Source organism: Podarcis raffonei, chromosome 3 (assembly GCF_027172205.1).
Source record: "Podarcis raffonei isolate rPodRaf1 chromosome 3, rPodRaf1.pri, whole genome shotgun sequence".
Taxonomy (NCBI): domain Eukaryota; kingdom Metazoa; phylum Chordata; class Lepidosauria; order Squamata; family Lacertidae; genus Podarcis; species Podarcis raffonei.
The window spans coordinates 17,715,379-18,003,736 of NC_070604.1; the positions used below are offsets into that span (position 1 = coordinate 17,715,379).

General features: G+C 45.3%; 3 protein-coding genes, 1 long non-coding RNA gene and 1 pseudogene across 7 annotated transcripts in view; 1 reads left to right on the forward strand and 4 right to left on the reverse strand.

The window, feature by feature from the left end:
• Positions 1-12,127: 12,127 nt before the first annotated feature.
• FGF18 (fibroblast growth factor 18) lies at positions 12,128-163,769 on the reverse strand. Of its 4 annotated transcripts, XM_053380682.1 has the most exons (6): positions 163,259-163,767; positions 162,920-162,956; positions 105,048-105,161; positions 90,397-90,577; positions 40,409-40,515; positions 12,128-13,198 (listed from the first exon to the last, which is right to left on the reverse strand). In XM_053380682.1, exons 4-6 carry the CDS (start codon positions 90,575-90,577, stop codon positions 12,932-12,934), a joined length of 555 nt encoding a protein of 184 aa, XP_053236657.1. In that variant the 5' UTR covers positions 105,048-105,161; positions 162,920-162,956; positions 163,259-163,767; the 3' UTR covers positions 12,128-12,931. The 4 variants fall into 4 exon arrangements, with proteins under 4 accessions (XP_053236657.1, XP_053236654.1, XP_053236655.1 ...); XM_053380679.1 differs by lacking the exon at positions 105,048-105,161 and having other exon boundaries at positions 163,259-163,769; XM_053380680.1 differs by lacking the exons at positions 105,048-105,161; positions 162,920-162,956; positions 163,259-163,767 and adding an exon at positions 91,765-92,239.
• On the forward strand, positions 151,003-155,165 carry LOC128410029 (uncharacterized). The gene is made up of 3 exons (XR_008329371.1): positions 151,003-151,087; positions 153,823-153,978; positions 154,496-155,165. It is a non-coding gene; the product is annotated as an uncharacterized LOC128410029 (long non-coding RNA).
• A 3,162-nt stretch (positions 163,770-166,931) lies between the features above and the next one.
• LOC128410030 (uncharacterized) lies at positions 166,932-168,772 on the reverse strand (annotated as a pseudogene).
• Positions 168,773-194,137: 25,365 nt separating this feature from the next.
• NPM1 (nucleophosmin 1) lies at positions 194,138-207,979 on the reverse strand. Its single transcript, XM_053380696.1, has 11 exons — positions 207,720-207,979; positions 206,257-206,336; positions 205,615-205,734; positions 201,820-201,913; positions 201,575-201,678; positions 200,949-201,013; positions 200,426-200,480; positions 198,059-198,142; positions 197,462-197,563; positions 195,441-195,515; positions 194,138-194,473 (listed from the first exon to the last, which is right to left on the reverse strand). Exons 1-11 carry the CDS (start codon positions 207,781-207,783, stop codon positions 194,435-194,437), a joined length of 882 nt encoding a protein of 293 aa, XP_053236671.1. The 5' UTR covers positions 207,784-207,979; the 3' UTR covers positions 194,138-194,434.
• Positions 207,980-283,225: 75,246 nt separating this feature from the next.
• The window catches only part of TLX3 (T cell leukemia homeobox 3), an 8,052-nt gene continuing 2,919 nt past the window's right edge, over positions 283,226-288,358 (reverse strand). Inside the window, exon 3 of the mRNA XM_053380695.1 lies at positions 283,226-283,534. Coding sequence (XP_053236670.1) covers positions 283,324-283,534 — 211 coding nt within the window. The 3' untranslated portion in view covers positions 283,226-283,323. The remainder of the gene's footprint in view (positions 283,535-288,358) is intronic.

Below are 288,358 nucleotides of genomic sequence, written 5' to 3' on the forward strand. Positions count from 1 at the left end.
TTTCTTAAAGGTAAAGGTAAAGGGACCCCTGACCATTAGGTCCAGTCGTGACCAACTCTGGGGTTGCTGCGCTCATCTCGCTTTACTAGCCGAGGGAGCCAGCATACAGCTTCCGGGTCACGTGGCCAGCATGACTAAGCCGTGTCTGGCGAACCAGAGCAGCGCACAGAAACGCCGTTTACCTTCCCGCCAGAGCGGTACCTATTTATCTACTTGCACTTTGACATGCTTTCGAACTGCTAAGTTGGCAGGAGCAGGGACCGAGCAACGGGAGCTCACCCTGTCGCGGGGATTCGAACCGCCGACCTTCTGATCGGCAAGCCCTAGGCTCTGTGGTTTAACCCACAGCGCCACCCGCGTCCCTCCATCACTTTCTTACCTTGAAATAATTAAAAGGTGGTCAAGTGGTGGTGTATTCCTGCTTGCACATTTACAACTTGATAGACTTACTGTTTCTTTCTGGTGGTTGTTTGTGGCGGCTGATATACTTCGCAGCCTTCCTGATCGGCCTTTGCGGGTCTCTGATAGGCCTTACAATTTGAGGCTGTCAAGAAGCCTGCCTGCAGAGTTATGAAGAACTGGGGAGGCGTTTTGTCTTGACTTTTGCTAAAGCAGAGGAATGTAGGATTTAAAAAAACCTGAAAGTATTATTTTAACTTATAACAAACAAACGACCCATCCACTGCTGTGTCTTAACCTGTGCTTTTTTTTCCTTAAAAAAAATTGTTTAGGGGTACTCTCATTTTGACTCAAGAAAATCACAACTTTATCGTTCAAATCGGGGAAAATAAATACAGTAAATGGACAAAAGTACAAAGGTTCACAAAATGTTTAGGGGTATGCGTACCCCTGCTTACCCCCCAGGAGGGAAAAAGCACTGGTTTTAACAATCAGCTATCCCACGTTGTTCTGTACTATCTGCTGGAAACATTTTTGAGTGTTCACTTTTTGCAAAGAAACGTAGACATATTATATAGGGAAAATAGAGCTGGGTCAGCCCTGAAAAGCACAGCAACGTGTGCTCTGTAGCTTTATGAGAACCCCGTTCTACCTGGCGGGTGGGAATATTGGCATTGCGGAAGCCTTTGCATTTCTCAAACTTTATCGCCTACATTGCCTCTTGTTCTTTCCCCTCCTCCAAATAATATTTATTATTTTCAGTAGATAAACATAGTAAAAAAAGAAAATATTAACAATAATAAAAACAAACAAAAAATAGGAGAAAAAGAGAAAGAAAGAAAAAGATACATACAACATATTACCACTTAATTAATTAAAATTAAGTACCATCCGTCTTCATAAACATAGTATTTGACTTCCTCGAATCTCTTCCATACGAATTTCTTAGTAATTATATGTAGCAGTTTCCAATATCAGAGTTTCAAAAAACAATATCACAGTCCTAATCATATTACATAGCTTTCCTTATCGTACATTTTCTTATTTCTAAATTTAATTCCATTTTAATCCTAGGCCTAATTGTTTCTTTCAAGTGGTTACATATCTTTAATATTACAATACTTATTCAAATAGTCTTTAAATTTCTTCCAGTCTTCTTGGTGTTCCTCTTCTTTCTGTTCGTGGATTCTCTCTTGTTCTTCATGGAAGGATCGACTACTTACCCACGGTCTTCATCTGTTGTGAGAAGAGAAAAGGCTTTGGGGGCTTCTTGTGAACTAGAAGGAGGTGAATATAAATCAAGCTGTCACATCTGAAGAGGTTCTCCTGAATGCCATTCCAACCGGTAATCTGAGCTGTGGATTCTTCCTATCTCATGAGAAATCTCCCTTTTCAAAGAGTGTACCACTCAGCTCTAGTCAAGACAATTATATAACCAAGGGAATAATCCTTGGTGGTTTCCTTCCAGCATTTTTGTGTCCATTTGCCAGAGCATAATGCCTAATTCAGAATCATTTAAAGGTGATTAGCAACATCACCCTGCCAACAAAGGTCTGTATAGTAAAAGCTATGGTTTTCCCAGTAGTGGTGTATGGAAGTGAGAGGTGGACCAAAAAGAAGGCTGATTGCTGAAGAATTGATGATTTTGAATTATGGTGCTGGAGGAGACTCTTGAGAGTCCCATGGACTGCAAGAAGATCAAACCTATCCATTCTGAAGGAAATCAGCCCTGAGTGCTCACTGGAAGGACAGATCCTGAAGCTGAGGCTCCAATACTTTGGCCACCTCATGAGAAAAGAAGACTCCCTGGAAAAGACCCTGATGTTGGGAAAGATGGAGGGCACAAGGAGAAGGGGGCGACAGACGACGAGATGGCTGGACAGTGTTCTCGAAGCTACCAGCATGAGTTTGACCAAACTGTGGGAGGCAGTGGAAGACAGAAGTGCCTGGCGTGCTCTGGTCCATGGGGTCACAAGGAGTCAGATACGACTAAACGGCTAAACAACAACAACAGCAACATCCTTATACCCATTCTGTTGTACACACAATCAAGGTAGTTAATGAATTGTGAGGAGCTGGGCTTATTTTATGCTGTAAATGCTTGCTCAGTAGTTTTCAACTACGGATTAATTGACAATGGTGTGAAAACTTGTGTATGTAGGCAGTCTCGGTCATATGTAGATGCTAAGTAGGTGATTTGATAGCAGACACTGCATACCAAATAAGCATCTAATCACAAACTGAAGCTGCGGAAGAGGCATGAGTTAACTTTGGAAGCTGAACAGCGAACCATTACCCAAGCAATGCTGTCATGACACACATGAATCAATGGAAAAATAATAACCAGGACATTCTTTGTTTGTATATGCCAAGCATAGCAGCAGCTCAGATATTTATATATGCCTGTAAAGGTTTCAAGTGTGTAGTTAATTTGATTAGATTATTTCCCGCCCTTATAATGGGACACTGCATTTATACTTTTAAGCCTTTGAGCTTATTAATTTGAGCCCTAAAGCTCTGTCTGGCCTGTGAAAGTACACTGGAGCTCAGCAGGGCAGCCTTCCATCAGGAAAGAGAACCGCAAGAGAGAATGAAGACTGACAACATGACTGCAACAACAAAAAAGGAGTGAAAGGGATCAAAACCTGTGACAGGACCCTCCTTGGAAAGTACATCTTCTGAATACAACATGGGTGCCAAAGCACTGTAGAACATTTTAAATTTGGGAGGATGGGAGCTCATTGCCAAGAGATGCCTTAGGAAGCCAGTTCTCCTCCATGCATTCATGGGAATCATACTAACTTACCTTAGGGACGCGGGTGGCGCTGTGGGTTAAACCACAGAGCCTAGGGCTTGCCAATCAGAAGGTCAGCGGTTCGAATCTCCGCGACGGGGTGAGCTCCCGTTGCTCGGTCCCTGCTCCTGCCAACCTAGCAGTTCGAAAGCATGTCAAAGTGCAAGTAGATAAATAGGTACCACTCCGGTGGGAAGGTAAACGGCGTTTCCGTGGGCTGCTCTGGTTCGCCAGAAGCGGCTTAGTCATGCTGGCCACATGACCCGGAAGCTGTACGCCGGCTCCCTCGGCCAATAAAGTGAGATGAGCGCCACAACCCCAGAGTTGGCCACGACTGGACCTAATGGTCAGGGGTCCCTTTACCTTAGGGGGTTAGCCTAGTGCCCTCCAGATGTTTCTGGACTTCAACTCCCATCATCACTCACCATTGCTCGTGACAGTTGGGGCTGATGGGAGTGGGAGTCCTACAACATCTGGAGGGCACCTGGCTACAGCAGCTGTATCATGACCTACTTTGGAACAGTGCTTTTTTGTGATGGTACTCACCAGTACAGCATAACATCACCTCTTCATTTTGCTGTCCCTGCCAACCATGTTGTGCTGGCATCTCCAGCACAGTTATGCATTTCTGCATCTGTGCTCTTCTGAGAAGATTTGCTGGTTTCATTCCTGCCATGTTCTATTCTTAGGAATGCTTGAAGCATAGGTGTCAGGGGCTGGGGAGCCGCCTCCCCATCCTGACCCTTCCAGGGCGGAGGAAGAGGAAGAGTGCCTGAAGGCGGTTGGAAGATGGATGGTGGCTAACAGATTGAGGTTGAATCCTGACAAGACAGAAGTACTGTTTTTGGGGGACAGGGGGCGGGCGGATGTGGGGGACTCCCTGGTCCTGAATGGCGTAACTGTGCCCCTGAAGGAGGAGGTGCGCAGCCTGGGAGTCATTTTGGACTCACAGCTGTCCATGGAGGCACAGGTTAATTCTGTGTCCCGGGCAGCTGTCTGCAAGCTCCATCTGGAACACAGGCTGAGACCCTACCTACCTGCGGACTGTCTTGCCAGAGTGGTGCATGCTCTAGTTATCTCCCGCTTGGACTACTGCAATGTGCTCTCCGTGGGGCTACCTTTGAAGGTGACCCAGAAACTGCGATTAATCCAGAATGCGGCAGCTAGACTGGTGACTGGGACTGGCCACCGGGACCACACAGCACCGGTCCTGAGAGATCTGAATTGGCTCCCAGTACATTTCCGAGCACAATTCAAAGTGTTGGTGCTGACCTTTAAAGCCCTAAACGGCATCGGTCCTGTATATCTGAAGGAGCGTCTCCACCTCCATCATTCAGCCTGGACACTGAGATCCAGCGCCGAGGGCCTTCTGGCAGTTCCCTCATTGCGAGAAGTGAGGTTACAGGGAACCAGACAGAGGGCCTTCTCGGTAGTGGCACCCACTCTGTGGAACGCCCTCGCTTCAGATGTGAAGGAAATAAGCAGCTATCTTATCTTTAAAAGACATTTGAAGGCAGCCCTGTTTAGGGAAGTTTTTAATATTTAATGCTGTATTGTTTTTAACACTCGATTGGAAGCTGCCCAGAGTGGCTGGGGAAACTCAGCCAGATGGGTGGGGTATAAATAAATCATTATTATTATTTTTATTCAGTATACATTTACAACAGGGGTTTGAGGGAGGTCACAGCTCAGAGGCAGATGAGAGGAGAAGTTGGGAAATCATGGGAGAGGAGGAGCAGGACTGCTCGGAGCAGTAGCTGGCATTCATGTTGTCGCTAGAAAGCAATCCAGACCCACCATCTCTTAGAACCTAGTAGGAGAGCAAAGAGCTCATAGACAGAGGGCACCTAGCAGCACCCGTAGATAATAATATAATAAATAATAAATGTTATTTATACCCCGCACTCCCCAGCGAAGACCGGGCTCAGGGCGGCTAACAATCAATAATAAAAATAAGTTGAATGAATACAACTTAAAAACAACATTAAAATACAACATTAAAATATTGAAACATTAAAATATTAAAATGTAGCCCCATCGCAGGAGGAGAAAGGAAAAGAAAAAAGAAAGAGGGGGAGGGAATCAAACTGGCTCCAAGCCAAAGGCCAGGCGGAACAACTCTGTCTTACAGGCCCTGCGGAAAGAAATCAGATCCTGCAGGGCCCTGGTCTCATGAGGCAGAGCGTTCCACCAGGCCGGAGCCAGTGTTGAGAAGGCCCTGGCTCTGGTTGAGGCTAATCTGACTTCCTTAGGGCCTGGGACATCTAGGGTGTTGCTATTTATGGACCTTAAGGTCCTCCGTGGGGCATACTGGGAGAGGTGGTCCAGTGGGTGATGCTGTGGGAGAGAACGGGGATGGAGGTTCACTCAGAACAACGCCATTATCCAAGAGGCTGGGTTCTATAGCCTCTCTCTGTAAAGTCTGAAATAAAAAAAAGACTATAAGAAACTTTCCCTTGTCTTTATACTTTCCTGGGCAACCAGCCGGGAACTGCTGACGGCATCCTGACAATAGGTGTCCAGCTGCAAGATGAGATAAGGGTATCATATGGTTGGAAATGACCTCGACGGTCAGCCCTCTGCTAATCCAGGACACCTACTGGTCTCAGCAGCCCAGCTAGGTGGGCATCGTAGGTGGGCAACTTCTAGCCAAGGAGTGTTTGCCGCCTTCCCAGGCAGTCTGCTCCACCGTCAAACAGCCTGTATCATCTGGAAATTCTTTCTCATGTTTAGCTGAAATCCCCTTCCTTGCAATTTGAACCTCTCTGGAGCATCAGAGAACAAATTCACTTCATCTTTTATGTGACAGCCCATCAAACATTCTCGCCCACTCCTGTTATTTCGTTTCTTTAGAATGGGTTGCATCCAATGTTGTACAAGCAGAGTTGTTCTGGAATAACTGTATGGTCTTGCTTTTCCCAACCCAGTGCAGCATCTTGTGTCTTCCTTCTCCCCCCCCCCAAAAAAAAACCCCCTCCCTTGGAGGTCAGGGGACCCAGAGGAAAATCCTGGGGTGGGGTGCTGGATCAGGATGGAGGGACTGCAGGAATTGGGGGGGGGGCTGTCTCACATAGTCAAAATGTCTGTCCATTCACACCGGGCTCCTTTAGATACAACCAAATGCTTTCTTCCTAAAATACTTTAAATTCACCCAGGCCAAGGAATCGGAACAGAGAAGAAAGCTCTGCCCATTCTGCTGCACTCACAGAACCTAAGGACAGAGGGGTACCTACACACCTCACATTCTCCTCTGCCCTGTCAGCATCAATCGATTCATATTTGTTTTCAGCACAATAACTGCTTCAGTTCCAAGCCACTCTGCTAATGCCACCTTTATTTTACTGAATCTAGTTGGGGAAATCAGCACTGGAGAGTCTAGTCTCTTTTGGCGCTGTGGGTTAAAGCCTCAGCGCCTAGGACTTGCCGATCGAAAGGTCGGCGGTTCGAATCCCCGCGGCGGGGTGCGCTCCCATCGTTCGGTCCCAGCGCCTGCCAACCTAGCAGTTCGAAAGCACCCCCGGGTGCAAGTAGATAAATAGGGACCGCTTACCAGCGGGAAGGTAAACGGCGTTCCGTGTGCTGCGCTGGCTCGTCAGATGCAGCTTGTCACGCTGGCCACGTGACCCGGAAGTGTCTCTGGACAGCGCTGGCCCCCGGCCTCTTGAGTGAGATGGGCGCACAACCCTAGAGTCTGGCAAGACTGGCCTGCACGGGCAGGGGTACCTTTTACCCCCACCCCTTCAGATTATTGCAGTGGCAGATGGTCCATTAGGATGGTCCAGTAGGAAGGTCAGGTGGTACCCGGTGCAGAAAATTTCTTGTCACCCCGACCCCCATTGATATTTATTTATTTATTTATTTGGCCTGCAAAAATGGTTTTACGTTATTTCATATTTTCTTACAAAGGAATGTGGATTCTGAGCCTCTGATAACACGTAGGCGACTATGGACCGATACTTAAATCATCTACAGGATGGATTGTGTTTTGGCTTGTGTTATTTTATTTATATTTATTGTCTATTTATTTAATAAAATTTATTTTTTTAAAAACCTGCAAAGTGCTTTACCAAAACAAAAAAAACACACCACAGCAGTAAAATCAAGAAAAATCAACGATCCTACTTTAAAACATACAAAAGCTAAAATATCAAGATTAAAATTACTCCAAATTCTTAAGCATCTAGGTATGCTTGCCTAAAGAAGAATGCTTTTAGCAGGTGCCTGAAAAGAGTCTAGGAAAGGCACATGCTTTGTTGAAATTTCAGCCTTCACGACGTAGGAAAACGGCCAAGCAAACAGCTATTTTCATGGAGGAGGGTCAAGATATTAACTAATATGCATGAAATTTCATATGTGGCTATATAATCCCTAGAGTAGTAAGATAAGACCTTTGGAGCAGGCTTTTTTTTTAAAAAAAAAAGTTTTTTATGAACCGCCCTAGTAGGGCAGTAATTGTTCCTTGATCATTTGTCAACCCCCCTCCGTGATGGCACCTGGGGCGACCCACCCCCCTGCCGCCCCTTTCCTACACCCCTGCCTCCCTCTGGCATATACCCTAGCTGTGGTTGTTAGGACTTGGATGGACCTAATAAGTAAATGAGGGACGCGGGTGGCGCTGTGGGTTAAAGCCTCAGCGCCTAGGGCTTGCCGATCGAAAGGTCGGCGGTTCGAATCCCTGCGGCGGGGTGCGCTCTCGCTGCTCGGTCCCAGCGCCTGCCAACCTAGCAGTTCGAAAGCACCCCCGGGTGCAAGTAGATAAATAGGGACCGCTTACCAGCGGGAAGGTAAACGGCGTTCCGTGTGCTGCGCTGGCTCTCCAGATGCAGCTTGTCACGCTGGCCACGTGACCCGGAAGTGTCTGCGGACAGCGCTGGCCCCCGGCCTCTTGAGTGAGATGGGCGCACAACCCCAGAGTCTGTCAAGACTGGCCCGTACGGGCAGGGATACCTTTACCTTTAATAAGTAAATGGAAGAACCACATGAGACAGGGAGGGAGGTGATGGCTATTGCCCACCTAGCTCAAGAGGAAGGTGAAATAGCAGCTACATATAAAGATAGACCATTGGTCTGTTTTCCCCAGTGTTGTCTAGTCCAAACTGACAGCAACATTCCATGGTCTAGGGCAGAGGTCTTTTCCATTCAATCAGAGATGCCTAGTCAACCTCAAACATTGACTTTGCCTTCAAAGCATGAGCTCTGCGACCGAGCTATGGCCCATGTCACTGCAACAGTATCATCACAAAGGCAACGTATGAGTCCCAGTTTCCCTTTCTTCCTCACCCCCTTCTCCTTTGACCCCTGATTAGTCATCCTGAAGTTTCCAACGTAATTATTCTTCTGCCACGTAGGTGGCCAAGCAACTCTACCTCTTCCACTATTGCAGCAGTACCACCATGCATGGACCACCTTCTGGATGTGAACTTCCCACCAAACCCGCAGCCCTTACATTGGTGGTTTTGGGGCTTGCATTATAGCCAAATCATGTACAGAAACCTTTTTTTACATATCGATTGCCGCTGTTGCATCGGTGTGAAGAGAGGGAGACCATAATTTGGGGTGGGAAATCACCTGAAGACCTTGGAAAAGAGAGGTGGGAATATGAGACAGGAAGGAAGTCACTATGGTCTAACCCACTGAGCCTCTTGGGCTCACCAATCAGAAGGTCGACAGTTCAGGACTTCCGGGTTAGCGCCATCGGCTAATGGCGGATTCCCTCCGAGCTCCGGAGGGAATCGGCTCCGCAGGATTGGGTCTTGCCGCTGCGGCGACGCGGGGACCCTCAAAAATCACAGGCGGTGAAGCCTGTGAACCTGGTGACTCAGCGGGCACCATTTGCACCCACCCGACCTGCGAAGGAGCCTTTTTAAAGGCTTCGGAATGGGGGGTGGGGTGAGCGGCGCGGTGCTGAGAGTCGACTGCTTCTCCTGCGGAGTGAAGCCGCATTGCCATGGTCGGAGAGCGCTGACTTCTTCTTGTGAGCAATTGGACTTTAAAGCAACAACCCGTGAGTAGTACGGAAATTGGAATTGTAAAGAATTTATTTTTTTTAATTAGGCACGATCGGGGAAGGCGCAAACAGGAAGTCCGTCTCCCCGTCTTGTAAATAACCTAAAGCAAGGACCTGCTAACTAAGGTCGAGAGAACCCCTTCTTTTTTACTTGGTAAAAGACATTAATTTCACGATTTGGCAGTATAAGAAATCTTACTGGAGGATAAAGAGCTAATCTTAGGAGCTGAAGTGCCACCCCCCCCCCGGACCCGGGAGTGCTCCGCGAGAGAGCCTGTTGATGAGGTATTGAAGAGTTTGACAGCTGTCAAATTAGCTGTCAAGACGGGAAAAGAGAACTTTGTTTTTGTTGCTTCTGCTGGTTAAATTTGTTACAATTTGGTTACAATTTGTTGAAAACAAGGAAGAACTGATACAAACTAACTTGATTTTTGGATTTGAACTGGAAGGAATATTAAGTTACCAAAATCCCTCGAGAGGGGGATTTGGGACATTACAAGAATGGCTGGAGGAGGGAAAATTCAAGATGAATTGGACAGAGTTTTTGTTCTCTTGGGAAAGTTACAAGGCCAAATTGATGTTTTGGCTACAAATGTTGCAACTCTGGGCTTAACAGTAAACAACATCACTGAATTTGATAAGGATTTGATTCAGGAAGTCCATGCAGCTGGACAAAAAGAGAAACTTGAGAGCTTTGAGAGTGTGGAGAAGGAGATATAAGTTGTTCCTGAGGAAAAGGAAGGAGCAGCTGTAATTTTGCAGATGACAAAGGAGAGCCAGAGGCCTGACATGATGGCTACAATGGAAAATAAGAACTTGATGTCGAAAATCTGGTCTGAATTGGAGATTGAAGAATGGAGAGATCTCCTTATGTGGAGATCTGAAGACCCAAGGATTACAAATTTGCTTAAGGTGGAAGTTGGAGCTTTGGGGACATTTGGACTTGAAAGGAGTAAGAAACAAGATTCGGGCTCCACTTTTAAGTATGGAGGTCTGGCTGGAAGAAACATGGATCCCGTTGGGCCAGAGCTTCTCCGAGATCTGGTGTTTAATATTGACTATCAAAAAAACGGGCAGAGAGGAATTGAGAGAGAATTAAGAGCCTCGGACGTGAGATCTCCAGGCTGATAGTAGACTAAGACTGGTGGACATTTGTTGGGGATTGAAACCGGGAAAGGGGGGGTGGAGTTTGGGAATCCAAAGGGTGCATAATTACAATCTGTTTTGTTTTTACTTTGCTTTGTTATTTGTATGAAAATTGGGGAATTCGTGGAAGGGAATTTGGGTCGACTTTAGAAAAATGTTTTAAGAATGAGTACTGATGTATAAGTATTGATGTTTAAGTTTGGATAAGGCAAAATTGGTTTTTTAAAATGAACTAAATAGAAAAAGGTCAAAAATTAGGGATAAGAACTTGCTGAACTAACAATTTGAATTGGAATATAAGAAGGGGAGGTGTGGGGAAGTCAGGGAAATATGTTATAGAAAAATAAGGATTGTGAACTTTATGTGTTTTTAAACTTTTTTGTTTTTTCTTTTTTGATTCTTTTTTAATGTATTAAAGTTGAAAATTTCAATAAATATCTTTTAAAAAAAGAAGAAGAAGGTTGACAGTTCAAATCCCTGTGATGGGGTGAGCTCCCGTTGCTCTGTTCCAGCTTCTGCCAACCTAGCGGTTCAGAATCATACCAATGCAAGTAGATAAATAGGTACTGCTGTGGCGGGAAGATAAATGGAGTTTCCGTGTGCTCTGGTTTCCATCCTGGTGTTCTGTTGCACCAGATGCAGTTTAGTCATGCTGGCCACATGACCCAGAAAGCTGTCTGTGGACAAACACCGGCTCCCTCGGCCTGAAAGCGAGATGAGCGCCACAACCCCATAGTCACCTTTGATTGGACTTAACCATCCAGGGGTCCTTTACCTTTACACAAGTGAATAGTTTCCCTGATACAACAACTTTTCTCTCTTTGCTAGGAGAATTGCTAACGCCATATATGTATTCTGAACAATCACAAATATTTTTTTATTCTTATTTAAGGAAAATAAAGTTTATTTTAAAAGGCTTTTGACTAAGAGTGCATTTCAAACAAAGTACATAAACTTCCAAAGGTAAGCACAATAGCTTTCCCGACCCCTTTGTCACCTAGTCTGGCTGTCCCTTTGCCCCCGTCTTAGGGACATGGCTGGTCCTAGTGCACTCCCCATTATAGCTTACATATGGACTATACAGCTTACGCTGGACTTTCGCGTCAATCCTAAATACATTTACACTCAGAGGCAAGTGATTTGCCCCACCCACCCCCAATGGCGCTTATATCCCCGTAAATGTCTTCCCAGAATGGGGTGGAGAACTGGCAGCCATTTGCAGAAGGTGGCAACGACTGACACGCGGAGTCGATTTAACACAACCCTCCAACAGCGTCTCCTGTTCTTAATGACAGTTCTTCCCAACACTGGTTGGCTCCAACTCAGACAGAGGAATCAAGCCACCTCTGGCTACCCAAGAACCCACCTAGGGCAACTGAAGGAATGCCATATGAGTGAATCCCACAACCCTGCTAAGCATTTAATACCATGTTGCGCCCAGGGCAGCTTGGCACAGGCAAAACAAGGTGTCTGCGAGAGCAAATTCACAAAACAAGAATCCTTCGCATGCCGCATTTTTAAACTCCGCCCATACTTCGACAAGGCAGGACATTTTGCAGGAAGTCAAAATTACAGAATTTGAAAATGAAAAATAAAAAACCCATTCTACAATCCAGGAAAAGAGCAACTGAGCTCCTGGCACGTCTGATAATAAATTCTGAACTCTAGTCTGGATAACCTAATCCCCGTGAACTCAACCCCAGGCAGCAAGTGTCGTTCAGTGAAAAGCTGAGGTTGCGGGAGGGAGGGGGGGAAATCTGTGAACAGCAGTAATACATGTATGTGTTTTAAATAATTCTTTTTTTAATTGTTGAGGCAGTAATACTTGGTTCATGGAACTGCAATATACAGAGAGGTGAAATAAATAGCTTATATATATAATATATATTTATATATATAATAGAGCTGGTTTTAAAATATTCCCTTATCATTGGTGTATTAGGTTATTTTACTTAGTCATTTGAAGGTCGATAGCAGCATTCTCCAGAAGTGAGCGAAACAATTGCAGGATCACAGAGCTGTGACACCTTATGTCGTCAGAAAGGGTTACAAAGAACTGAGGTACTGAGCCCTCTACGGAAGCTCAATGACTGATTTGCAGACCATCTTGTCTCGTTCAAGATTGCAGCAGACAATAAAAAGAGATCACCGCAACACCAGAGAATTATCCAAGTTGTTTCGGGGACTTTGGGAAAGGTGAGCGTTGGTTTTCTTTGGTTTGTGGTTTTGGTTTCTACTCTTATTTTAAGGTGAACTCGTTCCCCTCTAGGGATTGGCTTGGAAAAGTCACCCATTCCAAAAAGAGAATTAAGCACCTATATGTCAATCCACAGAAGGGGGAGGGGAAGGGGGAAGTCAATTTAAATAGAACCATTCATTTTTGTTTGTCTTCAAGTCACAATAAATCTTTTACAGCTTCCCCAGTGGGTTTTTCTTTTCTTTTCTTTTTCAATCCAGTCTTTTAAAAAAAAAATCAACACAATGTACAAAAATAGAGCTTCTCCCTTATTTTTAGTGTAAAAATATTTCTCTGGAACAGTCTATCTTTTGTAGTTCATTTGCATGACACTGTCTTTGTCTATCTTTTAACTGGGGTTGGTGGGTCGTATTCTCCTAGTCCTCTTGGTCACTGTCGTATACTTGAAAGGTTTCTGTAATTCCACTTGACCCTTTGGGTATCTTTTCATAAAATGAACGTCTTGCTGGTTCTCCCGTGTCTTGGGTCCTTTCCGGGGCCTCCCCTTTTTGGTGAAGCCGACGTACCAGCCCGTGTACTTTGCTGACATCAGCGCCGTATAGTTGTTCTCTAGGACCTTCTCGATGAAGACACACTCTTTGCTGGTGCCGTCCGGCTGAAAATGAAATAGGAAGAGAAAGTCAACAAAAATGGCAAATGGTTCACACAGCCAGTTGACCAAAGTACACTTCATTCTGGGAACATCAATGGCAGTGCCCATTCCTATAGCTGGTTCTATAGAAGGAGAGGAAGATTAGGACGATTTGGTCTTGTTTATTACGTTATTATCTTTTCCATATTAAAATTTGTATACTGCCCTATACCCGCAGGTCTCAGGACAGTTCAGCATGAAATCAAAATGCAAAATACATGATAAAAACAAAAACAAGAGCAACCCAATAACTCCCCACCTCCCCAACTCATTTTAAAAGGGCATGGGATGTCAATTAGCCAAAGGCCTAGTTGAAGAAGAACAGTTTTGCCTGGTGCCTAAAGGTATATAATGCAGGCGCCAGGTGAACTTCCCTGGGGAGAGCGTTCCACAAATGGGGACCCACTGCAGAGAAGACCCTATTCTTGTGTTGCCACCCTCCGGACCGCTCATGGAGGAGGCACACGAAGAAGGGCCTCAGAAGATGATCTCAGGGTCTGAGTAGGTTCATATGGAGAGAGGAGGTCATTGAGGTATTGCCATCCTGAGCCATTTATTCTAATAAGAAGGGCTGCTTGTATGCCATGATTGCGTGTTAAGATCCCAAGACCTCCCCCAATAAATAAAGACACAATTGACACAGAATTTAGTTTAAGGTTGTTGACATAATTTTGGCCACAACTTTATTGATTACAGATTGTGAGTGGTTTGTTTAGGCATTGGTTCCTGACTAGCTGCCCCTGACCTCAGCAGGGCAGCACTGACAACTGGACACCAGCAGAGGTCAGTACAGTGGTACCTCGGGTTAAGTACTTAATTCGTTCCGGAGGTCCGTTCTTAACCTGAAACTGTTCTTAACCTGAAGCACCACTTTAGCTAATGGGGCTTCCCGCTGCTGCCGCACCGCCGGAGCACGATTTCTGTTCTCATCCTGAAGCAAAGTTCTTAACCTGAAGTACTATTTCTGGGTTAGCAGAGTCTGTAACCTGAAGCGTATGTAACCTGAAGCGTCTGTAACCCGAGGTACCACTGTACAGGTAAACATTGTGGGGGAGCATTGAACCAGACGTAGTCTCAAGCTTACCCTCAAGTGCTCCCAGGGGCTCTGGTGTGGCCCTAACCCCTTGAAGGGGATCGGACAAAAACATTGTGCATTGGAGGGGCAGGTGTGACAACCTCCCCTCCCCTCCACATTGAACCAATGTCTAACCGCCAAACCTTACGAAGTTGTGACGATTTGCTACGCGGCAGGCGAAACCCAAGTGGCACCAACCAATCTGCCAAATGGGAAAATTCCTACCGAGCCCCTGTCCCAAAAACAGCCGACCCACAACAGCCTAACAAGGTCAAAATGGACCCTAAATATTGGGAGGGTGGGCGGGTGATCCAATGCACGAGGTGAAAAGAGGAAGCTCAGCGCAATGTGCAACGGTACATATAGTCCCTCGGTTAATGCATGAACAATCCCAGTGGCCAGAATTACCCCAGCAACCGAGGGACCACCAATCAGGTTGTTGTGGCTGTCCAATCGCTCCCACCCACGCAAGTGGTGAGATCCTGATGATCTCACTGCAACACGTGCTCTCTGTGAGGAGGACACGATTTCTGTGGGAGTGCAGAATAAATTAAGCCTCTTCCTAATTTTTTTCCTGTTAAAAAGTAAGTTTGTGGCCTTTACAGCTATGAAAGAATGCTTAAAAGTGTTAGGGTGAAATGCCAACTGAAATATTAGAGGTCAAAGAAGGAGCCAGGTGTGTTTTTTGGGGGGTGGGGTCTCAGTAGTTGGGGGGGGGTTCATTGGCCTGGCTCATCTATGACTAGCAAAACTATATTTATGCAAAAAAAATTGCATCACTATATGGGAGCACAGAGCAGCTAGCGATACACTTTTGCATACTCAGCAGTAAAGGTAAAGGGATCCCTGACCATTAGGTCCAGTCGTGGCCGACTCTGGGGTTGTGGCGCTCATCTCGCTTTATTGGCCGAGGGAGCCGGCGTACAGCTTCTGGGTCATGTGGCCATAAGCCGCTTCTGGCAAACCAGAGCAGCGCACGGAAACGCCGTTTACCTTCCCGCCGGAGCGGTACCTATTTATCTACTTGCACTTTGATGTGCTTTCGAACTGCTAGATTGGCAGGAGCAGGGACTGAGCAACAGGAGCTCACCCCGTCGCGGGGATTTGAACCGCCGACCTTCCGATCGGCAAGTCCTAGGCTCTGTGGTTTAACCCACAGCGCTATCCGCGTCCCTATACTCAGCAGTAGAACTCTGTAAAAATAAAAAGAAGATCACAAAATCAGATGTAAAAGCAATAAAAGAGACAGCAAAAGCTGTAAAACCATTTTTAAAAATGCCAGTTATACTCAAAAGGCCCAATCAAATAGAAAATAGCAACAAGAACAAAATGCAGAATATATTTTGTGAACAATGGAAAATTCATGCAACTGTCCATGACATACACAGGTTGCAGAATCTAGCAAGGTCAAAATTCAAGCAGAATTTTGATTGCCTGGCCACATAATGTACCTGGCTTGTCTCTTTGTTTAGCACAGAGTATACACAACCCTGTATATAAGACTGTTACAATAAGTATAATATAGTCAAACGCGAAGGCTCCTTTTGACTGTTATTTGAAAATCAGTTCAGCACATCATGCATGAAATTGTAACTGCATCAGGGCTGCCAACCATGGCTGGAGAGACAGCCAAACATGTTAGGCCTGTAAGGATCTGCTTCCACGGCTGGCTGTTTCCTCCTCTGCTTAAATTTCATCAAATCCTAAGTGGTTGTAATCATATGTGAAGTTAAGCTTGAAATAAAAAGTCTCCTGATGTGCCTTGCTTTTTAAAAAATAACAAAACTGTGTATTTTCTGCTAAATATCTGGGTTTGGAGGCAATGAGCGAAGAGTTCTGCAACCCCAATGATCAGAAGTTGAAGTACTGGAATCAGGCAAGGTTAGGGTCTGAGCCTGGAAAATGGTATTAGCCACCAAACATATGCATTGAAGGATTTGTGTACACTGAGTGAAGAGATCAAAGTCAATCATGAATTTGAGGAGCAAATGTTGGACTTGCTTCAGATAAACGTAATAATTGTCTTGCTTTGTGCTGAATAGCACAAATGGATTTCAGGATTTGTTTCTGCCAAATTGGAGCCAAGAAAAGAAAATATTCAGCATGCCTCTGGAATGGATCGATTGCTTCTCTGCTGGAAATATACAGGGGAACCATAGTGTTATGATTCCAGAGATCTGGAGCAATCTGTCACCTCTCCTTTGGTCTGACAACTTAGCTCAGTCAAGCTTTTCCTAATACTGCCAAATCAGCAAACTTCAAAACTATGAAAACACTACCATTGCTGACATGATTGCTATCTTTTGAGTCCTGGATTAAATGAGGTTTTTTAAAAAAGAAAAAAGAAAGAAAACAGAATAGAAGAATTGAGTCAGATCTCCATACAAATATAACCAAAATGCAAATTCAGTCAAATACTGGTCTAGGACAAATGCTTAGTACCTTTACTGGAAATGAAGGATGTCTCAAATCAGGCTTGTTCAAGGATTACGCCCTTAGCACTTCCGCTTTTAGAAGGAAGTTCAGTAGAAAAAGTGTTCTTGATTTCTCCTAGAACCAGTCTCTGGTTTATCACTCAACTCTCCTACCCATTAAGAAATTTTAGACTGCAATGTTGCCTGGGAAGCAATCCTGTTGAACTCAATGGGGCGAACTTCTCAGTAGACAGGTATAGGATCGCCCCGTGCAATCCTTAATTAGTATATAATAAGATTGTAAGGATGTGGTCATGCTGCAGTCCCCATGGCCACCAGCAGGCGGTCCCATGGACTGCTGCAGGATGGCAGAGCAGCAGGCAGGTTTCGTAGACATGCAGGTGAGCAAGGAAGCAGGTGGTTTAGGCAAGTCACAGAAGAGCAGCAAGGACCGGCTAGGGCAGGAAGGTTACTGGTGAGCTGCCCTCTACTGCCCCGCTTGTTCCTCTGAAGTTTGCCTGAGCTATGATTTGGCCAAGCTGGCAGGGGGCAGGGGGCAAACAAGCAGGTTGGTGGATGAGCTCAGAGGAGGGAACCAGAGGCAGATGGAGGTAGGCAGGCTCACAGGTGGAGTGAAAAGGTTCAGTATGAGGTAGGCTTGCAAGTATGAGGGGAACAACGGGGAGAAGATCTTCCCTCCATCATCAACCTCCCTCATGCTCTTAACCATGGCGGCAGCTGCATATGAAAATGCAGTCTTCCTTCTGTCTCTGCACAGCAGAGGTTATATTTTCTGAGAATCATCCGGAAAAAAATCTCTCAAAGGACCTGGCATTTTGCCATTGTACTGTTGAGAGTGTATTAACTTATGGTCTGTGTGTGTGGTTTGGGAGCTGCACGGTAAGGGGAAAAACAATGCTCCCCAGGGTTGTAAAGACTGCGGAGAGAATAATTGGGTGCACTCTTCCCCAGTGGCATAGCGTGGGTTGTCAGCACCCGGGGCAAGGCAAGTAATTTGCGCCCCCTAACCCGTGGATTTGCGCCTCCTAACCTGTGGATTTGCGCCCCCTAACCCTAACCCCCAGATGTTGCGCCCGGTGCGGCCGGTGCGGCCGGCCCCCCCCCTGCACCCCCCACGCTACGCCACTGCTCTTCCCACCTTGGATCAAATCTATGCTTCCGGGTGCCATAAGAAAGCTGCAGAGATAGTGCAGGATAGTGCGCAACCCGGAAATGATCTCTTTCAGCTTCTGCCTTCTGGAAGAAGGTACAGGGTTATAAAGACTAGGAGGTCCGTTCTTAACCTGAAACTGTTCTTAACCTGAAGCACCACTTTAACTAATGGGGCCTCTAACTGCTGCCGTGCCACCAGAGCATGATTTCTGTTCTCATCCTGAAGCAAAGTTCTTAACCCGAGGTACTATTTCTGGGTTAGTGGAGTCTGTAACCTGAAGTGTATGTAACCTGAAGTGTATGTAACCCGAGGTACCACTGTATCTGACTTTTAGAAGACATCTGAAGGCAGCCCTGTTTAGGGAATTTTTTAAAGTTTGATGTTTTAATTGTATTTTTAATATTCTGTCAGAAGCCGCCCAGAGTGGCTGGGGGAACCCAGCCAGATGGGCGGGGTATAAATAATGAATTATATCATCATCATCATCATCATCATCATCATCCTATAAATACTATCTCGTTGTTTACTTAGGTGAGGGAAATCCAGCCGAAGTGGTTTTGAATCAGTTCAGAACTGTGATAAACTGTAACTTGACCCCCTAAAAAAATTAATCAATGCATATATGTAATTTGAAGGAGGAAATGGCACATCCTTTAATGATGTCAGTTGTCTTTGTCAAATGAGAAAGTAGAATGAATTTCAGTTCTCGAACATTCGTTTTGCAATGACTAGCATAGCAAGAGCTGGAGGGAACAGTTTTAGGGCACTTTTCCCTGGTGATGAAAACAACAAGCTCAATGTCAATACATACACCTGTGGTGCAGCCACATTTCGACATTGCTGAGCATGCTCACAGCAGATTCCTAAGTACAAAGAGCTCTGGGTCAAGTAGTTTACAGATAGGCACTTGGCATCGGTATTCTGAGCCACATTATCTGAGAAACGGCATTTCCCTGGGGTCCTGGTGGCTTGGATGCTGCCACTGCAACGTCCTCCCTTAAAGAGGGCACGTACTGCGGTGAGACCTGGAAAACCGACACCCTGTGTTGTGGGTGGTTACGATTGGTCAGCCACAACACCCCATTGGCAGGTCCCTCGTAGCTGGGTGCAATGTGGCCAATGGGACGCAGTCCAAACGGTTCGAGGGACCTATTTATGCCCATGCATGTGACCCAGAGCTTCCTCTTTCGGCATGTGCATTCAGAATATCCGCCCACCTCTCCCTACTTTTAGGGCTTTGCGCTTGACCCTGCTGTGCCGTTGTGTGTCATCTGTCGTTGGGACAGGGGCACAGCAGGAATTTTCCCCACTTAGCTGATTGGCTGGTGCCATTTGGGTTTCGCCTGCCACGTAGCAAATCATCACAACTTGTAAGGTTGTGGATAGGCTCTGGTTCAGGTGATAGGGATGGGAGAACGCTCTCGCCATCCCTATGTGAAGGGTATTCCGTTAAAGGAATCCAGGGACTCATTGATTTTGGTCAACCCCTGAGAGGGGGTTGTGCCCGTGCCTGAGTCCAGGGGAACATTTGGGTGGTGGAGATAGCCCTTTCCCAGCTTTCCGCTTATCCAGGTGTTCACCCTTAGCTGACCTATGCTGGTGCCCTGGGTCAGCGCTACCTGCATGGCAGGGTGCTAGTCGAACCAGAGCCTATGCAGCCAGTCACTTTCTGTAATCAATAAAGCTGTGGCCTAAATTCTGCCAAAATCAAAACCAAAATTTGAGTCAAGTGTGAATTTATTTAGGGGGGAGGTTTCTGGGTCTGAACACGCAAAATGGTGCTCAATTTGTAACGTTAAGCATATTATGTTCAGCATAGGTTCATCTTCTGAGACAGGGAATTAAGAACTTTGGTACCATCCCGTAAGATGATAGGTACCGCCTGATCAGGATATGATACCAGAAAAGGGAATAAAGCGGTATTTACCATGAACCATGCTGGATGTTCTGGAACACGGGTGGCACTTTGGGTTAAACCACAGAGCCTATGACTTGCCGATCAGAAGGTCGGCTGTTCAAATCTCCGTGACAGGGTGAGCTCCCGTTGCTCGGTCCCTGCTCCTGCCAACCTAGCAGTTCAAAAGCACATCAAAGTGCAAGTAGACAAATAGGTACTGCTCTGGCGGGAAGGTAATCGGTGTTTCTGTGCGGTGCTCTGGTTCACCAGAAGCGGCTTAGTCATGCTGGCCACATGACCCAGAAGCTGTACGCCGGCTCCCTCGGCCAATAAAGCAAGATGAGCGCCGCAACCCCAGAGTCGGTCACGACTGGACCTAATGGTCAGGGGTCCCTTTACCTTTACCTATGCCGGATGTTGCTAAAAGGAATAACAGTGATGAGAGAAGAAAGTATTTGACAGTCCTTGTGCACCTTGGTGAGCCTGCCATGGGCAGTTTTACTCGGTACTTCAATTATGGGGAAAAAGCTTAGGAGATCCTTCCTGAAAGCCATAAACTCTGCTCCTGACTCCCTCCAATTAAAGCCAAACCATGCCTCTGTAACCTACTAAAAGCAGCAGCTAGGAGGGCGCATCACAAAGGGTAGGGATACAGCCTTTTGGCCAGGGCCCTGCAGGATCTGATTTCTTTCCACATGGCCTGTAAGACAGAGTTGTGTAAGACAGAAGGAGAAAGGAAAAAAAGAAAGAGGGGGAGGGGATCAAGTTGATTCCAAGCCAAAGTCCAGGCACTGGACTTTGGCTTGGAATCAACTTTGGCTTGGAATCAAGACTTTGGCTTGGAATCAACTTGATCCCCTCCCCCCTTTCTTTCTTTCTTTCTTTCTTTCTTTCTTTCTTTCTTTCTTTCTTTCTTTCTTTCTTTCTTTCCTTTCTCCTTCTGTGATGGAACTCCTATGTGGGGACTTCCCTGGGTTTTTCCTGGCCCACGTAGGACCAGTCTTCATAGGTAGCCTTGGTGAAGACTTGACGTTTTCATCCCCCAAAAAGTTTTTGATCTGAGTTTCCACTGAAATGAGGCTGCATTTTAATGTTGTATTTTAATCTTGTTTTTTAAGTTGAATTTCAATCAATTGTTTTTATGCCTGGTGTTAGCCGCCCTGAGCCCAGTCTTGGCTGGGGAGGGCGGGGTATAAATAAAACTATTATTATTATTATTATTATTATTATTATTATTATTCCCTATAATTTGAACACGGCCAATCCGTATTAGGGGAGGTGCCATCACATCTCTCTGACACCTCTTATATATTTATTGTTTCAGAACAACCTTAATGCCGGCAGAGAATGAAGTCTTGGTTCTTGTTATTGTTTTTGGAAAGGGGTTATTTTATCAATTGCTACCGGGCAATGAGGTGATAAGTCTGTACGGCTGCCACTTTTTTTTTTAAAAAAAAAAAGCAAGATAACATTGACTTTGTGTTACAACATTGTAATGAGGGATATCTATAATGGGGATAAAGTACGCACGTTGATGGGTCATATCCGATGGGAAGGAAACGGAGTTGAAAAAGAGCGAGTGCCCTCTGAAAAGCCCCTGGAACACTTACTGGATTGTTTGTCCGGGGCATTTGGTTAATTATCTCTCCGGTAGTAAACAAGGAACATCTTGAACCGAGACTAGGCAAACCTGCCGAAACATTTGCTACTCTTATATTGACATTCCGCAAATCGGCCAGCTCCTCTCCTCACATTTTATAGTCCAATTTGGTCCACTTGGAGCTTTGCTTTTATGTTTTAGGTTCTCTAATCTGAAGGATCAAAGGACAGTCTGTTGTGACTGCACAAATGCTCTCTTCCAAGCCATGCCTTGAGTTGAGGACGCTCGGCAGAATTTCTCTTAAACTATGGGGCCATCCGAAGGGTATCCACATTTACTCTGAAGGCAGTCGTGCAAATTTCACAAGGACTTACTCCCAAGTTGAGAGGTTATTGTTTTTTTGGTGGGTGGGGTAAATCTTTTTTTTCTAAGTAATTTTTATTTGCGTTTTTACATACAATTCAAAAAGAATAGGTAAAGAATATAAGAAATGTACAAACAAAACCACAACAAACTAAGGAAACAAAACAAAACAAAACAAAACACCTAAAAACATCCTCTCCTTCTCTGTTATCCTTTCTTTTCCCTCTCCTCCATGTATTCCAAGTTACAAAGTTCTACTCTTCTTACTAGTTATCTCCTACTCCCTTTTATACTGCTAAATTTATTCAAGTCCTGCTAATCTGTTCACTTGTTTATACTGGTTTTTCAAAAGGGTGGGTGGTAAATTCAGTTCAGTTCACTTTTTAATATCAACCTGCTCCAATTAACGCTTCTCGAAACAGTATGCAAAGCAAAGCATAACAATCCTTCGAAATGTGCGCTTCTCCAAATTTTGAGATGCAGCTGTCTAGCCAGATGAATCATTCACAAAAATGCAAATACGTGAGGGAAATGCATATATTAGTGAAAATAATATATAAAAACGTGTTACATGAAGAAAAATTCATTGCACAATGTGCATGTTGGGCAAAACTTCATACACAAAAGTGTTTATTAGGAGATAAAGGTAAAGGGACCCCTGACCATTAGGTCCAGTCGTGGCTGACTCTGGAGTTGTGGTCCTCATCTCACTTTATTGGCCGAGGGAGCCGGTGTACAGCTTCCAGGTCAGGTGGCCAGCATGACTGAGCCGCTTCTGGCGAACTAGAGCAGCGCACAGAAACGCCGTTTACCTTCTCGCCGGAGAGGTACTTATTTATCTACTTGCACTTTGACGTGCTTTCGAACTGCTAGGTTGGCAGGAGCAGGGACCGAGCAACGGGAGCTCACCCCGTCGCGAGGATTCGAACCACCGACCTTCTGATTGGCAAATCCTAGGCTCTGTGGTTTAACCCACAGCACCACCCGCGTCCCTTATTAGGAGATATGCACACTTAAAATGCTGGTGGATTTTCATGAGGGTTTTTGTTTGAAAAAAAGAAAAGAATTGCATACTTATGTACACCTTCCTCCCAACTAAGTGTACATGAAATACCAGCTTGTCAACACAGAGGAAATGCAGCAGTGACAATGTTGTACTGACTTATTATTAAAAATAATGTAAACATTCAGCCATCTTAGAAGGTGTTTCTTTAAAAAAAATGGAAGAAAAAGGGCTCAGCCAAATTTGGCATGTGTGTGTCATATAGCTGTTTTAAAAGATACAGAAAAGGACAGGGTAAACAATGCAGAACAAATCTTCATCCTTGCAGCAGAAGCAAACAAGCATGGGTAGTTTGGGTTCAGGCTGGGCCAAACTTTCTCAGAAAATAACCTTCAAACAAGTTTTTGGTTGTGGTTTTCTTTATCAAACTCCCCCTGAACTATTGGACAGTTTTAGTCCTCCCCTGGGGAATGTTCAGTGAAATGGCCATCCTAGTATCCCCACTTGAACATAGGTAATAATAATAATAATAATAATAATAATAATAATAATAATACCCCACCCATCTGGCTGAGTTTCTCCAGCCACTCTGGGCAGCTTCCAACAAAAAATTAAAAATACATTAAAACATCAGTCATTAAAAACTTCCCTAAACAGGACTGCCTTCAGATGTCTTCTAAAAGTCAGATAGTTGTTTATTTCCTTGGCATCTGATGGGAGCACGTTCCACAGGGTAGGCGCCACTACCGAGAAGGCCCTCTGCCTGGTTTCCTGTAACCTCACTTCTCGCAGGGAGGGAACCGCCAGAAGGCCCTCGAAGCTGGACCTCAGTGTCCGGGCTGAGCGATGGGGGTGGAGATGCTCCTTCAGGTATACTGATATTTTAATATCAGGTTCTAATATTGCATTTTAATTATGTTGAAGGAAACTGTGGGCTTGATCCCTTCTCCTTTCATTCCTCTCCTCCTCTGCCAAGATGAATAACAGAGCTTCATTCAATTATGAGTGACCCAAAATTTCCGAGAAGAGGGGTGTATGAGAAGGGAATTTCACTTTCCCTCCCTCAGGAATTATCTGTGAAATCTTCCACCCTCCCCTGCAACTTTGCCACTTGCAAACAATGTGGAGAATTGTAGCAGACTGTTTTCATGTAACCCTAGTTTGGATCATATGCTCTATTTCCAGGGGATAGGACCAGGGTTTCTAAGAAAACAATCAGTTAACCAGTATACTTTTACAAACTCACCTAAACAGTTGCATGAAACCTCAAATCACCAAGCCTTATGCCCATGCTATGATTTCCAGTAATCTTTCGAACAGCCCTGTAAGGTAGTCAAATGCTGATATTGCAATATTGTAGATGATGGGGATAGCAATGACAAACCTAGATAGCATCTTAAAAAGCAGAGACATCACCTTGCCAACAAAGGTCCATATAGTTAAAGCTATGGTTTTCCCAGTAGTGATGTATGGAAGTGAGAGCTGGACCATAAAGAAGGCTGATCGCCGAAGAATTGATGCTTTTGAATTATGGTGCTGGAGGAGACTCTTGAGAGTCCCATGAACTGCAAGATCAAACCTATCCATTCTGAAGGAAATCAGCCCTGAGTGCTCACTGGAAGGACAGATCCTGAAGCTGAGGCTCTAATACTTTGGCCACCGCATGAGAAGAGAAGACTTCCTGGAAAAGACCCTGGTGTTGGGAAAGATGGAGGGCACAAGGAGAAGGGGATGACAGAGGACGAGATGGTTGGACAGTGTTGTCGAAGCTACCAGCATGAGTTTGACCAAACTGCGGGAGGCAGTGAAGACAGGAGTGACTGGCGTGCTCTGGTCCATGGGGTCACGAAGAGTCGGACATGACTAAACGACTAAACAACAACAAAGACGATGGGGATAATGGACTGTCATAAGCTGTTTAGCAAGTTGAAATTTGAACTTCCTGCCTTATTCCCTCCAACAGCTTACTCTCCACTTGCTCTCAGAATGCTCTGTTTGGTGAAAAAACAGAGGTCCATCTGTGCTGTTTGTTTTTTAAGAAACTACCTCAGAGAACAGTGAATTCGCCCCTGACACTTAATAGCGTTTCTGTCTTCACCCTTATCTCCATTACTTAGTTAATGGGTGTTGCTTACATTCTTCTCCACTTTAGCCTGACTTGCTACTATGGGGATGATATGGCCTGGTTTGCGCATGGTCCAGAATGAGATGCCAAAAACTGCAGTGATAGAATGGACCCAACTACTTGAGGCTGTGGTGCAGGAATCATGTTTTTAATCCCCCACATACTGGAGTAAATATCTGAACTATTTGAAAAGCAAATGTAATAAACAGATAATGCTAGTAGGACCGCAAGAAGTTCTGAAAGGAGAACTATTTGAAATATTGCAAGAAAGACTATGATGAGAATTATCAGTTAAGGATAATTAAAAGTAATAGAGAAATTAAGAAACACAGAACAAGTGATAAAGAACGGAAAATCTTCAGAAGTTGTTGATGGAAGTCTAAAATAGTATATAAGATAAGAAGTTACGTTAAATGGTTGTTGGAAAAGATATGTTAAAAAAAACCAATAAAAATGTATTTTAAAAAAAGAAAATTGCTGAGGCCCGCTAGTGACAAAATGGTGGTTCAGGGACACAAAATGGTGGCAGATGGAGACCTAATCAGTTGGCAGTTGCTGAAATCATTCTCTGCTGATATCTAACCAATCTTTGGAAATGGCTATGTTCTTTGTCACTGCATTTTCCTTGTGCTAAGGGGTTCCAAAACTCAGCTTTCCTCAAGCTAAGTAGATGCCTGCCCTTTCCGGAATTTAGGCAGAAATTGCTGATCGAAAGACTAAGTTGTTTCATAATTCTTCCTTCCCACCCTCACCTGCCTCTCAAAGTATTTTTATCTATATTCTGTAATTTCTTCTCCTACTCTCCTTTCACACTCAACTTGCATCTAATTCCCCATCACACACACACACACACACACACACACACACACACACACCCCGCACATGAAAAAAAAATCCTGCTATTTTATTTCATTCCTCCTCCCTGGTCCTTTTGTCTTCCTTTCTTCCTCTTATAATAGCTTGATGCTCTTATTCCTTTAATTGTAATTATCACTTTTTAATTTGTTTATTAGCAACAACAGTGGCAGCAACAACCTTTCATCTCTCATTTCTTTCAACACTTCCTCTGCCCCTTCCTTCCTTCCGTCCCCTCCCTTAATTCAGCATGCAATTTGCTGATGCTTGCAGTGGTCCAGCCAAAGGTGATGACATGTCTAGGAGGTCGATCAGGCAAGTGAGGAAGCCCTGGGCAGGATGTGTCACTAAAACCCACCTGAAAGGTTGGATCCCAGCCCTCTGTTTGAAAAACACTGTGTTGGCTTTTTTTTTATTTTTTTTTATTATTTTTATTAAAGGATTTTTTTTAACAACAAAAACATAACAATACAATACAATAAACACAACAAACAAACAAATAAAAAAACAAGTATAATTTCAAATCTTATTTTCTTGTACCTTACTTCTCCGACTTCCTCATGCCTCCCTTTTCTGTATTCCAATTTCTAATCATTTATTCAGCAAATCTTCCCTTATTTTAATTTAGTTTAATCTTACTTATTCTCCTTATCTTATCCATTACTAATAGTAACCATTTATTTTCTAATCCAACATCATTTTAACTTTCATTAATTTTATAATATTTCTTTAAGTAGTCCTTAAATTTTTTCCATTCTTCTTCCGCTGCTTCTCTTCCCTGGTTTCGGATTCTGCTCGTCATCTCCGCCAAGCCCATGTAGTCAATCACCTTCATCTGCCATTCTTCCAGAGTGGGTAGATCTTGTGTCTTCCAGTACTTTGCAATGAGTAACACTGTGTTGGCTTTTAATCATAAGGTGCTTTTTTAAAAACAAGAAAAAAATTGCTTCCTCAACTGTAGCCTAACGTTTTGCAGTCTATTCAACCCTCTCAAGTTTCTACCACCACATTCTGCTACACATATAGGCCAGAAAGCAGGAGAAGGGCTGGCTCCACCATTGGGCAGAGTGAAGCAGTGGCCTCAGGCAGCTGATTTGGGCTGACATGAAAGGACAGCAAACTAATTTATATTGTATCTGGACTCCCAAGGAGAAGTGCTTGTGGGATTTTTCTGCTAGACTTGCGTACTGTGCATCTTGAATGAGGGGGAAAGTGAGAGAGGGAACATTTGCTGCTTTGGGCAGCAAACTGTACTGAGCCAGCCCTGAGAGGAAAAACGAAATTGGATCTAGTTTCCCTTTCCTCACACGACGCTCTCATGAAAAGAACCAAAAAAAGCTCTTTCTTGAGCAGATGTTACCTCCTGCGTCCAGAAGGGTACCTATGGATCAAAGCCTAAAATTCTCTGTGCATTACACCAGCACCAGTATGTTCTGTGTACCATTATCAGATGTTTCAGGGGAAAGGAAGCGATTTTAAAAAAATATATTTAAAAAAAAAAACCCAGCTCACTACGGCATCAGAGTAATAACAACTAATAAATCTATCGAAAATCTTGGCAGATTGTTGTGGGTGTCAGGGAAGATTGTTGATCTGGACCTACATCTTTTGCATAATGAAGCCATTGCATCAAACTGTCATAAGAATATTCCGTTCTCAGCTGTCTGACTCCATGCCAAGAAAATCCTGAAAATATTACCATCGAGATTCCCTATGGCCTATGCATTTTCAGCTGCTTCATAGCACTGAAGGCCAGGCCATCCCTAGCAGTGAATGAACGCCAAGTGTTACTCATTACATGCATTCTTCCTCCAGCATGTTGGCCTCTGAACCTGAAGAATCCTCCGAGCTGCATACTCTGGAGTCTTGGCAGAAAACTCAGCAAAGATGTCGGAGGGGCACGCAACAGCTACGCAGGCACAGAATATGCATTTGAACGGGAAACAAGGGAAGTCCTACAATGATGGCGTTTGACACCATCTTCATTTGTGCACAATATCCATCTGTTTGTGCAAAACTTTGCACAAGAAGAAGAGTTTGGATTTGATATCCCGCTTTATCACTACCCGAAGGAGTCTCAAAGCGGCTAACAATCTACTTTCCCTTCCTCCCCCGCAACAAACACTCTGTGAGGTGAGTGGGGCTGAGAGACTTCAAAGAAGTGTGACTAGCCCAAGGTCACCCAGCAGCTGCATGTGGAGGAGCTGAGAGGCGAACCCGGTTCCCCAGATTATGAGTCTACTGCTCTGAACCACTACACCACACTGGCACAACAAAAGAACTCCACGTTTTCTAACAAAAACGGGGGGAAACAGAGGGAATAACTAAATGAACAGATGCCAGCATGGTGTAGTGGTTCAGAGCGGTGGACTTGTAATCTGGTGAACTGGGTTTGATTCCCCGCTCCTCCACATGTAGCTGCTGGGTGACCTTGGGCTAGTCACACTTCTCTGAAGTCTCTCAGCCTCACTAAACTCACAGAGTGTTTGTTGTGGGGGAGGAAGGGAAAGGATATTGTTAGCCGCTTTAAGACTCCTTTGAGTAGAGATAAAGCGGGATATCAAATCCAAACTCTCTCTCTAATGGCCAGTTGAATGGGAGGCAGAAATCAGGGAAATGGGATCTGTGCCGAATCCATGTGCTGATTACAATCAGACTGAAGAATATCCCCCAGATGCTTATAATCATGAACTCATAGAATCATAGTCTTGGAAGGGACCCCAAATGTCATCTAGCCCAACCCCCGGCAATACAGGAATCTCAACTAAAGCATCCATGGCAGATGGCCTGCCAACCTCTGCTTAAACACCTCCGATGAAAGAGAGGGCACCACTTCCCGAGAGAGTCCATTCAACTGTCAAACAGCTCTTAGAAAAACTTGGTACAACTGTGTCCCACCACTGAAAAATGCTACTCTTAATCTGTACTCAAATTGCTCTGTTGATGAATGTAGAACGAGGAAGAGGCAGAGAGGAGGGCAAAGGAAGTGCAATCTTCTCAAACCCCAAGATAGGAAGTACCGTATTTTTCGCTCCATAATACACACTTTTTTCCTCCTAAAAAGTAAGGGGAAATGTCTGTGCATCTTATGGAGCAAATGTGTGGTCCCTGGAGCCGAATTGCCTAGGGGTGAAAAGCAGATTGTGCCTTTTTTTTTGCTCTTTTTTTAGAAAGAGGGAAGGGGGTGTTGAAACGAAGCCGCTGAGCAGCTGATCGGCAAGCGATCGGGAGGGAGATAAGGGACGCTAGCGATAAAGGAGGCTGCCTGGGGGGGAGGTAAAAGCACATGAATCCTCTGGATTTTTGCATTGGGTCACCCCAAATTCACCATCAGATCACATAGCATGTCCATGGCTGCAGCCTACACAAAAAAAAACATGCATCCACTGTTTCGTGGGGCCGCAATGGTGCAAAAACGTGTTTACAAAGCACGGATCCACATGGATCCTCAGGATTTTTGCATTGGGTCACCCCAAATTCACCATCAGATCACATAGCATGTCCATGGCTATGCCTGCACCAAAAAAATTATGCATCCATTGTTTTGTGGGGCCGCAATGGTGCAAAAAGGTGGTTACAAAGCACAGATCCACATGGATTCTTAGGATTTTTGCATTGGGCTACCCCAAACTCACTGTCAAGTCACATATCATGTCTGTGGCCACAGCATGAACCACAAAAATCATACATCCACTGTTTCATTCAGAATATTTTTTTTCTTGCTTTCCTCCTCTAAAAATTAGGTGCATCTTATGGTCAGGTGCGTCTTATGGAGTGAAAAATACGGTATTAAAAAGTCCTATTCAGGCACTACCACTCTAAGGCAAAACAGGTACAGCAGGACTGCACAGACAGATGTTTAGCCCCATTTTTGAGGTCACACAACTGAGGCCTCATTTGGACCTCTTACTGTTAGTTCTCCTAACTGTAGATCAGAATCAACTGGTAGGACTCAGGGAGGTCTTCAGCTGATCAGCAAGGGTTCCTAACTCCCAACAGTTTAACAACAAAATGACTTCTCCCCCAGCTGAGTGCTGAAATGAGGGCAGCTAACCAGAAACAGACTTCTGTGTGGAATGACAATGAGCTCAGTTCAGTTCTGGTACTGAAAACAAATTCCTAAGGCTCAGGGTATACTCCAAGGCATCCTATTCATTAATTCTAGCTTTTATGCCTGGCCCTTATTGGTAGATCTTGTGGTTCTGGTAAAAAACAACAACAAAAACCCCAAAGCAGATCTGGAAAGCCTGAAGTCTGCCCACTTCACTTCTATGTCCCTTGTGATCTGCTCCTTCTATTGCCTCCAGTAATCTGATGTGAAAAGCTGCCCCTGATATCATTAAAAGTCCCGTTCATTGAAGATGGAGCTCAGATAAGGACCGTGAGATGTCGGAATGGGAAGAGAATTGTGTCCATGGTTTGGCTGAGTTAGCGAAATTCCTACCCTCAGTAAACCTGCCACCAGTATCTTTCGGCAAAATCTGAAGCGCTTTGAAGACAGCACAAACTGAAGATAATATAAAACAGCTTAGCAGAGATCTTAAATATTTACCTTTTTTGTTGTTGTTCTACTGCATGTCAGATTGACATTTTGTAGCATTTTAAAAATTACCTACCTGGCAGAGTAATCAAATTGGAATTCAACCACAACAGAAAGGTCATTGTTTATATACATTAATAACTTCCATTTTTAAAATACGCGATCAAAATCCCGCTCAACTAACAGAGGAAACATATGCCCTGAAAGAATGGATGCCTTCACTGAATTTTACAGTCACCGATAGAATGATTCGCAGCTTTTCAAATCTCAGCAGTGGAGTGTGTGAAAAATCCTATTACCTTTACTTGCTCCATATGTTTCCTTTAGTGATGCTGCAATAAACTGAACAAGTTCAAATTTTGATCTAGGTATTAGGGGGGTGCACTGGCTCTGTGTCCCCCCCAAATAACGAGGCAAATCTGAGATATTCAGGGTAGTCTTCCATAGTACCTAGTTAGACAATTGGGGTGGTCTACATCTTTGTCTGGACTTTGGAAGGTTTCTTACCCAGAAATCCCACATATCCTCAGCTGCCCCCCCCAAAAAAACCTAGGGAGAGAATGTGATTTCTGTTTTCCCTAAAATGGTAAAGTTTGCCCTATCTTTTTGAAATATGCCAGGCTTCATCCCCTCAGACGGGGTGACCATGCCTGCAATTTGCACCAAATCCTGGCCAAAAATAAAAAATAGAGGTAAAGGTAAAGGGAAACCTGACCATTAGGTCCAGTCGTGACCGACTCTGGGGTTGCGGCACTCATCTCGCTTTATTGGCCGAGGGAGCCGGCGTACAGATAAATAGGTACCTCTCCAGCGGGAAGGTAAATGGTGTTTCCATGCACTGCTCTGGTTCGCCAGAAGCGACTTAGTCATGCTGGCCACATGACCCGGAAGCTGTATGCCGGCTCCCTCGGCCAATAAAGCGAGATGAGCGCCGCAACCACAGAGTCGTCCGAGACTTGACCTAATGATCAGGGGTCTCTTTACATTTACCTTTTAATTTGATGTGCACAGACATGGCAGTAGACCCAACCATGTTAAGCAGGAGATCATGCTCATTCCTTTCCAAGCAATTGTTGCTCTTTGGGTTTCCATAATGAAAGCTTTCTGTATTAATACACACACACTGCAAAATAGCCTCCATTTTAAAGCTGCAATGTAAACAATCTCAAATCCCTACTACCCTTCGACGAACGCTTCTGGCAGGAGTCAGTGTTAAAGTTTAGCCAGCGTAGTCTTTGGCATCAAGCAACAATTTGTTTGTGGTCCTCCAAAACTACAGAGATCCCCACCATCTGGTATTACTGTAGCAACTCTCTGGTAACTTTAAATGTATATTGGCTTGGAAAGCAGTTATCTCACCAGAAAATCTTCAAGTTTCCCAGTCAAAAACCTTGCTTCATCTGTTTTCATTGTATAGTGAGTTCAAGTTCAGACCATGCAAAGTGAGTGACTTATGTGCTTCAGGCCTTGATGTGAGCAGGGGAAAAACTGCTCATGAAAGATGCAGGGAAGGGTGGAAAGAATAAAACATTTAAAATTCCAAAGTTATCTCAAAAAATAATGAAAATATTAAGGTGATTTCCTGGATGGTTTGAATTTCAAGTCCTTGTGGCTTCTAAAGAAATCTTGAACAGATATGGAGAAAGTTAGGGAGCTAATTTGGCGTGGGAACAGTGTGCTGCATAATGTAAACGCAATTCCTTCATATATATTAGCATTATATTTTAAAATAGATGAGTGAAAGAAGTTAGCAAGACCAAAACAAAACAAAACCCTACAACCAGAAAACTAGAAGAAAGGTCTGTAAGTTCCTTGATACGGTCATTCCAATGGAAATGATTGTGCTGAGAAGGGAACCCTTTTATTTATCCCCCCCCCCCCAAATCACTTACTTGCCACCTATGAAAGCACCAGTATTTGGGGTGTTTTTATTCCATTTAGTAAATTTGGAGAGCTAGCCAGTAAAGGTCCATTGTCCAATTAATCCACTAGTGTCTTTGAGAGATATTCAAGGTCTGATTTCTAGTTTTTCAGCCAACAGAGTTCAGCAATACTTCAGCTTCTGGATCCCAAGCTGCTGACCTAAAATATAGTGGTGAAATTGGTACTACTACTACTACTACTACTACTACTACTACTAAACCTGTTACTATTTATTACATTTCTATTCCTCCATTCCTCCCAAAGGAACCTAGTGTATTGTCACAGCCTACTGACTGTATTTGCTACAGAGCTACTGAAGGTTTCCTAGTGTCCTTTCTTGGCCGTTTGATGCCTGCAGTCCTCTGGGGACCAAGTGGAGCTACATGGGACACACAATTTGTAGTAAGCAGCAGCAACTCAGAGCTGATTAGCTGTGAGGGAGTCAAAGAAGGGCAGCTGGAGACAGAAGGTTTCATATGAAACTAGATATCAGAACAGGAGATAAACTGCAGCACCACGGACAGCTCCAAGGCAGACAACTTGCTCCTACCACCCACCACCAGATCCAAACTGATGGTATCACAGTGCAGGTTCTGATGCACCATCAAACCTTCACTTTCCTTGGAGTCTAGCATTCTGGTCTGCTATAGTTTCCAGGGAACTATATATTTCCCAGAATCATTCAGATGAGTCATAAGTAAGCTTTGCAATCCTCTGGCATCTCAGAAAAAGAGGAATAAGTGCCCCGGCATACTGGCTGGTTGGTGAGATTGTTCCTTAGGAGGGCTCCAGCTGCCTGCTCCACTGAGCTGTTGAACCTGGATCTGTGTTGCTTCCTTTCTTTAAAAAATGCAAAATTCAACATGAAAATCAAAACTTAAGAGGGTTGGGTTAAATGTATGTTTTCAATATTGGAGAGAGGGGGACTAGGCAGTGCAGACAGGCTTGCCTCCATTTAAACTGGAATAAACGAAATGATATATAGCCTTGACCTTGAGTAGCCCGCTCATGTTTAAAACTATTAGCCTTGTCTACACTAGCTATATTTGCTACGTTGGCTGATTTGGCTACATTTTTCCGTTAATGTAGACCAGCTGTGTGTATGCACGGAACACAAACATACAATAAACAGATTTAGAATCCTGTTCGTAATATTATAGCCAAATCGAGCTGCGAAGTGACAAACAATAATGAACGGGGGGGGTAGACTCCAAGGAGATTACATTCCAGGATCCTGAGAAGGCTCCGTTGGAAGGCTTGGCACAGAAGAGCTAGCTGGTGGAGATGTAAATTAGCTTCGACAAAGGAAAGATGGAAAGAAAGAAAGAAAGAAAGAAAGAAAGAAAGAAAGAAAGAAAGAAAGAAAGCCATTTGAGGTCCAACGATTCACACCTGGGCAGTCAGTCTAGCAAGCTTCAAGGTAGGTAGCACCCCCTGTTTCTGAAACGGTTAACTTTCGTCAGACGTCCCAAATTGAGGATAGCAACAACCTGCTCTCATTTGTAATACCCTTTGTAGATGATTATACGAAACAAAGATTTTAAACTCAAACCAGGTTTTCCACTGGGGGAGCGTCCAAAGATGTTCGCTGAGAAGGAGAAGAAAGCCAGATGGCATGTGTTGGTATATAGTTAAGAGTTACACAGAGTAAGTCGATAGGAAATGCGAGGGAGGGGAAGGGAAATCACAGCCCACAGTTTTTCATTATTGGCAAGCGAACACTCTGGGGTGATTGCAAAAGAGCTTTATGGGTTTCTTTCGCTCCCAGGGTAGACTTAAATATTTGTATCATAACACAGGCACAAACTTGCATCCAGGGGTTTACTGGCTGTTTAGAAAGCATTTGGTATATTAAAAATGCAGTTACTCAAGCTTATTGCCACAAAAAGAACTGAAACCATAATACTAATTAAAAACATAACCTTTGGTATCGCTAATATTTGTTTCTCTTTTTTTTTCTTCTTCTTCTTTTAAAAAAAGCTGTTAATAATGGGCAATGCATCTGGAAGGAGAGATTTTCCTTCCAAAATGGAATGTTCACACAGTAACCCTCTTCCTCAGGCCAATGTGTTTTATGAACTTGTCAGCAATTGCGGTAGGATAAGGGGGGTGTGGAGGAAAAATAATCTAATGTGATACACACACACACACACAATTGAGGCTTATAATTTTATAATTTGACACCGTTAAAAAGTCACATGGAAGGAACAAAACCTTCCACTTATATTAAAAACTAGAATTACATCCTGGCTGGGGTTCAAATAATGAAATTAAAAGATTTCACTTTGGAGACTTTGAACTAAAATGTTGTAATTCCTTCCATTTCTAAAGCCACGTGTCCTCTGATCTGCATTTCGCAACAGCTAACCTATACTAACACCAGCTGTTATTCCACTAGTTTGTAGCTGAAAATACTACCCCTGGTCACTTCATACAGCACCCCATTTTCAATTTTAAGCTTGGAAACAAGTATTTCAATTGTACAAGTAACTTGAAAACATCATGAGACCATCGGGCATATGGAAATCTGGCCATTCCCAAACTTTTATTGTGCAAAATATTTAACCTCCCTTCACTGAAAGACCCCAGGGCGGTGTACAAAAGTGTGGCTAAAATCCTGTTTTTCATTTGTTTGGATGGAGGGTGTTTTCTGACCTTTGCCCATCATGCAAACAGCAGCAGCAGCAGAGGTGCCCCCGCAAAACCAGATTCGAATCGAAGGTACCCCGGATGTTAAGGCAATAACAGCAGCGGTACAAGCCAGCGGAGGTTTGTGGGTTAACAATAGATAATGCATCACCAGTAAAATCCTATGGCCACTGCTGGTCACTGATTGTACATATCATCTCTAAAGCCCATAGCTAGTCCAGCTGGCATGAGAATAGGCCGCCGGGTTCAATACTGCAAGACACATTTCACACAGCTGTCTCCTCAGAACCCTCTTAAAAGACAAAGTCCAGCAACTGGAGGAACGTGTAGCTACGCTCCAAAGAATTAGAGAGCTGGAGCTCTTCTTGGAAGCAACAGAGCACACCGTCTCCACCAAGGAGGAGACAGGGGACTCCCCTGAGAAGGAGGCTAGTTCACCAACACAGGAGCCAGATATATGGAGAAACGTGACTCAAAGAAGTAGGAGGCCCAGGGTTCACTCTGATTGTTTAGAAATACACAATCGCTTTGAGGTCCTCTCCCCTAGCATGGAAGACGAAGAGCAGACTCCATTTGAGGATCTCTCCCTCATTACAGTCGATCAGGTATATGAAGACGAGCAGCAAAGGCAGTCTTCAGGGAATGTGCAGGCGACCTTGGAACGGACAGCTCACGGAAGAACCCCGACCAGACCTAAGAGGAGGCGTGTAGTGGTGATAGGGGATTCCCTACTGAGGGGAACAGAAGCAGTGATCTGTGGGCCTGACAAGATGTCTCGGGAAGTGTGCTGTCTCCCCGGGGCTAAGATCCAAGATGTAACTGAACGACTGCAAGGAATCATAAAACCCACTGACAAATACCCCTTCCTCTTGGTTCATGTGGGAACCAATGACACTGCAAGCAATAGCCTCCAGAAGATCAAAAGAGATTACGAGGCTCTGGGCAGGAAATTGAAGCAATTAAATGCACAAATTGTCATCTCATCTGTCCTCCCAGTTGAACGACGTGGCCCAGGGAGAGAGGGAAAAATAGTGGAAGTGAACAACTGGCTTCGCAAATGGTGTAAACAGGAACGGTTTGGATTCTTAGATCACGGAATGCAGTTTCTTGAAGATGGACTTCTGGCAAGCGATGGGCTGCACCTCACAACGGTTGGTAGGAATGTTTTTGCAAAAAATCTCAGAAACCTCATCAGGAGGGCTTTAAACTGACTAATGTGGGGGAGGGAGACAGTGCTCCTGAAGGTAGGAGTCTATCAATTGATGAAGATGATCATCCAAATGTCATAGACCGAATGGAGCAAACAGCACGCAGACCTAGTGGTGGGAGGAAAAAATCCTTAAATAAGAGACACGGGGGAATGATTAATGGACTTCAATGTCTGTACACTAATGCGCAAAGTATGGGAAATAAACAAGATGAGCTTGAGCTCTTGGTACAGCAAACTAAATATGACATAATAGGCATCACTGAAACCTGGTGGGATAAGTCCCACGATTGGAATGTAATAATGGAGGGATACAATCTATTTCAGAGAAACAGACCAGACAAGAAAGGAGGAGGAGTGGCGTTATATGTCAGGGATGTGTATACCTGTGAAGAGATCCAAGATTTAGAACCTCAAAGCCAAAGTGAGAGCATTTGGGTCAAAATTAAGGGAGAGAAGAATAACAGTGACCTCATTGTGGGAGTTTACTATAGATCCCCAAGCCAAACGGAGGACATAGATGATGCCTTCCTGGAACAGATGGCCAAGCATGCAAAAGGAAGGGAGATAGTAGTAATGGGGGACTTCAATTACCCGGATATTTGTTGGATGTCAAACTCAGCCAAGAGCATAAGGTCAAACAGATTCCTCACTGGCCTTGCAGACAACTTCATTGTCCAGAAAGTGGGAGAAGCTACAAGAGGAACAGCCATTTTAGATCTGGTCCTAACCAATGTTGATGACCTGGTTAGTGGGGTAGAAGTGGAAGGATCATTAGGCGCGAGTGATCATGCTCTTCTGAAGTTTACTATACAGCGGAAAGGAGCAGCCAAGCATACTAGGACTCAATTTCTCGACTTTAAGAAAGCCGACTTCATAAAACTTAGGGAAGTGCTGGGTGAGATCCCATGGACAGTAATACTAAAAGGAAAGGGAGTTCATGATGGCTGGGAGTTTGTTAAGAGGGAGATAGTAAAAGCACAACTTCAGGCAATACCAATGAGACGGAAACATGGAAGGTGCCTAAAGAAGCCAGGGTGGCTATCTAAAGAACTTTTAACTGAGTTAAAATTAAAAAAGGATGTGTACAAAAAATGGAAAAGGGGGGAAACCACCAAAGAGGAATTCAAACAAATAGCCAGCACGTGTAGACACAAAGTCAGAAAAGCTAAAGCACAGAATGAACTCAGGCTTGCTAGAGAGGTTAAAAGCAACAAAAAAGGCTTTTATGGGTATGTTCGTAGCAAAAGGAAGAACAAAGAAACAGTGGGGTCACTCAGAGGAGAAGATGGTGAAATGCAAACAGGGGACACAGAAAGGGCTGAACTCTTCAATGCCTTCTTTGCCTCAGTCTTCTCCGATAAAGAAAACAATGCCCGACCTGAAGAATTTGGAGCAAATGATTCAGCAGAGGAAACACAGCCCAGAATAACTAAGGAGATAGTACAAGAATACTTGGCTAGTCTAGATGTATTCAAGTCTCCAGGGCCAGATGAACTGCATCCAAGAGTATTAAAAGAACTGGCAGATGTGATTTCAGAACCACTGGCAGTCATCCTTGAGAATTCCTGGAGAACAGGCGAAGTCCCGGCAGACTGGAGGAGGGCAAATGTTGTCCCTATTTTCAAAAAGGGGAAAAGAGAGGACCCAAATAATTACCGCCCAGTCAGTCTGACATCAATACCAGGGAAGATTCTGGAGCAGATCATTAAGCAAACAGTCTGTGAGCACCTGGAAAGGAATGCTGTGATCACCAATAGTCAGCATGGATTTCTGAAAAATAAGTCATGTCAGACTAACCTGATCTCGTTTTTTGACAGAATTACAAGCCTGGTAGATGAAGGGAACGCAGTGGATGTAGCCTACCTTGATTTCAGCAAGGCATTTGACAAGGTGCCCCATGATATTCTTGTAAAGAAGCTGGTAAAATGCGGTCTTGACTATGCTACCACTCAGTGGATTTGTAACTGGCTGACTGACCGAACCCAAAGGGTGCTCATCAATGGTTCCTCTTCATCCTGGAGAAGAGTGACTAGTGGGGTGCCACAGGGTTCTGTCTTGGGCCCGGTCTTATTCAACATCTTTATCAACGACTTGGATGATGGACTCAAGGGCATCCTGATCAAATTTGCAGATGACACCAAACTGGGAGGGGTGGCTAACACCCCAGAGGACAGGAACACACTTCAAAACGACCTTGACAGATTAGAGAACTGGGCCAAAACAAACAAGATGAATTTTAACAGGGAGAAATGTAAAGTATTGCACTTGGGCAAAAAAAATGAGAGGCACAAATACAAGATGGGTGACATCTGGCTTGAGAGCACTACATGTGAAAAGGATCTAGGAGTCTTGGTTGACCACAAACTTGACATGAGCCAACAGTGTGACGCGGCAGCTAAAAAAGCCAATGCAATTCTGGGCTGCATCAATAGGAGTATAGCATCTAGATCAAGGGAAGTAATAGTGCCACTGTATTCTGCTCTGGTCAGACCTCACCTGGAGTACTGTGTCCAGTTCTGGGCACCACAGTTCAAGAAGGACATTGACAAACTGGAACGTGTCCAGAGGAGGGCAACCAAAATGGTCAAAGGCCTGGAAACGATGCCTTATGAGGAACGGCTAAGGGAGCTGGGCATGTTTAGCCTGGAGAAGAGGAGGTTAAGGGGTGATATGATAGCCATGTTCAAATATATAAAAGGATGTCACATAGAGGAGGGAGAAAGGTTGTTTTCTGCTGCTCCAGAGAAGCGGACACGGAGCAATGGATCCAAACTACAAGAAAGAAGATTCCACCTAAACATTAGGAAGAACTTCCTGACAGTAAGAGCTGTTCGACAGTGGAATTTGCTGCCAAGGAGTGTGGTGGCGTCTCCTTCTTTGGAGGTCTTTAAGCAGAGGCTTGACAACCATATGTCAGGAGTGCTCTGATGGTGTTTCCTGCTTGGCAGGGGGTTGGACTCGATGGCCCTTGTGGTCTCTTCCAACTCTATGATTCTATGATTCTATGATTCTATGATTCAATAACATCCCACTGCAACAGCTCTGGCACCTGGTTTCTATTTGGGAATGTAGTTTGCAGTCCGAGGCCTTTCTTGATTCAAAAATAAATTCACTTCAACCCCTGCCCTTTTATTTTTCTCACCATGATGGCAATGCTAAAAGTTTTAATTCCGTGTACAGTGGTACCTCGGGTTACAGACCCCTCAGGTTACAGAGAAGGCAGTTGCAGAGGCAAGCAGTGGCAGATCTGCCACCTGAGGCAACTGCCTCACCTTGCCTCATGGACCGACTGGCCCTGATTCACCTACAAAAGCATTTTGACCATTACAGAGCCAGCTATACGGCATCCTAAGAGTACAGTGGTACCTCGGGTTACAGACTCTTCAGGTTACAGATGCTTCAGGTTACAGACTCCGCGAATCCAGAAATAGTACCTTGGGTTAAGAACTTTGCTTCAGGATGAGAACAGAAATTGTGCGGCGGCAGCGGGAGGCCCCATTAGCTAAAGTGGTACCTCAGGTTAAGAACAGTTTCAGGTTAAGAACGGACCTCCAGAATGAATTAAGTTCTTAACCCGAGGTACCACTGTAGTAGCCAAGGAGGGCATTTTTTAAAATTCCCCCCTCCTCTGTTTGTGTCAAATTCCAGGCTTGCCAACAAGGCCGGTGTGTGGGAAACAGTGAAACTGACGAAAACAAGTGACTTCGTTTAAATCTAATACCAGCAAAGATGCTCAGCTCCGTAGGCAAATGCTACGACATTTGTTGCATGCATCTGCTGGAGGCAGGATCAAAGGTACCAAAATATTTCTGTAACGCTAGAACCACGAAGCCCATCCTTAATAAGATCTCAAGATTGCAATATTAACTTTATGGCATTTTATTTTTACTCTTCACTCAGGGATCGCCAAAAAAACCCAAAAAACCGAGACTACAGTTCCTTTTATGTATGCCTGTGTGCATTTTTATTTATTTATTTAAACCACCAAGGTAGGAGAGATTTATATCATGTAACGCAAGCTCTCAATTGTTTTGGAGAGATACACACATCTTTTATCAATTTATGCAACTGTAAAATGGAAACCTGTGTGTACCCAAAGAAATCAGTAATAAAACCCCAGTGGTTAGCCACAGTACTTAATTTTATGGGTTAGGGGGGTTTCTTTTTCTCTCCCTCCCCCCCTTTTTTAAAAGTAAAGGCTTGAATGCTTTAAGAATTCCACATTCCTCAAGTCCTGCTTTTCATTTGGGGTTGACAGGCAAAGTTCAGAACACATCATTATGGGGTTCGCAGTCACTGCTAAAGGTAACGCTCATATTACAAATGAATTAATAGAAAACACTTACCTTCCCTACTAGCTTGCCTTTCCTGTTCATGCAAAGGTAAAAGTCTGTCTCTTTCCCTTTGATCCGGACTTGACTGCCAAATGTGTCTGTTTCCACTAGAAGCTGGGCTTGGAAAGGAAGAAGAAGAAAACAGGCATTTACCAGACGGGTCATAGAGCGAATGAGTGAAGAAGAAGATACCCATTTTCACATAATCTTGTGAGGTGAGACAGAGCATCTATGTTGCACCCTGAGGCCCCCAAGTAAATAACTTCAAACAGACACATAATTTTAGTTTAAGTTTTTGGGCAAAATGCAGGCCACAACTTTATTGATTACAAAACAAATTGAGCGGTATTGGCCTAGGCATTGGTCAGGTACTATAACTGACTCCTGCCTCTCTGGCAGGCAGTCTGAAAGGGTAAACACCAAGCGAGGGAGCAACACCAGTGAAGATCAACTGAAGCTCACCCCATGGTTCCTGGGGTCCTGGCATGGCCCTAGCCCCTCAAGCGGACTTCAGACCAGATCCAGCACCCCCAGATTCCTTTACTGGAATACCCTATTTCTGGAGGGGCAGGTGATGGCCAGAGCTCCCCTCCCGCACATTTCTATAAACCAATGCCTAACTGCCAAACCTTACAAAGTTGTGACGATTGCTAAGGGGGTAGGCAAATGCCAAGTGGCTAAAGCCAATCTGCCAAATGGAAAAAATTCCTACCCAGCCCCTGCTCCAAAGCTTAGTAAATGAATAAATGCTTAAGTGAAGAAAGAACTTAGCATATGAAGTTGAACGTATGTAAACACACCAAAATCTTGAGGGAGAATTTCCTGAAGAAAGAAATAAAATATTGTAACTTAATCTAAGAAGAAATGTAACATATGGGCTTGAATGTTTATAAATATATCAAAACCGTGAGAAAGATTTTACTGAAGAAGCCGAAGACTCTTCATGGGCGAAACAGGTGACAAACGCCGGCACCCTGTTTAACTCTTGTGCGTAACATCACTGACACTTCGTTTGATCAAACTTATCCTCATTGATATCTAACCCTTGAGCACAAGATCGCTGACACTTCGTTTGATCAAACTTACTTTTGTTGATATCTACAGGAGCCTGGCTAAAGGAACTTGAAAGACTGAATCTTCCTTTTGGACACATTTTGAATGAGTGCTCTGTTTGTGACTTCTTGAGTAGATCTTGTACATAGCTCTCTCAATTTTTGGATTATTAATATAAGATTTACGGGATATGGGTGGCACTGTGGGTTAAACCACAGAGCCTAGGACTTGCCGATCAGAAGGTCAGCGGTTTGAATCCCTGCGACGGGGTGAGCTCCCGTTGCTTGGTCCCTGCTCCTGCCAAACTAGCAGTTTGAAAGCACGTCAAAGTGCAAGTAGATAACTCTGACTCTGGCTGACTCTGGGGTTGTGGCGCTCATCTCGCTTTATTGGCTGAGGGAGCTGGCGTACAGCTTCTGGGTCATGTGGCCACCATGACCAAGCCGCTTCTGGCGAACCAGAGCAACTCACGGAAATACCGTTTACCTTCCTGCTGGAGCGATACCTATTTATCTACTTGCACTTTGACTTGCTTTTGAACTGCTAGGTTGGCAGGCGCAGGGACCGAGCAACAGGAGCTCACCCCGTCGTGGGGATTCAAACTGCCGACCTTATGATCGGCAAGCCCTAGGCTCTGTGGTTTAACCCACAGTGCCACTCGCATCCCACTTTACTTTGTATTTTTTTTAAAAAAAGGCACTGGAGAAACCTTGTTATGCTGCTGTTCTAACACCGCTTGGCACAGTGTAATGTGAACCACCATAAGATCTACGGATGAAGGACACTATATAAATGTAATAAATAATAAGAATGCAGTGGTACCTCGGGTTACAGACGCTTCAGGTTACATACGTTTCAGGTTACACACTCCGCTAACCCAGAAATAGTATCTCGGGTTAAGAACTTTGCTTCAGGATGAGAACAGAAATTGTGCTATAGCGGCGCAGCAGCAGTGAGAGGCCCCATTAGCTAAAGTGGTGCTTCAGGTTAAGAACAGTTTCATGTTAAGAACAGACCTCCGGAACGAATTAAGTACTTAACCTGAGGTACCACTGTACAGTCGTACCTTGGATCCTGAACACCCTGGAACTCGGACGTTTTGGCTCCCGGACGCCGCAAACCCGGAAGTGATTGTTCCAGTTTGCAAAAGTTCCTTTGGAACCCGAACGTCTGACGGGGCTCCCGCGGCTCCTGATTGGCTGCAGGAGCTTCCCGCAGCCAATCAGAAGCCACAATTTGGCTTTTGAACATTTCAGAAGTCTAACAGACTTCCGGAACGTATTCCATTCGACTTCCGACTGTACTAATAAGAAACAACAGGGTTAGAAGTTGCAGGGTACTGTGACTTCAGGTGATACCTTGTTTGGCATAGGATAGATCAAGGGACACATACCGTATTTTTCACTCTATAAGGCGCACCAGACCATAAGACGCCCCTAGTTTTTGGAAGAGAAAAACAAGAAAAAAATATTCTGAATCCCAGAAGCCAGGACAGCAAGCGGGAACGCTGCGCAGTGATCCCGCTGGCTGCCGTGGCTTATGGACAGCCGCGCTCCCTTTAAAGAGTGCACAGAGTGTGTGTGCGGCTCTTGGGGGCTTTTCCCTGAGGAGCCCTTCTCCCTCCTCAGGAAAAAGCCCCCAAGAATCTCACACATACTCCACAGGGCTCTTTAAGGGGAGCGCTGTGCAGAGCCTCCCGCCTGCATTCGCTCCATAAGACGCACACACATTTCCCCTTACTTTTTAGGAGGGGGAAAGTGCGTCTTATAGAGTGAAAAATACAGTATCTCGCGCACACCCTGCAGACCATGTTTGTCGGGTGGGCAGGGTTATGCACCTGTCAATCACCCAACACCTCAGGCATCAAAATGTCTTGGTCCAGCCCTAGTAAGAGGGCAGAGAGTGAGGAGCCACAGGCCTGTGGCAGAGCAGGTGGTGTGCATCCAGGAGATCCCATGTTCTGCTGACCCCCAGAATTTCCTGTTAAAGGTTCCCAGGGAGCAGGAAAAGACCTTTGCCAAAGAGAAAGACATCTCCCAGAGGTCCAGGGGAGCTTCTGCCAGCCAGAGTAGACAGTATAAGGCAGTTTTGTATTCTCGTTATTCTCATGGCTTCTGTCCTCTCATGTTTCTGTATTCATATGTCAAGGGGGGAGGAGGGAATACAGTCTTTGTGCTATGCATAATGTTGATTGTCAGATAAAAACAACTTTCATTGAACTTTGTCCTAGGGATTCAACAACAAAGCATAACGACAAAAAGGTTTCCCATCGCCCATTGCATCCTAAGCCAAATGGTGGATTTCAATCATATATGTAAAGCAGGTCTGCATCTTTTAAAATTCACATTTGTCTCCCTTTTCCAAAACATTCCCATGAAAGCTGGGTAGTTTCAAAACTACAAGATACATCACCTCACCCTCAAACTAAAACAAGTATGAGTAATACCCAGGCTGATTTTAATTTGAAAAATATCACCTTAAAAAGATGTCGGTTCCCTGCTGTGAAAATTAAAACCATCTGGATGGCGTTATTTCCAATAATTAATCTAGCTCTCTTTTGACACTGTTACTAATTAAAATACGATACCCCCTTTTTTCAAGTAAAGAATTTAAATAAATTTTAAAGAGCTAGTAAAATAATGTAATAATTTTTTTGGAAATAAATGAAAATTACCTTTCCTCCTACTTGCACAGGCTAAAAAAAATGCTGTGGCTGTACCTTTTCTGCTAACAAGAACTAATTTAGGCAAGGCATTCATTCACACAAAAACCAAGGACTAGTAGACACCGTGCAATGGGTCTTAAAGGCAAAATGCAAGGTATTTAAAGGGAAAGATTTAGGATAACATTTCCAAGACCACAACTCTGAACTTGCTACATAGAAGGAAAGACAACTGAGTTCACCGTATTGAATCATGGTGCCAACTTGTTCCTAGGCACCCAAATAACTAAGCATAATAATGATAATGGGACGTAACAAGAGCCAAGCTGTCACATGGATTAGAGATCCAATCCTGTGATCTATTGAAACCCATTAGGATCAGGGCAAAAGGAATAAACCAACAATGGAAACAGTTCCGGTTTCCGTCGCTGTCAGGGGCTCAGGAGCAGAAGCACAGGGGAGAGAGGAAATGGAGAGTGAAGGGGAAGAATCTGAGGGCAGCGTAGGGGAGTATGACAGTGACCCGAGAGATTCCATGAGCTTCTCCAGCGAATCAGAAGATTCCCAGAAAGGGACGCCGATGGTCAGGGCAAGGGGGGTCCCAGGGGGGACGCACCAGAAACAAGGGGCCAGCGGGGACTCCCAAAGCAGCAGCGGAAGATCAGGACCAGCTTCCCCACCAGAGCGTAGTGGGGGGGAAGAGTCCCATGTGTCAGGACCAGCGTCTCCTCCAGCGGGGAGAGAAGATGAGTCAGGGCTGACCACGCCTCCATCGGAGAGTGGGGGAACGGAGGGGAGGTCAGTTCCAGCTAGCCTCCCCGAAGGGGGAAGCAGTGACAGCAGCAGTGTAACGGTCAGGAGGAAGGTTGCCGGCTGGGCGCGCGCGCCAAGTTCGAATGTACAGGCGCGCGGGACAGCAGAAAACCCGGATTGGGAACCAGGTCCTAAAGCCCGCCGGAGGCAGGGGGAAGACTCAGGGGACTCAGCGTCAGAAGAGTCTAGGAAGGGCGAGACCCCGACGGACAGGCGGAACCAGAGGAGGAGAGAGCAAAGGAAGAGGTGGAGCAAGGCTAGAGTCTTAAACTGGTGTCTGGGGGGAGGAGATTCAGACGGAGCTTCAGCGGTCTAGAGTTTGAGACGTAGAGCTGCACGCTGCGGCTGTGAAAGCGAAACTGAACTTCAATAAAGACTTTCGTACTTAACAACGAACCGGCGTTGGTCCTTTGTGAGCTGGGACCTCGGGCAGCTCTGACAGTCGCGAACAGACAGGGAGTGTGGAAAATCTCCGGAGGAGTTTTCCGAGTAACACAGGGGCTTGGGGGTGTCGCAAAGGCACTGCGCCCCCCAAAAATCTCAAGGGGGAGACCCTTGGGGGAGAGATACCCAGCCGTGTGGAAGCGGTCAGCTGTTTTTTCGGGGGTTTTTTTTTCTGGAAGATCTTGAGGCAGCGAAACCGCAAGCACAAAAGGGAAAGCAACGACCCTGTATTACGATGCCTCTGACTCCCACTGAAGAATGCGACGAACCTCCAAAACTATAAGAACGGAACCCTTAGTGTGAGTAGACTCATTTAATGCTACAAAATTTAAAAATACACTAAGAGAACGTCGGATGTTAGACGATTTAATTTAGGAGTTCACCTCGGTAGAGGATTAAAATGGCGCAGGCTACAAAGTCGCAAGGTGGAGGAAGGAATGTATCTCTTTGCCTGACTGAGTGAACACAAAGTAAACGTCTCGGGATTTATTGTGGGGAATTAAAAGAATTTGAAACATTCCACCGTTATGAAACACTCTTTACTTTTTTGGGGGGAGGCAGACAAAAAAAAAAGAGAACAAGCAAGGAAACTTCATAGAGCCATTTAAAACGGAGCCTCTTAGAACTGCTTAAAAGGACAGCTGGAAATACGACCCAAAGAAATTAAAGAAATATTCGGGAAAAGAACTTTTTCTAACTTCCCCTAACTTTGGGAAGTTATCGACGTTTCTGGGACTTATTTTACGACTGTTTATTTGAACTTTAATCCGAAGAACCCTAGGACCCCTTGAACTCTGGAATTTCCCGCGGAGGCTGCATTTATGTCCTGCTCAGAAACCTCTGGCTTCTTTTCTCTTCCCACTCTCTCTCTTTCCTCCCATGTTCCCCTTATGTTATCTATGATATTTACACCCTGTTTTAAATTAGAGAATTATCTGGTTATTTTGCCCTTCTCTTTTCTAATCCCCATTTATCTGTTTCCCTTCCCTGCCTTATATTCTCCTTTCTCCTTCGCTTTCCATTATAATTAACATAACTAACAACCTATTTTCCCTACCCTCAGCCCTGAGGAAAATTTAACCTGATTCCACCAACCTGAGCAGGACTAGCATTTAAACCAAGACGTCTTTTTACATCTGGAGATGAATAACCAACTAAACTTAAATAATTGAGAGAAGTAAATGACATGTTGAATAACTTCAGACTCTGAAAAGTTGGATACTATTTGACATAACCATTGGGAACTCCCTGAAATATCTACATCTTTTTTAGGACTATAAAGTGAACTAATAAACTTAAAATTTGAGGTAATAGAAAACAATGAAAGTCTGACATATTTTCTGTGAAGCGGATTAGGCCGACAAGTGGCTGAAGAGTGCAGAGACTGAACAATTTTTTCTGAACTGCAAAAGAGACTATTATTTTTGATTCTTGCCTTTTGTTCTGTTTTTCTCTCCTTATGTTGTTGAAACAGCTATACTAACATATTAACACTACTTAAATATATGATAACAAAAGGTTATTGGTAAAGCTAGTGGGATTGGATAATTTTGAATAAGCCATTGAAAGATCTCTCTTTTCCTTTGGGGAATATAGGTTGGATGGAAATTAAAGAGGATATGTCAACAAGGGAAACAAAGTGAAATAAGAAAATGATATAAGAATATATAAATAAAGGTGTTGAAATTACAGAAAGGGTAAAGGAAAGATTGTGAGCCCCCTGGGGGAGAGAGCAAAAAGTAAAGTCAACTATTGAGAATTAACCCATAAAATGTCAGGGAAAAACGGGAAAAAAGTAGGAGGGACACCAGGAGAGAGAAAGGTATCCCGACAAGAGGAAATTAGAGATTTAGACATTTTATGGCTAAAGATTAAAGAGGAATTTAAGCAAAATGAATTACATATGGAAAACAAATTAGGAGAAATACAGGAACAGATAGATAAGAAAATAGAAAGTGCTGTAGGAGAACTCTCTAGAAAGGTACAAGACTTGACAGCCAAGTCAAAAATAATTGAAGAAACCAATAAAAAAACCCAAAAAGATCTGAGAGATCAAAAAAAAGAAACAGAAAAATTAAAGGAAGAAGTAAAAGATTTAAATAAAATGCAAGATCAATTATGGGACAATTTAGCCATGACAGAAATGCATCAGAAACAACTTAATTTAAAATTCAGAGGAGTTGCAGAAGAAGTAAATGAAGATATAAGAGAAAAAATGGTTAAAGAACTTGCAAAATGGTTGGAAATAAAAGAAGAACAAGTAGCATACACGATAGAAAGTGTGTTCAGAATAAGAGGGAAATCACAACAAATTAAATCAAAAAAAATCCCTGGCGACTGCTTAGTAATATTTAATTCAATGGAAATGAAGAACACTATACTAAGAACAAGCTATAAAAGAAAGCTAATGATTGGAGGTTGTCCAATTATTATCTTTAAAGAAATTCCAATCAGGATTCTTCGCAAAAGGGAAGGATACAGACAATTAACAAGTGTCCTGAAGAGAAATACAATACAGTACAAATGGGAATTCCCAGAAGGGATTTCCTTTTTTTATAAGAATAAAAAGTTCAAACTGACAGACACACAAGAAGCCGGAAAGTTTCTGAGAAGATATGAAAAGCACCTGGGTAGGGAAGAAGAAAGACCTGGAGGAGGAGAGAGGAGAATGGGTGAAAGAAGAGGGAGAGGGGACAGAGGAAGAGGCGGAGGATACAGGATCGGGGGAGGAAGAGGAGGGGGAAGAGGTGGAGACTATTGGAAACAGAAGTACCATAATTTAAATCAGAAACTAGGATAGAGCGTTGTTAGTTGAAATGACCCTTAAGTTTTTGTCGTGGAATGTGAACGGCTTTAATGAAAAGTCCAAGAGAAATAAATTTGAGAAAATTATAAAGAAAAAAAATATTGATGTGATCTGTTGCCAAGAAACACATGTTGCCAAAAAACACAAACATATTTTAATAAATAAAAAGTTGGGAATAGAATTCATTAATTCAGATTCTAAGAAAAAAAGAGGGGTAGTAATTTATGTGAAAGAGAAATTAGAACCTAAATTAATATGTAAGGACGAGGAAGGAAGAATCTTAGGAGTGCAAATCAACTATCAGGGAGAAAAACTCAACGTGGTGACGGTCTATGCGCCAAATACAAATAAGATGGAGTTTTTCAAAAAATTGGAACAAGTCTTATTAAATCTAGAGAATAATAAATTGGTCCTACTTGGAGATTTAAATGGAGTGCCGAAACCAGAACAAGACAGAAGCTCAAAGAGGAAGAATTTAAATCAAGGGAAACTTCCGAGATCGTTTAATGACCTCGAGGAAAACTTAGACTTAATAGATGTATGGAGATACAAAAACCCCATGACAAAACAATTTACTCACTTCTCAGAGCCGCACCAGAGTTGGAGCAGGTTGGACCAGATATGGGCATCAAGAGAATTAACAATAAGAGTGTCGAAATGTGAGATACTACCTAGAACACTATCTGATCACAACCCAATAATATTACACTTAAATTGGAAAACCCAGGGTATGTACAGATGGAGAATGAACGATTATCTATTTGAAAAAGAAGAAGTGATTGAAAAGGCTAAAACCACCTTAAAAGACTATTTTGATTTAAATATCAATAAGGAGACAAATATGGACATAGTTTGGGATGCCAGTAAGGCAGTGCTAAGAGGTTTTCTGATACAACAAAATAGTCAAAGAAGAAAGGTAAGAGAACAAAAAAAAAGAAGATTTAATTACCCAACTGAGAGAATGTGAAAAGAACTTGATAGAAAAACCGAGTGATGAAGGGAACAAGCAACTGTACAAGATACTACAAGCACAATATTCAACATTAATAAATCAAGAGGTAGAATGGGGAATTAAGTTAATGAAACAAAAAATTTTCGAATCGGCAAACAAAACTGGAAAGTTTCTGGCGTGGCAACTGAGAAAAAGGAAAAAACAAAATGTTATTAATAAAATAAAAGTAGAAGAACAAATCTTGGAGGACCCTAATGAAATAAAAAAGAGCTTCCTCAAATTCTATGAAAACCTATATAAAAGAGGAGAAGAAGATGCCATAGAAATAGAAAAATATTTAGAAGAAAACAGAATTAACAGCATATCGGAAGAGGAAAGAAGTTTATTAAATAAACCCATAAAAGCAGAGGAAATTCAAGAGGCGATAAAGAGGATGAAACTGGGGAAAGCCCCAGGCCCAGATGGTTTATCGGCCAAGTACTATAAAGTCCTAGAAGAACTTATAACACCGGTGCTATGTGAAGTAATGAATGAGATTCTAGGAGGAGGAAGAACACCAGCGTCCTGGAAAGAAGCATACATTACGTTGATACCGAAACCTGATTCGGATAGACAGATTATTAAGAACTATAGACCGATTTCATTATTGAATAATGGTTATAAGATCTTCGCAGACGTAATGGCGACCCGACTTAAAAAGTGTTTAGTTAACCTCATCCATACCGATCAGGCTGGTTTTTTACCTAATAGGCAAATAAAAGACAACATAAGACATACAATAAACATTATTGAATACTTAGAATGCAAAAATGAAATCCCCGCAGCTTTAATGTTCATTGACGCTGAAAAGGCTTTTGACAATGTATCCTGGCGTTTTCTTATAAAATGTTTGGAAAAGACAGGGATAGAGGGCACATTCCTTGAAGGAATAAAAGCAATTTACTCACAACAAAGTGCTAAATTAAGTATTAATAATAACAACAGAACCCTTTGAAATTTCGAAAGGTACAAGGCAGGGGTGCCCTCTGTCCCCTCTTCTGTTTATCATGATGTTAGAGACAATTACAAATAAGATAAGGAAAACCCCAGAGATACGCGGAATAAAAATTGGAGTGAAAGAATACAAATTGAAAGCATATGCTGACGATCTTATGTTGTCTTTGGAGGATCCAAAAGAGAGTGTTAGTAAGGTGTTAGATTTGTTAGAAGAATTTGGAAAATTATCTGGTTTTAAATTAAATAGAACAAAAACTAAAATGATGACTAAAAATGTGAAAGAGGAGGTAAAAAACCATCTTGAATCCCAAACTGGTATTAAAGTAACTAAAAAAGTAAAATACCTTGGAATCTGGTTAACGATGAAGAATATAAATTTGATGGAAGATAATTACATAACCACATGGAAAGAAATAAGGAAGGACTTAGATACTTGGAATAGAATAAAACTTTCTTGGTCGGGCAGAATGGCGGCGATTAAAATGAGTTTACTACCGAAACTGTTATTCCTATTCCAAAATATACCAATAATCAGGGGAACCTCAGTATTCAAAGATTGGCAGAAAATACTCTCTAAATTTATCTGGCAAGGGAAAAGGCCCAGAATTAGATTCAAATTACTTACAGATCAAAGAGATAGGGGAGGATTCGCAGTCCCAAATTTAAAGTTGTATTACGAAGCCTCGTGTCTTTGTTGGGTCAAAGATTGGATTGTTATTAAAAATAAAGACCTGTTAGATCTAGAAGGATTTAATATAAGATTTGGTTGGCACGCTTACCTATGGCGTAACAAGGGAAAGGTTCATAAAGGTTTTTCTAACCACATTTTTAGAGGACCACTGCTGGAAGTGTGGGAAAGAAACAAAAAATTATTGGAACAGAAGACCCCTTGGTGGCTATCGCCAATTGATATCCTGACAATAAAAAAAACAAACATCGAAGGAGAAAGATGGACCTATGAAGACTTGCTAGTAAAAACAGAGACTGGTTGGAGGATTAGGCCTTATGAAGAAATAAAGAACAAATTGACAGGATGGATCCAATTTCACCAAATTAATTCTATATGGACTGAAGATAAAAAGGATGGGATAAGTGAGAAAAAATCTAGATTCCAGATTGAAATACTAGAAAATAAAACAAAACTCCTATCGAAAATGTACAGCCTGTTACTTGAATGGGACACCAAGGATGAAGAAGTAAAGGAGGTAATGGTGAGATGGGCAATGGACTTCGGACATAATATAGAGTTTGACAAATGGAAGGCATTATGGAACAAAGGTATGAGATTCTCGGCATGCACAACACTCAGGGAAAATATGTATAAAATGATGTACAGGTGGTACGTAACGCCCATAAAATTGGAAAAAATATATAAAACTGGTGATAAATTATGTTGGAAGTGTAAGATCAAGGAGGGCGATTTTTATCATATGTGGTGGTTGTGTGAGCCTATCAAAAAATTCTGGGAATCTATTTACAATGAACTAAAAAAAATCTTTAAATATACCTTTATAAAAAAAACCGAAGCCTTTTTGCTGGGGATAATTGGAGAGGAAATCAAAAAGGAAGATCAAACACTCTTTCAGTACGCAACAGTGGCTGCTAGAACTCTAATAGCGCAGAATTGGAAGACATCAAAAATCCCAACTATAAATGAGTGGCAATCCAAACTATTTGATTATTTAGAATTGGTAAAAATGACACAGAAAATAAGAAATCAAAAAGACATAAAGTTTAACGAAGAATGGAATAAATTTATGACATACATGGAAACAGAGGTAAAAAATCTAAAAATCACAGTAGGTGTGACGTAACACATGTGATGTAAAGAGTTTTTTAAGGAAAAGAAACTGCAGATAAAAAATCATATAATATATTCTGAAACCGAGATGAAGGGAAGTCAATTAGTGTTGTGTGTTATTTAGTAAATGTAACCTAATTTGTTGGTATCTTATGTTAGGAGATGTTTTTTCTTTTGTTTTCTTTATTATTATTTCTCTCTTTTTATGTATTTCTTTTTTGTGTGTATGTGTTATGTATGTTTCTTTTGTTTGTTTTAATGTTTGATGTAGCAAAACGAATTAAAATCAATAATATAAAAAAGGGGGGGAATAAAAAAATTTTTTAAAAACCAACAATGGAAACATTTGCTGGGGTTAGAGTGATTGCAGATAAATTATTTGTCAATTACAGTCATACCTCAGGTTACAGACGCTTCGGGTTGCGCGATTTTGGGTTGCGCACCGCGCCAAACCCGGAAGTACTGGAACAGGTTACTTCTGGGTTTCAGCGCTTGCGCATGTGCATGCACAGAAGTGCCGAATCGCAACCCGCACATGCGCAGACGCAACACTGCGGGTTGCAAACGTGCTTCCCTCACAGATCACGTTTGCAACCTGAGCGTCCACTGTATTCTGCATTTTACATGGCGTGAAATTGGGCCCAAACTTTGGATCCCCTCAAAGCTGGTATAATTTCATATCAGTTGTGTAAGTCCATTCAACTTCTAAAAGGTTTGAGAACCAAATCGCTCCTGCAGCCAATCAGAAGCCATGGAAGCCCTGTTGGATGTTTGGGTTCCAAAACAATGTTCGCAAACCGAGTTCCAGGGTGTTCAGGATCCAAGGTACGACTGAAGAAGAAGAAGAAGAAGAAGAAGAAGAAGAAGAAGAAGAAGAGTTTGGACTTGATATCCCGCCTTTCACTCCCCTTCAGGAGTCTCAAAGCGGCTAACAATCTCCTTTCCCTTCCTCCCCCACAACAAACACTCTGTGAGGTGAGTGAGGCTGAGACTTCAGAGAAGTGTGACTAGCACTAGCCCAAAGTCACCCAGCAGCTGCATGTGGAGGAGCGGGGAAGCGAACCTGGTTCCCCAGATTACGAGTCTATCGCTCTTAACCACTACACCACACTGGTGTAACTGTGGCAAAGTGAACTTATGGTTGGAAAAATGAGAAAATGAGAAACGTCCATCCCTCCAAACTGCAGTGTTGTTCTGCGTGCAATAAAACAGACATGTGAGCCCACATTTCCATCTCCAATGGCTTTCAGGCTTCTTCCTGCACAGAATAATACCCATAGCCAGGGCCGGATTTAGGTTTGATGAGGCCCTAAGCTACTGAAGGTAATGGGGCCCTTTATATGTCCAGCTGTCCTTTGTCAACAACAACAACCTGGTTCACCAGATTACGAGTCCACCACTCTTAACCATTACACCATGCTATAGAACCATAGTATCATAGAATTGTAGTTCTGGAAGGGACCATCATCTAGTCCAACTCTCTGCGATGCAAGAATCTCAACTAAATCATCCATGTCAAGTGACCATCCAACCCCTGATTAAAATCCTCCAAGGAAGGAGAGTCCACCGCCTTCCGAGGGAGCCTGTTCCACTGTCAAACAGCTCTTCCTGTCGGAAAGTTCTTCCTGATGTTTAGTTGCAATCTCTTTTCTTGTAACCTGAATCCATTGGTTCAAGTCCTACCCTCCAGAGTAGGAGAAAACAAGCTTGCTTCATCCTCCATGTGACAGCCCTTGAGATAGTTGGATGGCTATCATATCTCCTTTTAGTCTCCTCTTATTCAGGCCAAGCATACTCAACTCCCTCAACCATTCCTCATAAGGCTTAGTTTCCAAAGCCTTGATCACCTTAGGAGAGTGAGGAAAATTCCTCAGGGATGATTCACACCCTAGCCGGCACTTTCTTGATCTCCTGCCCTCAGGCAGAAGATATAGAAGCATGATTAGTCGCACCAACAGGGTAAAGAACAGCTTCTATCCGTGGGCTGTTAGGCTGCTGAATGAAAAGACAACAACAGGGCTTTCGGGTTTGGTGGGTGTGCATCAGTAAACGAGGGGAATTAAGACTAAGAGAGCTGAGTGTGGGGTGCTCGTGTAATCTCACTGTATACAAGTTGTACAAGTGACAATAAAGTATTTCAATTGTAGCCAGAATGGTACCATCAAGAAGTCAGGCGGAGGCATCAGCAATGCTCAGGGAAACTCTGAAGCACGCAGATATGCAAAAAGAGTCTTTTTAAAAAGAAAATCTAAGGGAGACCGCACACAGAAAACCCGCCCTAAAAAGCAGCCCAGTGAAGACTGTGTGTGAGCAGTAGCCATTAACTGTCAGTTGGTGGAAACAACGGGAAACTTGGCAGGGTGGATGGGTGTTGAATGGAGAATTGTGGAGGAATAAATGGTTGGCTGGCTACGAACCTGAACAGGAATACTCCTGTTAGGAAGTGAGGAAACACTTCTAAGATTTCCTGCTTACGCATTGTAATCCACCACTCAGCACTCAGACACAAAGCCTTGATGCACCAGACTAGAAGCAGCTAGACTAGGAGGTGGCACAACAAAATGACAGAGCCACAAGAGTGCTGAAGTGATACTCTTTCAACACTCAAGCCAGGCATTTAAACCCTGTGTAGACAAGTGAGGCTATGGAGGACTCTTCCTTTGCAATTGTCCCACCCCTTTGTGTTTCCATATAAGCACTTTCTCGTTCGGCATATTATTTTTCTGAGAAGCCAGCCTCTGTTTTATGGGACTTAGTTGCAACTAATTGAGTAATGCTAACCATATGGGATACTGTGCTAAGTGCAAAGTGGTGATGTCACGCAGAGACTTTACCTGGTGTTAGGGAAGCAGCATTAGGGCTATCCTTTCATGCTTTATTCTAGAGGCAGTTGGAAAATGGAGGTAGATGCAAGGGTAAGCATTGGTTTCGTAGCAAATGGGGCCTGTTCAGTTCAATCTTTTGGGAAACTGTGTACGTGGAGCTACTCACACAGTCAGTTAAGGTTTGGCAGACAGCCAGAAGGCAATCTGAAGGAGTAAGTCTGCCTGGTGATAACAGAGGCATGGAGACCGCTCCCTGATTGGTCAAGCTCTCTCAAGGGAGTGATAATTAATGGCCTACTAACTGGTAGTTCAGGAGTTCAGTGTTTCAGTAGTTCAGTGTGGGAGTTGAGAGTCGTGTCAGAGAGAGCTAGCATAAGATCCGTGTTCTGTTCCTGTAAACAGTCCACTGTATATAGTAAACACCTAACTACAAGTTCCTGGTTCCTGCTTCGTCTATCCTGTCTGCAGCCAAGTCACCAATTGCTTCCATGGATTCTGCATGTACTCTGCTAGGTCTGGCTAAGGTCCCGCAACTAGTCAGAAAGTTGTGAAACACCAATAGGTTTTCCCATTACAATCTTCAGTCATTAGTCAGGGTGCAATCCTATCCCCACTAACCTGGGAGTAAGCCCCATAGAATTCCATAGGACTTACTTCTGAGTAGACATGGTTAGGGTTGCGCTGTAAATGAGTGCCAAGAGTAAAAAAGGGGTAGGGTAAGAATGGGCCCTAATTTTAACCCTATTCCTAGAAATAGAGTTGGAATGGACCCACGGGTCATCTAGTCCAACCCCCTGGCAATGCAGGAATCTCAGCTAAAGCACCCATGAAATGCCCATTCATCACTAATTTTGGAGGAGTTCTCTCATGTTGCATTTTCTGTTGTAGGGGCAGGGGATCCTATATTGGCTTTATAGCCCAGCTGTACCACCTTCTGGCGCCAGCAAGCTATGGCTCACTGCATTTCTGAACCAATGACATAACCAGGTCACATGTCTGGTTATTTTTCTTAATTTAAGAAAACAGCTCATCAGCCTATTCTCCATGTAGGTAGTTATCTTAATTAGATTCCCGGTGGGGGATCTTGTTGAAGAAATACCATCTCTTTAACTGGGGTTCTGCCCTTACAAGGGAAAATCTTCTGCTGGCAAGCTTTCCTCATATTTGGTCCATTTTACCTCAACTTCATTGAGAACTCCCGCTGGAGAAGGAGAAAAGGGCAATTCCTTAAACATCTAGGTGAAAGGGATTATACGTATATGGATGTCTATATGAGTGCTGAAAAGCGATAGTCCAGCTATGAAAACATTAAGTCAGAGGAAGACTTGATGGTGGTGATGCCAATTATCTTTCAAAGATTTCCCTGGAGTGAGAGGATGGGAACCAGAAAGCTAATGAAAAGATATTAGGAGGGAGTAACAGGAAACTGCAAAACAAAATGACTTGAGATTTGTCTGTATCAAATAACTCCATCTCGCCTCTTTGGGCTAAATCAAAAGGGATGCCTCGATACGTCTGGCTAGATAGAAAAACTGGCTCCAAGAAAACACATTTCCCAGCCGAATCTAAGCGCCGCATCGCCATCCAATTATTCTGGTCTCTGCTGGGTCACATATTCCATCCCAAGAGAGTGTAATTCTGCACCCGCCCAGAGGAGGGTGTGGTACGCTTCCCACAGAGCCCTATTATTTGCTTATTTATACAATTTCTGTCCCGCCTTTCATCGCAGATGATCTCAGGGTGGGTCACAACAATTTAAAACACAATAAAAACCGGGGAAACGCATTCAAATAAAACAGTGCAGCACAATCTACCTTCCATCTTTCCCAGCACAGCCCAATAAAAAACATAACTTGAAATGCCTGGCAGAAGAGAAAGGTCTTGAACCAGTAACCGGAAGGTGGATAATATCGGTGCCAGACCAGCTTTAGGGTTCTGCCAAGGTGTGTGGCACGTCGCTGCTCTTCCAAGTGATGCATGACTCAGCAGGGCCATTCAGTTGCAACCAGGGTGTTCCTTCACCTTAAATGATCACATGCCATTTATGTTGCCTGTGTTCACCACTCCTTCTGCACCATGGGGCCTTGGGGAAGGGTGAGGTACTGGGTGCTGGCAATAGGGTGTAGACGGGCCTCCTCACACACCCAACTGAATGGCGATGCCAAGCTGTGGTACATTCAGAAGAGGAGCAGCTGGAAAGAGTAGGGCTATGAAAGGATGCTTGTGAATTATGGTGCTGGAGGAGACTCTTGAGAGTCCCATGGACTGCAAGGAGATCAAACCTATCCATTCTTAAGGAAATCAGCCCTGAGTGCTCACTGGAAGGACAGATCATGAAGCTGAGGCTCCAAAACTTTGGCCATCTCATGAGAAGAGAAGACTCCCTGGAAAAGACCCTGATGCTGGGAAAGATGGAGGGCACAAGGAGAAGGGGATGACAGAGGACGAGATAGTTGGACAGCGTTCTCGAAGCTACCACCATGAGTTTGACCAAACTGCGGGAGGCAGTGGAAGACAGAAGTCCCTGGCGTGCTCTGGTCCAGGGGGTCACGAAGAGTCGGACACGACTAAACGACTAAACAACAACAACATGAAAGAACCATGTGGAAACCACTCTGCTTGCCTGCTCTCCATGAGTGGAGGACTGAGCCCACCATCAAAAACACTTTTGCTGTTAGCTGTTAGCTATTAAGGATGAAAGGAGGGGTGCAGGTGGCGCTGTGGGTTAAACCACAGAGCCTAGGGCTTGCTGATGAGAAGGTTGGCAGTTCGAATCCCCGACATGGGGTGAGCTCCCGTTGCTCGGTCCCTGCTCCTGCCAACCTAGCAGTTCAAAAGCATGTCAAAGTGCAAGTAGATAAATAGGTACCACTCCGGTGGGAATGTAAACGGCATTTCCGTGTACTGCTCTGGTTTGCCAGAAGTGCCTTAGTCATGCTGGCCACATGGCCCGGAAGCTGTACGCCGGCTCCCTCGGCCAATAAAGCGAGATGAGCGCCACAACCCCAGAGTCAGCCACGACTGGACCTAATGGTCAAGGGTCCCTTTACCTTTTATAAAGGATGAAAGAGCAAGCTAAAGTGCATGCTTTGGCCTTGCCCACCTCTGGCCTCGTTGCCGCCCACCGCCAGCATGCCACCAACGGCTTACTCCTGAGGAAACATGGCACTTGAGAGACACTTCTCCTCCCCTGCTGTTTATGAACCGTCAACTCGTTCTCCGAGGGTTAGTCTTCGTGTGGCAAAAGTGGCACCATCCACACACAAGGGGGGGAGAAATCAGCAGGCAAAGTTTGAAGAAGTATGGAGGAGGAGCTTAACAAGAACTGAGCGTGCTCAATGGGCACGGAATGCTAACCGACTATTGGCAGGAGGAAATGGAAATGGGAGGGAGGGACAAGCAAGAAATGGACAGCACAACTGGCCAGCTGGAATCCCGAACAAGAACATCCCACATTGCAATGCCGGACACACTTCCTCAGCCTGCACCCAGTTGCCATCTGAAAACAGACCATGATGCTCAGCTCAGCTCTAGATCTAGAAATAATTAACTGCTTCTTATTTCCCATCATTCTTTCCTATATCACTTGCAATATCCAAAGTACTTTACAATCCTCTTCTCCTATACCCTCACAACACAAACCACCACAACCTATGCTGCCGTTCTGGAAGATGGTTTTGTTCTACACCATTTCCCCAAATGGCAGCTGCTGGAAATCGCAAGAGGACAGAATGCCATCACGCTTCTGGGTTTCCCATACAGAATGGTTGGGGGTGATATCTGCCCACAAGTACATAAATACCGTATTGATTTGTTAATAATATAATACAAATTTTGCTTTAATTGTGATGTCTTAGCTTATTTTTTATTTGTTGCTTTATTAGCAGTGTTTTGTAGATTATAATTGTTTCACTGCTGATTTGTTGATCATTTCATATAATTTAGGCTGTATTTGTGCTGTTCTATCATGTTGTTTTTTTATTGCATGTAAGCAGCACAGAAATATAATCAAACAAATCAAACAGCTACGTCAAAAAATGGCTGGATGTTAAAGCAGGTGTGGTTAACCTGCAAGGTCCCAGATGTTACTGAACTCCAATAATAATAATAATAATAATAATAATAATAATAATAATAATAATAATTTATTTATACCCCGCCCATCTGGCTGAGTTTCCCCAGCCACTCTGGGCGGCTTCCAATCGAGTGTTAAAAACAATACAGTATTAAATATTAAAAACTTCCCTAAACAGGGCTGCCTTCAGATGTCTTTTAAAGAGAAGACAGCTGCTTATTTCCTTCACATCTGAAGGCAGGGCGTTCCACAGGGCGGGCGCCACTACCGAGAAGGCCCTCTGCCTGGTTCCCTGCAACCTCACTTCTCGCAATGAGGGAACCACTAGAAGGCCCTTGCCGATGGATCTCAGTGTCTGGGCTGAACGATGGGGGCAGAGACGCTCCTTCAGGTATACTGGACAGAGGCCGTTTAGGGCTTTAAAGGTCAGCACCAACACTTTGAATTGTGCTCGGAAACGTCCTGGGAGCCAATGCAGATCTCTCAGGACCGGTATTATGTGGTCCCGGCGGCCACTCCCAGTCAGTCACCAGTCTAGCTGCCGCATTCTGGATTAATTGCAGTTTCCGGGTCACCTTCAAAGGTAGCCCCACGTAGAGCGCATTGCAGTAGTCCAAGCGGGAGATAACTAGAACATGCACCACTCTGGCAAGACAGTCTGCAGGCACACAACCCCACAACCCCATCAGATCCAGGAAGCATAACCAACAGTCAGGGATGGTGGGGGGTGTAATACGGCAACATCTGGAGTGCCAAAGTTATGCCACCTTTGTTGTGAAGAGTAAACAGACTTTCTGGGTGTAGAAAATGCCTAAGGTGCAAAACAGCCCATAGAACTGCTGAAATGTATCCAAACACAGCTCCCCCCCTTTTTTTACAATCCAAACATTGACTCCAACGATACATGATAGAATGACCTTGCATCCACTCCTTAATCATGACATAATGAAGAGGGAGCTATGCCAAAATTATGTAAAGTCTGTGGGGAGTAATAAAACCTGCAGGCTATGAACAAGTGAGAGAATCTATATTGCCTACATATTGAAATCTTATCCATATAAACATATAGCTCCATCATCTGATATTTCAGTTGCTCGCTCTAGTATACATAAGCCGTTGTTGATGTTCTTGAAGAGAAGGAAGCTACTTGCAGCATGAAATGGATGTAAGAGAAGATGCGGGGACTAGGGATGGGGGACAGGAATTTAGTTCACATTTGTAGATGAACTTACTTAATGCACACTTTACAAGAAAATACGAAAACCAAAGCCCAACCGCCCTTCGAAATTCACACGTCCCTGAATTTTGCAACGCAGTTCTCCAGTCCAGTAATGCGTACAAAAATACATATGGTAGAGTAAATTCTGCATATAAATGCGTCTTAGTGGAAATACCATGCACAAATTCATTATATTAAGAAAATTGCTTTGCAAAGATGTGTACATCAGGTAAAATTGCATACAAACATGTGCATATTAGAAGCCTGGTTTATTTTGTGTCTGTTTTGAAGAGGTATGATTTGGTCCAAAGTTTGTTGTTCCATATGTTCTGCTCAGACCAGACACATTAATCATTGCTCCATTTTAATATGCCTTGCTTTGCTAGATTTTGAGGGCCCGATTCTCATTTGAAAGTCATAATCTCTTCCTTTTTTTAGTTTTTCCTATATTATATCTTTACACCATATGTTTACATCTTACAATTATACATACAGTGGTACCTCAGGTTAAGTACTTAATTCATTCCGGAGGTCCGTACTTAGCCTGAAACTGTTCTTAACCTGAAGCACCATTTTAGCTAATGGGGCCTCCTGCTGCCGACGTGCCACCAAAGCACGATTTCTGTTCTCATCCTGAAGCAAAGTTCTTAACCTGAAGCACTATTTCTGGGTTAGCGGAGTCTGTAACTTGAAGCGTATGTAACCTGAAGCGTATGTAACCTGAGGTACCACTGTATTCTTGTTTTCAGAGTATGCTCGTAATTATTATGATCATAGATCGACAAGTATTACTGTACACAAAAAAAGGAAAAAAGATGTCATTTTAAAATCATAATATTCCTCATAAATGAATGACTTCCCATCTCTTCCATTTTGTACTAATAAACTTATTGCCTATATTTGTCCATTGTCTTAGACAAGGAAAATATTATAAATAGAAAGTCATAATCTCTGGGGATAGAGACCTCAAGGTCAGGTCTTATCCTGACCAAGCCCTTTCAGAAGCAACATGAACCATTTGGGGCATCCATGGCCTACAGAATACAAGCAGAAAATCCAGGCACATCTAGAACATTCCAGCACTTCTACTAAATAGCATGTCTTTTATAGATTCATTGCTAGAGGCAAAGCCAAAGAAGAAGCGTGATATATGAGAAAACAATAAATAACGAAAACGGAGAAACCCAAATTATGGGAACATATTGACTTTCCATCTTCAAAATGGTCCTACTCCAGGCCAGCGGTTCGGTTGATTTGTATTTACTCAAAATCACGTTGCCAATCCATCTTTGGAGCTTCAGTGACTGGCTGCTCTTCTCCAGTGGCCAAGAAGGAGAGATTTCAGCACTACTGTATTCTCTTCCCACATCAATCTCTGCATGCGCCAGGTTCGACACTGTCCAAAAGTGAGCCTCTTCAAGGTCACACTGTTGTGCTTGTGAGCGCTCCAAGCAGAAGTTAATCTGGAGGAATTTGTTGAACATTAAAAAGCACTGGTTGAATTCAGATTACAAGCTGTGCCTAATATAAAAAGATGTTATTTGCTCTGTATGGTGAGCAGGTTTTATTACTCTGTGCCCTCCAATAAAAGTTGAAATTATGATGATTCATTTTACGAGTGGGAATATGCGTGTTTGTATATTTGCTCAAAGGAGCTCATTGTAGCTTCTTCGTCTTCCCCCAGCAAAGTGAGAAATATCCTGAAACGAAGGTTGCACTATGCTGCAGTATCCAGCAGGAAAGATTCTTGTGGATCTGGAATTCAGGTACGCATGGTTGAAGGGTGGGAGACAGACGGTAACAAACTATGCACGATGAAGGGTGGGTATATTTGCTACCACCTTAAAAATGAGAAAGAGCTTTTGTTTATGACAAGCAGATGCAAAAGCAAATTAAAATACAGGCCTTTGGGTTCAGTGGAGGCTTCCTTAGGAGGGTGGGCAGGTTTTGCTGCTCCTTCCTCCCCTCTTCAGAACCCACGACCTGCCATGGTGTTCCAGAGGGTCTCTCCATCTTCCAGAGCAAATTTGGGGAAGAACACAGAGCAGTGTAGGTCTACCCCTCCCATTAATATAGTCTGTTGTGTAATTTTATTTTGCTTTTGCTTACATTTTTCTGAGGAGGTGAAGGAGATATTTAAGTACTAGCACATCACAATCTCATTCCTAAACAGACACACAACCATACTGTATCAGAATTATTTGTGTGTTTGTATACACGTAGTATACATCCACAGCTGTGATGGTAGCAACTTCAACATCTGCAGGACAATTGATGCAAGGAGCAAGCCCCATTGACTTCAATGGAGCTTACTCTCCCAGGTAAGTGTATACAAGATTGCAGCCTTAGAGTCTTAAGAGTTGAAAAACAGCCTTAGAGTTGAAAAACTCCCACCTCCCCAAAAAGGACCTCCTACACATAGCTGTCAGGGATGCAGGTGGCGCTGTGGGAGCCACAGAGCCTAGGACTTGCTGATCAGAAGGTCGGCGGTTTGAATCCCCGTGACAGGGTGAGCGCCAATAAAGCGAGATGAGCGCCGCAACCCCTGAGTCGTCCAGACTGGACCTAATGGTCAGGCGTCCCTTTACCTTTACCTTGCACATAGCTGTCAACTTTTCCCTTTTCTTGTGAGGAATCCTATTCGGAATAAGGGAATTTCCCTTAAAAAAGGGAAATGTTGACAGCTATGCTTCTACAGCCTACAGCTCCCTTATGCAATTGTGCAACCAAGCATGGCAATACATGCAGGTTTGTAGCTAAAATCAGATCCACTGACTTTATCATATTCTCATCCTACACAGTTATGTCAGCGCAATGTGCGCTTAACGCCACAGTATTTTCTGCTGCTTCTGGAGGAGGGGAGAAATCTTGATATAGTGACATCATCTCATGTGCTTCGATCCGTGCCAGATTTACGTATAAGCTAAACAAACTATAGCTTAGGCCCCCACTCTCTTGGGAGCCCCCCAAAAAATTAAAGGAAAAAACCCTAGATGTACATTTCCAAAATATAAGATAAAAAACAAATGAAATAAAACCTACATACAGCAACAGTGTTTTGTGTTGTGTAGGCTAGGCCAAACATCTCAAAAGGCTTTAGCTTAAATTGTAAAGGTTTTCTGATAAACCAACAAAGTGGAGGAAATAACCCAATTAACAGTCAAATTCTGTTTACTCAGAAGTATGCCTCACTGGGACGCGGGTGGCGCTGTGGGTTAAAGCACAGAGCCTAGGACTTGCCGATCAGAAGCTCAGCGGTTCGAATCCCCATGACGGGGTGAGCTCCCATTGCTCGGTCCCAGCTCCTGCCCACCTAGCAGTTCAAAAGCACATCAAAGTGCAAGTAGATAAATAGGTACCGCTCCGGCGGGAAGGTAAACGACGTTTCCATGCGCTGCTCTGGTTCGCCAGAAGCGGCTTAGTCCTGCTGGCCACATGACCCGGAAGCTGTACGCCAGCTCCCTCGGCCAATAAAGCGAGATGAGCGCTGCAACCCCAGAGTCGGTCACGACTGGACCTAATGGTCAGGGGTACCTTTACCTTTGTGCCTCACTTGGTCTAATGGGACTTACTTCCAAGTAAGTGTGCACAGGCTTACAGTCCTCATTCTTCACTCCGTGTCTGTCAACCAACTTATCTCAAATTACTCACTCTTTTTGCAAAGGGATGACACGCAGTCGTACCTAGTGAACTTTTCCCGCCCCCCAGACTTCCTGTTTCACAGCCACAACCTACAACTTTAGGATGTCAGTTTCCTCCTTGGGTACAGTGAAGAAAAAAGAGCAACAGTGACTGGCAGATCTCTTGCTGCTGGTGATCAAGAGTGCAGACAGGCAATTCCATCTGGTGGTATTTCCCCTCTCTGCAAGAATTATTGGCGCAAGCTGTGTACATTGCAAGTTCTCTGCACCATTCTCCGCGCAAGGCAGCTAATAAGTTTCACTGTATTTTCCTCTTGTCCAGCTGCACTGGCTCCTGGTGGAGTACAGGGTCAGATTTAAGGTGCTGGTTTTGACCTTTAAAGCCCTTCACGGCCTAGGACCCTCATATCTACGGGACCACCTCTCCCAGTATGCCCCACGGAGGACCTTAAGGTCCATAAATAGCAACACCCTAGAGGTCCTGGGCCCTAAGGAAGTCAGACTAGCCTCAACCAGAGCCAGGGCCTTTTCAACTCTGGCTCCAGCCTGGTGGAACCCTCTGTCTCATGAGACCAGGGCCCTGCGGGATCTGATTTCTTTCCCTCGCCCTATTTCCTTTTTCCTTTCTCCTTCTGTGATGGAACTCCTATTTGGGGACTTCCCTGGCTTTTTTCTGGCGCATGTAGGACCAGTTTGGTGAAGTTTGGTGAAGACTTGACATTTTCATCCCAAAAAAAGTTTTTGATTTGAGTTCCTACTGAAATGAGGCTGCATTTTAATGCTGTATTTTAATCTTGTTTTTAAGTTGTATTTCAATCAATTGTTTTTATACCTGATGTTAACCGCCCTGAGCCCGGTCTTGGCTGGGGAGGGCAGGGTATAAATAAATTATTATTATTATTATTATTATTATTATTATTATTATTATTATTATTCCCGCAGTTCTAAGGCTCTCCATGCTGCAGGCCTCACACATTCAGAAGCACTGCCAGCTTCTTTCCATCTTACTTGCAGCTTATCCAAAAACTAAATCACAGACCATAGAATTGTAGAGTTGGAAGGGACCACAGGGGTCATCTAGTCTGACCCCGTGCAATGCAAGAATCTTTTGTCCCCCATGGGACTCGAACACACAACCCAGAGATCAAGAGACTCATGTTCTATTGACTGAGCTATCCCTTGGACACTGGCTGGGGAACGAACTGGCTCATAGGCACAGGTGGCATTCTAGAGCTCTGCTAATGTGCTTCCTATTAGTGCTTGGGGTCAGGAAATGGCAATTTGCAGGGCAAAAAGGTCAGTTCTAATTTGTACTGGGACATCCTGCAATGTTGGCTTCCCTGCTTCCCTTGCAGCTAATTCAGTTGCAGCTAGGGTGGCCGTGTAGCCTTCTTTACAAAGGACAGCCTTCTATCTGAAGGGCTGTTAGAGGACAGTCCTTTGAAGGACTGCATGGTCCAAGCGTGGTTGGAGGATAAAGGGTCAGGAGAGCAGGGAGTCTGAAGATGGCCAACAGCTGTTAGGACCTAGATACCAGATTAAGCAGGGACGCGGGAGTGCTGTGGGTCAAACCACAGAGCCTAGGGCTTGCCGATCAGAAGGTCGGCAGTTCGAATCCCTGCGACGGGGTGAGCTCCCGTTGCTCGGTCCCTGCTCCTGCCCACCTAGCAGTTCGAAAGCACATCAAAGTGCAAGTAGATAAATAGGTACCGCTCCGGCGGGAAGGTAAGCGGTGTTTCCCTGCACTGCACTGGTTCGCCAGAAGTGGCTTAGTCATGCTGGCCACATGACCTGGAAGCTGTACGCCAGCTCCCTTGGCCAATAAAGCGAGATGAGCGCCGCAACCCCGGAGTCGGTTACAACTGGACCTAATGGTCAGGGGTCCCTTTACCTTTACTTTACCAGATTAAGCAGTCACACTGGGAGTTTTCCAATGTAGTGCTGATGAGATTTCTGCTTGCCTGATGGAATGACCTCCTCTCTCTTCCTGCTGTGCTCCATTTTGCATTGCTCTGGGGTTTCTCCTGACCCTACAGAGCCAATTTGGAGGCATATAGGGCACAGCGAGGAGAGGGAAGAAAGCCCTTGAGGAACCACTTAGTTGAATACAGCCTACTATGTTTAAATCTATACCTGTAAATTAGCATATGCAAATATTATACAAATTTGCGTCCTTTTTATGACACATTAAGTGGCCACCTATAAATTAGCATATGCAAATATTATACAAAACTGTGTCCACCTTTCTATAATGCCTAAGTAGCTACTCTATTACAACCAATGGTGCTTACAAATGATCACTTTACCAAGTTATAACTTACTGGTGTAGACGCAACTTATATAGTAAGCTGGTTGGACCCAGGGATGATTGAGAAATTCGCTTTAGTTCTCATTTAAAGGCAACTCTGACTAATTTGCACTTTCCAAAACAATATGCAAACCGAAACACGGCCATCTTTCAAAATTTGCACTTCTTGGGATTTTGCAAAGTGGTTCTCTGGCCAACGAATGTATACAAAAATGCGTATATCATGGTAAAATAAAGTACTATATTTTTCTGTCCATAAGACTAGGTTTCCCCCCTAAAAAATAATGTCACAAATTAGGGGGCGTCTTAAACATGGATACATCTCCCCCCATTTTCTTAAATCTGAGTCTCCAAAAACAGGGGGCGTCTTATACATGGGGGCGTCTTTTAGATGGAAAATATATTAGCAAAGATGTGTCAGGCGAAATTATTTTGAAAAAATGTATATATTAGGCAAAATTGTATGCAAGTCTGTATTTTAGGAATGGCAGTAAAGTGCTGGGTGACTTGCATTTTCAGGATGACTTGCAAAAGAAAAAATACTGCAAACTGACGTGGACTTGTGAAAAACCGAGCTTAACGTTGGAAAACAGAGAAAGAGAGAGAAAGCAAAAATGATAGATTCGCCCCTTCTCACTTTTAACAACCTGGCTAGTGGTGAAGAGGGTGGGTTGGACGTTCTGAAATTTCAGCCCCTGGAGATTATCTGCGTGGTGGTTGCTGTAAGTGGGCAATATTGTCACCTCAAGCTGGCTACGCCGGATATAAGAAGAGGATGCAAGTTGCCTCTTAAAGAGAATCCTAGGCAGGGATTTTTTTTCAGCCGAAACTGGTCGGAACTCAGTTCCGGCAGGTGGGCGCCATTGCCTTTGTAAGAAAAAAAGGGAGAAGTTCATGGTGAGTTCCAGCACCTCTTTCTAGAAAAATAGCACTGATCCTAGGACATACCGTATTTTTCGCTCTATAGGATGCACTTCTCCCCCTCCAAAAATGAAGGGGAAATGTGTGCGCGTCCTATGGAGTGAATGCAGGCTCCTTGGCTTCAGCGATAGCAACGCAAAGCCTCCAAAGTGCAGAGGGAGCGCTCCCTCCGCACTCCGGAGGCTTCGCGTTGCTTTCGCTGAAGCCTGGAGAGCGAGAGGGGTCGGTGCGCACCGACCCCTCTCGCTCTCCAGGCTTCAGGGATAGCCGTCTGAAGCCTTTGGAGTGCAGCGGGAATTCACGCTGCGCTCCAAAGGCTTCGGGTTCCTTTTGCTGAAGCCGGGAGAGCAAGACTCTCCTGGCTTCAGCAGAAAGGGAGAGCTGCGCAGCACCCCTTCAGCGAAGCGGGAAGAGAAATGGAAGGGGCTCCATTTCTCCTTCCGCTTCACTGAAGGGGCGCTGAGCAGAGAGGGGGAGAATTTTTTTTCTTGTTCCCCCCCTCTAAAACAAGGTGCGTCCTATGGTCGGGTGCGTCCTATAGAGCAAAAAATACGGTATCTGGCAACATTAGGAATAAGGATGCTTGAAGAGTTCCATTTCTATGATTATCAATGTTAACTGACCTGGTACTTACCTCCTAGACCAGGCATGCCCAACTCAGTAGACTGCGATCTACTCCCACTATAAAAAACTGGCAGTGATCTACCCATTGGATTGACCAAAGTTGTTGAGCTATTTTTGGGGTGGAACATCCAAAGCTGTTGAGCTTTCTTTTAAAAAAATGGGGGGGGGGGTGTCAATAGATCATGGTCACGTCGACCAGGATCGACCAGAGACACCTTGTAATCGACTGGTAGATCACAATCGACCGGTTGGACACGCCTGTCCTAGACCAATGTACAGATCAGAAAGAAATCCTTCTGACAGCAACACCCTAGTGGTCCTGGGCCCTAAGGAAGTTAGATTAGCCTCAACCAGAGCCAGGGCCTTTTCAACACTGGCTCCAGCCTGGTGGAACGCTCTGCCTCAGGAGACCAGGGCCCTGCGGGATCTGATTTCTTTCCGCAGGGCCTGCAAGACAGAGTTGCTCCGCCTGGCCTTTGGCTTGGAGCCAATTTGATTCCCTCCCTCTCTTTCTTTTTCCTTTTCCTTCTCCTCCTGTGATGAGGCTACATTTTAATATTTTAATGTGCAATATTTTAATGTTGTATTTTAATTTTGTTTTTAAGTTGTAATCATTCAACTTGTTTTTATTATTGCTTGTAAGCTGCTCTGAGCCCGGCCTTGGCTGGGGAGGGCGGGGTATAAATAAAAATTATTATTATTATTATTATTATTATTATTATTATTATTATTATTATTATTTTGCACTGCTTCCAATGTTGTGACACAGTGCCAGAATGAGTTAAAAATGCATAGCTTACAGTAAAATATGCTTGGGCGTGTGAACCCTGAGATGATAGGTATATTGAAATTTGAATTTTCATGCAGACTGTTTGCAGATAAATGCAGGAATGGAATGAGCTGATGAGCACGCACATGTGAAATTAAGATGTACCAGAAATAAGATGTCCATCTCTATTGAGGAGGTTTGCTTCACATGTCCCTATTGTGTCCAATGTACAAGCAAGCATTGAAAACACAGCACCTTCAATGTGCTAGATGCTGACCCCACTTAGACACCCGGGAAGATGCAACTTCAAATGCCCTGATCCTGTCTAGTGAAGCCAGCAGGCACCTTGCCCACAACACGAGGGGCTTGGAGCAGGCAAGGCAGGACCACCTTGTATGTCTCACTTCTCTGGCACAGAAACCAGGCAGAAGCCTGGAGTAGACAAGATGGTTTCCTAGGCAGCCACACTTTGCACGCTCCAAAAAGGGCATGTGCAACAGAGAGAGAGAGACCTGCTTTGCTTCTCTTTGCACATGTCCAGAGAGAACGGCAGAAGTTTTGGCAGAGCTGAATGGAAGCACATCGCTCCCTGCCAAAACTTTGCAGAGCTGAACCACTTGGTTCCATGCGACTGAGGTAATTTGGCTTTTGTTCTTCGGAAGGTCGGCTCTAGTTGCTCTCCAGCTAGACCTATTGGGGATTGGAAAGTAGTCTGCTTGTAAGTGATATAGGCGATTGGCCATATAATGTTTTTGGAGCCCTCTCTCCTCAACACACACACACACCACAGCTCCAGCAGGATAGATCTCCACTAGTTTACTTGTGCATAGCTGTCAAGTGTCGATTATTTGAAGGGACAGTCCCTTATTCCAGCGCCATGTCCCGCTGCTGTCCCTTATTGATGGATGTCCCTTAAATGTCCCTTAAATGATGTCCCTTAAATTTCAAAGGAAGCAGCTCCTCTCCCTCCCTCCCTGCTGGCCAGGGAGGAGGGAGGCTCCAACTGTGTTGCTTGGCTGTGTTGCTCACCCAATAAGAAGTCTAAGAACGACTGGGGGGTGGAGCTTGCATGCCTTGTGTGTGGCTAGTTAATGCAAGCTGGGGGTTTTTGAATGCTGGACGCCATTTTGTTGCACGTGCTGCTGCAAACTTTGCAGTGCAAAGCCAGGCCGGGGAGCCATCTTAAGTTGAGGCTAGCATAGGCCTTGTGGTGCATGTGATTCAGGTTCTATTCAGTTGAACCTCTGGTTACAAAGTTGGTTGGACACTGTTCTCAAAGCTAGCAGCATGAGTTTGACCAGACTGCAGGAGGACAGGAAGACTGGAGTGCCTGGAACAGGTGAGGCTGCAGGTCCCTTATTTTGGCTGCTGGTCCCATATTTCCAAGGCTGCTGGTCCCTTATTTTCAAATCTGTAAGTTGACAGCTATGCTTGTGGCATCTAGCCTTGTCTTGCTTCTTTCCTCCATCTGCTTTTGCCAGCCTATAATAATCATGGATTAATCCAGCCGTCTCAATATGGTACCCTGCAGTTGTTTCAGACTACAACTCCTATCAGCCCCACCCAACAGAGTCAATAGTCAAGGACAGTGGAAATTGTAGCCTAAAATGTCTGGAAGGCACGAGATTGGGGGAAGCCACTGTAGTCTCTTAGAGTTGCTGGGCCTGACTGCAAGATCTTTCCTCAGCGCAAGGATGCCGAGGATCAGACAGTTACCTTCAGCTTCCTTGCAACTCAATGGTTCTATGGGTGTACCCAGGGGATGCAGGGGGATGCATACCCCTAAGCATTTTGTGAATCTAATGGGAGAAGAAACTTTAAAAAATAAAAAAATTAGTTTCTTCTCTAGCACAGTGAATCGTCAGTTCCATTGCTACCCCTGATGGTGGCCTCATTTCCTTTCATGGTGTTTCCTGAGTCTCAGATGGAAGAAGAGGAAGAAGAAGAGGAGGAGGAGGAGTTTGGATTTGATATCCCACTTTATCACTACCCCTAAGGAGTCTCAAGGGATGCGGGTGGCGCTGTGGGTTAAACCACAGAGCCTAGGACTTGCCGATCAGAAGGTCGGTGGTTCGAATCCCCGTGACGGGGTGAGCTCCCATTGCTCGGTCCCTGCTCCTGCCAACATAGAAGTTCGAAAGCACGTCAAAGTGCAAGTAGATAAATAGGTGCCGCTCCGGCGGGAAGGTAAACGACGTTTCCGTGCGCTGCTCTGGTTCGCCAGAAGTGGCTTAGTCATGCTGGCCACATGACCCGGAAGCTGTATGCCGGCTCCCTCGGCCAATAAAGCGAGATGTGTGCCGCATCCCCAGAGTCGGTCACGACTGGACCTAATAGTCAGGGGTCCCTTTACCTTCTGATCGGCAAGTCCTAGGCTCTGTGGTTTAACCCACAGCGCCACCCGCATCCCAAAAGCCTTCATAAGTGTAAGCTAATTGTTATCTTGTGTTGCGCTGTTATATTTTGCCTTTATAGCTATGAAGGAAATGAAAAGGAAACCACAAACAGTTGTTGCGATATCAGGCCCTCCAAGTGTCCCTATTTTCCAGCGACAGTCCCAGAATCTGTCCCAGTTTCCAATTTAATCCCAGAATGTCCCGCTTTTCCAGAATGTCCCGCTTAGGACGTCCCTATTTTCATCAGAGAAATGTTGGAGGGTATGGATTTATGTGACCCCTGAGCCAAGGAGACAAATAACTACAAAACCTTTAGAAGACATCTGAAGGAGCCCTGTATAGAGAATTTAAAAAAATATTTAATGTTTTATTATGTGGCTGGGGCAACCCAGTCAGATGGGCGGGGTATGATGATGATGATACGATACGATAATCTTTATTGTCATTGTCCCATACGGAACAACGAAATTGAAAAATCTACATAAGACATTCAAAAACCAACAAGCCTGCTATCCCAGCTACCCCAACCTGGTTAGCCCCCTTAAAACTCTGATACCCCATTTTTAAATACAATATACTTCCATACAGATGTTGAACTCCCTGCCACATTTGTCCAGTGTCATGATTTCTCAGATGGTGCTCCCCCATTTTTAAACGACCCTTTCAATAAGCGATGGAAAAATGTGATCATACCACTGAAATCTCTCTCTCTCTCTCTCTCTCTCTCTCTCTCTCTCTCTCTCTCGGTTCATTTAAAGATTCTGTCTAGCACCAAACAATTTATTTTTGTAACAAGGCAATATACCATAGAAGGTGTTGTTTTTTTATATAAAAAAAATGATGATGATGATGATGATGATGATGCCTGGATTAATTGCAGGATAAAAAAGGTAAAGGTACCCCTGCCCGTACGGGCCAGTCGTGTCCGACTCTAGGGTTGTGTGCCCATCTCACTCTAGAGGCCGGGAGCCAGCGCTGTCCGCAGACACTTCCGGGTCACGTGGCCAGCGTGACAAAGCTGCATCTGGTGAGCCAGCGCAGCACACGGAACGCCGTTTACCTTCCCGCTGGTAAGTGGTCCCTATTTATCTACTTGCACCCGGGGGTGCTTTCGAACTGCTAGGTTGGCAGGCACTGGGACCGAGCAGGATACTAAGTGCAAATTGCAAAACATTTCTTAGTTAAAGGCTGAGTCTCAGGGGGAGTTTAATAAGACCGGGAGTGGATCCTAGGAGGGTTATTGTGCACAGGAAAGAGATAATCATGGGGAAGGGGAGGGAAAGGGGAAAGATACCAGATCTATCATGTGGCAAGCTCCAGTGAGTATTTCCTAAAAGCAAAAAAGCGAAGAGTAGGTTTGCGCCCAACTGATTTGGTAAAAAGCACAAGCCCTTGACAGTTGCGTTCCCAGATGCTGGTTGAGAAGAAGAGGGTTGTATTCTTGTGTTGTTCTTTCTTTTTCTGCATGATAGCAGTCTGGCATGAGTTTGGAAAAGACTGTCGGCATAATGTCATGCACTTTCATTAGGCAAACTGTACTGGGGGCTCTAGGACACGGGTGGTGCTGTGGGTTAAACCACAGAGCCTAGGGCTTGCTGATCAGAAGGTCGGCGGTTCAAATCCCCGCGACAGGGTGAGCTCCCGTTGTTCAGTCCCTGCTCCTGCCAACCTAGCAGTTTGAAAGCACGTCAAAGTGCAAGTAGATAAATAGGTACCACTCTGGCGGGAAGGTAAACGGCGTTTCCGTGCGCTGCTCTGGTTCGCATGAAGTGGCTTAGTCCTGCTGGCCACATGACCCGGAAGCTGTACGGCAGCTCCCTCGGCCAATAAAGCGAGATGAGTGCCGCAACCCCAGAGTCGTCCGCGACTGGACCTAATGGTCAGGGGTACCTTTACCTTTACTGGGGGCTTTGCTAAGAATCGGTATCATAATTATCCACTTATATTTCACATCCCTCCCTCTGTAGTGAACTAAAGTGGCCCAGGTGGATCCAAAAAACAAGGGGGAAAGAACCATTTCACAGGGTGTTCCAGTAAGACAATTTTCCTGCAGCCTAACGTTATTTTTTTACTGAAGAAGCAAAATCTTCAGGGCCTCTGAATCACCCCCAACAGGGAAAACATCATACTGACTGCAGCGTGCTTGGAGGTCAAACAAAATCAATAGAGCGCTCTCTTAAACTGTCTTTATGCTAACCCTCTTTTCAGAGGCATCTGGGGGGGAAATGGAGCTTTTATCATTCTCGTGGCAAACCACTAAAGGAGAGCAAAACAAATCCCGCCGTTCTTTCCGCCAGACACCTCAGCTCAGCTGCTTAGTTTGTCAAGTCATCCTATCTGTTTCGTTCCATGAGGCCAAGAAGTGAGGCTGCTCAGGGTTTGGAAAGGATGGCAGGAGATCGGGAAATAAATCAATGCCCCCGATTGATCAGAAATTATATTTAAAGCAGGCCATTGATAAGTTTAACACAGGTCACAGCTTAAAGGGTATGGCAATTTAGCCCCCAGAGATGAAATGTACAGGGTTTACTCAGTCATTTCCTGCCAAGAAACAAAATAATGGATTTGGGGGGAAAGGTTTTGACTTCCTTCTGCGTCAGTAAGGAGTCGATCCTTTATTGACATCAGCCAGGTGCCTTCCTGGTACAGTTTTAGATAAAATAAAATAACGATAATGATAATTGTTTGGGCAAGCTACCAAGACATGTAAATTTATTATGTATACTTGTTTTTCAATTATTTGTTCTTCTATATCCATCAGTAATAGATCCACTCCATGCTAATAATAATAATAAACTTTTATTTATACCCCACCCTCCCCGGCCAAGAGTGGGCTCAGGGCGGCTAACACTGAATATAGGTAAAGGTAAAGGGACCCCTGACCATTAGGTCCAGTCGTGGCCGACTCTGGGGTTGCAGCGCTCATCTCGCTTTATTGGCCAAGGGAGCCGGCGTACAGTTTCCGGGTCATGTGGCCAGCATGACTAAGCTGCTTCTGGCAAACCAGAGCAGTGCACGGAAACGCCGTTTACCTTCCCGCCAGAGCGGTACCTATTTATCTACTTGCACTTTGACGTGTTTTTGAACTGCTAGTTTGGCAGGAGCAGGGACCGAGCAACGGGAGCTCACCCCATCGCGGGGATTCGAACCGCCGACCTTCTGATCAGCAAGTCCTAGGCTCTGTGGTTTAACCCACAGCGCCAGCCGCGTCATTTGCAGAATCACTGCGTACTTACGTGGGAGTAAATCCCATTGAACTCAATGAAGCTTTCATTGGATTACACAAGCCTAGGATTCCACTGTAAAATAAACCTAAAATTTCCCTAGTACAAGAGACTAACAGCCTCCTGGAACACTGACAGCCACCAGGAAAGCCTTTAGTAAATCAGTATGACAAAAATGATGTGTAAAGGAAGCATCTGGGGAAATAAGTGCAATTAAATCCCAGCACTACCTCCCCCACCCTCCCCCACCCTGGTCTGGATTGATTTTTCCAGTGGCTACAGAGCTTTAAATTTAGTTGTCAATAGAATAGGTGAAAATTCAATACCACACTGGCTATTGGCCAGCTAATGTGTTACCCATGAAAAATTAAAAGTTGTAAAGTCAGTTGCGAATGCAATTGTATTCTCCAATAATATATAACACAAAACTACCATATTTTTCTGTCTATCAGACGCCCCCGTGTATAAGATGCCCCTATTTTGGGGGACTCAGATTTAAGAAAATGGCTTCGGCACTATCTGTGTACCTCTAGTTACGGACTCGATCCATTCCGAGGTGCCGTTCGCACCTCAAAAAGTTCATAACTAGAGCGCTGCTTCTGCGCACGTAGGCAGTATGATAGAGCGCTTCTGCGCGTGCGCATGCGGTGAAACCCAGAAGTATACACTTCCGGGTTTGCTGCATTCGCAAGCCGAAAAGACGCAACATGAACCTAACGCAATATGAGGTATGACTGTATAAGATGCCCCCTAATTTTTGACATACCGTACTTTTTGCTCTATAAGACTCACTTTTCCCCTCCTAAAAAGTAAGGGGAAATGTGTGTGCGTCTTATGGAGCGAATGCAGGCTGCGCAGCTATCCCAGAAGCCAGAACAGCAAGAGGGATTGCTGCTTTCACTGCACAGCGATCCCTCTTGCTGTTCTGGCTTCTGAGATTCAGAATATTTTTTTTCTTGTTTTCCTCCTCCAAAAACTAGGTGCGTCTTGTGGACTGGTGCGTCTTATAGAGCGAAAAATATGGTAATTTATTGAGGGGACTAGTCTTATACACGGGAAAATATGGTAACTGCTGATCAGACTTCACCAAGTGTTTCATATAAGATGGCTATATGCAAAAGAGTAAAAGCGGTTTCCTGCACCTTTTCCCTGTGGCAGAAGGAAATTTCAGGAGGAGTAGCTTGCGTGACAAAGGTGTTCCTGCTATTTAAAAAAAACCCTCTATTTCACAGCTTTGACAATATGCAGGAATCTTGTGTTGTCTTTCAGCTGCCCACCCTAGCCATGCACCACATTTGTGCCCTTATCAAAATGGCAGGAGAGCCTATTTTTAGATTTAAAAAAATATAGCAAGTTGCTAGCCCTCATGGTCACACTTTAAAAAGTGTGTGCGGCCACCATTAAATCTAAAGGTTCTGAAAAACGGACACAAGGTTAATAATGACATGCGGCCAAATCTTAGGCATCTTTACTTAGAAGTAAGCCTTTCTGACAACAGTTAGTTTAATAGTGCAACTCTATACATGTTTACTCAAAGGTCTGTTTTCAGTCCTACTCAAAGGCTTAAAGGTAAAGGTAAAGGTACCCCTGCCCGTACGGGCCAGTCGTGACCGACTCTGGGGTTGCGTGTTCATCTCGCTTAAGAGGCCGGGAGCCAGCGCTGTCCGAAGACACTTCCGGGTCACGTGGCAAGCGTGACGAAGCTGCTCTGGCGAGCCAGCACCAGCGCAGCGCACGGAAACGCCGTTACCTTCCCGCTATAAAGCGGTCCCTATTTATCTATTTGCACTTAGGGGTGCTTTCGAACTGCTAGGTGGGCAGGAGCTGGGACCAAATGACGGGAGCTCACCCCGCCGCAGGGATTCGAACCGCCGACCATACGATCGGCAAGTCCTAGGCACTGAGGTTTTACCCACAGCGCCACCCGCATCCCTGCTTACTCCTAGGTAATTTGGGAGGTAGACAGTTGCAGTCCTACTCTCTAATAAGTGTACAGAGGACTGCAACCATGTATCCCAAACTTATTGCTGTCTACTTTGAAGTAAGGAAGGCTCAATATACTCACAGAACTGCCCATTGATAAGTATCACATACTTCCACCCTTACAGTGTAGTCCTACAGATGTCCCACAGAGCCAAAGGGTTCTTATTTCCATCGAAATGTGTGCAAGATTGCAAACTAAATTGCTTTTTTCAAAGCTCCATGACCTCCAAGGCCACTCCAGAATTCTCGAAACATTTGGGCTGAAGTCCTATACAGTGGAACCTCTATTTGCGACCATAATACGTTCCGGAGGTCAAAATGGGTTGCTGGGAGAGGCACCGTTGTGCACAGGCGCAGGCGGCGATTGCCCGCTTCTGCACATGTGTGGACCATAGCTGTCAACTTACAGATTTGAAAATAAGGGACCAGCAGCCTCAAAAATAAGGGATCATCAGCCAAAATAAGGGATTTTGGCTTAGCTTATGCAGAAATCCGCCACTGATGGAGCCAGGCTGCTTTTGCTGCCACTGACTGTGTTTTGCAGGGGGTTGGACTAGATGATCCTAAGGGTCTACAACTCCCACCAAAGAAGAGTGGCAGACAAAACTGATGAACGACGTCGAGATGGCAAAGCTTACAGGCAGAATTAGAAACCAGGAAGAGGACCTCTTTAATAAAGAATGGGGAAAGTTTATAATTTATTTGAAAAGCTATTGTAAAGAGTTACATACATTGGTAGGATTGACAGAAAACTTGTAGTAAAAATTTGATCTATGGATGGACAAATGATTTATAAAAATAGAGTTATGAAAGGGATGCAGAGGGGAAGATCACTACATTAAGATGCTGCACTGGTTGGAGGGGATGCTAAGCAGCACGTCGGGGCTGCTGTCGTCCTGGCGTGAGGAGTTCCATCAGCCCTTCCCCGCCCAAGAGAGAGGGAGGGAGGGAGAGAGACTGTCGCCCACGCTGCCCACGAGCCCGGTGTGAGGCAGTTGCAGCACTACCGCAGCCGCTGAAATGCCGCCCTTCTGCGTCCCTCCCCATCCCCTCCTCTTCCTCCTCCCTCAGGCCACCTCCTCAGCCGCTGCCGCCGCTGCCTCCAGCTTCCCCTGGAGCGCTGCGGAAGTCTCACAAGAGAGGGGCTGCCTGCCCGCCCGCTGCCACCCGTCTCCTCACGATGCACCCCTGAGGGGGAAAAGGGAGAGACGGAGACGCGGCAGCTCATGCACGCTCTCTCGCGCGCGATGGAGGACCCCGAGCCGCTGCTTCCCTCCTGAGCCGGGCGAGCATAAAACCCAGGAAATTTAAGGGACATCATCAATAAGGGACAGCAGCGGGACATGGCGCTGGGATAAGGGAGTTTCCCGCCAAATAAGGGACAGTTGACAGCTATGGTGTGAACAGTGATCGCCGCACCTGCGCATGCACGAACCGTGTCAAACCCACCGGTTACTTCCAGGTTTGCAGCGGTCACAACTTGGAACAATCGTAAGAAGAGGCGGTGGTAAGTAGAGGTTTGACTGTATACAGTTACTAGGGTCAGGAGTTATTAGGTTCATCTACTGAACACAGCACAACTTACTTCCGATAAAATGGGCACAAGACTTACAGTAAATAGCTCCAACATGAGTATCACACTGATAGGTAAATGCACCATACTTATCAGTGTTTGTCCAACCAGGAAGGCCTTGTGTGTGATATTAAAGATATGTCACTAAAACGTGCATGCCAGCTGCTCCCCTCAGGGGGTATTACACATCTCTGATGTGGCCTTCAAGGCTGAACAAGCTGACCATCCCATTTCCTGTTCTAGTGCAATGAAAAATACCATTAAGACAAATGGCCCAAACCAATGATCTAAGGATGTGCAGATCTCCCACATCGTTTTCAAGAAATTTCACCACTCCTATAGAAACTCCTTTTGCTTCCCTGGAGAACAGCAGTGAGGAAACCTGTGGCCTTCCATTTAATGATGGACTACATCTCCCATCATCCCTGATCTTTGGTTCATAGTGGCTGGAGCTGATGAGTGTTGATGTCTAGCAACAACTGGAGAAACTTACTTGCATGTTCATGCTCATGTTTTGATACTTCTCCTAATCAAGAACCAGTGCAAATTCACCTTGAAGTTTGACTTTTGACAACATTTGGGGACTGCTGCTCCAGTCAGTCAGTACTGGAGTGGAATATAGCTTCCAGACGGCCTCTATTTTTGAGTGGGATTCAATCACATACTGGCAAATTCAGGTTGCACAATTACAGTTCATTGAGAGGTCTTGCACAACAAACCTGCTTCCTCAAAAGACTGGACTTCTTGCGATGGGGAAACACATTGTAAAGTGTGGGTGACACCAAGGATGGAAGAATGAGGAAATCCCGACAAAACAACAGTGGCAAGGGAAATTGATGGATTATGCAGAACTGGCGAAATTGACATGTACCAACTGTGAGACAAGGACAACTGTGGCTTTAAAGAAGAATGGGAACTTTTTACAAATTACTTTAAAAAAAACACAAAATGAACCACTTTAGCTAATGGGGCCTCCCACCGCCACAGTGCAATTTCTGTTCTCATCCTGAAGCAAAGTTCTTAACCCAAGGTACTATTTCTGGGTTAGCGGAGTCTGTAACCTGAAGTGTATGTAACCCAAACTACCACTGTACTGGATCGAGGCCGTTTAGGGCTTTAAAGCTCAGCACCAACACTTTGAACTGTGCTCAGAAACGTAATGGAAAGCTAATTGCATTCTGTGCCTGCCATGCTTCCCTGCCCTGTGGTCGACCTGGGCTCACTTGACAGCTCCTTGACAGCTCTTAACAATCTTGTGAAAAGCTGGAAGGACAGAGCAGGACAGAGATATGACAACTAGGGTTGATACACCTCAGGGGTGGCCCAGGACATTTTGCAGCTTCAGGCAAAACCAATATTGTTACCCACTCCCTCTGCTGCCTCCTCCTCTGCACCAACCCAGCACCGCATGGTGCGGAGAAGGCAGTTGCAGAGGCAAGCAGTGGTGGATCTGCCGCCTGAGGTAACTGCCTCACCTTGCCTCATGGACCGACCGGCCCTGATTCACCTACAAAAGCATTTTGACCATTACAGAGCCAGCTATACAGCATCCTAAGAGTACAGTGGTACCTCGGGTTACATACGCTTCAGGTTACATACGCTTCAGGTTGCATACGCTTCAGGTTACAGACTCCGCTAACCCAGAAATAGTACCTCGGGTTAAGAATTTTGCTTCAGGATGAGAACAGAAATCGTGCTCCGGTGGCACGGCAGCAGCAGGAGGCCCCATTAGCTAAAGTGGTGCTTCAGGTTAAGAACAGTTTCAGATTAAGAACGGACCTCCGGAACGAATTAAGTACCCGTATTTTCCGGCGTATAAGACTACTGGGTGTATAAGCCAACCCCCCAACTTTTCCAGTTAAAATATAGAGTTTGGGATATACTCACCGTATAAGACTACCCCTCTTCCAACACACACCAAATAAAAATTTTAAAAACCAGTCTCCAGTCTGGCTCCAAAATCTGTTCCACTTCCCAGTGGCCGGGGGCTTCTGGGGCCAATTTTCAAGCGTATTTCTGCTTCATCTAGAGCTTGGTGTCCTCTGATTTAATTTGCTGTCATTTTATCCTTTGGTGGGGAGTTGCTGCAGGAGCTGCTGCTGTAGCCGGCGTATAAGATGACCCCCGACTTTTGAGAAGATTTTCTTGGGTTAAAAAGTAGTCTTATACGCCAGAAAATACAGTACTTAACCCGAGGTACCACTGTACTCAGAAGAGCAGTTGCATAAGGCAGGCTCAGCCATGGTAAAGTTAAGGCTGGACAACATTATATTATTGACTTGCCTTCAGGGAATTGGCATTCACATTTTTATAAAATAAAAAAAAACCTTGCAAGATAAATCACAACGCTAACAATATTTGTATTGATTATCTAACTGGAGTTGCAATTGGCTCCATTGTCTCACTTCCTCTCAAATTGCTCGCAGATGGGATCCCATTTCTAACGCTGCAATTCTAGAGGGAACACTTAAATCGCTGCCTGGAACTGTACACAGTTGCAGACCCAAAACTCTTTCTCAAAAGGCCTTCAATTATCTTCAAGGCATTTCCATTCATAATTTCCTCCGTTAAAAGGTTTAACGAGCAAAATTAGCGTTATGCCTCAAACTTGGCATCCCCCTGCCATGCTTGTTACATGAAAATAAGAGGTTATGATTTCCCAGAGAAATCCGTCTGCTCAAGGGGGACAAATGGGAGTTTGTGGGAGGAGGAAGACAGGGCAATGCCCTGATCTCCACTGGTTTGAAACGTCAAACATAATGGTGAAGGCGGTGAAGGTCCTGTGTGAGTGTCTGGAGGCAGTTGGAGGATGGATGGCGGCTAACAGATTGAGGTTGAATCCTGACAAGACAGAAGTACTGTTTTGGGGGGACAGGAGGCGGGCAGGTGTGGGGGACTCCCTGGTCCTGAACGGGGTAACTGTGCCCCTGAAGGACCAGGTGTGCAGCCTGGGAGTAATTCTGGACTCGCAGCTGTCCATGGAGGCACAGGTCAATTCTGTGTCCAGGGCAGCTGTTTATCAGCTCCATCTGGTACGCAGGCTGAGACCCTAACTGCCCGTGGACTGTCTCACCAGAGTGGTGCATGCTCTGGTTATCTCTCGCTTGGACTACTGCAATGCGCTCTATGTGGGGCTACCTTTGAAGGTGATCCGGAAACTACAACTAACCCAAAATGCGGCAGCTAGACTGGTGACTGGGAGCGGCCGCCGAGACCATATAACACCAGTCTTGAAAGACCTACGCTGGCTCCCAGTACGTTTCCGAGCACAATTCAAAGTGTTGGTGCTGACCTTTAAAGCCCTAATCGGCTTCGGTCCTGTATACCTGAAGGAGCGTCTCCACCCCCATCATTCTGCCCAGACACTGAGGTCCAGCACCGAGGGCCTTCTGGTGGTTCCCTCGCTGTGAGAAGCCAAGTTACAGGGAACCAGGCAGTGGCACCCGCCCTGTGGAATGCCCTCCCACCAGATGTCAAAGAGAAAAATAACTACCAAACTTTTAGAAGACATCTAAAGGCAGCCCTGTTTAGGGAAGCTTTTAATGTTTAATAGATTATTGTATTTTAGTGTTTTGTTGGAAGCCGCCCAGAGTGGCTGGGGAAACCCAGCCAGATGGGCGGGGTATAAATAATAAATTATTATTGTTGTTGTTGTTGTTGTTGTTGTTGTTGTGTTTTCTTGCCAAAGATATACAGGGGGAATACAATTGTTCTGCATTGCACAACGTAAATCATATGCAGCAGGCTATGTGAAATGGCAGGCTAGGCCTTGCATGATGCCTTCACAAGCTACGTCTCCCTCCTGTTCAGAAATCTTGGGAGTCCTGGTGGGGGAAGAGAGCTGGACAACTCTAGCACCTCATACAGACCATGTTCAAACAAGCTATTCCCAAAAGGAGGAATGGTGATTTGCCAGAGACATGGACTGGAAAAGACAGACTGTTCCCAGTCGACAGGGACAGTTGGAGCATACAAAACGTCTGCTGGATGCATTCTGCAGGTGCAGAAGGCAATTAAAGTTAGGAGAAAGTGAGCTGTGATTTATTTATTTTTAAGGCCCGGGGGAGGGGGGCGTGTCTCACATTTTTCACTCACATGCCTATACATGTCTACTCAGAAGTAATCCCCTTGAACTACAAGGGGGCTTACTTTGGACTGCGTATATGACAGCAGCCTTAGATGACCGAACTATGTCACACCCCATTACATTGGTGGAACTCCATTAGTTGATTCCAGCTCAATGGACACATCTAATTTAGGGCCCTTAATATCAATGGGTCTACTCTGAGTAGAACTTACCTGGGGACAACCCACACAAAAAAACACATTTCCTCAAGTATCCCTAGCTGGCATCCTGCCACAACAGTCTTCATGGGACTGTCAATTCCACCACGTGGCCAGATTCCTTTTTGCCAAGCTCTGCCTATGAATCAGACAACTTGAAGACCTCATAACTCAGTCTGGCACCATAACTAATAATTGTATTGATAATTTTTTTAAAAAAGTCGTATTATTTATTAATTGTTCTGTTTTGCTTACATATAGCGCTTTTTGACCCAAAGACCCCCCAGAGTAAGGAACACCATATTAAGAGATATTACACAGAACAATGAAATGTCACAGATCATCATATATGATGCGAGCCAGCAAAATCATAGCGTCAGTAAAGAGCCACGTTCAAACGTCACAGTGGTGGCAATTGAGGAGATTTCACCCCTCCCATATCCAAGAATCTGCTGATGAGTCTGGTGATTTTCCAGAGAGGAGGGGCGGTGTTCTGCTCTCTACTTATTCCGCTCCAGCCTAACATCAGTCAGTCAGTCAGTGTGTCGGAGAGAGAGAGACTGAGTGTTAGAGATTGTGTGTATAGATAAGGTTGCTGCTAAGAGCAGCTGCAGACACTCAGTGCAGCTCAGTTTTTTAGTTTAGACCTCATTTAGCTCTGTATATAGTTGTATATTATAGTTGTAGATAGAATAAAGAAGATATTCTACAGAGCTGCACTCCGAGTCGTTTATACTCTGCTAGACTCTGCTATACTCTGCTGTGCAACGACTGTCTTCTTGTGGGAGTGAATCCGGTGCTCACAACTCTAAGCTGTGAGTCCACAGCACTTTGACCTGTTCCTGTGCAGAAGGTGGTCTCTGGAAGTGCTACCCAGCTCGCCTAGCCCAGTCGGGGTTGAAGTGGATGAGTCCAGTTGGTGGCACTGGCTCAAGGGCAATGCTGACAGCAGTTGTGGGTAATGTTCTGTTATGTGCCATTCCTACTATAAAAAAAATTAGAAGGCAATAGATGCAAGCACATTTTTAAGACATTTGCAGGGAGCCAACAGTAGTGGGGGCTGTTTTGTTTGTTTTTTAAAAATGAAATGCTTGTCTCCCATTAGGCATGAAGCAGTTCTCTGGGTGTGCAATTTCTTATGTATGTGATATACATTGGGGGCGGGGGAGGTACACAAATATTGTAATCCAGGAGTTCATGTGCCCAAAGAAGTTGCTCAAAGTAGAAGGTCCCTTCTAGATCAGGGGTCAGCAAACTTTTTCAGAAGGGGGCCGGTCCACTGTCCCTCAGATTCCTATGCCCCACAAATAACCCAGAGATGCATTTTAAATAAAAGGACACATTCAACTCATGTAAAAACACCAGGCAGGCCCCACAAATAACCCAGAGATGCATTTTAAATAAAAGGACACATTCAACTCATGTAAAAACACGCTGATTCCCGGACTGTCCGTGGGCCGGATTTAGAAGGTGATTAGGCCAGATCCGGCCCCCGGGCCTTAGTTTGTCTACCCATGTTCTAGACCAGCGGTTCTCAACCTGTGGGTCCCCAGATGTTGTTGGACTACAACTCCCATCATCCCTCAACTCCCATCATCCCTGAGCTCTGGCCTTGCTAGCTAGGGGTGCTGGGAGTTGTAGTTCAACAACATCTGGGGATCCACAGGTTGAGAAAGGCTGTTCTAGAAAAACACATTTTTCTCCCTGGAGTCTATCTGCCTCACAACGGCAGAAACATGGCCGATGAACTAAAGAATGAAATCTTAAAAGCACAGATGTTTCAAATAAGACGATTACAGCACATTTTAAATGGTTGCTGAACCTTTCAGAACAGAATCCAAGGTGATGGTAATTGAGCCCTTCCCCTAACCCTGAGAATCCTGGGAGGTCCGGCTCACTTTGCCGTTTGTGGTTCAACAAAGCCAGCCTTGCCCATGCTTCTAATTCACGTCGCTGCACCGTCATTCCCGACATCTTTTTAGCCGCTTTCAAAGAGAAACTTGCCTGCCCTACCCACCCACACCACCCAAATCTGGTGGGAGAGAATGAGATGGGTGGAGACAGTCAAACGTTGGGCAGAAGACAAACACGCAAGCAAGCAGCTGGCCCAAACGCAAGCTTTCTTGCCTCGGCCCAGTCGCAGGTTCCCCCATATGACCGCACAGCTGCCACAGTGAGTGATCATCATTATGTTGAGGTCATCTCTGTCCTGAGGCTAAGTTTGTGAAAATAAATGGCTGTGAAGAAAACGGGGGGGGCGGGGAGAGAGGGAGAGACAGAGGGCTTTTTAAAGTTATTTGGTCTTCCTGCCATTCTCAAACTGCAAAGGGGAGGCGAACCCAAGCTGAAATATTTGGCTTAAAGAGAAAATAGCCATAGGACTGGTTCCACGCCAAATAAATTACAGATCAGAGTTGCAGCTCATAGAGGGCATTGACTGATCCACAACAGTCAGGCTGTTTGTGCGCACCCAGTTCTTAGGGAGAAGTACCAATTTCCAAATAGCATTCTTTAATTGATACTTGCCCAAAAAGAGGCTTGTGATTATCTAGACATGTCTTTGCTTCGGCTCTGTATTACCTTCTTGTAGTTTGTATTTCCACTTGTTTTCTGATGGCAGAAAAAAATACATGCTACCATTTGATGCCTCCCCTTCTCCTGAGTTTGTGATGGATTGTAGGTAGGGGAAGTGGGATTGTTGTTGTTGTTGTTGTTGTTGTTGTTGTTTAGTCGTTTAGTCATTTCCAACTCTTCGTGACCCCATGGACCAGAGCACACCAGGCACTCCTGTCTTCCATTGCCTTCCACAGTTTGGTCAAACTCATGCTGGTAGCTTCAAGAACACTGTCCAACCATCTCGTCCTCTGTCGTCCCCTTCTCCTTGTGCCCTCAATCTTTCCCAACATCTGGGTCTTTTCCAGGGAGTCTTCTCTTCTCATGAGGTGGCCAAAGTATTGGAGCCTCAGCTTCACGATCTGTCCTTCCAGTGAGCACTCTGGGCTGATTGCTCTGATTGTGGGATTGTTAATCATCATTAAAATCATCAGCATCATCATATCTACTTTTATCGCACTTATGACAGAATGCATAATAATAATAATAATAATAATAATAATAATAATAATAATAATAATTTATTTATACCCCACCCATCTGGCTGGGTTTCCCCAGCAACTCTGGGTGGCTTCAACAAAATATTAAAATATCGTAATACATCAAACATTAAAAGCTTCCCTAAACAGGGCTGCCTTCAGATGTCTTCTAAAAGTCTGGTAGTCATTTTTCTCTTTGACATCTGGTGGGAGGGCGTTCCACAGGGCGGGTGCCACTACCAAGAAGGCCCTCTGCCTGGTTCCCTGTAACTTGGCTTCTTGCAGTGAGGGAACCGCCAGAAGGCCCTCAGCGCTGGACCTCAGGGTCCGGGCAGAACGATGGGGGTGGAGAAACTCCTTTAGGTATACTGGACCGAGGCCATTTAGGGCTTTAAAGGTCAGCACCAACACTTTGAATTGTGCTCGGAAATGGCATGCAGGGGATTTCCATCTCCTGCCCAGGGCACAGATCAGAACCAGATCTAGGCATCCATGTGGCTCTCCAGATTTTCAAAACATAGAGGATCTCCAGACTAAGGAAGGAGAAAGTGAGAGACAGCAGCCATTGGAGGAGAACACTGCATGGACAGAAGGGCATCAGAGGAGGTGAAATCCACATTAAATTGAAGCATGGATGTGTCTATTCTACTGCTGCTTTATAATATGAACCCAACAACCACAAGACTATAAGCACAAGTTCTAATGATGAAATGCAACCTAGGACAACACATTATCCTAAAGCAGACCACTGGTCAGCTAGTTTCAGATGGTCTACACCAGGGGTCAGCAAACTTTTTCAGCAGGGGGCAAGTCCTCTGTCCCTCAGACCTTGTGGAGGACCGGACTATATTTGGGGGGGGGGGATAAAATGATGCAAGAGCACCACAAGTCCCAGTGGCTGCTTACCTGTGTCTTGTGAGCAGCAGGGGCTGGCAGCGGTGGAGGGACGATGAGCGCCACACAAAAGGGCTCCGGAGAGGGGCTACTTAAAATGGCAGCTGCTCGAGCACTGCTGCTGCTGGCACCAACAAAGCCCAGCCCCCTTCCTCCTCTAGGCAGGGCAGGGAGAAGCCAGGAGGAGGGAGGGAGGAGGAGGAGGCGCAGGTGCCGCCACCGCCACCACCACCACCGTGTGAAGGAGAGGAAGGGAGAGGGAAAGAACGCAAGCACTGGCGATCCACGCGGCGATTCCCAGACCATCCGCGGGCTGGATCCAGAAGGCAATTGGGCCTGACCCATGATGTACACTGACTGGTATTATTAGCTAGTCAGCCTTTTGGACATCTTTATGTAGAGAAGCCCAGAATCAACCTATGACCTGCTTTACCAACTGAGCTCTGACCCACCCAACCCCATTATCCAAAAATCCAGTTCATTCAACTTCAGCATGTCCTGTGCAGTATTATAGCCATGCAGCCTCTGTATAATTTGTCATTTCCCCAAATGCTTTGGCTCTCAGCAGACCATTCAGGTATGAAGTTGAACCGTGCACAAAACAATACTGCCCAGGGTGGAGGAACTTTAAAATTACCTCTTAGCCAAATACTTAAGTCTGATACTTGGTAATACAATCTCTGAGCTGTGAAGTACAGATAAAGGCCTTTCCTACCCTAAGCAGTACCACCCCTGCAAGAGAACCACACACAAAGAGGGAACAAAGAGTATAGAATGTCTTCCCTCTTTTGTACAATGAAAATCTAGTGTTTCAAAATACATACCGCCTATCTGTACCATCAGTGTGAGATACTATGTAATGTGTATCTTTTCTCCTTTCCTCCTCCTGTACTCCCCCCAACTTTTTTTTTTAAAGTCAGGGCATGAAAAAGAATTAGTAAACCATTTCACATTCTCATCCTGGATGTTGGGAGGAGGGGAACATCTTACAGAATTAAAAGATGGAAATCTAATTAATGAACAGTCACATTTTAAGTAATCTGTCCAGGCGTAATCCTCCTCATGTTTCTCAATGATCTAAAAGCACTTCAGAAATATTAAGCATCCTGCCACGGTGAAATATCTCGAAAGTAGCTAGCATTTAGACTTCGCCTGATTAATATCTGGTTAAATGGATCCCAGCGCCTTTCAGAAGCAATACATCAAAAGGATCATTACACAAACTCATCTATTTTTGGCCGGTGTTTTCTGTTTGAGAATTTAATGCAAGAGTGCTTTCAATGCGCTTTAGTGGGTCTGTAAACACTGAACGCTTAGAAGTAGTATGAAAGTAGTCACCCCCTTAATGTGTCAAAACTCCTCACCTTTGAGGCTCAGTTCTGGGGCACAAGAATTCTGGGACACAGGTGGCACTGTGGGTTAAACCACAGAGCCTAGGACTTGCCGATCAGAAGGTCGGCGGTACGAATCCCCACAACAGGGTGAGCTCCCGTTGCTTGGTCCCAGCTCCTGCCAACCTAGCAGTTTGAAAGCACATCAAAGCGCAAGTAGATAAATAGGTACCGCTCCAGCGGGAAGGTAAACGGCGTTTCCGTGCGCTGCTCTGGTTTCTCCAGAAGCGGCTTGGTCATGCTAGCCACATGACCCGGAAGCTGTACGCCAGCTCCCTCAGCCAATAAAATGAGATGAGCACCGCAACCCCAGAGTCAGTCACAACTGGACCTAATGGTCAGGGGTCCCTTTACCTTTACTAGGCTCAATAGGGCTACTGGAATGTTGATAAGACAGACTAAATCCCAAGAAACTCTCTTGACACAAGCAGAAGAGGGGGAGAAAAGGGTGTCACCTTAACTCCAGCAGCGACACGAAAGCTAATAAAGGCCATAGGAACCATCTCAGAAAGATTCTGGTGTCCGGTTGCCACTTTTCTCTGAAGAAAGCCATCATACATATACATGAAAAGTCGGTTCTCCAGTTCTGTCAAGCTATAGTCTTCCACTGGCTGCTTCTGCCCTGCTCTGAAGCCCAACAAGAGGTAAGCAAGGTTGCTTTCCTCTCTGTCTGGTTGTGCTAGGTATGGACTGATGCTATGAGCATGCCCACAGAGAGCATGGCACCAGCAGTTGCCATGTTGCTGCAATGGTCAACCCACTCTGAGCGGCTTCCAGCAGAATATAAAAGCATAATAAAACGCCAAACATAAAAAACTTCCCGATACAGGACTGCCTTCAGATGCCTTCTAAAAGCTGTGTAGTCTTTATCTCCTTGACATCTGGTGGGAGGGTGTTCCACAGGGGAGGCACCACTGCCGAGAAGGCCCTCTGCCTGGTTCCCTGCAATGTCACTTCTTGCAGTGAGGAAACCACCAGAAGACCCTCAGAGGTGGACCTTGCCTGAAGATTGACAGAGAAGAAGTGCAGTAGAGATAGCCCCCTGGAACACTGTTCCCAGAGAGACCCATCAGGTTTGCTCTATCCTTACCATGTGGAAAGCAGTTAAGGCTGCAATGCAGAACACATTTACTAGGGAGTAAGCCCATTCAGCTCAATGGGACTTACTTCTGAATAAACACACTTAGGTTTGGACTGTAGGGCTTTCTTCTTCCACAATGCCACCAAAATTATCTACCCAAACAGCAGAAGGTTCATGCAAATCCTCAATTTCTTCAGCAACTTTACATGATCCTAGAATACACGATCTGCTCATGGTAAGGTTAGTGTAGACAAAGGAAATATCTTCGCTAGGGAATCAAAATGGTTAAGGGGGGGAACTGGGATTTGTTTACTTTGGGTCAAGCTTCTAGTTTATCAAAATCACTGATAGAGGATCAGAATACTAGAGATGTTTGCAGTCGAACAGTGTGTTACATAATTGTGTAATTATGCCTTATAAACACTGATTTTTGTTGTTTAGTCGTGTCCGACTCTTCGTGACCCCATGGACCAGAGCACGCCAGGCACTCCTGTCTTCCACTGCCTCCCGCAGTTTGGTCAAACTCATGCTGGTAGCTTCGAGAACACTGTCCAACCATCTCGTCCTCTGTCGTCCCCTTCTCTTTGTGCCCTCAGTCTTTCCCAACATCTGGGTCTTTTCCAGGGAGTCTTCCCTTCTCATGAGGTGGCCAAAGTATTGGAGCCTCAGCTGCCCTACTAAAACTGAATGTGATTCTGCAATTGCTTCCTTCTGTCTGCTGATGATGATGTTCCCCTGCCCCTGAATATTCATGGGCATTTCTCAATAAATTAATAAAATAGGCCCTTTCTTCAACCAGCATTCAGAAGCCAAAACAGATAGCTATTTTAACAGAATTCTCTTGTTAAATTTTAACAAGTTGCAATTTGTAATAGTTAAGGCATTGTGTCATTGTTGTTCTTGCACATCAAAGCCCCGTGACCACCCTGTTCCCTAAGGTGAAAATAACTAGACAACACACGGCCTATTGGTTTTGGGGATCAAATAAGGCCACAACTTTATCGGTTACAGGTGTGAGGTTTGGCCATAGGCATTGTGGCAAGCAATGGCGCATGTCACTCCTGCCCGTCCCTGCAAGCCAGTCATTTGAACTTCCCCTGGGCATGGTGCCAAGTTGGTCAATTGGTCCCATGCCCAGGGATACGCCCACCAAACTCCGGCCGCCATTGGCCCCTTTGGCAGCAGGAATAGGACCCGGCCTGTGATAGGCTGGTTTTCAACGGAGGCCCTGGACCCGCCCGCAAAGCTGCCTGCCCCAAAAAGGGGTAAATTCATTAGCCACCCTTGGATGAAATATCTTTTGCGGCTATGTGACCGAATGCAATTTTAAAGGAAGAAAAATGCCCACGATCACTTGCACACGCATACACCCCAAGGATGTGCATTTAATTTTAGCGAACACAATAATCACATTAGGAAAGGTGTACTGCAAAGGCACAGGATCTGATCAGAGGGATCAGGTGACATAAAAGTTAATCCCATGTGTCCAGTTGACTAATCAGTCAGCTTCGAGGCATGAAAAAGCCTTTTCACTGAGGCTGTGTGGTGTAGAGATTAGCCTTTTGAACTACGGCCAGATGGTGGAGATGGGTGGCAAAGAGCATGCCTGTCCATTTGAGTGTAGAATCATAGAATTGTAGAGTTGGAAGGGCTCCTGAGGGTCATCTAGTCCAACCCCCTGCAATGCAGGAATCCTGGCCACAGCAGTCCCTGGGTGGGCTTGAACCACCAATCTCCTTGTTAACAGCGAAACACACTGACCCACTGAAGACACAATCTCTCTATATCTGACAACATACTAAGGGTGCCACAGGAACCTAAAGTAGCAACAATTGACTCAAGCTGGAGGCAAATTAACTGGTTCAATTAGGGCAAAACCATCTCGTGTCTCATCCTCGGCCATTTTATTCTTACCGTAAAATTCACCAGTTCACCTAAGCAATTGGCGTCCAGTTTGCCTCAGTTCTAACTGGCTATGCCTACACAGGCATCTGTTATTGGTTCAATCTCATATATATATATATATATATATATATATATATATATATATATATGCCTAATATATTCCTCATTGTGCAGATGACACTGAAGGCAATGAAAGTACGTACCCCTGCCTCCCTCCCAGATTCACCCATTGGAAGTTGGCATAGCAAATAAACGGAAATCCTCTTACCATATTTGTCTCCATCTTCTCCTTTGGCACTGATCCGTCTACCTAGAACTTGAATATGCTTCCCACTCGTTCTGCTGTACAGCTGATATAGTCTGAGCTGCTTCCTGCTCACATCGTCTCGCGCTCGTGTTTGATTTTCCACGTGTATCCGAAAATCCACATTTTCTTCGGCGACAAACATCTATTTTTATTTTTATTTTAAAGAAGGGGGAAAGCAGACAGTAAACTAAGGCAATGTTGTTGATTCACAAATGCAAGTAACACTTTAAAAGGTAAAAAAGGTAAAAGACCCCTGGACAGTTAAGTCCAGTCAAAGGCGACTATGGGCTTGTGGCGCTCATCTCGCTTTCAGGCCAAGGGAGCCGGCGTTTGTCCGCAGACAGCTTTCCGGGTCATGTGGCCAGTGGGACTAAACCACTTCTGGCGCAATGGAACACTGTGACAGAAACCAGAGCACACAGAAATGCCATTTACCTTCCCGCCACAGCGGTACCCATTTATCTACTTGCACTGATGTGCTTTCGAACTGCTAGGCTGGCAGGAGCTGGGACAGAGCAACAGGAGCTCACTCTGTCGGGGATTTGAACCGCCGACCTTCTAATCGGTGAGCCCAAAAGGCTCAGTTGTTTAGACCACAGCACCACCCGTATCCCTGCTAGCTAAAACTCAAGAGATCATCAAAAATTTTGCTGCAAAATATTGTCACAAACCAAACAGCATTTGGTCACCAGTATTATATACCGATCTGCACCTCCTTTCTTCTCTTGACCCTTCATCCAGTTCCACACTTTAAAAGTCTAATAACAGTATTAATTTTTAGAAGGGCTATCATCAGGGGCAGGTGATGCCTCCAAAAAGGATGTGGGTGACATCCACCTGCCCAACCTTGGCTCTAGCCAAAGAAAGTTCTTATCTACTCCTCCCATGGAAGCTACCCACAAGCCATGATAGTTATCTTCCATGTTTAGAGGCGATACACCTCTGAATACCAGATTCTGAAGACAAACAAGAGGGGAGGGCTTTTGCCCTCAATCATTGCTGGTCAGTTCCTGAGAGTAATTTGCCCGAGCCTGCCGTTGTATAGAGAATGCTGCGCTAGGTGGAATCAAGTGACGTGCCCAAGATCACAGACGCAATGGAGACTGGTCCATTTGGATGAAAGGGGCCCTGTAATAGATGGATTGCCAACTTGCCTGCTCTTTGCCTTGCCTGCTGCTTCTCTGTCCGCATGCTGCTGCCCATTTCGGTGAGATGACCACTACACTCATACTTCTGCTGGCCACCACACCAAGAGAAGAACATACAGGGTCCACCATCTGCTCCCAACTAAGCCCACCTCACTGAGAAAGAGATTGTGCTGACATGTACCTGCTTTTGGCAGCTTCCGCAAGAGAAATATTCTGCCCACATTCTACTGCCTGCCTGAGTGGAAGAGGAATGAAGACATATGAATGCCTCTCCCCACAAGATGATGCTCCCTGCCTGAAGGACAGGGGCTGCCCACTGTGGCCCATGCTAGACACCTGAGGGAGAAAAACTGGCCACTGTGATCTCATGCTGATGCTGCCTATTTCATAGACTGGCCACTGTGTTCTCACACGGATGTGTCCCACCAGAAGGAGAGACACAGGCCATTGTGATGTCATGCTGATGCTGAAGGAGAGAGAAACTGGCCAGTGTACCAGCCCACAACTGCTGTTCACCTGAATAACAAGGAGACACTGCCTGGCACGCCAACACATTGCTCACCATGTTCATGAGAATTATGTCCTTTGCACCTTGGACCAAACTGGGGTTTCTTAACTTGCTTTTACTCTCCTGTTCCTGCATATTAGGTTCTCTTACCAGAGGTCTATAATAACAAGGTAATGAATCAACCGCATTTATTTGTACATAAAAGATAGGTAAAGGTAAAAGGTAAAGGACTCCTGGATGGTTAAATCCAGTCAAAGGCGACTCATCTCATTTTCAGGCCGAGAGAGCCAGTGTTTGTCCACAGACAGCTTTCTGTGTCATGTGGCCAGCATGACTAAACTGCTTCTGGCGCAATGGAACACCGTGACGGAAACCAGAGTGCATGGAAACGCCGTTTACCTTTTACCTTTACAAAAAAGGTAGCAACCACAAGGCAGAAGTCACCGCAAAGGATTCAAAGGCAATACAAGCATAGATATATGCTATAGCAAAGTAAAATCACCCAACCCAACCCTTCATTGCATTGGTTTAACACAGTCATAGAGCATTATTTCAAGGACACTAACCAATTAGCAGTTTACACCTCCAGTAAGGGAACCTATTAACTCCCTATATTTCCTCCCCTGGCTTCACGGCCCAATAGACATTTTTAGGAGATGGCTGCCCTCTAACTCCTGCTGGCTGCTGGTGGGAGCAACTCTGCCTCATGAATGCAAGCACTGAGATGAGAAATCATCAATCAGACAGACAGCTTGGTAGGGATAACATCAATTTGCACAGAGAATAAAAAATAAAAATGCTACCTCTTGCACACATCCCTTTTACATGTAACAGGCAAGTGTAGCTTGATTGTCAATTTCGGTTTCTAGATTTCTGCACCAACTTGAAAAATTTCTTTCTATATGGAAATTTGTATGCATTTTTTGCAAGGAATTCTGCACATTATTTCCACTGATATGTGTATTTTTTTCTGCACACCAGTCCCTAATATATGCTTTTCGTATACTTTTTTATTGGAGAACTGCATAACAAAATTTGAAGAAGTGCGAATTTTGGAAAGATAGCTGTGTTCCTATTGATGTCCAAATCAGGTAAAGTGGCATTAAAGCAGAACAAAATTCCCCCTCATTTCTAGCTCTAGCGTCTCCATTTAAAAATGGAATGAAATGAAACCACAGGGGCTATAATCTAGATTCTAGAGCAAAGCGTCAACATTGAAAGAGTGGCATGTTGACTCTTTCCCTTTTGTAGTTCTTCTACACACACACACACAAACACACACACACAGAACCCCCACAGCTTCCCGCCTTCCTCGCACCCTCTAACAACAAAGTAACAGTCTGCTGGTATTTGTAGTTTGGCTCCTGAATGTATAAATTTCTTCTGTAGGAATATACAGCCACAAAGTCCCCTTAAACACAAAATTGCACAATCTAAATGGTTGCCTGAATGTTCGGATACCATAACTTATTAAAGAACTGGTGACACTGCACCAAATGCCACAGCAGAAACATGCATTTTAAACACTGGATATTTCCTTCATACTTCAGTAGAGCTGTTTCCCCTCCTTGAAGTTCAATCCGTAGCCACTCAACCCAGTCGCGGAGTTCAGAGCAATAGACGCTCTGAAATGCATTTAACGCAGCCCATTGTTATGCACATGAGAAAATGTGCGGTTGAGGCACAGTGGCTTTTTAATTTAGTGGATGGTTCTCAATTTATTTCAGAAGCCTCTAGCACATTTAAAAGACAACAACCTCCAGCGCAGTCTTTGAGGGTAGGACAGGTGCGTTGCTGGAAAACAGGCTGGTACAATGACTCAGATTGACAATATAGTTGTGTGTGTGTGTGTGTGTGTGTGTGTGTATACACACACAAAACACCAAACCATCTATCTCACATGAAGAAAGAATACTGTTAATGGTGTGTGAATGCTACCCTTCCCACCTCACAAGGCATCTCAACAATTTAAAATTATGCCCTCTGAAACACTTGTAGATGTTTCGCTTAAAGGGGGATACTTGAAATTTACCTCAAGTTTCACTTCTACTGAAATTCAGCAGCTCCCTAGAAGTGTGCAGTATACCCTTTGATGATTTTATTTTTAAGCTTTCCTCAACATTCCCACAAATTTCAGCTGAGCAGGGCATTCATTTTATATTCGTGTCAAATGTCATCGAGGCCCAATTTGGTGGTAACCAAGAAATGCAGAAAAGCTCCCGGAGAAATGTCGCTCACCTTGTTGTTGTTTTTTAAAAAAGTTTTTTGTTTAATGAATTTATGCACTGCCCTTTAACAGACATTTCCTAACTCGTTTCTCTTAATTTCCCTAAGAAATCCCTTCATTTGGTTGGCCGAAGCATATTCGTTAAGTTTCACTTTACACAAAATTTAGTGACAAATTTAACAGTTGGTGAAAATATCATCCTGCAGTGTTGGGCGGCTCCCAACAGAATATTAAAAACATGAAAAAACATCAAACATTAAAAACTTCCCTAAACAGGGTTGCCTTCAGGTGTCTTCTAAAAATTGGATAGTTGTTTATCTCCTTGACATTTGGTGGGAGGGCGTTCCACAGGGCGGGCGCCACTACCAAGAAGGCCCTCTGCCTGGTTCCCTGTAACCTTACTTCTTGCAGTGAGGGAACCACCAGAAGGCCCTCAAACTGGACCTCAGTGTCCGGGCTGAATGATGGGGGTGAAGACGCTCCTTCAGGTATACAGGACCGAGGCCGTTTAGGGCTTTAAAGGTCAGCACCAACTCTTTGAATTGTGCTCGGAAACGTACTGGGAGCCAATGAAGGATGCCAAAAGCAGCTTCCAATCTGGTCTCATCAGTTTCACAACACTACTGACTTCTGTGGCTCCAGGGCAGTAATTATTAAATGGGGGTCTACGAATGACCAGTGGTCCCTATTCTTTTCTCAGGGGAGAAGCAACAAAGAAAATAAAAGTCGAAAATATTGAACTACAGTTTTCTTTGAAATGTCAACTACATGCTGAGGAAGCAGCCCATTTTTCACTATTAAACTGAAAGGTTGCTTGCCTCTTCAGCTGTATATATTGCTGCTGTTGTAATAATAATAATAAAAAGAAACCCCCCTGCTGTGTACATATATGTTTCCTCTTGTGCTTGCATATGCCTTGGTTGGACTGAGTCATCTATATTTGGCCATAGGTGAGAATATGAAGAGGTGTACTACTACAGTGGTACCTCAGGTTACATACGCTTCAGGTTACAGACTCCGCTAACCCAGAAATAGTGCTTCAGGTTAAGAACTTTGCTTCAGGTTGAGAACAGAAATCGTGCTGCGGCGGCAGCAGGAGGCCCCATTAGCTAATGTGGTGCTTCAGGTTAAGAACAGTTTCAGGTTAAGTATGGACCTCCGGAACGAATTCAGTACTTAACCTGAGGTACCACTGTACAGGAGAAGAGCCCTCAATTAGGAAAACAAAACAACTGGCAAACAGACTTTCCCCCTATTGCAAATCTCTGTCTTCTTGCTTTCTATATAATCGTCTTCTTTTTTTTAGAAGGAGTTAAAGGTAAAGGTAAAGGGACCCCTGACCATTAGGTCCAGTCAGGACCGACTCTGGGGTTGCGGCTCTCATCTCGCCGAGGGAGCCGGCGTACAGCTTCCGGGTCATGTGGCCAGCATGATGAAGCCTCTTCTGGTGAACCAGAGCAGCGCACGGAAACGCCGTTTACCTTCCCGCTGGAGCGGTACCTATTTATCTACTTGCACTTTGACGTGCTTCCAAACTGCTAGGTTGGCAGGAACAGGGACCAAGCAACGGGAGCTCACCCCATCGCGGGGATTCGAACCGCCGACCTTCTGATCGGCAAGTCCTAGGCTCTGTGGTTTAACCCACAGTGCCACCCGTGTCCCGTAGAAGGAGTTACCAAGCAACTAATGCTTTTTCTCTTTCCCACCTCTTTCTTTGCCTATATTTTATTTACATAACCCAAGTTATATCAAAATTTGTGATTATTCTTGTTTCATTTTTGCTATTCCCCTTGAGTCTGGAATGAAAGGGAGAAAATGAATGGCTTAAAAATCAATAATAAAAATATAAGATTAATTAGGTCCCATGCAGGACATGCGGATCATCTTACTTTAGCAAAACAATTGTAAACAGGAGCATAGTATACACGGCTTTTCTGAAGTCCCTGTGCTTTGAAAGGACATTCATTTGCAAGAATTAAATATCCCTCCATTTAGGGCCCTTATTGATTTCAAAAAGTAAACAAATGCAAGTCTCTTTGATACATTGAAAATACCTTTTTAAAAGAACCTTTCAGCCAGTGAACCAACCTCACAGTAATTATTTCCTTCATGGCCTTCCAAACATATAAAATTATCTCAGCAAGATCAACAAGAAATATCTAAGATGTCGCTTTTCCAGGTTTGGAAAGAAGGCTAATCACTATTTTGTTTCTATGGTTTTGGCAAACTTCCACTTTGCCAATTAGAAAATTTGCAAGGCCACCCCCAGAGTGGTGTTTTTTTAGGCGTGTGTTGAAATGTAACACCCCATTATTTGCTGCCATTTCCTCTCCCAGCCTTTACTGCAAGACCCAAGCCGTTAGGTTGAGGCTGCTGCATGGAGGATGACCAGGAAAGACATGTCCCCTTCAGAATTACAGCAGCACCCCCTCTCCCCCAAAAAAGGGCTTATAAAAAGATACAAACTGTGTGTAATTGATTACCCAAGTTATCAATGAATGCCAATATACCCAGACCCTTTTTGACACCACAGCCTGTAAGTATTTATTTCTTAACTATAATAGAACCAGCGGCAACTAACTAATAGAACTTCTGCAACTAACATAATCAGCAACACTTTTGAATCATAGAATTGTAGAGTTGGAGGAGGAGGAGGAGGAGGAGGAGGAGGAGGAGGAAGAAGAAGAAGAAGAAGAAGAAGAAGAAGAAGAAGAAGAAGAAGAAGAAGAAGAAGAAGAAGAGTAGTAGTAGTAGTAGTAGTAGTAGTAGTAGTTTGGACTTGGTACCCCTCCTTCATGGATCACTGTCTTGTCGTGGCGAAGGGGCCTGAATAACTCAGAGAAGCTATGAGCTATGCCGTGCAGGGTCACCCAAGATGGACAGGTTATAGTGGAGAGTTTTGACCAAACGTGATCCACCTGGAGCAGGAACCGGCAAGCCACTCCAGTATCCTTGCCAAGAAAACTCCATGGACAAAGACAACAGGCATATAAAAGTTATGACACTGGAAGATGAGCCTCTCAGGTCGGAAGGCGTCCAACATGCTACTGAGGAAGAGCGGAGGACAAGTACAAGTAGATTTAGAGCTGATGAAGTGGCTGGGCCAAGGCTGAAAGGTCGCTCAGTTGCAGATATGTCTGGAAGTGAAAGGAAAGTCCAATGCTGTAAAGAAAAATATTGCATAGGAACCTGGAAAGGAAGAACCATGGACCTTGGTAAGCTGGATGTGGTCAAAAATGAGGTGGCAAGAATAAATATTGACATCCTGGGCATCAGTGAACTAAAATGGATGGGAATGGGCAAATTCATTTCGGATGACCATCATATCTACTACTGTGGGCAAGAATCCCATAAAAGAAATGGAGTGGCCCTCATAGTCAACAAAAGAGTGGCGAAAGCTGTACTGGGATGCAATCTTAAAAATGATAGAATGATCTCGATACGAATCCAAGGCAGACCTTTTAACATCACAGTAATCCAAGTTTATGCACCAACCACTGGTGCTGAAGAAACTGAAATTGATGAATTCTATGAAGACTTACAACTCCTTCTAGAAGTGACACCAAAGAAGGATGTTCTTCTCATTATAGGGGATTGGAATGCTAAAGTAGGGAGTAAAGAGATAAAAGGAACAATGGGCAAGTTTGGCCTTGGAGTTCAAAACGAAGCAGGGCAAAGGCTAATAGAGTTCTGTCGAGAGAACAAGATGGTCATCACAAACACTCTTTTCCAACAACACAAGGGATGACTCTACACATGACTAAACAACTAAACAACAACAATCCCGCCTTTCACTCCCCTTAAGGTGTTTCAAAGCGACCAACATTCTCCTTTCCCTTCCTCCCCTACAACAAACACTCTGTGAGGTGAGTGAGGCTGAGAGACTTCAGAGAAGTCTGACTAGCCCAAGGTCACCCAGCAGCTGCATGTGGAGGAGCGGGGAAGTGAACCCGGTTCACCAGATTACAAGTCCACCGCTCTTAACCACTACACCACGCTGGCTGGAAGGGATTCCAAGAGTCATCTAGAACAAACCCTTGCAATGCAGGGATCTCAGCTAGATCATACATGATAGATGGTCCTCCAGCCTCTGCTTCTGAAGCTACAAGGCCTCTCTGTTGACAATGGAAATCACACTTGTATCCAGTTTCCTAATGGCTGCATTTCTGATACTGGCATCTGCACATACCGTATTTTTCCGTTTATAACACGCCCCCATGTATAAGACGACCGCTATTTTTGGGGAGTCCAATTTAAGAAAATGGGGGGGGAATGACCCAGAGTTGTTGAACTTTTTTGGGGGGGGAATGCATAACATCATTTACCCGACTGACAAACACTGCCAATCGCATGCAACACTGAAACCGCCCCAAGCTTCTGCCTGCTCGTAACTAGCAGCCGGCAATTGCAAGAATAATTGTTGCAGCGGCAGCCAATCCAAAGCAGCCCTTGCCGCAGTCACCACTCACCCACCCAATCGCCGCTGACAAACTCCTGCTTGCGGCTCCAGCCAGTCATCCGTCCCCCCCTCTGCACTACCCATGTATAAGATGACCCCTGTTTTTGAACATTATTTTATAGTAAAAAACAACTCATCTTATACACGGAAAAGTACAGTACTTCACAGCATTGAAGAAGAGGCTCCCTTGCCCTTTCAGACACTTGAGGGAAGGGGGTTTCCCACAGACGATGTACTTATCTTCAGGCTTTAGTTTTTTTGTTTGTTTTTTTTTTGTTTTTTTTACTAATCTTTTTATTGATATTTTGGAAACGACATCAAACAATACAAAAAAGAAAAAAGACTGAAAAGAAGAAAAGCAAACAAACAAACAAACAACAACAACAACAACGCCTATAAACATAAAACAAACAAACCAACATAACATCACTCAATTGACTTCCTTCCTGTGACGAATGCCAGAGTGCACAGAAACACCATTTACCTTCCCGCCGGAGCGGTACCTATTTATCTACTTGCACTGGTGTGTTTTTGAACTGCTAGGTTGGCAGGAGCAGGGACCGAACAACAGGAGCTCACACCGTCGCAGGGATTCGAACCGCCGAACTTCTGATCGGCAAGTCCCAGGCTCTGTGGTTTAACCCACAGCGCCACCTGCGTCCCTATAATAATATAATATATTATAATATAATCAGTCATACCAAGAGGCTAAAAACCAGTTTCTATCTGTGGGCTGTTAGGCTGCTGAATGGAAAATAATATAGTGCAACTGACTTTCGGGGTTGGTGTGTTGTGTGACAAGCACACAGAGTGCAATGAGACTGAGTGTTTGTGGGTGGGGGAGGGAGGCTCGGTTAATTTCATTGTACACAGGTTGTACATTGACAATAAAGGGATGATGATGATGATGATGATGATGATGACTCAGCTACTTAGACCAGTGGTCAGACTCCATATAAAGCGTATTGAAATGTTCCATATTTTCATCAGCGTGGGCTGTAAAATTTCCCCAGTGAATGTTGATGACAGGGGTCTAATGTGCATTGTATGAGCATCCGGCCTTCTGGGGTCTCTCCTGACAAGGACACTGGGGATATTGGAAAGAGTGTTACTGTTTGCATGGCACACTATAAGCAGGCTCAGTTTTCCAGAGTCCCTAATGAGTCTTCTATGGTAAAATGCCATCCCCTCAAAGACGGTTTGGGACTCTGATACGCAGTGTCATTCCACTTCGAGATCTCTCATCGCTGTTGATGGCTTTCTGAATCTATTCGGAGCCAATTTGGAATCTAATTTGAGTCTCTCCTGCTACATAATTGATTGGAGTGCTTTTGGATAAGTGAAATTCAATGATGTTCCCTTGAAAAGTCTTTGTTAATGCAGCCTAAGTAAAAAGCACTTAGGGGATGAAGCTGAAATTGAACAGGAAGGAAAGGTTGACGATTGGGTCAAACTTCCCTCCAGCTGCCAGAATTCGGAAATATGAGATGGGACAGAAGCAGAAGGGGCACTCTGGAGTACAGAGAAGGTGATAGATCTCAGTAAGAACTGAACAACGCTCAAAAGAGTGATGTCATTCCAGCACTCGCTGAACTTTATCACATTGGACCAAGAGTATATTTTGAAATGCCAAAAACTTAAGTAACACTAGGAATTTATTAAATCTTCTGTTCCCCAGCCATTAATAATAATTTTCTGGATATTAGAAGGAAAGCCCTCATGTCCCTAGATGTCAGTGACAGCATATTGTCTTCAGTTTTCTCTCTCTTCTTTTTAGTTTACAAACTTTTTTAAAAAAAAATGCTTTCTCTTAAAACCATGGGACCGCTAAGATACACTGGACTGAATCATGCTTAAAGGTAAAGGTAAAAGGACCCCTGACCATTAGGTCCAGTTGTGGCCAACTCTGGGGTTGTGGCGCTCATCTCGCTTTATTGGCCGAGGGAGCCGGCGTACAGCTTCCGGGTCATATGGCCAGCATGACTAAGCCGCTTCTGGCGAACCAGAGCAGTGCACAGAAATGCCGTTTACCTTCCCGCCGGAGTGGTACCTATTTATCTACTTGCACTTTGATGTGCTTTCGAACTGCTAGGTTGGCAGGAGCAGGGACCAAGCAACGGGAGCTCACCCCATCGTGGGGATTCAAACTGCTGACCTTCTGATCGGCAAGCCTTAGGCTCTGTGGTTTAACCCACAGCACCACCCGTGTCCCACCCAAATTAAATCCCACCCAAAAACAGGGACATTCTGGAAGCACCCTTAGTGGCAATGGGAATTTAAAAGGGATCAAATCCATGGTTACTCTTTTAAGTGGCTCCCTACAAATATCCCCTTGATCCAGGATAATAAATTAACTCAGCAATGGAACGCCAAATCAACCATGACAGGACTGCAATGCTGTGTAAAACTCAATGCTCCCACCTTCCTGCAACCCACATTTTTATTTTGAGGTAGTTTCGCCAAATTATGCTGAATGTTTGGAGCAACCGGGGTGGCCATATTATGGACAGGTCCAAAGAACCAGTCAACTGAGCAAAAGGGAGTGTTGCTTTGCAGCTCTGTTTGCAGCCCCTGAGAACGACGGCCTTCAGAAGGTCAAGTGATTCCCACAAGCCGTTTTTCGGAGGCTTGCAGGGTTTCCGACAGGAGACGGAGTTTAGCAAGCCTTTCACTTCGTGTAGAGGATCTTTGGATTCCAAACAATTGATTCTGGAAACCATTTTTGTTTCAAAGTAGTAATTGTATCCAGAAATTTGAGACCATCAGATTCTTGACAGAATTGGAAGGACAAAAATTATCGACACTGGCTCTTTCCTTTTCAGGTCTGGGGAACCTCAGGCCCAGAGTACAAATACCTCCAAGTCTTGCCCTCAGAGCTCTGCCTAGGCCCTTCATTCCACCCTCAAATGCTTTCGCTTGGCTAGGAATATGCTTTTGAATATACGGCCACAGCACTGTCGCCACCTGTTTACATGGTAAGAATGATGTTTATCTTTCTACCTCTGGTTGCAGATGCCAGCTGGAGAACTGTCTTGACAGAAACCTTGTGACATTTTCCCAATAAGTAAGCATTTTTATACTGCAGACACCAATCAAGGTTATGGGGTGAAGGTCCCACTATGATCTATGCCAGGCATGTCCAAAGTCCATTTTGTTTTTGTTTTTTAAATAAATATTTATTGAAATTTTGAAAAACAAAAGATTCATCATTTCAAAATGTATCATTTCCATACATAAGGTTCATATAAAACAAATACAACAGAAAAACAAAAATACATAACCAAAAAAGAAAAATCAAAAAAAAGAAAAAAAAGAAAAATGGAAAACCCTTTTTCTTAAATTTCTAGAGTTCCATACCCCTCTGTCTTGACCTCCTCACATCCCCCTTTTTTGTGTTCCTCTTTCTTCCAATCCAATTCAGCAAATTCAAAACCTTATTTTAGCCATACTTAATTTTACATTCTTCTAATTATTATGTCCCGATTTTCCAATATTTTAATCCATATCTCCTCTCATATACTATGACATAATAATGTTCTGTTCATAACCCCTTATCCTTTTTAACATTCTTCTTTTAATTCACCTTTAACCAAGTCACACAAACCCTGTCACCTTCACTTCCCACATCATATTAACACTCCAAAATTTTACAATATTTCTGTAAATAGTCCTTAAACTTTTTCCAGTCCTGTTCAATCAAATCTTCTCCCTGGTCACGGATTCTGCCAGTCATTTCAGCCGTCCAAAGTCCATTTTGGGCCCCTGTGGCAGTTTATTTCCTGTGGTAAAATCCTAAACAAAACCTCAACAACTTCAATCCTTAAAAAAAGGTTAACAGCTTTGGCCCTTTGGTTGGCCCTCATGGCCCTTCACTTCATCAAATCTGGCCCTCTTTGAAAAAAGTTTGGACACCACTGATGCCCTTCAGATGTTGTTGGACTTCAGCTGCTATCAGCGCCAGCCAACGTGGCAAATGGAAGAAGAAGAGTTTGGATTTGATATCCCACTTTATCACTATCCGAAGGAGTCTCAAAGCGGCTAACATTCTCCTTTCCCTTCCTCCCCCACAACAAACACTCTGTGAGGTGAGCGGGGCACACAACAATTATTTTGTACAAGTCTCAATGGCAGTCAAGTCTTTATTCTGATTCTTTATTCTTTATTCTGATTCTATATAATATGGACTCCTTTTGACTGCCATTGAGACTTGTACAAAATAATTGTTGTGTACTGGTATTTTATGTACCTTTATACTATATCACTGCATATTTGAAACTACATTATTTCTGTACTTAAACGTTTTACCTTAAAACTATCGTACTTACACGTTGTGTTTAAATTTACTATTAGCTTCAAACTGTTATTCTTAGCAGAATATACACGTTTTTCTTTTCAACTCTCGAGTAGGAATTATTCCTTATATTGAAACTTGTGGCCTGAGCTCTTGGTATATTCTTTTTAGAATATATAGGGCAACATATTGTCTACCCTTCATCTACTGCTGTAATTTATTCCTTCCATGGGATGCAGCAAACCTGAGAGGGTCCAGGAAACGATAGGGTTTTATGTTGGAGGGGATACAAAGGAGGCAGTGCACAGTGGTTCTATAATCTTCCGAAATTTGTCATTCACTTGTTTCCGAGCACAATTGAAAGTGTTGGTGCTGACCTTGAAAGCCCTAAACGGCCTCGGCCCAGTACACCTGAAGGAGCGTCTCCACTCCCATCGTTCGGCTCGGACACTGAGGTCCAGCGCCGAGGGCCTTGGCCAATAGCTAACCTAATTTTCATCCTTTGATCAGATCACATTCTGATGGAATAGCCTCTGCAGTAGCCTCACACACCAATTTGTTCATTTCATTTGTTTTGGCGTATATATCCCCCACCTAACAATGGAAGTTATCAAGGTGGCTTGCAAAGAAACAGGGTGAAATAGACAACTGATGCCATTGTTACTTTAGTGGAGCAAAAGCATGCCGAGACCACATAACACCGGTCTTGAAAGACCTACATTGGCTCCCACTATGTTTCCAAGAACAATTCCAAGTGTTGGTGCTGACCCAGTATACCTGAAGGAGTGTCTCCACCACCATCATTCAACCCGGACACTGAGGTCCAGTGCCGAGGGCCTTCAGGCGGTTCCCTCCCTGCGAGAAGTGAAGCTACAGGGAACCAGGCAGAGGGCCTTCTCAGTAGTGGCACCTGCCCTGTGGAACGCCCTCCCACCAGATGTCAAGGAAATAAACAACTATATGGCATTTAAAAGACATCTGAAGGCAGCCCTGTTTAGAGAAGTTTTTAATGACTGATGTTTTAATGTATTTTTAATCTTTTGTTGGAAGCCGCCCAGAGTGGCTGGGGAAACCCAGCCAGGTGGGCAGGTGTAGAAATAAAAAAGTATAATAATAATTATCATTATTAGTATTAGTATTATTTCTATACTACTTTGATAAAGTTGTGGGACACGCACGGTGAACAAGCAAACCCAGTGAAGCCTAATGGTTCCTCTCTGTCCCAACTAAACAGTTTTTGAAACATTCCCTTACCATCTAGAAATGCATTTATTTATTTGGGTTTTTTTGCATTTATTGAACAAATTTAGATCCTGAATACTATCAGTTTCAGAATTTCAAAACTTGGCAGGTTTGATGCGAAGGTGTCAGGATCCAGGAAAAAAAAGTTTGTAAATCAGAAAACTACCAGATGGGGTGACCTGGAGCAATGGAGCCTCTTTGCGATGGGCGTGTTTGCTTATACGACTTTTGCCAACAAAATTCAGCTGCCCCTCAGCACCTTATTGTGCAGGAAAGAGTAAACCAATTTACAAGTGAAAAGGACAACACTGGCCCAGGAATGAGACTCAATAAATGGCCACAATAAGCCTCACTAAACCAGAGAAATTTGCCTGAGAGAAGCCATCCTGAAAGCTGAGGAGGCTGCAAAACTTTAAAGGAAACACAGTCTGAAGTGCTTCCCTCTAGAAAAAGCCATTGTTTTGTCATTTACAGGCAGTGCTTAATTGGATTACCCTTGATCTTAGCCAAACTAAAATAAGATTTTTCCTTATTTTGAAAGCCAATAAATCTTGACATCTGGATTAACACCTTCTCCACCCGAGGAACATGGAATTGATAACTTTAAAAGGGGGGATATATATATATCTGATCTATCCATGTTATACAAAGGAGCTGTAAGTGGGTTTGACTCTATTGAGGTGCAAATTCAGCCCATCCATTAACTGGTACCCAGAATGAAAAAACAAGTACTGTACCTGCTAAATAGGTACAGTTGGAAGGTATGGAATAGGGATGGGGAGGCAGCACTGGAAAGGCAGCACAGGGTGCCTTGGGGTGGCTTGGAGACAAGGAAAGGCACTAGTGGCTCCCTATAATAAAGAAAGAAAAAGAGCTCACATCAACTGCTGCTTCTTGCAAGGGACCATAACTTAAAGACAGAAAAAAATCCCCCTCAAGTTACAAATACAGTTGTTATGTACTGAGTTGAATAGGATCCAAAATGCAGCAGTCTGATTGGTCCTAGAACAATGCAGCAGTATGATTGGTCCGCAGGAGCCACCCAATCCAGCTCCAGGTGGAAGTGAATCCGCAACCTGATTGGCCTACAGGAGAATCCCGGAATCAGCCAATCACGTGCGGCCCACTGTGTAAATAATGTATATAAAGCAGATATTTTAGGGAAACTTTCATTCCTCGCTACTATGAGCTGAATAAAGAGCATGAAATCCACACTCAACACCGAGTATATTTCAACAGTGGTACCTCCGGAACGGATCCCGTTTGCAACATGAAAAGAGCGCAACCTGAAGCGCCATATCTGCACAGGTGCACGGCGCAATTTGGCGCTTGTGTGCATGCGCGAAGCACGATTTAGCGCTTCTGCGCATGCACAAGCAGCAAAACCCAGAAGGAACCCTTTCTGGTACTTCCGGGTCGCCACGGGACATAACCTGAAAGAACATAACATGAAGCAAACGTAACATGAGGTATGACTGTACAACAAGCATCTCTGCATCTATAAATCAGCTCTAGCAGTGTAAATTCATACTACAGTGGTACCTCGGGTTACATGCGCTTCAGGTTACATACGCTTCAGGTTACAGACTCCGCTAACCCAGAAATAGTACCTCGGGTTAAGAATTTTGCTTCAGGATGAGAACAGAAATCATGTAGTGGCGACGCGGCAGCAGCTGGAGGCCCCATTAGCTAAAGTGGTGCTTCAGGTTAAGAACAGTTTCAGGTTAAGAACGGACCTCTGGAACAAATTAAGTACTTAACCCGAGGCACTACTGTAATGAAGAACACCTGATCAGCTTTGCAATTCCTCGAAATTAATCCGAGACCTCATTTGCAGGAAAGAGATTGAAGGAAGCTCAAGGAACCTTAAATAATGTTAGGTGGGGATCAAGGAAGCAATGTTCTGTGGACAAGAGCAAGGATAAAGCTGATACGAAGGAAGGGAAAGATTGCCTTTTTATTTTTATTTTTTAAAACAGTAATAAACCCTCCAAATAAACAGAAATCCCTCTTGTTTACTGGAGAGGATTAAATCCCCGCGATAGTTTCCCAAGGTCATTTCAGGATTACATGCTTACTGGCACATGCATGCTTCTGAGAGACACTGGGGAGAGAGCCTGCAAGCCCTGTGTATTTCTGAGCGCCGCAAAGAGTTAATTGTGTAGCTTCACATTGGCCAGACAGAATGTGAATAGTCTAATGTTAAGAGCTCCAAGTCCACTCCAAAATTCCACATGAAATTCTCCCCAATATACAAAGTGCCTATTTATTACGGCGCTAATATTTCTCTCTCTAAAAAAAATAAAAAATCTGGAAAGCACATAAGAATAAACTGGATTGGAGAAGTCGCACTGTTTATTCATTTCTGCAGCATGCCCAGCCTAGACCCCTCCTCTGAAAGGAGGTAATGGGATGCTCCCCTACAAGAGAGTCTACACAGCCACCCACAGAGGTTCTTCTTTCCTGCAGAATCACTCCAAGCTCTCGTTGTTCTTTGCCAACCCTTAACCATGTACAAATCACCAGCTGAAAAATGCAAGGACACACCCCCTTTAAAAAAAGAAAATCATTTGCTCAGATACTGAAGCAACAGCTGCGGAGTGGCCATGTATCCTTCTTTATGGAAGATAGTCCTCTGTTCGAAGGGAGAGCAGGTGCCGTGAAGTTGTCCGTCAACAGTTAGCAGTACTTAGGGGGACCATAGGTAAAGGGTAAAGGGGACCCCTGACCATTAGGTCCAGTCGTGACCGACGCTGGGGTTGCGGCCCTCATCTCGCTTTATTGGCCAAGGGAGCTGGTGTACAGCTTCCGGGACATGTGGCCAGCATGACTAACCCGCTTCTGGCGAACCAGAGCAGCGCATGGAAACGCCATTTACCTTCCCGCCTGAGTGGTACCTATTTATCTACTTGCACTTTGACGTGCTTTTGAGCTGCTAGGTTGGCAGGAGCAGGGACCGAGCAACGGGAGCTCACCCCGTCGCGGGGATTCGAACTGCCAACCTTCTGATCGGCAAGTCCTAGGCTCTGTGGTTTAACCCACAGCGCCATAGCCTAGGCCTTTTAAGCAGAAGGTCGCAGGTTCAGAATCTTTGCTAGCATCTCCAGGAAAGGCTGGGAGAGAGTTCGCAGTAGCTGGACAACAGACCGAGCAGGAATATATGGGTCACCCGGTCAGTCTTCTGCACTATGGTGAAATGTATTGCATGGTTTTGACCTATAAAACCTTAAACGGCTCAGGACCACAATACCTCAAGGACTGCCTCTTTCTGTATGACCCTACCTGGACCCTTCTGAGGCCCTCCTCGAGAAGTCCGGAGGGTGGCAACACGAGAACGGGGCCTTCTCGGCAGTGGCTCCCCGTCTGTGGAATGCTCTCCCCAGGGAAGTTCACCTGGCGCCTTCATTATACACCTTTAGGCAAAAACATCCCCTTTAACCAGGCCTTTGGTTGATCTGATTTATATCCTGTGTCCTTTTAAAATGTGTTTTTTTTGGGGGGTGGGGGCTACTGGGTTGTTGTTGTTATTCAAAGTGTTGGTGCTGACCTTTAAAGCCCTAAACGGCCCCGGTCCTGTATACCTGAAGGAGCGTCTCCACCCCCATCGTTCAGCCCGGACACTGAGATCCAGCGCCGAGGGCCTTCTTGCGGTTCCCTCATTGCAAGAAGTGAGGCTACAGGGAACCAGACAGAGGGCCTTCTCGGTAGTGGCGCCCGCCCTGTGGAACGCCCTCCCATCAGATGTCAAAGAGATAAATAATTACTTGACATTCAGAAGACATCTTAAGGCAGCCCTGTTCAGGGAAGTTTTTAATATGTAACGCTGTACTGTTTTTAACACTGATTGGGAGCCGCCCAGAGTGGCTGGGGAAACTCAGCCAGATGGGCGGGGTATAAATAATAAATTATTATTATTATTATTATTATTATTATTATTATTATTATTTTATTATTATTATTATTATTTAAATTCAAAATCCTTTATTAGGCATATCACACCTCACATTAACAAACAAACATCATATACAGACTTCTGATTATGTATTTTGTGGTTTTATATCTTGATTTTACTCTGTAAGCCGCTCTGAGACACCCTGGTATACGGCGGTGTATAGATTCAAGAAATAGCAATAATAATAATAATTTCTACTTAAATTCTAGTTGTTGTTGTTGTTTAGTCATTTAGTTGTGTCCGACTCTTCGTGACCCCACGGACCAGAGCACGCCAGGCACTCCTGTCTTCCACTGCCTCCCGCAGTTTGGTAAGAAAATTCTAGTAAAGATGTGTAAATCTGCAGCATTACATATAAATTAGCATACTGAAAAATTAATGCAAATCAGAATCCTGTTCTGTTTTGTCTTTGCTGATGCATTTTTTGGGGGGGTCCCTCCTCATCACTTGTATAGTTGTTGCGTTTGTTTGTTTGTTTGTTTGTTTGTCTGTTTGTTTGTTTTTTGATAAGTCTAACAAGGCCTCCTGAGAGTTACCAAAATTATACTAGCAGCTTTACAAATAACAACAAAAATTATGCAGCTAAACAATACTGTAGATTTGGGGGATTAACTGATAAATGGCATTCAAGGCCCATACATCTGTCTGCTGAAAGCTTGCAAATAACAGTGCAGTACAGTGGTACCTCAGGTTACAGACGCTTCAGGTTACAGGCGCTTCAGGTTATAGACTCCGCTAACCCAGAAATAGTACCTCGGGTTAAGAACTTTGCTTCAGGATGAGAACAGAAATTGTGTGGCGGCAGCGGAAGGCCCCATTAGCTAAAGTGGTACCTCAGGTTAAGAACAGTTTCGGGTTAAGAACGGACCTCCAGAACCAATTAAGTTCTTACCCCGAGGTACCACTGTACATCAGAAATCAAAGAATCATTGAATTGTAGAGTTAGAAGGGAATCTAAGGATCATATCGTCCGACCCTCTGCAATACAGGAATATGCAGCTGTCCCATATGGGGATCAAACCTACAACTTTGGTGTTATCAGCACTAGGTTCTAACCAACTGACTATCCAGAAATATGAAGCCCATGACTATTATTATCTGGAAATCAAACATGATTTCCTAAATCTCACATTCCTGCTATGATGTGAAGAGCCGGAATGGAGAGCCAGTGTGGTGTAGTGGTTAAGAGCGGTAGACTCGTAATCTGGTGAACCAGGTTCGATTCCCTGCTCCTCCACATGCAGCTGCTGGGTGACCTTGGGCCAGTCACACTTTTTTGAAGTCTCTCAGCCCCACTCACCTCACAGAGTTTGTTGTGAGGGAGGAAGAGAAAGGAGAATGTTAGCCGCTTTGAGACTCCTTCGGGTAGTGATAAAGCGGGATATCAAATCCAAACTCTTCTTCTTTTTTTCTGAATGTGACTGGGACTGGAGACCTACATACAGTTATGAGTAGGCCCCACTTCTGAGTAAACCTCCATGGACTCTACATCCAAGAGGAGTTGCTGGCTGGGTCTTCAGGAGGGAGAAAGGAGGAGTGGTAGGTGAAAAAAAGCTCCCCAAAGTTCCTTTAAAAATGAGAAAGGGGGGTTTTCAGGACGAGTGGTACAGTGATAAAATTGCTAGCACATTTGCAAAGCTAAGCAGGCTCCGCCGTGGTTCCAAATTGGATGGGGCACCATTTGTTGAGATTTCTGCATTGCAGGGGGGTTGGACTAGATGATCCTTCCAACTCTACAATTCTGTAACTGGCTGACAAAGCAATATCAGTGCTTTTGTACGCTGACGATGCGATACTCCTATCCCGAACAAGAATAGGCTTAAATAGGCTCATAGGTGAATTCTCAGCATACTGTAGGAGAGAGCAACTTGCAATAAACTATCAGAAAACCAAAACTATGGTTTTTGCAAGGAAACACAGACAGTATAGCTGGAGGATGGATAACCAGACAATTGAACAAGTCAAAGCCTTCAAATATCTGGGTATCGTTTTCCAGTCGACTGGGTCCTGGGATGTCCATCAAAAATGTGCCAAAGAAAAAGCAGCTCAAAGTATCAAGATGCTGTCCCGCTTCTTCTACACGAAGGGGGGCAGATACATCCCAGCAGCCCTTGAAGTTTATCAAGCAAAACCTCTGGCGCAGTTACTGTATGGGGCCCAAATCTGGACGGGGAACCACTGCTCCAGTCTTGAGTCTGTCCAGTCTAAATTTCTAAGGCAGATTCTCGGTGTCCCCCCCTGTGTTCCCAACGCAGCATTAAGACTCGAGGCCTGCCTTCCATCTGTGGAAACTCGGACTTGGCAGAGAACATTCAACTATTGGCTTCGTCTTAATCTGAATCCACCTGGTCTACTGCCTTTAGTAATGCAAGACTCTCACAAAAGCAAGTGGTTCAAAACCGTGCATCAAAAACTCCTTACATGCGGTCTGCACTCACAGTCCCTATTATCAATGGGCCTCATCAAAGCAAAGAGTCTAATAGGCCAGCGCCTGAAAGACATCGAACGACAAAACAACCTGACCATCTTAAAGAAACTGTGCCCATGGTATACCTACTTTCCCCCTTCTCATTTTGACTCTCCAGCTTCATACTTGTCTAAACTAACCATCCCGAAATACAGACGTGCCTTTACATTGGCTAGATGGGATGTTCTTCCCTCTGCTGTACTCGAAGGTCGTTACCAAAAGACTCCATTTGAAAAACGACTCTGCCCATGTGGAGATGGTAACACGGAAACAGTGTCTCACGTCCTTCTTTCTTGCCCCCTCTACAAAGACCTAAGGAATGAGATTATTACTCCACTCATTCTCTCCAACCCCGGCCGTTCATCAGACATTACACTGTATTTTCTATTATCTGATACGGAAAGTCAGATAACAGAGAAGGTCGCGAGGTACATCGAGAGAGCTGCGAAATTGAGGGCCACCATCTGAGTGACAGACTTGTTCATCCGACGGACCATCTTTTGCCTGTTCTTTTCCTCCTTTTATCTCTATTTTTATTTTTAACTCTTGTACAGCTGTGGCCTGTTGGCTTTGCTAATAAAGTTTTGTTGTTGTTGTTGTAACTGGTTTGATTAAGGAGAAGCACATTCTTTATTCTGTCTTAAGACTATGACCAGATACAGCCAACCTTTCTCTTCCACACCACCCTGCTCTGTTTACCATCTAGCCTGATGAAGAGTACTGGGGAAATGGAAAGCTTGCACACCATTTTGTGACATTTTGGTTGGCCAAATAAAGGTCTCGCCCTAATATTGACCTTGGAATTTTTCTTAATTTTTCAGCATAGCTACCTTGACTATTCACGTTCTGCAATTTATTCGTATGATATCCTGTGCTACCAGTTTGCCGTTTTCTTTTTTCTTTTCTTTTTAAAATCCTTGCAGCAATTTTTCCTATTAATCATAAAGTAAATAAATCCTGTGAGGCAACTTAGGCCACTCACTGTCTACTAAGCTGAGTCTACCCAGTGGTTTTCCTAGTTATACCCAGTGCTTTTTCTCTATTAAAAAAAAATGTTTAGGGGTACTCTGATTTTGACTCACGAAAATCACCATTTTATAGTTCACGTTGGGGGAAATAAATACACTAAATACAACAAAACTGACCAATCACCGTGCTAAATTCCAACTCCTACTTCACACATTAAATGCTCGCTTCCATCTGAGACTCAGGAAACATTGTGACAGGAAATAAGGCTGCCATTGGGGGTAGCAGCAGAACTGATGATTCACCATACTAGAGAAGAAACTAATTTGTTTTAGATTTTTAGTTTCCTCTCCCGTTAGATTCACATAATGTTTAGGGGTATGCGTACTCCTGCGTACCCCCAGAAAAAAAGCACTGGTTATACCAGGATTCGGAACTGGGTTGCCTGCATCCAAACATAAGATACCATAACATCACACACTCACAGATCCTTAACCCATGCTTTCATCTGCTGGCATTTACAGACGCTTCAGGTTACAGACTCCGCTAACCCAGAAATAGTACCTTGGGTTAAGAACTTTGCTTCAGGATGAGAACAGAAATTGTGTGGCGGCAGCAGAAGGCCCCATTAGCTAAAGTGGTACCTCAGGTTAAGAATAGTTTCAGGTTAAAAGTAGACCTCCAGAACGAATTAAGTTCTTAACCCGAGGTACCACTGTATATATGAAGGTAAAAAGGTAAAGGGACCCCTGACCATTAGGTCCAGTAGTGACCGACTCTGGGGTTGCGGTGCTCATCTCGCTTTATTGTCCGAGGGAGCCAGTGTACAGCTTCCAGCTCATGTGGCCAGCATGTTTAAGCCACTTCTGGCAAAACCAGAGCAGCACACGGAAACGCCGTTTACCTTCCCACCGGAGCGGTACCTATTTATCTACTTGTACTTTGACGTGCTTTCGAACTGCTAGGTTGACAGGATCAGGGACCGAGCAACGGGAGTTCACCCCGTCGCAGGGATTCGAACCGCCGACCTTCTGATCAGCAAGTCCTAGGCTCCGTGAAGATAGGAAGGTAAGCAGAGACAAAGACATACAGATACGAAAAGCAAGAGGGTTGTAGCAGGGATCCTATAAGAGTATCCTGAACTTCCCCATCTCAGAAGAAAAGCCTGCTATATTGGGCCAATGCCCCATCTTGTTCAGCATCTTCTTCTCACAGTAGCCAACGAGATACTTACAGGAACGTCACAATCAGCATCCAATCACAATAGCATCCTCCCTGCCCCCGTCCTCTGCATTCAAGAGCTGGAATCTCATCATGCGTGATGTCACAAGCACTGTCCAACAGGGACTCACGAATCTCATACAGCCACATACCACAGAACACTTGCAGTGCTAACGGGTTTGCTGGTAGGGTGCAGATATATATTGTGATGGGTTTGTGGGTGCCAGACTCCTATAATCCTAGCAAGTGTTAAAATAAGCTCATCAAGACAGACTATCTTTCTGATGAGGGAATCGCCTGGGCGACGGGCCATTAAGAGAAAAAAGAAAAGGTGATGGGCCATTAAGAGAGCAAATGAAAGGGCGCTCTGTGCCAGATGGCAAATGGGTGGGCCTCCTCCAGCTCGGAGATGGTTAGAAGGATAAAGCCTGAGAGAGAGACAGAGCGAGAGAGAGAGAGAGAGAGAGTGCCATAGCTGATTTCTGCTTGAATCCAAGGCTGCAGCTATGGGAGAAACAAGACCATTTGGGGATGTTAAGGCTGTGAACCCCACCAGTGTAAAGGTAAATGTACCCCTGACCGTTAGGTCCAGTCGCGGACGACTCTGGGGTTGCGGCGCCCATCTCGCTCTATAGGCTGAGGGAGCAGGCGTTTGTCCGCAACAGCTTCTGGCGAACCAAAGCAGTGCACGGAAACGCCGTTTACCTTCCCGCCAGAGTGGTACCTATTTATCTACTTGCACTTTGACATGCTTTTGAACTGCTAGGTTGGCAGGAGCTGGGACCGAGCAACGGGAGCTCACCCCGTCGTGGGGATTCAAACCCCCAACCTTCTGATCGGCAAGTCCTAGGCTCTGTGGTTTAGACGACAGCGCCACCTGCATTGTAGACTCAGGTTATATATGCGTGTGTAAATAAGCCATATGTCCTAAAGACACCACAGTGTCTGCTGTGCCTCATTCCCAAAAGGAAACACAAACCCGGTGTAAGCTCCTGGAACCCCTGGAATCTTGCACCGCTCAGGGGTTGGAGTGGCATCCAACAATATGATCTTTGAGTGTTCGGAAAACACAGTGTGCCCTCATCACACGTGCCACTTGGTAGGAAGACATCCGGGTCGTGTGCAACAAGTGAGTAACCATGGTGCATTTATTGCATGGGGAAAAAAATATGGAAAAGCAATAGAAGTATAAGCTATCACATGCCAAGGTCAGACTCTGGCAGCTCTTACAGAGCAGAAAGCAGTTATAGGGGAGAAGAGGAATGTGCCAAGTTCCATAGTGGGGTTTCTTGGCTCTAGAATTTTGAGAAGGGCATGTTGTTGTTTAGTCATTTAGTTGTGTCTGACTCTTCGTGACCCCATGGACCAGAGCACGCCAGGCACTCCTGTCTTCCACTGCCTCCCGCAGTTTGGTCAAACTCATGCTGGTAGCTTCGAGAACACTGTCCCACCATCTCGTCCTCTGTCCCCTTCTCCTTGTGCCCTCCATCTTTCCCAACATCAGGGTCTTTTCCAGGGAGTCTTGGGCATAAAGATTCCCAATAAATTCTGTAGGATTGCTCCCACAGAACCCTCCTTGTAGTTACCACCACTCAAGACTCGCAGAAATAGCTTCCTGAAGGCAGGAGGTGCACAAAGCACAGAGTTAAATATCCTTGGGTTTACATGAAACCATACAGGTCAATGTACATCCATCAAGAATCTACATTGCTGGAGTTATTCCCAGTGCTGGGCAAGTTAAAATATGTGAACTTGATGCAATATTCTCCTGAAGCTAACTTCTCCTTTTGACAGTTAGCACATTTATGAGCAAACACATTCCTTACTGAACTTTAAACGGTGTGAGCTGAGATATTCATTAACTGATTGTGATTTCCAAAACTTCTTGAGAAATGCCAATTTTTATCTTTTGCTGGGAACTGTCTAAATGGCATCATTGAAGTATGTGGCTGTGGCCTGGGCATTATAATTCCTATGATGCAGAAGGCAGAAAACTGAGATTGAGGGATAGTGATTTGCTCAACACTACACAGCAAAATCAAGTTCAGATAACTCATACATACAAAAGCAGGCAAGATGTGAAGTAAAAATATTCCATTAGTTGTGGGACTGATAATTTAAGCAGCTGGTGGTCATTTCAAAGGCATTTTCTGGTTATCCCACTGAAATGCACATTATTATATCATACACAGCACATAATCCTGCTGATTTACATGTATTTGTGATTCTGGTGGCAGGCTGACTGCCATGCATCCAATACAGTGGTGAGACTTCAAAAATGCAAGTTACTGTTTGGTACTGAAGGAAATGGGAGCCAGCAAACATGATGGGGCAAGCATAAATTGTCACTGGGCCAGCCTACATGAGCCCCAGAAAATCACTGATAAAAAACTTAAAAAGTGTGGGATGTGAAACACAAGAGCAATCAAGTACAACTTCCCTAGAGTGGACATAAAAGGGGATATCTGGACCATCCAGTCGGAACTTCCTGTTTCTCCTAGGCTGGGACAGACTTCCTCTGCATGTGACTAGAGGTGAGTGTGACCTCACCTGCCCAGGTAACAAAAGAGCAGGACTGGTCAGCCATATATCTCTCTCTGACCACATTGATCGAAGAAGCAACATCTGCTTAGCCTAAGATGCTTCCAGCCAAGAGAGGACAAAGGGACTGTCTCCTTATGGGATAGTTTCCAGGTATATTACTTTTCTAACTTAAGTCTGCCTTCTGGGATCCATTTGTGAACAGAATGTGAGTGAGTAAACTCTTTTTATACTTTCATAGAAGACTGGGTCGTGTCTATCTTTTTATGAGGGACTAAATGGGGAATTACCAAAGAAATGTATTTTAGAGACTTTAGCGAGCCTGAGCAAATGCATCCGCTGTGGAAGTTTAAAAAGGGGGATGTTACTCTGCTAAATTGTAGAACTTGTTAACACAAGTTAAAAAGGATATAATCAAACAATATATCCTCTCCTGCATCCCTGAGCAGTCTCACAAAAAAAGATGCTATCCTGGCTTTACAAACCACAGTTAAAAGGTTCGTGATTTTAGGGGATTTCTGTGTTTCACATCATCACTGCACAGTAGGCCCTTCTCACACACAAAAAGAGACAGATAGAGCACCAATAATTTAAGAACCGCTTCCATGCCATGTGGTTTGGTGAACAACATGGGTTCTGAATGTTCTGAACATACTCAAATATCTGAAAGGCTGTCACATGGAAGATGGCGCAAGCTTGTTTTCTCCTGCTCTGGAGAGTAGGACCTGAACCAGCAGATTCAAATTACAAGAAAGGAGGTTCCAACTGAACATTAGGAATAATTTTCTGGACCGTCTCCCTCAGGAGGTTGTGGACTCTCCTTCCTTGGAGGTTTTTAAGCAGAGGTTGGATGGCGATTTGTCAGGGATGCTTCAGCTGAGATTCCTGAATTGCAGAGGGTTGCATTATAAAATAATAATAATAATAATAATAATAATAATAATAATAATAATAATAATTTATTTGTACCCCGCCCATCTGGCTGGGTTTGGGTTTCCCCAGCCACTCTGGGCGGCTTCCAACAAAGACCAAAAATACACTAAGATGTCACACATTAAAAAGTTCCCTGCCAACTCTAAATTCAATGATTCTGGGATTTTTGCAACCAGTTAGAAAATGGCCCACCCTATTCCCACAACCAGGAACTCAGTGAGCATACTTAGGAACATAATAAACATGTCCCTTTTTCCAGAGGTAGCCCAGGTCTGGCAAGTCCAAACTTACGTGTTGCCTGCCTGATATTTTTTAAAGCTCCGGTTGTGCAAGGTGCTAAACACAACACCAGGCAAATGGCAAGCCCTGTGCATTAATCAAACAGCTTGATCCCAGAAGACCACCCCAACCCACGGCGTCTTACCAGAATGTACTGCATTGCGAGCCAGCTGTACAAGTTGGATGTTGTTAAACTCATCCAAGGGACAGCACCTGGTTTGCATTATTGGCAAAGGCATCTACAAGCAATGTGCTTTCGACAGGCGTGAGGGAGCTGGAAAAGTGCGAGGGGAAGTCCCCACATAAATACATTATTGTGCATGCCTGACCTGATAATATATGAAAAGAACCAGGAATAAATATATCAGGGACGGAGATTGTTCATGACCAAGGCATTTTTGCAACACAAGCGGGGAGGGAAGAATCCTTCCTTGTGTTACCTGCTGCCTCCCCCAACATTCACACACACACACACACACACACACACACACACCAGAATAGTTCAGTACAGACGCAACTTCTCTGCCAAACTAATATCTCGAGGGCAGATCTCTCTGAAGCCTTTCTTTGCTGTTCTTTCACCCATAGGTCCTGGCACTATGGGACAAGGGTTTGAACCCCACAAAAGTCAGCAACCTTCATTTTTGGGTGCAAAACTGCCCTGGCTTCTAGAAATAGATTTGGGGGAGGGGGAGAGTATGGTAAAATGCTGCAACCCCATCTCGAAGGATGATGGAAACAGAGGGGGAGGACCCAAATTGCAAGGGTCTGTTAGGCGGCAGAAACCTCCCCCAAATATCTAACGCAAGAGCACCCAAATTATGAGTTCTACCTTAAATAAATTCTGGAAATGAGTGCAATGCTGGTAAGCGGTGCTTCTTTTCTGCATGGATTTGCAAAAGGTGTACATTCTTTTGTATTCTGCGCAACTGTGATCTGACAGGATTTGGAATGCTTCACATGGAGTGGTGCATGCTGGGAGAAGTAGAAGTGTGATTAACAAGGATCAAGGGATGGGGGCTGTTATGTACTGAAGTTCTCACCCTGGGCCAGCAGGGGGATACTGTAGATAGTTATGCAAATAAGGGATCAAAAGTGACATTCAGTGATTGGATAGTTCTAGAAAATTGTTACAGTTATGTTGTACTGGAGCTCTATATAAGCAGGCTGGCTGAACCCTTCAGTTCAGTTCTGTCCTGGCCTGTGAATAAACAAGAGCTGTTTGAAGAATTGCTGTGTCATCTGATATGTTCACCCACAACTTAACAGGGGCGGTTGTTTGGCATGTATCTTAATGCAACCCCTTCCCAGTTTGTAACCTCCAAAACAATGCACGGACTGAAATGCAGTTATCGTTCGAGAGTCACTTCTTCATGTTTAGGAGTGCTGTTCTCCAGCCGCTATTTTTTTAAAAAAATTACAACAATGCACACATTAGGCGGCGTGCGTCTTAAAAAGCACAGATTAACAAAAGCAACCTACAGTATGCACTAAATCAAGCAAAACTGCGTACAAAGAATGTTATACGGGGAGAAATGCTCACCTTACTGCAGACAAATTTCCACAAGGAATTGAAAAGAAGAAGAAGAAGAAGAAGAAGAAGAAGAAGAAGAAGAAGAAGAAGAAGAAGAAGAAGAAGAAGAAGAGAAGAAGAAGATTTTGGATTTGATATCCTGCTTTATCACTACCCGAAGGAGTCTCAAAGCGGCTAACAATCTCCTTTCCCTTCCTCCCCTACAACAAACACTCTTTGAGGTGAGTGGGGCTGAGAGACTTCAAAGAAGTGTGACTAGCCCAAGGTCACCCAGCAGCTGCTTGTGGAGGAGCAGGGAAGTGAACCTGGTTCCCCAGATTACGAGTCTATCGCTCTTAACCACTACACCACACTGGTGTAATTGTGGCGAAGTGAACTTATGGTTGGAAAAATGAGAAACGTCCATCCCTCCAAACTGCAGTGTTGTTCTGCGTGCAATAAAACAGACATGTGAGCCCACATTTCCATCTCCAATGGCTTTCAGGCTTCTTCCTGCACAGAATAATACCCATAGCCAGGGCCAGATTTAGGTTTGATGAGGCCCTAAGCTACTGAAGGTAATGGGGCCCTTTATATGTCCAGCTGTCCTTTGTCAACAACAAATTGCCGCTGTTTGTTGTGTTGAATATATGCTACATGGTAATTTATGGACCTTTCCATTCTTTTCTTTCCTTTCCATTCCATTCTTAAGGAAATCGGCCCTGAGTGCTCACTGGAAGGACAGATCGTGAAGCTGAGGCTCCAATACTTTGGCCACCTCATGAGAAGAGAAGACTCCCTGGAAAAGACCCTGATGTTGGGAAAGACGGAGGGCACAAGGAGAAGGGGACGACAGAGGACGAGATGGCTGGATAGTGTTCTCGAAGCTACCAGCATGAGTTTGACCAAACTGCGGGAGGCAGTGGAAGACAGAAGTGCCTGGCGTGCTCTGGTCCATGGGGTCACGAAGAGTCGGACACAACTAAACGACTAAACAACAACAATTTATGGACCTAGTAGGTATCTAAAGCCATTTGCACATGCAGAATCTAGGCACCCTATACAGTGGTACCTCGGGTTACATACGCTTCAGGTTACATACACTTCATGTTACAGACTCCGCTAACCCAAAAATAGTGCTTCAGGTTAAGAACTTTGCTTCAGGATAAGAACAGAAATCGTGCTCCGGTGGCGCAGCGGCAGCGGGAGGCCCCATTAGCTAAAGTGGAGCTTCAGGTTAAGAACAGCTTCAGGTTAGGAACGGACCTCCGGAATGAATTAAGTACTTAACCCGAGGTACCACTGTATATAGAAATGAGCAAACCAGTGATATTTTAGGGAGCAAGCCATCAGGCAGGGCCCATTACTTACATCATAGGAGCCTACACAGCACAAAACACTGTTGCTGTGTGTAGGTTTTATTTTATTCATTTTTTATCATATATTTTGGAAATGTACATCCAGTTTTTTCCCTTTAATTTTTCTGGGGGGCCCCAAGAGAGTGGAGCCCTAAGCTATAGCTTGTTTAGCTTATACGTAAATCCGGCAGTTCCCATAGCACTGAAACCGGTCGTGTTTGAAGAGGTCAAAAGAGAAAGGGGATGCAAGCGGAGACCAGGAGTGAGGGAAAGGTCAGAAGAGTACACAGGATACCATCCCCATTAATGCTAGGAGACATTGCCTGTAGGTTTTTAGCTCATCTCCAAAACTATTGGGGGCTATGAACTTCCTCATTATTTAAAATAAATGCTGATGTTCTTAGGAATCCAAATTATGTGCCAGACACCAAATTCTTTGCAGGATCGGAGAAGATGAACAGCCCTGCGAGAGAGAGATAAAGACAGTGCAGGGCAGGTGGGAGTAACACAGACGTTTGATCTGTGTGCCACAGTTTTGGACCTTAATGGTGCTTCCTTTCAAAGCGCTCCAGCTGAATCAAACCACATAATCCGTGCTTTGTTGCAGGTGGCTAACTATCATGGGACGCGGGTGGCGCTGTGGTCTAAACCACTGAGCCTCTTGGGCTTGCCTATCAGAAGGTCAGCGGTTCGAATCCTCGCAACGGGGTGAGCTCCCGTTGCTCGATCCCTGCTCCTGCCCACCTAGCAGTTCGAAAGCACAAAGTGCAAGTAGATAAATAGGTACCGCTCCAGCGGAAAGGTAAACGGCGTTTCCATGTGCTGCTCTGGTTCACCAGAAGCGGCTTAATCATGTTGGCCACATGACCTGGAAGCTGTACGCCGGCTTCTTTGGCCAATAAAGCGAGATGAGCGCCGCAACCCCCGAGTTGTCCGCGACTGGACCTAATGGTCAGGGGTCCCTTTACCTTTTAACCATCAGCAACGTAGGCATTTGCCAAATGCGTTTGCCAAATGGATCCCTGAACCTGCATTTTGCACAGAGCCAGTAGCAAGGAGGTTTTTGGTGCAAGATCCCTGTGGCAATAAACATAATCAGATGAACAAGGTTGTGTACACACAGAGAGAGGGGGTAGAGAGCAGGAGGGAGGGAGGGTTGAACCTTGGCCAATGGCTAACCTAATTTTCATCCTTTGATCAGATCACATTCTGATGGAATAGCCTTTGCAGTAGCCTCACACACCAATTTATTCATTTCATTTGTTTTGGCGTATTTATCCCCCACCTAACAACAGAAGTTATCAAGGTGGCTTGCAAAGAAACAGGATGAGATAGACAAGTGATGCCATTGTTACTATAGTGGAGCAAAAGCATGCCGAGACCACATAACACCGGTCTTGAAAGACCTACATTGGCTCCCACTATGTTTCCGAGCACAATTCCAAATGTTGGTGCTGACCTTTAAAGTCCAAACAGCCTTGGCCCAGTATACCTGAAGGAGTGTCTCCATCCCCATCATCCAGCCCTGACACTGAGGTCCAGCTCCGAGGGCCTTCTGGTGGTTCCCTCACTGTGAGAAGCCAAGTTACAGGGAACCAGGCAGAGGGCCTTCTCGGTAGTGGCACCTGCCCTGTGGAACGTGCTCCCATCAGATGTCAAGGAAATAAACAACTATGTGACATTTAGAAGACATCTGAAGGCAGCCCTGTTTAGAGAAGTTTTTAATGACTGATGTTTTAATGTATTTTTAATCTTTTGTTGGAAGCCGCCCAGAGTGGCTGGGGAAACCCAGCCAGGTGGGCAGGGGTAGAAATAATACATTATTATTATTATTATTATTATTATTATTATTATTATTATTAGATTCCCCCGCCCCTGAGCTTTGATGTTCCAGCAACAAGCGCCATTCTGCAGCTGAATCTCCCGACCTGGGACTGATTGTGCAGATTCTGAAGGTGCAAATTATGAGTGGCTTTCTCTTCAGATGCACCAACGTCACCCAAACACAAATTGCTACTGCAGTGCCCTTCTGGAAAAAACTTCAGGGTGCACAGCCCTTGAGAGGGATGACCAAAAACCAGCAGTCTTCTGAGAGATTCAGCTACATGATCCTAGAGGCTGCCTTCTTTGTTCCTTTCCCAAGCCATATCTGAACCTTGGCCATGCCAGCTTTGGATGATGGGAGCTAGAGTCCAGGGCTGTCTTAAACATATGCGGTGCCGGGGTGCAAGAATCCGTCTTGCACAGCACACACACCCCCCAGGTTGCCCAGTCCCAGGCACACAGGAGGACTCCTCCTGGCTCGGTTGCCCCCGAACTTGTGGGGCAGAGCCGCCAGCAGCAGAAGAGCCCACTGCAGTGCTCCGACTGATGGGCAGGCTCTTCCACAGATTCAACTTTTGGGCCCCGGACTCTCAGCCTGGCGCCCCTGAGAGTCTGGCGCCCAGGTGCCCCGCACTCCTAGCACCTATGGGTAAGACAGCCCTGCTAGAGTCCAACCCAGTGTTGAAGAACTCTGGTCTACTCTGCCTGTCAGAGGCTCTCTAGAATCTCCAAGGGAGTTTCTCATATCAGCCCCTGGTGATCCATTCCTAAACTGGATATTCCAGAGATTTGAAACTGGGAAGATCAGCCTGCAAACCCAGCGTTCTTGCCACTGAGTCGCAATATGCCTCCCCTCTCTCTATTGCCTTCTCTGCATTGAATTTTGAAGTGTAAGCTCTTTGAGGCAGAGGCCTGTCTTTTTGTCATTACCCTCTAAAGCAGCCTTTCTCAACCTGTGGGTCCCCAGATGTTGTTGAACTACAACTCCCATCACCCCTAGCTAGCAAGGCCAGAGCTCAGGGATGATGGGAGTTGTAGTCCAACAACATCTGGAGACCCACAGGTTGAGAACCGCTGCTCTAAAGCATATGATACATTTGTGACACTAGAAAATCCGTTTCATTGTTCTGTCCTGAAAGGGAATGTTGCCCCAGAGAAGTCATGGTGGCCGATGAGAGTGCACTGGCAACAACCACCACTTTGACGCCACATCCAACAAAAGAAAAGCATTAAACAACTTCTAGTACCTTGCTGCCTTGGAAGGTACCATTTTGTCATGACTTCATAAGAATCAGCAGCACATATATACCCCCACACATCATACCAACTTTGCACTTTCAAGAAGTGCTTTTTTTTCCTAAAAAAAATGTTTAGGGGTACTCTCATTTTCCTACTCATATTGAAATACTGCTCCTCAATGAAGCCAAACTTAGGTTACTTGCCAACAAAGGTCCGTATAGTAAAAGCTATGGTTTTCCCAGTAGTGATGTATGGAAGTGAGAGCTGGACCATAAAGAAGGCTGATCGTCGAAGAATTGATGCTTTTGAATTCTGGTGCTGGAGGAGACTCTTGAGAGTCGCATGGACTGCAAGAAGATCAAACCTCTCCATTCTTAAGGAAATCAGCCCTGAGTGCTCACTGGAAGGACAGATCCTGAAGCTGAGGTTCCAATACTTTGGCCACCTCATGAGAAGAGAAGACTACCGGAAAAGACCCTGATGTTGGGAAAGATGGAGGGCACAGGGAGAAGGGGACGACAGAGGACGAGATGGTTGGACAGTGTTCTCAAAGGTACTAACATGAGTTTGACCAAACTGTGGGAGGCCATGGAAGACAGGAGTGCCTGGCGTGCTCTGGTCCATGGGGTCACAAAGAGTCGGACACGACTAAACGACTAAACAACAACAGCAACAAAATGCGTACCCCTGTGTACCTTAAGAAAGAAAGAAAGAAAGAAAGAAAGAAAGAAAGAAAGAAAGAAAGAAAGTCTGCGAATTTGTGCTGACTGTCTGCTGGGAGCAGCAAAGGGCACAGTTGGTAGAACTGATATAAATTAACATGTAAAAGTTGTGTGTGTGTTTTCCTTCTTGTGAAATATTTTCACAAGGTTTTCCAGCCCCCCTTCGTGGTATTCTGCTTTTCGCTGTCCCCATCCGTCATGCTAGATAGCCAGAAGTCGCAAAGAGGAAATTCATGACATCACTGCTTCGGTGAGACTAATGGAATCAATGATGTCAAAGAATGATACATTCCGCTCTGTGTTTCTTTATGCAAGGAAATCCTAGAGGATTTCACAGTGGGGGAAAAGAATCTGAAACAGTTACTTATGATTGATTTCTGTACGGAACACGACCCCGCCTCTCCACCACAAGCATGTTAACTGGGGAAATCAGTGCATATTTTCAGGCTTACCTCAATTTTCTTTTGAAGGTCAGAGTTCAGCTTTGCAAGCCCTCGATACCTAATGGGCTAATGATGTGTCCCTCTCTGTCTTTATGCGCCGGGTTTCTCGCCAGATGGTATTGCGATGCCGTGAACTACATTTCAAATGCGCCAACCCACAGAAAGCATTGTATACCAGGGCAAGCCCTCAGGACGGAGCTATTTATTAGTCCTGCGAGTGCTTCGCTCCTGGCGTACGAAACTCCATCCCCTCTTTATATCGGGTGTCCTGTCCTGTTCCACCTCCCTCACGAGATTAGCACCCACCGTGCAGGAAAATGGCGAGTGCTGAGATAATGCCACAGGGGAACGCTTGTCAGCTCGCTGGAAAAATGATCCGCAAACGCCAAATGCTATAAAAAACGAATGAATCTTCCCTCCTTCCTTCGTATGGAATCATTTACATATACCCCAAAATGCACAGAGAACGAGGAGGGCTTGCGTCCAGCGAGGCCAGCTCTTTTTTCAAATGACCGAAGTCAACGAGGCTCTCCTGACGTCTTTTCCTTGTGAAAATGAAACCCTCCCAGGAGAGGCTTGGAAGCCTGTGAGCTCCCACACATGAGAAAACTATCAATCATATTTATATACTAGATTGCCTACAGTACAGAGCATGTTAGCCACCCCTTTCCATCATGCTCCCTGACTCTGAATTAAGTGGAGTAGCACTAAATACAGTAAGAAGCAGAGAAGCCTGTGTTTGCGTATGTCCCACGTCCGAAATCTCCCTGCCAGACAGCACTACTGATTCTGTACAGTTGGACCCTCAGTTTTCAAACATACAGTGGTACCTCGGGTTACATACGCTTCAGGTTACATACGCTTCAGGTTACAGACTCCGCTAACCCAGAAATAGTGCTTCAGGTTAAGAACTTTGCTTCAGGATGAGAACAGAAATTGTGCTCCGGCGGCGCGGCAGCAGCAGGAGGCCCCATTAGCTAAAGTAGTGCTTCAGGTTAAGAACGGTTTCAGGTTAAATACAGACCTCTGGAACGAATTAGGTACTTAACCTGAGGTACCACTGTAATCCGTTCCGGAAGATCGTTCGGCTTCTGAAACATTCGAAAACCGAGGATCAATGGGCTGGCTGCAAAGTCAATGAGGGGAAATGAAAAACGCGCCTCAGAAGCCATTCGATTTCCAGGGCATGTTCGAAAACGGAAGCAATTACTTCCGGGTTTTCGGCATCCGAGTTCCAAATTGTTTGGCTTCCAAAATGCTTGAAAACCGAAGTCCCACTGTACAGTGGTACCTTGGGTTAAGTACTTAATTTGTTCCATTTACCTTCCCGCCACAGCGGTACCTATTTATCTACTTGCACTGGTATGCTTTTGAACTGCTAGGTTGGGAGGAGCTGGGACCGAGCAATGGGAGCTCACCCTGTCGCAGGGATTTGAACCGCCAACCTTCGAATCTGCAATCCCAAGAGGCTCATTTGTTTAGACCACAGCGCCACCCGCGTCCCCTCCCTCAACAAGGACAACATCCTTGTCAACAGGCTGCAAGACTTCCTATGGTATTGCACTGTAAGTATTTCTGTCTCTGCTAAATCTTCAGTCACTCTTAAGATAGCTTTATGGTTTCTGATTTTTACTGCCTTTGACAATATTTGCCACAATTCAAGGGTCTGAAAGGACACCAGCCTTACATCTGATGCTTCAACAGAGCAGTGAATAGTGCAATCCATATACTGTCGCTTTTGTGATAATATGCTTTCATTTTCTGGTGGAACCACCGACCTTCCAATCGACCCTCCCGCCGCAGCGGTACCTATTTATCTACTTGCACTAGTGTGCTTTCGAACTGCTAGGTTGGCAGGAGCTGCGACAGAGCAACGGGAGCTTACTCTGTCGCAGGGATTCGAACCGCTGACCTTCCAATCGGCAAGCCCAAGAGGCTCAGTGGCTTAGACCACAGCGCCACCCGTGTCCCATAATACAGTGGTACCTCAGGTTACATACGCTTCAGGTTACAAACGCTTCAGGTTACAGACTCTGCTAACCCAGAAATAGTGCTTCAGGTTAAGTACTTTGCTTCAGGATGAGAACAGAAATTGTGCTCTGGCGGCGCGGCAGCAGCAGGAGGCCCCATTAGCTAAAGTGGTGCTTCAGGTTAAGAACAGTTTCAGGTTAAGTACAGACCTCCGGAACAAATTGAGTACTTAACCTGAGGTACCACTGTAATAATATTTATGCCCCACCCTCCTGACTGGGTTGCCTCAGCCACTCTGGGTGGCTTCCAACAAAAATGAAAACATTAAAAAATTAAACATAAAAAAATTCCTTACACAGGGCTGCCTTCGGACGCCTTCTAAGAGTTGCATTGTTACTTATCTCCTTAGCTCAGGGGTCGCATAACTCATACCCTCCAACATTTCTCCAATGAAAATAGGGATGCCCTAAAATACACTGGGCTCAACGACAGTCTCTGCCTAACGGAACCTCCTTTAAGGATCTGAAAATCCAGCTTTCTAAAAGCAAACGCAGCTATGAAGAAGGTGTATTTGTCCCTGTCTCAAGCCCTGAGCAGGGTGTGCTCCATCTAACAAAAATCTTAAATGCCTAATGGCCTTGTTGTTGTTGTGTGTGTGGGTTGTTGTTTTTTCTAGGTTCCTCCCAGTGCTGAGAGTTGGCATGCCAGTTTTTATTCTATAACACTTTTAGGAAGAAAATCCCTCAATGGTGTGCTTTTAAAAAACAAACATGGAAGCGCTGACACATCCTTAACTGCAGCATCTTGAACATGATGCTATAATAAGGAAGCTCCTTGTGTGGCCCAGCGCAGAGATAAATAAAAGCTCTTAATGATGCGCCAAGCTAAGATAATTCAGAGCAGAGGCAGGGTCATCCCTTCTGAATAGGCAGGGGTGAGCAAGTTAAAGAAATCAATAGACACTCCTGATTTCTTCCAGGAGGAGAAGGGGCCCTGGTTAATTGTACAAACACTGGCTAACCATGATTAATTTCGGTATTGAATTTTCAAATAATTCAGCCGAGCTGAGGACTGGCTCTTCACCACTTCCCTTAACCAGAGAATGTCCTAGCGTAGGGCACAATTTTCTCATAATAACGTAGGACGCAACTCCATCTCTTTGGAGCAGGCAAAATAAATGTCAACACTCCATGCACCGTGGGTTGGTTCTCAATCAAAATATCTTATTTGTCAGTCTCGCAAGAGGCAGGGACATGTGAACACCGGCAGAGTCAACCCAGAATGGCGTTTGGCGTTGGACGGATTTTGTGCTGCATTACTTATTTTTCCCCTCCCTTCCCCCTGCTCTCTCTTCTCTGTTTTCACCATGTCTGGCCATGGTATGGGAACAGTTCCTCGAGAGACAATGGAGTGCGCCTTCAGGGGTGAAGCCAAACCGCTGCGTTAGCAAGCAGCAATAATAATAATAATTTATTACTTGTACCCCGCCCATCTGGCTGGGTTTCCCCAGCCACTCTGGGTGGCTTCCAACGAAGATTAAAAATACATTAAAGTGTCACGCATTAAAAACTTCCCTGAACAGGGCTGCCTTCAGATGTTTTCTAAATGTCAGGTAGTTGTTTTTCTCTTTGACATCTGGTGGGAGGGCATTCAACGGGGCGGGTGCCACTACCGAGAAGGCCCTCTGCCTTGTTCCCTGTAGCTTTGCTTCTCGCAATGAGGGAACCGCCAGAAGGCCCTCGGCACTCGACCTCAGCATCCGGGCAGAACGATGGGGGTGGAGACGCTCCTTCAGGTATACTGAAGCAAAATGACCTCCCCCAGGAAAGCAAGCCTGGGCAGTATGTATGAGGGTCCTGGGCTGCCCAGATGGCAAGACCCCCCCCCTCGGCCTCACTGATGTGGTCCACATGAAAGCAGAGTGTTAAGTTGTGGATGAACATATCAGACGACACAGCGATTCTTCAAACAGCTCTTGTTTATTCACAGGCCCAGAACAGAACTGGGCTGAAGGGTTCAGCCAACCTGCTTATATAGAGCTCAACTACAAAGCAACAGTAACAACTTTCTGTAACTATCCAATCACTGAATGTCACTTTCAATTCCTTATTTGCATATGTGGGCCTGAGTGAAAACTATCTACAGTATCCCCCTGCTGGCCCAGGGTGAGAATCTCAGTACATAACACCGAGCTATACATTTGGCACCAGCTTGGCTACAGGATTTCCCAGAAGGAGGCGTACAGGATGCCATCCAACCATATTAGGGATTCCACTCCAGATTTGTGGGAACAGTAATAGAGTAAGTAATAAGACCCAAACTATGAGATCTCTCCCTCCTGTTCCCCAAAAATGTACACACTCTGCCAATTGAGGCACACAGAGGCACTCAGGCTAGCCCTGACAGGCTCTGTGACAACAGTGAACATGATCAGTGTCCTTGTAATATTTGCCTTCTCCTGAGGAGGAAAGTTGAACATGCAGAAGCAGACAACTCTCCTGGTGGACAGTGCTGATCCTTTGCTGGCTGCATGCATTCAAAACTCCGCTATTTTTCTCCAGCCCACAAGTGACTTTAAGGCGCTTGGTCAACAGCTAGGAGCCACCAGCCATTAAAGGTCATTCAAAAAGTGCATTTATCTTTAAAAGGCTTATACAACAGTCTTAAAGGATTGTTCCATATAACTAAAGAGGCGTTTTCTAGCTATATAGCTATTCAGGGAATGATTAGAAGTTGAAAAATAGGATGAAACAGGGATAGGTAGATGAATACATGGATAGATAGATGATAGATAGATAGATAGATGATAGATAGATAGATAGATAGATAGATAGATGGTAGATAGATAGATAGATAGATAGATAGATAGATAGATAGATGATAGATAGATAGATGGTAGATAGATAGACAGATAGATAGATAGATAGATAGATAGATAGATAGATAGATGATAGATTAGATAGATAGATAGATAGATAGATAGATAGATAGATGATAGATAGATAGATAGATAGATGATAGATAGATAGATAGATAGATAGATAGATGATAGATAGATAGATAGATAGATAGATAGATAGATAGATAGATAGATGATAGATAGATGATAGATAGATGCTAGATAGATAGATGATAGATAGATGATAGATGAGTCGATTATATAAACACTCATATATATCCAAAAACAGCAAGGAAAGACTAGAATGGCTGGAAAATCTTGTCTCCCCTTATTTTCACCTTTTAAATTTGATTTATTATATTTTACTGGGCTTGACACTGATGATGTCAAGGTCAAGGTTTCTCTATATGAAGGAATTGTGTGCACTTTGGTTACAGCCAACTAAGCTAAGACTAGAATCAGCTTTATACTGTGGGGCCATCAGCGGATTAGCTACTCAGCCACAAACAACAAAGAGTCCTATGGCACCCTAAACATTAGGGTAAATGGTAAAGGGACCCCTGACCATTAGGTCCAGTCATGACTGACTCTGGGGGTGCGGCGCTCATCTTGCTTTATTGGCCAAGGGAGCCAGTGTACAGTTTCCGGGTCATGTGGCCAGCAGGACTAAGCCGCTTCTGGCAAACCAGAGCAGCGCACGGAAACACCGTTTACAGTCCCGCTGGAGCGGTACCTATTTATCTACTTGCACTTTGACATGCTTTCGAACTGCTAGGTTGGCAGGAGCAGGGACCGAACACAGGAGCTCACCTGGTCGCAGGGATTCAAACCGCCGACCTTTTGATTGGCAAGTCCTAGGCTCTGCGGTTTAACCCACAGCACCACCTGCATCCCCAAACATTAGGGTATAATGGCATAAAGAGATTTCCTGGAGAAAAGCACGTCTTTCACACATTCAAAAGAAGCTAGTTACTCCTTGCTAAAATATTAAGAGCCATACATTTTTTTTGTGGTGAAGCCAAAGTCTCATGCCAAACCTAGAAAAGTGAAACAAAGTCATGTCTCACTGAAATATTTGCACCACCTTGGGTTGAATTTTACTACATACCACCATGTACCAAAGGGACGCGGGTGGCGCTGTGGGTTAAAGCCTCAGCGCCTAGGGCTTGCCGATCGAAAGGTCGGCGGTTCGAATCCCCGTGGCGGGGTGCGCTCCCGTTGCTCGATCCCAGCGCCTGCCAACCCAGCAATTTGAAAGCAACCCCGGGTGCAAGTAGATAAATAGGGACCGCTTTATAGCGGGAAGGTAAACGGCGTTTCCGTGTGCTGCGCTGGCTCGCCAGATGCAGCTTGTCACGCTGGCCACGTGACCCGGAAGTGTCTGCGGACAGCGCTGGCCCCCGGCCTCTTGAGTGAGATGGGCGCACAACCCCAGAGTCTGTCAAGACTGGCCCGTACGGGCAGGGGTACCTTTACCTTTTACCATGTACCAAATGATCACTCACAGCTACTGCCACTGAGCATCTTCTGAGCATACAGGGCACAGGAAGCGGTCTGTCGTTATCTAATAAAGGAGTGGGGAACCTCAAGCCCAGGAGCCAACATCTCTTGCTCCGCCCACTTTTAGCTCTGGCCCCACCCACACTGGTATGTGGTCTCTGGAAAGTTGCCCAGTTGCCTCTGGCTGCAAAAGTTCCCCCACAGCTCCTGATAAAGCTTGCGATTCATTTGGAGATTTGTTATGTACTGAGTTGAATAGGATTCAGAATGCAGCAGTCTGATTGGTCCTAGAACAATAGGGTCCAGAATGCAGCAGTCTGATTGGTCCACAGGAGCCACCCAATCCAGCTCCAGGTGGAAGTGAATCCGCAACCTGATTGGCCTACAGGAGAATCCCAAAATTAGCCAATTACGTGGGGCCCATTGTGTAAATAATGTATATAAAGCAGACATTCTGAGGGAACTTCCATTCCTCCTCACCACTATGAGCTGAATAAAGAGCATGAAATCCACTCTCGACTCCAAGTATATTTCAAGATTGCAGTTCTTTTCCATTTATTTCTTCAGAATAAATCCCGCCAACAATCTTTGTAAACAAACAACGATATGCAAAACTAAGCAACTAATATTTTAAAAACTAAAAAAAATAATGCTTGGTCTGGACCTTAACTTTGATCCTCAATCTGGCTGACTGGCTGTGGAGCTGGTGCAGTTAGCTCAGGGAGTTAAAGCCAGCATAGACCCTGATTCAGAGCTGGCACAGATTTCTTCAGAAGTGAAAACCCGCTACCTGGCCTCAGTGTTGCTCAGATTCTTGGCACAGACTAGATTCTGCTGCATGCTGGGGGAATCAGACTCCTGGAAAGAAATGAAAACCAACGGGTGTTGTTGTTTTTCCCCCCTCCCTTCCAAAAGTATATTTAAAAATAAAATTCAATATATATGCAGGTCCTTTGCTAGTAGAATACACAAACTCTTCTCCAAATATCGTAACAATAAAGCATCAAGAGGCAGATCCTGACTCACTCAATAATAATAATAATAATAATTTATTATTTATACCCCACCCATTTGGCTGGGTCCCTCCAGCCACTGTGGGCAGCTTCCAACAAAACACTAAAATACAATAACCTATTAAACATTAAAAGCTTCCCTAAACAGGGCTGCCTTTAGATGTCTTCTAAAAGTTTGGCAGTTATTTTTCTCTTTGACAATTGGTGGGAAGGCGTTCCACAGGGCGGGCACTACTCCCGAGAAGGCTCTCTGCCTGGTTCCCTTTAACTTGGCTTCTCTCAGTGAGGGAACCGCCAGAAGGCCCTTGGCGCTGGACCTCAGTGTCCGGGCAGAACGATGGAGGTGGAGACGCTCCTTCAGGTATACTGGACTGAGGCCGTTTAGGGCTTTAAAGGTCAGCACCAACACTTTGAATTCTGCTCAGAAACGTACTGGGAGCCAGTGTAGGTCTTGCAAGACTGGTGTTATATGGTCTCAGGAGCTGCTCCCAGTCATCAGTCTAGCTGCCGCATTCTGGATTAATTGTAGTTACCGGGTCACCTTCAAAGGTAGCCCCACATAGAGCGTATTGCAGGAGTCCAAGCGAGAGATAACCAGAGCATGCACCACTCTGGCGAGACAGTCCACGAGCAGGTAGAGTCTCAGCCTGCATACCAGATGGAGCTGATAAACAGCTGTCCTGGACACAGAATTGACCTGTGCCTCCATGGACAGCTGTGAGTCCAAAATTACTCCCAGGCTGCGCACCTGGTCCTTCAGGGGCACAGTTACCCGATTCAGGACCAGGGAGTCTTCCACACCTGCCCACCTCCTGTTCCCCAAAAACAGTAATTCTGTCTTGTCAGGATTCAACCTCACTCTGTTAGCCGCCATCCATCCTCCAACCGCCTCCAGACAATGGGTCGACCGTCACCAGCTGGACAAAGGTCACCATGGTAGGATTTGCAGATTTCTGTAGCTACCGGGGGGGGGCAACTAGCCAGGTTTTTCCCCCAGCTGAAGCTTCCAGAGGGGCGCCATTGAGGCTCCCAGCGTGTATATGTATGCAAATGCATTGGGTGGGAGCCAAACTGGGTCTTTGACCCGGGTGAAATAAAGTCTAGTTTCGCCCCTGGATTTGCATGCACAGCTTTTGTGTGAGTCTCCTAGCTTGCATAGTGATACTGATGGAGAAATCAATCATGGAACCCAGTTAGCCCACAACACTGCTGCCCTACAGAGAATCTGGCCACCAAACAGGTGTCCTTTTTGATGTCAGCAGTGGCCATGCAAGAACTGAGTCTAAGCACAGACCCTGGCAAGCTGAACGGCAGTGGCAAGGCTGGGCAAGGAGACTTTACTAGCTCTCTGCCCCTGCCAACTTCTCCTGGCAAAGTGCGGCCAGGCTCTCACCCAAGTCTTTAAAGTGATGGAGCGAAGCAGGCCAAGCTAAACAAACCTTTAGCCTCTGGTGGGTTGCAAATGGCTGAAACGTATATGAGTGGAAGGAGTGCAGCACAAGTCATCCTTGTCCTGGTGCAAAGCCACAGCTCACAATGCTCCATCCTATCCATTTTGGTCACGCACTGCAGACCATAGGATTGGACTCTTAGGCTCTCTGATTCCAAATGAACTGAATCACAGGGGTATTTCTCTGGATTGCAAGCCACATTTCTTTTTTTTAAAAAAATTAATTTACTGATGCCATTCAAAGCTGAAAAAAACAGAATAAAAGTGAACTGGGTAAATAATAATAATAACTTTTTAAATGACATCTTGGAAGGCTGCCTCAGTTTTAATAGGATAGGGGTAGGCAAACTAAGGCCCAGTCGCCTTCTAAATCCGGCCCGGAATCAGCATGTTTTTACATGAGTAGAATGTGTCCTTTTATCTAAAATGCATCTGTGCTTTTAAGATTTCATTCTTTATTTTATCAGCCGTGTTTCTGCCTTTGTGAGGCAGATAGACTCCAGGGAGAAAAATGTGTTTGTCTAGATAGAACAGCCTTTCTCAACTTGTGGGTCCCCAGATGTTGTTGAACTACAACTCCCAGCGCCCCTAGCTAGCAAGGCCAGAGCTCAGGGATGATGGGAGTTGAGGGATGATGGGAGTTGTAGTCCGACAACATCTGGGGACCCACAGGTTGAGAACCGCTGGTTTAGAACATGGGTAGACAAACTAAGGCACGGGGGCCGGATCCGGCCCAATCACCTTCTAAATCTGACCTGCGGACAATCAGCGTGTTTTTACATGAGCAGAACGTGTCTTTTTATTTACAATGCATCTCTGGGTTATTTGTGGGGCCTGCCTGGTGTTTTTACATGAGCAGAACGTGTCTTTTTATTTAAAATGCATCTCTGGGTTATTTGTGGGGCCTGCCTGGTGTTTTTACATGAGTAGAATGTGTGCTTTTATTTAAAATGCATCTCTGGGTTATTTGTGGGGCATAGGAATCCAGGATAGTGAATTGTCTACGCTCTCCAGGCTTACAGGAGGGGGTTTTCCAGCTTCAGTTCCCTGGATCTGTGACAAACTACAATTCCCAGGTCTCATGTGCTCTAAATGTGCGGATGGTGCGAACACAGCCTGAGACTTGGGGAGTCGCACTGTAGGCAATATTGAACTAGATGAACTAACAGTCTGATTAAGGAACCTTTCTATTTGCGCATAATAACCACACTAGTTTTACACCCGTGCCGTCTAACATTACTGATGGCTGGCGTGTTGGAAGCACAGAATATTTATTTTTAAATAAAATAATAATAATACAATAAAAAGCTATCAATCCCAGAGCAAAGTCTGGGTTTGGAAAATTCTCAGCCTTTTTTGCTTTGTTATTGTTTTTTTAACTTCTTACTATCAGAATAAAACAGCAGAGCAGACGAAGAGGGAAATCCTTCCTTTGCTTGGTTAATTTTTAAATGCCAGTTACCTTGAACTAAGCCTAAACAAGCAACTGTGAATGGAAACAGGTGGCAAAGCGTCCCATTATTCTCAGCTTTTGTCGCTCCCTCCGGACACTGCGTCCCCTAAGTGTGCTTTAGACTAATCGCTTTTATCCCAACAGGCTACCATCTATTTTAGGCGATATTTATGTTATCCTGTTTTCACAAAGGACAGGGAAAAAATACATCCAGCCAGTTTTGACGCTACAGACTTAGGTGCAGGGCATGCACAGAGGTAGTTACTGATGCTCAGAGTCAGGTGCCGCGTTTAATTGCTTTCATTTGGTGACATCCCTGTGCAATTACAAGGCAACACAGGTACACAGTGCAGAAGGAGTTTGGATTCTTGTACTGAAAACCACAAAAGGTGGTGATTCTCTGTAGGACTCGAACCAATGGCTTCAAGTTACAAGAAAGGAGATTCTGACTAAACATCAGGAAAAACTTTCTGAGAGTAAGAGCTGTTCCACAGTAGAACGGACTCCCTAAGGAGGTTGTGGACTCTCCTTCCTTGGAAGTTGGCAAGCAGAGGTTGGAAGCCCACCTGCCATGGATGCTTTAGCTGAGATTCCTGCAATGCAGGGGGTTGGACTCATAGCTGTCAACCGTCCCTTATTTAGTGGGAAACTCCCTTATCCCAATGCTGTTTTCCACTGCTGTCCCTTATTGATGATGTCCCTTAAATTTCCCGGGTTTCAAAGGAAGCAGCTCCTCTCCCTCCCTCCCTGCCGGCCAGGGAGGAGGGAGGCTCCAGCTGTGTTGCTTGGCTGCGTTGCTCACCCAATAAGGAGCCTAAGAACGACTGGGGGGTGGAGCTTGCATGCCTTGTGCCGGTCAAATCGGCCGCGTTGCCTGGGGACTCGCCTTTGCTCAGCACTTCCCAGCGGAGAGATGACGTTGGTTTTCCTTGCTGCATCCCCTTTGCCGGGTTGCTGTGCTGTGGGAACCATCGCTTGAGGCTTTGTTTGGCTGCTGGCTGGGCTTTCTGCCTTTGGCTCGGAGGGGCTCAGAGGTTGATCATACCTGTGCTCTGAAAATCCCTTATTTTGGCTGCTGATCCCTTATTTTCGAGGCTGCTGGTCCCTTATTTTCAAATCTGTAAGTTGACAGCTATGGTTGGACTAGATAACCCTCGGGGTCCCTTCCAACTCTACAATTCTATGATTCTGTAAATGTGAAGTAAGAAGTGCCCCTCTAGAGAACATAGGAAACGCAAGGGCCACATTTCCATCTGAGCAACCTTCTAGAGATTCCCAGTGGTTCCTGATTGGTTGTCTGCAGACCCCCCAAGGAGTCCACGTAACCCACCCAGGGGTCCATGGCACATACCCATCATCTGCCCAGGACATCCCGCTTTCGAGGGCCCACCTGCTGAGACCGTGTGGATGCCGCCTTCTGGAGTCAGAGGAAGTTGAGCTGTGCCCGGGGTGGGCTTTCAGGGCTGTGGCAGCACCTCCTTCTTCTCACAGCCAGCAAAGGGATGCCCGCCCTGGACGGAACTCCCGCCGGCTGCAGCCCAGACTTTCCCCAGCCCATGCCAGTGCTTCCCCAAGGCATCCCTCCCAGCCAAGGAGAGGCGACCAGGAAAGGGCTGCACTTGGAACCTCGGCCTGTTCTCCTGCTGGAGCTGTGGCTCCGGCGCTGCTGGGACGCTGCCAAGGAGTGCCATCTCTGCTGCCACAGGGAGTTTGCAGCGCTAAGAGGGCAACCACAGTGACTGCCAGGCAACCTCCATGAGGAACATGGTCACAGCGAGCGAAGTCTGCATGTTGCCTCCCATGCAATGCCCACAATGAGGTTGTTGTTGTTTAGTTGTTTAGTCGTGTCCGACTCTTCGTGACCCCATGGACCAGAGCACGCTAGGCACTTCTGTCTTCCACTGCCTCCCACAATTTGGTCAAACTCATGCTGGTAGCTTCGACAACACTGTCCAACCATCTCGTCCTCTGTCGTCCCTCAATCTTTCCCAAAATAAGGGTCTTTTACAGGGAGTTTTCTCTTCTCATGAGGTGGCCAAAGTATTGGAGCCTCAGCTTCATGATCTGTCCTTCCAGTGAGCACTCAGGGCTGATTTCTTTAAGAATGGATAGGTTTGATCTTCTTGCAGTCCACGGGACTCTCAAGAGTCTCCTCCAGCACCATAATTCAAAAGCACCAATTCTTTGGCGATCAGCCTTCTTTATGGTCCAGCTCTCACTTCCGTACCTCACTACTGGGAAAACAATGAGGTTAGGGGGAGCAATTCATGCCTTGCCCTGGGCACCGGCAATGCACACTACGCCACTGAAGGCAAGGGCTCCTTTTCCTTTAGATGAGGACATTTGAACAGACACAGCAGATAGGGGGATGCTGCACTGTTCAAAATTCCCTCTGCTGACAAAATTAGGAAAAAGACAGGAACCTAGACTTCCTTTCCTTCTGGTCCCCCTAATGCAGTTAGAGTGCTTTCCTCCACTCCTTCAACTGCTCCAGTTCACATCTTACACCTCAACACTTCAAACTATACCGGGTGTCAGGGCAAGCCATCGCACCAACATGTAGAATATCGGGTTTATCAATCTATTGATTGCAGTGAGGCTGTTTATTATTCTGATCTCACCTAGAAGGAAGTCTAGCCAATCGAAGTAAGGTCATGACCACAGGGTAATAAACCGGTACTACATTAATCATAATTTACTTTACAGAGGATCAATACCAAATTGTGCTCTGTAGCACACAATACTGTACAATGTTGCACCCGGCGATTAAGGCCACCCAAAGACAGTTCTGTATCTTATGCAGCAAAGCACAAATTCAAGCATAACACCTAATGAAATTTATTAACTAGCTCACTGATGCAATCTGCTATTTTCTTTTATATCTGTCACAGAAAGCTGGCTTATCCTTGCTTTCCCATTTAGCAGCTATATCTGTTTTACCAGCTGTTTCATTTTTTAAAGAGTCCTAGACCACATAATTAAATTTTCCTTTATGACAACTGACAGGACAGTTATTGGAACTAATGGAATTCCATATCCTGTTATCTCCTTGATTGCACCAGTGATTTAAGATGCAAGATTTCAGGACTGTGGAGACAGCAATCCCAGCTGTATCCGGATACAGGCACAGTGAGCGTTTGACAATGCTATTATATATAGCTGATGGAACCTCAAGTTGCAATATAGTGAACAGAAAACAATCACAGTGCCTTAACTTCTCAATTCACACCGAAACAAAAGTGATGTACAGCCATATCCTATCTGGATTAACACAATACATTTTACATACATGCCTACAATAATTAACTTACTTTTTAGGAATGCATGTGAATATTCACCTGAATACAATCTGAATGCTCGTGGCTTATGCAATTTATTGATGTATTCGTTATTGCTTTCATTTTAACTAATATCCTAGCAATACTATCATTAGTTTTTGAATTCTGGTGCTGGAGGAGACTCTTGAGAGTCCCATGGACTGCAAGAAGATCAAACCTCTCCATTCTGAAGGAAATCAGCCCTGAGTGCTCACTGGAAGGACAGATCGTGAAGCTGAGACTCCAAGACTTTGGCCACCTCATGAGAAGAGAAGACTCCCTGGAAAAGGCCCTGATGTTGGGAAAGATGGAGGGCACAAGGAGAAGGGGACGACAGAGGACGAGATGGTTGGACCGTGTTCTCGAAGCTACCAGCATGAGTTTGACCAAACTGCGGGAGGCAGTGGAAGGCAGGAGTGCCTGGCGTGCTCTGGTCCACGGGGTCACGAAGAGTTGGACACAACTAAACGACTAAACAACAACAACAACATTATCATTAGTAGGAATAGTCGCTGAACTGTATATTAGCTTATAGATGGGAATACTTTGCAGCTACAGTCAGAATAGATCCGCTGAAAGCATGCCTCCCATTGATTTCAATGGGTCTTCTGCTCCATATATGACAATGCCTGGATCCATCCAATTCAATAGTAATAACAATTAGGTTGTATTAATGGTGGCTGTACACTAGCAGAAAACACTTCCGCTTCTGAAAGGCAGAGCTCCTAATCTTCCCCAATCTTCCTTTCCATTACAACCCTACTCCATGTCTCCTTCCCATTTTTTATCCTTTTCTTTTTTAAGTAAAACGCCATCACCGGGAGGGAAATCCCAAAACCAGTAGGGTCTTCACTAATTAGACAGATGCCTTCCTATGCTGCCTAAGATTCCTGCTTAGACTTTTCTCTTTCAGCAATCCTCTTAGATGCATTTGTTTTGAATGCTTTAATTTTGTTTTTATTGACAGCTTTGTGCATATTTGCTTTTAATTTCTTTTGTGTATTTTAGTCATGTTTATAATTCAGCTTGGAGACTACACAGCATTTTATTTTATTTTTGAGCAGTTGGTTTATAAATTTTCTAAATAAATAAATAAATTTTGCCACTGCCAATTAAAATGTGCACCCTGCCAATTAAAGCTATGGTTGGGTAATCTAACACTCAAATCAACATAGCTATAATACTTTGTCAACCTTTGTTTCAGAATGGGTAGTTTGGTGCCATATTGGGAGTGGACTTACGAGATCATTGTCTATTTCTTTTGAATTTTTTTAATCTCTCAGATTTCCCTACATGTGGGATAAACAACACGTTTAAGTCTAATTAATGCATGAAGGGGTTAATACCATAGGAGTAAGGTGTCCTGTCAAGCTTACCTCACCTTGGGAGGAACTGAATATCAGGCCTCTTGTTCTCTTCCAGTCTACCTGAGATGCTCAGGCTATAAAGAAGTTTGAGATGATTGCTCCAAGCTCAAACCACATGGCTCTAACAAGCCTTTCTTTAGTTCCTACACCAGTAATTTAGGAACTTTCATCACTGTAACTAAGACAAGTTTTACTGACTATGCAACATTTTCTCAATGTTGTATGGAAACGCACAGGAATCTGACCTTTAGAGAGTTTGTAAGCAAACCATTTTTAATTTACCAAACATGTAGTCTTTTTCTATACAGTGGTACCTCGGTTTAAGAACAATTCGGTTTACAAACTCTGCAAACCCAGAAATAGTGTCCCGGTTTGAGAACTTTACCTTGGTCTAAGAACAGAATCCGAACAGTGGAAGGGCACCAGCGGCGGGAGGCCTCATTAGGGAAAGCGAGGCTCAGTTTAAGAACGGACTTCCGGAACGGATTAAGTTCGGAAACCAAGCTCCCAGTGTACTAGCAGAAGAGGGAAACTTTGGAACAAGCTTAGAAGGGCATATGTTAAAGGTCTAACAGCCTGTATTTCCACACTTTGCCTTGCTGCATGTTTTGTGATTCAAAATATTTGCTGAGGTTCTCTCACCAAAGAATCGTTGACCCTAACTTGGATCTTGGCATCCAGGAATTCTCCTTTTATATCTATTTTTTTACCCTTGCAACCAACACATATTCACCCTTTTCATGGGGCCATCTGTCCCAGTGGTGCCTTATATTATCGGATGTTATAGCAGGGCTTTCCAGTCCCCCAAAATCAGTGAGCTGTAGTGACCACGGCTGTCTGGCGACGCTTTCAACTCTCTCTAGCCTCTGAGGGAACAGGTTTAGCGCAGCCCTAATCCATCCAAACTTACAATATCGAAAACATTCCACACTGTTACTATGGCGCAGGAACCCTTCCGAGTGGTTAAGTAGAACTAAAAGGCTTCTAGTCTGTAACACCTGTGGCTGGTTCAAAGCCTTCATCAGCCCTTCACAACAGCCGAGAGTATAACAAACACGGCATTGGACACGACGCAGAACCAAAAGGTCAGAATATATATTTATATCTCTTTCGAAAAAGCAACCTGAAGTCTCAGAGCTCAATAGCCTATATGAGGAAAGGATTATGGGGGCAGCCATCCTTTTTTACCTCATTTGCTTTACAGGGACACTGTATGGGAAAATAAGATGGCTGCCCTCATAAGTACGAAGGGGGAGCCATTTTTTTCTCTACTCATTTACCCAAGAGCATAGCTGTCAACCGACCAAACTGCGGGAGGTAGTGGAGGACAGAGGTGCCTGGCGTGCTCTGGTCCATGGGGTCACGAAGAGTCGGACACGACTAAACGACTAAACAACAATAGCTGTCAACCTTCCCTTTTTTTGCAGGAAATTCCCTTATTTCAGTGCCGTTTCCCGCTACTATCCCAGATTGTTAGATATCCCATAGACTGTCCCTGGGACAGATGAGGTTGCCGGTCCCTTATTTTCGAGGCTGCTGATCCCTTATTTTCAAATCCGAAAGTTGACAGCTATACCCAAGAGCCAGTGGCATTTTCAAAATGCTTCTTACGCAAATCATTTCAAAGAGTGCAGCAACCACAGAGCTGCTCCAGGCAGCCCCAAACTGTGAAGAAAGAAAACAACAGGATCCTGCGCCGCTTTTCCTGATCCCGTCACCCGAGCTCCCAGGGACCTTTAGTAAACAAACGATGTGTTCTGTCGATAGGCCATGTCCCCTCCCTCAGTTTATTCAGCTGAACCATGCCATATAGCCTGCCAGTACAGATGTCTGGCGCATATTACTGTTACTGTAATAATTATTTATTGATAAGGATTTCCAACGTATAATTCATTATTCATGGTTTACCTGGAGATGCTTCTTAAATACCATTACAGGCTACGCCAGCAAGTAAAATAATCTAAAGCACTTTGTTGCCACGCTGCCATCAGATTGGTAGCATATTCCCCATTGGAAAACACTGCATATCATCAGCATAAAAGCATTGGGAGAAAACACCCTCATTGATCCAACCCTTCCTTTCAGGACTAGAACTACCCCATTTTCAAGGTTTCATAGAATCATGGAGATGGAAAGAACCAGAAGGGTCAAAATAATCCAACACTCTGCAATGAGGGTGTTATGTACTAAGTTGAATAGGATTCAGAATGCAGCAGTCTGACTGGTCCTAGAACAATAGGATCCAAAATGCAGCAGTCTGATTGGTCCTAGAACAATGCAGCAGTATGATTGGTCCGCAGGAGCCACCCAATCCAGCTCCAGGTGGAAGTGAATCTACAACCTGATTGGCCTACAGGAGAATCCCAGAATTAGCCAATCACGTGCAGCGCATTGTATAAATAATGTATATAAAGCAGATATTGTGGGGGAACTTCCATTCCTCCTCACCACTATGAGCTGAATAAAGAGCATGAAATCCACTCTCAATTCCGAGTATATTTCAGAGGGAATCTTTTTGCCCAATTCAGGGCTGGAATCCACAGCCCTGAGATTAAAAGTATTGTGCTCTACCAATTGAGCTACCCGAGCAATGGTGGTGGAGCAGGTCTATAAGCAGGAAGAGTGGAGGCTGGTCCATTGGGGCAAATGGGGCACTGCCCTTCCTGTTGGCTGTTTGCAGTTTAGTAACGCTGCAGAGAGCTTGCTGGGGAGACCATGCATTAAAAAGAAAGGACTCAAAAATAACTTAAGGTTTTAATAAGAAAAACAAAAACTCCTTTTACACTAAATACATTAACAACCAAACCAGACCCAACCACCAACCCATCCCCCAGGGTAATGGGAGAGCTAGGTGCTGCTCCTTATATACTACACCCAAATGCTGACACACCTTAATCAAATACAACTCAGCAGCACCTGCTACGTTTCACAGCTGTAAAGCTGGGTCTCGTTATCTTACTCTGGCCCTTGCTCTGGCCCCTTAAAGACATACACATCGGGTGCAACAATGATGAACCTTTACATTTAAATAAACCATTCAACATTTCCCCTGCGGTTCATCATTGTGGAACAAAAACATAAAGCATATTTTGTACATGTCTTTCATGTGTAACCTTTGGAAGTGCTTTAGTAAAAATGTCCGCAATTTGATTGTCACCTGGAACATATTCAAATACAATCATTTCGTCAGCAATTAGTTTCTTTACAAACTGTAAACGTAACCTTAAGACTCTAGTGCGCTGCGTATTGGTCTCTGAACACAGGATAGCAAGTCCGCTCTGGGAATCAAGGTAAACTTTTACTGGTAGTGTTACTTGCATCTGTAGGTCTGCAAATACTTGCAGATACCATTCTACATCACGAGTGGCCTGAACGCATGCACATAATTCACTCTCTGTTGTGGAGAGACAAATAATGGTTTGTGTCTGGTACTTCCATTCAAATGGACAACCGTTATAACAAAACACCATACCAGACACACCCCTGCAATTATTTTGTTCCACTGCATGAGATGCATCGCAGAAAATTTCAAAACCTTTGTCAATACATGTTGTAAACTGCAACATATGTTTGGTGTGTTTAAGGTAATTTCTGAACATCATTGTAGCTTTTTTGGCTCAAAAACTGCCTTATTGGCATACACAGTATTAAAATGTTCATCTGCAAATCGTTGTGGCTTCTGCCTCTTTCTATCTGAACGTCTCAGTCCGGAAGGAGAGTCAGACTCCTCAGACTTAATGGGACTAAGTGAACCACTAGTTTCAGGTTGTAAATCATTGTCAGATTGAAGAGATGCCTGTAAGCTAAGCTCACGGTCAGAAAACTCAAGAGAATCTAACCTCCCCTTGGGTGCCTGTGACTTTAAATCATCAAACAAATCAGATTCAACAGACTTTTTGTCTTTTTCCATTAATTCAGAAGCACCATTTCCTGCTGCTGCTGCTTCTTCCTCTTCTTCCTCAGTATTATCTATACCATCAGTATCTTGGAAGACAGCAACTCCATTCCAATTTACAGTTTGTATCATGCTTCTGGTAATATGAAATTTGCCAGTTGCTGGTACGTAAATTCTGTATGCCCCCTGCTGGTAGCCCATTAATTTTCCCTGGACACTACGTTCACCCAATTTCTGCTTAGCGGGATAATGCATAATTACATCTGAACCCCAAATGCGTAGGTATTTCAGATTAGGGCGTTTTTTAAACAGCTTCTCATAGGGGGTGACATCTAAACCAGAATGATAACTGCGATTTCTTACATAACAAAACGCATTAAGCGCTTCAGCCCAAAAGTCTTTGGGCAGATTAGCATCGTGCAGATACGTTTTAACCCCTGCCTGTAGGTCACGCTGCACAACTTCAACAAGCCCATTTTGCCAGGGACTTCGGGGGCAAGATAACTCATGAGTAGTCCCCTGCGCTTCCAGGAATTTCTCAAAATCCTCAGAAACAAATTCCCCGCCCCGGTCAGAAAACAGGTTCTTAATTGATTTGTTAAAGTGCGTTTTTACCCAGTTGCAAAAAACTTTGTACTTCTCAAATGCTTGGGACTTCTCAGCTATTGCATAAGTCCAACAATATCTACTATACTGGTCTATCAGAGTAAGCCAGTACTTAGAACCTCCTAATGATGGTGGGAGTGGCCCAACTAAATCACAATGTACACGCTCAAATGGCTCATTTACTTTCCTATCTGAGCACCTACCCTTGCGTGCAACCTTAATCTTATTCTTGCAACAGGATAGACATTGCATAAAGAATTTACATGGTTTTAAGTTGAGGCCATTAACAATATTCTTTGTCTTAATTACATCAGCAAAATTCAGGTGTCCCAGAATTCTGTGTGCCTCATGGACACACCCGGAATGTGGCCTTACATTCCTTAACCCCTTGGCTTGACTGTGCTGCTCTGCAATTTATAGGCGATTGGGAGTAGGTGCGAAAATACAGTCTATATAAACCATCAGATTCCCGGGCATATAATAGACGTTTGTTCCCATCGAAAAACTCACACATTGACTTTAAGAAACGCACAGTTATGCCTTGACGAGCAAAGCACCTTACTGACAATAAATTGTCCACTGACGGGCAGTAAATGCAGTTCGCTATTGTAATGTTTAAAGAGTCAAGTTTAACAGTACCCCTGCCAAGCGACTGCAAGACTTGTGAATTGGCTAAATGTACATTACCAATTTCCTCTTCGAAAGAAATAAACAAGCTTCGATCGTTGCAAATATGCTGAGATGCTCCTGAGTCCACAACAAAAGACTTCCACTTGGCACGTTTAAGTCTTTTACGATCTGTTGTCCTAGCATGGAAAACTCGCGGCTCGTTTCTGTCTCTACTATACGATGTCGGCTGCTGGGCTGACGACCGTGACTGACGAACAGAAACAGGCTTGGGAGTACTTTGCTTTCTTTTGGATCTGCAGTCCTTTGCAAAATGTCCTTGCTTATTGCAGAACCAACAACGCTTTGCAGCTTTAAATGCAGTTGTATCACCACAGGTTTGCATATGGCGTTCCTCATTACTTCTGGAAATAGGAGTGCTTATGGCACAAGCCTCCCTTCTGTCCAACTCGCCCATTAATCTTGCCGTCACCCCTTCCACAGTTAATTGTGCTGGTGGAACAGCAGATATCTGGCTAGCTATACCATCAAAGTCCTCATTAAGGGAACAAAGAATGATAAAAACATACTGAATATCAGGTATGTCCATGTCCCTTCGAATTAATTCGCAGCGTATTGCCTCCAGACGTCTCAAGTGTGCTGCCAAATCACCACCAGGCTGCAACTTCGTCTGGTACAACTGCTTGAAAAACGTCAATGCAGATGCTGACTCTTTTCTAACATGCACTGCTGCAAGACTGTCCCACATTTCTTTGGCAGTTTTCTTATTTCTTATATAGACTACTTGCTGGTCGCTGACTGCCAAATTAATTATCGCCCTGGCTTTTGCATCTCCTTTCGACCAAGCATTAGTCACAGGGTCAGGAGGGTCATCAGTTACATAGGTCCATACTTCTCTAGAGGTCAAAAGCGCCTCCACCCGAAAAGACCATAAACTATAGTTCTCATCTGTTAGCTGTGGGAAGACCAGAGCCTTCTCAGCTTCAGGAACCCGGTCAACCATTCTGGAACTCTTCCAGACCCACAGAACTACGCTAACAGGAGAAGGAGTTTTCAAACCTTTCTCAGAGTCCAAAAATATGCAGTCATCCACTCAGCAGCTGGGCCCATAACCAAAGATGTTGGCTGTTTGCAGTTTAGTAACGCTGCAGAGAGCTTGCTGGGGAGACCATGCATTAAAAAGAAAGGACTCAAAAATAACTTAAGGTTTTAATAAGAAAAACAAAAACTCCTTTTACACTAAATACATTAACAACCAAACCAGACCCAACCACCAACCCATCCCCCAGGGTAATGGGAGAGCTAGGTGCTGCTCCTTATATACTACACCCAAATGCTGACACACCTTAATCAAATACAACTCAGCAGCACCTGCTACGTTTCACAGCTGTAAAGCTGGGTCTCGTTATCTTACTCTGGCCCTTGCTCTGGCCCCTTAAAGACATACACATCGGGTGCAACAATGATGAACCTTTACATTTAAATAAACCATTCAACACTTCCCAACCTCACTCTGACCTCAGCTAGCCCCAACCCGTCTGTCTTCTGATTTGCTCCCATTTCAAGGGGGCGGGGTTTTGCCTGTCAATTAGCTCTGGCTCCACCCACTATTGGTCTCCCGCCCTACCAGTGGGCACCAGCACCGAGCACAAAGAGTTGCCTATAGACAGAGGTGGATTTTGGGCAGCGTGACCAGTTCTGTTGCACTGGGCAGCACTGAGCCCCCACCCCAGAGTCGGTCACGACTGGACCTAATGGTCAAGGGTCCCTTTACCCTTTACCTATACCCTATTTATTTATTGCAAGCTGGCCAGAGAACACTGGGGTGGTATTCAACTGTTGCTCAGAGTAGACCCATTGAAATTAGTCAAAACGTTTTCAGGCGAAGTCATTGTGACATTTTAAAAATACCTTTCAAAATTAAATGAAACTGATGAAATTGTCTGTAGTCCACACAAGTTTGTGCTGTGGTTAAAAAATAAATAAAGTCTTCAAGGTGCCTCAAGGCTCTTTGGTTACATCTCTAAGTTTTTTAATCAGTTATTTCTGTGAGCAAATGGGGAAGATCCTGAGATGTAATGGTTCAAAATGGGGGGGGGGATGAATCCACAAACATTAATCTCTCGCCCAGCATATGAAGCTGCTGTGGATTAATGCCTGCAAAAGCTCTGCATTTTCATGACTATTCCAAATCCCCATGAAATGTGTCAAATCCTGCAAAAATTCTCTGCACCAAAATCTGATTTTTTGAGAAGTGGAAAAGTGCATTGATTTGGTTTCTCTTCCCTGTCTGATTCACAGATTTTTCTCCCCTCGGGTTAATTCCATATTCCTAGACATGGAACGTGTCTGAGATTTGCATTGTAAAATGTTTAAAGAGGCAATGTGCAGCAGTGGCAAAAGAACTTTCTTTCTCTTTTAAAATGTGTGTGGAAGGGGGGCAGCAGAATACTGCTCACATAATAGAAGAAAAAGTAGGATTTGCCTCTGGAGCCCTGAAAATTGGGAGCCTCCTTCCTGGACAAGGAAGAAAGGTATCCCCCCCACCTCCACCCAGACTCTGATCACTGGAAGGAACTATCACAAAGAGAATACCCAGACCATGACAGCCTAAGCTCAGCCCTTCCTCTTCGCTTTTATGCTACTCTCCATCCTAAGGTGATGCCATTGAATGCCAATAAGGAAGTCGTTTGGCAGCCTCAGACAGTCTGTAATTTCTTTAGATATCGGGTCTCCTGCACATGTTGGGAGGGAGGGGGCCGTCAGGTAGGCTGGGAGCAGGCCTGTATTCTGGCTGCACCTGGTCAGCTAGGAAACATGACCAAATCTCGCATGCATGTGTTTACAGCAGGAGAAATGAGTGTACAATAGGCCTTTGTTGCGGCTGCTAATCAACGTGTTAGTCTCACATTGGGTTTAGTGGAGTGCAGCGCAAGATAAGTTCAACCTGAAAGCAGGACCCGCTGCCTTTAAGCTAGTCAGCCTCCTTGAAGGCAAAAGGGGGGAGGCAGGGTGTCCGAGGCGCCCCAGCAGCAACAAAGCAACACTTTTTTAAAAGGGGGGACAAGGAGCCTTTGACTAGCTAGGTTTGAGTTCAGCTCCCTTTCCTTAAGAAGTGACTTGCATTAATCAAAAATTCTATACAGAATGGGAATGCATAGGGGAATATATGAAGAAATATGGTGTTAAAGCAGAACTCTTAATAGGCCATTGTTAAGCGTGTAAGGACAAAAGAAGTAATTGTAATTTAACAGTTTTCATGTTGCTCTGTTTTATCAAAGTAAAAATATAATGATGCGAAGATCTCACACAGGTGAAGGGAAGCAGTGGGGAGGAGAGGAGGGTTAGGTCGAAATTGGGAAATAAAATAATATCTGGGACAGCAAAAGATATAATAGATTCTTATAGAATAGTGATATATTGTAACCAGAACAGAAGTTTAAAAGGGGAAGTCAATGTACTTTTAGTATTTTCAGTATTGTAATAGTTATTATTTCTCATTGGTAGAAGGCAATATTAATTTAGGCTTCTTCGTTTTGCTGTCTGTATAAAAAAAATTAAGCCAATAAACAAAAGACGGTGACATCCACAGTATTTTTACCAAACCTTGGTAACCCAAACATTGCCATACAAATTAACTGAGCGACTCAAAAGCAATGCACACTCTTTAACACAAACATTGTTAGACGTTCGCCCTTCCCACAAGTGTTCCAGACTCGTTCACTTTTCTGTTTCACGCTTATCCTGTGTTTTGACTGAACAATTGGAGGTGCAGTTTTCCTGAGCTCGGCCACGATGATGTTTGCAGCCTTCGAAAGGTTTGCTATGAAATGTTTATTTTTAGATTGGCTCAAGGCAACCACTGCTAGACAATGATGTGGTCATGTCTCAGTCTATAGCCGCTTTGTGCATTAATTTTAGGAAGGCAGTCCTACACGTGTTTTCAAAAAGAGAGAGAGACGCATCATTTCATAGACTATTTCTATGACAAACCTCTTGTCTCTTCCGTTCAAAGCATAGTCTTATCGTGCATAGATATAATTGCAATAAACACTGTATCTCCGGCATGGTGTTCTGAACAGTACAGTGGTACCTCGGGTTAAGTACTTAATTCGTTCCGGAGGTCCGTTCTTAACCTGAAACTGTTCTTAACCTGAAGCACCACTTTAGCTAATGGGGCCTCCTGCTGCCGCCATGCCGCCGGAGCACAATTTCTGTTCTCATCCTGAAGCAAAGTTCTTCACCTGAAGCACTATTTCTGGGTTAGCGGAGTCTGTAACCTGAAGCGTATGTAACCTGAAGTGTATGTCACCTGAGGTACCACTGTAAATGTTACTGAATCTATACCAAGTTTTTCGTAGATGATGCCCAAAGATTTTACTCACTAAAAGTAAGTCCATTGATTTCAATGGGTCTAATCTGAATATGATCTACTTCATTATCACCCAATAATAATAGCAACAGCTGTTGGCTGTCTTCTTGTGAATTTCTGCCAGATTCATCCAACGAGAGAAAATATTACCATGCCTATTGACATACTCTCAAAAAAACACACCTGATGGAACAATGCTCTCAAAGTTAGCCCATTTATTGTTAAATGGCTCTCTCCCTATGCTGCTGGCAAAGGCACAGTATGTTTGTGTCTGTGTGCACATTCTGTTCACAGATCTGCACACCTGGAAACAGGAGGGGCAAATCTCACATCTGGAGCCCCAGTCCATTGGTGCACAAATTTGTAGACCCTTATGGAAATCAGACACCTAAATTTTGGATGCCAGGCTTTGCGGGGAGCCAGACCAGTGTCCAGCAATCCTCACATACTTGCACACCATGTGTTACACGGCATATGAGCTTCAGTGTCTTCTGAGTCATACCCAAAAAGGATGAAATATGCTTTGAAATCTTGAGATCCTTTTACAAAACTGTACTGCGATCCTGTCATTTTAACACGGGTCATTAAAATGCAGGTCGTTTATTGGAAAATTCTATAAATGATATCACTTTGGCAGGCTCAGCTCTGCTTAGAGAGAGAGAGAGAGAGAGAGAGAGCGCTAAAATAAATAAATAAGCCATTATTTACTATGCGGTAACCAACTCTACTACCAAAGCATTTAATTTGTTGTGGTGGTTTGTGGCTTATTTTCAGCTTGTCCTTCTGTTTTCACTCATTAGTGTTTAAAATCTGGCACTCTGTAATTAAGTCTTCCAAGCAGGAGGAGCAACACGTTCTGCAGCAGGCAACTGTCGTCCAAATAAATCCTTCTTGAAATATAAAAAAAGGAATGCTGAGCAGATGTCCTAGCACAAGTGCAAGAGACTTGTCCAATATTCTTAAAGCACTGGATTTGCTCCTTATCTGCGCTTGTAACGAGACATCTTATAATTCACTGCATTATAAGACTCGGTGCAATTCCTCCTCTTTCTGTGACTGCAAACGGGGATTTTGTGGAATTAACAAATAAGATCGTGTAGACATTTCACCATTCAATTAACCACGCTTCCTTCAAAAGGTAAAGGTAAAGGTAAAAGGACCCCTGACCATTAGGTCCAGTCGGGGCCGACTCTGGGGTTGCGGTGCTCATCTCGCTTTATTGGCCGAGGGAGCCGGCGTACAGCTTCTGGGTCGTGTGGCCAGCATGACTAAGCTGCTTCTGGCGAGCCAGAGCAGCGCACGAAAATGCCGTTTACCTTCCCGCCGGAGCGGTACCTATTTATCTACTTGCACTTCATGCTTTTGAGCTGCTAGGTTGGCAGGAGCAGGGACTGAGCAATGGGAGCTCACCCTGTTGCGAGGATTCGAACCGCCGACCTTCTGATCAGCAAGTCCTAGGCTCTGTGGTTTAACCCACAGCGCCGCCCGCGTCCCGGAAAGGGACTTGGGTTCTAATAATTAAAAGTACTGCATTGCATTGGTCCTGGCTGTAGCATCTCCAAAAAGACAGGGTAGAGTTGGAAAAGGGAGAACCAAAATGATCAGGGGGCTAGAGCAACTCCGTCCCACCCCATGGAAAGCTTACAACTGTGGCAGCTTAGGGAAACGGTGAGTAAGTGGTTGGGGGACATGACAGAGGGGTACAGTGGAACCTCAGTTTTCAAATGTAATCCGTTCCAGAGGACCATTCAAGTTCCAAAAAGTTCAAAAACCAAAAACTCAATCTGTAAGCCTCAACACAATAGGGAACTCAAAACAGAAGCTGCCTCAGAAGTTTGACTTCCGAGGCATGTTCAAAAATGGAAGCATTTACTTCTGGGTTTTCGGCGTTTGGGTTCCAAAACGTTCGTCAACGGAGACGTTCGAAAACTGAGGTTCCACTGTATTAGATTATAAACTGTGAGGAGAAAGGGGATAGATAGTCATTTTCCTCCCTCTCTCATAATACTGGTGAGGGACGCGGGGGGCAATGTGATCTAAACCACAGAGCCTCTTGGGCTTACCGATCATAAGGTCGGCAGTTCAAATCTGCTCAATGGGGTGAGCTCCTGTTGCTCTGTTCCAGCTCCTGCCAACCTAGCAGTTCGAATGCACACCATCGCAATTAGATAAATAGGTACCGCTGCGGCGGGAAGGTAAATGGCATTTCCATGCATTCTGGCTTATGTCACGGTGTTCCGCCATGGCAGAAGTGGTTTAGTCCTGCTGGCCACATGACCCAGAAAAGCCATCTGCGGGCAAACGCCAGCTCCCTCGGCGTGAAAGCGAGATGAGCGCTGCAACCCCATAGTCACCTTTGGCTGGATTTAACCATCCAGGGGTCCTTTACCTTTTACCTTTTGTGTACAAATAAATTTCATTACCTTGTTATTATAGACCTCTGGTAAGGGAACCTAATATGCAGGAACAGGAGAGTAAAAGCAAGTTAAGAAACCCCAGTCTGGTCCAAGGTGCAAAGGACATAATTCTCATGAAGATGGTGAGCAATGTGTTGGCGTGCCAGGCAGTGTCTCCTTGTTATTCAGGTGAACAGCAGTTGTGGGCTGGTACATTGGCCAGTTTCTGTCTCCTTCAGCATCAGCATGACATCACAATGGCCTGTGTCTCTCCTTCTGGTTCTCACATCCGTGTGAGAACACAGTGGCCAGTCTATGAAATAGGCAGCATCAGCATGAGATCACAGTGGCCAGTTTTTCTCCCTCAGGTGGCTAGCATGGGCCACAGCGGGCAGCCCTTGAGACTATCCAATGAAGTTGAATGATGGGAGATTCAGGACAGCCAAAAAGAATGTCGTTTTTTACACAGCACATATTTAAACTATGGAATTCACTCCCAGAAGATAATAGTGATGGCTAACAAGATGGACAGGTTCCAATTTCATGGAAGATAAGGCCTAGGGCTTACGGATCAGAAGGTCGGTGGTTTGAATCTCCATGACGGGGTGAGCTCCTGTTGTTCAGTCCCTGCTCCTGCCAACCTAGCAGTTCAAAAGCACGTCAAAGTGCAAGTAGATAAATAGGTACCACTCCGGCGGGAATGTAATTGGCGTTTCCATGCACAGCTCTGGTTTCGCCAAGAGTGGCTTAGTCATGCTGCCCACATGACCCAGGAAAACTGTCTGCGGACAAACGTCAGCTCCCTCGGCCAGTAAAGCAAGATGAGCACCGCAACCCCAGAGTCGTCCGCGACTGGACTTAATGGTCAGGGGTCCCTTTACCTTTAATGTTCTCAATGACTTAACTAGCCACAATGCCTATGTTCACCCTGCCCTGTTGGAGACAGTATGCCTTTGAATAGCAGTTGCTGCAAATCACAGGTGGGAAGGATGCTACTGAGGTCCTGCAATCAATCAGCATTGGGTTGACCACTGTGAGAACAGGACGACGGACTAGAGGAGCCCTTGCTCTGACCCATCAGAGCTCTGCTTATGTTCTTGGGGACAGGAAACCTTTTCCTGAGAAGGGCCATTTTTCCTCAGGGTAATCGGTCAGAGGCCACATGCCAGAAGGCCAGAATCAAAAGTAAGTGGAATGGAATCATAGACTTGTACAGTTGGAAGGGACCTCTGGGGATCATCTAGTCCAATCCCCCTGCAATGCAGAAATACGCAGCTGTCCCATATGGGGACTGGACCTGCAAACTTGGTGTTATCAGCATCATGCTCAACTGAGCAATCCGTAGGCAATATTTCAGGATTGTGTAGCCCTCTCTGTGCCAACTCATTTCTCCCTTTGCAATCTCCCCATCCTCTAGCTGTCCATCTATTTTTAGCTTTCCTCCATCCTCCCCACCTCCAGTAACACTGTTGGGGCTGATTCCTTCCAGAGGGCTTGCCCTACTTCTCTTCCATGACCCTATCCATTTCTGCTCTGCCCATTTCTGTGGGAATTTCCTCTCCCACCATCCTCATCTCCCTCTCGGCTTTCCAGTCTCCTCACTATAAGGCTTCCTTCCCTCCAACGCTTTTGCCACCCCAGGCTCACTGTACAGCGGCCGCATCTCTTCCCCCCACCACACCCATTCTTACACACACACACACACAATGCAGAAGAGGAAACAATTCTCAAAGGGAAGACCCAGAATGAAACTGCCAAGTCAGAGGGCCACGTGGAATTAGGGCGGGAGCTGAAATGTGGCTGCAGGGCCACCAGTTCCCCACAACTGAGCCGTGCAATTCACAGCATCTTATTAAAGGTAAAGGGACCTAGCAGTTCGAAAGCACATCAAAGTGCAAGTAGATAAATAGGTACCGCTCTGGCGGGGAGGTAAACAGTGCTTCCGTGCGCTGCTCTGGTTCGCCAGAAGTGGCTCAGTCATGCTGGCCAATAAAGCGAGATGAGCGCCACAACCCCAGAGTCGGCCATGACCGGACCTAATGGTCAGGGGTCCCTTTACCCTTTACCTTTATCTGCCACTCTGGGCAGCTCCTAACAGAATATTAAAAACACAATAAAACATCAAATATTAAAAACTTCCCTAAACAGGGCTGCCTTCAGATGTCTTCTAAAAGTCAGATAGTTGTTTATTTCCTTGACATCTGATGGGAGGATGTTCCACAGGGTGGACACCACCACCAAGAAGGCCCTCTGCCTGGCTCCCTCACTTCTCTCCGTGAGGGAACCACCAGAAGACCCTTGGAGCTGGACCTTTAAAGGGCCAATAAACAAATTCATGGAGGATAAGGTTTTCAATGACCTAGCTACCCATGGAGGCTACTGTACGTTCTCCCTCAACTGTCAGAGGGAGAATGCCTCTGATTATCCATTGCTGGGGAACACAAGTGGAGAGAGGGTTGTTGCCTTCAAGCCCTGCTTGCAGACTTCCCATGAGCATCTCGTTGGCCACTGTGAGAGAAGAGGGGTTCTTCCTAAGTTCTTAATTGTTCTAGACCAGGAATAAAGGTGAAGGGACCCCTGACCATTAGGTCCAGTCGTGGCTGACTCTGGGGTTGCGGCGCTCATCTCGCTTTATTGGCCGAGGGAGCTGGCATACAGCTTCCGGGTCATGTGGCCAGCATAACTAAGCCGCTTCTGGCGAACCAAAGCAGTGCATGGAAACGCCGTTTACCTTCCCGCCAGAGTGGTACCTATTTATCTACTTGCACTTTGACGTGCTTTCAAACTGCTAGGTTGGCAGGAGCAGGGACCGAGAAACGGGAGCTCACCCCGTTGTGGGGATTCGAACCGCCGACCTTCTGATCGGCAAGTCCTAGGCTCAGTGGTTTAACCCCAGACCAGGAATATCCTCAGCCAAAACAAGAAGCACTTTTTGTCCCAGAGTCAATTAGGAGGCTCCTTCTCTCTTCGCACATGCTCCTATCTGCTTTGCCCATGGAACTCGACAGAACCAACAAGGCCATCTCTTTCAGCATGTAGCTGGGATGAGCTCTTCCCTCTCGCAAAGCATTTGCTGTTGGAATTACTTAACGGAATATGGCCTTTGGCCCATCCCCACACGCAGAAGTCCCAAAGGCTGCAAGAATACAAGCTGATCTTTGCTCACTCACACTCTTTGCTCTGTCCAGCATGCAGCTGTTCGGGCAGGCTAAATCATCCGTCTGGCTGGATGTGCAACCGTCATTCCCGCTGCTACGTCTGACGAAAACCAAAACCAGCCGCTCTAGCAATACGAGAAACCAATGCAGGAAAGCAGGAGAGACAAACCAGCAAGCGAAACAAGGGTGTTTGCCAGATGGAAGCTAGCACTGCCCTGTGCCAGCCCTTTCACCAATTCACCCATGTGGGTCTCTATCTCCAACAACATTGCCATTGTATCCTCCCTAATTGCACAAAACACATGCAGGAGAGAAAAAACACTAGATTTCTCCCTCATTTTTCAAGACATCCTCATATGTGCACACAGGGCAGGCCCTCTTCCCAGTATTACTGGACTTCCTATCATCTCTAATGCTGGGGCAGATGGGAATTGGGAGTCTAACAAGTTAGGGAGAGCCACAGGTTCTCTCTCCCTGACAAAGAATCGTAGAAGAGAGTATTATTCTACCCAGGTCCTTTTCCTGCGGCACAATTATTCTCTTATCTTCTCTATAGCAGCCTTAAGAGCCTGAAAGTGAGGTTGCGCCTCTTTGCCTTCTGTTGTCCTCTCTAAACCTGCTTAGCCTGGTCTGATACATGCCTTGCCTGCTGAAAGTCTTTGTGTTTCTCCTGTCCTCAGAGCCATCTCTTCTATTTCCACAGCCTTCGTGGAAAGTGGTGATCAAAACGGAACACCATCCTCCAGCTGAGGCCTAGACACTGCCAAGTGAAGCAGGACTGTTCTTTCTCAGACCACCCCCAATGGACATTCCCAGGGATTTGGCGCCAGTATCCAAGCTCAAGTGGGACTGATGGAATAAAGAATCCAACTTATTATTTTTGAAAAGAGAAAAAAAAGAGAATTACTGGAAGGAAGTCTGGTCACATAATTTTCCCCCAAACCATCATCCCCACCCCCTGGCCATGCAGGCTAGGACTGATAAGAACTGGTGTCCAACAAGACACTCTCTTGAAGGGTCACAGGTTCCCTGCCACGGATATAGGGTCATAGGAGAGAGGGGGAACTCTAGGATGATTCAATTCGAGGCCCTTCCAGTGCCATAATTCTCTTATCTTCTCTGTAGCAGCCTGAAGGGAAAGGGACTGCCGAAATATCTCCATTTTTGCCGTTGGGATCACCCAGTGTCAGAGGAATGAAGATGCGGACATCAGCCAACAGGAACCGGTTGTCATGGACGGACTGGACGCAGAAGAGGCACCAGCCGGGGAACCCACTAGGGAACCGCCAGGGGAAGAAAGCTCAGAGCCAGGGGAGTTGTGGCGGGACAACGATGAGAGAGGTCTGGGGAAGGGAGGTGTCGGAAGCTGGAGGGGAAACAGGGGTTAGTGAGCAGGAAGACTCTCTGGCAGAGAGCAGTCCAGAATCAGAGGCAGAAGTGGAGGCAGGAGAGGAGGGGAGTCAGAAAGTTGAGATCAGGGGAGTCTCCCCCTCCTGCTGCGACCAGCTCCCCTCCCCCTCCCCCCCAGTCTCCAAGAATGCGCAGAGAAATGAAAAGAGCAGAAGAGAGATTAGTTGTGCACAGACACCGTTTCAAACTGTGTGGGGAAATTCTGGGAGCGGGGTGAGAAGGCGGGGACCTTCAGTCCTCGCAACTGTGTCCTCGGGGCAAGACCTACCAGGGTGGGTTGCTGAGACCACTAGGCATGAGCTGTGTTTTGGTTTACATGAATAAAGATTTAACTTCACTGGCTTATTACTTGAGTGTTTACCTGTGTCTGACTCCAGCCCTGGCACAGATTATTATTATTTTTTAAAAAAAAATATTTTTATTCAATTTCCAATATAAAATTTTAACATACATTTTCAATATTGTCACAAATATATTTTTGACTTTCTTCAACTCATCCGGGAATCTTCCGTTTTCTAATCTTCTATCCGCAATTCAAAATTTAACATTGCCTTTTATTTTTAAAAAAACTATTCCCTTGTTCCCTTTTTTACAGTGTTTCTAATATTACTTCTCCACAAAGCTTCCTGTAAACCCACGAACGTTATTTGCGTATCACATATGCTTTTCATATAGTCCACAACTTTACTCCAGTCCTTGGTAAACTTGTGATCTCGTCGGTTTCGGACCCTTCCTGTTAATTTATCTAATTCTGCTTAGTCCATTAATAGCCCTGGCACAGATTAAGGCTCCTGACCCCTTGCCCACCACACCTCACATTCACCTTCACCCTGTGCAACATACATAATTTTACTTGTGAGACACCTTTCCACAGTTGTAACCATGTTCAAAACGGCTGACAACATGCCAAAGAACCGCAAACAATGAGTCAGTCTCAGATGGCAAAGAGAATGACATCTTGCAACAACAAAAAAACACCTCACAACATATTTTACTGTTCGCATAATATCAGCAGTCCTGGGAATGGCTAAGAGACTCTGGCTAAGACAACATGATGGTGAATGCTCACCATAGAATGATGGCAAGGCCCATATGCTTGGCGCATGGCTACTAGTACCAGAAAGAAAGTCTAACGGCTGTGGAAATCCCACAAGAGATCTAATTGCAGATCTAGAGGCAGGTCATGTCAAGACCTCACCAGGGCTACCTAAGTAAGTTCTCTTGCTGCATGTTCTAGGACTGCTGGACCAAGCACTGAGGATATGAGTAGAGTGATGAAACTGCAGGGTCAAAGCCATCCCTTATCTCGTCACTGCAGCAAGCACAGCCAATTATGTGGCTCTTTTCTAATCTCCCCGCCCCCCTTCAACCCAACTGGAAGAGAATTAATTATGGCTTTGTGTCATGATGTACAAAGCAACGTTCTAGCTATGCTTAATGCTGACCTTGTTTCCACTGCATGAATGCATGTCTAACTTTCATTGTTTTTCATCCGATACACTTATCCCCTGGCCTTTCCTTCATAGGAGCTCAAGATGATTGACCATGTGTTCCTCACGCTGACCTCCCTCTTTTAATCAAAACAACCACTCTCTCAGGTGGATTAAGCTGAGAGATAGTCACTGGCCAGGGTCACCCAGTGAACTTAGACGAGTTGGATTTGAATCAGGGTCCCCTAGCCTGACCTTTTTGCTCAACCTCTTCTCTGATGCCCATGGGTACCACTTTTACTTGCATCCTCTTCTTAAAACCTCTCAACTCTACAAAGGGATGGATGAAGGAAGGCCTCTGTGAGTGATTCTGCTTTGCACAGAACATAGTTATGAGTTAATTCCTTCCTGGACTCCACCCCTCTAATTATAGAACATGAAACCATTCAGAGGAGCATTCCAGACGGCGTAACTGTTATCACAGTTAGAAGCTTAAAGCAACTCTGGAGTAGCACCATAGGGTAGCAGCTGCAAGCTTTTGCCTTCTTGTGGGCTTTCTGGAAAAACCTGGCTGGCCATGGTTGGAAAAAGGATGCTAGTCTAGACTGGTCCTCAGAGTGGGGTGGGATAGCTTGGGCTGCCCTCCAGGGAAAGCCATTCCATGAGAAAAGAGGAGCCTCTTTTTTCAAGCAACGGTTTGGGAGTAGGAGTGGATTCACCCCCACTGCCCACCTGCCACTGCTATTAATTTGTCCACTGCTGCTAGCCTGCCCTCTCCTCAGCCACTGCCATAACATGGCCCCCTGCCTGGTAGAGAAAGCCACACGTATCTGCTGGCCATGGAACAGCCACAACCAGCCACTGCAAGGACCACCATTGCCGCTCTGCCATGGCTTCCAAAAACGGTTTATCTACAGTGCTGCCCAAGGCCATCTCACCCTAAAGCCTCACACACAGAGTCACAACACAGAGTCTTTCCTCAGCATGAGGTGTTCTGGAGCAAGATGCCCCTGGAGAGCACCTTCACTACAGTGGTACCTCAGTTTACATACACTTCAGGTTACATACGCTTCAGGTTACATACGCTTCAGGTTACATACTCCGCTAACCCAGAAATAGTGCTTCAGGTTAAGAACTTTGCTTCAGGTTGAGAACAGAAATCGTGCTCAGGCGGCACGGCAGCAGCAGGAGGCCCCATTAGCTAAAGTGGTGCTTCAGGTTAAGAACAGTTTCAGGTTAAGAAAGGACCTCTGGAATGAATTAAGTACGTAACCCGAGGTACCACTGTGCTGCCGCTTTGACACAGGAGCAAAAAACATTTTCATGGTTTACATTTTAAGCAGCATTTGTCATTTCAGCAAAGCAACTGGCGCACTTAGCATTCCTGTGGATTCTCCAATAATAATAATAATAAAATAATAAAATTTTATTTATCTCCCGGGCTCAGCCACTCTGAGCCCGGGCTTATTTACAAGCCGGGCTCAGAGCGGCTAACAACAGTAAAAATAACGCAGTTTACATAAAATCACAATCAATTAATTGAAATACATTCTAAAATCAATTCATTCTAAAATCAATTCAGAATTGGGCTAGAGTTCTATGAGGATTACAGAAGAAGGAGGTCAGACTGTGCCTTGGCCAAAGGCTTGGTGGAACAGCTCTGTCTTGCAGGCCCTGCGGAAATATGTCAAGTCCCACAGGGCCCTAGTCTCTTGTGACAGAGCGTTCCACCAGATCAGGGCCACAGCCGAAAAAGCCCTGGCTCTGGTTGAGGCCAGCCTAACTTCCCTGTGGCCCGGGACCTCCAATATGTTTTTATTTGAAGACCGTAAGGTCCTCCGTGGGACATACCAGGAGAGGTGGTCCTGTAGGTACGAGGGTCCTCGGCCGTATTGGGCTTTAAAGGTTAAAACCAGCACCTTAAACCTGATCCTGTATTCCACCAGGAGCCAGTGCAGCTGGTATAGCACCGGATAAATGTGATCCCGTGGCAAGGACCCCGTAAGGAGTCTCACCGCGGCATTCTGCACCTGCTGGAGTTTCTGGGTCAGCCTCAAGGGCAGCCCCACATAGAGTGAGTTACAATAAGGCCATCTCACCTGGTCATCCTAGTGCCTTAGTCTGAAGAAGGATGCCCCCACCACTTCTTTTCAGGCAGATATCCCTTATCCCCGTCTACTGTGTTCCTATCCATTGGGTGTGGCATGCAGAGGAGAATTGGGTCCATTGTCATTTGCTCACCTGGTATGTTTGGTAAAGGCAGGGAGGGCTTTCCGCAGGTTAACAATGACAAATCCCAGCCATGATAAATACTGCAACAGCTAACTGATGCCAGCCCTCCTAAGATGTTGGGAAAGTTTAATTCCTGAACCAACAAGTAACATGCAATCAGTGAGCTGAAATCCTTTGCCTGAATATTTAAATTTGGTGGGAGCAGACTTGCAGGACTGAATCCATTCCTTATAGACTTCTAAAGGCAACAATTTCCTCTAAATAAATATTAAGCCTAAGTGATGCTTTAAATGAAAGCCAAAGGTTAACTCCTACCAAAGATGATCATTATAATCAAAAGCTTCTAATCCTCCTCTCTCTCCCACTCTTTTTCTCTCATTCAAGCTCCACACATGTAATCCAGCCCAAATCAATCCAGACGCGCTGGATAGCAAAGTGGTCAATGAACGAAAACTCCCTGTGTGTGCACCTTTTCATATATATTTTTTATTAACACTGTACACATGCGCTTGAAAGTCCTGAAGATAACTAATCAAGAGTTTGGCTTTGTGCTGTGGTACCCATATTAATGGACCCTCTCTAAAAAGGCCCACCAAGCAGACTGGAGGAAGAGCAAGACATCACCTTTACTTATCATTGATTGATTGGTATCCCACTCTATCCCATGGGCTCGGAGCAGTACATATACAACAGGGTTTTTCCCTCCCCATTCCCTTCAAACCCATCCTTAATAAACACATTTTTAAAGACTCTGGCTTAACTTTGCCCCCACTCCTCAGTCCTCACCGCCTGCTAAAACTAAGCCTGACTCCACAATCCTATTGTACATATTACTTGTAGGACTAAGCCAGGCATAGGCAAACTCGGCCCTCCAGATGTTTTGGGACTACAACTCCCATCATCCCTGACCACTGGTCCTGTTAGCTAGGGATGATGGAAGTTGTAGTCCCAAAACAGCTGGAGGGCCGAGTTTGCCTATGCCTGGACTAAGCCACCAACAAAACTCAAGGGGACCTGCTTTTGAGGAAGCATGCAGAGGACTGTGCTGGTAAGCATGTGACAATGCAACTTTAAAGGTAAATGTAAAGGGACCCCTGACCATTAGGTCCAGTCGTGGCCGACTCTGGGGTTGTGGCCCTCATCTCGCTTTATTGACCAAGGGAGCCAGTGTACAGCTTCTGGGTCATGTGGCCAGCAGGACTAAGTCGCTTCTGGCGAACCAGAGCAGCACATGGAAACACTGTTTACCTTCCTGCCAGAGCGGTACCTATCTATCTACTTGCACTTTGACATGCTTTCAAACTGCTAGGTTGGCAGGAGCAGGGACCAAGCAACAGGAGCTCACCCCGTCGTGGGGATTCGAACCGCCGACCTTCTGATCGGCAAGTCCTAGGCTCTGTGGTTTAACCCACAGTGCAACTTTACATAGGAATTAAACCCAGAGCCGGAGCTAGGGTGGGTGTGGGCTAGCTAGGTTTTTTGCCCCAAGTGAAGCCCCCGGACTGTGTACCCAAAATGGACATGGGGGTGCCAACATGGGTGAAGCCGGGGGAGCAGGGAGGGGCAGCTGCCACCCCAAATAAATGAAAATCAATAAAAATACATCACTAACTTAGGTTCCAAACCCCAGTGCCGCCGCCAACAAAAGGCCTGCCCCCCCCCACAAAAATCCTGGCTACACCCATGGGTGCCAAACTAGGTGAAATAAAGCCAAGCTTTGCCCCTGATTAAACCCCATTCAGTTCAATGGGGATCACTTCCCAAGTGAGCGTGTGCAAGATTGCATCCTGAAACTGAAGGGCACATACTCTTCTCTGCTTTAACCTCTCCTCAATCTTCCTCTTTTGGAGCGGCACAGAACCTCCATCCCGTCCCTTGGGTCTAATTGCCCCCCCCCTGTTGTTTCGACCAAGCCACGCCCACCTGCTCTGCACCTGACATCGCTTGCCGGTTGCTTCCCCTGCGTCTTTTTTTTTAGATTGCAATCTCATCGGGGCAGAGACCCTTCTTTTTTTATCTTTAGGCTGTGAAGCGCCCTGTGCGCTGATGGCACAAGAAGAAGAGCCTCTTACAAGCTTTCTTTCGCTCTGCAGCAAATCCTGCTGTCAGATTCCCCCCCGGAGCACAAGAAATGTTGCATAATCAGCACTAAAGTGAAGTATGGTTCTAATACTGGGAGAGTACAGAAAGTATTTTTTCTCTCTCTCTCTTTCTCCCTTCTTCTTCTTCTTCTTCATTATTTTATTGCTTTGGAAAGCCTGAGAGCTCCAACTGTATAGATGCCAATAACTTCCCAAAGTTTTTGGGGTTTTTTTTAAAGGCTGCTGCTGCTGAAGTAAGAGATCGGATTTTTTAGCAAGTGCTTTAGAGGCATCATGCCAAAAGTCTTCTGATTCCCTAAAAGCAACGAGGGGATGGGAGCGCGGTGGGGAGCGGGACAGATAAGGGGGTGGGATAGGAGTTGATTAACTTCAGTTACTGCACAAATGGGGGTGGGGGAGAGAGAAAGGAGCTTTCTCCCTCCCGCCCGCCCTATGTCTGTCTGTTTCTGCCAAGGGTGCCCGTTTCGCTGTGAGCAAACGCCTTTTTCTTCCAACCGCAAAGTAATTTACAGCTGAAGATTTCGGAGTCTTTTTCTCTCTCCCAGTCCTTCTCAGTCCCCCTTTCCTTGTTGTTTTTTCCTACTCTCTCTCTCTCTCTCTCTCTTGCTGGGTTGGGGATTTTTAAAGACTTCTCTTTTTTTTCAAAGGAGGTAAGGCTATGGCACGGCTCTCGGCGCTTGGCTTTCGGAGGAGGCTCGGATTTCAGAGGCTTTAATCCGTTTGTACAGGATCAGTTCCTACCCAACATGAAACAACCGCAACAGAAACCCTGGCAGACAGGTGCATTCCGGGCGGAGAGAGAGAGAGAGCGAGCGAGAGGAGCGAGGCGGCTGGAGCGAGCGACCTTGGGAAGAAGGTGAGGGCTTCGGCGGAGAGAAGAGAAAGAGGGGGAGCAGGTTGGAGGGAGAGGTGTTGTAGGGCGCCTGGGGCCCCTGCTGCATTGTGGCTCCTTACGACGCGCGCGGGAAGCTTGCCCAAAGCAACAAACAGCGAAGCGCGGCGAGGCCAAGGCGAGAGCGCGAGACGGAGGAGGTCTCCAAAGCACCTGCCTTGCCAACTCTGAAATATTCAAGATCGCGGGCGGGTCTGTCTCCGGACGCACGTGCTGCCTCGACACCAGCTCCAGCTACGCCGCACCAGAAATCCTTCTTTTCTCGCTCGCTTCTTTCCCAGCTCCTTCCCGCCGCCTCCCACCTTCCTTGCAAAAAAACGGTAGAATGTCATGGAAAACCATGCGATCCATTCCACCCAACACCACGCCAGTTTTACTATAGTATAATCAGACAGAGAGTTAGATGTTTGGAGAGGCATCTCCAAGTTGCAAAGAGTTCCTTTCCTAATTCCTGCACGCCACCAACCCAGTTGGATCCGGGCGCGTTTCTCCTAAAGGAGAGGGGAGGCTCTCCACATTGGATGAAGGATCTCACGCGTCTTCAAAGCATGGAATCTATTTTTCTTTTCTTTTCCAAGTCCTCCTGAGAGCCAGAGAGCTCCAACAGCAGAACCTCCTGCCCGTGCCCTGCAAGTGCATCAATCAACATTTTTTGCAAAGCGGAGGCCAACATCTCCTCCTCACATCATTAGCCAGACTAATGCGCTCCAGAGAATACCTTCTTAATGCAGGGCTCCTGGCATCTTGCAGCACAAACAGCCATTTGGGAACAGGCGTTGGGGTGGGGTGGGGTGGGGTGGGGGGGTGAAGGGTCTGATCAGAGGGAATCCTTGAAGTTGAAGACCGTTTGATTCATCCGGTGGATGAAGTCCACTCTCTCGCTCTGGCTCTCTCTGAGCTGGAAAGTTCGGCAAGGCGGGAGATGCCGGTTTGGAGAGCAAGTGGACTCTCTCTCTACAGCTATAATAAACTGGCTCGTAAAAGTGACGGGGCCGGGGGGTGGGGGCGGAGAGAGAAAGAAGCAAACAGGGGGAGAGGTTTGCGAGGGGGGGATCACTCACCTGAACCTGGATGCACAGCAGCAGGAAGTGTAAACATCTGGGGAGAGGGAGAAGAGAAAGGCAACAAAAGATCAGAAGCATGCGATGGAAAGTTCACCAAAAGACAATCAACGCGCGCGCGCCGGTGGTTTTGTTGGAGAAAGAGCGCAGTTAAGATATCCAATATTGGGGCGAGGAAACTCTCTTTTTTGGGGAAGGGGAGGGTGTCACAGGGGGCGGGGGAGAGATAAAAAGATCCCGAAGTGACACTTTAAAAAGAAAGAAAGAAAAAGCCGGTGGCGGGGAGGGGGGTTTGGTGAAGAAATGCGCCAAGCGGGGCAATGTCAGCATGATCCTTACAGGCAAGTGCAGGCGGAGAGCAGGGAATAATACATCGCTGAGCGCGGCGGCGGCGGCGGAGGCGAGGTCCAGTGGCTTCCCGGGAGCGGCCGAGCGGTCAAACCTCGAGCCGCAGCCTGGCCATGGGAGGAAGGAGGGTCCCGTCTTGTCAAGTCCGGCGGCGGCGGCGGCGGCAGCGTCCGGTTTCCAGCGGTGGCGCTTGGCGCTGAGCAGCAAGGCGGAGAAGTTGAGCGCCCGGCTGCTTTGCCTCCTCCGAGTGACTCCCTTAGACATCAGCTCTCCTCTTTCCCCCCCGTCTCTCCTCCTCCTCCTCCTCCGGGCTCGCTGGATGCGAGTGAGGGAGCGCGCGCGCGCGCGCCTGTGTGTGGTGTGTCTGCTGCGCGCGCGCGCCTGTGTGTGGTGTGTGTGCGCGTCTCTCTCTCTCTGTCTCACTCACTCACTCTGTCTCTCCGCCTTTGGAGAGAGGAGAAGGTGCTGCCCGGTTGTCAGCAACTTCCGATCATCAGCAACAACCCCTCCTTTCCCCCCTCCTCCGTCTCGCCGCCGCCACCTTCCCCCCACCCCTCTCCTCTCCTCCCCTCTCCCTGGCTCTTCCCTGGATCAGACTGCCCAGACAGAAGCCCAAGGATGCGTCTCAGGTCCTTGATCTCCTTCTCCTCTGTCTCTCTCTCTTTCTGTCTTTCCCTCCCCACCGATGGGTTGTGTGGCGGCGGCGGCAGCAGCGGCACCAGCAGCGCGACGAGCCTCCGGGTCTCTCCCTCGCTCCCTCCCAGTCGCTGGGCAGGTTCCTTACGAGGTCAGCGGAGGGGAGGGCCGGACTCCCTCGGGGTCGCTTTGGCCCAGGGCCACCTGCAAGCGGGCAAAGAGCCCCTTCTCCTCCTTCTCCTCCTCCCGCCTCTGCGCTCTCCCGCCCGGCTTCTCTCGGCATCCTCTCCACCTGGAGAAGGGGTGCGAGGCGGGTGGGGTAGAGGGAGCGCGGCGCAGAGAGAGAGAGAAAGAAGATCCTGGGCCAGCGGAGGGAGGCGCTGGCTGCTTTGCACTTGCTGGAGGCGAAGGGCGCTCGGGAAGCCAGCTGGCGGCTGGGCCTCCGCCTCTCCGCCAGTCCCGTTGCGCTGGGAGAGCCTCGGTACCTGCGCGGCAGCCAGAGACCGCAGCGACGCGGCGACACAAAAGCGGGCGAGGGAGGCGCGAGAGAGCGCCTTTTGGAGAGGAAGGGCAAGAGGAGGTGAAATATACTCAGAGTCGCAAAGTGATTTCATGCTCTTTATTCAGCTCATAGTGGTGAGGAGGAATGAATGAATGTCCCCTCAAAGTATCTGCTTTATATACATTATTTACACAATGGGCTGCACATGATTGGCTAATTCCGGAATTCTACTGTAAGCCAATCAGGTTGTGGATTCACTTCTATCTGGAGCATGATTGGGTGGTTCCTGCCAACCAATCATACTGCTGCATTGTTCTAGGACCAATCAGACTGCTGCATTCTGAATCCTAGTGTTCTAGGACCAATCAGACTGCTGCAGTTTGGATCCTATTCAACCCAGTACATAACACCCCTCCCCTCTAAGTTCCAGTCCTGCCCGGGAGGTCGCATTCATAGTCCTCAAGGTACGCCGGCAGCCTACGTGTGCGTTGCGGCCTGGGGTGTTCCCTGGTCCGGGGTTCAGGTTCTGGCTCGTGTTCCAAGGATGCTGGCTGTGATGGGGCTGTTTGGTCTGGCGCAACCGGCTCGCTCAGTCGTGGTTCTGGCTCCGGTGTCCTTTCGGCCTCACGGGTCCTCTCTGTATTTACTGATTCTGCCTCTCCTGCTGGCCCCTCCTGTTCTATGGGCCTCACTGCCCCACTGTTCCCTTGGGACTCCTCTGACCTGTCCTCCTCCTCCTGGTTTTCTCCCAGGAATCGTCGCCGTATCTGGTCGCAGTGGCGGCGCCAGCATTGCCCCCCATCTGTTAGCACCTCGTACGACACGGGGCCAGTGACCCTGGTGTCTGTGGCGGGTACCCATGCAGGGCCTGCCCCAAAATTCTTTGCGTACACTGGGTCCTGGGCCTCGAAGGTCCGGGGGTTCCTGCCTTCCCCCACCACTACCTCATCCTGAGCTCTATCGGGGTGAAGGCGGTCCAATCTGATTGCAAGGCGCCGACCCATTAGTAGTTCAGCGGGGCTCCGACCAGTCGTTGAGCTGGGGGTGTTGTGCTGTGCTAGAAGGAATGTGGCAAGGTGGTACTCCCAATCCCCTTGGGTCATGCGGCGAAGGGTGTCCTTGGTGGTCCGCACCATGCGTTCTGCTTGGCCATTGGTGGCAGGGTGGAATGGCACCGAATGGATGTGGCGGATGGCGTTCTACGCTGTGAAGGTTTGGAATTCTCCTGACGTAAATGCAGTCCCGTTGTCTGAGACGAGAGTGTCAGGGAGCCCGTGGGTTGCAAACAGCCTGCGTAGTACCCGGATGGCTGCGGACGTAGAAGTGGACGGTACCAGTGCGACTTCCAGCCATTTGGTGTAGGAGTCCACCACTATGAAGAATGTTTTCCCCTGAAAGGGGCCAGCGAAGTCCACATGCAGGCGTGACCATGGTGCTCGGGCGGACTCCCAGGACTGGACTGGGGCCCTTGGGGGATCTGGGCGGGATTCTTGGCAGGCCTGGCAGTGTTTGACCCAGGCCTCTATCTCTCCGTCGATCCCCGGCCACCACACATAACTCCTGGCAAGGTCCTTCATTCTTACTACCCCTGGGTGTGTCTCGTATAGGGCTGTGAGGACCCTTTTGCGGAGGGTCTGGGGAACAACAACCCTGCTTCCCCATAACAGGCACCCCTTGTGGGCCGTCAGTTCATGTTTGCGGGTTGTGTAGCCAGCGAATTCTGGCCCGGGGCTGCTGCTGGGCCATCCCCTCCACACCCAGTCCAGGACCCGGGAGATGACCCTATCTTTCTTGGAATGGTGTGCAACTTCTTGTGCCTGAATGGGGCGGTCGGGAAGCAGCTCCAGGCTCATAACCTCTTGTGCAGGTGCTGGGTCGGGGCCTGTTTCCGGTAGTGGTAGCCTGCTGAGGGCGTCCGCATGGCCCATCGCCTTCCCAGGGCGGTGAATCAGTGCATACTGGTAGCTGGCAAGGAAAATTGACCACCTGAGGACGCGAGGAGACAGCACTTGGGGGGTCTGCTTTTCGGGGGCAAACAAGCCAAGCAACGGCTTGTGGTCAGTCACCACGGTAAAGGGCCGCCCGTACAAGAAATCATGGAATTTTTTTACTCCCTTCACGATTGCCAGACCCTCCTTGTCGATTTGCGAGTAGTTCCGCTCGGTTGCATTGAGTGTCTGGGAAAAGTATGCCACCGGTACCTCTCTTCCATCCGGGAGTTGGTGTCCCAGGACAGCGCCAATGCCATAGGGCGAGGCGTCGCATGCTAGCACCACCGGCAGCCTCTCGTCGAAGTGTGCCAAGACCGAGTTTGAGACAAGCAAGTCCTTGACTGCCTGGAATGCGGCCTCCTGGCGCTGGCCCCACACCCAAGAGGCCCGCTTGTCCAGGAGTCTGTGTAGGGGCTCCGCTACCGCCGCCTTGTGGGGAAGGAAGGAATGGTAAAAGTTCAATAGTCCCAAGAAGGCCTGAAGTTCAGTCTTGTTCTTGGGCGCTGGGGCATCACAAATGGCCCATACCTTGTCCCCAGTCGGGTGGACCTCTTCTGCGTCCACCATAAATCCCAGAAAGTCCACCTGAGGCACTCCTAGTAGACATTTTCCCCGCTTCACCTTGAGACCCGCTGTCTGGAAACGGTGCAGAACAGTGCGGAGGCGGTCCTCAAACTCCTCTGGTGTGGGCCCGGCAATCAACACATCATCGAAGAAGGGGGTGACACCAGGAATCCCTTTAAGGAGAGAGTCCATTAGATTCTGGAATATGCCTGGTGCCACGCTGACACCGAATTGCAGCCGCTTTACCCTGAACGCTCCTCTGTGCGTCACAATCGTCTGTGCCTCTGCTGTGGCCTCATCTACTGGCAGCTGTTGATATGCTTGGGCCAAGTCCAGCTTGCCAAAAATTTTCGACCCAGCCAGGGTGGCAAGGACATGGCTGACCACTGGCACTGGGTATGCATGGGCCGTGAGGGCCTTGTTTATGGTACATTTGTAGTCTGCTCAGATGCGGACCGAACCATTAGGCTTGACGGGTGTGACATTAGGCACCGGCTCCAGCACTCCTTGCTCCACGAGTCGGTCCAATTCCTCGTCTATACGGGGTTTCAGGGCGAACAGGACCCGGCGGGCCTTGAGCCTGACCGGTCGTACTGCGGGGTCAAGCTGTAGAGCAATGGGGGGGCCCGTATACTGTCCCAATTTCCCATCGAAAACCCCCGGGAATTCCTTGCATATGGCGTCCACGTCCACTTGTAAGCTCGTGTGGTTCACCCCGGTGACGGCTAGCCCCAGTGGTCCAAACCATGCCAATCCCAGTAAGCTAATGTAGGAGCCCTTGACCACAAGCAAGTCCAGTTGCCGCGTCCGCCCTCGGTATTGCACCCTGAAGGTCCCCACCCCCATTGTGGGGACCTTACGTTTCTGGAAGTCCCGGATGGTGAATGGGGCCGGCCTGAGTTTGGGACCCCCAGTAGGACACAGTTTCCTTAAGGTCCTTGTCGAGATTATGGATAGAGTTGAACCCGTGTCAAGCTCCATGCGGCATGGGGCCCCCTCTATCTGTACCTCTACATAAATTTTCTCTATGTTGGGGTGGGGCAACCGGTATACCTGGAAGTCCGTGAGCTCCGTCGAGTTGCCTTGGTGCGTTGGGCCCCGGGATCTGGGGCTCTTGGATTGGTCATCTGATGCCTGGCGTTGGGTGGGCCGAGCCCGACACACCCGGGCGATGTGTCCCAATTTTCTGCACTGCCTGCACTCTGCGTTGCGGAAACGGCAGGTCCTCCTCTCGTGACTTTCTCCACAGCTTGCGCAGTTCCCTCCTTCTCGTCGAGGCAGCTGTGGTATGTGGGCTGCTTAAGTGCACTGCTGTACTCGGTGCACCTCCTCCCTGTTGGATCCTGAGTCGTCGGTGAGGTCTTCGTGGTGGACCCTCGGTTGGGACGGCTGGCTCGGCCGTGCCTCTTGCGTCGACCTCTCGGCAGCTTCCGTTGCCAGGGCCTCCTCCAGAGCGACCTGGAACGTTAGGTCCTTCTTAGCGTAGAGGCGTCGTTGCAGCTTCTCATCCTTCAGGCCACCGACGAGGCGGTCACGAAGCATGTTCTCCAGCTCTGAGAAGTTGCAGAACCGGGCAGCTTGGCGGAGAGAGGTCACAAACCCAGTTATGGTTTCCCCAGGGGCTTGCTGCTTTGCGTAGAAGGCATTTCGACGAGCCACCACTGAGGGCTGTGGCGAAAAGTGCCCCTTTAGCTGTTCCATTATTGTTTTGTATGGAACAGTAGCGACGTCTTCAGGCGCAAGGAGAGCCCGGGCGATTTCAAACGTCTCCTCTCCGCAGACGCTGAAGAATATCGCCCTCTTCTTGGCGTCTTCTTCGTCGGTGACCCCTTTGGCTTCTAGGAGGAAGGTGAAACGGGAGGCGTACGCTTCCCAGTCTCCAGATGCTGGGTTGAATGGCGAGAAGCTGTTGTCGGTTGCCATTCTGAGTTCCTTGTGTCCCGGAGCTGAAGCCTGGATACACGGTGCGAGGCAGCGGTGCGGCAGGTGGCGGTGCTGCGGTGCTGTGTGTGGCAGTCAGCTCAGCGGGATCCCATCCTCGTCGCCGGTGAAATATACTCAGAGTTGCAAAGTGATTTCATGCTCTTTATTCAGCTCATAGTGGTGAGGAGGAATGAATGAATGTCCCCTCAAAGTATCTGCTTTATATACATTATTTACACAATGGGCTGCACATGATTGGCTAATTCCGGAATTCTACTGTAAGCCAATCAGGTTGTGGATTCACTTCTATCTGGAGCATGATTGGGTGGTTCCTGCCAACCAATCATACTGCTGCATTGTTCTAGGACCAATCAAACTGCTGCATTCTGAATCCTATTGTTCTAGGACCAATCAGACTGCTGCCTTTTGGATCCTATTGTTCTAGGACCAATCAGACTGCTGCAGTTTGGATCCTATTCAACTCAGTACATAACAGGAGGACGCGCGGAACCAGGGAAGGCAGGCAGGCAGAGATCATGGCAACTCCATGGAACCTCCACACTCAGGGACAGTCTATCCCTCACCCCGAATGGCAGTTGCTGGGAGTGGGGGAGCACTTAGCTGGCGAAGGCTGGGCTTCCCAGAAGTATCTGGTTGGGCGCTGCTCAAAACAGGAATTTGGAGCGGAATGCAGGTTCTGATCCAACAGGGCTGTCCTGAACTGAGAGCCTTCTAGGGTTCAAGTAGCGCTGCGGCTCTGGATAAAAGTTGCTGGGAGTGTGCGGGTGGGAGCTGGGCAGCAGGGGGCGCTGTTACCTCCATGCCTTGCTTGCCGGTGTGGTTGGTGCCCACTTGGTGACTGGAAGATAGGAGAGTCAGCAGGAGCCAATGACAGGGACAACCAACCCCTGGCTGGTTGTAAGGAGGCAGGCAGGTGGGGGCAGGTGGAGGTGCGTGGGGCAGCACTTCATTCGCCCTAATGGAGGACTGCTTGCTGGTGGGCTTCCCTGAAGGCGTTTGCAGGATGCTGTTGGAAACTGGGTGGCTGACCCAACAAGGTTCCTCTGGCATTCCTAGAAGCCCACCACCACCTCAAAAGAAGAACTGGGAGCAGCAGCAGCACCGAGGAGGATGTTCCTGCTCAGAGTTAAGATGGCTCTTTGCATAAGCAGCCATGGTCCAACCTTCTTGGCCAGCTGGCTTTGGGAAGGCCAGCTGGAGAAGAACAAGAAGAAGAGTTTGGATTTGATATCCCGCTTTATCACTACCCAAAGGAGTCTCAAAGCAGCTAACATTCTCCTTTCCCTTCCTCCCAAGCACTTTCTGAAAGACTGACTGGAAGCCCATAATCGTCAGCCTTTAGTTAGGAGAGGCATAGGCAAACTCGCCCCTCAGATGTTTTGGGACTACAACTCCCACCTTCCCTGACCACTGGTCCTGTTAGCTAGGGGTGATGGGAGTTGTAGTCCCAAAACATCTGGAGGGCCGAGTATGCCTATGCCTGAGTTAGGAGGTACAAGGCCTCCTGTATGAGCACCTGCAGGAAGGTCTGCAGCTAGCCTGGGCTTCTTGACCTACCCTGCAGTTCAAAAGTCTTGGGGGAGCTATGAGCCATGCAGAGGAGGCTTCCTCTCACACAGGGCCGTTGATCGCATTGGATCCAGACCTATCGCTTTCTACCCCACCCCACCCCCTTCTCCCTTCTCTTGGCCCACTCTAAGTCCTCCTCTGCCCAGAAACACTTGGCCCTGTCCATGAAGCAAACCCCCTTGCAAGGTGCTAGCTCAACTTCCCTGCCCCCCACTCATTTTAAGGCTCTCCTCCACCCGGTCCTCCCAGCTCAACCGGCCTGTTGACTTGCTTGCAACTGAATGAGCCAGTGAAGCAAAAAACGGAAGGCATCCTCCATCCTGTAGCAGCTGCCTGACCAACACACCACATTGATGGTTGGGGGCAGGTGCGGCCCAGGGTGGTAGGACCACGCCAGAAAGCTGCCCTCCTTGACAACGCCACCTGGCTGCTGCTGCAGAGTCAGGACAGGGTGGCAGCAAAGTTGGGGCTGCATGGGCATACTGGCAGAGCCAACCCAACTCTCCTGCCAACGTGCCCACACAGCGCGAATCTTGCTGCCACCCAACCATCTAGGTAGGCAGTATCAATGCAGTCACGAGGAAGGCGAGTCCATGAGCCTGTCCTCCGATTCCTGGTTCTGAGCTGGTGATGGGATAGCTGGCAACTCTCAGTTGGTGTGATCCAGTGGATGTTTGGATATGGCCTTGGTTTTCAACCCTTGCCTTGGCCTCAACATTGTCTTTCAACTTTCGCTCAGATCCCTGTTTGTTTTGGGGTGAGAGAATGGATTTTTCACCTCTGCCACAGTTGTCAAGAGCTGCAACACCACTTTATATTGACAAGCGCTGTGGAAAGAAAGGAAGTCTTTTGTGGTTTTCATGCACATGAGAATATTTATGATTCTCTGCAAGTGTTGATAGAGACCATCTCCAAAGTCAACCCAATTCCTGTCGGGTTTTGACCTCACAAAATGTCTTCTTCTCTGGACTCACCCAAAGCGGCACCGTGTGCTTATGTGAGTGAAAAATATCTTTGAGGGCTTTTGCACTGGGAAGCATGCATGAGCCTCCCTTGCATGACGGTTTTGCCGCGTGTGAAAGTCGTTACCGCCAGCGGCCTTGGCAAAATGGGGGGCAGCACGTGGAGAAAATATGTATTGCCCCAGAAAAGAAAATGTGTGGGGCTGCTAGGTTATAAAGAAGGCCAGGGCAGCAATGAGAAGACGGGGGCCTCTCCTTGACTGCTCTTCTCCTTGGCTCCTTGAGGGCTTGGAGGATGGAAGAAGGACAGAAGACCAGATTGAGAACCTTTCAGCCCAATTGCTGAAAGTGTGCAAGTGTCTTCATTTTGCCGTGCCAAGGGTAGTCAACCTGGATGTTGCTGGACTACCACTCCCATCATTCCTGGACGTTGGCCATGCTAGCTGGGGCTGATGGGAGTTGTAGTCCATCAACATCTGGAGGAGGCCAGGTTGGCTACCCTTGGGCTGTACATACATTCCTTCTTTTCTGTGTGTGATATCCACTAGCATAACCGACGGGGAGGGCAAGACTTGTGGGTATAGGGAGGTACACAAATTCAATAATAATAATAATGATAATGATGATGATGATGATGATGATGATGATGACTTGCCACAGGGAAACAGTGGTGGTGCTGTCTTCCTGCACATCTTCACATTTCCAGCGAAGCTCAAAGGAGAGTCCACTCTTGAAGGATGCTTGTTGCTGCCCCCTTTTTTAAAATTTCCTAGAAATAAATAAATGAAGCCGAAGTTTACAAAACAGGGCATGGTCTGCCACTATTGATAAAATAAAACTAAAGGTGCGCAGAGTGGAAAGTTCAGTCACCTGGCACCAATTCAAGCACAAATCACTGGCCCTGGTGAAACCTAGAAATCACAGTTCCAAGGAATGCAACATGTGAGGTATAAATTGCAGCCCTCCCTGTACCAAATGCAGACCCCTGACCTATCTTAAGTGTTGTCTGCAATGACTGAATTTCGGTCAGGAGCCTTTTCCATCTCTGTCTGGAGATTCCGGGGACTGAACCTGGGACTTTTGGCGATGCGCTCTGCGCTACTGAGTTTATGGCCCTAAGCTTATATGCAGTGAAAACCTGGAGGTAGCTGTAGCCTAGGACTCTCCATGGAAGTCAACTTGTGTCTGAGAAGCACCTCTTCGGACTGCAAGCAGGGAACTCGCACGATTCCTGACCCTACATATTGAAAACCTTCCCTCCACACGATTAAAAAGCTGGCATGTCGGAGATCAGATTTCTAGCCCAGTTCTTCGGCCTGACCTGCTAGTTTTCAATTATTTTTGACGCAAGGTCGTTTAATCATTTAACTCCACTTGCAGCCGGAAGCAGTCCAGCCCAGATGCAGCGAGAACTAGACTTACCTGTGTATGCGTAAGAGAGAGGAGGCAGCAGGTGCAGCAGCTGCAGGAAGCTGGCAGCCGTTTGCCTCTGAGGAACAAGCCAGGAGGCCTCCTGCCCTCCATCACTTCAAAGGCCAGAAAGGCACCTTCAGATTCGTGTTCTCAGCCAAGGAGAAAAAGCTTCCTTTGGAAGCTGACCGTCTGCTTAACCCTGCAGAGCCTGTGTTTATTCCACTGCTACCTGAAAATTATCAAAAGAAGACATAAGGCAACTGAATGTTGCCCTATCCTTACGACAGTTGGCAGACCACCAGCCAGTGGATGACGGATCATCTGGGGTCAAGGTATGGCTTGCCTACCCAAAGACTCCCAGAGGCTCGTTCCAGTTCAGAATTAAGTCCTAGGAGGAGGAGGCAGTTGTGTATCTCAAAGTATGTTTCAATCACACTCTGCTGGCTGCGTTCATCCACACCAGATTGTTCGCGACTGAGTGAGTAAGTCACGTTGGGGGCAGACCCATGGAAAAGAATGGGCTTAAGTGACTAAAAGTCCAGCAATTCCAATGGTGCTATTCCAAGTATGAAAAACATGGGATATCGCCCAATCTGTTGGGTCACAGCTATTACCAGCAGGCCCTGTCAATGTGGAATGACCACTTTTCCTTTTACCCCAGGCTACCGGCACTTCTCTCCGGGCAAAGTTTACTTTAACTGGCTGCTTAACACTTATGACTGTTTATTGTACTTTTATTTGCTGTGTGTAGACGTATATAATATACTGTTGTTGTAAGCCAGTTTGAACCCGTGTCAGAAAGAAGCAGAGAGAAATGCTTCAAACGAATATGTAAAATTAGTATGGTAGGGTAGTTGTGGTTTATTTTTGTCAAGCTATTCTTTGCTGCTCCCTTTCACATTTGGGATATTATTTACGTCTGAGCTCAAGTTGACTTTTTCTTTTTCGAGCAAAGTTTCTTTTTTAAAAAAAGAAATCAAATAGATTTTTCCCACACCCCAGCTGTTTTCCACCGGCTGCCAGTCTGAAAGAGTTTCCAAACACTTCGCTTGCCATCTAGTGGGAAAACAACGTTGCTGCAAATTCTGGAGCGACTGCCTTGCCGCAGTCCTTTACTTGAGATGGGGGAAGGGATCAGCCATGTGTTCTCTTCCTGAGTCTGCAACTCTTCTATGAGAGCAGAGTTTGGGGAGAATTATATTCCACCGAATGTATGGAAGTGAGAGCTGGACCATAAAGAAGGCTGATCGCCAAAGAATAGATGCTTTTCAATTATGGTGCTGGAGGAGACTCTTGAGAGTCCCATGGACTGCAAGAAGATCAAACCTCTCCATTCTGAAGGAAATCAGCCCTGAGTGCTCACTGGAAGGACAGATCCTGAAGCTGAGGCTCCAAGACTTTGGCCACCTCATGAGAAGAGAAGATTCCCTGGAAAAGACCCTGATGTTGGGAAAGATGGAGGGCACAAGGAGAAGGGGATGACAGAGGACGAGATGGTGGGACAGTGTTCTCGAAGTTACCAGCATGAGTTTGACCAAACTGCAGGAGGCAGTGGAAGACAGGAGTGCCTGGCATGCTCTGGTCCAGGGGGTCACGAAGAGTCGGACACAACTAAACGACTAAACAACAACAACAACAACATATTCCACTGAGAGCAAAGACTTCTCAGACAACATTGGTTCTCCTTCTCAGAACTCGAGATATGGAATAAAAATAGTAATAGGTTGCTGTCTCTCTCTCTCTCTCTCTCTCTCTCTCTGTGTGTGTGTGTGTGTGTGTGTAATTTTTATTACATTTTGTTTTACAATTTAGAACACTCATTTAAACATCCTTAAAATATCAATGACTTCCTTTCTTCTCTTTCCATGGTTCATTTTGCATATCATAAATCCCTGCATATTTTATTGTTGTTGTTTAGTCGTTTAGTTGTGTCCGACTCTTCGTGACCCCATGGACCAGAGCACGCCAGGCACTCCTGTCTTCCTCCCGCAGTTGGGTCAAACTAATGTTAGTAGCTTCGAGAACACTGTCCAACCATCTCGTCCTCTGTCGTCCCCTTCTCCTTGTGCCCTCAATCTTTCCCAACATCAGGGTCTTTTCCAGGGAGCCTTCTCTTCTCATGAGGTGGCCAAAGTACTGGAAGCTCATATTTTACATAAACTAAAACCATTCAGTATTCCATTATTACATCCATCAAAACTTTACAGTGCTAAATTTATCTTAATGCTGCCAACATTTTCAAGTGCACATAATTTCCCCCCATATATTCAATAAATATTTTCCAATCTCCTCTAAACGTATGTTCTTCTTGTTCTCTTATTATTATTATAGGGAAGGGATGTTTAAGCTCTTGTTTTTTACAGTCAAATGAAATCGCGGGCTGGATTTGAGATAAAAAGCAGTGGAAGAAAAAGTAATTATAATAGAGAAACTTTTGTAATAGGAAAAGATATGATTTGTATTGGGATTTTATGTTGGAACCACCCTAAGACCTGCAGGTAAATGGCAGTATAATAAATAAATAAATAAATAAATAAATAAATAAATAAATAAATAAAAAATTTATTTATGCCCCACCCTTCCCGGTTTAAAAACCGGGCTCACGGTGGCAAACAGCAAATATAAAACATTGATTAAATGCAACTTAAAAACAGCATAAAATACAACATAAAATGCAGCATCAATATCAATAAAATTCAAAAATTCAGGGGTCATGGGGGGGGCAGTCAGTAGACATCAAATGATCACCAGGGCTAACTGGCCAAGTTGGTCCTACTAGGGTCAGCAAGGAGACCAGAGAAGAATTTTAATGTGGGGTCCCAAAAAGGGTTTCTTCATAGAAGAGGAAAGGGGGAAAGGGAATAGAGGATCAGGCCAATTCAAACTGAAGGCCGGGCAGAATACCTCTGTCTAACAGGCCGTGCAGAAGGAGATCAAGTCCTGCAGAGCCCTAGTCTCCTGGGACAGAGCATTCCAGAGAGCCATTGTGGTGTAGTGGTTAAGGGCGGTAGATTCGTAATCTGGTGAACCGGGTTCGCGTCTCCACTCCTCCACATGCAGCTGCTGGGTGACCACGGGCTGGTCACAACTTCTCTGAAGTCTCTCAGCCCCACTCACCTCACAGAGTGTTTGTTGTGGGGGAGGAAGGGAAAGGAGAATGTTAGCCGCTTTGAGACTCCTTCGGGTAGTGATAAAGCGGGATATCAAATCCAAACTCTTCTTCTTCTTCTTCTTCTTCTTCCTCCTCCTCCTCCTCCTCCACCAGGTTGGAGCCATCACTGAAAAAGCCCTGGCCCTGGTGGAGGATAAGCAGTAGAAAAGGTGTGAGTAAAAACACTGTGGAGGTGAGGTTGGGAAATCAACTTATGAAGCAATGTGTTTGATTTGAAGTTTCTGCCACCTCAATTTCTCTCTCTGACCACTTATAATCTAGCCACCATTCCCCAGCCTCTGAAGGCCTTCTTCCCTTGCCGGTTCCCCAGCGGATTCCTTCCATCATTCCTCTGCATCCAACCAGTCCATGGCAGTGGGTGGGTGTTTAAAAGCTTGTTTGGCCTAAATATGGGTCCTGGGTCTCAAGAGGTTGAAGTCTTCTGGTGCAGACAATGCGGAACATAATGGAACAACCATTTAGGTGGTACATGACACCAGTCAAGCTTGAAAAAATTTACCATCTGCCCGACAATAAATGTTGGAAATGTAATGAGACTGAAGGTACATTCTTTCACCTTTGGTGGACATGCCCAAGGATTAAGGCATTCTGGGAGATGATTTATAACGAAATGAAAAAGGTATTTAAATATACCTTCCTGAAGAAACCAGAGGCCTTTCTCCTGGGCATGGTCGGCCAATTGGTGCCAAAGAAGGATAGAACTTTTTTTATGTATGCAGCAACAGCAGCAAGAATACTCATCGCGAAGTATTGGAAGACACAAGATTTACCCACCAGGGAAGAATGGCAGATGATGTTGATGGACTACATGGAATTGGCGGAAATGACTGGCAGAATCTGAGACCAGGGAGAAGAGTCGGTGGAAGAAGACTGGAAAAAGTTTAAAGACTATTTACAGAAACATTGTAAAATTAATGAATGCTAGAAGAATGTTGGAATGAAGTGATATGGCTTTAGTAGAAATGTTATAAGGAATTAAGTATAAATAGATTAATAGAATATTAAAGGAAAAATAAGGTTAGAATGTGTTAAGATAATTATAGGATAGAAAACAGAGGAAGATGGAAAGGAATTGCTGAAATAATTAACAGACGTGGAATACAAAAAGGGAGGTGTGAGGAGGTCGTGGAAATAAGTGAATGAAAGATAAGATACTGAAATTGTTTGATGTGTTTTAAACTGTTTTTGTTTGGTTATGTTAGTTTAATGTGTCAGTGTTATGTAGTGTTTTTGTATTGTATTGTATTGTTTTGTTCTTTTTTTTCCTTTGTAGTGTTGTGTTTAAATTGTTGGAAAAGTAATAAATATCATTTTTTTAAAAAACATAATGGAACAACCATTATTAACGCCAAACAACCGTCTGACTCAGTGCAAGGCAACTTCCTATGTTCCTATGCTGGTAGCAGCACAAAATACAATATTTTTTTTCCAGATCCAAACATATGACAAATTCAAGTTCATGCTCTGGAATGGGTAAGTCATTCATCCTCTAGGGCACCAACCAAACGTCTGTGGTTTTCATCTCTCACATCAGCCACTGATGTTATTCAGCAAGGGGAAAGCAAGTCTGCCTCAACTCCCATTAATATTTTTTAAAAAACAACTCTTTAAAAAGAATCAATGAGAACAATGATCACATCTCACTGGGCGTGATATGGGAACTCTTGCCCATTCCTGGAAAACTCACATACAGCAGACGAAAATGCCAGGAACTACCCAAATTACATTCCTATTTTAATTTTCAGAAGTGCATTGATCAATATTGTCTGCATGGCAACATTATATTTCATTCCTGGTGTTTGTGATTTGTCAACACGGGAACATTAGAATCTGCCATTCTTTGGCGATCACTCGTAGCCGAGTAAGACTGTCTTCCATAAACACGGTTTTAACAGTGAGTCCGTAAGTGACTGTGGAGGCCAATTCTGGATCCACACGTCCTTCCACAGTGGGGACATTGGTTTCTGGGCAGGAGTTGATCACGGTGTGGATTTGCCAAGCGTGCCTTCCTCTTAGCTCGCTTCTCCCTTTCGTCCTGAGTTTGAGTGTGTTCAAAGCCCACAATACCTTTGGTAAAGGCTGTTCTCCAACTGGAGCGCTCGCAAGCCAGTGTTCCCCAGTTGTCGGTGTTTATACTACATTTTTTTAGATTTGCTTTGAGACAGTCTTTAAACCTCTTTTGTTGACCACCAGCATTACGCTTACCATTTTTAAGTTCGGAATAGAGACCGGGAGAAAGCTGCACTCGCAGAGCTCAGGCGATGCTGGATTTTGGCATCAATGTTGACCCTTGTGGAAAGATAACTGCCTAGGTAGGAGAAGTGATCAACATTTTCCAACGTTACACCATTGAGTTGGATTTGTGGTGCTGCAAAGGGGTTATTTTGTACTTGTTGGTGCAGCACTTTGGTTTTTTGGATGCTGAGCGACCGGCCAAGTTTTTTGTAAGCTTCTGCAAAGATATTTAGGATGGTTTGGAGGTCATCCTCTGAGCGTCCACACATATCCAACCCATCCAACTCAATAATGTCTATACTGATTGACAGCAGCTCTCCAGAGTTTCAGAAAGAAGCCTTTCTCACCCTTATCTGAAGATACCAGGAACTGAACCTGGGACTTTCTACATGCAAGGCAGATGCTACAGCCCTGACCAATGGCCTTTCCCAAAGTATTCTCACCTTTAAAAGCTCCGAGGGCCTTCTAGCAGTTCCCTCCCCGCGAGAAGTGAGGTTACAGGGAGCCAGGCAGAGGGCCTTCTCAGTAGTGGCACCTGCCCTGTGGAATGCCCTCCCATCAGATGTCAAGGAAATAAACAACTATCCAACTTTTAGAAGACACCTGAAGCTTTTAACGTTTGAGGGTTTTATTGTTTTTAATATTTTGTTGGGAGCCGCCCAGAATGGCTGGGGCAATCCAGTCAGATGGGTGGCGTATAAATAATAAAATTATTATTAAAATAAAAATTTTAAAAGGGGGGAGGAATTTGAGGAAGCAAAATTCTTCATTTTTAAGAATATCATTATCATCATCATCATTATAGATTTATTTATTTATTTATTTATACATACATACATACCTCGCCTTTTTTTATCTGAGAGAAAGAGAGAGAATACCCTTTAATCTAAAGTGAAGAGCACTATAGTCATATCAGACTTCCCTAGATCATTCTGTGAAAAGCATTTGTGTTGTGCAGGGTTCAGCAGGGGGCCGGTCCACTGTCCCTCAGACCTTGTGGGGGGGACTATATTTGGGGGGGGGGAGAGAGAATGAACGAATTCCTATGCCCCACAAATAACACAGAGATTCATTTTAAATAAAAGCACACATTCTACTCATGTAAAAACACGCTGATTCCTGGACTGTCCGCAGGCCGGATTTAGAAGGTGATTGGGCCGGATCTGGCCCCCGGGCCTTAGCTTGCCTACCCATGGTGTTGTGTGACTGTTTCTGAAAGATCTGGTAGAAGTGACTTTGTGTTTGGAATCTGGATTTGTGGATAGTTGTATTTAGGAGTATTGCTTGGGGGGCAACATTTGTTTTGGTGTAGATTGTTTTTGTTGTTATTTGGTTTACATTCTTATATTTCTGTCATTAAGTCTTGTTAGGAATTATTGGAAGATTGCTTAATCTTAGCAGTTGATGTGGTGTGGTGCCAAAAATATTATCATCTTTGATATGCCACAGGATTCTTTAGGTTTCTGGGATGTGTGTGGCGCTGTGGTCTAAACCACTGAGCCTCTTGGGCTTGCCGATCAGAAGGTCGGCGGTTCGAATCCCCACGACGGGGTGAGCTCCCGTTGCTCGGTCCCAGCTCCTGCCAACCTAGCAGTTCGAAAGCACGTCAAAGTGCAAGTAGATAAATAGGTATCACTCCGGCGGGAAGGTAAACGGCGTTTCCGTGCGCTGCTCTGGTTCACCAGAAGCGGCTCAGTCATGCTGGCCACATGACCCGGAAGCTGCTCCTTCGGCCAATAAAGCAAGATGAGCGCCGCAACCCCAGAGGGGGCCAAGCCTGGACCTAATGGTCAGGGGTCCCTTTACCTTTACCTTTACCCTCCCCACACAAACACTCAATCTCATTGCACTCTGTGTGCTTGTTGCACAACACACCAACTCCGAAAGTCAGTTGCACTATATTATTTTCTGTTCAGCAGCCTAACAGCTCACGGACAGAAACTGGTTTTTAGCCTGTTGGCACGACTGATTATACTTCTATATCTCCTGCCCGAGGGTAGAAGATTAAAGAGGAGCCGGCCGGGGTGTGAATCGTCCCTGAGAATTTTTCTCGCACTCCTAAAGCAACGGTCCCTTGCAATGTCATCTAGTGGGCGCAGGGGCAGCTCATGATATCATGCGCTGTGTTCACCACCCTCTGTAAAGCTAGAGGTGTGTAGTGTTTGGAGGCAGCCTAACCTGTTTTGGTTCTGCTCTGTGTCATTCTGATTCAATACATTCCCCCCTTTCAATAAAATTGTTATTTCCCCAAATAATAAAGAGTAACTGAGTACAAGTCTAGTTATATAATACAATCCCCACAAAAACATTACATTGAGTTTGTAGTGTCATTTCAAGCATATACTTAAGAAATCAATGGTTAATGTAGCCTCTCCACAAACAAGTTTGAGCAGTTGGTGGGAGAGAATTGTTAACTTGCATTATTCAGGCCCAAATTTGATCTGTTAGATCCAAAGTGCTCTTTCACCCCTGTTGACTATAATGTGGAATGTATCCTTTTTTCGACTTTCGTATAAGTGGATGCAATTTTCAGGCACAGAAGTCCCTTCAGAGTAGACTAAGCGTGCCAAATCTCAGGCAGATCCATCCCGTGGTTTTCATGTGGGAGACCTTTTGAAAAAGGAAAGTCTTTGATCCTATTTTAAAGCTTGTGCCCATTTCTACATCTGGTGGAAGGAAACTCCACGGTTTAACAGAGGCAGGCAACTGCTTACTGCAAACCCAGGAAGAAAGAAGGTATAACCAGGACAGCTGATATTCCATATTTATTATCTTACCCTTTCTCCACGAAACTTAAAAATGTGAATTTCAAGTTCCCATACAGCCTAATTCTCTGGCTTACAGTCAGAAGGCCTCTTAGCAAGAATCAAATATTGAAAGGTGGGCTGGATAAAGAAAACAAGAATAAACCAAAGGTACAGAAAAAGATGACAAAAGAGAACGATCTGCTGCTTGATCAGCAATACTGCATTTCATAGATGTTTTCTCTGCCAAGAGAGAGTGTCAGGTCTTGATGGTTTCCTTCAATATTCAAAGGACATGCCAAACCATTATTCCTCTTGCACTAGGAATGTCATCTATTCTGCCAGCCCTAAATGAGCCCAAGCTTTTCTGCAAGGCTGACACTCATATTCAGCTTTTGCGAAACTGGTGCCCTCCATAAGTTTCAGACTACAACTCCCATCAGCTCCACCCAACACAGCTTTGCTGACTGGTGCTAATGGTTGTTGTAGTCCAAATCATCTGGTGTACACCAGGATGAGAAAGGCTGGTCTAGTATATTTAGTATGGTTTTACAGAGGTATGCTATGTCTTAATGGAAGGATACTCTTTTTTTGTTTCCCTCCAGCTTTTGCCCTTCATCCTGATGAACAGTGAACCTTCTTCAGATCTGCAGGAGATTACTAATGTTCTTCCTGCATATGTTGGCCGAGGTTTTCTTGTTGATGTCAATGGATGCAAGATTGACGTCAATAGATTTTGGCTGGTCTTCTAGCCAAGTCTGGGTAATGTTATGATCATTCATTAAAATGCCAGCTATGCAGGGTGAGACCGAAGTAATCAAATCTCACACTTCAAAGTCAGTAGGGAGTACTAGTTCAGGTGATATTATTAATCCCTTCTACTTTGCATTTTCCCAATGGCTTTGCATAACTGGCGTTGTTCAGTGTTGGAGGGACGACTTCTGCGTAGGCTATTGATGAAAACAGGGCTATTTTCATAACAAAACTATGTGATGATGTGATCTCGAGAGCCTGGGAGGGCAGATTAAAAATATCTGGATAAATGGGGAGTGTTAGATGGTATTCACACAGACACCATCCTCAGAATTTAGAAAGCAAGATATTTAAGATAGCAAGTTAATTGGCAGGTCGACCTGACGGAGAGAGCTTCCATTTCATACACAAAAGAAGACCAATGTCTCCTCATAACCTTTTCTTTAAAAATATAAATAATAAAAAATCTCACAGTGAAGATGGATAAAAAAACAGATTTGATATTTCCCTGCAAACTGAAAACATTACACCATGTCACTGTATTAAAGGTAAAGGGACCCCTGACCATTAGGTCCAGTCGTGACCGACTCTGAGGTTGTGGCGCTCATCTCGCTTTACTGACCGAGGGAGCTGGCGTTCAGCTTCTGGGTCATGTGGCCAGCATGACTAAGCCGCTTCTGGTGAATCAGAGCAGCACACGGAAACACCGTTCACCTTCCCGCTTTTGAACTGCTAAGTTTGGCAGGAGCTGGGACCGAGCAACAGGAGCTCACCCCGTCACGGGGATACAAACTACCGACCTTCTGATTGGCAAGCCCTAGAATCTGTGGTTTAGACCACAGTTCTACCCGCTGTATTATAGAAACCTAAACGGTAAGAAAGGTAAAGGACCCCTGGATGGTTAAGTTCAGTCAAAGGCGACTATGGGGTTGCGGCACTCATCTCACTTTTCAGACAGTGGGAGCCGGCGTTTGTCCACAGACAGCTTCCCAGGACATGTGGCCAGCATAACTAAATGCTTCTGGTACACCGGAACACCGTGACAGAATCCAGAGTGCATGGAAATGCTGTTTAACTTCCTGCCAAAGTGGTACCTATTTATCTAGTTGCACTGGCAAATTTTCGAACTGCTAAGTTGGCAGGAGCAGGGACCGAGCAATGAAATCTAACTCTGTCATGGGGATTTGAACTGCTGACCTTCAGATTGGCAAGCCCCAAAAGCTCAGGGGCTTAGACCACAGCACCACCCGCGGCCACTTCCTGTAAGCAGAGAGGCCCTGTAATAGATGGATTGCCTACTTGCCTGCTCTTTGCCTTGTCTGCTTCCCTGTCCGCATGCTGCTGCCCGTTTTGGTGAGATGACCATGTCACTCATACTTCTCCTGACCACCTCACTAAGAGAAGAACATACAGGGTCCACCATCTGGTCCCAACTTAGCCCACCTCACTGAGAAAGAGATTGTGCTGCTTTTGGCAGCTTCCACAAGAGAAATAAATATTCTGCCCACATGCTACTGCCGGCCTGAGTGGAAGAGGAATGAAGACGAATGAATGCCTCTCCCCACAAGATGATTCTTCCTGCCTGAAGGACAGGGGCTGCCCACTGTGGCCCATGCTAGACACCTGAGGGAGAAAAACTGGTCACTGTATCCTCACATGGATGTGTCCAACCAGAAGGAGAGACAAAGGCCATTGTGATGTCATACTGATGCTGAAGCAGAGAGAAACAGGCCAATGTACCAGCCCACAACTGCTGTTCACCTGAATAACAAGGAGACACTGCCTGGCACGCCAACACATTGCTCACCATGTTCATGAGAATTATGTCCTTTGCACCTTGGACCAAACTGGGGTTTCTTAACTTGCTTTTACTCTCCTGTTCCTGCATATTAGGTTCCCTTACCAGAGGTCTAAAATAACAAGGTAATGAATCAACCCCATTTATTTGTACACAAAAGATAGGTAAAGGTAAAAGGTAAAGGATCGCTGGATGGTTAAGTCCAGTCAAAGGATACTATGGAGTTGTGGTGCTCATCTCGCTTTCACGCTGAGGGAGCTGGCGTTTATCCACAGATAGCGTTCCAGGTCATGTGGCCAGCATGACTCAACCGCTTCTGGCACATTGGAACACCGTGACAGAAGCCAAAGTGAAGGGGCAGGCAGTATGTGGAATGGGAGAGGCAGAAAAGGGTATTTGACTGGACCTAATAATACAGCGGCTGCAGCACTGGTTGGAGATTGTTTTCACCAGGGTTTCAGGCAGCGGTCTTTGTGTGTTTAGACCCAGAAATCTCCCCCCTAAATAAATTCACATATGACTCAAATTTTGGTTTTTGGCAGAATTTAGGCCACAACTTTATTGATTACAGAAAGTGAATGGTTGCATAGGCTCTGGTTCAACTAGCTTCCTGCCATGCAGGTAGCGCTGACCCAGGGTTCCAGCATAGGTTAGCCAAGGGTGAACACCTGGATAAGCGGAAAGTCGGGAACGGGCTACCTCTGCCACCCAAATGTCCCCCTCGACTCAGGCACGGGCACAACCCCCTCTCAGGGGTTGATGATGATGATGATGATGATGATGATGATTATTATTAATTTATTTGTACCCCACCCATCTCCCCAGCCACTCTGGGCGGCTTCCAACAAAGATTAAAAATACATTAAATTGTCATACATTAAAAACTTCCCTGAACAGGACTGCCTTCAGATGTCTTCTAAATGTCAGGTAGTTGTTTATCTCTTTGACATCTGATGGGAGGGTGTTCCACAGAGTGGGCGCCACTACCAAGAAGGCCCTCTGCCTGGTCCCCTGTAGCTTTGCTTCTCACAGTGAGGGAACCGCCAGAAGGCCCTCGGCACTGGACCTCAGCGTCTGGGCAGAACAATGGGGGTGGAGACACTCCTTCAGGTATACTGGGCCAAGGCCGTTTAGGGCTTTAAAGGTCAACACCAACACTTTGAATTGTGCTCGGAAACATACTGGTTGACCAAACCATCGAGTCCCTGGTTTCCTTTAAGGGAATACCCTTCACATAGGGATGACAAAAGCCGTCTCCCATCCCTATCACCTGAACCAGAGCCTATCCGCAACCTTACAAGTTGTGATGATTTGTTACGCAGCAGGTGAAACCCAAATGACAACAGCTGATCAGCCAATTGGGGAAAATTCCTGCCGTGCCCCTGTCCCAACGATGGACGACACACAAAGGCATGACAAGGTCAAGCGCAAAGTCCTAAAAGTAGGGAGAGGCGGGCGGGTGTTCCGAATGCACGCGCCAAAAGAGGAAGCTCTGGGTCACGTGCATGGGTATAAATAGGTCCCTCGAACCATTTGGACTGCATCCCATTGGCCAGATTGCACCCAGCTTTGAGGTACCTACCAACTGGGTGTTGTGGCTGACCAATAACACAGGGTGTCAGTTTTCCAGGTCTCACCGCAATACGTGCCCTCTTTAAAGGACCTGATTTCCCACACGCTAGAGATACCAGCAAATGAGACTGAGACCTCCTCGCATGTCAAGCGAGGGCTGTACCACTGAACCAAAGCCTTTCTCCATGAATCATTCTGAGCGAACCATGAACCATGTGAAGGGTTGTGTTGCACGATGACCCCAGAGTCTGGCCCTGCTGCTGCCTCTGCCTCTATTGATGTCTTGCCATGGAGGTTTGAACTGGCAAAGCCTATGCACGATCGGCAAAGAAACATACGATCTGAAATACGGTTTTTAAAAATGGCTTCCACACACACAGTACCTATATTCCCAGGCCCTTATAAATGTGCATCAGGTCCCCCTTCCACAGAAAATGCAGGGCAGAGTTTGGAACTTACAGTAGCCCGTAAAATTCCACCTGGGGCCAAGGCTTCGGCAGCAGAACTCTCTTAATGGTGTTAATTTGTTTCAGCCGCTTGAAAAGTCCCGATTTAATACTGTGTTCAAAGGGGGGGGGGTTTCGGAGGCATGTTGGATTAGTAACCCTTCCTTGACAAATTCAAATCCAAGCCTGATCCACAGCATCTTCTGCTTACATGGCCGTTAAGGAATCCCCCTGCTAAAAGTGAAAAGGGGGGGGGGGGGAAGCAATTCACTTTCTCTGCTCCACTGGTCCGCAGCGTCACTTGAACTACCAGACGTTTCACACAGTATGAAATGTATTCAATAGGCCCAAGGAATTAATAGCATGCTTGAGTGAAAAAGCCTTCACATCCACTGGATGCCCCATCGCATCAGGGCTTAGGAATGTGAATGAGAAGTACAGAAAAGGATTCCATCTCTTTCCACCCTTCCTGCACCTGACATCATTCAGCAGGGCAGGCAGCTGTTTGCCCTTTGTACTACCAAGTTCACAATTTTAAAAAGCATGTTCTCTTCTTCTTTTTTAACTTCTTTTTTTAAAAATAAATAAATCACACCCCACTTCCATAGCCTAATTAAAGCAGAATGCTATCTGTGGTTTTATTTACTTTGAAGCCATAAAACAAAAAACAAGCATACCTTGGCATTGTAGCCCAACTAAATATTGCTTAGCAAATTCCAAAGAGCTATAGGAAAAGACTTCGTGATCTATCTGAGAGTACCAAGCTCACAGATGTGACAGATTTCTAATGGGAGGGAAGTCAAGGGGCCACCGCAAACAAAGCCCTACTCGTGGGTAGGAACATTCTGACCTGGCTGTGGGGGAAGTCCCCAGTTGCTGTTTTCCAAAGTCAGGGAGGTAAATTTGGAAGAAGGCGTTCCTACAGGTATTCCAGCCCTAAGCTCTCACCCCATTGCGGGGATTCGAACCGCCAACCTTCTATCGGCAAGTCCTAAGCTCTGTGGTTTAACCCACAGCGCCACCCGCATCCCTTCCTTAGCCATATTACCGTATTTTTCGCTCTATAGGACGCACTTTTCCCCCTTCAAAAATGAAGGGGAAATGTGTGTGCGTCCTATGGAGTGAAGAAGCCATAGCCGCGCGTCACCTCTCCAGCCGGGAGAGCGTGCGCGGGGCTAAAGAAGCCCCGCTTACCCTCTCCTGGCTGGAGAGGTGACCCGCGGCTGTGGCAGGAGCCTCTATAGCTGCGCGTCACCTCTCCAGCCGGTGAGTGCACGCGGGGCTAAAGAAGCCGTAGCCCCGTGACCCTCTCCCAGCTGGAGAGGTGACGCGCGACTATGGCAGCAGCCTCTCCGCTGCGCGCCTTTCCGCTTCTCCCCAACCTGCTCTTTGGGGCTGGTGGTGAGCTTCCCCCCGCCAGCCCCAAGGAGCAGGTCGAAAGGAACCTGAAGCCTGGAGAGGAGAGGGGTCGCTGTGCACCCACCCCTCTCCAGGCTTCCGAGGTAGCCGCCTGAAGGCGACTGAACGCACCTTAAACAGCACCTTGTTTTAGAGGGGGGAAAGAAAAGGGGGAAATTCTCCCCCTCTCTGCGCAACGCCTCCTGCTGCTTCGCGGAATGGGCGCTGGGCAGAGAGGGGGAGATTTTTTTTTCTTGTTTCCCCCCCTCTAAAACAAGGTGCGTCCTATTGTCCGGTGCGTCCAATCGTGCGAAAAATACGGTACCTTCCACAAAAAAACCATCAAATCAGGAAGGTCTCGCCCTCACCTCAACCTCTGCCAGCAAAATGATTAATTAATGTCTACCAAACCAAATTTAAAATTTAAAAATTTCAATGATAGTATTGAATCTATAAGATAAGGAAGTTGATATGTTGTGGAGGGTGGGTCAAAGGATGTGGTGGTGGGAAGGATTTATGTGTGTATATATATATATATATATATGTAAATAGTAGCCTTATTTTTGTATGTCTTTGCACCGGCTGGGTGCATTTCTTTTTCTTTTTCTGTATTACTAAAATTTAATTAAAATTTTAAAAATAATGTCTACCAAACCAAGAAAGCTCAATTGTCTACTGAAGCAGTGTTGCCTGAAGTAACATTGAGCATTTCACCACTGCCCCATTTCTGCCCCACCCCAAATTAAAATTGTGTTCCCTTTACGCAGAGCATTCCAAAAGATGCCACTGGTTTGAGTCATAAATAAAAGCATTTTAATCTTTCCTATCAGCCTTCCTATGAGCAAGGCATAGGAACCCATGCAGATAAATATTGTTGTTTAGTTATGTCCGACTCTTTGTGACCCCATGGACCAGAGCACGCCAGGCACTCCTGTCTTCCACTGCCTCCCGCAGTTTGGTCAAACTCATGCTGGCAGCTTCAAGAACACTATCCAACCATCTCGTCCTCTGTCGTCCCCTTCTCCTTGTGCCCTCCATCTTTCCCAACATCAGGGTCTTTTGCAGGGAGTCTTCTCTTCTCATGAGGTGGCCAAAGTATTGGAGCCTCAGCTTCAGGATCTGTCCTTCCAGTGAGCATTCAGGGCTGATTTCCTTCAGAATGGAGAGGTTTGATCTTCTTGCAGTCCATGGGACTCTCAAGAGTCTCCTCCAACACCCTAATTCAAAAGCATCAATTGTTCGGCGATCAGCCTTCTTTATGGTCCAGCTCTCACTTCCATACATCACTACTACATATGTACCGGTATGTATAAAGAATATTCCCCCAAGCTTTTAAACTATACAAACTTTTGAAGTTTGTAACTCTTTTACATTGCAGCCCTTATAATATTTACTCAGCAGTGGTTCCTATTGAATGGAATGGGACTTCCTTGGCAATTTTAAACATGGATGACCCTGATTTTTTTAAAAAAAAGTAGTGCTTCAAATTATTGACCAGAAGGGCTTCACCTGAAGAGTTCATTAAAACATATAAACACACAGAGACACAGGCTTTCTCACTTTAATGCCCGCCTTGGCTTTGTTTATTAAAATACCGTATTTTTCGCTCTATAAGACGCACCAGACCACAAGACGCACCTAGTTTTTGGAGGAGGAAAACAAGAAAAAAATATTCTGAATCTCAGAAGCCAGAACAGCAAGAGGGATCGCTGCGCAGTGAAAGCAGCAATCCCTCTTGCTGTTCTGGCTTCTGGGATAGCTGCGCAGCCTGGATTTGCTCCATAAGACGCACACACATTTCCTCTTACTTTTAAGGAGGGGGAAAGTGAGTCTTATAGAGCAAAAAATACGGTATATCCAAATAATGCTGTACAACTAATTTGTTTCATTTCAAACATTTGTGCACTGCATTTCCACCTTTAAATAATAATAAAAACAACCACAAGGTGGCTCGCATCAGATCGAAGGAGAGAAACAATGGAAAACAAAGGAACAAGTGCAAAAAGGCTATAAAGAGCAAAGCAAGAGACAGAAAATGAAGCAGAAAAAAGAGATTGTTCCCTGAGGTTGTGGTACACACTGTACCTCTAAAGCACCTTCAAAGCACCTTCTTTCCCTCAAAGAATTATGGGAACTGTAGTTTGCAAAGGGCTGCTGGATATGTAACTCTGCAAGGGGTTCACTACAGTGCCCAGAGTGGATGGATAGAAAGGAATAGTCTTGAACTGCTGTTGCCTAAAACTTTAAAGGGAAAAATCCAGAAGAGGATTTTTTTTGAAGGGAGCTCCAAAAACACTTTTAAGAAATCAGTAAGGGAGTTCTTGACACCTTCGTGCTTTACCAGATGCAGGGAGGGTTGTTGTTGCTGTTGTTGTTTGTTTGCAAGGGGCAAGACTTTGAGATCTCACTGTTTACAATCCCTCCCCTCCATGTTAACTTTCCCCTTCGTGTGAATGTATACCAGCAACTCCAGAGTAACACTTCATGCATTTGGTGTAACCCATCTAAAGTTTATGCTGTAATATTTGTTTCAGTTTGTAAGGTTAAATAAGTTGGAATTCTTGTTATTAAATATACCAAGAAAAAAAGCACACCAAGAACTCAGGCCAATGTAAGTTTCAATAGTGGGAGTCGTCCCTACTCACAAATCAATAGTCAATAGCAACAAAAATTAATCCATTCAAAAGTATGTATTCTGACAAGGATTACAAACTCTAACAGAGATTACAAACTCAAACTCATAAAGATATGTATAACACAATAATTCGTTACAAAGATTTTCTCTTGACAGGGCCCTGTTTCGATGTATTCACCTTCATCAGCTAATTTTTAAAGGGTCATGTAATTTTGAAGACTTTCGGATAAATATATCCTGTTATTTTCTACATTTCTTAGGGATAACAACTATGTGTGGGGTTTTTTTAAGGGCTCACCTTTGTAACTACAGAAGTACATTTGGTACTAGGGGCGTGCATTCAAAGGGGGGGGGAATTAACAGCTGCTTCGATAGAGACTGAAGGGGGTATTCAGTTAAATAGTGCTACTCACGTGTTTGCCCCACACTGACCCCAGATCTGCTCTGGAAGCTTGGGAGAAAACCCAAAACATATTTATGGTGTGGAAGGGCGATGTTTTGCTCAGCACTACATTGAATACAACCCTTGTCCCGCCAGCTGAGGGCAAAGGAAGCAAATTTCAATCATTCTTCCTTGTAGCCTCTTGCAGCTTCTGAAAATCTGCTAGAGGGTGGCACAAATCAGGGACACAGGAATCAACCAAAATTTGCCTCCTTCCATGAGTGGAATTTTCAACTGGATCAAAAGCCTTCTTTTGACAGAGCCCTTCTGCTACCAAAAAGCAAAATACGATTTTGCTTGATTTTATTTTTTAATCCAAAGTGATTAGCCTCTATATCACTTACAGCCAGAAAAGAATAAATTTGCCTCTATATTTACTATCAGTGTTTTTAAACTGCTTTTCTACTAGCAAGCAAAATCCACATATCCTTTCAAGGGGTTATTCACAGCTACCTTCTGTCTTTAGAATCATTACCCATTAGTGACGTCAAACAATACAATTTCCCACATGATTATATGTGGATCTGCCCATTTCTTGTAGTTCCTTTTATTGTTGTAACTTGACATTCAAGAGGTGGGACCTTAGATTAACCTCATCCCCTTGTGGACTTACAATTAAGGTTTTTCAGACAGTACTAATTTACTAAGTGGCATGTTCCATCAACAAATTGATGAGATTGTGGTCAACGTCAACTAAGTAACTCAATGAATGTGGGGAAAGGGAGTTTTCCATTTTGTAATGAGGTCACATGTATTCCTTTAAAAACTCCCCCCCCCAACTCCCTCCCTGGCCCTTTCTATATTTTCTTAGGTTTTTCTTTCTAAAACCATTAGTGTTTCACAAGGGAAAACCCATAATCAAAAAAGTGGAGCACTCAAAATATTTTCCTATTGCAATCTCCTGCTGTTTTCAAGAATGATATAGTACTTGAGGGAAGCACGGCAGATAGCTCTAGCATAACTGATTTACATCCCACACAGATAGAAACAACCAGGGGCTCCAGTATTATCAGATTCAAGTTCTCAGGAACCTTCTGAACGAATGTGGGTAAAAACTAGTTTGGACTCTTCATAGCTGTATTTGGGTTACAGCTTCTATTATCATCATTTGTTGAATTTATATAATGCCCTATACCCAGAGACACCGGGACACGGGTGGCGCTGTGGGTAAAAGCCTCAGCGCCTAGGGCTTGCTGATCTAAAGGTTGGCGGTTCGAATCCCCGCGGCGGGGTGCGCTCCCGTTGTTCGGTCCCAGCGCCTGCCAACCTAGCAGTTCGAAAGCACCCCCGGGTGCAAGTAGATAAATAGGGACCGCTTACTGGCGGGAAGGTAAACGGTGTTTCCGTGTGCTGCGCTGGCTCGCCAGATGCAGCTTTGTCACGCTGGCCACGTGACCCGGAAAGTGTCTCCGGACAGCGCTGGCCCCCGGCCTCTTAAGTGAGATGGGCGCACAACCCTAGGGTCTGTCAAGAATGGCCCGTACGGGCAGGGGTACCTTTACCTTTATACCCAGAGACTAGGACTGTACACATCTCCAACATTTGTGTTTGGGATTATTGGAAAGAGCCCCACTGTGATATTCTTTTGGGCAGCATGAGTAATTCCCTCCCCTCCCCCTGCATACACCTGTTTTGGGAATTTCCTTTGGAGAAAAGTACTGTGCAACTGAGAGTGCTCACTTCAGCCAGTGAAGGATAGGCCATCCTAATGGTGTTGAACTACATGCTCGAGTGACACCTCAAGATGTACTGAACTGATATATTCTACCCCACCCCTCAAAAAACCCCATTGCAGTGATCTTGTCACCCCAAGAGCACTATTGTCTTCCCATGTTAACGTCATGGGATTTTCCATTTATTTCCATTCTGTGAGCTCTTCCCAGTGTTTTTAATACAGATATCATCTGCCCGCTTTGTATTTCTGAAAAGGGTGATAAAACAACACTTTACGTTATGAAGGGCCAACCTGATAATAGTTGCCATTGCTTGGTCTACATTAAAAGAGGCTAACCAATTGGTCTTTGTGTAGCTCTCATGGTGGTAACACAGTGGTACCTCCGGATGCGAACGGGATCTGTTACTTCCGGGTTGCCGCAGAGCGCAACTGGAACACGCTCAACCCAAAGCGCATCCAACTCGAGGTATGACTGTACCTGTTTGCTTCAACTAGCCCCAGAGATGTGGCTTCAAGTCACCACTCAACCACATCAATGCACGGGGTGACCATGGTCCAACCATGACCTCTCCACCAACCTACCTCATTGTAACTAAATGGGCTGGGGGCAAGGGCATGAGTTCCTGCAGCTAAGTTCACATAAACATAAATTGATACCACATGATTCCCTACTCTGACTAAAGCTTCAGAACGTATTAACAAACTCAGCTGTTGAGTACAATACTGAGAATTTTGTTTCTCGTGGTTCTGTTTCTGTTACAATGGTATCAGCACAGTTGGAGGAATTCAAACTATACAAATATAGAGCAAACCTAAGGGGACAAAAAACAAAACCAGAAACAGCCCAGAGGACTACATGCCATGAGGGCAGGGAAACAGAAAACCAGAGGAACGAAATGCAGGATTTTGGAAAGGGACAAGGCTGGAACTGGAGCACTCACGAGTAAATCAAATGATGTTTTTTACAAGACAGTCAGGGATTGCACGAGTGGCAGAGGTTTCAAAGATCCATAGCTGGGTAGAGCGCCGTGAGCATATTTTCAAGAGGGACTAGCCAGCACTGAGCTCTGCAGAAGTTTGGTTCAGTAAAAAGAACAGACTTCCTTTTGTGAAAATACTGCTTCCAGGAAGTTAATTTGATGCCTTCAGTCCACCACCAAAGACAATCTAAATTTGCTCCCAAAGCAAGAAGCACTAGACTATGGTCACAATTAGGTTGTCACATGGAATTGCTCAGTCACTGTAGCCTCCACCATCTGGCAGTTTTGGTCAGACAAGTTGACTGTACTAGATCAACTGTAACTGACCCCATTTCCTCCATTAAGAGATGTCCATTACATATTCCACTCTGGCTGCAGTTGAGCATGAACTTGAGACACTTGGAGAAAGGCACAGCCAGGCATCTCCTTCTCCCTTCAACTCCCAATCGTACTTTCTGCTTACCGAAACACTCTGTACAAGTTATTATCTTAAGAGATGTTCTGCATTTTCATTCAAGTTCTACATTGTCCCTACAGTCCAAAATAAAACCTTTGCAGTTTCTTTCTTTTGGGTCTTGCCTCCTTGCACAAGAAACACAGAATGAGAAGTTTTAGAGTTTGCCAGGAAGACTTTGGGGCACTTTTACAAATATATGATAAAGAGGAATGGATGAGTGCATAAAAGCCTATACAGATATATCATCAGATATCCAACCTCCTAAGCAAACATTTAAGGATTTACACACACACACACCAAAAAAACCCACTATGGTCTACATGTACATTGACCGTGCTATGTAAGAGAGCTGCAAACAAAAGCCAGTGTGGTGTAGTGGTTAAGAGCGGTAGTCTCGTAATCTGGTGAACCGGGTTCGCATCTCCGCTCCTCCACATGCAGCTGGGTGACCTTGGGCTAGTCAGACTTCTTTGAAGTCTCTCATCCCCACTTCACCTCACAGAGTGTTTGTTGTGGGGGAGGAAGGGAAAGGAGATTGTTAGCCGCTTTGAGACTCCTTCGGGTAGTGATAAAATGGGATATCAAATCCAAACTCTTCTTCAAAAAAAACCCCTACCCTTCCTTGGTTCACATCATGAGGCCTAGCCAGCTTCTAAGATGTTTTGGCATTCACTGGGATACAGCTCAATACAGAATTTAGAAAACCCTTGCCAAAACATGGGAATCGAAAAGGCAACAGGGATCCTCCAGCAGTTGTGACTTCAACCCTAGAGGTGCACTCTTCATTGTCTCTCAAGGCAGACGGATGCCAACAATACACAAATAAAACCAGCAGGATCAGGAACTGTCAAAATACCATTCTGAAAGGAATTCCACACCTCATGCTCTTGGGAAAATGTGATTAAGGAGCCCTGTTTGTATGAGTGTACTGCAACCTGTATGGGAGGAAAGCTCAATCCAACAAAAAAAGCAGCAAAGCTACTTAAAATACTAAACTTTATTTTCACATTTACATTTAAGTTTCCCCATTTCCATTTTTGACCACCACTACTATGCATTATCAAAACATTCCATACATATTTGAAATTAAAAGGGTGGAGTCCTGGTCTTAAAAACCGAACAGGCATTTTGGACAACACATTCTTGGCAAAACATTCTGGACGACATTAATCAAGACTCTGTAGGGAAAGCTTTAGCATTTATAAAAAGGACAGCCAGATATTAATGGTTATACACACAGAACTGAAACTTTGAAAGGAGTCATTTGTTAACTTCTTGCTCACAGAGTCTGCCTCCACTGCCAGAGTGCTTGAATAACCTAAAACACATCAAAAATAAAAAAAAGGTTAGTTCCGTCTTGATCTTCCTTTAGCGTACAAATTGCATTAAGCACCAGAAAAGCTATTTAAAACAATAAATGATCTGCATAAAGTATTTATGGGCATGGAATTTTCCACTTAAAAGTTTCTTTCATCTAGGTACAGTTAGCAGGACAAGTGTATATGAAATCCAAGTCTGTGCTAATTTTATAAAAAAATGCTTACCAAGTACACCACTCAGTACACCAAGATTAAAATTACCCAATATATTTTGCCTTTTAAGACTGCTCACACCCTATAAAGCATAATAAAGGAAAGCAAAAGGAAGGGTGTGTCTCAGCTAGGCAAATACTGTCTGAACTCTGCCTGCCCTGCCTTATGTCCAAATCCACTTCAGTAGCTGAACTAGCTGCTTTCAAACATTCTCCCTTCAACGGGCCACAATTTCCACCCCCCTCTCCCTCCCGACAGCTTTGAAGTGTTTGGGGGAAAGCAGAAAAGCATAACAATTTTGTTTAAGGAATTTTGATAGTGAAATTTAAGATTTACAGGTCTAACCCAATACAGCTTGCTTCCTGATACCAGCACCACCACCTCCTGGCATGCTGTCACACAGTAATTTGGTTGACTTTGGGAAAGGAAAGCATCAAGACTGCCAAAGGTTCTAGCGCAGTAGTTCTTCCCTGCAAAAAGGAAACTGAAGGGAAGGCTAGCCAAATTCAGCAGTAGAAAACCACAACACCATTTTACTTGGTCAAAATGGGGCTAGAGAATCCTGTGGGTTTATAAGTGAAGAGACACCGGCCATCAAAATGGAGAAAAATGTTTCCTTTCCCACAAACAGCTTCCATTTATCTAGTCCAAGTACTGCTTGTAGCTGAAGCTCTAAAGTGTGTGGAAAGTGATTGGGAAAGGGGGCAACAATTTATTCTAGCGATTTTATCAAGACCTGATTGATTCCATTACCTTCTGGTCCTCTGTCCTGAAACAATTCTTAATGTAATTCACAAACTTGGCCTCCACCTTAGGCAAACTAGTTCCCTATTGCAAAAAAGAAAATAACAGTGAAACATAAGATTGACACAAGGAACTGAAAGACTTTTAGCCTGTGTGGTACATGGAAATAAATTACTACACAAATTTTAAGATACTCTGATTCACATGCAACATTCTGGAGGACCTTTGCTACTATCAGAGACAAAGCATGTCAATTCCTGTTCACAGGACAACATTTGTTCTAGTGAGATTGCAGGAATAGGGGAAATGTAAGATCTGAGTGCCTAGGGGAGAATTTTTTTCCTCAGCATTTTTTTTTGCCCAGTTGGGGGGGGGAAATCAGAAATTGGGGTAGTGGTGCTTGTGATTATAGCATTTGGCTGCACAATGAAACAAGCAACTCGCCTGAATCCTGTTGCTTTTCACATGCCTTAGATTCCTCCATCTTTTTGCATGAAATGAAATAACTGTATATGTAGAAGTACAGATACAATCAAGGGGATAACATGAAGTGAGAAGCTTAATGAAACAAAGCTTCTGAAGAATACAAAACTCAAACGTTCGGAATCAGAATTTGTGGATTTCTCACAAACAAACCCAAGTTGCAAAATTAAGTTTGTATTTACTGACATGACTGCAACATGCAAGTTCAGGACTGTTAATCTTGCACCTACAGCAACTATGGTATTTTCAGCCTGTACATATTTACTCGAGCAGTTCCCAGTATTCAACCGGGCAGGACTGTATATAGCTTGAGTATAATGATAACATGCAACAGATTAGCGTAGTTATTTACCACTAAAATGCATTATAGAAACTATTTTTTTGAGCTTTTTCTGCAAGGCATGTTTATTTCCGCTTAATGCCGAGGTCTTTGTGATATTTAAGTCCAGATAATAAAACCTTCCTTCATTCATTTGCAATGCTGACAGTTTCAGTATTCAACTTCACCTCCTCGCCAGCACACATCAATTTATCCAACTGATAAACAGATACACTTTGTGTGCAGCACTCTGTAGTCTGTTTATATCACTGGTAAAGATAAAGGGACCCCTGACCATTAGGTATAGTCATGGCCAACTCTGGGGTTGCGGCGCTCATCTCGCTCTATAGGCCGAGGGAGCCGGCGTACATGTGGCCAGCATGACTAAGCAGCTTCTGGCAAACCAGAGCAGTGCACGGAAACGCCGTTTACCTTCCCCTTGGAGCGATACCTATTTATCTACTTGCAGTTTGACGTGCTTTCGAACTGCTAGGTTGACAGGAGCAGGAACCGAGCAACGGGAGCTCACCCCGTCGCGGGGACTCAAACCGCCAACCTTCTGATAGGCAAGTCCTAGGCTTTTTGGTTTAACCCACAGCGCCACCCACGTCCCCTATATCATTGGTACCTTTGCAATAATTGTACGACCAAAACAAAGCCACGCAGTCTGCCTGCTTGTACAACAGAAATCCACTTGTACAATGGGATTTTGCGTTTCACTTGCCTCCCTTCCCCCCAAAGTTCCCCCCATGTGCTTGACAGAAACCCCAAACCCATTGGATCAGATTTTGAAGGCATACAATGGGAAGGAGAAACAAGCAGTTTCCTTCATATATTATGTTGGGTCTCACCCTTTAAACATTTTAATAAATATACTCAACGGTATAACTGTGTGCGTGTTGACTAATTAAACACCTATGTTCTTAGAACAGGTGGTTAGTTTCGAAAAGTATTTCATATTGCTATTTCCCCCAAGAACTCATTTTTTTTCCTTATAAAACAGATCGTCAAGTTTCCTGCAATTTTATATCTATTAGATTTTGGTACATTCACCAAGCAGTCCATATAAAGGGCTTCTGCACCACTTATATTAAAATTCAAGCATATCAAAAAATTTACATTCAGTACCTGAACAAAGGATTTACATCTTCCTTGCCACTATGAGCTCAGCAGCAATTAAAATTTTCAGTAAGGCAATCTCTACTAGCCAGGTAGCCAGTAAACTTACCTTTTGTACGCTTGCCTGCATTTTTGCTTTCATCTCATCTACGGTGAAGGTTTTTGGTGTTTTTGGACTCTGTGGTTTCTTCTCTTTATGAGACTCCGGAGTCTAAAACAGAGCAACTTAATTACATTTCTCAACAATATGACAACATAGTATTTACTATCTGGTCACTGTGCCCAATGCCTTGTGTTTATACTATATGCTTTGGTTTCGGATTCAGATTATTAACACCAATTTATTTTCTGCTGCATAAGGCAAACGGTGTGTACAACCAAGTAGCAAATGCCCTTGTGCCAATATAATGTTGCATCTGCTAGACAGGGGTAAAAGGTGTCAAGGTGTACAACCACAACTGTCTAGCTTGTACAAGAAGTCCAGATATACAGCCCTTCTAAAAACATGGTCATTTCATCAACTACATTAATGTGAATTCTAGTTTTTGTCTCCTGTTACACGTGAGAGCTATTTTAAACCAGGTATTGAAATTCCACAGCTAACTTCCATAAGTTTGTAGTGAACAGATGTTCAAATAATTCCCAATTATTCCACAAATTTGCAGGCAAATTATGAATACCAGTGTATTAAGGAATTTATACCTACTTTTGACTTGGGTGTTCCCAGCTTGGAATCTTTCCCATTCTGGTTTGATTTTGGTGTGTTCTTTGCAGAAGAATCTCGGGCAGGCTAAAATAGGAATAAATGCAAGAATCTATCAGTGCTCCACTTTATGTGAATCTGCCGAAAGATTCCATTCTCTACTAGCCAAATACCACATTTGCAAATAGGGTGTCAAAATGACTAGGTGGAAAATAATCATACCATGGACAAAAATTCCTTATGGCCAGATTATTCTGTAGCTCGATATCATATAGGCACTGTCTAATTAAATTATTTGCTTTACTGAAGCTCAGTGTTAATAATCACTGTTGTGGTGATAACCTAGAAAAGTAAAACTTTTGGTTGACATTACACTTTGCAGTGCTACAGACCTTTTGAAATCAATTGACTTATTACTTAAGTCCATTCATTTCAGTGGGCCTACTAAACACAACTTAGTTGGAGATCACCTTATTTTTTCTGAAAGAAACATGAATGCATTACAAACTTAATTAGTAACACACTACGAACACAAGTAAAAATTGGCAACTGGTACAGACAAAATAACTACTATCTTAGACTCTACTAACTTGTATTTAACCAATAATGTTATACTTGATTAAAACTTAGTAGCCATAATTCATTTTTACCTTGATTCACAATTTTAAATTAAGATTCCCAGTAATGCAAATTAAATTGATTTTAATAGCCTTAATGGTTCTAAATCTCATAACACAAAAAATCACAAATCCTATCTTTAAAAAATATTAACAAAATCCCCAACTCTTGTTCAGATCTTTTCTATTATTTTTCATAAGTTATACAGACATGTAATGAGCTCAGATAAATTGTTAATGGAAGGTGAAAGCCACAACTGAAAAATATCTAATCCAACTTAATCTTTAAACCACAGTGCCACCTAGTGCCCCAGGTCTGTAAAGTAACATAAAAATAGGGGATTTTTATCATTTTACTTCTCCAAAGAATAAGATCTTATTACTTGAATGTGAAAAGAAAATACTATCCCGGCTGATAGCTTTACATAATCTAAGTCAATTTACTGCAGTTGTTCCATACTAAAATTTTACTTTTAAAAATTCTTTATTTTAAAAGCACCTTCCTACTTCCACCTATCTATCCCAAAGCAAAAGCTACGTTTCCCTCTGGAAGGGAATCTTCTGTCCCCACTTAGACAAGTGGATTTTGCTTACAGCCCAGGCCAAGGGAACAGAACAGGAAGTGCCATGACAGGGGAGCCATTCACACTCTCTTCTAATCCCAAAGCTCTCAACTCAAAAGGCATAAGCACAGATTCACTGAGTCAAGGCTGGTCAACTTCCCAGTCTAGCCCAGGCCTTGAAAAGGAGTCAATATAGTGCCGCAACTTGCTCCTGCCAATGTGCTTAAACAACCGTTTGCTGATTAATGAAAACAAAAGGCGATGGGGAGAGAAAAAATAAAATAGATTCAGGAACTATGGATACCACATGTGACAGTTCTAGGAGAGGAAGAGCCAAATAGCACTTGATCCTGGACTGTGCAATAGAGGGAGCCTCAGTTTCCTCACTCAGAAGCTTCCTTTCAAGATTAGGCCAGTTCAGACCCCACTCCCTCTTCAAACGCTCAGACACGTTTGCTTTTTAATTGGGCAATGCAACTGTTGTTGCCCTGAAGCACCAAGACACAGAGCTGAAACACAGAGGACTAAAAAATGTTTCAGAACCAGCATTTTGGGGAAGAGACCGTACAAGGGTATTGGCCAGTACCAGTCTTAAGACAGGGACAGGCAATGTTTGCATATGAACCAGCTAGTAATTATTAACCCTCAGAGACTGATTCAAACCCATGCTTGAAAGCATGCTTCTGTGCATTCAAAATATGTGAAATTTACAACTAGATTACTAGAGCAGGAGCTCAACAAAGGTAGCAGAAACACAAACCCAGTCAACTAAAAAGAAACCCCCTTCTGAATTGGTGACAGGGTATAAGGAGGTTTTGACATGTAATCAATAGCAAATAGCAATTTTTGCACTATTTGCACCAACATGGCAGACGGGAACTCACAAAATAATTGTTTTAATGTTTTTAAATCACCTCAATCATTTCAGTGGGATAGAAATCATTCTGTTAAAAATAGCTTGGTTCTTTTTCAGCAATTGTCACCAAATTGTGAGAATTGTGAGATGAGATACTGTTTTCTTTGCTATGAGGGTTGGGATACAATACTTAGACTTGACATGCTCACCTTTATATTCAACCACATCATTCCAATAGCATAAACAAACAACCTATAGAAATGTTAATAATCCCTTCTGTAAGTACAAATTTATACGTTGTGAAGTGATTTCTGAATTGTACATAATCACTCACTTTTTTTGCTGGAGTCTTCTCTTCCTCCTCATCATCATCCATGTCGTCATCGTCACTACAATTAAAAATTCCAATTAGTATCAACACCCAAAAGCATGGTAATTTAAGCATCTTTGAAGGCCCTCATCCAACTTGTATTATACCAGTAAGAGATTAAACAGAAGTGGAAACAACAACTACAACTTAATGTGAACTGAGTTGGGGGCGACACACACTAACTCAGAGCAATGCCAATTTCAGAGCATGTATAAGCATTCCTAATTTAATTCTGTTCTTTTTAAGGTGCTCTGGAGATCCTTTCTGAATTTAAAGCAGGGTAGGAAATCCAACTAAAAAACCGAAATTTTGCCATTAATGGCAACATTTTAACAAGGCACATGTATCTTCACAAATATTTATAAATAAAACAAAAACCGATCAATCTAAATAACTACTTTTGAAAAAGACAATTTTTCTGGGTGCGAAGCTGACATTTACTGGCAAATTGTTAAAAACATTGAACATATTCCAAAAGGTAACATACTCATCATCATCTTCATCGTCGTCGTCTTCATCATCATCGTCATCCTCTGTCAGCTTTACTTTTTTCTTTTAAAGAAAGAACGAATGGAAGGGATTACAAATATGCCCAATGTTTTGATTCGAAGTTTAGACCTGCTAGTGTAGGATTCACCGCTGAAGTCTTCACTGGCACCTAGAAGGCCTCTGAGTTTCCTCCACTATCCCTTTAGTTATGAAATCGTGAGAATGATTACCTTTTTCTTCCTTGAAATGTAGAGCTGAAGAAGGAAGTTGAAAGTGACAATATGCCTTCCTTCCCCTTTCAGTTCTATATTCTTCCTTCCTAGGGCACAACAGCACTCCCTTAAAAATCAAAATGTACCCACCGATCCAAAAAGGGTGGCAACCAATTTAAAATAAAGTCTTTTTGGTCTTTTTTTACACATAACACATGATAAGGCTTCATCTAATTTACATACAAAATTTGGTTTTATTTTATTCCTAAATCTAGATTCACAAGGACCTATGCAAAATTTCTCTTGCCAACCATACAAGCTAGAACACAGGTGCTTGTGTGAGGAAACCCATTCCTACAGACACACTATCAATTCCAAAGCAGCCATTTCTCCCCCCTCCCCATCAGCTTACCTGTGGAACTTTAGCCAATGTCACACCTGCAGGCCTTTTTGCTGTGTTGTGTAGTACCTTATCATCATCTTCATCTTCAGAAGATTCTGGTTCTTCTTCTAAAGCTGAAGATATGGGACAAGTCAAGTAAGACTACACACAACATTTCAACTTTATGGCAGGCCACAAGAGATGCATTCACTTTACCAAATTTATGTGTTCAGACAGAAATTAAGTGAAACAGAGAAGAGAGGTCACTTTCTTACCTACGAGATGTTGACCACTGACATAAACTGGTCCTGAGCCACTTTTCAACCTCAGAATTACTGGTGGTGTGATTTCAAAGCCACCTAATGAAACCTTAAGGGGGGAAACGTACATAGTTGAAATATTTGCATCATATAGACAGTATTGCCAAGCTACATAACTCACAATTCCTAACAGGTCTAGAAAAGGCATTGGATTATCATACAACTTTACTCAAACCAGCAAAAGTGGTCTAGGGTTCTGCATGAAGTAAAAGCTGAACCTCTTTCCCATTTTCTTTGGTAGAGTCCAGACTAGTATTTAAAATGATAGAGCTTTATAAAAGCTAAACATATTTCAGCTGGCTGAAAGCCCTTTCTTAGTTGAACCTATGCATTTAATGGAGCTAATGGCCCAGGAAACTGCAGTTTCAGCCAAGCTACAAAAAACTTTAGCCTTTGAAGTGTTACAGAACTGACTTCTTGAAAAATGCGTCATTCAAAACTGAGGAAGACAGAAAATTGCAACAGACATCTGACTAGCCAAAACCCGTTATTCACAAGGTTTCTACCAAAACAACTAATGTACAAAAACCTAAATGAGGGAATATTCTTTAACAAACTGAGAGAAAAATAATGCCAAAGGTTGTATAACGAATCACAATAAAGGCATTTCCTGTGTTTATCAACCTAACAAAAGCCTGAATTATGTAACTTTGTCGACTTTATCTGTATTTATAAATGCGTATCTGGTTGTTGTTTTTTACAAAGGTAATAATAGGCCATGGGGGGGGAGCCCACTTAAGACAGCTTGTTGTTTAGTCGTTTAGTCGTGTCTGACTCTTCGTGACCCCATGGACCAGAGCACACCAGGCACTCCTGTCTTCCACTGCCTCCTGCAGTTTGGTCAGACTCATGCTGGTAGCTTCGAGAACACTATCCAACCATCTCGTCTTCTGTTGTCCCCTTCTCCTTGTGCCCTCCATCTTTCCCAACATCAGGGTTTTTTCCAGGGAATCTTCTCTTCTCATAAGGTGGCCAAAGTATTGGAGCCTCAGCTTCAGGATCTGTCCTGAAGGCAGCTTACGGACTATAAAAACATGATAGACGTGGAAAACCTCAGGACAGGAGGCCAAATGTGGCCCATAGACCCTCTCTTATCTAGCTTATGGTGCTCTCCCCAGATAACACCCTCTCTTCCCAAAGCCACTCCCCTAAAAAGCCTTGCTCTGCACCCTCAAGTGCCAGGCTGCAATGTGTCCTTGAACTGTAATAAAGTTCTTGCTTGCCTGGGCAAAGAGCGGGGTAGGAATCTTGGATACTTGCATGAATTCAGTTCAGCCTGCTGTGTAGAGATAGGAGCCATATCTTTTGCTCTGCTCCCTTTTGCCTCTGGACCCACCTGCAACTGACATGCAGTCCACACGCCTATAAACCACCCTGAGATCTCCGGCATACAAATTTAATTAATTAATACGTAAAAAGGTTGCCTGTGAGGATTTTAACAGCCATCAATACACCAGTTTGAGAAAAGAAGCGTATGGCAGGAGCTGCCGTGTCCTCCTGTGCCGGACGCTTGTCACTAGCTCTGCTCACAGATCTGATCTGGGGAGAAGTGTGCTTCTGGAGAGAGCTGCCCTTAAGAGCAAGACAGTCACAACTGCCACCGACATCGGTGAGGAGCTACTGCTGCTCTACACAGCCAGAATCTGCATGAACTGACCTATGTAACTGCACTGTAAGAACTGTAACAAAAAACTTGCGTCTCCTTGTCTTCCCCTCTTGCCTTCTTCTGTTCCTTTTTCCAACTGTGTCATCATGTCATTACAGACTCAGCCAGAGGTTAGGGATCATCTTTGTACTAATGAAAGCCACTCCGAGAGTCTTTTTGGCTAAAGGGTGTATATAAATGCCTTAAGTAAAATAAATACCATTAGGCTGAAAAAGGGTCCCTATTCCTGTACAATAGATTCAAATTACGAAGTCATTTTAAAAACATAAGCCACTTAATACAGATAAAACAATGTGAATCTCAGCAGAAATAAGAATCTATCTACTGTATGATAGCACTTTTTAAAGAAGCTGCAATGGTAAGACTACTTCAAAGCTGGCACCAAGAAACAAATGTTTGGCTACCAAGGCTGGCTGTATCTGCTAAGCCTTTGTCTATTCCCCATGCAAACAGAACATTAAATAATTCTACTTGCAACTACAAAGCATAATTTTTATAATGTAGCTTCTGCCAGTTACAGTGGAATAAAAAGTTTCATGGTACAAAAAAATTTACTGTTTCTAATTCTATGTAATTAAAATGACTTCACTTTGAGCATTTATTACTACTATTATTATTACTACTATTATTCATAACCTGCCCATCTGGCTGGATTTCCCCAGCCACTCTGAGCGGCTTACAGCATACAGTGGTGCCCCGCAAGACGAATGCCTCGCAAGACGAAAAACTCGCTAGACGAAAGAGTTTTCCGTTTTTTGAGTTGTTCCGCAAGACGAATTTCCCTATGGGCTTGCTTCGGAAGACGAAACGTCTTGCGAGTTCTTGCGAGTTTGTTTCCTTTTTCTTAAAGCCGCTAATAGCTGCTAATAGCCGTGCTTCGCAAGACGAAAAAACCGCAAGACGAAGAGACTCGCGGAACGGATTAATTTCGTCTTGCGAGGCACCACTGTATATAAAAAACTGTAAAATATCAGACATTTGAAATTTCCCAATACAGGGCTGCCTTCAGATGTCTTAGGCTGCTTTTTCAAAGAGCCCAAAGTAACTTAAAGAATCAGTAATGTAGGATGAAGTTTTTCCATAATAGAATTTTTTTCACTTCCAGAAATGCATTGTTTCATAAAATTAGTAGTTTTAACAAATAAACACGTTACCTACCTGCAAGGTTGGGCAGGTATTTCAAAATTCTAATAGTCCTTTAGGCATACTCACATTAGTATGTTGAGTAAAGCTTCACATTTGTTTAAACGTAATGGGTAAAATCCAACCATAATTGCAGATCAGAGTTGACAGAGGTTTCCCCACCCCCAAATCCATTCTAAAGGGTTGGGAGACCCACTTACCATGGAAAGAAGAGGAAGGAGATGTCTGCTCATGTGATACTGAATGTCATCCAACATTTACACAACATTAACGGTGCTTTAATTAATTATTCCCTAAACAAATAAATTCTATTGGGGGGGGGACTGTTTTTAACAGTGTCTTTCTCTTGTTTTTGCTTCCTAGATGTCAAACACTGAAATAAATTTAGATTACCATAAAAATGTCCAATAAGCCGACATCGCTACACAAAATAAAAAGACGAAAGCTAAGTCGTGTAACCCAGTAAACTTGCTGACCAAATTAAGATGCAACACTAAACCACAGGCAAGAGCCAAGGTCACATGTTCAACCTTCCTTCAGCACAGGCATGAAGAGCTCTTAAGTGTCCACTTTAGTTTTCAACTACGTAGCTACTGTAAAATCAAAATCCTGTGAGAATACAACTAGAAAAAATGTGTAAGGGACTATCGTTATATAGTACAGTGGTACCTCGGGTTAAGTACTTAATTCGTTCTGGAGATCCGTTCTTAAACTGAAACTATTCTTAACCTGAAGCACCACTTTAGCTAATGGGGCCTCCTGCTGCTGCCACACCGCCGGAGAAAGATTTTCTGAAGCAAAGTTCTTAACTTGAAGCACTATTTCTGGGTTAGCGGAGTCTGTAACCTGAAGTGTTATGTAACCTGAAGCGTATGTAAACTGAGGTACCACTGTATTTAGATTTCATCCCACCAATTTTAATAGATAAGCGAAAAACTTACCGTAGGCTGCACTGACATCTTCAAGGATGCCAGAGTGACAGTAATCTGCTTGCCTTCGTAGTCCAATGCTTCTGCTTCAACAACATGCAACTCATCTTTAGCACCAGCCCCTAAGCTAACCTGTAGAACAAGGTACAGTGTTTGACAAGGAAAACAGCTGAGGCTTACAGTCTTAGTGCTACAGCTACCCAACACAGAATGGTATACCAGAGCAGCTTACTTTATTCTCAGTTGGTGCCATAACGTAAAGGTGTACTCGTTACTTCAAGTTTAATCAAGATGCTCAAGAACACCCCAGTTTTGACAATTGTCATATTAAGTGAATGGTGGTGGGGTCCTGAGGAAAGCCAGTCTTTGGAAGAGGAATGATAATTTAAGCCACCTTATGTATTTCATGCAGTGGTATTTTAACAGGTCTTCCATGGTAGCCTCAGGTGAAGCCACAGAAAGCATGACCACAGCATAGTGGTACCAAAACATATCAAGCCAGTATCTAGATAGCTGCATCAAATACCCATTCTGGCCACATCAGTGAACTTTTCAGGTGCAATTGCCACAATGTTTTGCATCAGTACAATCTGCAATTATTTTGCAGCACTTGTTCTAGTAGTTCTTCAGTATTTTCCAAGAATCAGCACTTACCGTTCTTAAAGAGAGCTGATGATCATTTTCTTCATCATTCACCTTGAAATGATACTCCTTGTCTGCCTTTAGTTCACAACCTGCAAAAGCAGCAATGTGTTTGCTATTAAATAGCTTGAATATTTAGCTCCCTTTACAGGCCTAACAGAGAAAATGTAATATGCAATCTTTTACACTTCTACTAAAAAAAAACGCCCACTGAACGGGCCTTACTCCCAAAAGACTGCAGTCTGTGTGTCCTTGTGTGTCCCACATGCAAATCCGAACAGATCTGCTTCACTTCTACATCTACAAAAAACAAAAACCCTTGGAAGTTTACAGTGTTCATAGCTGTCACAAGTTGGGATCAGATCCAATCAGCCACAAGTTGGGATCAGATCCAATAGAGAAAAAATCCTGAGTACCATTTAAACATACAGGGGAAAGCTTTATAAGCACTGATCTTCCACTTACACCTCTTGTTAAAAGCACACAAACGCCATGCCGTTCTAGAGCACCAATTAGTTTTTCACGGCGCACGATTCTACTTATATGCCTGCAGGTTACAAAGAACAGTTGCCATCTTGCGATTACATGGTTCCTCCTCATCTTGCAAGGTGCTATCATGCTCCGCCTACTGAAGCACATGGCCATCCGAGGCCATTCTTTCTCCCCTCCCCGCTGGTACCACACTGCAATACCAGCCTCTGCAGCAGCTCTCTGCGCTTTTTCTCCCCCCCCCCCAACAGCAGGCCTATAGGTCTGACATGAAATGACCTGTGTCAACTTGAAAAAGCACCGGCGGCAGAGAGGGAAGCGTTATTTCCACGGGGAAGCGTCTCGGGCTCAGAAAAATTAATTAACAATCGTAGTGTTTTCTTTCCCTACCCTATTTGTCTGGTCCGCTTTATTTTTGAAGCCGTGTAAGTCGCATTTGCTTCTTGAACCTGACCCCCCCCCCAACTTCCAGGGCGGCCACGTGGCGAGGCGCATGGGGGAGACATGGAGCCAAAAGGCCCCTCATCCAACTCCCCCTCCCCCTCCAGCCACGTGAGAGGAAGGGGGAGGGGAGCGTCGCCAGGAACTGGTGGGCCCGGTGCCAAAGCGGCGGAGACGGCGTCCATTTAAGCGGGGAGGAGGTTGGAGGGGGTGGGAAAGGAGGACAAAGGAAGCAGCCGCCGCATTTCCAAACACACAGCAGGGCGGCTGAGGGCCCCCTAATTCCCCCCCGAAGCAAGAGCCCGCGAAGCGCCAGCCACGTGGGGAAGAACCCCCCCCCCACCTTCCTTCCTTCCAGGCGCTTCGACCCGGCCCCGCCCTCCATGAAAAGCGGGCGAGGGGGGAACGCGGAGCGCGCGAGGGACGTTCGAAACGTGGGGCGAGGAGAAGCCGCGTGGGAAAGAGGACGTGCGCATGCGCCAAAGGGGTGGGGGGGAGATAACCCCCCGCCTCGTCTTTCCCTCACGCGGGCGGGCCCTTTTTACCGAAGAGGAAGGTCTGCGGCCTGAGGGAGCCCATGTTGTCCATGTCCATGCTGCTGTCCTCCATCTTGTCTGCTGGCCGCCCTCACCACCTAACGCGGTCGTCGTCGGTATCACCTTTCCTCCCCCTCAAGTCACGTCAGTCGCAGGAGCCGCGCGGACGGGGCGGAACAGGACGGAGGGCACCTGTGGGGCGGACGGATGGACAAACGCAGCAGCACCAGCGCGCACTGCGAGAAAAAGGGCCCGCCTCCTTCCCGCCTCCCTGCATTTATAGATCCACAGGTCTCGCGAGAACTGCCGCCGGACCCCCTTTTCCCTTTTTTTGCGGCGCCGCCGGCTCCCTTCCAATCAACTTCAGCTGGCGGTAGCCGACGGCTTGAGGGGCGCATGCGCCTGAGGGGATGGGCGGAGTGTTCTACAGACGCGAGTGGGTGGTCGCTGCGCGCGTGCGCTCTCGCCTTCCACCCTCTCATCCTTCCGCGCGGCCCCGTTGAGGCGCTCTCGCGCATTACGCAGCTGTGCTGCGTCAAGATCACTGATTTGAGCCCTTTTTTAAATAAAATTGTGATTAGGTGTTTTTTTTTTCATTTTGTTATGAGACTGGTCCCCAACTGAGAATTCCGTTATGTTCCATATTCATGCCATAAACGCAGTGCTTTTTTTTCTGGGGGGAACGCATACCTCTAAGCATTTTGTTAATTTGTATTTATTTTTGAATTATAAAATGGTGGTTTTCTTGAGTCATAATGAGAGTACCCCGTACATTAAAAAGCACTGCATAAAAACAAACCTATCAGACTGACTGGTGTGTTGTTTTTTGAAAACTCAAAAGCCTTTAGCAACTTTGGAAAAGTATGCATTTTAAAAGAAGTAGAATGTAAATAAACAAAACTTGTTTTATTTGTGCTGGATACTTCTTGATATACCGCTTTCCTAAAACTCGGACCGTTTGACATAATCATCACAGGATCAGTCTAGTGACATAATTTGCTTCATAAAGGAACCATGAGTGTAATATTAGGTGAAAAGAGAACCCCAGGGCAGTGATGGTTACAGATGCACAACCGTCCCCAATGTCATTTGTGAAATGTTTGAATGTGGAGTTGTGTCCATTTCATTTGCTTTTCCCGTTTCTCTCATTCTCCCAACACTCAACCCTGACATACTTGTAAAAACAGGGTGGCAGGTGGGTATGCACAATGCTTTGAGAGTGTGCTAAATGCACCTACCATTTTTGCACATGATCCACTGAGCTATGAGCCATTATAAATTCTGGCATACCAAACATAAGCCGTTTTCATGCATTTGCTTGGACAATTCGCTGGACAAATTGCTGGTCCTTGGGGCATAGAAGCAGTATGCATAACTGTGACCGTATCAGCCTTTCCCCCCAAAAAAGACCAAATGGCCATTTGAAGGTTGGAGCTGAAGTATTTGGTGGAGCATTGAATTTTTTTTTTAATAATATTTATTAACAGTTTAAAGGGTATAAAAGAAAGGGGGGGAAATAATTCAACAAAACAATACAATACATACAAAAACAAAAACACTACATAACACTGACATTAAAAACATTAACAAAGTACAACAAACACAATTTAAAACACATCCATTATTTCAGTATCTTATCCTTCATTCACTTATTTCCACGACTTCCTCACACCTCCCTTTTTGTATTCCACTTCAATTAACTGTTTCAGCAAATCCTTTCCATCTTCCTCAGTTTTCTGTCCTGTAATTTATCTTAACTTATTTTAACCTTATTTTTTTCCCTTTGATACATTAAAAATCCATTTATACTTAATTCCTTATAACCTTTCTGCTAAAGCCATATAACTTCATTCCAACATTTTTCTAGCATTCATTAATTTTACAGTATTTCTGTAAATAATCTTTGAATTTTTTCCAATCTTCTTCCACCGACTCTTCTCCCTGGTCTCGGATTCTGCCAGTCATTTCCGCCAGTTCCATATAGTCCATCAACTTCATCTGCCATTCTTCCCGGGTGGATAAATCTTGTGTCTTCCAATACTTCGCGATAAGTATTCTTGCTGCTGTTGTTGCATACATAAAAAAAATTCTGTCCTTCTTTGGCACCAATTGGCCGACCATGCCCAGGAGAAAGGCCTTCAGGAAGGTATATTTGAATACCGTTTTCATTTCATTATAAATCATCTCCCAGAATGTCTTAATCCTTGGGCATGTCCACCAAAGGTGAAAGAATGTACCTTCAGTCTCATTACATTTCCAACATTTATTGTCAGGTAAATTATAAATTTTTGCAAGCTTGACTGGTGTCATGTACCACCTGTAAATCATTTTCATTAAATTCTCTCTTAGAACATTACATCCCGTAAATTTCATGCCTGTGGTCCATAACAGTTCCCAGTCAGCCATCATAATGTTATGTCCAACATCTTGTGCCCATTTAATCATAGCAGATTTTACAATTTCATCCTGAGTGTTCCATTTCAACAGCAAGTTATACATTCTTGACAAGCATTGAATTGCCATTGTATGTAAGTGTAATGCACTGAGTTTTTATTATGATAAGAATTTTTGTCACTGTATGAGGCTTGTGTTGAATGAGGTTCTTAAAGTGGTACCTCAGGTTACATACGCTTCAGATTACATACGCTTCAGGTTACAGACTCCGCTAACCCAGAAATAGTGCTTCAGGTTAAGAACTTTGCTTCAGGATGAGAACAGAAATCGTGCTCCAGTGGCGCAGTGGCAGCAGCAGGCCCCATTAGCTAAAGTGGTGCTTCAGGTTAAGAACAGTTTCAGGTTAAGTACGGACCTCCAGAACCAGTGTATGATTTAGTGAGTTATGCAGGTTCACAGGTAGTGAGAGTATTCCTTCAAATCAAACAATGAAAATGTATTTCCTAAAGCACTGTGCATTCTGCCTCTAATCAAAATATGGCTTCATTATTTCCTTCTTACTTGCAAATGAATATCTTAATTGCTATTTTTTAAAAAATAAAAGACCATACTGTGAGTAAATCAAGTTATAAAAGTTATTAAAAGAAACACCCAGATTCTCTACTTTTTCCAAAGCAGAAGCGATCATAGCAAATGTTTTAGAGAGTAATGTGTTTTTGCAGCACTTTGCTTGCGAAGTCTGTTGCAATCTTTTTTTCATTAAAGAGGCAGCTGTTGTGGTTTCTTATCTGATAGTAGCTGGGGGCAACTGTGTCCAGGAATAGTGAAGAAGACCTTGGTGTTGGGATCGGACTGAGGTACACAAGATGGGAATCACAAGACAGTCAAGCACACAGGGCATGATAAAAGTCTGTCATTTTCTCAGGACAAGTTATCCGCTGCTTACTGTTGTAACAATTGTTTTCTCAAAATTTACTCTTCTGTACCTTGAAAATAAATAAAAACAGTGTTTTTAAAAAGAAAAAAAAGAAACTGCCATACACCAAGCCAGGCTACTACAGTAGTCGGTATCAGCAGGAATCAGCAAACTTTTTCAGCAGGGTGGTCCACTGTCCCACAGACCTTGTGGGGGGGCCAGACTGTATTTTGAAGGGAGGAAAAGAATGAATTTCTATGCCCCACAAATAACCCAGAGATGCATTTTAAATAAAAGCACACATTCTGCTCATGTAAAAACACCAGGCAGGCCCCACAAATAACCCAGAGATGCATTTTAAATAAAAGGACACATTCTACCCTTATAAAAACACCAGACAGGCCCCACAAATAACCCAGAGATGCATTTTAAATAAAAACACACATTCTATCCCAACAAAAAGGGAATGGTTAAGTAAACTATGTGAGTATCTGGAGTTAGCAAAATTGACGGATATAATAAGGCATAAATCTAAAACTATGGAAGAGTAACAATGGGAATGCTTAAATGAATATTTACACAAACGGGGTTCAAACACAAAAGTTTGGTTGTGCTTAGACTAACCTTGTGAAGACTATAAAGAATACAAAGATTAGATGGACTATGAAAGAATTTAAGGAAAGGAAGTGACTGAAGAACAGATGTAAAGGTGAATTAGATAACCAAGAGACGTGTGGTGAATGCAGTGGAAGTCTCTTACAATATTTTAACTAGGATTTAAATATTGTAACGTTTGAAGTATGAATTTGGAATAATTGATTATGAAAAGTATTTTTTCTCTTCATTCTTTTTCTTTCTTTTATCTTTTGTCTTTCTTCTTTTCTAGTCTGCATTCTGGAAAATTGTGTAGATAAAATGCTTTTATGTATGGTTATGTATTGTTTCTATTGCTTTTTTTCTATTTATTTTTTTGTAACATTTAATAAAATAATAATAATAATAAAGGACACATTCTACTCATATAAAAACACACTGATTCCCAGACCGTCTGCGGGCCGGATTTAGAAGGCGAATGGGCCGGATTTGGCCCCCGGGCCTTAGTTTGCCTACCCATGGTCTACAGTACACTGACTTGCAGTGGCTCTCTAGGGTGTCAGAGAGGGAATCTTTCCCAGCCCAGTAGGACCCCACCCCTCATTGCTCTCCTACATCCAATATCCTGTTCAGTTGCAGAAGGAGGATAAAATTAACATTTGAAGTGAGAAGGACTGAGCAAGTGAAGACTGGTATGTGAAGGCTTTGTTTGCAAGGGAACCAGGAGAGAAGAATAGAACAACATGTGTTGTTGTTTAGTCGTTTAGTCGTGTCCGACTCTTCATGACCCCATGGACCAGAGCACGCCTGGCACTTCGGTCTTCCACTGCCTCCCGCAGTTTGGTCAAACTCATGCTGGTAGCTTCGAGAACACTGTCCAACCATCTTGTCCTCTGTCGTCCCCTTCTCCTTGTGCCCTCAATCTTTCCCAACATCAGGGTCTTTTCCAGGGAGTCTTCTCTTCTCGTGAGGTGGCCAAAGTATTGGAGCCTCAGCTTCAGGATCTGTCCTTCCAGTGAGCACTCCGGGCTGATTTCCTTCAGAATGGAGAGGTTTGATCTTCTTGCAGTCCATGGGACTCTCAGGAGTCTCCTCCAGCACCAGAATTCAAAAGCATCAATTCTTCGGCGATCAGCCTTCTTTATGGTCCAGCTCTCACTTCCATACATCACTACTGGGAAAACCATAGCTTTAACTATACGGACCTTTGTTGGCAAGGTGATGTCGCTACTTTTTAAGATGCTATTGCTATAACTGTTGGGGACAAAGGAGGGAAAGATAAGAACATTGCTATGTGTCATGATTAAACCAGTAGAAGCTAGCTGAATGAAGGATTGCCATAGATGGACATAACCTCTCATTTGCTTGTAAGGGTATAAATGTTTGTGCTGCTTTCATATTTGGTGAAATTGTTTGCTATTTGAGGTTTGACTGAGAGCTGTAGTCTGGATCTTATTGGCTGAAACAACAGGTTATAGCAAACATAGGCAAACTCGGCCCTCCAGATGTTTTGGGACTACAACTCCCATGATCCCTAGCTAACAGAACCAGTGGTCAGGGATGATGGGAATTGTAGTCCCAAAACATCTGGAGGGCCAAGTTTGCCTATGCCTGGGGTATAGGGTGTTGAACCCCAATATTTCACTAACAGTATAGGTGGAACTAGGGGACCCGGGTGGCGCTGTGGGTTAAACCACAGAGCCTAGGACTTGCCGATCAGAAGGTCGGCGGATGAGCCTCTTTGTCTTGCTCATCGGAAGGTTGGTGGTTCGAATCCCCGTGACGGAGTGAGCTCCCGTTGCTCGGTCCCTGCTCCTGCCAACCTAGCAGTTCAAAATCACATCAAAGTGCAAGTAGATAAATAGGTACCGCTCCGGCGGGAAAGTAAACGGCGTTTCCATGTGCTGCTCTGGTTCACCAGAAGCAGCTTAGTCATGCTGGCCACATGACCCGGAAGCTGTACGCCGGCTCCCTCGGCCAATAAAGCGAGATGAGCGCCGCAACCCCAGAGTCGGAAACGACTGGAGCTAATGGTCAGGGGTCCCTTTACCTTTACCTATAGGTGGAACTGGTGTTCCTGGAAGGCATTAAGTCAGTCTCTGGAGTCCTGAGGCAGAGTAAAAAGGTAAAGGTAAAAAGGTAAAGGTAAAAAGGTAAACGGTTGAGTCCAGTCAAAGGCGACTTTCGGGGTTGCGGTGCTCTTCTCACTTTCAGGCCGAGATGTGGCATTTGTCCACAGACAATTTTCCAGGTCACGTGGCCAGCATGACCAAACTACTTCTGATGCAATGGAACACCATGACGGAAACCAGAGTGCATGGAAACGCCGTTTACCTTCCCGCCACAGCGGTACCTATTTATCTACTTGCACTGGCATGCTTTCGAACTGCTAGGTAGGCAGGTGCTGGGACAGAGCAACAGGAGCTCACTCCATCACGGGGATTTGAACCGCCAACCTTCCGATGAGCAAGACCAAGAGGCTCAGTGGTTTAGACCACAGCGCCAGCCGCATGCCCAGAGTACCTGAGAGGTATACACAAGAGCCACCCATCCTTTGACATTATCCTTGGCTGATTGTTGTTTATGTGAACTGTTCCTTTTCGGCAAGTTCTTTGCAGATCTTAGACAGAGGGGCAGACTGATGAAGCCCCATGTTGTGATCCATATCCCTTCGCTGGTTCTTATGTGCTCCTGACTGTGCCATGATGAGCTTGTGGGTTACTTGAAATGCCATCCATCAACATAGCTAGGTGCTGATTGTCTAGGGTTCAACATTGGCTCTAGACTGAAATGTTTTTATTCTATGTACATAAAACTGCCTGTTGTCTTTGTCCATGGAGTTTTCTTGGGAGCGATACTGGAGTGGCTTGCCGGTTCCTACTCCAGGTGGATCACGTTTCGTCAAAACTCTCCACTATGACCTGTCCATCTTGGGTTGCCCTGCACGGCATAGCTCATAACTTCTCTGAGTTATTCAAGCCCCTTCGCCATAGCAAGGCAGTGATCCATGAAGGGGCAGAGACATCACCTTGCCGACAAAGGTCCGTATAGTTAAAGCTATGGTTTTCCCAGTAGTGATGTATGGAAGTGAGAGCTGGACCATAAAGAAGGCTGATCGCCAAAGAATTGATGCTTTTGAATTATGGTGCTGGAGGAGACTCTTGAGAGTCCCATGGACTGCACGAAGATCAAACCTCTCCATTCTGAAGGAAATCAGCCCTGAGGGCTCACTGGAAGGACAGATCGTGAAGCTGAGGCTCCAATACATTGGCCACCTCATGAGAAGAGAAGACTCCCTGGAAAAAACCTTGATGTTGGGAAAGATGGAGGGCACAAGGAGAAGGGGACGATAGAGGACAAGATGGTTGGATAGTGTTCTTGAAGCTACCAGCATGAGTTTGACCAAATTGCAGGAGGCAGTGGAAGACAGGAGTGCCTGGCGTGCTCTGGTCCATGGGGTCACGAAGAGTCGGACACGACTAAACGACTAAACAACAACAACATAAAACTGCACCCAAGGCAGAATTGAGGCAATGTAGGATGTGATAGCATAAGATTTCAATTACGGTACATTGATCGGTCAAACAACCCTTCCCCCTGCACGCCCCCCCCCCTAGGTTCACCCCATTTTCCCCTATTGCACCAATATCATATGGCTAGCATGATGCTTCCACTGTTATTGAAATGCCTTTTACAAATCTGATCATTTACACACCAAAAGAAATAAATATTGCATGATGCATTAGTTTGAAAAATCAGAAGGAAAAAAGAAATGAATAATAGCAAAGTCATAAAACTTAAAAGTACAAAAATTAAGCCCAGGGACGGAGCCCCAAAACTGGTGGTAGAATAGATAAAATACTGCGCACCTTCCAAGGACAGACTTGTGGAAGACTTCTTTAAATCAGGCCTAAAATCCCAGTTCAATAATGGAGACAGAGAGAGAGAGCACTAATAGCATTTGAACAATACCTTTCCCAATTCAATATAATTGATTTATTGCCTGTCCAATGAAGCCATCAAGTGTACAAAATGATTAATCTTATATTTCTGCTGCTGTCTTCTCTAAAGAATACAGCAGCAGCAACCTGATTCAAATACAGACCTCAGGGGAAAGGCATTTCTTCTCCAAACAATGCAGATGCTATAATACAGGCCTACAAAACAGTTCGCCATTTTAAAAAACTAATACAGGGCCTTATTTTGACCAAAGTGATCAACCTGTATCTGGACTCTACCGCTTCAGTTTTCTGGCTGTGGGCTCATGTGATGGAATATTCCTTTGTCTAGAAGCGTTGACTCAACACAGAAATCTAGAAGGTCAGAGACAACTGTTAAGTTGTGGGTGAACATATCAGACGACACAGCGATTCTTCAAACTGCTCTTGTTTATTCACAGGCCAGAACAGAACTGAACTGAACGGTTCAGCTAGCCTGCTTATATAGAGCTCCAGAACAATGTAATTGTAACAACTTTCTGTAACTATCCAATCACTGAACGTCACTTTTGATCCCTTATTTGCATATGCGGACCTGAACTATCTACAGTATCCCCCTGCTGGCCCAGGGTGAGAACTTCAGTACATAACAAGAACGATGAACTAGAAAGAACCTTTCTTCCTGACATCCAGTTGTATGTGTTTGTATGTGTTGGATGGAATAACATTCAGTCGTACATGCCCCACAAAAGCAGTGGTACGACTCAGATACAGCTTGACCAGTCCTCCATGAAAACTTACATGAACTGTAGCTGAAGGGCTGTTCTGACATAGGATAGCTAACTAGGAATCATCTAAAAAGAAAAGGAAACGCATCACGCTAAAAAGACAAAAAGGTATGTAGATCTGCATAACATTTGCATATATAAATATATACCGTATTTTTCGCTCTATAGGACGCATCCGACCATAGGACGCACCTTGTTTTAGAGGGGGAGAACAAGAAAAAAAATTCTCCCCCTCTCTGCACAGCGCCCTTCAGCAAAGCGGCAGGAGATTTCTTGTTCTTCCCCTCTAAAACAAGGTGCGTTCAGTGCGTTCAAGGTGCGTTCAGTCGCCTTCAGGATGCCTGGAGAGCGAGAGGGGTCAGTGCGCACCAACCCCTTTCGCTCTCCAGGCTTCAGTGAAGGCAACCCAAAGCCTCCGGAGCGCAGCGGGAGTTACTGCTCTGGGGGCTTTGGGTTCCTTTCAACCTGCTCTTTGGGGCTGGCAGGGGGAAGCCCACTAGCCCCAAAGAGCAGGTTGGGGGGCAGCGGAAAGGCTGCTCGCAGCCTTCCCGCTGCCCCCAGCTTGTGGGGCTGGCAGTGGGGGAAAGCGTGCTTCCCCCCACCGCTAGCCTCAAAGAGCAGGTCGGGGCTGGCGGGGGAAGCCCAGGTCCCCCCCCCCAGCCCCATGGACCACACATTCGCTCCATAAGACACACAGACATTTCCCCTTAGATTTTAAGAGGGAAAAAGTGTGTCTTATGGAGCGAAAAATATGGTAGATATTATGTGTTTTTATACTTTCATCTGCCCTGTGATCTATGGAGGAAGGGTGGTATATAAATTTCATTGATGATGATGATGATGTTTTATCTTTTTATCTTATTGCACACAGCATCCGTAGGTTTTGGTTGTGAAGCGGTTTACAAATCTGCAGATCAATAAAATAAATCGGCTTGCCTACTGGATCCTGTTGCTTTTCCTTTTCCTCCCTCTATGACTTCTGCTAGTCTTTCACTTCTTGGGGGCCTCTCAGGCACTTAACTCAGCCCTCCCCGCAATCATCTTTCCTTTTCTAGTTGTTTCCCTTCTCATTTTAAAGAGGCACTCGTTTCTCCACTCCTAAAGAAATACTCCCTTGTTTCTTTTTCCTTCTCTTCCTATTTATCTTCTCCTTCTGCATCTAAGCTCCTACAGCACAAGCTTTTATTCTTGCAGCTGGGTGAATACCCTATTTTTCTAGAAAAAGAGGTGTCGGAACTCACCATTCACAGCTCCCTTGTTCTCTTAAAATGGCAATAGGGCCCCCTGGAGAGGTGCTGGAACTGAGTTTTTCCAGCTGAAAAAAAAGCCCTGAGGACACCCATGAGATGAGTGCGATATCATGGCCCGGGATTCACATTTGCTCCTTGACGGATAGTTCAGTTAATGTTGATGAAGAAAAGCAGAACCACACTGGCAGTCTTCTGGTAGCCATTATTTACTAATCAAATATTTGCCGTGTTTTGTCAAAAGTCTGTTAGCTCTGACCTTCTCCTCCTCACCACCACAAAAAGCCTGTGCGGTCTTGTAAGGGAGGAGGGGGAAAGCAGATTTGTTGCACGGTAATGTAACGCGGGTGGCACTGTGGGTTAAACCACAGAGCCTAGGGCTTGCCGATCAGAAGGTTGGCAGTTCGAATCCCCGCGGCGGGGTGAGCTCCCGTTGCTCTGTCCCTGCTCCTGCCAACCTAGCAATTCAAAAGCACATCAAAGTGCAAGTAGATAAATAGGTACCGCTACAGCGGGAAGGTAAACGGCGTTTCCATGCGCTGCTCTGGTTCACCAGAAGCGGCTTAGTCATGCTGGCCACATGACCCGAAGCTGTACGCCGGCTCCCTCGGCCAGTAAAGTGAGATGAGCACCACAACCCCAGAGTCATTCGCGACTGGACCTAATGGTCAGGGGTCCCTTTACCTTTACCTTAATGTCCCCTTAATTGCACAGCCACAATTTGACAGGGGGTACTTAAATCCCACCCACAAAGCAGTGGCGCCAAATTGAATAAAATATTGGCGGGGGGGGGGGACAGGTAAGCCCTGCACCACATAATTGATCACAAGACATGGTGCATGCCCACCATTTGAATTGCAATGCCCATCGATCATTCAGATCTGCTGCTTTTGCTATTGTCCCTTGAGCATCTTTTTGTTGCAGAGTGACCAGAATGGCTTTTTCCAATTGCCTTTTTCAGGTTCAGGTCTGACGATCACCGTTCCTAGCACCACCGTAGCGTGGTGTGCACAGCATAAAGAACTCAGGGGCTGCCGCCGCAGCAACATGTTGCTGGGAGCATATTACAACATGCATATTCCGGGGCCTGCCACTGGCTTCCTGGAACCTGGTCACAATTCCAGATGTTGATCTTAAGCCCTAAACGGTTTGGCTGCTGTGTATCTAAGATACCACATTCTCCACTATAATGTCTACAATTGGCCAAAGGGGATAATCTATATTTAAAGACAAGGTCCCAAATCTCCCTTCCAACCAATGTGATGTTTTGTTTTTAAAAATTCGTTTGTGTGTTTGTTTAGTCTGGAGATGGGCCATGGCGGAAAAGCTTAACACTTTCCAATTTTGAAAATTTGGCTTGTATTTTCATTGCTGGTAGCATGCAATTATAGGCACTTAGTAAGAATTCAAGCTTTTTATGCTGTGCCCTAGAGCTTAAAATTAAGAGCCCAATGCTGGCTTAGTGCTGCTTTCAGATGCAGTTGGCTTCAGCATAGATCAACGCGGAGACTAGCTGCCGCCTCTCTATTGAATTAAGTCTATATTTTTGACAAGTGTGGCAGCAGTATCATCCCTTTAATCATCAACAATCCATTGTGTCTCTTTATGCTAATAAATAAAACATCCCATGTTAAATATTGCCCAGTAAGCACTCAAAAAACCTGCAGTCACCACCTGCCTGCATGTTAGAAAGGAGAATAATAGGATGGTAATAAAATAACATCAAATCATGTCCAGGGTTTGTATAGACACTATCAGCAGTTATTGCAAAGTGCAAATCAGATACCAATTGAAAGATACAATTCTCTTTAATACAATAGACCCATGCATATTTCACTAACTCGTCTCGAGATATAAAATGAATTTAACAAGATGATGATGGAGGTCAGAATACTTAGTAAATTCTTTAAGAAAGGCTTTTAAGCCCTCGCTATCGCCCTTGCAGTTTGTTAAACTGTCTGTAGAAGCCTGCACAGGAAATGTCTGACCATGGAAAGGTGGAAGGTACTTTATTGCCCTGTAGGCTCAGCAGGAACAAACCATTGACTTGAGGTTAAGATGCTAAAGCTCCTTAGCAATGCACAACATATGAGGATGTTTGCGACTAGTGACGGCGATATTGGGTGCTAACATATATAAATTGGGCGCTGTATATAAAAAACTACTTTATGCTGAATGGAACCATGTTATGCTCAAAGTAAAAGGTAAAGGAGTAAAGGGACCCCTGACCATTAGGTCCAGTCGTGACCGACTCGGGGGTTGCGGCGCTCATCTTGCTTTATTGGCCGAGGGAGCCTGCGTACAGCTTCCGGGTCACGTGGCCAGCATGACTGAGCCGCTTCTGGTGAACCAGAGCAGTGCACGGAAACGCCGTTTACCTTCCCGCTGTAGCGGTACCTATTTATCTACTTGCACTTTGACGTGTTTTCAAACTGCTAGGTTGGCAGGAGCAGGGACTGAACAACAGGAGCTCACCCCGTCACGGGGATTTGAACCGCCGTCCTTCTGATTGGCAAGTCGCTCAAAGTAATGGATCCATTAGCCAAGCTCATGACACTTTGCCAGAAACCCCCTTAAAGGTGGAAACAGTCGCATCCCATCTTTCCTGACGAAATGGATCCTGGACCAATTTCAAGTGAGAAAGGAGCAGTGGCGTCACAAAGGGGGGTGCGCCCCGGGTGCCATGCCTGGGGGGTGACATGAAGGCGCCCTGCAAGGTGCTCGCACCGCCACCCCCGGGCACGGCGGTGCAGGCAGCCATCGCACCGCCGCAGCCACATGTGGAGATCCTCCGTTCACGGCTTCAGCCACTAGCAGAGTATCCCGCCACCATCCGTACGACGTTTGAGCAGAGCCGGAGGCAAACCGCTATGTAAAACACATGTGCGGTGTTGCACACATGCGCTGTACGTAGCGACACCGCACATGCACCCTATGTAGCGGCGCTGCGCATGCGCCGTACGTAGCGGCGCAACACATGCATCGTACATAGCGGCGCAATGCATGCATCGTATGTAGGAGTACAACGCATGTGTCGTACGTAGTGGCGTAACGTGTGCGCAGCCGGCAGTTCCCCCTGCCCCGGGTGTCAGTTAGCCTTCGTTCGCCCCTGGAAGGGAGAAACCCCAGAAAAACAGTGATATGTCGGTGACATCTTTAACTGTAAAAGCAGCTTAGAAATATTTTATCAATAGAATCTTAAAACATTAGGCTTCTTTATATATAAGGTAAAGGTAAAGGTACCCCTGCCCGTACGGGCCAGTTGTGACCGACTCTAGGGTTGCGCGCTCATCTCGTTCAAGAGGCCGGGAGCCGGCGCCGTCCGAAGACACTTCCAGGTCACGTGGCCAGCGTGACAAAGCTGCAGCTGGCGAGCCAGCACCAGCGCCGCACACGGAAACGCTGTTTACCTTGCCGCTATAAAGCAGTACCTATTTATCTACTTGCACTTAGGGGTGCTTTCGAACTGCTAGGTGGGCAGGAGCTGGGACCGAACGATGGGAGCTCACCCTGCCGCGGGGATTCGAACCGCCAACCTTATGATCAGCAAGTCCTAGGCACTGAGGTTTTACCCACAGCGCCACCCACGTCCACATACATATATACATATATATATATATATATATATATATATATATATATATATATATATTAGAACTTTTATTTACAACATAACACAACCCCCCCACCCCCAACACAGAAATCCACCCCCATCAGACACAAACATAACAAACAACAAACATAATTTACAACAATACAAACAACCAAATAAAAGACTTCCTTTATCCTGTTTCTGGCATCCTTATTTACTTCTTACAAGCTGTTTCCTTTATGAATAATTATTAAGATTTTTCTAATTATAACTTAAATATCCACAAAGTCTCCTGCAGACTTTAATCGAAACAAGTCCAGGTATGAATTTTAGGGCACTGTTTTATGAAGTATTCTCTGCATTTTCTCCATGCTTTTTGAAATTCTTGTCTAGTATGATCTCTAATTGCCTCTTTAAAACATTAGGCTTCTTGATCCCAGCAAGGAAAATCCACCACTGGAAATACGCCTTCCACATTTTGAGGTGACACAGACGCAAATGTGCTTCTCAGCCCATGAAGTTATCTGCCGCCACATCTTGTTGTTGTTGTTTAGTCGTTTAGTCGTGTCCGACTCTTCGTGACCCCATGGACCAGAGCACGCCAGGCACTTCTGTCTTCCACTGCCTCCCGCAGTTTGGTCAGACTCATGTTTGTAGCTTCGAAGACACTATCCAACCATCTTGTCCTCTGTCGTCCCCTTCTCCTTGTGCCCTCCATCTTTCCCAACATGAGGGTCTTTTCCAGGGAGTCTTCTCTTCTCATGAGGTGGCCAAAGTATTGGAGCCTCAGCTTCACGATCTGCCCTTCCAGTGAGCACTCAGGGCTGAATTCCTTCAGAATGGAGAGGTTTGATCTTTTTGCAGTCCATGGGACTCTCAAGAGTCTCCTCCAGCACCATAATTCAAAAGCCGCCACATCTGGGGACCACTAAACATCAAACTTTCCTAGTTTCTTGTGAGCAGTGGTAGGCTGGAGCCTAGAGGAGCATAACAGAAAGGCTAAAGAAGAAAAATGTCCATACTTGTGTTAGGATTTTTATCTGTCCGAGCTGCTCCAGCGAGTGGCACTATGATTGTATACATCATGTGAGTGTCTGAGAGAGCATGAGAAAGGGAGTCTTTATTATCTCTTCCTTTGAGTACTATTGGAAGTTAGTTTCACTTCTGTGTGTGTCGCAGTTTTCCTGTACAGTGGTACCTCAGGTTAAGTACTTAATTCGTTATGGAGGTCCGTTCTTAACCTGAAACTGTTCTTAACCTGAAGCACCACTTTAGCTAATGGGGCCTCCCGCTGCTGCCGGAGCACGATTTCTGTTCTCATCCTGAAGCAAAGTTCTTAACCTGAAGCACTATTTCTGGGATAGCAGAGTGTGTAACCTGAAGCGTATGTAACCTGAAGCGTAGGTAACCCGAGGTACCACTGTACTGGTGTTCAAATAGCACAGGCGTACTGATGCAGTCTCTGCATTTAACACTGTAAATAAAATAGTTTTAGAACTACGACTGAGTCTTTCTTCTGCTATGACATGCCAGAAGACTGGCGTGCTCTGTTCAGGAGAGGAGGGTCGCCTATTACCGGTCTCTCTGGACTGAGGGAGATTTATAGCCAGAGAGGACCACCGGAGAGGGGCCGGAAAGCAAAACAGGGAGATAGGAGGAAACTCTACCTTTAAAAGAAGCACGAGAAGAGAAAGATTGCAAAATACTATTTGCAAGGTTGCAGGGTATGGAAGGATGCTGTTAAGTTGTGGGTGAACATATCAGACGACACAGCGATTCTTCAAACAGCTCTTGTTTATTCACAGGCCCAGAACAGAAGTGGGCTGAAGGGTTCAGCCAACCTGCTTATACAGGGATACCTCGGGTTACATACGCTTCAGGTTACACACTCCACTAACCCAGAAATAGTGCTTCAGGTTAAGAACTTTGCTTCAGGATAAGAACAGAAATTGTGCTCCGGCGGTGCAGCAGCAGCAGGAGGCCCCATTAGCTAAAGTGGTGCTTCAGGTTAAGAACAGTTTCAGGTTAAGAACGGACCTCCGGAACGAATTAAGTACTTAACCCGAGGTACCACTGTATAGAGCTCAACTACAAAGCAACAGTAACAACTTTCTGTAACTATCCAATCACTGAACGTCACTTTCAATTCCTTATTTGCATATGTGGACCTGAATGAAAACTATCTACAGTATCTGGCCCAGGGTGAGAACTTCAGTACATAACAGATGCCTCTATCCTTTGCAGTGATGTTGTAGCTACTAACCAATAGCTGCCTATGACACAAAATCACATTCCAGGCTGCACTCAATGTCACAGTGGAACCGCTAGCTAGTGCAAGTATTCATTTCCCCCATCAAACCAAAATAGCAGTGCATTGCTTGGAAAATGTGGTTTCCCCCAGGTGGAAGATGTCATTTGGCTGAATACTTTTGCAATGGAACCGCTGCATCTGGATTGCTGCAACTGGCTAAATGCTTTGCATACCTAGTTGTGCAATGAAATCTTACCTGGAAAGGCTCTTATTGGTCTCCCTATAGTACTAGGCTGCTGCTTCCATAATCCCGGGACCAAACACAGCATAAATTCAGTCTCCTTTTATTTGGCCCTTGGGCATTTAACACTTGATCTGAGAAATCACATCCAGGTTTTCCTTCCCCTCCCCAATATTTCACTCAATTATGTTCCTGAACTAAAATCTTTAATTTCCTTCTTAAGGCTCCAAACCTCAAAGTCACCCCTAAATAAATCTCCACTAAATTTTTAGTTTCACTATCCAGGGAGTTTCCATCCCATTTCTAATACGCAAATATATATATATATTTTTACCCCTATGGGCTCCATCTTGGTTGATGTGCTAGTAAACCTCCTCTCTAATTCCCCCAACAATACCATTTTCCCCGAGCCTTTTGCTAACTTAATTAGATATTCTAGCACTTTGGTTTAAAATAGTATTTAATTTCACTTAATGGATTTCAACCAAAATATTAGGATTCCCCAAACAGACATGTTCCTTCTCATTATTTTATCCAAAGGCTTCTGTTTCATCCTTTCCTTGCTTTGTCAAAATCTAGTTAATTGACTATACTTAAAGTACAATTTCAGCAATTTCCCTCAGTGAGGCATCATTGCTTCGCCTATTAGCACTACCTAATTGAAGTTATAATCTCAAGCCAATCACTTCACCCACTTCACAGACCTGAAAAGCTGCAAATGGTAAATATTAATGTTCTGCTTAAATGTATGCTGACTCCTCCCAAATTAACTCTCTGCTCCTTGGAGTGTAATCTAATAAAACACTGGATTAATGGGATTTTTCTATGTGAATCGGAGGGAACAGAGAGTTCAAAAATGCATTTTGTCATCTTGTTAATGCAAACGTTCTCCCTGGGGCCTCAAGAACCTGAAAGAGTCATGGAGGCCATTAGCAGGTTTTTACCATTTATTTCAAAATCCAGGCTGGGTTACTAATCTCTCCAACTGCAAGCAAAAAAAAGCATACCCAAAAAAGCAAAGTAAGTTAGATAGACATAACAGAAATTAGGAACCTAGAAAGATGCCTTATAGCAGGCATCCCCAAACTCAGCCCTCCAGATGTTTTGGGACTACAACTCCATAGCTGTCAACCGTCCCTTATTTGGAGGGACAGTCCCTTATTCCAGCGCCATGTCCCGCTGCTGTCCCTTATTGATGGATGTCTCTTAAATGTCCTTTAAATGATGTCCCTTAAATTTTAAAGGAAGCAGCTCCTCTCCCTCCCTCCCTCCCTCCCTCCCTCCCTGCCGGCCAGGGAGGAGGGAGGCTCCAACTGTGTTGCTTGGCTGCGCTGCTCACCCAATAAGAAGTCTAAGAACGACTGGGGGGTGGAGTTGTTTATTTCTTTGACATCTGATGGGAGGGCATTCCACAGGGCGGGCACCACTACCAAGAAGGCCCTCTGCCTGGTTCCCTGTAACTTGGCCTCTCGCAGTGAGGGAACCGCCAGAAGGCCCTCAGAGCTGGACCTCAATGTCTGGGTAGAACGATGGGGGTGGAGATGCTCCTTCAGGTATACTGGACTGAAGCCATTTAGGGCTTTAAAGGTCAGCACCAACACTTTGAATTGTGCCTGGAAACGTACTGGGAGCCAATGTAAGTCTTTCAAGACCGGTGTTACGTGGTCTTGGTGGCTGCTCCCAGTCACCAGTCTAGCTGCCACATTCTGGATTAGTTGTAGTTTCTGGGTCACCTCCAAAGGTAGCCCCACATAGAGCGCATTGCAGTAGTCCAAGCGGGAGATAACCAGAGCATGTACCACTCTGGTGAGACAGTCCGCGGGCAGGTAGGGTCTCAGCCTGCGTACCAGATGGAGCTGGTAAACAGCCGCCCTGGACACAGAATTAACCTGCGCCTCCATGAACAGCTGTGAGTCCCAGGCTGCGCACCTGGTCCTTCAGGGGCACAGTTACCCCATTCAGGACCAGGGAATCCCCCACACCCACCTGCCTCCTGTCCCCCAAAAACAGTACTTCTGTCTTGTCAGGATTCAACCTCAATCTATAATGTGAAAGTGAAGCTGATCGGAATGCCCTGTTTTGTTTTTAAAGATGGTTATCTTCCACACTCGTACATATGTAGGGAATTCACACCGTGTGTTGGAGTCTAATGTTTTGCGGATTCAGGGGGACCTGAAAAGAGATATTTTGTTGCAACAGAGCATTGAATTAGAACTGGGGGCACCCCTCTCAGCCATAAAGCTCAATGGATGGTGATGGTGATGAGAATCACTATCTCTTAGCCTAACCTCACAGGGTTGTTACAAGAATAAAAGGTAAAGGTAAAGGTACCCCTGCCCGTACAGGCCATTCTTGACAGACTCTGGGGTTGTGCGCCCATCTCACTTAAGAGGCCAGGGGCCAGTGCTGTCCGGAGACACTTCCGGGTCACGTGGCCAGCGTGACAAAGCTGCATCTGGTGAGCCAGCGCAGCACACGGAAACACCGTTTACCTTCCCGCCAGTAAGCGGTCCCTATTTATCTACTTGCACCTGGGGGTGCTTTCGAACTGCTAGGTTGCCAGGCGCTGGGACCGAGCAACGGGAGCGCACCCTGCCGCGGGGATTCGAACCGCCGACCTTTCGATCGGCAAGCCCTAGGCGCTGAGGCTTTTACCCACAGCGCCACCCGCGTCCCGAGGTTACAAGAATAGAAGTGAGGAAATCATGTTTATTGTTTTGTTTTGTTTTGTTTTGTTTTGTTTTGTTTAACCACTCTTTGGTTACAATCCTATGCACACTTACTTGGAAATAAGTCCCAGTGGAATGAGTAGGACGTACTTCTAGGGATGCGTGGAATCAGGTTACCCTTGTAGCTCAGGGGCCAAACATTCTCTTTGTTTTCGGAAGCTCCCAGTTCAATATCCAGCACCTGGGAGAATTGCCTGTCTGAAGACCTGCTGCCAGTCACTGTGGCCCACAAGTGGGGAATCTTTGGCCCTCCAGATGTTTCTGAAACACAACTCCCATCAAAATGAGATATAATGAATTGGGGGGAAATGTTTAAAATGACATTTGTAAAAAAAACAAAAACCAGAAGCCTTTTTGCTAGGTGTTTCAGGTCAAGAACTTGCGAAAGAAAAATGGAAATTTTTTATGTATGCTACAACAGCAGCAAGAATTCTGTTAGCTCAAGGTTGGAAGACTGCAGACGTACCAACAAAAGAACAATGGCAAGAAAAACTGATGAACTATGCAGAATGAGCAAAATTTGTTGTTGTTGTTTATTCGTTTAGTCGTGTCCGACTCTTTGTGAGCCCATGGACCAGAGCACGCCAGGCACTCCTGTCTTCCACTGCCTCCCGCAGTTTGGTCAAACTCATGCTGGTAGCTTCGAGAACACTGTCCAACCATCTCGTCCTCTGTCGTCCCCTTCTCCTTGTGCCCTCCATCTCTCCCAACATCAGGGTCTTTTCCAGGGAGTCTTCTCTTCTCATGAGGTGGCCAAAGTATTGGAGCCTCAGCTTCAGGATCTGTCCTTCCAGTGAGCACTCAGGGCTGATTTCCTTCAGAATAGATAGGTTGGATCTTCATGCAGTCCATGGGACTCTCAAGAGTCTCCTCCAGCACCAGAATTCAAAAGCATCAATTCTTTGGCGATCAGCCTTCTTTATGGTCCAGCTCTCACTTCCATACATCACTACTGGGAAAATGAGCAAAATTAACCAACAAATTACATGAAAAGGACAATAGTGGCTTTGAAAAAGAATGGGAACCTTTTACAACTTATCTACAGAAACAACAAAAAGAGATGGACTCATTGGCAGGTTTTGAAGACACATTCACAATTTTATTTAAGTAAAATATGGAGAAAAACAATGCAATAACATTTAACATGCAGATGGTAACAAAAAAACGTAACAAACCAGGAGGGGAAGATGAGGAAAGTCGATGGGGGAGGGGGAGAGATTGAAAAATGTAAAATTGGATAATTGCTTTTGCAAACTGTTACAAAAAAATTCAATAGAATATTTTTTCAAAAAAATGAAACACAACTCCCATCAGCCCTAGTAAGCATGCCCAATGGCCAGCTATGATAGGAACTGTAGTTCATCTTGATGGCCAAAGGCTCCCCATACCTGTTGTAGAGCTGGAGAGAGACCAATGGTCTGAATCAGAATAGGGCAAGTCTCTCTGTCCCCACACTCTTGCTTTGCTTTGTGGAAGGCAGAATAGAAAAAGAGCCGAAAAGTGACCCAATCTTATAGCTTTCTACATTTCTGTCATAATTTACCAACTCCGGTACAGGGAGTGAGAATGGCTTTTCATGTCAGATTTCCCACCCAGCGATTCCAGTCACACTAAATTTAGCGAGGTAAGAGCATTAGCCTCTTAGACTTAATTGGTTTCAGTCGATTGATCAAACTGACAGTGAAGAATGCCAGCGACTTCAAAGAAAGGTCTCTTGTGTTTCTTCCTTACCTGGCTAAATTAAGTGCCATCGTGGCATCAACCTCTCACACTGGCTCTTTGGAAACGTGTTTCGGGAAGGAAGGTGGGTGTGGAATATGGCACCAGTGCTATATTGTCATTCATTTCAAGGATTTCCCTACATTGACGAGAAATGGGTAAACAACCCAGTCTCAGTGCTTAGGGCAGAAATTAACCAGACTAGGCTCTCTAACCCATGGGTAGGCAAACAAAGGTCCAGGGGCCGGATCCGGCCCAATCGCCTTCTCAATCCAGCCCGCGGACGGTCCGGTAATCAGCATGTTTTTACTTGAGTAGAATGTGTCCTTTTATTTAAAATGCATCTCTGGGTTATTTGTGGGGCATAGGAATTTGTTCATTTGTTTATTTTTTCAAAATATAGTTCGGCCCCCCAGCAAGGTCTGAGGGACAGTGGACCGGCCCCCTGCTGAAAAAGTTTGATGGCCCCTGCCTAACCCAACCAGATTTTTCTAACTGAAAGACTGGAAATACCGTATTTTTTGCTCTATAAGGCTCACTTTTTCCCTCCTAAAAAGTAAGGGGAAATGTGTGTGTGTCTTATGGAGCGAATGCAGCTATCCCAGAAGACAGAACAGCAAGAGGGATTGCTTCTTTCATTGCACAGCGATCCCTCTTGCTGTTCTGGCTTCTGAGATACAGAATTTTTCTTGTTTTCCTCCTCCAAAAACTAGGTGCGTCTTATAGAGCGAAAAATACGGTAAATCTTGGGCTGGGTTGTTTACCCAAGTAGAAATAGAATTCAAAAAGATAAACTTCAGGTAACTTGCAACTTATGTGTATTTCCTTGCTTGGCAAATAATAATAATAATAATAATAATAATTATAATTATTATAATTATAATTATTATTATTATAATTATTATTATTATTATTATTATTATTATTATTATTATTAAAAGGGCCAGAAATGGGGCAGTCATACAAGAAAAATAGACATGGACAATCCCACGGGGCACCAGGGCGCCAAGTTCTGGAGGGCACCAGGGAAGAGGCGGAGGCATCGGCTCGTCGCCTTCGCCCGCCTCCGCCATGCCACGCCGAAGCAGCACCACGCCCGGAGCCTCCGTCTGCCATGGCCACCGCGGCACAAAGTGGGCAGCTGAGCTGCATCCATCCTGTGCCTCTTCCCCCCCAGAGGAGCCACCCTCCAGCCGCTGCCCGCTTCCTCCAGCCCCTCCAGCAGCGCCGTCCTCCCTAAAAAAAACTCTGGGAAACGGGGGGGGGGGGAGAGAGGTGCTGGAGGGAGCTTTGCACCACAGTGCTGGATATGCTTAAGACGGCCCTGATTGCACACCCACGATGGAACATGGGTTGTATTAAATAGTGGGTGGACATAACAGACGACACAGAGATTTCTCCAAGTACTGTAGTTCTTTATAAGTAAGCTGGAACTGAACTGAACAGCAAACAGCTCAGCTGGCTGTCAACATTGTGACAACAGCAACCCAGGGTTTCCCACCTAAATTAACTGACGTGGACCTGAGTGAAAACTATATACAGTGGTACCTCGGGTTAAGTACTTAATTCGTTCCGGAGGTCTGTTCTTAACCTGAAACTGTTCTTAAGCTGAAGCACCACTTTAGCTAATGGGGCCTCCCACTGCCGCTGCACCACCGGAGCACAATTACTGTTCTCATCCTGAAGCAAAGTTCTTAACCTGAAGCACTATTTCTGGGTTAGCGGAGTCTGTAACCTGAAGCGTATGTAACCTGAAGCATATGTAACCCAAGGTACCACTGTATACACAATACCCCTGGTGGCCAGGGTGAGAACCTCAATACATAACAGGTTGCTTCCAGACTGTCATTATTTCACAGAAGAGATTCAATCACATACCTGAAATTTAGGCTTGTGTAATTAAAATGTTCTGTTGTCCTGGTGCAGCAAGGTGACTTTAAAAAAAAGAGGACTTTTTTGATTAGGAAAGTGTATTGGAAAAGTGTGTGGTGATTAATAGGAGGACATATAACCATGGCACAAGTAGATCAGGACGAATGCAGGAAGAATACCTGCTGCCATATAACCTCCTCATAGACAAATTGGAACTAATGCTCAGTAAATAAACTGGCTATGATCCAAGCTCTGTGTAAGCTTCTTGCTAGCAAATCAGAATGGATGCTTCACAAGCAGGTTGCCTGGAGGAGCCCATAGTGGGATGTACACACAAGAACAAGTGCTGTGTTGCTGTCACTCACACACACTCACTGTGGAAAGGCAACGGCAACGGCGACTGGTAGCTTGCAGAAGAAAAAGCAATTATTGGGACGCCATAGGCATCACCTGTCTGGAAACACCCCTAGAAGGGAAACAGGGAGGTAAAATCTGACTGTCCTGTTCAAAAATAGACATAGTGGAGTATTAAAACATAGCAGCTTTTGCTGACAGTTTTGCTGCTACAGAGTGAGGTACATCTTAGTGTAAAGGAATAGATTCAGAAAGAATTTAAGGTAGCATATGGACAGTAAAACCCATGTAGGCAGCCAGAAAGACTTCTGGTTGTTACACCCAAGTAGGGAGGGACATCACCTTGCCAACAAAGGTCCGTATAGTTAAAGCTATGGTTTTCCCAGTAGTGATGCATGGAAGTGAAAGCTGGACCATAAAGAAGGCTGATCACTGAAGAATTGATGCTTTTGAATTATGGTGCTGGAGGAGACTCTTGAGAGTCCCATGGACTGCAAGAAGATCAAACCTATCCATTCTGAAGGAAATCAGCCCTGAGTGCTCACTGGAAGGACAGATCGTGAAGCTGAGGCTCCAATACTTTGGCCACCTCATGAGAAGAGAGGACTCCCTGGGAAAAAACCCTGATGTTGGGAAAGATTGAGGGCACAAGGAGAAGGGGACGACAGAGGACGAGATGGTTGGACAGTATTCTCGAAGCTACCAGCATGAGTCTGACCAAACTGTGGGAGGCAGTGGAAGACAGGAGTGCCTGGCGTGCTCTGGTCCATGGGCTCACAAAGAGTCGGACACAACTAAATGACTAAACAACAACAACAGGGAGAGACAGAGTGTAGAGGTTTCAAGGACAGGAAAAAGAGGCAAAGCCGCCTTCTCTCAGATTTTCAGGAGCTGATGCTCATGATCCCTGTCTTCATAATGAGAAAACATTCCTTCGGGTGTTGCTGGACTATAACTCCCATCATGCTTGACCATTGGGTGTGCTGGCTGGGTCTGATGGGAGTTGGAGTCCAACAATGTCTTCTAGAGGGCTGCCCATTGGAATGCCATAAATAAGGACTGCTTCATGGTAGTCTTTGGAGACTCTCCACAAATTATTTCAGGGTGGTCTTTAGGGGCTATCGCCAAATGGTTAAACGGAAAAAGTGTTTCTCTTCCCGATGGCCATTGAAGTGACTGAGAATGACTGAATGATGATCTGTAAGAAACATCAGGAGCAACACAACCCACCAACCACTTAAACCTCCTTCCTGCCCCTGTTGACCCCAGCCATTAAGAATCAGGCCTGCCTTTTCATCTGCATCACTGCATGGCTTCTGCCTCTTCATCACTCTAAAGTGCGATGGGATGTTTTTAACTGGCCTTGATTGATAGCCGTCGAGATCTGTCTGTCTATACTACCCATTACTGCGCAATCACAACAAGCCATTCTTCACAGGGATGTCAAAAGCGCTCCATAAATGAAAACCATTTCGAAACAGACTTTTCTTTGGCGAACGGAGGCTTCCTAAACGTTGACTTTTGATTGTACGAGTAACGTTTCCTGACACTGTGAGTAAAAAGCGCAATCTGTTTGCCTCCCTTTCTTGTTTTTGCCTAGCTTCTCTTTTGAAGAAGCAGTTTTGAAACAGAAGCAGCAGAGGGTGCTATAGACTGCTAATAGGAGCCTTCCACCTAAGAAAAGATGGGTAAGCGATGGGGAGAGATGTTATTAACTTTCTGCGATACAACAGCAACCTTTTGTTTAGTTGCTACAAGCAACAATTCTAGATGGGACTTGCTCCAATTGAGTGCTAAAGAGCAGATTTTCATGGGGAAAGCTCCCAGGTAAAACAAAAAAACAAAAGTAGCCCACATGTTCAGACACAGAGCTTTTAAGTGTGGACCTGCACCTGGAAAGACTGGGGCAAAAAGTTAAGTGGAGGTAAACCCTGTTGCAAGGTTGGTGTAAAAGTAAAGGTAAAGGGACCCCTGACCATTAGGTCCAGTCATGACTGATTCTGGGGTTACGGCGCTCATCTCACTTTATTGGCCGAGGGAGATGGCGTACAGCTTCTGGGTCATGTGGCCAGCATGACTAAGCCGCTTCTGGAGAACCAGAGCAGCGCACGGAAATGCCGTTTACCTTCCCGCCGGAGCGGTACCTATTTATCTACTTGCACTTTGATGTGCTTTTGAACTGCTAGGTTGGCAGGAGCAGGGACCGAGCAATGGGAGCTCACCCCATGGTGAGGATTCGAACCCCCGACCTTCTGATCGGCAAGTCCTAGGCTCTGTGGTTTAACCCACAGCACCACCCGCATCCCTAAGGTTGGTGTAGAGCTCTCCATTACAGAAGCTCACCACCCCCGCTTGTTGAGGGTGAAAGGAATTACCACAAAGGGCAGGCCTTCACGCACTCATACCCACTAGGCAGTGCCAGATTTAAGTATATAAGCTAAACAAGCTATATCTTAGGGCCCCACTCTTTTGGGGGGCCGCAAAAAAAATTAAAGGAAAAAACCCTGGATGTACATTTCTAAAATATAAGATAAAAAAATAAAATAAAACCTACATACAGCAACAGTGTTTTGTGTTGTGTAGGCACCTATGATGTAAGTAATGGGCCCCGCCTGCTAGTCTGCTCCCTAAAATATCACTGGTTCGCTCATTTCTGTATCTAGGGTGCCTACATTCTGCATGGACTGGTTGCAAGGCAACATGTGCAAATGGCTTTAGATACCTGTTAGGTCCATAAATTACCATATAGCATATATGGATGAGCTCCCGTTGCTCGGTCCCTGCTTCTGCCAACCTAGCAGTTTGAAAGCACGTCAAAGTACAAGTAGATAAATAGGTACCGCTCCGGCGGGAAGGTAAACGGTGTTTCCATGCGCTGCTCTGGTTCGCCAGAAGTGGCTTAGTCATGCTGGCCACATGACCCGGAAGCTGTAGGCCGGTTCCCTCAGCCAATAAAGCGAGATGAGCGCTGCAACCCCAGAGTCGGCCACGACTGGACCTAATGGTCAGGGGTCCCTTTACCTTTACTAGAGAAAACTCTGCCTTTTCTTCTCATTGAAATCTAAAGCAGCTCACACAATACTGTGTCAAACCCTATCATGCTAGTACTTCCACCCATTGACAGCTTTACTTGCATGCCTTTGTATATTGTGCTACATCGTCCTTCCCCAACCTAGTGCCCTTCAGATGTCATCGGGCCACAACTCCCATCACCATTGGTCATTGGCCATGCTGGTTGGGGCTGATGGGAGTTGAAATCCAACAACTTCTGGAGAAGGCTGTCCCTCAGCTAACAGAGCCACTCTTGCTTCCAGTGTACACTGCTCATGTATTCATTGCATAAATGTATTGTTATAATGAAGAGATAATGCAATATAGAGTCAATGTAAATATACAGCTGTAGATGTCTGCAATGTCTCAAGCTCCCAGGATGTAAACTATGTTTTACGACATGAATCAATAGAGCTTCATTAGTAAAAGGCAATGCAAAATATCCTCTTTGGGCACCGAGGGCAGATAAGTCATATACCTGTATAGTCTCTGTATGCACATGTGTGGCCGATAAACACTTACTTTTGAGATGAAAACATACTTGCTTTGTGGTATCTTTACAATGTTGTAGGGTGTGTGGGTTGGTGTCAATCTCATCTCTTCAGGCACCTGTCACTCTTTTCCTACCTCTCTGACCAACCTGGTGGGGACTGATGGGAATTGGAGCCAGACACATCTGGTGGGCCAAAGGTTCTCCAGTCTTGGTTGAAATCTCTGCAGTGTTTGATCAGCCAGTTTCCAAAGTCAGCAGAATTTGAAAAAAGGCTTGCCGTGCAATGTGGAAAGCTGCTGTTAATGGGAGAGTAAGATTTTACAAGGCCTGTTGGGTGTGAGTAAGCAATTGTATGTACCCAAAGGGATTCATAGGCTCACAGCCCAGATAATCTTATAATGAACTTGGAGGTTCCTGCAAAACATTCCCCCAAAAAATTCCAAAAGACAACAAAAGAGTTCCAGTAAGTTTAACGCAATGTCTCGTGTGCATTCCTCAACAAAAGCATAACACATTGTCAACAAGTTATATGGAAATTCACCAGAATGATTTAATATATTTTCCTGTAGAAGTTCTGAGACAAACAATCGCATAAGTGAACCAATGAGTGAAGTTAGTGTTATGGAACTTGCTGCATTGATTAGAATGTCATGGGCCTAATTCTGCGATTTCATCCAGAATTAAAGTGCTCTCTCTGGACTACTCATTGCTCGGGTAAGTGAGACGCATTTAAACAAAGTTACTGTTCCAGTGGCTTAAGTATGTACCCAACTAAAGCAACTTACTCGGTCTACTCATATAATACTGTGAAAAGAAAAATGAAACATTAAAGCCATATCAGACCCTCCAAGTGTCCCTATTTTCCAGGGACGTCCCTGATTTAGAGAAACCATCCCGGTTTCTGATTTGATCCTGAAATGTCCTGCTTTTCCTTAGGACGTCCCTATTTTCATTGGAGAAATGTTGGAGAGTGTGGAGTTATCTGACCCCCGAGCCGTCTGAAGGCAAACCTGAATAGGGAAGGCTTTTTAATGTATAATGTTTTATTATGTTTTTACACACGTTGGAAGCCGCCCAGAGTGGCTGGGGCAACCAGTAAGATGTGTGGGATATAAATAATATAATTACAGTGGTACCTCTGGATGCGAACGGGATCTGTTCTGCGCATGCGCGTGACGTCATTTTGAGCGTCTGCGCATGCGCGAGCGGCGAAACCCGGAAGTAACACCTTCCATTACTTCTGGGTCGCTGCAGAGCACAACCCGAAAATGTTCAACATGAAGCAACTTTAACCCGAGGTATGACTGTATCACTATGGAATGGGATGTCCCTATTTTCATCAGAGAAATGTTGGAGTGTATGCTATATCTTTAGGGATGTCTCCATACAGAAGAACAAAATGCTAAATGTTTGTTTCACTTGATAATTCAAGCATGTTTTAACAGCCGCAGCGACACCATATGTTTAAAGCAGGTTTCATGACTTCCTTCAAAGAAATCTAGGAACAGTAGTTTTTTTAGGAGTGCTAGGAAGTGCAGCTTTAAATGTGCAGCACGGATGTGTTTGCAATTTTGCATCAATAATGCTAATGCAATTGTCAAGCTCCCTTTAAGAATGAACATTTGACAAGGCTGGCTTTGAGACAGATGACTTGCTTGCCCTGTGTGTACACTGGTGTATCCAGAGGCATGCCTTATAACACGTCCTAATGTCAAGGGACGCGGGTGGCACTGTGGTCTAAACCCCTGAGCCTAGGGCTTGCTGATCAGAAGGTCGGCGGTTCGAATCCCTTCAACGAGGTGCGCTCCCGTTGCTCGGTCCCAGCTCCTGCCAACCTAGCAGTTCGAAAGCATGTCAAAGTGCAAGTAGATAAATAGGTACCGCTCCGGTGGGAACGTAAACAGCGTTTCCGTGCGCTGCTCTGGTTCGCCAGAAGCGGCTTAGTCATGCTGGCCACATGACCCGGAAGCTGTACGCCGGCTCCCTTGGCCAATAAAGCGATTTGAGCGCTGCAACCCCAGAGTTGGTTATGACTGGACCTAATGGTCAGGGGTCCCTTTACCTTTAATGTCAAGGAACATTTTAAAATTTCCTCAGCGCTTTTACATTTTCTTTTTTAATTGTCAATGTTTTAATTAAAATTTTAAAATCTTTACATATAAATTCCAGATTCCAAATTTGTTATACATTTCTCTTTCGACTTTGACTTCCCATCTTTCCCTAAGGGCACTTAAATTCAGTGGGGTGACGTGGAAATAATTAATCTTACAGGTAGAGCTTCTTCTGATTGCACACCAGATACCTAGAATCCTAGATCTGTAGAGTTGGAAGGGACCACTAGGATCATCTGTCTAGTCCAGTGTTTCCCAAACTTGAATCACCAGCTGTTTTTGGACTACAACTCCCATCATCCCCAGCTAGCAGGACCAGTGGTTAGGGATGATGGGAGTTGTAGTCCAACAACAGCTGGAGACCCAGGTTTGGGAGACACTGATCGAGTCCAACTCCCTGTAGTTCAGGAATATTTTGGTTATGTACTGAGTTGAATAGGATCCAAAAGGCAGCAGTCTCATTGGTCCTAGAACAATAGGATTCAGAATGCAGCAGTCTGATTGGCCCACAGGAGCCACCCAATCCAGCTCCAGGTGGAAGTGAATCCGCAACCTGATTGGCCTACAGGTGAATCCTGGAATTAGCCAATCACGTGGGGCCCATTGTGTAAATAATGTATATAAAGCAGACATTCTGGGGGAACTTCCATTCCCCCTCACCACTATGAGCTGAATAAAGAGCATGAAATCCACTCTTGACTCCGAGTATATTTCAATTTTGCTGAATGTGGTGCTCAAACCCACAACCCTTAAATTAAAAGTCTCATGTTCTACCGACTGAGCTATCCCCCAGGGAATCAATGTTGTGGAAACGCAAAGCTCCGATGAAACATTAGCCTATACTGCAAAGGGTCTCTTGAAAATAAGGAAGAGAGATCCAGTCGTGTTTAAAGCTGGGTTAGTTTAGGGGGTGAGGGATGCTTAAGATTCCAAGCATTGCCTCAGAAAAAATCATGACATGAAAACCCGCATTTTCTATAGCGCCCTGGAACTGATAAAAGCATGTTAGGGTTTTTACAGAATGAGATCATCTAAAAACAACTGAGAAGTATTAGGTGATGGAGCCGAAAACACAGCTAAAGATCTTGAAATTGTCATTCCCAGCCTGGCAGTATCAAAAAATCACTATGACAGTGTTATAACCTGTAGATCACAAAGAACAGAGAAAATATCCAGCAAGCTGGCACAGTGGGATAGTCATCTCTACAGGCTATTCCGAAGAGCAGTCAAAAATACATAAAAATTGATTTCTGCTAGCCTGTGTTAGATAGAATTCTTGTTGAACTCGACGGATTATTCACCCCTAACAGTAATTTGCTCTTTGGACCTCACGGGGGGGCCTTGGAAAGAAAGGAACAGAGGGGGGGGAGTCAGTGAACAGAGAATCATATTCCTATTAGTGAAACTGGAAATTACGATGGCTGTCTTATTTAAACATATGGATTTCAAAAACCCTGCATGCTTGTATTAAGTGTGGATTATAACCCAATCCAGGGACGCGGGTGGCGCTGTGGGTAAAAGCCTCAGCGCCTAGGGCTTGCCGATCGAAAGGTCGGCGGTTCGAATCCCCGCGGCGGGGTGCGCTCCCGTTGCTTGGTCCCAGCGCCTGCCAACCTAGCAGTTCAAAAGCACCCCCAGGTGCAAGTAGATAAATAGGGACCACTTACTGGCGGGAAGGTAAATGGCGTTCCGTGAGCTGCGCTGACTCGCCAGATGCAGCTTTGTCACGCTGGCCACGTGACCCGGAAGTGTCTCCGGACAGCGCTGGCCCCTGGCCTCTTAAGTGAGATGGGCACACAACCCCAGAGTCTGTCAAGACTGGCCCGTACGGGCAGGGGTACCTTTACCTTTACCTTATAACCCAATCCAACACATGTTTACTCAGAATTAAACCCCTCTAGAGCCAACAGGGCTTACTCCCAGGTAAGTATAATTAGGACAGCAGCCGAAGGAGGAGCAACACCAATCTTTCCAAACATTAGGGTGATATCATCCTGTTTGGCTTTGTGAAGTGGTTAGTGTGTTGGACAAGGACCTGAAAGTCCAGGCTTCATGAAGCTTGCTTGGTGACCTTAATAATAATAATAATAATAATAATAATAATAATAATTATTATTATTATTATTATTATTATTATTTATTATTTATACCCCGCCCATCTCACTGGGTTTCCCCAGCCACTCTGGGCGGCTTCCAACAAAACACTAAAATACAATAACCTAATCATCATTAAAAGCTTCCCTAAACAGGGCTGCCTTCAGATGTCTTCTTGAGCCAGTCATTGTCTCCCAACCAACCTCACAAGGTTGTTGTGATGACAAAATGGAAGAGAACAACGTTCACCGTCTTGAGGTGCCTAGGGATTGCCGATCGGAAGGTCGGCGGTTCGAATCCCCGCGACAGGGTGAGCTCCTGTTGCTTGGTCCCTGCTTCTGCCAACCTAGCAGTTCGAAAGCACGTCAAAGTGCAAGTAGATAAATAGGTACCACTCCGGCAGGAAGGTGAACAGCATTTCCGTGCGCTGCTCTGGTTCGCCGGAAGCGGCTTAGTCATGCTGGCCACATGACCCGGAAGCTGTACGCCGGCTCCCTCGGCCAATAAAGCGAGATGAGCGCCACAACCCCAGAGTCACGGGTCCCTTTACCTTTTACACGTAATAATAGAACAAAATTATTATTATTATTTCATTATTTTATTAAATACAGTATTACAAATACATATACATATTGCGTAATCAAAAGAAAATTACAGAAAAAAGAAAGAGAAAAGAGAAGAAAAAAAGAAAAACATAAAAGGGGGGGAAAGGAAACAAAAACTGAAAAATAAACATTTTCAATTATACATCTTTGTGGTGAATCCAAGCCTTCCTTTTACAACTTTTGGCTTGTCTCCCTGATTTGTATCTTGACTTCCCACCTCCTTTAAACGGTTCCTAATAATTCATAATTTCTTGTTGTCTCTATTCGGTTAGTAAGTCTGTAGAGAACAATCAAATTACAGTGGTACCTCTAGTTACGTACTTAATTCGTACCGGAGGTCCGTTCTTAACCTGAAACTGTTCTTAACCTGAAGCACCACTTTAGCTAATGGGGCCTGCTGCTGGACTGCAAGAAGATCAAAACTCTCCATTCTGAAGGAAATCAACCCTGAGTGCTCACTGGAAGGACAGATCCTGAAGCTGAGGCTCCAAGACTTTAGCTACCTCCTGAGAAGAGAAGACTCCCTGGAAAAGACCCTGATATTGGGAAAGATGGAGGGCACAAGGATCAGGGGACAACAGAGGACGAGATGGTTGGACAGTGTTCTCGAAGCTACCAGCATGAGTTTGACCAAGCCGCGGTGAGGCATCTGATCAAGACTTGTATTTTAAAATGAGCTTAAATATATATATATATATTTGCAGATGCTTGTGTGTTTTTAATGCCAGGCAGAAGACCAGCTGTCTAAAAGACTTTTGGCAGATGTTTATCCTCCTGGACAAAGGCCCCCCTGATTTATTTATAGTAGGAGCCAAAATTCTCAAAGTTGTAAAAAGGGAATTACAGGCTGAGAGCAAAGGTTACTAGGTTACTGACCCTACAGAATACAATCAAGCTGCAAAAGCACTAATTAAGAGTTGGTAAATAGTAGGATTCATTGTTTAACAAAATATAATACCATGTGTCTCCCATTAGAGACTTGAGCCACAGGTTAAAGGGCAAGAGTTAATGGAAAAAGCAGCTGGCCAGGAAAGGGGGTTGTAAACTGAAGAAGTTTTTACTTAGAAAAGGCCTTTGCTTCTAAAAAATCTATATATGTTATGTATGAAATATATTGGCTTAAATGTAATTATGCAAAGGATTTAGAAAGTAAGAAATGTTAGATTCTTATGTTAGATTCTTATTTCATAGAATCATAGAATCATAGAATCATAGAGTTGGAAGAGACAAGGGCCATCGAGTCCAACCCCCTGCCAAGCAGGAAACACCATCAGAGCACTCCTGACATATGGTTGTCAAGCCTCTGCTTAAAGACCTCCAAAGAAGGAGATCTTTCATTGATGGTGTGTGAGAATGTGAACCCAAGATCTCTGACCTCTGTTTAAGATAAAAATTTAAAACCATTAGCCATCTGTTTTGGAGGGCAAAAGGGTGATCTGGTAATTAAGGTGCCTTGTTGAGGCAAATGTAAGATATATGGCTACTTGTTTGCCATTTATAGATAGAAGGAAATATAGCTCTTTGTCTCCCATAAAAGGTAATAGGAAATGGGTGTATCTTTTATGATTGGTTCTAGCAAACAGCCAATAGGAATTTCAACCAGGCTGATTGGACAGAGGCAGCCAAAGGAGGAGCAAGGGGGCTGGGCTGAGGAAATATAAGTGCTGACCATCAGGGCTGGAGTGGGCAGAGCTTTGGTAACCATATACCACTGTGTCTCTCATTTATTTGTCTGACAAGTAAATTATTATTTTAATTTCTCTATTGCTGCGTTGAATATTTCATTCCAGCTAAGCGTTAACCACAAGCAGGGTGCTACAGCGGGAGGCAGTGGAAGACAGGAGTGCCTGGCGTGCTCTGGTCCATGGGGTCACGAAGAGTCAGACACGACTAAACGACTAAACAACAAGAACAACACCTCACAAGCTTTCAAAATTAAGCTCCAATTTCCATATTGCAGTGATAAGGGCAAATTGTCCTCACCCCACCTTCCAGCTTTCCTTACCTTCCTGGGATCCAAATTTCATTCTTACTGGTGCTTCTGTTTCCAAAGAGAGCAAATGCATTCCATTCACTCTTCTCTCCCCAGAAGACCTTTATGTAAATTGAAATTTCAGCAATACAGTCTTAATGAAACCTAATTATGTGTCTGCTCGAACAAACTCCCTCAATTTTTCACACATAGGAGAGCAAGATAAAAAAATAGCCTTTCTTCCTTTCTTTAACATCCAACCAAGCCCAGACTGAAGGGAGAGTGAGGGGGCATGCACCATGGGGAACAGATGGGGGGGGGGCAGAGAAACAGCATCCTGGCCCCTTACAAATTAGCTTTCTGCTTATAAGTCAAGGTGTGTGGGCCATAGCTTGTCATGTTGCATCGTCTTCAGAGCCTCACTTCTCCTTTACGTTCCTGCTGGACCAAAAATAGAAGAAAGAGAGAGAGATCATCTCAGCCGCGATCCTCTGATTAGAAATTGCATTTAGTTCAGAAAACACCTCACACATAGCAAACGTTCTTTGCTGTTGAGGTGGTTCACATCACTTTATTATTATTTTTTTTAAAAATTCATTTTCATTCGTAACGAAAAGACATTTCTAACATGTCTATACAAACATTATGTACTATCTCTTAACAGGTAAAAAAAAAAGAAAATGATATAAAATAGAAAATTTATAAAGAAAAAGAAGAAGTAAAGAAGTAACAAAGATAAGAAACGAAGACATGCAAATCTTTTAATCAATGAAGAATTGATATTAAAGAAAGAAAGAAAAGACATTTCTAACAATATGAAAGTCATTGTTAGATTTTAAACCTCTTTCTGCAGTTCCTTAACTTTACTATCTTTTCCCCTGCATTTCCCAATTAAATCTATTTACGCTTTTTCTCATCTATTTCATATAAGTTTTAGCAAATGCACGTTTTGACAATAATCCTGCTAATGTCTTGATTTGTTTACAATTTGTTTGCAAATATTCAATAAAAGATTTCCATTCCCTATTAAAGAGTTTGTTGTCTTGGTTTCTTATTCTTCCAGTAAGTCTTGCCATTTCTGCATAGTCCTTTAATTTCTGTAGCTATTCTTGTCTCGTCGGGACTTCTTCTTCCCATCTTGGGGCAAATACCATTCTCGCAGCCGTTGTTGCTTACATAAAGAAATTTCTATATTGTTTAGGTACCTCTGATCCCATAATTCTCAAAAGAAAAGCTTCTGGTTTCTTTACAAATGTTATTTTAAACATCTTTCTCAGTTCCTCATATTTCATTTCCCAGTGGGCTGTAGCTTTATTGCAAGGCCACCACATATGAAAAAAGTTACCTTCTTTCTTTTTGCATTTCCAACACTTATTCGATTTCAAGTTTATACATTTTTGCCATGGTGTTAGATACCCTCTATATAGCATTTTCATATAATTTTCTCTTAAACCATAACATGCTGTAAATGTAAAATCTATATTCCACAGTCGTTCCCATGCCTCTGTTTCTATATTGTGACCAATATCTATTTCTCAATGTATCATTGGTGATTTCACTTGTTCATCTTTTGCCTCCCACTCAAATAGCAACTTATACATTTTAGACATTATCCCTTTATTCTTTGGAGAGTAGCATCCTTTCATTTGCTGTTTTGGGGATTCAGTACGCTTGTCTCTCCCCATATCACAAACATGTGATAAGTTGCCCTTTTTCTCCCTTCTTTCCTTGGTGATTAACCTGCAAGAAGATCAAACCTATCCATTCTGAAGGAAATCAGCCCTGAGTGCCCACTGGAAGGACAGATCCTGAAGCTGAGGCTCCAATACTTTGGCCACCTCATGAGAAGAGAAGACTCCCTGGAAAAGACCCTGATGTTGGGAAAGATGGAGGGCACAAGGAGAAGGGGACGACAGAGGATGAGATGGTTGGACAGTGTTCTCGAAGCTACCAGCATGAGTTTGACCAAACTGCGGGAGGCAGTGGAAGACAGGAGTGCCTGGCGTGCTCTGGTCCATGGGGTCACGAAGAGTCGGACACGACTAAACGACTAAACAACAACAACCTGCATCCCTCCAGTTACTGCTGGATTTCAGTGCCCATCATCCCTGAACATTGGCCATGAACGTTGAGGCTGAAGCAAATCAGTCCAACAACATGGGTAGGCAAACTAAGGCTTGGGGGCTGGATCTGGCCCAATCGCCTTCTAAATCCGGCCCGTGGACGGTCCAGGAATCAGTGTGTTTTTACAAGAGTCGAATGTGTGCTTTTATTTAAAGTGCATCTCTGGGTTATTTGTGGGGCATAAAAATGTGTTCATTATTTTTTTTCAAAATATAGTCTGCCCCCCCCAAGGTCTGAGAGACAGTGGACCGGACCCCTGCTGAAAAAGTTTGCTGACCCCTGTCCAACAACATCTGAGAGCCACAGGTTGCCCATCCCTACGTTAGACCGTGATTAGAGCACCACCTCTGAAATTTTCTTCATTTATAACCCGACCAGAACCAGAACACAAAGCAGCTCATAAAAAACTAAACAAATGCAGATAAAACACACACACAGCTTAAAAAAACAACAACACATGAAAAGGTTATTGCTCAAAAGTAATTAAACTATCTACGGAATTAAAGCAATGTTTTAAAAATGTAATAAAGTACATATAGTAAAAAACAAAACAAAAGCAGCAGAGCACACTATTTCCTTAAAAGCAGTCAGTTGCCAGAAGCCTATTGGGATAAGAAAGTATTCTCGTGCCAGCAGGAGGGAGCAAATTTAGCCTCTCTAGAGAGGGAGTCCGAAAGCCTGGGAGCAGCCACCAAGAAGGCCCTGTCTCGCATCCCTGCCAAGCATGCCTGGGAAGAAGGCGGGGCTAAGAGAAGGGCCTCCCCAGAATATCTCAGAACCCAGGTAGGTTTGTATGGGATAACACAGTCCTTCAGATAGCCTGGGAATTCCTCCTCCAGGTAATTATTAAAGGCGCAACCTCCAGATGCTGCTTGACTACAGCTCCCATCATCCCTGACCACTGGCCACGCCGGCTGAGGCTGATGGGAGTTGAAGTCCAGCAAAATCTGGAACCCAGCAGGTTTCACACACACACACACACACACACACACACACACACACACCTGTTCTATTCAACCATGAAAGGTGTGCAGGCTTCATTCAATGCACTTCTTTTTAAAACTTTCTTTTATCGCACTCATCATGCCATATAAAAACTTGGCCTATTCTGTGGGCTCAGCTCTCCGAAGTTTTATTGCGTTTGCTCTTTCTGCCCATCTGTATGCAGCGCTGCGGCTTACCCAAAGATGAACGGCAGTGATCCTGGCTTTACATGTGTCTTAGGCTTCTTGTTACTGGGAGAGCTATCAGCTGTGTCTGGCAAGGGGCATCCATTTTAATTAGGGAGAGAGGCTTTTCTATCCATTATTTACTATCCGCAGAAAACAATAAAATCCTGATCAAAATGGAGGCGAACCCAAGAAGTATTTTTCACTCATCTTGTTAGCACAAATCACAAGAGGAGTAAAAACCAGCGCTAGGCACATCAGATCAGGACAGCCAACAAATTCAGACCTCAGGCTCCAAGTGCGTGTGATGGTGACATTTGGACCACATCTTTAAGCGCGGGTCCATCCCATTCGTCTCTCAAATGGGATTGATGAGTAATTTAAAGGGCCAAAGGGACGCCCAGGTGAGGGTGCTGAGCTGTCATCTCGCTGTTCTTTCTCCCTTTAGATATTCTGTTTTGTTTTCGCTCCTTCTGAAATGAAAGCACAATGATGGTAATGAGACACACACACACACACACTCCTCAATCCTTGTACATTTGTAGGCATGGGTGTGGGGAAACTTTTTCATGCAGGGGGCCACATTCTGCTCTGGGCAACCCTCTGGAGACCACAGGCTGTTGGTGGGCCAGTTCAGAGGCAAAAGCAGACAGAGCAACTAATGCAAACTTTGCCTTTGCCCAGTAGCCTAGTTTATGCAGACATCCACACACCCGCTCTCTGTCCTCCATTCGGTGGGATGTATCATCACTGAAGCAGTCAAATACAACATTTCCTGTTGCCCAGAGTGGACACACAGGTGAATGTTGCTCCAGACAGGGAGGACTTCCTGTCATACCTGCTCTAGAGTATCCTCCCCCTGTGTGTGACCAGGTAGATGGGCGTGACCTTGGCAGACCTTATAAAAGGGCTAGTCACACAGCCATCTTCCTCTTTTGCCTTTTTTGCCCTTTTGCTCTCTGCTGGCTCTTAGCCAGCAACACATGGCTCATCCTTACAAAGGATGGAAGCCACAAGGTCCATTTCTCTACAAATGTAACTGTAACCACAAGATAAAGCCTGCTTTCAGAATACTACTGTGGACTGAATGTAAGTAAACTTTACTCTTACTTTTAATCAAGACTCTTGCGCTGTTGTTGTTGTTAGAGAGAAATGAGAAGGGAAGCTTACCAGGAACAATCCAGACTGTACAAGCCAGACTGGATTGCTTAACTTAAATGATTCTAACAAATCCATCAACTTGCTTCCAGCTCTGCTACTTGCTCACTAGTGTGAGAAGGGATAATATTTAATCAATATACCCTCTCCTACTTTCCTAAATATTCCCACACATTCAGAGGAGCAAGATGTGGGATGTGAAACACAGGAGCAGTCAAGTACAACATTCGTAGAGTGAACGTGTTTGCACATGGGGAGGAATGTTTGTCCAGCCAGCAGGTAAACTTCCTGTTTCTGGGCTGGGACAGACTTCCTCTGCATGTGATTAGAGGTGGATGTGGCCTCACCTGTGCAGGTAATGACAAAAGCACAGGGCAGGGCAGCCATCACACTCCTCTTTCACCACATGCATCGAAGAAGCAACATCTGCTAAGCCAAAGATGCCCTCTTGGCTTCCAGCCAAGAGAGGACAAAGGGACTGTCTTCTTATGAGATAGATTCCAAGTGTATGTTACTTTTCTAAGCTAAGTCTGCCTTCTGGGATCTGACTGTGAACAGAATGTGAGTAAACTCTTTTTATACTTTTGTAGAATACTGTGTTGTGTCTTATCTTTTATGAGGGAATAAGGGGAAAATACCAAAACAGTTATTAAAGAGGCTTTAGCGAGCCTAAGCAAAACGCATCCGCTGCAAATTTAAAAGAGGGGAATGTTACTCTGCTGAAATTGTGGAACTTGTTAAGACAAGTTGGATAAAGATGTAATCAGACAATATATCCTGCATCCCTGAACATTCCCACACAAGAGACATTGTCAGAGTTCAAGGGCACATTCCACGCAGGCAAAAACACCCAGGAAGGGTGAGGGGCATTGCAAGGAGTGTAATTAATTACTGTCAAAACAAATCGAAAGCAAAACTATTGAAAACTGGAACAATTCCTATGTAACAAAAATGAGTAGCATAAGGAAACTGGGGGGCGGGGGGCGGGATACATGTTATGAGATTGGGGGTTAGCCAAAAGAAGGTTAATGGATGCAGGAGTACTGCTAGAGGCTGTCTTAGAAGTCCTGGCAAAGTTGCCAAACATTGCTTTTCTTAGGAAAATTACACAGGAAAGGCTCTCAATGACTAGGGAATAACTGGAGGCTTGTCTGGGAGGTTGAGGGCCATTTGGGGGGGGGAAGACCTGCCTTTTTCAGCTACCCCTTTGGCCAATGGGAAGTGACAAGGCGTCTCTGTGTAAAAAGAACAACAGGTGGGACAATGAGGCAAAAATGGACATGTACTGCTTTTAATGAGAAATTAGCCTGCTCCCCCCTTTCGGTGTTTTGCTCTGCAGCCCCACTGCATAAAAATTCTTGCAAGATTATGGCTAGCAGCCATTGGTAGCCTTATGCTCAATGAATTTGCCTAATCTCCTCTTTAAAGCCATCTAAATTGGAGGACATCGCTACATTTTGTGGTGGCAAATCCCACAGCTTAATTTTACACGCTGTGTGGAGAAGGGCATCCGTTTGCTTGTCCTGAATCTTCCAACATTCATGCTATGAGATTAGATGCAGGCTGACTGGATCTGCTTACGGTGTTTCTAGCATGCTGCTTTTGTGCACAGAAGCCTGAATACCAAGTAGTAATTAGTAGTAGTAGTAAGTAGTTGTAGTAGTAGTAGTAGTAGTATTTATTATTTATACCCTGCCCATCTGGCTGGGTTTCCCCAGCCACTCTGGGCGGCTCCTAACAGAATATTAAAAACCCAATAAAACACCAAACATTAAAAACATTAAAAACTTCCCTGAACAGGGCTGCCTTCAGATGTCTTCTAAAAGTCAGAGAGTTGTTTGTTTCCTTGACATTTGATGGGAGGGCGTTCCACAGGGCGGGCGCCACTACTGAGAAGGCCCTCTCCCTGGTTCTCTGTAACTTTGCTTTTCACAGGGAAGGAACCTCCAGAAGGCCCTTGGCGCTGGACCTCAGTGTCCGGGCTGAACGATGGGGGTGGAGGTGCTCCTTCAGGTATACTGAGCCAAGGTCGTTTGGTGCTTTGAAGGTCAGCAAGAACACATTGAATTGTGCCTGGAAATGTACTGGGAGCCAATGTAGGTCTTTCAGGACTGGTGTTATATGGTCTCGGTGGTGGCCACTCCCAGAGCATGAGGAGCCCCAGCAGAGTCTTCGGGGATTTCCTGCTTCCAGCTGACAGCTTCTTCCAGAGTCCCCAAGTTATGGGAGGAAATCATCTCCCACACAATTCAAAGTAGCAAAGTGTTTACCATCTCCAGACACAAAACAAAGCTAAACACTGCTATCTACTACAGTCGTACCTTGGTTGTCGAATGCCCTGGAACTCGGACGTTTTGGCTCCCAAACGCCACAAACCCAGAAGTGATTTTTCAGGTTTGCAAACGTTCTTTTGGAACCCGAACGTCCGACAGGGCTTCCGCGGTCAATCAGAAGCCGTGATTTGGTTTTTCGAATGTTTTGGGAGTCAAATGAACTTCCAGAACAGATTCCCTTCGACTTTCAAAGGACGACTGTACATACAGTTCTCTGGTCTTTGAAGTAAAAAGGTAAAGGGACCCCCGACCATTAGGTCCAGTCGTGGCCAATTCTGGGGTTGCGGAGCTCATCTCGCTTTATTGGCCAAAGGAGCCGGCGTACAGCTTCCGGGTCATGTGACCAGCATGACTAAGCCGCTTCTGGCGAACCAGAGCAGCGCATGGAAACACCGTTTTCCTTCCCGCCAGAGCGGTACCTATTTATCTACTTGCACTTTGACGTGCTTTCGAACTGCTAGGTTGGCAGGAGCAGGGACCGAGCAGCGGGAGCTCACCCCGTCACTGGGATTTGAACTGCCGACCTTCTGATCGGAAAGCCCTAGGCTCTGGAGTAGGGTCACTGCCCACTAGCTACCCCCTCAACACTGATGTGCTCACTGGTCACGCCCCTCTGATGCATTCAGAAAAAGAGCCCTGTGCATGTTCAGCTGCCTTTTCTCTGGTGCAGAGTGGAGCATGCTCTGGTTATCTCTTGCTTGGACTACTGCAATGTGCTCTGTGTGGGGCTGCCTTTGAAGGTGACCAGGAAACTACAACTAATCCAGAATGCGGAGGCTAGGCAGGTGACTGGGAGTGGCCGCCGAGACCACATTACAGACCTACATTGGCTTCCAGTACGTTTCCAAGCACAATGCAAAGTGTTGATGCTGACCTTTAAAGCCCTGAACGGCCTTGGTCCAGTATATCTGAAGGAGCATCTCCACCCCCATAGTTCTACCCAGACACTGAGGTCCAGCACTGAGGGCCTTCTGGCAGTTCCCTAATTGCGAGAAGTGAGGTTACAGGGAACCAGACAGAGGATCTTCTCAGTAGTGGCACCCGCCCTGTGGAACGCCCTCCCACCGGATGTCAAAGAGAACAAGAACTACCAGACTTTTAGAAGACATCTGAAGGCAGCCCTGTTTAGGGAAGCTTTTAATGTTTGATGCATTACTTTATTTAAATATTTTGTTCGAAGCCACCCAGAGTGGCTGGGGAAGCCCAGCCAGATGGGCAGGGTATAAATAATTGTTGTTGTTGTTGTTGTTATATTTCTCATTAATTCCTTACATTTGGCACCGAGCTTCCCCGACTCTGATTGAGGTCTATGCACTTCTGTTGTATGTTGTGCAGCCCAGTCAAGAGCCCATTTACTCAGAAGTAGCTACCACTGAGCTCAGTAGGGTATCTTCCCAAGTAAGTATGCATAGAACTGCAGGCTCACAGAACATGATCCTCTGCACGGTTTACTTGGGAATAAATCCCACAAAGGTTCAACAGGGCTTACTTCCAAGTAAGTGTGCCCAGGATAGCAGCCTCAGTCCTATAAATCTTTTATTAATGTTTGGTATTATACTAATTAAAACTGCCTTCTGTATGTATTATTAATTTTTGTAGCACTTCATGCTAGGGTGACGTTTTTAGCTGGCTTAGCAGAATTTACCACAGTAAATAAGAAAAAACTCATTTCCAGGCAATTAGGCTTACAGAAAAATAAGTCTGCTAATGGAGGGCATGATGATTACAAATTTTACCTAAGTAAACTGGGGTTTTTTTAATGATAACTCCTCGTGCTAAGTAAACAGATTGCTGTAGTAATGTCCTAAGCAATACTTAAATGTAACTGTTTAATAAATTGGTAAATTACTCATTTCATCTTAGAACAAAATGGTAATCCTGCAGTAATAACATAGTATATATTCTGTAAATATGAAACATCATCACTTTAGCTCTGAAGAAATCACCCGAGCAATATGTCAGCATTGATCTAAAACTGTAGCATTTTATCTCAAGTTTATTACCCATTTTTGAGAATTGCTGAGATTCTCAGAGCATAATGGCAATAAAAGAAGAATTTAAAAAGCGCTTAAATGTGCATAAGTTAATCAGAGGTATCCTCGGGGGGAAAGGGAAATTTGGTAAAACATGAATTATCAGCATCATTTAAACTTACTTTGGACGCTAGAGATAATAAATGGCACCATAATTTAGAAATAGCTTTTAACATCAATGACTGTAAGTAGCACTTTACCGTTCATAAGAATTGCAAAGCAATGGTGCTGCAGCCAATTTTATTAGCCATTTTTTCCTTTATAAAAGCATTCAAACCATTTTCCAAACTGAGCAGACAGGAACAAGAATTACGTGTTAATATGCAAAATGCATTTGTTTGCGCCCCCCCCCCCACTTCAAAGAGCCAGCAATAAATCTACCAAAAGATATGGTCTGCAAGCAATTGAATGATCATTTAGGAAGAATAAAGCACTTTCAGAGCTTACATATTTGGGTGAAAGACTATAGGTTGTGGGGGGGGCAGAGAGAGGAAAAGCAAGTTGTTCATTCATTTCTGATTTGACACAGAACGTCTTGGCACTTCTGAGTGAGTGAAATGAGATGGTGCATTTCATTTCTAAGGCACTTTACGCAAAAGTATTCCACTTTTTAAACTTTTCATCACTGTCGAGCAATGCACATACAGCATGACGGATAATATGCTGCGGTCGTCAATTTCCTCATGCAGACAAAATCCAAAATTTATTTAAAAACGAACCAACAGGCACAATGGAACTTCTTCTCCTGGGCTTCTTATTGTGGGTGTCTTTTGGGGGGGGAGAACAGGGGAACTAGGCTACCCTGTGGGAAAGCCATAGATGGCTTCCACGTGGCAGATTGCCAACTCTTCTCTTATGCCAGCACAGCCAAGGGCAATGCCATTGGTCTTTGCACGGTGTTCATCTGTGAGCTGTGTGAGCCTCGGGGTGCATGAGGCCCTGTTTTTGTGCACCTGTAGGCAGATGGCCAGGGCTCTCAGCTTGGATCAGCCTGGCAATTGCAGCTGGGAAAGATATCCTCACTAAACAATCTCTTTGTGGGAATGCACACCCAGACCTGATTGGGCATGGACCACTGTGTGCTCAGTCGTCCCTTTCAGATGCTCGATTTCTTAACCCTACTTAGCACCCTTTTTAATGCATGCACAAGACGCAGCCTAGAGGCACCATCTTTGTCCACAATGACAATAACCCACCAACAGCATACAAATCAATATGGCTAACCTGATCCAAAACACCCACCCACCCCACTCACACACGAAAACAAAGATCACCACAGCCAATCACAAACAAACAACACCATAGGCCATCCCCAACCTCTCTCACCACCAAAGAAACACAAATGAACAGCACGAGCAACGCTGACACCAAACCCTACATACATTAAGCAAAATAGAAACATCGCCACCCAACCCCAACCCCACCCTCACCCCCTAATGTCTCAACAAATGAAACGGATTTGTAAAAATGTTACATGGAAAAAATACGGGAGACATTACACATACTTCTGTAAAACAAGAAAATATTTAATAAAAAAAAGTTTAAAAAAATCTATGTCCCTTTATCCCCAGATCCCATAGATATGCATGCACATACCCCACTTTAGGGAAGCGGGTGACGCTGTGGGTTAAACCACAGAGCCTAGGACTTGCCGATCAGAAGGTTGGCAGTTCAAATCCCTGCGACGGGGTGAGCTCCCGTTGCTCGGTCCCTGCTCCTGCCAACCTAGCAGTTTGAAAGCACCTCAAAGTGCAAGTAGATAAATAGGTACCACTCTGGCAGGAAGGTAAACAGCATTTCCATGAGCTGCTCTGGTTCACCAGAAGTGGCTTAGTCATGCTGGCCACATGACCCGGAAGCTGTACGCCGGCTCCCTCGGCCAATAAAGCGAGGTGAGCGCCGCAACCCCAGAGTTGGTCACGACTGGACCTAATGGTCAAGGGTCCCTTTACCTTTACCCCACTCAAATCGCTTTTAAAAATTGGGTTTTGTAAACAAGAATAATGTTATACAAACAAGTATACCGAGTTTTCTCATGTCATTTGTATATCACAAAAACAGCATAAGAAATGTGGAAAAAATATCTACAACATGTTTCGTTATTGGTGGTCAATGTATAAGTTCTTGGTTTATGAACTGGTGTAAACAATTTGGAAGAAGAAGGAAAAGGGGGTGGGGTTGGTCCTGATGGTTATGCTTCTATTATTCTACTTAGTGTATGTGTGGGGTTTTGTATCAGCGTTACTTGTATGGGTTCTCTAACTATTCGCTTGTTGTATTTCCTTGGTTGTGAGAGAGATTGCGGCGGGCCTAGAGTATGGTTGGTTGTCTTTGGTTGGCTGTAGTGAGAATTGTTTTTGTGTGAGAGCGGGTGTGTGGGTGTGTGTGGATCAGGTTAGCCAGATTGATTTGTATGCTGTTGGGGGATTCTTGTCGTCTTGTTGGGCTGTGTATGTGATAAAGAGGAGCCATACCAGGGTGAAGGCGTCTTATTCTATTTGTCCCCATGTCAGCTTCAGTTTATTGCTTAGTTTTCTAATAAGGCTGTTTCCCATACTATTTGATACCTTTGGTCCATGCTTACTCCTGACAGGTCTCTACAGTGTCTGCTTAAAAAACATTTAGTATCTAAACATGAGAGTCCCATGGACTGCAAGAAGATCAAACCTATCCATTCTGAAGGAAATCAGCCCTGCGTGCTCACTGGAAGGACAGATCCTGAAGCTGAGGCTCCAATATTTTGGCCACCTCATGAGAAGAGAAGACTCCCTGGAAAAGACCCTGATGTTGGGAAAGATGGAGGGCACAAGGAGAAGGGGACGACAGAGGACAAGATGGCTGGACAGTGTTCTTGAAGCTACCAGCATGAGTTTGACCAAACTGCGGGAGGCAGTGGAAGACAAGAGTGCCTGGCGTGCTCTGGTCCAGGGGGTCACGAAGAGGCGGACATGACTAAACAACTAAACAACAACAACAACATCCAAACAAACCCCTGTGTTGCAAAGAGAACGTCAGCAATGTCTAGGCAACACGATGACCATATACATACGTGATAGACAACCTTTATAGAATTCCTTCAAATCATAAAAAGTTCAAAATGAAATCTTTAGTCTCAAAGTCTCTGAAAATGTTTAAATGAAAAGAGGTACCAAACTTTGTACGGTGGAAGACAAGCTGCGAAGCTTTGTGTATTCAACAATGATGTCAGTAATTCTGGATATTGACTACTGTTTCGTAGAATTCTTCATCAGCGTTGTGGGTGGATATAGAATGCTCCATAAACCCATCTTATTTCGAATGAATGTATATAAATGAAAATAGCAAATGCTGTGGAACAGTGCTCGTGTAAAAATGTAGTCAAAACACATTTAGAGCACATTGCTTCCCTCAAAGAATACAGATTCTTAGGTTGCTGGGAATTGCAGCTCTGTGGACGACAAACTACATTGCCCAAGGTTCAAAGGGCCAAGACTTAAATATATGGTGTGCGTGTAACCAAAGAACACTATAAGGCAGCATACTTGATGCATTTTGTCATATTAAGTCCCAAACATCAGTGTGGGGTTCAAATAGGAGGATTTAAGCAGCAAAAACTGACTCAGTGGCTGCAGTTGGTCAAGGGAATGGGAATCTGCATCCACTTCTTCTGTGTCCTGTCAACACTTGAGTACATCTTCTGTCTCCTGCTTAGGTTCCTATAGCACTTTACTGTTATAAAGATGAGAGCTGAGAGCAAGTGGTAGTTTTTGGTGACTTCTTTTCCTCTTTAAAACCCAGGCACTAAAGCAGTCATTCCTTCCAGTCCTCCTGGCTACGAATCCTTCAGGAATCCAGCCACTGGGCATGTGCCAGTCGACCTGGCACTTCCAGATACGCTTCTCCTCCTCTGCACATGTCTAATGGAGCATCGTCGGCTTCTTGCGACATGACCCTGATGGACAGGCAGACCAGCTGGAAAGCAGGAGGTTGTCCTCAGAGTCTCTCCAGGTGCAGCCAAGTGCCAAACGTGCAATTATATTGTGTCAGGTTGTGCTCTTATCACCTAGTGCAGATGTCGGCTTGGCAGCCTCAAGCCAAGACCAGAACAGCTCTCTCCGCTAACCAGTCTGGGCAGAGTCTTACACAAGACTTTGCAACAGAACCACTGCAGAGGGACCAAAGTCAAACTTTTCAGGCTCCCTTGATAGTTTTGCTATTGCCAGGAGTGCCATGTTGGTGGTGTGATCCTGTTACGATTATAATACTGAAATGTTGTTGTCGTTTTTGTCTTGTTATACAGTGGTACCTCGGGTTAAGCACTTAATTCATTCCGGAGGTCCGTACTTATCCTGAAACTGTTCTTAACCTGAAGCACCACATTAGCTAATGGGGCCTCCTGCTGCTGCTGCCGTGCCGCAGCTGCACGATTTCTGTTCTCATCCTGAAGCAAAGTTCTTAACCCAAGGTACTATTTCTGGGTTAGCGGAGTCTGTAACCTGAAGCGTATGTAACCCGAGGTACCACTGTATTTGATATGATGCTGTTTTACTATGTCATTACGAAATCATTCTGGCAATGGTTGATTCTGAGATGCATTCCTTTTTGAGCATGACTTTTTGTGGAAAGGCTATGCACCAACAACATTTTCCCTGCAGGGAATGCCTGACTAATTAGGGGCTTATTCAGAATGCCATGGTCAGAGTGGCAAAAAAGTCCAAAATGGCTTTAAAGGAAAGGGCTTAGTAGGATACTGCTAAATAAAGGACCTCACTGTGGGAGATTTTATGCAGCCAAACATGACTGTACATAATTGCCAGTAAGAAAAGTTTAAGGACCACAGAATGGTCAATTCCTAGAGAAGGTACAGGTAGGTCACACACCCTTACCTTTGAAAAGGTAAAGGTAAAGGGACCCCTGACCATTAGGTCCAGTCGTGGCCGACTCTGGGGTTGCAACGCTCATCTCGCTTTATTGGCCGAGGGAGCCGGCGTACAGCTTCTGGGTCATGTGGCCAGCATGACTAAGCCACTTCTGGCGAACCAGAGCAGCGCACGGAAATGTTGTTCACCTTCCCGCCGGAGTGGTACCTATTTATCTACTTGCACTTTGACGTGCTTTTGAACTGCTAGGTTGGCAGGAGCAGGGACGGAGCAACGGGAGATCACCCTGTCGCGGGGATTCGAACCGCTGACCTTCTGATCGGCAAGTCTTAGGCTCTGTGGTTTAACCCACAGCGCCACCCGCACCCCTTTGAAAAGGGAGGTGTAATTGTTTGTTTCCTGTTCCCTTCCTCTTCCTTCCTCCTTTTTGAACCATGTTTGAGACTCCAGGCCATACTCAGACGACGAGCTTGAAACTAATTTCTGCATTTTGTAACCAAGAATACTTTGCCTGTGTTTCTGCTGTAGCGTCGAACAATGCATGAGTGAGACCTGTGATGCAAAGCATTTAAACTTACCAAACTCACCAAATTCACACCGAGAGGAGTTGGGGCAGGGAAGAACTGTGAGCACTTAATACTGCGAAATGTAAAGGTCTAACAACGTATATTTTCTGTGCTTTGCAAATGCGGCATAGATCTGTGTTTTAAACTCTGTTTTGGCTAAAGAGTGAGTCAAGCCCCCCCCCCCACTTTTTTGAACTCAGGAGGTCAGCTGTAGTTCCCCACAAACATGGGATCTCAGGATAAACTCCGTCTTCCCCAGGTTATTTCCCAACACACAGTACAACGTCTGCTGCTACCATTGCTTTTTATATTTTAAGATTATTGCAAGCAGGGAAAACACCAATAGGCAGCAAATTCTCCATGCAAAAATGAGCGATCTTTTCCAAAGAAATCGGTATGGAAGATTCCATACCAGTAAAGGTAAAGGGACCCTGACCATTAGGTCCAGTCGTGGCTGGCTCTGGGGTTGCAACGCTCATCTCGCTTTATTGGCCGAGGGAGCCGGCGTACAGCTTCTGGGTCATGTGGCCAGCATGACTAAGCTGCTTCTGGAGAACCAGAGCAGCGCACGAAAAACCGTTTACCTTCCCGCCGGAGCGGTACCTATTTATCTACTTGCACTTTGATGTGCTTTCGAACTGCTAGGTTGGCAGGAGCAGGGACCGAGCAACGGGAGCTCACCCCGCAACGGGGATTCGAACCGCCGACCTTCTGATTGGCAAGTCCTAGGCTCTGTGGTTTAACCCACAGTGCCACCCGTGTCCATACCAGTATAAGTCCTCAAATGCAGAAGGCACATGAGCTGCTAGCTTTGTTAAGGTTCAGACATGATAGGGGAGCATTCCTACAAACAGAAAAACATAGCATTTGACACTCATAAGAAGAGCTGGTGTAACATACTACCTAAAAGTCTGAGTGATGGATCAAGAAATACAGGGTTGAAATATCTTCTCTGCCATGAACTCAGACATTATTTGCAGGATATAAAATTGTCTTACCTTACATGGCTGTTATAGCACTTAGAACATTTAAAATCACTATAGTGTTGTAATTATAATAATTATTATTATTAGCAATGCTCACACTAAAAATATGACCCCTTTGAAAAGACCAGGACGGTAAGAACTGAATTGACAAGCTGATCACACACAGGAGCTATTTCATTTGTTTGAGTCTGAAGGGCAAGACTGAAGAGAGATATTTGAAAAATCTCTCCCATTCTTCTTTAAACAGCTGAATGGAAACTAGCATATCATGGATCTGAAGGAAAGCTTAATAATCCTAGGAATAGGAGCGTCTTAAGATGCATCAAGTGAATGGCTAAATTTGACCCTGCAATAAAAGAGATGTGCTGGGAGAGCATTTTTATTTCTTTGCAAAAAAAGAAAAAGTATATGAAAGCAGCGCAAGAAAGTACTACAAAGTTTCTAGCAGGTGAAATAGAAAAATGGCCTAATAACCTTCTTTCAAACTATTAGAGACATTATTACAATCAAGCGGTATATACATTTTGCTAAATAAATCGTTCTGAGAAGTAGATGGGGGAGATCTAGCAGATGGCAAAATATCTTATTTGAGGCAAACTACTTTGTCTCAATAATAATAATAATAATTTATTATTTATACCCTGCCCATCTGGCTGAGTTTCCCCAGCCACTCTGGGTGGCTCCCAATCAAGTATTAAAAACAATACAGTGTTAAATATTAAAAACTTCCCTGAACAGGGCTGCCTTCAGATGTCTTTTAAAAATAGGATAGCTGCTTATTTCCTTCACATCTGGAGGGTGTTCCAAAGGGTAGGCGCCACTGCCGAAAAGGCCCTCTGTCTGGTTCCCTGTAACCTCACTTCTCGCAATGAGGGAACCGCCAGAAGGCCCTCGGCGCTGGATCTCAGTGTCCGGGCTGAACGATGGAGGTGGAGACGCTCCTTCAGGTATACAGGACTGAGGTCTCAAGGTTTCTCTGCTTAGAGAAAGTGGAATATCCCATTGTGTATCAGACTGATGCCTTCTCTATTCGCTTCTTAGCATCTGGTAAAGATGTGTCTCTTTCAACAATCTTTTTAAAACCTTTCTCCCCAGTCTATATCTGCAGAGATTTTTGTTAGGTTTTAAACTGTTTTTCACATTTGTAGTTTTTAAAAAACTGTTTTTATATGCAATTGTCTTGTTATTTTAAACGTCCTTTATGTCTGTGTAGACCCTTCTTGGGCAACTGTAGTGGACGTTAGGGCTGAGTGATGTATCAATACATCGTCCAAAACCAGTTTGAAGTCCACATTGTGGTAACAGTTTCGTAATATTGGACGTGGCAAAGTGTCATGAATCACAATGTGTTCATAAAAAATTGTGATATGGGAAAAGCCATGAAGCCAGTCATCACATCCCTCCTGATTCCTGCTCTCCCTGTTGCTCTGTGATAAAATAACAGTTGTAACAATATGTTAAAAGTAAGTAAAAATGTATTTGTTTTACTAAGTAGTAGCAGTTGCCAGGACATTACCCTGTTCACCTCTACATAGTTACATACTTATTTCAGACATCGTGATATACAGTGGAACCTTGGTTTATGAACTCAATCCATTCCAGAAGTCCGTTCTTAAACCAAAGCATCCTTAAACCAAGACGTGCTTTCCCATAGCTGCGGGGGACTCGGTTTACAAATGGAACAGCCTGAAACAGGAAGTGAAACTTGTTCTGCTTCCAAGGCAAAGTTCACAAACCAAAACACCTACTTCCGGGTTCTTAATCCAAGTTGTTCATAAGCTGTTCTTAAACCAAGGTACCACTGTATTGGTATATCATGATTTTTAGCTGATGATATATCATATTGTTGGAAACCAGCTATTGCCCATTCCTAGTGGACATCACTCACTGTCACAGGTCTTCTTTAATTCTTCTTAATAAGTGGGGAATGGCCGTAACTCAGTGACAGAGCACATGTTCTACATGCAAAAAGAACTTGAGCTGAATCCTTGGCCCTTCTCAGTAGGGGTGCAAAAGACTCCTGTCCAAAATCCTGGACATTTGCTGCCAGCTACAGGTGGCGTTGTGGGTTAAACCACAGAGCCTAGGACTTGCCTATCAGAAGGTCGGTGGTTCGAATCCCCGCGACGGGGTGAACTCCCATTGCTCGCTCCCTGCTCCTGCCCACCTAGCAGTACAAAAGCACGTCAAAGTGCAATTAAATAAATAGGTACCACTCGGGCGGGAAGGTAAACGGCGTTTCCGTGCACTGCTCTGGTTCGCCAGAAGTGGTTTAGTCATGCTGGCCACATGACCCGGAAGCTGTACGCCAGCTCCCTCGGCCAATAAAGCAAGATGAGCGCCGCAACCCCAGAGTCGGTCACGACTGGACCTAATGGTCAGGGGTCCCTTTACCTTTTAGTGTAGATAGACAATACTAGGTGAGCCAATGGTTCAACTCAGAAGGCGGCAGCCTTCCTATAATCAAGCATTCAGAAAGAAGACCAGCTAGCAGAAATCTCAGTTTCACTTGACTAACTCCACAGCTACCAGGAATGAACTCTCCCCCCGACAACTGTTCCCGCATCAAGAGGTTTCCAGTGTCAATAGCTGGGTCTTGCCCTGTTGATCTGCATCATTCTCTCTGCGTGAGGACTGGCCACCTGCTACCTGGACCCATTCCTATTTTGGCTGATGAATTCCAGCCAAGAGAGGCCAGGATCTTTGCTGGCTGCGGTGAATGTCTCATTTGGCAAAGGAGAAGAGAGTGCTGGATGCAGATTTGAAGAAACAGATTTCACTTAAAAACAAAAACAAAAACCCTACCCACAGAGATATCTAGATCAGCAACCAACTTTCTGCCCGTCTGCCCTGTGATGTGATGGTAGACTTGTGATGTGTTAGAAATACACTATATTGCCTAATGCCAGTTAGAATTGATAAATAAAATGTGCAATGAACGTAGACTGTGTATGTATTAGAAGTAGGCTAGACAAATTAAATAAAATGTGGGAACTGGAGAAATTTACAACATGTAAAACTGAGTTGGAGCAGCTTACAATATATACATTTTGGTTTGGGGATATTTTTTGACATTCATTGATATATCATAGACGCAGTTAGTAGGAACAATAGGTGGGTTGCAGTTGTTGCATTCTGTGAATAGAAGGGCTCCTTCTCTGCTAACAAAAGGAGTAAGTCAAAGCCTGCCATTCCTCCCCCACCACATCAATCACCAATCACCAGTGCTGAAGCAATGTTGTGTGGATGCCTGATGATCGTTTTCCAAAGCAACTACTCTATTCCGAACTTAAAAATGGAAAGCGTAATGCTGGTGGTCAACAAAAGAGGTTTAAAGACTGTCTCTAGGCAAATCTTTAAAAATGTAGTATAAACACCGACAACTGGGAAACACTGGCCTGCGAGCGCTCCAGCTGGAGAACAGCCTTTACCAAAGGTGTCATGGGTTTTGAAGACACTCAAACTCAGGACGCAAGGGAGAAACGTGCCAAGAGGAAGGCACACTTGGCAAATCCACACCGTGATCAACTCCTGCCCGGAAACCAATATCCCCACTGTGGAAGGACATGTGGGTCCAGAATTGGCCTCCACAGTCATTTACGGACTCATTGTTAAAACCGTGTTTATGAAAGACAATCTAACTCAGCAACATAAAGGTAAAGGGACCCCTCACCATTAGGTCCAGTCGTGACCGACTATGGGGTTGCGGCGCTCATCTCGCTTTATTGGCCGAGGGAGCCAGCATACAGCTTCCAGGTCATGTGGCCAGCATGACTAAGCTGCTTCTGGCGAACCAGAGCAGCGCACGGAAACACCGTTTACCTTCCCGCTGGAGTGGTACCTATTTATCTACTTGCACTTTGACGTGCTTTCGAACTGCTAGGTTGGCAGGAGCAGGGACCGAGCAACGGGAGCTCACCCCGTCGTGGGGATTCGAACCGCCGACCTTCTGATCGGCAAGTCCTAGGCTCTGTGGTTTAACCCACAGCACCACCTGTGTCCCTAAACTCAGCAACGAGTGATCGTCAAAGAAAGAAGAGGACATCTCTCTTAGTCCCCACAGAATCTGATCCAGAGGGCTGGAGGATGCGAATGGGGTGGAGGAGGATGCAGTGGGAATCCAAAATAAAAGACCACTCTGCAGATGAAAGGACCCTTTCCATTTGCAGAAAGGCAGAGGTGGGCACAACCCATCTCATCCTATTTGCAAGGAAGCTGCTAATTCTCTAAAGTGTACTCTGATCTATAGCTGAATATGTTTCTGCATGATGCATGTCTTTGCATGTTTCTGTGCAAGTGGTTTGTGCTCATGTAGAGCAGATTTTGAGGGACACAGGTGGCGCTGTGGGTAAAACCTCAGTGCCTAGGACTTGCCAATCGCATGGTCGGCGGTTCGAATCCCCGCGGTGGGGTGCGCTCCTGTCGTTTGGTCCCAGCGCCTGCCAACCTAGCAGTTCAAAAGCACGTCAAAGTGCAAGTAGATAAATAGGGACCGCTTACCAGCGGGAAGGTAAACGGCGTTCCGTGTGCTGCGCTGGCTCGCCAGATGCAGCTTGTCACGCTGGCCACGTGACCCGGAAGTGTCTGCGGACAGCGCTGGCTCCCGGCCTATAGAGTGAGATGAGCGCACAACCCTAGAGTCTGGCAAGACTGGCCCGTACGGGCAGGGGTACCTTTACCTTTACCTTTAGAGCAGATTTTGCTTTTTTTAAAAAAATGGTTACAGTACTTAATTTTACTCTTACACTTCTGTCATTCAAAGGACTTCCTACATCTGCTACTTCTAAGAAGCCATTCATATTTCTAATGGCTCACCTCTTACATGGCTAGTGTTGTGTCAGGCGAAATATAATTGTAGGAAGTACCTTTCTCTGCTCATGGATTCATTAATTCACTTAAGCAAAAGATCTGTATATTTTATCTACCTTTATATTATGTAGCCTGTCTGGATAAGTAAGCAATCCAGCCTTGTAGATCTATGCAATCCAATGCCCCTCTTTAAACGATTTCCCACGGAGCATATAGAATTTGGCTAGTATTCATTGTTAGTCTACCTGCATGTTGAATTATGTCTTTCATCTGGAAGGAAATAACGTTTTGATAAATGATAGGCCCTAAGGCAGGGGTCAGGAACCTTTTTCAGCCCTGGGCCAGTCCACCGTCCCTCAGACCATGCGGTGGGCCGGACTATATTTTGAGGGGGAAATGAATGAATTCCTATGCCCCACAAATAACCCAGATGCATTTTAAATAAAAGGACACATTCTACTCATGTAAAAACACGCTGATTCCCAGACCATCCACGGGCCGGATTGAGGAGGTGATTGGGCCGCATCCGGTCCCTAGGCCTTAGGTAGCCTACCCCTGCCCTAAGGGCAACAACAGCCTCACCAAACGTTGACCATAACTCTGAGAAAACACTTCGCTAGATGTGACTGTTGTTTGCTGGACACAGGCCCAAGTTTCTTCATAGATCCATGGTCCTCAGATGTAGTTATTCTAAGGCAGGAGTGAGGAAGCTCCATTCCATGGGACTAACATAGCCTGCCAGCCCTCCCCATTTAGCCCATGGGACCATTTCAGCCAAGCCACACCCACCTACCCATGACATTAATTATGGGTCAGGTTAAAGGCAGGGCTTGAGTGAAAGGAACCACTGGGAAATCCCATGGTTTCATGGGCGTAGCCAGGGGGGGCAGCTGCCCCCACAGATCAAGTAAAATGTTATGTTCTGAGATGAATCCTAGAACAATAGGATCCAGAATGCAGCAGTCTGATTGGTCCGCAGGAGACTCCCAATCCAGCTCCAGGTGGAAGTGAATCAGCGACCTGATTGGCCTGCAGGAGCAGCCAATCAGGCTTCTGGAGGAGGTGAATCCGCAACCTGATTGGCCTACAGGAGCAGCCTGGAATTAGCCAATCACGCAGGGCCCATTGTGTAAATAATGTATATATAGCTAGATGTTTTGGGGGAAGTGTCATTCATTGCTACTATGAGCTGAATAAAGAGCATGAAATTCACACTCGACTCTATTTCATAAAACATTGGTTCTGCCCCAGCCACAAAAGTCCTGCCCCCCCCCCCACAAAAATCCTGACTACATCCATGACGGGATGTGAGTGAATGGGGCCACGTGGAGGGGGGAGGAAGGGAAATGGAGTACCATGTGCATTCAACTTCCTAACAGCTTCCGCATCACCCAGGAGATCAGAGCCACAGAGATAATAATAATAATAATAATAATAATAATAATAATAATAATGATAAATAAATAAATAAATAAATAAAAAATATTTATACCCCGCCCATCTGGCTGAGTTTCCCCAGCCACTCTGGGCGGCTCCCAATCAAGTATTAAAAACAATACAGCATTAAATATTAAAAACTTCCCTGAACAGGGCTGCCTTCAGATGTCTTTTAAAGATAGGATAGCTGCTTATTTCCTTCACATCTGGTGGGAGGGCGTTCCACAGGACGGGAGCCACTACCGAGAAGGCCCTCTGCCTGGTTCCCTGTAACCTCACTTCTCACAGTGAGGGAACCGCCAGAAGGCCCTCAGCGCTGGACCTCAGTGTCTGGGCAGAACGATGGGGGTGGAGATGCTCCTTCAGGTATACTGGGCCGAGGCCGTTTAGGGCTTTAAAGGTCAGCACCAATACTTTGAATTGTGCTTCGAAACGTACTGGGAGCCAATGCAGATTTCTCAGGACCGGTGTCCTCAGGAAAAGAAGAGCTGTTCCGTTGTCTGGAGAGGTCACTTCCTTGTTTGCATGGAGAAGCTGTTTTCAACGGAGCCCAGTAACGAAGGAGCGCAGCTGGATTGAGGCAAATTTTGCAGCCCTAAGAAGGCTGATCGCCGAAGAATTGATGCTTTTGAATTATGGTGCTGGAGGAAACTCTTGAGAGTCCCATGGACTGCAAGAAGATCAAACCTCTACATTCTGAAGGAAATCAGCCCTGAGTGCTCACTGGAAGGACAGATCCTGAAGATGAGGCTCCAATACTTTGGCCACCTCATGAGAAGAGACCCTGATGTTGGGAAAGATGGAGGGCACAAGGAGAAGGGGACGACAGAGGACGAGATGGTTGGACAGTATTCTTGAAGCTACCAGCACGAGTTTGACCAATCTGTGGGAGGCAGTGGAAGACAGGAGTGCCTGGCGTGCTCTGGTCCATGGGGTCATGAAGAGTCGGACACGACTAAACGACTAAACAACAACAACAACAAGAATTTTGTGCCTGGGGCAACCGCCCTTGTGCCCCACCCCACGCTACGCCACTGGTAAAACCCCTTGGGACAGCATTTCCCAAACCCATCTCCTTTGGCTGAATCTAAGGCAGAGATTCCTGCAGCGAGAACAGGACTACTGCAGCTGCTGGAGGAGATGGCACCTCAGCAAGAAAGACCACATTATTTGCCACCTACTCTCAGTTTCACTCTTCCCACCATCTGTCTGATAAAAACTTCAGCTCAAAGCCCTGTAGGGCAATATTGCTAGAGCAAGCATTATATGGACACTTTAAAAATAGAATGGTCTCTGAGCCCCCACCTCAATCCAAGTAATAGGCCTGAAGGCTCTTTAATTATTAACAGTTTGCTTTGCTTTCGCACTTTAGATTACAAGATCCTTAGAGGCAGGAAACACACCTTAAACTCAAAAGAAAGCCCTGATGGAAGAACCCCATGAGCTAAGTGCACTGCCCCTTGCCCACCGCTTTGCAGAATAATCTCATCCAGTTTGTGTGCACAGCTCCTGGTTGTGATAATGGGGAGCGTCAGGGTAGACCAAAGAGATCAGAAGAGACCGTACTGATCTGGGTTATGATCTGGAATCATAGAGTTGGAAGGGACCCCAAGGGCACAGCCCCCTACTATGCAGGAAGCTCAACTAATATATTCAATAGACTCACAAGACGTAACCAGCTGTAAAAAGGTAAAGGGACCCCTGACCATTAGGTCCAGTCGTGACCGACTCTGGGGTTGCGGCACTCATCTCGCTTTATTGGCCGAGGGAGCCGGCGTACAACTTCCGGGTCATGTGGCCAGCATGACTAAGCTGCTTCTGGCAAACCGGAGCAGTGCACGGAAACACCATTTACCTTCCCACTGGAGTGGTACCTATTTATCTACTTGCACTTTGACGTGCTTTCGAACTGCTAGGTTGGCAGGAGCAGGGACCGAGCAACGGGAGCTCACCCCGTTGCGGGGATTCGAACCACTGACCTTCTGATCAGCAAGTCCTAGGCTCTATGGTTTAACCCACAGCACCACCCGCGTCCCTACCAGCTATACGTTTGAATAAATAAGGTATACTGTTTATTCTCTAATCAGTTTGCGCATAAGGTCCCTATATGTGTGTCTATTCCACCTGTCTGTTCATAGAGTCCAACAATCCACACGAAAGGTTGATACAGTTCCACAGAATCCTTTCACGGAGTCGTAAGACAAGGATTTCCAGAATATTAGCCTTGTTTTGCCGTCCTGGGCTTCATCAGTAGTAGAAACTCTAGGCAATGCAAATAAATACAATATAGTAATCTCTCACATTTTTACAACAAAGATAATATAACCATCAACAACCGTACATACCATATAAGATATCACAGGACAGTGGATCTTACAGCATAGTAATAGCTGGTGTAAGCAGCAGCTTTTACAAAGTAGAGTTATATGGACAAGCACAATATTGATTTGAGTAACAAGTGTTGGCAATCCACAGATACAAAATTTCTTTCTTAAAGTGACCCATATGATTAGAGAATGAACTGATCCCCTGGGTCTTCTGCTTTCTTTGTTGAACTTTATGAGCTACTTCTGTTGATATCTACAATTTAATACAATGAATAGTATACCTTATTTATTCAAACATACAGCCGGTTAGGTCTTGTGTGTCTATTGAATATGTTTCACGTAACCAGAGGAATCTCAACTAAAGCATCCATGACAGTTGGCCAGCCAACCTCTGCTTAGAAACCTCCAAGGAAGGAGAGGCCAGCACCTTCTGAAGGAGTCCATTCCACAGCCCTGTCAAAAAGTTCTTCCTGGTGTTTAGTAGGAGTCCCCTCTCTTGTAACTTGAAGCCATTGGTTCGAGTCCTACCCTCCAGAGCAGGAGAAAACAAGCTTGCTCCATCTTCCATGTGAGAGCTCTTGAGATATTTGAAGATGGCTATCGTATCTCCTCTCAGTCTTCTCTTTTCCAGGATAAACACACCCAATTCCTTCATCCTTTCCTCATAAGGCCTGGTTTCCAAACGCTTGATCATCTTGGTTGCCCTCCTCTGCGCACATTCCAGCTTGGTAGCACCCTTCTTAAATTGTGGCACCCAGAATTGGACACAGTATTCCAGGTGTGGTCTGACCAAGGCAGAATAGAGTGGTACTATTACTTCCCTTGACAGTGGCATTGTTCTCAAGCCATCTATTTAATATCCTTTGATTTGAGGCAAATGTCCATCACTTCAAGTGATGTAGAAGACTGCCCAGGCACCATCTGCTGATGACGCCAGCCTTCCCCAGTCTGATGCCCTCCAAATGTTTTGGACTCCAACTCCCATCAGCCCCAGAGAGCACGGCCAATGGACAGGGGTGATGGGGGTTGTTGTAGTCCAACAACATCTGGAGAGCTACCAGCCTTCCATCAGAGGAACGAAGAGGAATGAATGCCTCTCCCCACAAGATGATGGTCCCTGCCTGAAGGACAGGCGCTGCCCACTGTGGCCCATGCTACTCACCTGAGGGAGAAAAACTAGCCACTGTGATCTCATGCTGATGCTGCCTATTTCACAGACTGGCCACTGTGTTCTCACACGGATGTGTCCAACCAGAAGGAGAGACACAGGCCATTGTGATGTCATGCTGATGCTGAAGGAGACAGAAACTGGCCAATGTACCAGCCCACAACTGCTGTTCACCTGAATAACAAGGAGACACTGCCTGGCACACCAACACATTGCTCACCATGTTCATGAGAATTATGTCCTTTGCACCTTGGACCAAACTGGGGTTTCTTAACTTGCTTTTACTCTCCTGTTCCTGCATATTAAGTTCCCTTACCAGAGGTCTATAATAACAAGGTAATGAATTAACCACATTTATTTGTACACAAAAGGTAGGTAAAGGTAAAAGGTAAAGGACTCCTGGACGGTTAAGCCCAGTCAAAGGTGACTATGGGGTTGTGGCGTTCATCTCGCTTTCAGGCTGAGGGAGCCGGTGTTTGTCCACAGATAGCTTTCTGGGTCACGTGGCCAGCAGGACTAAACTGTTTCTAATGCAATGGAACACCGTGACAGAAACCAGAGCACACAGAAACGCCGTTTACCTTCCCACCGCAGTGGTACCTATTTATCTACTTGCACTGGTGTGCTTTCAAACTACTAGGTTGGCAGGAGCTGGGACTGAGCAATGGGAGCTCACCCCGTCACGGGGATTCAAACCACTGACCTTCTGATCAGCAAGCCCATGAGGCTCAGTGGTTTAGACCACAGCGCCATCCACATCCCTTTACTTTTCCATATGTGTGTGTGTGTGTGTGTGTGTGTGTGTGTGTGTGTGTGTGTGCCGCCCATTTGACTGGTTGCCCCAGCCACTCTGGGTGGCTTCCAACAATATATAGTGAAAACACAATACAGCATCAAACACTATAAACTTCCCTGAACAGGACTGCCTTCAAGTGTCTTCTTAAAATCACATAGCTCTTTATCTGTTTGGCATCTGCTGGGCAATGGGGGTGGAAGCGCTCCTTAAGCCTTTTAGGGCCTTCAGCACTAACACTTTGAATTGTGCTTGGAAACCTACTGGGAGCCAATGTAATTCTTTTAGGACCAGCATTATATGATCCTGGCAGCCACTCCCAGTCACCAGTCTAGCTGCCACATTCTGGATTAGTTGTAGTTTCCAAGTCACCTTCAAAGGTAGCCCCACGTAGAACGCATTGCAGTTGTCCAAATGGGAGCTAACCAGAGCATTTGCCACTCTGACAAAACAGGTAGGGTCTCAGTCTGTGTACCAAATGGAGCTGGTAGACAGCTGCCCTGGGCACAGAATTGACCTGTGCCTCTACACCAGTGATGGCCAAATTTGGCCTTCCAGCTGTTTGGGGACTACAATTCCCATCATCCCTGACCACTGGTCCTGTTAGCCAGGGATGGTGGGAGTTGTAGTCCCAAAACAGCTGGAGGGCCAAGTTTGGCTCTACACATTGATGGCACACTCAGAAGACCCCCAGCTAACTCAAGAAAATCTTCAAACAGCCTTTTTGAGTTTCTATTCTATCTTACAAAGTAAGCACTAGGAAGAAATAAAAGCAGAACAAGACAGAGAATTGGAGGAGGGGGAGAGAGAGAAGCTAACACTAAAAGAAATGTTTGAAACAAGGAATGTAATATACACCGTATTTTCAGACGCAGCCCTAGTGCAATAACTTAAACAGCACAGATTACTACTTGGGGAAATAAAAGGAGCATAACTTTTAAACTTGAAAAAGCTCTCTTTGTTTGTTGTAATCAATCGCAATAATCCGTGACAGTGATTTAGATGAAGATCAACTTTACCTTTCTTTGCTGATGACACAGAACTAGAAGCAATAAAAACTTAAGTGCATTTGAATGCACACAGCTAATGGATTGGATGTGGCATATGCCAACATACAATGGCTGCGAAATGAATGGGATCAATCAAAAGAAGTTTGACATTCTGGAAGACCTGAGGATTCTACCTCCAGTTACCTAATGGCTAAGAGGCTTGGCAGAGGTTGGTGCTCTGCAATATTTCAGCAGCTTGCTTGCTGACCCCATAAAACATATTACACACACAACCCTAACATGACCCTTGCAGTTGGCAGCTGCGGCATTTAGCCAGCACAAGCGATGGAGATTGATATTCTCTTTCTAAATACTTCAGAATGCTATCCAGGCACATGTGTCTGATGCCTGGCTTTTGACAACATAAAATACCACCCTGACCAGATAGCTGGACACCTCGGGGAACACGAAATTTGTCGGCAAATAGAAGGGCATTCAGAGGTCCAGCGCCGAGGGCCTTCTGGCAGTTCCCTTGCTGCGAGAAGTGAGGTTACAGGGAACCAGGCAGAGGGCCTTCTCGGTGGTGGCACCCGCCCTGTGGAATGCCCTCCCATCAGATGTCAAAGGAATATCATCACCATCATCATCATTTTTAATTTGTATGCCGTCTTTCTATCTTACAATACTCAAGGCGGTTTACAAGCTGAAGAAACAAAAAATGTACATCTTATAACAATCTAATGCAATAGAAAAATGTGATAATAAAACATAACTTTAAAATAGGCAACCTCCATCAAAAAAGTAACATTCAACAGTCATTAGAATAGTATAAAATAATAATATCACCATATAAAAGTTAAACAGAAATCCACTCAACAGTTACAATAATATCTAAACTATAATCAATAAAACGGCAAGCCAGAGTACATAAAACAATACAATACACATTGAGAAGCAGAGGGTGGGGCAAGGCAGGGGGAAGGAGGCCTTGCCTGATAGAGTCCCTCCCCTCACAACTATCTGACTTTTAGAAGACATCTGAAGGCAGCCCTGTTTAGCATAGCTGTCAAGTGTCCCTTATTTGAAGGGACAGTCCCTTATTCCAGCGCCATGTCCCGCTGCTGTCCCTTATTGATAGATGTCCCTTAAATGTCCCTTAAATGATGTCCCTTAAATTTCAAAGGAAGCAGCTCCTCTCCCTCCCTCCCTCCCTGCCGGCCAGGGAGGAGGAAGGCTCCAACTGTGTTGCTTGGCTGTGTTGCTCACCTAATAAGAAGTCTAAGAACAACTGGGGGGTGGAGCTTGCATGCCTTGTGTGTGGCTAGTTAATGCAAGCTGAGGGGGTTTTTGAATGCTGGACGCCATTTTGTTGCACATGCTGCTGCAAACTTTGAAGTGCAAAGCCAGGCCAGGGAGCCATCTTAAGTTGAGGCTGCATAGGCCTTGTGGTGCATGTGATTCAGATTCTATTCAGTTGAACCTCCGGTTACAAAGTTGGTTGGACAGTGTTCTCGAAGCTACCAGCATGAGTATGAGTTTGACCAGACTGCAGGAGGACAGGAACAGGTGAGGCTGCAGGTCCCTTATTTTGGCTGCTGGTCCCTTATTTTCAAATCTGTAAGTTGACAGCTATGCTGTTTAGGGAAGTCTTTAATGACAGATGCTTTAATGTATTTTTAAGCTTCTGTTGGAAGCTGCCCAGAGTGGCTGGGGAAACCCAGCCAGATGGGCGAGGAAGAAATAATTAATTTATTATTATTTTTTATTATTATTATTATTATTATTATTATTATTATTATTATTATTATTGCAATAATAGAAGACACATGATAATGATGCAGATTAGACAGAGCAGAATAGGGCAACCTTGCACTGTGGCGCCCCCACTTAGCTTTATTTTAAAATTTCCTACCAGGTGCCTGACATGGCATCATTCTGGGACAGAGGTCACCCACCTTTGTAGGTCCATAGGCACATCTGGATTTTTGGGTGCTGCATGATGCCCTCCCCCAGGGAGGCATCAGCCGCCACCGACAAACAGAGAGGAAAGCACATAACCGCGCACTTTCCTATATTCAGTAGTCACAATTTGAGCATGTGTGACACTAAAATTTGGTGCCTCCCCCTGCCTCTCTCACTCCCTCCTACAGCACACACCAGGTATATTATTATTATTATTATTATTATTATTATTATTATTATTATTATTTTGTGAACAGGGATTTTCAACTCTAACGAATGAAAAATCAGAAAAGAGAAAGGCTTCTTTATGCTGGTGAGATGAGAGTTTGTTTCACTCGGATTAGATCTAATATAAATGAGATCAGGGGGTGCGGGTGGCGCTGTGGTCTAAACCACAGAGCCTAGGGCTTGCCGATCAGAAGGTTGGCGGTTCGAATCCCCACGACGGGGTGAGCTCCCGTTGCTCGGTCCCTGCTTCTGCCTACCTAGCAGTTTGAAAGCACGTCAAAGTGCAAGTAGATAAATAGGTACCTCTCCAGCGGGAAGGTAAACAGCATTTCCATGCGCTGCTCTGGTTCGCCAGAAGCAGCTTAGTCATGCTGGCCACATGACTGGAAAAACTGTCTGCGGACAAACGCCGGCTCCCTCAACCTATAGAACAAGATGAGCGTCCAAGAGTCGCCCGTGACTGGACCTAACGGTCAGGGGTACCTTTACCTTTAAATGAGATTATCCAGGAAAAGCAAGTTTACACCTCTCACTGAGTTTCAGTACATATGTAAAAGGCTCATTTATAGTTATATTTTGAGAATGGTTCGTGTTCTTATGTAGCTGCATTGTTTTATACTTTCTGGATGTCCCATAACTATAAACTATAACTATAAAGTAACTATAACTTTAAAATTATATAACTTTATATAACTATAAAGTAGTTGTGTTCTTTGTTATAAATCAAGCACTGCTAGGATTTGGCTCTTTTTGTTTTCCAATGTATTTCTTATCAGTGAAAAATAAATTGCATGTGGCACATGCAAATTTGTATTCTTAAAATGTGGCCCAGAGAGAAAAATTTGAGAACCACTGCCTTATAAGGTATACAGGAGGGTTCAGGTCTGCTTTGGGTTGTCCTAGGAAACCTTCTTTCTAGTCTGTGCTGGGCGATTGTGGTTGCCGATAGAGAAAAGCTCAGATGTCATCTTTAATCAGACCTTCTAATAGTGAACTCAGGCTGAGAGTGATGATGGATATCTATCCAGAACAAAGCCACCGAGACGAAACGGCATGCTCAGAGAAATCTCAAAGTTTAAAGAAGTACAAAAATCTTTAATTTTTTTAAGCATTCAAAAATATTTTAAAAACAAAACAGCCAGTGAGGAATGGAGCATATTACTTGGGCAAAAAAAGAAAATAAGAAGATGAGGGCTGCCTGACTAGAACCCCAAACAGGAGTTCACTGCAGAAGATTCACTGCAATATTTTGCAACATAAATTGTTTTTTGCCTTTAGTTAATGGTCCCAGAAGATAAAGATTCCGGAATTGCTTCCTAGTCAAAAACACCAATTCCTAGTAAAAATCAAATAAAATCCTTAATTAAAATTAAATATAAAATTAAATTCAAATAATTAAAGCAATTCTTCATGGGCCTGGCACACAGCACTCTCAGGGGCAGGCAGTTTTATGGCTCTGTTCCAGTTTTGGGTGCCTCATCGAACTCATCCCAGCTAGAACCACCCTTCTGCTGATTCAGTGTTCCAGGTTGGGATCCTTAGTCCTGATTGGTGAATATGGAAATCGTAAACTATCAGCAGGGGTCGCAAAAGACTGTCCCTCTGTTCCCAGTGCCATAAGTTTTTATCCTCACTCGCTGGATCTAAAAAAATGTAGTATAAACACCGACAACTGGGAAACACTGGCCTGCGAGTGCTCCAGTTGGAGAACAGCCTTGACCAAAGGTGTCATGGACTTTGAAGACACTCAAACTCAGGATGCAAGGGAGAAACGTCCTAAGAGGAAGGCATGCTTGGCAAATCCACACCGTGATCAACTCCCACCCGGGAACCAATGTCCCCACTGTGGAAGGAAGTGTGGATCCAGAACTGGCCTCCACAGTCACTTACAGACTCATTGTTAAAACCATGTTTATGAAAGACAATCTAACTCAGCAACGTAAAGGTAAAGGGACCCCTGACCATTAGGTCCAGTCGTGACCGACTCTGGTCTTACTCGGCTACGAGTGATCACCAAAGAGAGAAGAAATATAAGTTTTTATCACCCATATGTGAGATGTGGTAGGTTCTGGCAGATGGGATCATCATAACAGAGGGTTCTGGTTGCGCGCGGGACCCAAGAGCTCACCTGACAGGGTTAAAATGGGGGGGAGGAGCAAGAAGTCCTGGCTGTTCCCCTGGGATCACGCCAGGCGATTTTAGCCAATACCAGTGGGTGGCGTGATCCATGGGGCTTTTAAAAAAGCTGACTTACACCAACACAAAGATGTAGTAGTAGTAGTAAAGGTAAAGGTAAAGGGACCCCTGACCATTAGGTCCAGTCGTGGCCGACTCTGGGGTTGCAATCATCTCACTTTATTGGCCGAGGGAGCCAGCGTACAGCTTCCGGGTCATGTGGCCAGCACGACTAAGCCACTTCTGGCGAACCAGAGCAGCGCACAGAAACGCTGTTTACCTTCCCGCCGGAGCAGTACCTATTTATCTACTTGCACTTTGACGTGCTTTCAAACTGCTAGGTTGGCAGGAGCAGGAACTGAGCAATGGGAGCTCACCCCGTGGCGGGGATTCGAACCGCCGACCTTCCGATCGGAAAGCCTTAGGCTCTGTGGTTTAACCCACAGCGCCACCTGCGTCCCTAGTAGTAGTAGTAGTAGTAGTAGTAGTAGTTTTGTCATTATCATTATTATTATCATCATCATCATCATCATCATCGTCATTTTGTTTGTTTGTTTGTTTTGTATACCACCCTTTGCCTGCAAGTCTCAGGGCAGTTACAACATAAAATCAGAATATAAAAACACAAAATACATAATCAAAAACAACCCAATAATCCCCCCCATTTTGATCATTTTCTGGACTTTGTAAAGTTTGTCTCTCAAACAGAAGTTCCTTTCTAGCTTTCGAAGGTGTATTAGATATGTATGTGCGCTGAAAATGTACATGGATTTGATGCTCATTGTGACTATTGCGGCCTTGCCTAAAGAATCCTGAGAACTATAGTTTGGCAAATGACCGAAAGATCAGTGTTACAGGTCTCTAGCCTACAGTTCTCTGGTTCCCTGAAAGTGAGAGGGGGAATGGCTGATAAACTAGTTCCACGTCTTAGAAGTGGCCTCTATCCGGCCCAGAACTGAATAAAACTTTCTTTGCACTTTGCCCCACTGCAAACATTCAGCCTTCGTCTCTTTCTGATGGATCCTGGGAAGAAGAAGCTTGTCTGTGGCAAGTTCTCCTTTTAAGAGTGCAGGTTTTTTAAAGATGTTCAGAGTCGGAAGCATCCTGCCTGAGATGGATTGGGTGGCAGAGATCCAGCAATCGATGCCACAAAATAAATGCAGCTTATTGAAAGAGGCTTGGAGAGTTCAGGCCAGCAGAGAAGAGCTCACATTACAAATGGAGGAAAGGCAGGGTAAAGGACTCCATTTTCACATGGAACGGGGGGGTGGGAAGAGAAGCATGTAAATATTGGCCTGTATTTGGTGTTCCTTAGCTCCACTCTGCTGGGACGCGGGTGGCGCTGTGGGTTAAACCACAGAGCCTAGGACTTGCCGATCAGAAGGTCAGCGGTTCAAATCGCCACAGCAGGGTGAACTCCCATTGCTCGGTCCCTGCTCCTGCCAACCTAGCAGTTCGAAAGCATGTCAAAGTGCAAGTAGATAAATAGGTATCACTCCGGCGGGAAGGTAAACGGCGTTTCCGTGCGCTGCTCTGGTTCGCCAGAAGCGGCTTAGTCATGCTGGCAACATGACCCGGAAGCTGTACGCCGGCTCCCTCAGCCAATAAAGCGAGATGAGCGCCGCAACCCCAGAGTCGCCCACGACTGGGCCTAATGGTCAGGGGTCCCTTTACCTTTTACCTAGCTCCACCCTCCCTGCCCCACGTAAACACTCTCAACCTGTAGCCTCAGTAGATTGGCAAATTCTAAGGAAGAGCAATAATGTGTTTGCGAATAAATATATTGGAGAAGGTACGTTTTGCACACTGCATGGTTATGACATGTGCACTTTTTGCACACAAACCTGAACTTCTCGCACGCAATCCAACACCCCATCTTGTGGATCTTTCGTCATCGAGACCTGGATACGCTCCAGAGTTTGGCACCCAAAAAGTATGCTGTCAGTGGGAATTAGTACATAGACTATAACAGAAAACAAATAAAATAAGAAAGCAGTAGGCAAATGCCAGCTTCAGTTTTGGAGAGTTAAAATGAGCACAACGGTTATTCTTAGCAGCTTTCCTAGAAACACACAGGAAAACTAGGATGTGGTCAGAGAAAGGGGAGTGAGGGTGCTAGATGATGAGGTGAAGGTTGTACCACATGGGTAGGCAAACTGAAGCCCAGGGGCCGGATCCAATCGCCTTCTAAATCCAGCCCGCAGATGGTCCGGGAATCAGCGTGTTTTTTACATGAGTAGAATGTGTCCTTTTATTTAAAATGCATCTCTTGGTTAGTTGTGGGGCATAGGAATTCGTTCACCATTATTTTTTCCAAAATATAGTCCGGCCCCCCCACAACGTCTGAAGGACAGTGGACCGGCCCCTGCTGAAAAAGTTTGCCGACCCCTGTTGTACCATAAAGGCAGGGGAATGAGGGAGGTTTGGGATGTGGGGCTTTGGGGAGTTTTCAGATTAAAATCAGAAGAAAGATTGGAGGCTTTGGGGCAGTGGCTGAGATGAGTGAGAGTAGAGGGAGTCTGAGATTTTGGGTTGAGCAGTGGCGTAGCATGGGGGGTGCAGGGGGGGCCGGCCGCACCGGGCGCAACATCAGGGGGGGCGGGCTCGCCGCCTCCGGAGTCGCCGAAGAGCCTTGGGTGCAGGCTGTAGCAGAGCCCCATGTCTCGCGGAACCGACGAGCTGTGCGCGCGTCCGGGCTGAAGGCGTCCGGCAAGCAGCGGCTCTCAGCGCTCGCCGCGGTCCCCGCGCGTCAGGGCCGCGGAGGGCGCGCCAGGCAGCCCCTCCTCACAGCCCCGTCGCCGCCAATGCTGCTGCAGCTGCTGGGCCATGTTGCATTTTCCTCTCCTCTCTGCCCTCCTCCTCCTCCGGGCAAGTGGCATCGTTTGGGCGGCAGCGCCAGCGGCAACTCGCCTCAGATCACCTGACACGGACCCGCCGCCGCCGCCGCCGTGGCTACCTTACCGTAAATACCCCAGCCCAGGCAGCAGCAAGAAGAAGCTGGCAGCAGCGGCAGGTTAGGGGTTAGGGGGCGCAAATTACTTGCCTTGCCCCGGGTGCTGACAACCCACGCTACGCCGCTGGGGTTGAGACAACTAAAGAGGAAGAAATAAGCACAGCAAGGGAGGGAAGAGCGCAAGAAAGAGGGGGCCTGACTGCATGGGCGTAGCCAGGGGGCAGGGAGGGGCAGCTGCCCCCCTAAATAAATAAAAATCAATTAAAAATACATAGCAAACTGAAGTTCTGCCCCTCCCCATGACAAAAGGCCTGCTCCCCCCCTAACAAAAATCCTGGCTACGCCCATGCCTGACTGAGATTCAAAGCAGAAGGTTCAAGGGGGGGCAGAGTAGGGGCTGGCCAGCTGATATTTTGCAGAAAGAGAGTTTAATCTTTTTTCCTCGTTCTTTGGGGTTCCTGGTCTTGACAGTGAAGGTACCTCTTCAGCAACAAAGGGGATGAGGAAGAGGGGAGAGTCCTCAAGAAAGTTCTTGACAGGAGAGAGAGAAAGATCTTGGGTATCAAGATTCCTAGCTAGCAAGGTGGACAGCATCACCTCTCCTGCAATGGATGGATGCTGCCCGCTGGGAAGAGTTCATCTAAAACATTTGCAAAATGGCTTCAATATTCAATATATATTCATTCTGTCTGTCTGTCTGTCTTACTCTGGTGTCTAGGTGACACGGGGGGGGAGAGATTAACATATCTCAGGATCACTACCCCTCCACACCTACAGAAATTAAATTGTCAACAAATATAATGAAAATGATGTACAGATGGTATTTGACTCCTGTAAAATTAGCAAAGATATATCGTAACTGTGACAATCTATGTTGGAAATGTAAAGAAAAGGAAGGAACCTTTTATCATATGTGGTGGACCTGTCCCAAGGTGAACGATTTCTGGGAAAAGATTTATAATGAATTGAAAAAAATGTGGAAATATACATTTATAAAGAAACCAGAGGCCTTCTTGGAATAACAGGTTTGGAAGTGCCCAAGAAAGATGTTAAATTATTTTTGTATGCCACAACTGCTGCACGTATTCTGTTAGCTAAAAAGTGGAAAACCCAAGAATTACCAACGATAGAAGAATGGCAGATGAAGATGATGGATTCTTCGGAACTAGCCGACCTAACCGGAAGAGTCCACGACCAGAAGGAGGAGGAGTATCAGGAAGAGTGGAATAAATTTAGTGATTACTTAATTAAATATGTTAAGTTAAATTAACTGAAAACAACTTGCAGACATTTCATTGGCTTAGGATTTTATTTATGTTAAGTGTCGAATTAATATGTTTAATTTCATAATGTGAAGATCTAAGGCTGTTAATGTTTAAGTTAAATTTTACAAGAACTGTGATTTGGAAAACTGTTAAAAAGATATGCAATGAAATTCAACCAAAGGGAAGCGAGGAAGTCAGTTAACAATGTTAATAAGTGTAATTTTCAATAAGGCTATGATTTATGTTTGTTTGTCTTATGTGTTTGTTTGTTTATAATGTTGTGAAAACCAATAAAAAAAATTTGAAGGAAAAAAAAAGAAATTAAATAGTCAATGGACTAGAAGGACAATCCCTTCCTTAGCAGATTGCTTCTCCATGCAAGACAGGTGAATGGAGGCGAATGAGAAGCTTCTCTTTCCTCCTCCACAGGCAAAAAGAAGAGGGAGGAGAGGAACCACGAGCTCCCTGGAGAAAAGGTGTGTGGAAATTTAAGTAAAAGAAACATGCCGTCACTTCATCACACCTCCTCTTTTGCTCACCCAACACCCCAGAGGGTGAGGCAGCTCAAGTCTGGCAGTCTAGAGTTGACCATGCAAGCCAGCCGCAAATCCATCCCCATCTGCAGAAAGAAGACCACAGCTGCGGGCGACTGTGGGGGCTTCCCTTGCTGCAAGGACCATGGGAAGGCAAAGCCCTGAGGTCTAGCCAGCTCCTTGACAGGATAGTTTTCTAATTGAGGGGGGAGAGACTTTCTGTTCCTCGTCAGGCAATGGAGTTTCCACCTGCGTTGCTCCACCTCTCTTTTCCCAGATTATGACTTTGAGAACAGCAGCAGCAGCTGAGAAGAGAGGAATTCAGGGATATATATATTGGTGCTGGAGGAGACTCTCGAGAGTCCCATGGACTGCAAGAAGATCAAACCTATCCATTCTCAAGGAAATCAGCCCTGAGTGCTCACTGGAAGGACAGATCGTGAAGCTGAGGCTCCAATACTTTGGCCACCTCATGAGAAGAGAAGACTCCCTGGAAAAGACCCTGATGTTGGGAAAGATGGAGGGCACAAGGAGAAGGGGACGACAGAGGACGAGATGGTTGGATAGTGTTCTTGAAGCTACCAGCATGAGTTTGACCAAACTGTGGGAGGCAGTGGAAGACAGGAGTGCCTGGCGTGCTCTGGTCTGTGGGGTCACGAAGAGTCGGACATGACTAAACGACTAAACAACAACAATATATTAATAGTTTTATAGGTTGTGCGTCTTTGTTTCTCATTTTGATCATGGTTTTGTGTGTTTCGTAGTATTTTATGCATTGTGATTTTCTTCTACTTTCATTGATTATATTGGTAATTCTTTATTGTGGTTGAACTGCTTAATTGCTATTTGCTGGTGCTTAATTTTCCTGTTTACTATTAGATTCTGATGGGTTGTTGAATGTTGCTTTGTTTCACATAAGTTGTTTGTTTTAAAGTTATCTTGACTTTTATGTTGGATCAGATTGCTACTATTAATGTTTGATGTTTTATTATGCTTTTATGTCTTCGAAGCCACCCAGAGTGGCTTGGCTAACCCAGCCAGATGGGCAGGGTATAAATGAAAAAAAATAATAGTAATTATTATTATTATTATTATTATTATTATTATGAGAGCTATCCTGGCTCCCCATTTGGAGAAGCATCCGTTCAGTGACCTGCAGCCCAAAAAGATAAGAGCTAATCTGAACTTGTCTCCATCCTTTTCCCCCAACCCTATTTTACTGCTGAATACTACTACAGTACTAATGATAATAAGATTAATTGTGGTTTAAGGAGGCAGCAATAGGAAAATGTACGCCACCCACCTTAGGTCAGGTGTGGCACAGCTGTGCATCACAGCCACCAGATCCATAGCTGTCAACTTTTCCCTTTCTTTAAGGGAAATTTCCTTATTCCAAATAGGATTCCTCGCAAGGAAAGGGAAAAGTTGACAGCTATGACCAGATCTGAGCAACCTTCAGCTGCCCAGATCTTGCTGAAGTCCCTCAGCCCCAGTCAGCATGGTCAAGGCTGATGGCAACTGTGTCTGACCAGCATTTGGTGGCAAAAAGTTTCCCCAGCCTGCAAGCCACCTTCGGACAACCCATGAAACCTCTTGTGCCTGTAATTATTGCCAGGAAGAGGATTTCCTGGCAAGTAGCAGGAGTCGCTGTGCCTGCTGGCATTCCTTCTTCAAGGTACAGGATCCGGGCCCCATCTTGCATCGCACCTGCTCCTGTGCCCCTGCCTGACGAGGGACCGGCTTTCGCATTCAGAAACCCCAAAGTGGATCACTGATCAGAGTCCACTGCTCTGACAAGGAGCCTGGGGATTCAGCTAAGTAAAGGTAAAGGGACCCCTGACCATTAGGTCCAGTTGTAGCCGACTCTGGGGTTGCGGCACTCATCTCGCTTTATTGGCCGAGGGAGCCGGCGTACAGCTTCCGGGTCATGTGGCCAGCATGACTAAGCCGCTTCTGGAGAACCAGAGCAGTGCATGGAAACGCCGTTTACCTTCCCGCCTGAGCGGTACCTATTTATCTACTTGCACTTCGTGCTTTCAAACTGCTAGGTTGGCAGGAGCAGGGACCGAGCAACAGGAGCTCACCCCGTCACGGGGATTCGAACCATCGACTTTCTGATCGGCAAGCCCTAGGCTCTGTGGTTTAACCCACAACACCACCTGCGTCCCGGGGACTCAGCTACACAGCTGCAAATGTAACGTTTTAAGTGCATTATGCAAATGTGACAAGATGGTGATGGTGATCGAATGGCAAAGTCATATATATAACGTTTTTTAAATGAGCATTTTCACGGTGTTCTTTGTATGTGTCTAGATTCCACCTGGAGCTATCCCAATGTTGTGGGTCTCTGCAGCTCTCAGATCCTGGGAGGAAGGAGACAAGCTCTTGGATAAAGCTTAGGGATTTGAGATCTCTCTCTCTCTCTCTAACACACACGCACGCAGCTCTAGGGGGGAGACCACCTGCTCTGCAGCTAAAAGGCCTGCCCAGGTTCAGTATCCATCATCAATGTCAATCAACATCTGATGACCTCCTTCTACCGGTCCACAATAGAAAGTGTCCTTTCATATTGCATCACAGTGTAGTACGCTGGTTTGACACCATCTGATAGGAAGTGCCTACAGAGGAGGGACTTCCGGGTTAGCGCCATCGACTAATGGCGGATTCCCTCTGAGCTCCGGAGGGAATCGGCTCTGCAGGATCGGGTCTTGCCGCTGCGGCGACGCGGGGACCCATAAAAATCACAGGCGGTGAAGCCTGTGAACCTGGTGACTCGGCGGGCACCATTTGCGCCCCCCCGACCTGCGAAGGAGCCTTTTTAAAGGCTTCGGAACGGGGGACGGGGTGAGAGGCGCGGTGCGGAGAGTCGACTGCTTCTCCTGCAGAGTGAAGCCACATTGCCATGGTCGGAGAGCACTGACTTCTTCTTTTGAACAATTGGACTCTAAAAGTAACAACTCGTGAGTACTACGGAAATTGGTACTGTAAAGAAAATTTTGCTTTTAAGAATTAGGCACGATCGGGGAAGGTGTAAAAAGGAAGTCTGCCTCCCCGTCTTGTAAACAAGTTAAAGCAAAGACCTGCTAACTAAGGTCGAGAGAACCTTTTCTTCATTCCTTCTTTGGTAAAAGACTTTAATTTCACGATTTGGCAGTATAAGAAATTTTGCTGGAGGATAAAGAGCTAATTTTGGGAACCGAAGTGCCACCCTCCCGGACCCGGGAGTGTTCCGCGAGAGAGCCTGTCGATGAGGTACTAAAGAGTTTGACAGCTGTCAAAGTAGCTGTCAAAATGGAAAAAGAGAACTTTGTTTATGTTGCTTCTGCTGGTTATATATGTTACAATTTTTGTTATAATTTGTTGAAAACAAGGAAGAACTGATACAAACTAGCTGGATTTTTGGACTTGGATTGGAATGAACACTAAGAAACCAAAATCCCTCTAGAGAGGGATTTGGGACATTACAATAATGGCTGGAGAAGGGAGAATTCAGGCTGAATTGGACAGAGTCTTTGTTCTCTTGGGAAAGTTGCAAGGCCAAATTGATGTTTTGGCTATAAATGTTACAACTCTGGACTCAACTGTAAACAATATCATTGAAACTGATAAGGAGTTGAATCTGGAAGTTTATTCAACTGAACAGAAAGAGAAACTTGACAACTTTGAGAATTTGGAGAAGGAGACATATGTTGTCCCTGAAGAGCTGCAGATGATGGAGGACTTGAGGCCTGACATGATGGTAATGAAGGAAAATAAGAATTTGATGTGGAAAATCTGGCCTGAATTGGAGATTGAAGAAAGGAAAGATCTCCTTATGTGGAGATCCGAAGACCTAAGGATTATAAATTTGCTCAAGGTGGAGGTTGGAGCCTTGGGGACATTTGGACTTGAAAGGAGTAAGAAACAAGATTTGGGTTCCACCTTTAAGTATGGAGGACTGGTTGAAAGAAACATGGATCCTGAAGGGCCAGAGCTTCTCCGAGAGTTGGTGTTTAATTTTAAAGACTATCAAAAAAACCAGCAGAGAGGAATTGAGAGAGAATTAAGAGCCTCGCATGTGAGCTCTCCAGGCTAAATAGTAGATTAAGACTGATGGACATTTGTTGGGGACTGGAAGCGGGAAAGGGGGGGTGGGGGTTGGGAATCCAAAGGGTACATAAGTATAATGTGTTTTGCTTTTATTTTTGTTTTTGTAATGTTTATGAAATTTGGGAAATTCGTGGAAGGGAATTTGGGTCGACTTTAGAAAGAATGTTTTAAGAATATGTATTGATGTATAAGTATTGATGTTTAAGTTTGGATAAGGTAAAATTGGTTTTTTTAAAAAAAATGAACTAAATTAAAGGAAAATAAGGTTAGCAAAAATAAATTGAGGAAATGGATGAAAGAGTAAAAGTAAAATAATAACATGTTAATTTATTAGGTTAAGAATTATGGTTAAGGATTTGCTGAATCAATAATTTGAATTGGAATACAAAAAGGGGAGGTATGAGGAGGTCGGGAAAATATGTCAATGAAAGTAAATTTTGGTGAACTTAATGTGTTTTTAATTGTTATGTATCTTTTTTTCTGTTTTTTCGTATTTTTTTTCCTTTTTCTTTTTGACTTTTTATATTCTTACTGTATTAATTTTGAAAATTTTAATAAATATATTTTTTTTTTTAAAGGAAGTGCCTACAGAGGGTGGTGAATACAGCACAAGATATTATGGGCTGTCCCGTGAATCCACTGGATGAAATAGCGGAAGAACGTTGCCTCAGGAGAGTGAGGAATATTCTCAGGGATGATTCACACCCTGGCCGGCACTTTCTTGATCTCCTGCCCTCAGGCCGAAGATATAGAAGCAGGATTAGTCGCACCAACAGGGTAAAGAACAGCTTCTATCCATGGGCTGTTAGGCTGCTGAATGAAAAGATAACAACAGGGCAACTGACTTTCGGGTTTGGGGGGTGTGCGTCAGTAAACGAGGGGAATTAAGACTAAGAGAGCTGAGTGGGGGGTGCTCGTGTAATCTCACTGTATACAAGTTGTACAAGTGACAATCAAGTATTTCAAATTCAAATCTTCAGCTAAAAGGACCAGCAGGTGATGATGGAGGTAGATGATTCTCCGGCTGGGGACTCTGAAGGGGAAGAGTCAGCTCCGCGGGAGAAAACACTGAGCCCCCTCAGTCCACTTCAGCCGATCAAAATCCAGGTTTCAGGCTCCCTTAATCACAGCTCAGACCAGAACCATTTTTAAAGAAAACGTTTATTTACACCTTTCAGCAAGTACAAAGTATTATACACGGTCTGGATCAACCTCCGCTCTTCCTTCGTAGTTTTATTATGAAACATAAGGCGCTTTCTCTCTACTTCGGTCGCGGGCAAAGGGCATCGGCTGCGCAATGGGGTTTGGGGAGGGGAACGTGGGGAGGGAGGTTGCTTTCTTTTCTATTTTGCTCCCCCCACCTCCCCCACCACCACCCCCGCTCCAACCAGCCTCGCTCCATCTTCGTATCCTGCCAGAAAGGGGAGGATAATAAAGGCAACCGAAAGTCTGCGTGGCGTGAAAGGGGAGCCCTTATTACCGTGGCGAATAAATTACGGGTGGCGTTAGCTTCGCTTGGGAGACAGCTGGGGGCGGGCGGCTTCTCAGCTTAACAGGGTTCCTTAAGATAATGGATTTATTTTCCTTTGCTAAGTGGTTTTCGGGGTGGGAGGCCCGGCCTTCCAAGGTAAGAGCCGGAGGAAGGAGGAAAGCGCGCCCCCTATTATATTCTCCTTTCTCGAGCCAACCGAAAATATTTGTTCCGCTTTCCATAGAAATATCAAAGTCCTCTCTCTGCGTATTAACAGTGCTCGGCATCTCGAGGCATAAATAAATTAAATTATTCACATTTTCTTTTTACAGACACACACACAGAAATGACCCCCTTTCCTTCTCTCCGCCCCAGTACGTTCTCCTGTCTCCGGGGCACCGCTGGGAGACTCCCGGTCCCTCTCGGGGCTGTTTCGTCTCGACGGCCACCATTAACCAACTATTAGGAACTGGGAGGCCTGGGCAACGGAAGGCCCCCGGCAAGACCTTTCCCAGAAAGACGGCGTCCCCTCCCTCCCACCATCGACACTTGCGGGTGAGTAGGGAAGCGGGGATCTAGCCCAGAGGAGGCAATGCGGGAAGGGGCGCCCTGGTTTTCCTGGCGCAGTAGCCAAGAGTTTCTCGCTCACTCGCTCACTCGCTCACACACACACCGAGGCAAAGTTCTTGTTTGTTTTGTTGTTCGTTCGTTTGCTTGCTTGCTTGCCCTTGGAAAATTCAGATATATGGTGGGGCTCTTGCCTTTCGCCGGGGGAGGCGAGATCTGCGATCTTCTCTCTCGCTTTTGGGCCGCCGAGAGAGGCTTGGGGAAACTTCAAAGGCTGGAAGGAGCGTTGAACTGGCAAGAACCAACCAAGTACTTCTTGCTTGGTCGCGGCGGTGGGCAGAGTGGAGGGGTAGGAATATGGCTGGCGAGAGCATTCCTCATACAATAATCCATGCAGTCCCCTCCAGGGATACGGAAGGCCTCCGCGAGGGTCCATCGCCAGCGGCGGCAGCAACACTGGTGTCAGAAGTGGGATCACCCCTCCCCGCGGCCAGCGCGCACTCGCGTCCTCGGACCGCGTCCTCGGTCCTTTTCTCGGTTGTGTTTTTTGGTCGGAGCACCTTCTTTGCTGAGTTTCGGCCTTCGGTTCATGCAGGGAGAGGTGGAGGAGGGTGTCTGCCTTTCCGAGGCCCGCCCGCCGGCCCGGGCCAAGATCCTTTTACACCAGGGAGGTGACGGGCGGGATCTTGGAGCCTTCCTCTTCCCAGGGCTGGAGGTTCTGCAGCGCGAAGAGCGAGGAGTTGTGCAGGCAGAGCGGGTCGGGCTGGATGGAGTCGTTCAGGGACTTCTGGAAGGCGTCGTGTTGGAGCTGCAGCATCAGCCGGCTGGCCTGTTGCCTCTCGGCTTCCCTCTCCTCCGCCGTCTGTCTCCTAAAGAGGAAAAAAGGCACAGCTCAGAAGGTCCCCTCGCTAGGCAGCCGACGACGCCCAAGCAAAGCCCGCGCTCGCCTTCCGTGGCCGTCGAGGGGAAACCGAAGGTTCCCTGCGCCACCGGCTGCCCGCTTCCTTCCAGCCCAAACGAAATACTTTTCCTTTTCTCTCTCTCTCTCTCTCTCTCTCTCTCTCTCTTTGGACAGCGCAAATTCCACCCGGGCTCACTCAGAAGGCCGCCCTCCCACCGAGTTCACAGAAAGACGGGCAGAGAGGATTTGGAGCCTGGAGAGAGGGCCCCAGGTTTACTCAGAAGGGGTTAAGTTTGCTCAACTCCCCCGGTCGAGCAGCAGCGCGATCCCCGGTCGAGCAGCGCGACTCAGGCCTCCTCAGGAGAAAAGAAGGGGTTCGGTGGAGCTTTACTCCCAAGCGGGCGCACAGTGGCAGCCCTTTGGCTCGCCGGAACAGTTTCCACGGGCTCCGAATTAACAGGGTCCTTTTATTCGTTTAAATAATAACTCTGCCTTCTGCGAGGGGGGTGCGGCTTTCAAGGAGCGCAGCTTGCTCAGACGGGGCTCAGATGGCGGCCGGCCCATCCCACCACGTCGAGGACTTTCCGTTCCCCCATCCTGGGCGCCCCGAGCGACAGGCGCGTCAAGGAATCGCCCCCGGCTGTTTTAGCCGGATCGTGGCACAGACACCACCTCCTCCCTTTTCCGCCCCTCCGAAGAAGCAGGAAAGTGCCTCTTTTTCCGCGATTTATTCCAACTGCTATTGCTTCGCACCTGCCGCCCACAAATCAAGTTTCTGGCGCGAGAAAGCCAGGAGGAACGTTCAGTAAACAGGAGAGCCGCACATCCTAACGTTTCCCAAACTGGACGGCCCCCCAAAAATCCCTTCTCTACGCTCTCCAAAGCAGAGCAATACCACCCCTAAAAGAGGCCACCCCCCAATCCCATTTCCTCCTTCCCTCCCGCAAAGTAAGCCAGCAAACGTAGACCTGTGCGCAAACCTGGACATCCCCATAATTTAAGTGGGGCAGGAAAAGCCCGCTTTGTACGAGAATTTATCAGAGGAATTCAAGGATAAATGGGCGGGGGAGGACTGCGGGAGAGAAACTGAGGCAAGGAGGTCAGGCCTGGGCGAGCCATGAACCCGTTAATCCGAAGGACTTGGTTTCTAGGCCGATTCAGCGCCCGATCCGCAGCCCGTGGATTTGACCTCAACTAGCGCAGGCGTTAGCCTTGGTTTCCCGCACCCTTAACTTTCAGTCTCGCTTGTCCCTTCCAACAAGAAAGCGCGACGAAAAGGAAACCGCGATATGATGCGCCCGAGGTGGAGACGCGGCGCGTCTACACAGGCGCGCGGACTTGCTCCGCTCCCCAAAGCGATCTTTCCTGAATTTGGGCCAAATTTGGAGGCGCTCCCAGAGGTCACCAGCCGGGGAAGCCAGTTGGAAATAGCCTGCCCAATTTTAACCCCAAAAGGCGCAAATTCTCCTTGAAACGTCCGCGGATGGGACATCTCGGCGCCAAACGCCTTTCTTCGTTGGCCAAAGTCCTGGCGCTTTTCAGCGCCGCGGTGAAGCCTCCTTGGAACTCACCGCCGTTTGGGAAAGTAGGAACAGGTCGACTGGGTGAGGCCCGGAATCCCTGAACCACTTTGACTCCTGTGGCCGCTCAAAAACCGGAGTCGAAGAGGCACCGGGATGGAAAAACCCCTTCCTCCCGCAACTGCGCTCTGCGCAGCTAGGCCAGTTTCCCCGGAAATCCGAGCCGCGGATTTCTACGCGGGGCGACTTCCACGCGAGTAAGCCTCTTTCTTGCCCCGCAATCGCCACCTGCATTCAACAAGGGTTTTCGCCTTCCAACGCATTTCCCCAGGAATCCCTCCGGATCCTGGTATTTTTTTAAACTGCGAGGCACCGATCCAGCGACCGAGGCCTCTTCTTTGAGCCGCGGACAGCGGCGATCGCGGCCTCTACCGCTGCTGGTCAGTTCTTGAAACGCCGGTTGCATTTCCCTGGGAGTGGATCGGAATCGTCGTCATCGATTGCGGGGGCGGGGAACAGAAATAAACCCTGAGTTTTCGAAAAGAGGCGCATGATTTCTGACCGAGCCGCGGTGGACCGGGGAGAGTCGTGAATGACCGGCTGAACCCGGCAGGAGCCCCTCAAGTCATCTGGGGCGAGACGGGGGGAAATGGAAGAGTGCTTTGATTTTTTCAAATGTGGAAAACAACCCTTTGCAATAACGGGGGGAGGGTTCCTCTCCCCTTTCCAAACAATTTCCAGCTACAAAACCTCCCTCACGCCCCCCTCACTTCTCCCCCTCCCAATGCCCAAATTTAAAACCAAAAAATAAAATAAAATTTAAACGTATTTCGCATTTTTTCAGACCGAAAGGCTTCCTTTTCAAAAGCTGAATTAAAAGGCTTTTGTTTTGGCGGGCGGATATTTGTTTTTAGAGAGACTGGAGGAGAAAGGTAGGAGCCTTTTTTTATTTATCAGTCCATCTATTCCAACTCATTTTCCCAGGAACTTTGCTCGCTCGTTTTGGTGCCCAAGCGACGCGAAACGGTCTCCGGACCTGCCTTTGCGCTGCGACAAATAAATAGGCGTAATGCGGACTCTGAATCAGCACTGCGTAAAATGCCCAGAGGCATTTCAATGATGATTGTAGGCGGTCGAGGTTCTTGTTTTATTTTATTCTGGGTTTGTTTTTAGGCGAAGGGTGAGGAATGCGGGTAGGAAATCAGCGCCGAATCCCTGATGTCGCCCAACCTCCGACTGTTAAGGTCGCAAACGAAGGAGCCTGGAAGCTATTATGCGCCGAGATGCCCAAAGTGGATCCCTATTGGGGGTTTTTTCACCCTACAAATGAGACAGCGGCCCAAACCTGGGGAAAGGCGGGCTTAAGAAGAAATAGAAACCTTGTGCGTTGCACCCTGTCCAACAGATTTCCAGAGGAAACAGAATCGGTTGTTCCTCTTGTAATGTTTCCCGTTTGTGACCCGGGATTTAGATCTCTTAATCCAAATGATGATAATATTTCATGTTATTTTATTTTTCCCTTTTTGGATTAATCTGTTTTTTATTGTAGTCTATGCTGAAAGGTTTCAATAAAAAATAATTTTAAAAAGAATAGCTAATAATAATAATAATATTGTTATTGTTGTTTTTATAGCGTAGCATTCACGTTATCGTGCCGTTAACACAAATACAATAATTATATCTGCATTTTTGTCCGAGGGCCCAGGCGCTCGTTGCAACAGCAAAGCCAGTCCATTTCCATTAATCGGATGTCCTACAGCAAAAGAGGACGAGGCGTAGTCAGCGTCGCTAATACAAAGAAAGCTTTGCAAGTAACAGCGGCCTTGGAGCGGTTTGCAGCCTCAAACGAGAGTGGAAAGCGTCGAGCAAACCTCCCAGGAGAGGAGATCCGACCTCCAAAGGCCGGAGCCTTTTGCGCCCTGCTTACTCGGAAAAGCAAAAACTGCTACGGAAGTCGGCAGAGTTTATTTCCGAGTAGCGTGTTGCCATTCAAAAGACACATACACACAAATATATACGTATATATAGGTGTCTCCAGTAGCTCTCAAGAACGCTTGAAGAGCAAATCAAGGCGTCAAAACTTTGGGGAAATAAAAGGGTGGGTATATTTTTTACTGCGCTCCGAGCTCCTTTGACTGCTCTCCGAACTCAGCCTTGCGCGTTGGTTTAAAGAGTAAATGGACGGTGGCGGAGTGGAGGATTTTGAATGCAGTCCTGCGCCACTGGGACAGCTGTTTCGGGGTGTTGCGAGGGCGTATTTTCTCGGTGCCTCTGCGCGCCTGGAAGCCAAATAAATCAGAAGCGCCTGGCTGGATCAGTCCCGCATTTTACCTCCAGCAGCGATCATCCGGGCAGCACAAGCCAGAGGATAAAAGCGACAGCCCTTCTTGCTCCCACGTCTCAGCAGACGCCCGGCTTTCAGAGATACACGGCCTCTGAACCTGGAAGTTCTGCTTAGTTTCCATAGCAAAAGGCAAGGAATGTGGGGGGGGGGGCTGTTAGACTCCAACTCCCATCAGCTCCAGCCAGGTAGCCCATGGTCAGGGATGATGGGAGTCCAGGAACAACTAGAAGATCTCAAGCTCCCCATTGCTGGCACAGACAGGCCTTTTGTCCATGAAACAATCTCTAATCCTTTTTGAAATGCCGCGTAAGCCCACCTCGCCTGACTATTAATTCCGCGAAGGAGCCACAATGTTGTACGGATCTCTTTGCAGATTCACCTTTACTGTGAGAGCGAATTCCTCTTTATTAACTCCCGGATCCGCGCAAAAAAATTATTAATATTAATATTAATTATTATTGCCTCGTACTGTGGTCGTCTTCCTTAATTTCTATCAAAACAAACAAAAACTCCAGAGATACACTGCATTCATAGTGAACAGAATGTGCGCAGTGAGCAACTGGTTTGTTTTTGCCTGTCATTACCTAGATCCTACCTTCCAAACCAGTGGGCCTGAGGTCGCTGGATGGAAGGGGACGTGTAGAACGGGCTCCATGTGTGCGTGCTCCGCTTTTCAGGATCGCGCGTTTAGGATGCCGGCGGAAGGAGGGCAAAAGCCTCCTTTTCAGGGAGAGAGAGAGAGAGAGGCGGGAAGAGGCGGATGGGCCCAAAATAGCGCGGGATGCCTGTGGAAGGACTTTGGGATTGGGCTTGGGCTCTGTAGCACGAGAAAGGGTGTTTCATAATCACGGTGTGGGGAGAAAAGATTATCACCCGCTCCCCGAATAAATTACGGCTCTATTTAATTTCGCTTCTGCCACTCTGTCCA

Coding starts and splice junctions, on each gene's coding strand:
- NPM1 (XM_053380696.1), bottom strand. CDS start 207,783: ATGGAGGACAGCAGCATGGACATGGACAACATGGGCTCCCTCAGGCCG. Junction 206,337..207,719: donor GCCGCAGACCTTCCTCTTCG/GTAAAAAGGGCC, acceptor CTGCTTTTGCAG/GTTGTGAACTAAAGGCAGAC. Junction 201,679..201,819: donor CAGTGGTCAACATCTCGTAG/GTAAGAAAGTGA, acceptor CCATATCTTCAG/CTTTAGAAGAAGAACCAGAA.
- FGF18 (XM_053380679.1), bottom strand. CDS start 163,293: ATGTATTATTCCCTGCTCTCCGCCTGCACTTGCCT. Junction 162,957..163,258: donor CTCTCCGCCTGCACTTGCCT/GTAAGGATCATG, acceptor CCCTCTCCCCAG/ATGTTTACACTTCCTGCTGC. Junction 40,516..90,396: donor AGAAGATGGAGACAAATATG/GTAAGAGGATTT, acceptor TTCCTTTCCAAG/CCCAGCTTCTAGTGGAAACA.